We start from the raw sequence: 251,596 nt of genomic DNA on the forward strand, positions 1-251,596 counted from the left end.
TGCATTCACCTATTCAATGTACCCCATACCTTAAGACCCTGGAAAAGGGAAGGGGAAAGGACTCCTCATTAGGGTAACCAGATGTCCGGGAAAACCCAGACATGTCCTTTTTTCAGACAACTGTCCAGGTGCCCCGCCCAATTTCCAAAACCTGGAAATGCGTGGAAGCGATGTGATGAAGTCACATGCATGCGCGCGCGTGTGTGGTCATTGCGTCAATCCGCGCAGGCTCAGAGGCAGACCCGAGTTCGAGAAAGAAGAGACGAGGTTCGTGTGGGGCTGGGGCAGAATGGGGTGGAGTCTGGTAAATCTAGTAAACCTCTCCCTCATGGCCATTTAATTTCAGCTGGCCACACTGACTGTCCATGCTCCTTTCATCTCTTGAGTGTAGTGTCATTGATTTCTCTGTTAAAGGGCTAAGCTTCATTCCAAGTTATTAATAACAGAATCAAACCTCTCTACCATATAGTAAGGAAATACCTGAACCATCTGCACTTCAATGAATCAATCTAATTGCAAGGGCAATGCTGCCAAGCTATATGAAAGGAGCCCTCTGTGGAACTTTACATATTTGCAAATCATGGTGCAAAGTTTCAATTGTTCATTTTTTTCCCCTTGACACAGTCAAGAATTCAGACTCAGATATTATTACAGGACAGCAGACTCACCTGCATAACTAAGTTTATTGGCACTGTGTGCATTCAAAGAGACAGCTTCTGAGCAGCATGAAAACAGAATAAATTAAAAACCTAAGGGAGTCCTAATAAGGAGCAGCAGGTAACAGCTGCTTGCTCTATAAAAAGGGACCTCTAGAAATAGAAAGCACTTTCTCTGGCTGTATATTTAAGTATCCTCAGTATGAGACTCAAGTTTATATATTCAGAATGAATGATTTACGTTTACCCCTGTCATTAGATATTGAGATGAAGTAGTCATTCTGCCAGCAGGTGGAATACAGAGCACAATGCCCAGATTCACTGCAGATTTTTGAAAAAGGGCTGTACTTTTTCAAAAGCTTGTAGAGTTTAGCAGTTTGGATATATGTAACTCCCCCTCCCCCTCTCACCACACACCCTCTCAACAGAAAAGGGAGCTAAGTACTTGTTGCAGGTCTGGGAATTCCCAGTCTCCTTTTGGCAAACCCCTAGACGTACAAAAGGTCTCTTGGTCTCCATGAAATAGGACTCTACCGCAAGGAAAAGAAGCCATAAAGGTGAGATCCAGTTTGGGAAAACATTCCTTGCGAAGCTCAAATTCTCAGGAGTGTGACCCCAAATCAGGGGAGAGACTCAATACTTCCTTCTTGAAATTTGTCTAAGAGAAAGCAAAACAAGAAAGAAAGGAAGAAGTAACTCACTAGTCTAGTGCTTCCCAATATTTTTGCCTTTGACCCCCATAATTGTGGCCAAATAAAATGACTTCCAGAGGTGGAGAATAATGATGCACCCTTGGAAAGCCAACCTAGGTTATGAACTCAAAACGTGGATTTTGTGACCTTATTTGGAGTACTAACCCACAGTTTAGGATGCTCTGCAATAGCCCCTTCTTTTCAGCCAATATTTTTTCTTAAATTGTGCTACTGTTCATATACTATTGGTCAATAATTATTGGGACAGACATTTAAAAAAAAAAAAAAAAAAAATCTTATTTCAATTTTTAAATGAGGACAGTCAGATGGAATAATATCCAGACACGGTCATATTCATGATCACTTCAGACCATTACCAATTCGTCATTGGTCTTCTAATATTCTAATAATTTTAATGCCAACTTTTTAAAAAACTTATATGAATTTTAATTTTACTTTATAAACTTTCTTGTTCAGTAACAATAGCACTTATCTTTAGCGCGTGTAGTCATTCACAAAGTGCCAAACAGCCTCCGACATCATGTCGTTTCCCAGCATCAGCTGCATCAGGGAAGCTCGATACTGCATCGCTGAAGTTAGCTGCATTTAACTTCAGCGGGATAACATCTGTGGGAGCCCGTGTTGCCTCCATCCCCGTGGATTCTGCAGGATTCCTGTCGGCCCCGTTCTCTATTGTTATGGGAGCATGACTAGCCAGTCTTGCATGCTTGAGGAAGGGTCTGTGAAAAGAGATTTGAGGGGAAGGGCAAATGCTGGGGATGGCATAAAGAGGGACAGATGCTTTACCACATGGGGGAGGATGGCAGGGGCAATACTACACACATGCTGAACTTCAACATGGCACTTTTGTCCCCATTACATAGCACAGAATCATTATTTGTATTATTAATGACTTGCAGTCCTTCTTCGATTTTGATTTAGCAGCTGCATTTGATACCATAGTTTATGAGATGCTCCTTTACAAACTGAGTTGTTTGGGCATTTCAGGTGAAGTTCTGAGATGGCTTAAGAAATTTTTAGTTAATAGATCTTATCAAGTTGAAGTGAAAGACACTTTGGCCCGGATTCTATAGAGGATGTCTACATTAGGTGTCTAACTTTGGAATCCATGTGCAAGTTTTTTTTTAAATTAGCATGGTAATTGACCGTGCCAGTTTTCAGCCAATCAACTCTTGGGATGTCTAACAACGCCTAACATTGCCTACCTGAAAAGTAGGCATGGTTATGGGGGCAGAGAATAGGCATGGTAAACATAGGCATTGCTAGGTATACGAGCTAGGTGCTGGTACATTTGGCCAGATAAAACATGGCCTAATATACCGGCACCTACCTTTAAGGTGTCTACCAGCGCCTACGTCCACTTAGGCACTGCGAGGCATGAACCTATATGTGGCACCTAGCAATTGATTCACAACTATGCGGAGCGACTTAGGTGCCGTTTTTCAGAATCTGGCCCTTTGTCACCTATTTGGAACTCTTTATGTGGAGTTCCTCAGGGTTCTCCACTCTCCCCAATTTTATTTGACATATATACAATATCTTTTGGAGAGAGCTTACAAAATATTGATGTTTTTATATCACTTGTATGCAGATGACATGCTGGTACTTTATTCCATGTATGAAACTTTGTGATAAGATCCTTCCTAAATTAAACAGTTGAATTGAAGCTGTTGAAAGTTGGTCTAGGCCAGTGGTCTCAAACTTGCTAATGGTCTCAAACTCACATGCGGCCCGCCAGGTATTATTTTGAGGCTCTTGGTATGTTTATAATAATCACAAAAGTAAAATAAAACAGTTTCTTGATCATGTCTCTTTAGCTATAAATTACAGTATTATTATTAAGACTTAGCCAAAAAGAAAGATTTATAAACTATAAAGAGTTTTACCTCATGCAAAGTTGTCATTTCTTTAATAAGACATTAACTATTTTTTTCTGAGGCCCTCCAAGTACCTATAAATCCAAAATGTGGCCCTGCAAAGGGTTTAAGTTAGAGACCACTGGTCTAGGCTGTATGGTATAAAACTGAACAAAAACGAGACCAAATTGTTATGGCTGAACAATCTTTAAAAAGCAGTCCCCTGGACATTAACTATAGATTTATCTTTACAAGTTGACACTTTCTCTTCTGCTCTTGGGAGTTATATTAGATACCAATCTCACTTTTGAACAGTCGGCAAGGTAATCAGATCAGGTTTTTTTTAGACTGCAACATCTTTGCATTATTAGATCTTTATTTTTGGAAAAGCACTACTCAATGTTAGTTCGCTCTAATACTTTCACACATAGATTACTGCAGTGCTTTATATTCAAGTATTTCAAACAACTTATCTGTAAAATTTCAGATGTCATAAAACTGTCAGAACCACTCCTTTGCTGATACGGTTACACTGGCTTCCTGTACAAGCCCAAATTTATTTTAAAACAGTTTGTACTGGTTTTAAAGTCTTTGAAGGAACTGAACAAAAGTATATGATTCAATTATTTTCCTTTCCAGAAAATGATAAAACTAACCCCTCTTTGACGAAACTGCGATAGCAGCTTGTAGTGCGGTGAGCCGCGCTGAATGGCCCGCGCTGCTCCCGACGCTCAGAGTTTCTATGAGCGTCGGGAGCAGCACAGACCATTCAGTGCAGCTCTGTGCACTACAAACTGCTAGTGCAGTTTAATAGAAGAGGGCGTAAGATCTCATAATTTGCCTTTTATTAATTTTCCTTCACCAAATGTACATTACTCAGGCTGCTGAATGCTGGAACTCCCTTCTGAGAGATCTTAGTTGTTTGAAATCCTATTTCCTTTTTGTTGTGCTCTTTAAACCTTTTTCTTTACCTGTATCATTTTTGCAATCTTCTGTCTATTTTACTGCCTCTTGGAGTATACCGATACTGTTTTGTAATCCGTAACGTAAGATTAGATTATAGCTCCAGGAGACAGGCCTTGTGCTCTGATGTTATTGGACAGTTGTAGTTACACTGTCTCCAAGCCTGCAGTTACCTCTTTACTCTGATGAACAGGCATATTGAATATATTGGAACAATGTGAGAAACCATGGTGTTGAAGATGGAATTCACATATTAGGCAAAGAAGACTCTTGATGTGACCATTCATCTACATGAAGGTAAGTTCTTCCAAATATCTTCCACGCCCTCTGTCTGCCTATGCCATGCTCCTGACACAAAAAACACATCACACGCAGTATGCCATGCGCTATCCATGAAAATGCCTTAAAGTGGCTCTAACTAGCAGCAGTTGCTGTCCAGTAAATCTAGAGTCGTGCAGTTGGAATCATAAGCAATTTTGGGCGGGGTCAAAATCAGTATAATGAACTGACTGCGACTCCAGAATTAAAATAAAGTTATTATATATTGTAATTTTTTTTAATCATTTTATACTTATAGAGCCAGTCAGGAAGCCGCTCAGCACCAAACAGCAGCACCAAAGCCCACTCCTGCTCAGTGCCACTCAGCAGCTGAAGAAACCAGAACTCGCAGTGACCACGGCAGCAACCGACCGACCAGTTAGCAGCGGGCCAGGAGCACAGAAAGCTCGCTCCTGTCCAATGCACCTCTGGACCACCAGGGATCAGTAGAGGAGGTACAACCGATGGACAGGGCAGGGTGCAGAGAGAGAGAAGGGAGAAAGGGAGCTGGGTGCAGAGCCTGACAAGGAAGGAAGAGGGCTGGGTGCACAGATTGACAGGGGAGGGAGGGAAGGAAGGAGGTTGGCTGCAGAGCCTGAAAAGGGAGGGAGGGAAGGGGGCTGGGTGCAGAGCCTGACAGGGGATGGAGGGAAGGAAGCTGGGTGCAGAGCCTGATAGGGGAGGGCACTTGAATATTAAGCCGCCCGACTTATATTTGAGTCCTTTTTGGGGGTAAAATGGGGGTCACTCTCAACATATATTTGGATCAACTTATATTCGAGTATATATGGTATATGGCCTGGATCTAAAGTACCAGTTATATTTAAGTTATAAAAGTTATATTTACCAGTAGTTTTAGATCTAGAACAAAAAATTAAAGTCTAATATCAGTAGGAGCTGGCATTATTTGAACAGTAGATAGAGGATTCCGAACCAAAGGTTTGGTAAACCGACTCTAAAGTCCTGAGTAAAATTGCCCTCTAGCTAACCTAAAGTTATATATACTAAAGTTATATGTTGTAAGCATCCTCCAAGTTGTTATTATATGAATGGCCACAGAAGAAAGTTCATGTGGCCCCATCTTCTGGCCACAAACTATATTATATGCAGCTCCTTACATGATCAAACTTTAATTTTAAAAATAAGGAGACACCCCCAAACTTTCAGGGCATATTATATATTTAATCTTTTAAAAAGTACTGCAATGTGGTCATATTCACTTTTCAAACAAAAAAAGGTACTGACCTATGACACTCATTTGATGAAAGTTAACATGTTCTTTGTATGAAAATAAAACCTAAAAAAATGCTTCACAGATGATTATTCCATAAATGTAATTTCACAATACTGCAGCATAATTTTAAACAAAATTAAACATCTTTTGGTGTTTAAAGGCCACCATTGCATATTCTGAAAACCATCAGTTGTTCAGAGTTTGATGTCAATTCCTTTCAAAGCATGGCAAACAATAACACAAAAAATTTACTGTGAGAAAATAAGTTACGTATTTCTTTTAAAACAAAATATAAACACATTTTGATAGTTTAACCACTATAAAAAAACGTATAGAAAGGCGTTTTTATATGATTTTATAATACCACAGTGTACTCTCTATAAACATTAGTTCAGCTGCTTATGAGCAGTACATGGCAGTGTAATATTCATTCCCTTACTTTCACCTTCTTTTGATACTTAGAAAATGTATTAAAACAGTTTTACATATGTACAGTAAGGTTCTACCCTACAACGGATCTTCATTTTCCATGCAAATGTATTTTTAAAAATAGTCTAGTGTAGAAATAAGTCTGAAGTCAGTCTTGAAATAGAAGCAGCAAAGAAGTCCCCACTGACTTTTCAAACAACTGATATGGAAAATCCAACTGTTATTCCTTTCTCACTTGGTTTTCTACTTTGTCTGCCACGCTTTCTCCTGGAATAAAACTCAAGGCTCCAGGTGTCTCCAAGTCATTCTCGACGTTCAGTCCAGAGTTATCAAATCCTGAGCTGGCTGACGGGGGCAAGGCCTCAGCAGTGTAGGTTGGTGTGGAACAGTACAATATGAACCCTACCATGATGACTGTGAAGGACAGGATATAGAGGCCTGAAAACTAAAAGCAAGCAAACATTTCAAAAGTCTCCTCAAACCAGGCAGAGTAAACATCCTATTCGTTCATTTACATAAGTAGTATTAAAAATTAGCACATAGATTAAAGATGATGCTCTTTTGACAAAGAGCAACCACCACCCAAAAAATGGTGATGGAATTTACCTTATATATGCAAATATAAACTGAGATTTAAAACAGATTTTTGGTCATCCCTCCCAAAAAACAAGAGGCAAAATATGACAGTCTCGGTTTACATTAGTCTCTCATCTCTCCATAACACTTGATGACTGGCATTTCTTCTTCAACCTCATCCTGTCTTCTGCAGCAACCCTAATTTCTTGCCATCACCTCCCCCTCATGACTGGCATTTTTTCTTAACCCCCCTCTCTCCCCAGCAACTGACATTTCATACCTCCTCAAAGACCAGCATTTCTTTCTCAAACCTCCCCGCCTGCAGCAGCAACCATAATGATTTTACCTCAGGGGGTACGGAGGAGCTCAAGCGGCAGGAAAGAGTGGGGAGAAGGGATGCGATAAAGCCGGGTGCCACCATCCTGGGCGCTAATCTCCATTGTTGCCACTTGTCAGCAGTATGACTATACAAAAGAGACACCAAGGGCCCTCCAACTATTTCCCAGAGTTCAAATCCTCTTTAGGTCCTTGGACAAGTCATATCACCATGCTGCCTCAAGTAGAAACTTAAAACCTTGTTTAATAATCTCTGTTAACAAGCTATTCTCAATGAAGACTGTTAACTAAAGAGATAACATGCATCAATATTCTTTTTTTTTTTTTTTTTTTTTTAATCTTTATTCATTTTCAAACTTTCATCAAGTGTACAAATATCAAATCAGTAACATAGTAAACATCACTTGATATTCTTACCATTATATCTCATAATACAAATATTTAACCCTCTCCCCTCCCATCAAACCATTAATAATTTCTAAAATGAACAATAAAATATAATACCCTCCCCCACCCTACAATAACTGGTGTATACTTCAGTAGAAAAATGGCGTTTAATCATTACAAAAGGATGTTAATGGCTCCCAAATTTTAATAAAGTTCTTATAATTTCCATGTTGTATAGCTAATATGCATTAATATTCAGTAATGTGTGTTGAAGTACTAACACAATGAGGCCTTTCTCTGGGGCAGGGAAATGGCTACAACACCTAAAAATACATCAACTCTGCCTGCAAACCAGTAACAGCCAATTGTTCTCCTTTTACTCTGGACTACAATCTCTTCATTATCCCAGGACAAGCAGGCAGCATATTCTTAACGCATGGGTGACGTCACCGACGGAGCCCCGGTATGGACACTTTTAACTAGAAAGTTCTAGTTGGCCGCACCGTGCATGTGCGAGTGCCTTCCCGCCCGATGGAGGAGTGCGTGGTCCCCGGTTTCTTCGTTTCCGCGGAGCGAAGAAGACGCATGTGTTTCAACGGCTGTTGAAAAACTAATTTTTGTCTTCCCGCTCGCGTATTTTCTCACTTTTTTCGATTTTTCTTCTTCGGATTCCTTTATTTTTGCTTTCCAAAAAAAAAAAAAAAACTCGTCGAGTTTTCCTTATTTTTTCAGGCCGGCCCCAGCGGGGCCTGTTGCCACCATACAGGCCTCCGGATTCGATTTTGCGGAGGCCGTGTTTCCCTTCATGCCCCCTCAACCGGGCTTTAAGAAGTGCCAGTGGTGTGCACGCCCGATCTCTCTCACCGACCCGCACAATTGGTGCCTCCAGTGCTTGGGTCCAGAGCATCGGGCTGACACCTGCACCCGCTGTGCTACGCTTAAAAAGCGCACTTTAAAAAATAGACAGATCCAACAAAATATTTTGTTCGGTACCGGATCTGCCATGGAACCTGCCGCGACGTCGACGACACCTCCAAAGTCGGCACCGACTACGTCGACACCCCCAGATCCTTCTTCAGGGTCGCTGGGCCCAGGTAAGCCGGCTAAGAAGCCTTCCACTTCTCTGGAACGTCCTCCTGCCACGGTCGCGACGCCGACCCTTTCGACACCGCACCGACCCCGTAAACGCTCCGCTCCGATATCGGTGAGTGCCTCGTCATCGGCCTCCTCATCGCCGGAGCGTAGAACGGCACCTATGGTACCGAAGAAGAAAAAAGCGGTACCGGTGCCCCCCCTGGATGACCGCATCGCGGCCATACTCCAATCTCAATTACAGGAGCAGCTGCAGCAACAACTACAACAACTGTTGCCGGCGTTGCTGGCCCCGCACTTTCCGGTACAGGACCGGTCCAAGCCTCGCACTGTCCCATCGGTGTCGACCCCCTCAGTACCGATTAATACCTCCATGCCGGTGCTCTTGGCTGAACCGCCTACAGTGCATGCCCGTGCCGCTGCTGCCCCCTCCCGGTCCCAGGAACGACATCGGTCTTCCTCACCCGGTACCGCCTCTGTGCACTCAGGCAAATCTCTCAAAGACCCGCCATACCGAGCCTTCCACACCGACGTCCAGACGGGTACACCCCGACGTTAGGGACCCAGACTTATGGGAAGACGCCCCGCACGGTACCGAAGAGGACGCTTCGTCGACCGACGAAGAACCCTCCATGACCGACACCGTTTCCAAACCGGAACAGTCCTCTTTCTCTAAATTCCTTAGGGAGATGTCAGCAGCTCTTTCTATCCCATTAGAGTCCGACTCTAAAAAGTCTCAGGCTTTCCTCGATGCCCTAGACTTTGAGCAACCTCCCAAGGAATTTTTGAAATTGCCCGTCCACGACATCTTACGGGAAACTTTTTATAAAAACTGGGAGACTCCCCTCACTGTTCCCGGGGCCCCTCGCAAACTGGATAGCTTGTACCGGGTCATTCCAATCCCAGGGTTTGACAAGCCTCAATTGCCCCACGAATCCTTCCTAGTGGAGTCCACTTTAAAAAAATCTCAGTGTTCCAGTGTATATGCTTCCACCCCTCCTGGCAGAGAGGGAAAAACTATGGACAAATTTGGTAAGCGCCTTTTCCAAAATGCAATGTTAGCAAATAGAGCAAACAATTACACCTTCCACTTCTCCTTCTACATGAAGCATCTGGTGCAACAACTCTCCTCCTTACAAAAATATCTTCCGGAACGTAAGGTCCCCCTCTTCCAGCAACATATTTCCAGCCTTCTCCAACTCAGGAAGTTCATGGTTCGCTCCATTTATGACTCGTTTGAGCTGACCTCTTGAGCATCTGCCATGGCTGTTGCTATGCGCCGTTTGGCATGGCTGAGAGTCTCTGACCTTGACATTAACCACCAAGACCGCCTGGCTAACGCACCTTGTCTGGGTGATGAACTCTTCGGGGAGTCCCTAGACTCGACAACCCAAAAGCTCTCAGCACACGAGACCAGGTGGGACACCCTGGTCAAACCTAAAAAGAAGACTCCACTTGCTCGCCCCTACAGACAAGAGTCTTCCTATCAGCTTAGGTTCTCAGCCAGACCTCTCAACCCGCCTCAGCAACAGCCTCGCCGTTCTCGTCACCAACATCAACCTCAGGCTCGCTCCCAGTCTCATCAGCCTGCCAAGCCTCTTCCTCCATCAAAACCTTCTCAACCTTTTTGACTCCTTTCTCAAGGGCATAGCCAGTCTCCCACCATCGCTACCTCTTCCTCAGCCTATCGGAGGACGTCTTCAACTCTTCCTCAGCCGTTGGGAGGTCATCACTTCGGACCAGTGGGTCCTCAACATCATTCGCCATGGCTACTCTCTCAACTTCCAGACTCTTCCACCAGACAATCCTCCCATCGAGTCTGCTTCTCACTCCTCCCAATCCCTCCTCCTCCTGCGGGAGGTCCAATCCCTCCTTCTTCTCAATGCCATCGAAGAGGTGCCTTCGGACCAAAGGGGTCAGGGATTCTACTCCCGCTACTTCCTGGTTCCCAAGAAAACAGGAGACCTCCGTCCCATCCTCGATCTCAGGGACCTCAACAAGTGTCTGGTCAAGGAGAAGTTCAGAATGCTCTCCCTTGCCACACTTTACCCTCTTCTCTCTCAACATGACTGGCTATGTTCCCTAGACCTCAAAGAGGCCTACACTCACATTCCAATCAATCCGACTTCACGTCGCTACCTCCGATTTCAGATACAACAACGTCACTACCAGTACAAAGTGCTCCCCTTTGGCCTGGCATCATCGCCCAGGGTATTCACCAAGTGCCTTATTGTGGTGGCGGCCTTCCTCAGGTCTCACAACCTCCAGGTGTTCCCCTACTTGGACGATTGGTTGGTGAAAGCACCTACGTCTCCACTTGTGCTCCAAGCCACTCATCACACCATCTCTTTCCTCCATCTCCTGGGGTTCGAGATCAACTACCCCAAGTCGCACCTGCTTCCCTCACAGCGACTTCAGTTCATTGGAGCAGTTACCGATAGCGTGGAAGAAATGTGGTCGACTTTGAAAACCACCATACAGGAAGCGACAAACCGCTATGTTAAATTAGTAAGTAAACAACGAAGGAACAATAAGCCGAAGTGGTTCACTACAGAGATCTCGGCCCTTATCAAGGAGAAGAAAAAAGCATTCATCTCTTACAAACAATCAGGGAAACAGGTCTCTAGAGCAGACTACTTGACCAAATCAAAAGCCGTCAAAACGGCAGTCAGGGTGGCTAAGTTTCACATGGAGGAGTCTCTGGCAAAAAATATCAAGAAGGGAGATAAATCCTTCTTTAGGTATATCAGTGACAGAAGTAAAAACTCAGGCGGGATTGTACGTCTTAGGAAACCAGACGGAGACTATGTGGAAAAGGATTCGGAAAAAGCCCAACTATTAAATGAATACTTCAGCTCAGTCTTCACCCGAGAAGCGCCGGGGCTTGGCCCTCAGCTACAGACAAGGGTTGACTCAGTTGATCCGTTCAGTAACTTCGAGTTTACGCCCAGCAGTGTCTACAGTGAGCTATCAAGGCTCAAGGTTAACAAGGCAATGGGGCCTGACAACCTACACCCCAGGGTGCTAAGGGAGCTGTGTGATGTCCTGGCGGAGCCACTGTCCAAGCTCTTCAACCTCTCCCTTAGCAAAGGCAGCGTTCCGTCGGACTGGAGGACGGCTAACGTCATTCCACTCCACAAGAAAGGCTCCAAGATGGAGACAGCAAACTACAGACCAGTGAGTCTAACATTGATAGTAAGCAAACTAATGGAAACTCTAATAAAACACCAATTGGATAAGATCCTGGATGAGGAGAATCTACGGGATCCCCGTCAACATTGATTTACAAAAGGGAGATCGTGCCAATCCAACTTGATCAGCTTCTTTGACTGGGTGACGGGGAAACTAGATATTGGGGAATCCCTAGACATCGTGTACCTGGACTTTAGCAAAGCATTTGATAGCGTACCACACCGCAGGTTGCTGAGCAAGATGAGTTCTATAGGATTAGGTGACACATTGACGAAATGGGTTGGGAACTGGCTTGGAGGTAGGCTTCAAAGGGTGGTGGTGAACGGCACACCCTCTGAAATGACGGAGGTGATCAGTGGAGTGCCACAGGGCTCGGTCTTGGGCCCAATCCTATTCAACATCTTTATAAGGGACTTGGCAGAAGGGCTTAGGGGTAAAATAACATTATTCGCCGATGACGCCAAACTAAGTAATGTAGTGGGCAAATGCACAATAGATGATGTTTCAATGCCCGACAACATGATGCACGACCTACTCCTACTGGAGCGCTGGTCTAGGTCCTGGCAACTCAGCTTCAATGCCAAAAAATGCAAAGTTATGCACCTGGGCAGCCAAAATCCATGCAAGACTTACACCCTAAATGGCGAGATCCTAACAAGAACTGAAGCAGAACGTGACCTAGGGGTGATCGTCAGTGAGGACATGAAGGCTGCCAATCAAGTGGAGCAAGCTTCATCCAAAGCAAGACAAGTCATAGGTTGCATACGCAGAGGCTTCGTCAGCCGAAAGCCGGAAGTCATTATGCCATTGTATAGATCCATGGTGAGGCCCCACCTGGAATACTGTGTGCAATTCTGGAGACCGCATTATCGCAAGGATGTGCTGAGACTGGAGTCGGTTCAGAGAATGGCCACTCGGATGGTCTCAGGACTCAAGGATCTCCCATACGAGGAACGGTTAAACAAATTGCAGCTATACTCACTCGAGGAGCGCAGAGAGAGGGGGGACATGATCGAGACGTTCAAGTATCTCTCGGGCCGCATAGAGACGGAGGAAGATATCTTCCTCTTCAAGGGTCCCACGACAACAAGAGGGCATCCGTGGAAAATTAGGGGAGGGAAACTACGAGCTGACACCAGGAAATTCTTTTTCACAGAAAGGGTGGTTGATCGCTGGAATAGTCTTTCACTACATGTGATCGAGGCCAGCAGCGTGCCTGATTTTAAGGCCAGATGGGATCGTCACGTGGGATCTATTCACAGGGCAAAGGAAGAGGAGGGATCTATTCACAGGGCAATGGTAGGGGAGGGACATTAGGGTGGGCAGACTGGATGGGCCTTGGCCCTTATCTGCCGTCTATTTCTATGTTTCTATGTTCTATGTTCTCGACACCACTCTGATGAGGGCGTTTCTCCCCTCCGACCGACAACTGACCCTGCTCCACCTCTGTCATCAGGTGCTCCTTCATCATTCCATCCCAGCTCGACAGATGATGGTCCTCCTGGGTCACATGGCCTCAACGGTCCATGTGCTTCCTCTGGCGCAACTCCACCTCAGAACACCTCAATGGACTCTAGCCAACCAATGGTCACAGACCACTGATCCTCTTTCTCATCCCATCTCTGTGACATCGTCTCTTCAGCAATCTCTTCAATGGTGGTTGAACTCCTCCAATCTTTTCAGGGGTCTACTCTTTCATCTACCCCCTCACTCCATGATCATAACCACAGATGCTTCCCCCTATGCATGGGGAGCTCACATGGAAGATCTTCGCACCCAGGGACTCTGGACCCCTCAGGAGCGTCAACATCACATCAATTTCCTGGAACTCAGAGCCATGTTCTATGCTCTCAAGGCCTTCCAGCACCTTCTCTACCCTCAGGTTCTTCTCCTGTGCACAGACAACCAAGTCGCCATGTACTACATAAACAAGCAAGGCGGCACCGGATCTCCCCTCCTCTGTCAGGAGGCCATCCGCATCTGGACCTGGGCCACGGCCCATAGTCTTTTCCTCAAGGCTGTCTACATCCAGGGCGAACAGAACTCCCTGGCCGATAATCTCAGCCGCATCCTTCAACCTCACGAGTGGACTCTGGATCCTCCAACACTCCGCTCCATCTTTGCTCGCTGGGGCACTCCTCAGGTGGATCTCTTTGCAGCTCCTCACAACCATCAGCTGCCCCAGTTCTGTTCCAGACTATTCTCTCCTCATCGTCTGGCCCCGGATGCATTCCTGCTCAACTGGACGGATCGGTTCCTCTATGCCTTTCCTCCACTGCCTCTGATGTTGCGGACGTTATTCAAACTCCGCAGGGACAGAGCCACCATGATTCTCATTGCCCCTCGGTGGCCTCGTCAACACTGGTTCTCCCTCCTGCTCCAGCTCAGCTCCAGAGAACCCATTCCTCTTCCTGTGTTTCCTACTCTACTTACACAGCAGCATCAGTCTCTACTGCATCCCAATCTGTCCTCGCTCCATCTGACAGCTTGGTTTCTCTCGGGCTGACCTCTCCAGAGAATCTGTCTCAGCCTGTCCGCCGTATTTTGGATGCCTCCAGGAAACCGGCCACCCTCCAATGTTACCATCAGAAGTGGACCTGGTTCTCCTCTTGGTGTCTCCTACATCACCACGATCCCACCTCTTTGGCGGTGGAAACTGTACTGGACTATTTGCTCTCTCTGTCCGACGCTGGCCTCAAGTCCACCTCAATCAGAGTCCACCTCAGTGCCATCACGGCGTTTCATGAGCCTATCCTCGGAAAACCTCTCACGGCTCATCCCCTGGTTTCCCGATTCATGAGAGGCCTCTTCAATGTCAAACCACCTCTGAAGCCTCCCCCAGTCGTCTGGGACCTGAATGTGGTTTTATCTGCCCTCATGAAACCTCCTTTTGAGCCTCTTGCCACAACTTCGCTCAAATTTCTTACCTGGAAGGTGCTTTTCCTCATTGCCATCACCTCTGCCAGGAGGGTTAGTGAGCTGCATGCACTGGTTGCCGACCCACCTTTCACTGTTTTTCACCATGACAAGGTGGTTCTGCGCACCCATCCTAAATTCCTTCCCAAGGTGGTCTCGGACTTTCACCTCAACCAATCTATTGTGTTGCCTGTCTTTTTCCCTAAGCCCCATTCTCATCCTGGGGAACAGGCGTTACACACACTGGACTGTAAGCGTGCCCTTGCATATTACCTTGACCGTACCAGGGCTCACCGCTCGTCCTCTCAGCTCTTTTTGTCCTTCGACCCTAACCGTCTAGGTCGTCCTGTCTCTAAGCGGACGCTTTCCAACTGGCTTGCTGCCTGCATTGCGTTCTGCTATGCTCGGGCCGGTCTTTCACTGGAAGGTGCTGTCACGGCCCACAGGGTCAGAGCTATGGCTGCTTCTGTGGCTTTCCTCCGTTCTACGCCCATCGAGGAAATCTGCAAGGCTGCCACTTGGTCCTCAGTTCACACGTTCACTACTCACTACTGTCTGGACACCTTCTCCAGACGGGATGGACACTTCGGCCAATCTGTGTTACATAATTTATTTTCCTAATGGCCAACTATCCCTCCTCCCTCTTTGTTAACTTGGAGGTCACCCATGCGTTAAGAATATGCTGCCTGCTTGTCCTGGGATAAAGCACAGTTACTTACCGTAACAGGTGTTATCCAGGGACAGCAGGCAGATATTCTTACGTCCCACCCACCTCCCCGGGTTGGCCTCTTAGCTGGCTTATCTTAACTGGGGACCACGCACTCCTCCGTCGGGCGGGAAGGCACTCGCGCATGCGCGGTGCGGCCAACTAGAACTTTCTAGTTAAAAGTGTCCGTACCGGGGCTCCGTCGGTGACGTCACCCATGCGTTAAGAATATCTGCCTGCTGTCCCTGGATAACACCTGTTACGGTAAGTAACTGTGCTTTTTGTACCACATCTCTCATAACTCATTCAGTACATTGAACCAGAGTTTATGAACGAAGAAATGGAGAACGTCCTGGCAAACACAAGGTAATAGTTTATAAATTATTTATTTTGGTGTAAACATGTTTTTTTAAAGTTGAGCACCTGATTAGAGAATGACACGGAGACAAATTTTTACCCGTCCCCACGGGAACTCATTTTCCCATCCCATTCCAGCAAGTTCTTTTCCTGTCCCTGCCCCATTCCGGCAAGTTCTGTCCTCATCTGCACAAGCCTCAAACACTTTACAGTCATAAAGGTTCGAGGTTTGTGTAGTTGAGGCAGATCTTACAGGAATGGGGCAGGGATGGGGACAGTGACAAAACTTGTGGGGTGGGGAAATTGAATTCCTGCGGGGACGGGGAAAAATTTGTCCCTATGTCATTCTCTATACCAGATTTCTTCCAATTTCTGTCATCTAGTTCTAAGCCAAGATTTTGATTCCATTGATCTATGGGCATCTTACTTTTCTCTTGTTCACCCGGTCCCCATAAGAATATAGAAGTACGGTAAATATGTTTAATCATCTTAACCATTGTTTGTAGCTATATGAGGATCATTTTCTAAAACATATCAAGATCAAAGAGATTGCAAGCACTAACTGCTAGATGCACTAAAGTCAGCAATCGTTGCTAAACCTGTTTTGACAGCTTTAGTGATGATTGCTTTTATTGACCTAATTCCCCTCGATTGCCCATTTTCTGATCTGGCCATGCAAACAAGCGATTGATGTACTAACATCGTTTGGTTTTGCAAAAAAAAAACTCCCATAGGGGTTTTAGTGATCGGAAAAAAACCCTACAGGTTCAGCTAGACCTGTCAATAACTGTGAGGGTGGGATTCGGGGAGCATTTGGTGGCAGGAAGGAGTAGGCATCCCTCCTGCCTTTTCATCGAGAGGAAGGGGAGAGAGTTTGGGATGGTTTGGGGGGGCTCCATTGGCAGGAGGGAGTGGGCATACCTCCTGCTGTTTTTGCTGCTGCGGGGTTGGTTGGTTCCCAGTGCCGGGATGTTGGAGAGGACTTTTTTTCTTTTTTTAAATGGGGCAGTTATTGTGCATGTGTAATACACGCACATCTGTCCATTTAAAAAAAAAAAGTTTCCTGCCCCAAATAGCTGAGTGGCAGGAGGTTGCTGCTTTTGGGGCTTCTCTTGCCTCTAAGCTGCTCAGGCTTTCCTTTGCCAGCTTTGCTCGGGCTTCCCTTTGCCAGAGTCGCTCTCACATCCATCAATCGGACGAGAGAGACAGGGATTACAACAAACCTCTGTGCAAATCACTTGCATGCAATCTTTTTGGTACATCGATCGCTCTTCCACAATCAGCCAGAGAATCAGTCAACAGCAAACCAGTCGGTACTAGCGATTATGTTTAGTGCATCCAGGCCTAAGACATCAGATCACCTACACACTATGAACAAGGTATACTAACTTACCTGATAGCCAAAGAGGTAGAGTCCAAACAATAGACTGTAGAGATCTGCAGTCAGAATACCCAAATTGACTGAGGTAGCACTGGTGATTTTAATCACTATAGGCATAAGACTATAAAGACCAAACATGCACAGGGCATAGGCTATGAATAGCAATGCTGCAATGAAAGAACAGAAATATAGAACTGGTCAAACAACCATGGCAAAGGCCACAAAAGTGACTGTCCAATAACTGAAACCTCTGCACCAACATTTACCTACTGGGAGGGCAAGATGCAAGACTTTCCTTGGTCTATTACTTATTAAAAGTGTCAAATAAAAACTGAGGGGGAGAGTCAGAATATTTAGCAGTTTAATTTTGTGAGTTAGCAGGTTAAACCTTGCCAGTTAAAACTGGCCTTCAGACTGGCTAAATTTAATCAGTTAAATGCACAAAGCACATACATTTAGCCAATTAAAACATAGAACTGGAAGTACTCAAAGGATGGAATAATTACTTAGGCAGTGAATGGCAATATTCAGCACAAATGGAAGAATTTTATAACTGCCCACAAGGGTAAAAAATATCCATAGCAGATCCTAAACAGAAATAGGTTAAATAAGGTAAGTTCATATAAATTCCTCCAGGGATTCAAGACAAAGTTAGACAAGTTCCTGCTGAACAAGAATGTGCGCTGGTAGGGCTAGTCTCCGTTAGGGCGCTGGTCTTTGACTAGAGGGCCGCCGCGTGAGCGGACTGCTGGGCATGATGGACCACTGGTCTGACCCAGCAGTGGCAATTCTTATGTTCTTATACAATGAAAGGCTTTAGAAATAATGTGCTTTACATAGAAGATTACAAGACTTTCTGTGGAGAAAACCCACCATGAAGATTCTGGGCAGAACTAATTCAGGTAAGTACTGCATGATTTTCACTCTTTTTCTATAAGTTTCATAAAGGAGTATCATAATGATAGACAATGTTCTGGCTTTCTTAAAAAAAAAAAGAAGTATAGTTCACATAAAAATAGATAGGTAGGGCATGTACAGTAATTGTATTTGCACTGTGAGGTTTGGACTTAATGGGGGGTTTCTCACACAGAAAACCTGTAACCTTTTATGTAAAGCACAATATTTATGATGCTTTTCATTACATATTAAACATATTTACCCCCCCCCCCTTTACTAAGTTGCAGTAGAGGTATCTACTTTGGCTTGGAATACTAAAAGCACAGAATTTCTATGAGCATCAGAGAAGCATCAGAACATTTAGCACAGGGTGGGGGTGGGGGTGGAAGGTTACTTTGCTATGACTTATATAGACTTAACGTTACATAACCTCTTTCTATTCTGGATCTGCTCTTAGAACGGTGAGATTCTTTTTTTATTTACCCTCTTTCCTTTTGGTTTTTGAAAAGTATCCATATAATTTTCACTCCATGGACCACGTAACGTCCTTTACCTTGAAATACCTGCATACTTTCACTCTGAAAATTATCCCGGGAAAAACACACATTTTCATCTGCTAACTTTTGTGGAAACTTGTTCTGAGTTATTAATGTGCACAAACCAACCCTATCCCCAGGAACATTCCCTTCTACACTGAATGAAAGCATGCGAAATAACACTACGATATTTTTATCTACATATAGGATGGTCAAATTTACAAAAACCTGTTTCTGTGGGTAATGCACCCAATGGATTTCAAAATTACCCTCTGTCTAAATCTAAGGCCCTGTTTTACTACAGTGCGCTAACTGATTAGCACACGCTAAACGCTAACGCGTGAATGTTAGTCTATGGACGTGTTAGCATTTAGCGCACGCTAATCAGTTAGCACACCTTAGTAAAAGAGGGGGTAAATGTCCAGTCAAGCCACACAAATGCCTTTTAAATCTAACTGGCCAAACCTTTAAAGACTTGTGTATAGGGGAATTTTCATGTGAAACCCTTAGGTTGGTTTTGGCTAAATATTTAGCCAAACGCTTGATGGCTTTCTTCAAAGATCAGCAGATTTTTGAAGACTGAGCCCATACTGATTATTTATTTATTAAAAAAATTTCTATACCGTTTAAAACTAAACAGTTTACAAAATTTACATACATAATTTTAAAACAAAAACATGGTAAGATAAACATACAAACAATCCTCAGAGATCATGTCTACAAAATAATACCATAGCTTGCATAGTAAAGATCATGAATAATTCATCAACTCTGCCAAAGAGGAAAGTTATTGGCTAGAGAAAGGCATCTACAAATAACTGTGTCTTAAGTAGTTTTCTAAACATGCCCTTCTCACGGCAGTTTCGTATCTGACCCACCAAGGAATTCCATATCTTAACTCCTGCACAACAAAAAGTCATTTTACCAGTCTCAACAAACCTTGGATTCACAGTCGTCTTCAGTAAAGCTAGATTCTCAGAGCGCAATAATCTTTTTGGTGTATAACTAAGTATATTATTTTTAAACAATTCTGGAATGTTTCCATACAAGAATTGATGACAAATCATTACTGCTTTATACTGTACTCTGAAGGCGACTGGTAACCAATGCAATTTTTGGAGATGTGGCGAAATGTGATCATATTTAGACAATCCCATTATCAATTTTGCTGCTGCGGTTTTGTATAATGCCACAGATTCAGCTGGATTTAATAAAAATACTTAAACAAAATGCATTCAGAGGACAATTTTCAAACTTTTTACATGGGTAAATAGTTGCTCAAGCACACAAAATGGATCAGTAAAAATGATCCCCCCAACCCTCCACTGAAGGAAAAAGTACCAAATATTATACTTTCACCTGCAGCACAAAAGGAACAAGGATAAGTCAGGGGAGGGAAAGTCCACACAACACAAATATTTCATTTTAAAAGCCACACAAGTACTTTGCCCTAGCTTCAAAGGGTGAAGTGATACTGAAGGACAGAAGAGACAGAGAGATTAAGAGAAAATAAATGAGACAGAAGGTTTCAGAGAGATAAGAGAATGAATGAAAGACAAAAAGAACAGGGAAAAAATTCAGAAGACAGACAAGATGAAAGTATACTATAATGACAAGAAAGATGAAAGGCATTCAAAATTTTCAATTTAAGTATCACACTATGCAACATTTCAAAGTTTGAAATTATCTTGAAAATGATTTTAAACTGTATTTTAAATAATATCAATTATTATATATTTGATAATGTTTAAAATGTGCATACAAGCTGTCGTGCACTTCCCTACTCTTGTTGCGGTACCTCTTGTTACTCAGATTAGTAGCATGATTTCATACATACCAATCTTCCAATCCCAATGAATACTGGCTATATCGCTGTATTCCACAATGATTCTGAATGCGAAGAAAGAAATCAAGCATGTTAGCATAAACTGTATAACTTTTTCTCACTTTTCTTTATTATTTTTAAAACAAGGGAGTTAATAGATCACTAGCACAATAAGAGAGTAATTTTATAACAGCGTGACTTTTAAAGTGATGGTACACTTTTGCACTGCCAGGCTCCAAGGATGACGTCAACCACATGTGAGAATATGCTGCCGCTTGTCCTTGGATAAGCACCATTACTCACCTTAGTATCAATGCAGCATTTACTAGTAAGATGCTATTGTTGAAATTCTTTAAACAACTCTGCTGCACTTCTAGAAGTAATTGTGTTTCTGTCTTGTAAATTACCTCACATAGAATGCAGTGTGGGATAATATCAGAGCTAATATGGACCAACTGACAGAGTCCAAGTTGACTCCTAGCCGCCATATAAACTGACTTTCTCCGGAACATCCTGTGCGGAAGCATTTCACTGGAACATTCGCACTTGTAATGTGTCACTCCATCTTATTGCTCTTTAAACTTCAACCTTACATACCAAAATTGTTTTTCTAGGGACTGATGCATAATATGACCAAAATAGGATAGCTTCAGTCTAGTCATCTGAGCTTCTAGTGAGAATTCAGATTTTATTTGATCATGGACCCATCTGTTTGTGGACCGGAGTCCACTTCCTCTAAAGCTCATGCCTCACTAAATTGGTTAATCAATAAGGTGCCACCTGCCTCTGTCAATTTTGTTACAGCAGAGTAGCATGGCTACTTCTAAAATATGGACCCATGGTATCCAACATGGCTGAGGTAATTTGTGACCCTCTGGCTAAATGTGGCAGAGTCCAAAGATTTAATAAAATGCAGGGGATCCTCTTCATGGATTTTACAATATAACAACTAGCTGCTTGCTATTCATACTGTTGAAATACAGCAGAGTATACAGAGGGCATGGACTCTCTTTTGACTGACGTCTAGCCCCATAGAAGCTGGAGATGTGAAAAGTAATAATGATGTGCGATACTTACAGCTGGAGACCACAGATGAAGGTTCCAAACAGGCCTAGCATCCCCAGGAATTCTTCTCTGCTCAGATTCTTCACAATATACTCCTCACAAACATTAGAAATTGCATACAGGCAAGCACCCACCAGAACTAAGATATCTCCAAACAGCATGTTGCTTCCTGGATAGACATAGGTTACAGAGATATTACTTTTATTTGCAAAAAAACAAAACCCCTATATCTTATCCATTTTTGCTTCAGATACAAAAAAGGGGCCCTAGAAATGGTATAGCTAGGACTCGGTAGGCCCTGGGTAGGAGGACTAAGATGGCCTCCCATGTGTAGCCCTCCTCCAGTTCCAGCATCTCCCTGGTTCCAGCACCCCCCCTGCACTCAACTACTTACCCACCTGTAGGATCCTCCACAGCTGCAGCATCAGAGACAGCACTAAAGGCTGGCTCTCTGGCCAGCAGACGTCCTGCCCACAGGAAAATGCATAAGCACAGCCAAAGGAAAGGACCTACCAGCCAGATAGGTAACCTTTAGCACGGATTCTATGTCTATGGAGGTACCATCAGATGGGTAAGTAGCTGAATAGAGGGGTGGGGAGAAAGGTGCTAGGCCTTGGCACCCAGAAGGGAGGGTTCAGCTGCAAGCAGCCCCTACCATTGTCCAGCCCTGGGTATTTTGCCAGGCTGGCTCAATGATAGCCATGCTCTTGTGCTCTAGTTGCTAATCTGTGTTATGGTATTAAAGTGTATTATCAGCCAACTAATGTGTATTAACTGGCAATTACATGCACTGTTTTTCAGATTAATGCAAACATTTTCTCTTCAACAAGTGTTAGATATTAATGAGCTGCAAAGCATACAAAATGACTCATTATGCAAATAACTTCACAAGCCTTTATTCCAGGAAAGCTAACTTCTCCAGAGATGTTTAGTTCTCCTCTGGCCATATTAGCCTACAATTGTACAAATAGATGCTTTTGGGTGCCAGCTTTAAAGAGCCAGTTTAAGTTTAAACAAAGAATTGGGGGGGGGGTCTACTTTTTTAAGTTAAGAGAACTGGGGGAGGGAGAGGAATCAGCAATTCTAAGATATCATGTATGTTTGACAATTAAGATATATTCTGTAAATTTCTTACTTTGTGTTGACATGGATATCTTTGCAAGTAAATAAAAATTAAAAAGAAAAGTTAAAAGGAACCTCTCCAATCCCAAGACTGCTGTCCACATTAAAGGAACCCATGCACATCACTAATCCTTTTTTTTCAGGTGAGGTTTTAACCTAATTTGGAAGGAATTTTAATTAAAAGGGTAGAGATGACTATCTGAGGGAGGAAACAACACTCAAAAAATTTTATGGAATTTGATAAGTGGGAAAAATTGGAGAAAGATGCATCAAATTTGCCAATGGGCCATATTGGAATGAAGGTTCCAGAGAAATAAGCCACTCAGAAAAACAGTTCAATATGTTTCTACAAGAGAAGATATTCTAGCTTCTGCATTATTGAAACTTATGACAAACACAGGCTCATATTCAGAACACAGGAGATCACCAGCAATCTCCTGCAATCTAGGGCAATATGAGTAAGTATTTCCTTAGATTAGAAACATAGAAACATAGAAATAGACGGCAGATAAGGGCCCACGGCCCATCTAGTCTGCCCACCTTAATGTCCCTCCCCTACCTTTGCCCTGTGAATAGATCTCATGTGCCGATCCCATTTGGCCTTAAAATCAGGCACGCTGCTGGCCTCAATCACCTGTAGTGGAAGACTATTCCAACGATCAACCACTCTTTCAGTGAAAAAGAACTTCCTGGTGTCACCTCGTAGTTTCCCGCCCCTGATTTTCAACGGATGCCCTCTTGTTGTCGTGGGACCCTTGAAAAAGAAGATATCTTCCTCCGCCTCGATGCGGCCCGTAAGATACTTGAACGTCTCGATCATGTCTCCCCTCTCTCTGCGCTCCTCGAGCGAGTATAGCTGTAATTTGTCAAGCCGTTTTTCGTATGGTTGATCCTTGAGTCCCGAGACCATCCGGGTGGCCATTCTTTGCACCGACTCCAGTCTCTGCACATCCTTGCGATAATGCGGCCTCCAGAATTGCACACAGTATTCCAGGTGGGGCCTCACCATGGATCTATACAATGGCATAATGACTTCCGCCTTACGACTGACGAAACCCCTTCGTATGCAGCCCATGATTTGTCTTGCCTTGGACGAAGCCTGCTCCACTTGATTGGCAGACTTCATGTCCTCACTGACGATTACCCCCAAGTCTCGTTCTGCTACCGTTTTTGCTAGGATCTCGCCATTAAGGGTATAAGACTTGCATGGATTCTGGCTGCCCAGGTGCATAACTTTGCATTTTTTGGCATTGAAGTTGAGTTGCCATGTCCTAGACCATCGCTCCAGTAGGAGTAGGTCGTGCATCATGTTGTCGGGCATTGAATCTTCGTCTGTTGTGCATTTGCCCACTACATTACTTAGTTTGGCGTCATCGGCGAATAATGTTATTTTACCTCGAAGCCCTTCTGCCAAGTCTCTTATAAAGATGTTGAATAGGATTGGGCCCAAGACTGAGCCCTGTGGTACTCCACTAATCACCTCCGTCATTTCGGAGGGGGTGCCGTTCACCACCACCCTTTGGAGCCTACCTCCAAGCCAGCTCCCAACCCATTTGGTCAATGTGTTACCTAATCCTATAGAACTCATCTTGCTCAGTAACCTGCGGTGTGGTACGCTATCGAATGCTTTGCTAAAGTCCAGGTACACGATGTCCAGGGACTCCCCAATATCCAGCTTCCCCGTCACCCAATCAAAGAAGCTGATCAGGTTGGATTGGCAGGATCTCCCCTTAGTAAAGCCTATCACTTCTTAATTTCATCCTATGCCCTCTCATTTCTGCGCTTTCTTTCAAATGAGAGACTTGCCTCATGCACATTTATGCCACGTAGATATTTAAACACCTCTTATCATATCTCCCCTCTCCCGCCTTTCCTATTCTATAATAGTAGTAGCAACAGGGTTGGGATATTGCATTATTGTAAACAGCCCACCTCATATCTCTTCAAAAAGCAAAGATAAAAGGTGGCTACAGAAAATGCAACCTAGCCATGCTTCAGACTATGAAATGACTAGATTAGTGCAGGCAGATGCAGATCTACAAGTACTGAATGGTTGGTGCCATCAGGCTGATGGTAGCTGGATGCTCTCCAAAGGGATTTACGAAGCCAGGCAGCAGCTCACCAGCTTTGGTAGCTGTCTAGATTACTAATAAAGCTTGGCAGTATGACATGGGGACTGCTGAGTGCTAGATTAAACACAGTATCTTATATGGTCATCTGTGCAAGATGGTAGACAACCAATGAGGAAACAACTGACCTAGATAAAAAGTGCTATCGAGCTTTTGTGCCAGGCAGCTGTGATATATCCAAGTTTATCCCTTATTTGATATACCACCTATCAACACAGCAATATGAGCAGTTCACAATCTAGCAATCTAATCAGGTATGCTAAGTATTTTTCCTAACTGTCCCGGTGGGCTCACAATCTAACTATGGTACCATGGTATCCCTGCAGTGCGGACAGAGGTGACTGAACAAAATGATGAGCCAATGGGTCTTTCTGTAATCACCTACTATATTATTATAGAAGCTAACATTAGTAACTACTATTAGTACTATAGAGCTACTATTAAAACTACAAACACTTGCTAAAGGCATTGTAATTCCTTTTCAACAGAAAGCCATGATGAGAGAAGGCAAATTATACAGAAAGAAAACAGAAAATTCAAAAACTAATTTCATCAACATGAAAATGACATTCCCTCTCCACATAAATGTATCTAATTTTAACCATGTTAAACACTCAGGGCTCCTTTTACTAAGCTGCGCTAGTAGTTTTAGCAAGCGCGCTACACACTAATGCCTCCATAGAGCTGGCGTTAGTATTTTCCATGTAGCACTAAAAACGCTAGCGCATCTTATTAAAAGGAGCCCTCAATCACATGCTATGAGGCAAATAATTGCTCTTACCATTGTTGTGTTCTCTTCCTGATAATATGTCTGCACCAACCATGGTACCTACACCTGCCAGGCAAACAGCAACAGCAACAAAATGGATCACTCGGTATCTTGAGCGAAGAATGAACCAAGACAGAGCCATCAAAACTGGGATTCCAACACAGTCCAAAAGCTACATATCCAAAGATAAACACAAACAGAAGTTTCTAGAATGATCTGATAGCCATGTAATACACAGTTAAAACCAATCATCTAGCAAGAGCCCTCTTCAAATTTGCCTATTGTAGGGAGCTTTCAGTATAAGTCTGTGTGTTTAAAAGTCAGAAGAAAACCTTCAAGTCGCTCTGTGAATATGGCGAGGAGGGTGTTTCATCAGAGAGCTCAGTCAGGGTGAGCTTGGAACTGACGGAGGTGAAGGAGAGCAGAGGATGAGCCTTCTAGGTGGTAATATCCACTCCCTCTGGGAATGTCACCAATCTGCTGGTGACCGCATTTAATAGTGTGTCTCCTTAAGGAAGACTGATGCACAACTAAAGGGGTGTGCCTCTTAGATGCCACTCTGGTGCTGGGAAGAGAAAATCAAACCTACGGCAGGCTCTGCTGGACCAGCAATGAGAGTGAATGGACCCATGGGCAGACCTATTCTGCAGGGAGTAAGCTCCGGGGTTAATACCCCCAGTTCAGTAACATACACCGTCACTCTCCAAACTTGCCACTAAAGCTCCTCGTTGGATCTTTTTGATCCCCGTCATGAGGACTCTTCACCCTGCCACTGGAGAGAAGGGGCAGTTACAGATTTCTGTTTCTCAGATGGAACTTGGATATCACCCTTTAATACTGCTATTATTTTGCCTGTTTCTGTTTTGCAAAGCTCAAGTAATGGTACTATTCCTCCCCCCTCAAAGGTAATCTGATTGGGATAAGAATTGAATCTTTAGTGAGATTAGATGTTTCACTTAGTTTAGATATACTGCTTTTCAAAATATTAGCAACACTGTTAAACTATTAAAAAATTTGAACACATACAAATAATTTAATATACACATAAAGGAGGCAATTTTATAAGTGGGCACCTCTAAGAATGAATCACAGGTTTGTGGGCTCCTAGACCAAAACCTCCCTTTCCTTCCTAGATGCAATTACCAAGTGCATAGTTTTATTATCCATCACACAAGGAACACAACATAAATGCAATTTTTTTTTTTAACAATTTTGATTCTTTCTTATCATTTTCTTTTTAAAGTTTGAAGTTAGCAGTGCCACTTAAGGCCTGTTACCTACCTGTTGGCAACTGTCGTGGTACTACTACTGAGATGTGACTTTTCTAAAAAGATATTTAATTTGCAAATGCAAAACTATATAAAAAAAGTACTTTCTTTAAGAACTGATGTCTATATAGTAGACTGGCCACACAGATATCCCAGCAGAGAAGTGGGACACCCAATGAGGAACTACAGTAAACGTCACATAAAGGGTCCCAGTTACAAATCCCACCACAACCCCCTTACATTGTACGGGGAGCCCTCCAAAACTCACCTAAAACCAACTGTGCACCACACCAATAGCCTTGATGCCTGCAGATGTCATCTGTATGTCAGTATAGTAGGGTTTGGTGGACTCACACTTTCCACCACAAGTGTACAAGTTAGGGTGGCATATGGGCTTGGGTCCCCTTCTCTGCACTCCACTGTATTGACCACCAGACTACTCCAGACACTTGTTTGCTGCTCTAATAGGACCGGTCATTACATCTGCTGCTGTCAGACAGATATGTACTATTTCATTCAGGTTTCTGTTTTTGGGGGGAGAGGGTCAGTGACCACTGGAGGAATGTGGGGGTTACGCCTTTATCCCTCCAGTGGTCATCTGGTCAATTTAGGCACCCTATGGCCCTTATTAGTTCTTAAAATAGGTCTAGACTGTGTCTTTAACTCCTGCATTTTCTCCACACCTATATCCTTTCTAAACAGACATTGGCTAATTACATTGGAGCAGACTGAACGTTAAAGGAAAAGCAGCACCTTACAAGAGGTCTCCAAAGCAAGTATAGCATCTCAGACGTGATTAGGCATTGAAAGCAGAGAAAAAGTAAAGAATGAAAAAATAGAGACAGTGCTTGAAAAATAGAAGCAATGTCAAAAACACGAAGTGAGGAATCAAAGCATCTCAAGGACAGACAAGCAAGACTCTGTAAAACCATCAAGATCCTTAAGGAGAAAAAAAGAGATTCTAAGATTTTCAAGGCCAGAAAGCAAAGTACTGTACAAGTTAATGAGACTCAGACTATAGCAATAAAACAGAATGTGATGAAGTGGGCACAGTTCCCATGGAATATGACCCCGGAAGGTTTGTTTTCACAGACCAGTACCTGCAGATAGATTTCTGTAAAAATGTGCAGTATGAAAACATAACAACTCAGGAAAACATTTTAACACAACCCAATTTCATTTAATAATAAATGTGTTTTTGACAACAGCAGAAGTCTCTCGCTGGGAGTTGAGTGGCTAAGGGAATTTATGTACTTATTTCTCTCACTCCCTGTAACCTATTAACTAGGTGGGTTACAGTCTTTCAATTCTAAGTCAGAAGGTTTAAATCCAGCTCAAATCAACAGACATGGAAAGCAATTGCAACCTGAAAGCTGCTTGGCAGCCCATGTAAAATAAGCTGGTTAGCCAAGATTGTAAAGGACAGATATCCATATTGCTACTCATCCTCCTTTACAAATTAACATTCAAGTAGAAAGGACAGAGAGCTAGATGCACTAAATAGGGTCAGTAAGACCGTGTGGGTCCAGCCCACTCCGATCCCATTTTTAGCCAATTCCAAAAAAGCTATTGATGCACAAAATTTTCCTTGCAAATGATTTGAGCAGAGGTCCGTCATAATCCTTGTCTGACCCTGCCGATGAATCACTGTGAGAGCAGGGGAATCCCCAAAGCAGCCTTCTATCACTCAACTGTTCGGGGCAGGAAACCTTTTTTTTTTTTTAATGGACACAGATGTTGTGCATGTGTTACCCAAGCATAATATTTGTCTCATTAAAATTTTAAAAAGCTCCCTCCACTGATGATGGCCCTCCCTGAGTTCCCCCGATGAACGGCACCAGGGATCGACCCCCCCCTGCCCCTGTGCTAGTGAAAACCGGCAACAGGGATGCCCACTCCCTCCTGCTATAGCAGTCTTCTCTCCTGCTGATTTTCGCTCGCGCGGTGGTGGTGGAGGGTCAGTCCCTGGTGCTGTTCATCAGGGGGACATCGGGGAGAGCCATCTTCGGCAGGGGAGGGGGCTTTTTTCTTTTCTTTTTTAATGAGATAGATTCTGTGTGTGTATGTAACACAACATCTGTGTCCATTAAATTTTTTAAAAAAAGAAGAAGAAAAAAAAAAAGGTTGACCTATCGGTAAGACAGGTTTTGACCGGTCACATTTTTGGATTGCTAAACCCATCCCTGCTTTTTGTGCATCGCCAAGCAATGTTAGTGCATCATTAATCTTATCTATTGTTTTGCCTTTTGTCTTTGTTTTGTTCTATTTCTATCATTTAAATTTCTCCAGAATTCTACTGTTCAACGGTTCCCCCTTCTGCATCTATTCCTTTCTCTCCTCTCTTCTACCTTCCAAAGTATTTAGATCAATGCTGTCTTGTTAAAATGTTTATTTTATTTTTATTTTTCCTCTAACTCTACTTTTCACTTCTCTATTACCCTCCAGGTACTTTAGTTAGATTGTGAGCCTTCGGGACAGTAAGGAAATTTTTCAAGTACCTTTCTTATTTCTAATCTTAATGTATATTTTCTGTAAACCGCTTAGAACCTAACGGATGTAGCGGTATATAAGAAATAAATTACATTACATTACATTACATTCATTCGGCTAGTTTGCATGGCGTTTTAATACTAAATAGCTATTTTGCATGACCATATTGGAAAATGGACGATCGAGGGGAAAAACAAGCAGTGAGCTAGCTGTTTTGTGCATCGGGCTGACAAATGTGATTGTTGCTAAAGCAGTCAAAACTGGTTTAGCAACAATCGTTGACTTTAGTGCATCTAGCTCAGAGATGCCTCAGCACAGACATGGAGAATGAGTTGTCTCTCTCCCCCCTAGATCAGGGTTGAGGTACATTGGCAAGATAGCCTGAGAAAGAATGCACTGCCACCGCTCAGGCTTCTGTCTGTTCTGTGACTGAAGTGGGAAGAGGCGTTTTTTACTTTACTCCTAATCCCCATCTTCTCTATACGGTTCTGGGTTTCAGGCTAACCAAAATATACAAGTCAATTCAATCTGCTAACCAAATGATTTGAAATATACCATTTGAATATTAATTGTGGACAGCCTGAAAAGCTAAAACTGTAATACAAGACTAAAGGGGAGAGGGAAAAGGATAAAACTGAGTCATAGAAATATTGAAATATTGAAATTTGGTTTCCAGTGCAGTCAATTCAGTCTTTTTAGGGTTTGAAATGTTTTTCATGAATATTAAAAGACAAATAACAGTACAATGCACAACTCTTAGAAAAAATGGTCCTTATATCCTAGTCCAATAAGTGGAGTAAAGATCCATTCAACTCTCCACAAACCCCTCCCCACCCCATACAACAAGTAAACAAAAGTAGGAAGCATAACCATTAAAGGTTCAGTACTCTGTTAGGGCATGTGATGCTAAGGAATTCTAAAAGGGCTCCCAAGTATATTGGAATAACTTGTCTTTCACGGGACTCAAATTGCCAATATCTAATTTTTCATATGTTAAAATAAAATTTTTCATATGTCAATAAATATGTCAAATAAAAATTTTTCATATGTCAATATAAAATACTTCCTATTTTATATTAAGGGATTCATCAATGCAGCATATAATGGCCCTGCTTCACTATTATATACTGTGATAACTTGCCTGTTAGTAAGCTAGCCTGATAGGCACATTAAAAATTAGATTCATAAGACCATAAAAATGGTCCATCTAGTCCAGTATCCTGTGCCAAAGGAGACCAGTCCAGGTCACAAATATCTGGTAGAAACCCAAATAGTAGCAACATTCCATGCTACTGAACCCAGGGCAAGCAGTGGCTTTTCCTGTGTCTGTCTCAATAGGAGACTATGGACTTTTCCTCCAGGAACTTGTCCAAACCTTTTTCAAACCCAGCTGTTACTACATGCTCTGGCAATGAGTTCCAGAGCTTAATTATTTGTTGAGTGAAAAAATATTTCCTCCTATTTGTTTTAAAAGTATTTCCATGTAACTTCATTGAAACAGCAAAAAAACTGATATGCTTCTTCTACCCATTCTACCCCACTCAGGAATTTGTAGACCTTAATCATATCCACCCTCAGCTGTCTCTTTTCCAGGCAGAAAAACCCCAATCTCTTTAGCCTTTCCTCATATGAGAGGAGTTCCATCCCCTTTATCGTTTTAGTCATTCTTCTTTGAACCTTTTCTAATTCTGCTGTCTTTTCTGAGATATGGCAATCAGAATTGAATAGAATAAATACTCAAGGTGAGGTCGCACCATGGAGCAATACAAAAGTATTATAGTATTCTTGCTCTTACCCTGTTTGCTTTTTTGGCCACCACTGCAACACACTGGTTCACAAATATAGACAACAGTTCTTAAAGAAAGTACTTTTTTTAGTACAGTTTTGTATTCACAAATTAGATATCTTTTTAGAAACGTCACGGCTCGATAGTAGTACCACAACAGTTGCCAACAGGTAGGTAACAGGAAAATAGCAGCACACATTCACTACAAGATGTACGTCCATGGGTAGATATGAATAAATATATTGCCTATTGAAATTTCTGCAGGTGTTGCTTTTGAAGCCTTAACACCATGGTGCTTCTCTGAGGAAAATGTTCCTTCAGATTTTGCCTCTGTGAAACTATTATTTTTACTCTTTAACAAGTGTGTTAGAGATAACTGAGCTGCTGGTATCTAAAAGCAAGCTGTGAAAAGGAATTTTTAACCAGAGTGATAAAAGCTCAGCAGTAGGCATTTTATTCTAGGCAGAAAACTGGAAAGGAAATGGTCTTCTGCTGTTCAGACACATAAGGCCCATAGGACTTTGTGCAGCCTGGAAAGCTCCATTATCCAATCTGTGCCCCTGTCCCCCCACTCCAATCTTACTGTGCCTGTGCTCTTTCAGCATCACAATTTGGTGCCAATCACAGGTTCCTTGAGTTTTAAAGTCCAGTGTTGGCAGTGTGCTCCTTGGATGCTACAGCCTTAAACTGAATCAATTCCATGCTGCGCAGTATGGCAAAGAAATAGTGGCTAGAAGGAATCCACCTTAGGTGGCATACACAGCTGCTAGAAATCAGGAGCCATGGGATACAGCTTAGATATCACCATAGCTCCTCGCAAGAGCCCCTCTGGCATTTCCCAGTGCTCAGTCAGTATCATAGCGATCTCAGGATATCCTGGAGCTTGTCTCCTCAGGCTGCTTTTTACACAGATTGAACCAGTCTGAAACCCTCTACCCCTCTAGTCTCCACATGCTTTTTCAGTGGGGGCATGAAGCTGGCACCATCTAGGTCTCCCAACTAGTGTGGGGCCTGAAAGCACTCACACGCTTCAAACAAAATCAGGTGAGAAGACTCCCAGGGGCCAAACCCCAAATGAATCTAAGTGTTTGGGCAGGTTGGCCAGACAGGTGCCCTGCAGCAAGTGTGGCCCACCCAGCTAGAGACTTCAGAACCCTGAGTATGCAGCTTTTCCCAAGCAGAGCTGACCCAGGACCACTGGAGAGCTCTAAAACACTCAAAGCCTTGAATAAATTAAATTAATACCCAAAAATAATAAATATTAAGCACAGCAGATTAATAAAACACCTTCTCACTTGCAGAAGGAAAAAAATAAGAAGAAAGGGCAGTGCCCGGTGATGCTGGGAGGCAGAGTTGAAAATGTAAGATGATATCTTCTGCATCCCTCGTGGGTGAAGATGCATTAACCATAGGTTCAGGACTCATGTGCTCTTTGCACAGGAATTGTCAATTATCAAAGCTGATTGGTCTTGATAAACAATTAATTTATGCATGCAAATTGGCTATGTGCACCAATTTTCGTGTACAACTCATAGCACCATATACAGAAATTGGAGGTAAATGACTTACACACATCAGTTATAGAATAACACCTAGAACATATGCATGTGCATAGCAATTAGTGGCACCTATCACACATGTACGGGCTAATGTTCTGTAACATATATGCACTATTGACGCCTAATTCCAGTTGCCAGCTGACAGAATTGCCATACAGATGTTTAATCATCCTAAAGCACACTGAAATGATATTTGGATAAACGGCTGTGCAGAAATCCAAATAAGCCTTTTTTTTTTCAACCAGTGATGACCAAATACTTATAACATTAAAAGAAGAATTTGGGAGAAGAAAATGGATGGAATTCTTACCTGGATGCTTGTTATGGAGGTATACTGGTAGGCTTTAACCATTGTAAAATTGGCTTCAACATCAGCAAGTCCCAAGAAAATATATTTCCACCACTTCTTTTTCAGGATGTGTAAAAAGTTGTCCTCGCCTGATTATGGGGAAATAAGCAGCCATGTAATGCTTGCTGTGAAACACTGCATATTCCTGTTCGGCATTCGATATTCAAATATATAAAACTCACAATTCACTCAGAAAGGACTAGGGGTAGTTAATTTCAGTAGTAACCCTCCCCCAACCTGGTTTCCACCACCCCCCCGGTCCTTCCTGACCCCCCTTGACAAAGTGCTCATTTCAACTAGGGCTTTACACGAGGGCCTAAGGGAGTCATTCTCCTTAATCTAATCCTATGTAGTTTTTGTCCTCTGAAATTAAACCACATTAGGACTGCATTTTCACTACTTAACTGTACAAAAACATAGGTTTGCAAAATGAGATAACAATACATGGAATTGTTGGCTCTTACATACTGACATCAAGAAATCACCATTTCAATATTTAAAGTGCAGACGCCTCCAAGTGGAAGTTGCTGAGCACTATGACATTCATTTTTTTTACTACTATTTATCATTTCTATAGCGCTGAAAGGCGTACGCAGCGCTGTACATTTCAACATGTATGTTTGTAAAATGGCTGCTCCCACTGCACATGCTGTCAAATATATGTGAAGTCCATGTATTTTGGGAAAAAAACCTCTGCACTAGCAAATCCTTTTCTAAAATACCAGTAGAACTGAACATGTTCCTGTTTGGACATTTCAATTCCGACCTCTACACTCTGTATATAATGGGGTTTTTTGTGTGCTAAATATCTAGTAGTACAAAATCAGAAGGTTTTATTGGTAGTAGCTTGAAGGCTGTGAAATGTAAGGTTTTACAGGACCCAACCTTGAAAATGAACAAACATATAATACTGTACCGGTAGAAAAATTGTTTGTATGAAATGTTGCCCCTTTCAGCAATCCGAAAATAGAAACAACCAACTCATTAAATAATAGGACTGCAAGAGAAAAATTCTGTTGTCCAGGAGCAGAGAGAGAAAAATAAGACAACTAAGCTTACAACAAAAGCAGAAATTACTTATCTCAGTGAGAATAAACGCAGAAAGCATAATAAGAAGCTACTTATGATGAAAAGACAATATTGTCTCAGTTACAAGACAGTATGAAGATGTGCGAGGGGAGGGACGCAGCACTACTAAGGGCTAGATGCACTAAAGATAGCGACTCAATCGCTGTTGGCCAATTCTCTGGCTGATTCTCCAACAGCGATCGATGCACTATCAAGTTTGTATGTACATGATTTACACAGTTACCGACAGGTCTAGAGCAATCGGGTTTTACAATCAGTAAAACCCGATGCTAAATAGCCAAGCGATGTTAGTGCATCAATTACTTGGTATTTTGCATGGGGTTTTACAAATTTGCATGAGTCAGATAGGATCGGAAAATGGGCGATCACACGCGGTAGGCCGTTTAGTACATTGGATCGATTATCAGCGATTGTCTCTAAACCTGTGAAAACAGGTTTAGCGATGATCGCTGACTTTAGTGCATCCCCCAGTAAGTGTCACTCCAGCTTTAATCAATCTTTAATCCCATTAAAAGGATTATCCTGCCTGAAACACTAACCCCTGCTCTACTAATCTAACCACAGAGCTGGGTTAAGACCTGACTGAGAAGCACAAACTAGGGGCTGCATGGTCCCTCCATCAGAAAAATACTACATCAGAAAAATGGCTACACCGTGACTAGACCCGGGCTTAAATAGAATGGTGGTCAAGGCTCTGGTCATTTTGTTGGGTAGAATGGATGGACCGTGAAGGTCTTTTTCTGCTATCATTTACTGTATTACACGAGACCTCTAGAAGGTGAACCACACAGAACAACTTTGTTTTTTTATCTCCATCTGCTAGTCAATGGATATAACACCCAATTGTCTAGACTAGTCTGGAATGAATGACAAGGAAAGATACAATTGGACAAAACAAAGACTGGTTCAGCTTGTTAGGTTGCTATTAGTTCCCTATTTAATAAGGTAAGAGCCATAAATGTATCTGTAGAGATTATCAAACACAGGGATAATATTACGACGAGAACATGAATGATTATTGTTCATACCTGTCCTTAATGCCAGCACCATGGTATAAACCAGAAAAAGTAAACAATAGTTGATAAAACTTTGAAACATTGGCGTATTGACTTTGTAGACATCTGCTAGATACTGACTAGTAACTGCTGTCCCACATATAAACAGTGACACCATTTGTCCCAAAGCAACTGTCTTCAAAAAATACCTGTGAGTGCAATGGAAAGAATACAAATTATTAGAGGGAAAGCCCAGCCATAAATCACTTCAAGAGAAGGAGGAAGAGAAGCACAGGAGAAAGGAGAAACAATCCAAAGTGACCTGCTAACAAGCTTCTGGTTAAACTAGTTTCACCATCTTTTACTGACAGCAATGCTGACTCAACAACCTTCCCTCATTACTTGTGGACCTCATTAGATGTGGTTACCACACTCTTGCTGAATACAATTTTATATATCTATTTCATTTCTATTCCACTTTCTACACAATCTATCCCCAATTCCTGGGCATTTACATTACTCAGATAATAAATTTTATACAATTTTATATATCTATTTCATTTTTATTCCACTTTCTACACAATCTATCCCCAATCTCCTGGGCATTTACATTACTCAGATAATGAAAGATTAGGTTCTTACCTTGCTAATTTTCTTTCTGGTAGAAGACATAGGATTCTGTACTATAGCTTTTCCTTCCCCCTAGTCACAAACTTTGCAGAAGGGTGTCACTCAAAACTTCCAATTCATCCCCTTTAGCACTGGAGAACAACTCTCTCTTTAGTTAATACCAAAACAATTGAATTCCACTGAAACAAAACAAAAGAAAAGGGGAAGCATTGGGAACTTCCTGAGCAGCAAACCACATTCTGTTCTGCTCTGTAACATATGATAAAATAGCAATGGCATAGGGGCGACACCTGCAGGCATAAAGGCTATTGGGGTGGTGTACAGTTGGTTTTGGGTGAGTTTTTGAGCGCTCTCTGTACAATGTAAAGGGTTATGATGGGATATGTAACTGGGAACCTTTATGTGAAGTTCACAGTAGTGCCTCACTGCTCTACTGGTATGTCTGTGTGGCCAGTCTATTAAAAAGGCTGGCCTTTCCTTGGTGCAAATGGCTTGTTTTGGATGGTTTTCATTTAGACATTTTGTTTTTCTAAAATGACCAAAAAAGAAACATACTAAGGGTGAACACGTCTAGAAAGGTCATTTTCTAGGATGCACCGGGAAGAGGCCTAAGTCCCTAACTGGCCCAGATACCTAAAGCCCCACCCATTAGAGGTGTCTTAAGCATCTGATCCAATCAGTGCCTTAGGTGCAAGGATGTCAGGGGATAGGGTAGGGGGATGGGAAGAGGGTGGGAATACCTCCTGCTGAGGGTGTTGTCAGGGGAGTGGGGAATCACCAGTGGCGGGGGGAGTGGGCATCCCTCCTGCCAGGAATGTTGGGGAGGCTATCAGGGGTGTCGGGGCACTGTCGGGGGTGGAGGACCCATGTGGCAAGAGGGAGTGGGCATCCCTTCTGTCAAAAGTGTTGGGGAGAGCTGTCAGTGTGTTGTGGGGTGGCAGTGAGTATCCCCAGCAGAGGTGGTGGCAGAAGGAACGAGTGGACATCTCTTCTGCTGGGGTGAGCAGCGGGTTGTTGGAGGACGGCGGCAGAGTACACCGGTGATGGTGGCAGCAGCAGGAGGGAGTGGGCCATAACCTCCTGCCGATCTTATACAGGATGTTGGGGGTTGGGCAGTGGCAGACAAAGGGGGGTGTCACCAAGAGGAGGAACTCTTCTTTCTGCTTCTCTCCCTGCCAGTTAATCAGCTGAGCCTGCAGGACTTGGGAAGACCTGCAGCTCAGTTGATTGGGGCAGGGAGAACAGCTTTGACAGAAGGGAGGAGTTGTGTTTAGCGATTGTTCTTCTGAGCAAGCGCCAGGCACAGTTCATCTCGCTAGAGGATGATACAGGAGCAAATTTTTCCCCGTCCTTGCGGGAACTCATTTTCCCATCCCGAGTTCTTTTCCTGTCCCTGCCCCATTCCTGCAAGCTCATCTGCACAAGTCTCAAACACTTTAAAATCATACAAGTTTGAGGTGTGTGTGGTTAAGGTAGAGCTTAGAGGAATGGAGCAGGGACATGGACAGCGACAAAACTCACAGGGACGGGATGGAGAAATTGAGTTCCTGAGGGGAAAAATTTGTCCCTATGTCATTCTCTACCTCCTGCTCTTTACCGGCGATTCTCTGCACAAATAGAGTGCATATAATTTGCATGTTATTATGATGAGAATCGCCCATAAAATAAAAGTCACTCCCACTGCAGGCACTAAATCAACTTGCCGGACTTTACCAACGAGTTTTGAGAATCTTCCTCTAAGTGCATAGCCCTCGAAGGAGACTGCCCCAACTTTCAGCAGCTCTTCGTTTAGCCTGCTGTAATCTTCAATCATATTCTAAGCAAATAACAATATTTTAAAAAGATACATTTAGGCAGATAACAATATTTAAAAATAATACATCAAATTTCTTAGCAAATTTACAATAAATCAATTAATATAATGTTTTTAAAATGTTTTGAAAGATATAATATGAAGAAACTCCTTAATTCAGTAGGAAGATCATTCTAAAGTTTGGTTCCTACATATTCAAAAGATTTACTCCTCAAAGACTTCAAACAAATATATTAACTTCAAAAAATGCTGGAATCGAGAAGCAATCCTACTTAGTGGAAAGAATAAATATCTTAATAAAGCTTCAGATCCCATATCATATAACATTTTATATATCAACGTAATTACTTTAACTACATCTTACTAGGGTTTCCAACTGGCTCCAAAGATTTCAAGCTGATCCAGTCCTTGTTTTACCTCACTGCCTGCATATACATGTAGTTTTGCTTTTCCTATGGAACATAAGATGTGCCATACTGGATCAGACCAACAGTGGCCAATTCTAGACATAAGTATCCAACAGGCTACCACAAAGCAAATCCATTCCTTATTGCTCACACTATGAAACAAGGAGCAGCAGTTCCAAGTCTATGTAATAAAAGGAGCAGATACAGCCAGATACTGAAAACACTGCTACCCATGCTGCCCTAACGAAGCCGGTTTGCAACTGCTACATGACTATAAACACAGAAACATAGAAATATGATGGCAGATGAAGGCCAATCTGCCCATCTACAGCATCCACTATCTCCTCCTCCCTCTAAGAGATCCCACATGCCTGTCCCACCCTTTCCCTAAATAATGATCATTCTTAATGATTGTATGGTTTTTAAAAAAAACTTTTGTTAACCGCATAGAACTTATTAAGTTATGCAGTAGAGAAGTTATTTGTTATGTTATGTTAAAATTGTGTGGAATATAAATAAATAATAGAATAGTATTTACTAATTTTAACTGGAAAAACAAGATCTCCATGCAAATAGGGTTAATAAATCAAGCCTCCAAAAGCCGAAACATTTTTATAAATCACTAGCCCACTACTCTTTTTTCTATACTGGGGATAATTAGATTGTGAGCCCACTGGAACAGACAGGGAAATGCTTGAATAAACTGAACTATTTTTTTCTTCTCTACCTCACCTGTTTCCAGCATTACCAAGTAATTCAGTTAAAGGAGGGAGACTTCTGAAAGACTGGATACAAAATAGATCCTCCACATCTGTCATATTAGCCAGATAGATCACCTTAAATCCAGTGGCTCCAGTTTTTACCCAGTTGGTCTTATCTCCGGAACCACTGCCTTCATCTAAACATCTAGAGGATCTGGCTTTTACCCAGTTGGTATGCTCTGCTATCACTGTCTCAGTCAGTCACTGTTCTGCCCCTAAATGTCAGAATATTTTTTTTCTTCAGATTAATGGATCTGGCGGTCCCCTCCGGATCCTGCTCCAATCTGCTCCTGATTTTAAATTTACAAGCTAAAAATGCTAGAAAAATCCCTGATTCTACCCACTGAAATCAGCGCTGCAGGTTCCATAATGCACCAAGATGGGGCTGTTGGAAATCCTGGAAGGGCCAATAATTTTCCTTCTTGAACTGGGTAACTTGGCAGCTCTGTCTTTCTGTTTCTTTCCCTGCTCCTCTTTCCAGCAGGTTGGCTTCATCCCCTGCCTCCCTCTTCAGGAACCCAGCTTCAGCCCTCTCTTCCCTCTCCCAAACTGATGTGGGGCCCCGGGGAGAAAAAGAATGCAGTCTGCCACCTGGGTACAGTGATTCTAACAATGACTCTCTGCTCACTACCAAGCACAGGATGTGAGAAAACTTCAAAATCTAGATACAGAACTCAGTAAGTGCACAGGACAATGGGCGCTGTGGAGACAGAAAGACCCAAAGACACTGGGTCCAGTTCTATGATTTCTGGGACCAGTTCTATGATTAGATACAGAATGGGAGGAAAATTTTTGTTAGTGTGACTATCAGGAAGCTAAGGGTCCTTGTTACTAAGCTGCAGTAAGTGCTACTGTGTATTTACCACTACTTAAAATGGCACATCATGGGACATAGTCAGGCATTCTGCGGTAACTACCAAATCAGCATGCACTAATGATGTACTAAAAAGGATTCGTTATTTTTTCATTGAGGGGACATGTCTGGGAGTGGAGAGTGAGCATGCCAGTGCTAAGCAGTTAGTGCGGCTACATCATCGAGTGCTAACTAGTTAGTGCAGGATTAGGGCATGAGCCCTTACCATCTATAAAATGGGTATTGGTAAGTGCACAAGCACTCATTTCTTTAATGGCTGCAGTAAAATTGGCCTTAGGGCAGTGTATCACAAACTGTGCGCTAGTGGTGCTACAAGATGCTGGCGAGGAGAGGCACGAGTGCCAGCTAACTGCCTACAGGACATGCCTCTTGCAGCGAGAGGCACATCCTGTAGGCAGTTAGCCAGCACCCGGGTGCACCACTTCTCTTCACTGCCTCTCCTGCTCCAACACCCCCCACTGGCAGCACAGTAAACTCCGGGACTTCACGCATGTGCAGATGTTGACATGATGATGTCATGCATGCATGTGATGTCATCACGTCGATGTCCACACATTTCCAGGTACCCTCCAGCCCCGCCCCAGAGTTTACTGTGCCGCCAGGTAAAAAAAGTTTGCAGTGGGAAAAATCCCACAAGTGTAGGTACCAGTTCTGTGGCTGCTTGAGCACCTCTAATATTGAACAAAGTCCTTGACTATGTCTAGGGCGAAGTAATTGGCATTGGATTTAGCACCCCAAATCATTCTGAAAAGTTGACTCCTATGCTCACAAGGTTGTGCTAAAGGTTAGTAGCTTAGTAAAAGGGCCCCAAAGTTACTAAGAAAAGGAACGAGAGAACTAATTTCATCCTTTTCCAAAACAAATGAGCTGAAGGGAACGTGAATAGCACACTGCTTTGTTAACTGTTTGCCCTCTGATTTTACGTACGAGGCGAGGCCTTCTTAAACTGTAATCCCAACACAGTTACTCGAACCTTGGACAAAGCAAAGGCATCTCCACATGGCTTCGGCCCGCCTGCGTCCAGACACGCGCGGCAGGCGTTGGCTCCGCGTAGTACTCACCAGCTGCACACTGCCGTTCTCAACCTGGCCAGAGAGTTGTACCAGCTCCAGCTCTCCCGAGTCCGTGGAAGCGCCGGCTCGCCCGATTCCATGACTGAACGCGAGCTGGGAGCTGTCCGCGGTGCCGCATGCGACGCGCCCCCTCAGAGCGGCCTGCCGCACAGAAACGAAGGCCGCCGCCGGCCGGCTCGGGGCGGGATGCGCAGCCCGGGAACACACGCCCGACACAGCATCCCTCTCTGTCCCGGGCCTGGAGTTCCACGTGTCCCTCCCCACCCCGGCCGCGCGCACACGGGGAGGGAGCCCGACCTCAACCAGTCCTTACGTCAGAAAAAAAGCGCCAAAACCTTTCCCGCCTTCTGTAAGGAATGATCTTCCTACTGACAAATAAATACAAAGATAAGATGTCCCTCGAAGTCATTATCTATTTCTCAAGAATATCGCGGGGTGGGGGGCGATGCCAGCAGTACAAGAGCCTGTGGGCTGGCTCCGCTGACGAAACTGAAACACACGGATATCTAAGAGGCATAGCTTTGTGGTGTCTGCACTAATCGAACACGCTCTTTGGGTTTTTACTGAAGTCAGTGTATGTGAACTATGAACCTGTCTCAAGTCCTTAGGTTTTACTCCAGTGTATAGTCCTCGGACCCTGATCGCATCCATCAACCCCTTGTTTCATTTCTGTCCCAATATGATCCACTTCCAACTTCTTAGGTGTTACCCAAGTGCATCTTGCTCTGATTTTCTTCACCTCCTCTCCATCCACCCATTCCTTTATCATTTCATGCCTATCCCTATGTAATCCCCTATCAAAGTAGGAGAGCACCACTTAAGGGCAGCTACCTTGCATTTTTTTTTTTTTTTTTAACTTGCTGTTCATGAGTTTGAACTACAAGGGTCAGAGGCTCCCCCAAGCAAATATTTTCAAGCTTCAGACCGTTTCTTCCTACTTTTTTTGGGTCCCCCGCTTAGTGGAAACCAGTCCAGGACTGGAATGTGGCACAATCAGGCCTCATCCGCATCTATGCAGGAATTCCCTCTCCCTCAAACACATTTGGTCTGGTCATTGCATCAAATGAACTCAACCAGGGGCCACATACCAGCGCTTCCTAGGATCAGTAGCATGGAATATTGCTACTCCTTAGGTTTTGGCCAGGTACTAGTGACCTGGATTGGCCACCGTGAGAATGGGCTACTGAGTTTGATGGACCACTGGTCTGACCCAGTAAGGCTATTCTTATGTCAAGGATGGACCATTCCAAAGAGTCAGATTTACCACCCCTAAAGAGTAGGGTATAAATTTAGAAAAAAGTTAAATATGGTATTGCTTTGCCATAATAATTTGAATGCTGAACGAAGAAGGGAAGTGATATGGTCTAATTATGAACTTTGATTAAAAAAGAGTAAATGTGATAGGGACTGCTAGTGAGTCCATGACAGAATGGCTGTGTAAAACATTTGATCCATCTGTTTCCCTCTGTCATGACTCCTACAATATTTGTCATCATAATAGCTAGTTCTAAAGATCGCAAACCTGATTCACACTCGCCTTAATAAGGCATGAAACAAATGATACAAGATCCTTTATCACCATGTAAAACTCAGCCCAAAGTGCAGGAAAAAAATTACAATGTCTTACCTCTCACAGTTCAGTTCATTACAGTACTTTTACAACTTACCAATACTTAATTTATTAATAAATATCATAATAATTTAGTCAGTGAACCTAATCCCCATCACTCACACTCACTTCCCAACTTTCACACACATACTACAGTGATTGTGATTACTTTTATCCAAAACTGGATCTTGGTTAGTTCATGAATCATGAGTTCATTAGTCCATGATCATCTAGTCAGAGAGGCTTCAAACTCAGAGTTGCACAACAGTCTAGCACAGGGGTGCCCACACTTTTTGGGCTTGTGAGCTACTTTTAAAATGACCAAGTCAAAATGATCTACCAACAATAAAATAAAAAAAAAACATAAAGCATACTGAAAGGCAGAGAAATTATAATTCATATTCATATTCTATGCAGTGCCACCTCAGTAAAGCAAATAATAGAGGGGATAGCGCACAACTCTGTCTAGTCCCCTGAAAAAGCTCAAACTCCATAGTATAACTGCCATTAACCAACAAACAAGCCAAAGGTTGATTATATAAAAAACGAACCCATCCAATATACCTAGCAGGGAATTTAATCTGTTCAAGAACTGCAAACAAAAATGCCCACCCCACCCTATCAAAAGCTTTCTCCGCATCTACTGCTAACAATAAAGCTGGATCTTCAGAAATACTGGTCTCATATAAAATATGCAATATTTGTCTTATATTGTCTTGCGTTTGTCGCCCTAAAATAAAATCAGACATCCTGATGAATTAATCGGGAAGTACAGTTTGAAGTCGATTAGCTAAAAGCTTAGTAAAAATTTTGTAATCTGTCCACAATAATGATATAGGGCGATATGATGAACAACAATTGGGATCTTTACCTGATTTTAAAATCAAAGAAATCCCAGCCAATCGCCAAGAATGTGGCAAAACTGTAGTAGCAACTATATCATTATAAACCTTTGTCAAAAGGAGCGCTAACAAAATACCAAACATCTTATAGAATTTATTAGTATAACCATAAAGTCCAGGTGATTTTCCCGCAGGTAAATTTTTAATAATTAATAAGACCTCAGACACTATAATAGGTTGTTATAAAACTGTCATTTCAGCTTCTGTAAGCTGTGGCAGGTGGGTTTCAAACAGAAAAGCTGAGACTTCATCCCCTGAAGGCTCCACAGCAGCATGATATAATTCCTGAAAATACTGAACAAACTCAGCATGTATAGTGGCTTCATCAGTTACCAAAATCCCTGTTCGTGACTCTATCTTAAATATATAATTACGTAATCCCTGCTTACACAATTGATGGGCTAACAGTCTGCTAGAGTGATTACTAAATTTTAAAAAAATGCTGCTGGGTAAGATTAAGCTGATGCTGAATATCACCCAACTCCAAAGCAGATAAGCGGAGCTGAGCATCATGCAAAGCTTGATCCAAAGTAGGGGTCTGAAGTCCCTGCTTTTTATCCCATTGTAAAACAGCCAACTGATCTCTAAGTTGCCCCTCTTGAAGGGATTTCGCCTTAGAAACATGAGCCTGTAAAGATATAAGAGCTCCTTGTAAAACAACTTTCAGACCTTCCCACAAAACTATAGAAGAAATGTCAGGAGTATCATTAAATTCAAAATATTGTAAAATTTGTTGACTAATAAATTCCACATGTTGCGGGTCATTTAATAACACATCAGAAAATCTCCAGTATCTATTCCCAACTCTAGCCTCCCTAGGACAGAAAACTCAACACGGGGGAATGATACGACCAAATAACCAATATCAGCTGACTGTACCTCCCCAAAAAATTCCACTGCACCCAGCCACCAATCAATACGAGAGTATGTACAATGTACAGAGGAATAATAGGTATAATCTCTAAACTTAGGGTGAAGTTCCCTCCAGATATCCAACAATCTCAGTTGTGCACAAAAAGCAGCTAGTCTTTTTCCCCGCCTGAGCATACGGAGCAGAACTCGTAGAATTATCCAGCAATGGATCCAGGGTCAAATTGAAATCACCGCCTACTAACACAGGTCCCTGAGAGTGCTGTAATAAAAGTTCTGATAATTTATTTAAAAAATCTGATTGAGCACTATTTGGGGCATAAATATTCAATAAAGTACAGACCAAAGATCTCTGTTGAACAACTAATAAAAGATATCTACCCTCCCTATCTCTCATTACCTTGGAGATTTGCCAATTTAACGAATTAGCTAATATAATTCCCACACCATGCACTTTCTTTTGAGATAATGAATAAGAAGCTAAATATATTCTTTTATATTTATTATGAGAAAGAAGGGATTCTCCAGATGGGAGTAGATGGGTCTCCTGTATAAAACATACATCAATCTTCAAGCGTAACATTTCCCTAAATAAAGATCGCCTTTTTTGGGGAGAATTAAAGCTTTGCATATTAAAGGACATCCATGTAGTAGCCATTAAAGGAACTTGGCAAAAAAAAAAAAAAAAAAAAAGCTATACCAGGACACCTATAGAGCACCCTGATACCAACAGAGTCTAAAATACATTATAACTCAAAAATACTATTTATTATTTTATTTTTATTATTTATATACCACTTATATCCTAAGTGGGTACAGAAACTGAGACATCTGGTGCCACAAGTCCCTCTACGCCCACCAAGATAAGGTGAACTTCTGCACAAGTTTTAATGGAATAAAGTTTGCCTTGATAACAAAAGGATAGTGCAAAAGGATATTTCCATTTATACTTAATGTGATGAGCCCGTAAATGTTGTGTCACGGACCATAACTCATATCTCTGCTTTAATATAGCTGCAGCCAGGTCCTGATCGTGCATTCTGCCACTGTATCGTGCAATGGTGCGCCCGCACCTGGAGTACTGTGTCCAGTACTGGTCACCGTACCTCAAGAAGGACATGGCGATACTTGAGAGAGTCCAGAGAAGAGCAACTAAGCTAATAAAGGGTATGGAAGACCTCTCATATACTGACAGACTGAAGAAGCTGGGGCTTTTCTCCCTGGAAAAGCGGAGACTTAGAGGAGACATGATAGAAACCTTCAAGATCATGAAGGGCATAGAAAGAGTAGACAGGGACAGATTTTTCAAATTACGGGGAACCACAAGTACAAGGGGGCACTCAGAGAAATTGAAAGGGGAAAGGTTTAGAACAAACGCCAGGAAGTTCTTTTTCACTCAGAGGGTGGTGGATACATGGAACGCGCTACCGGAGGATGTGATAAGCAGAAGCACGCTACAGGGCTTCAAAGAGGGTCTGTACAGGTACCTGGAGGACAAAGGGATTGAGGGGTACAGATAGGAGTAGAGGTAGGTAGTAGGGATAGGATTAGAGGCAGTTACAAAATTAGTCAGGGACACTGTTCAGGCAATTAGGCCTGATGGGCCGCCGCGGGAGCGGACCGCTGGGCAGGATGGACCTCTGGTCTGTCTCAGCGGAGGCAACTTCTTATGTTCTTATGTTCTGATAAACTTCCACTGACTAAGTGTCCCAAATAAAATTTTCCAGGTGGCGCGCCTTAGCCAAAAATGCTTCTTTTAGCTTGTAGTCTGAAAAACAAGCAATAATATCTTTAGACATATTAGAGCGAGTATTACCCAAGGCTCGATGAGCGCGATCAAGTTTAAATAAATCAGGCTCCATAGGTACTCCATTGTCAGCCAAAAGATGACCCACCAACTTTTTCACTACTTCCTCCACATTCTTATATTCTGAAGTTTCTGGAATACCACGGAACCTCAAATTCAATCTTCTACTTTTGTTCTCTAAGTCTTCCAACTTTTCAGCCAATGTCACCTGGGAAACCTGTATTTCTTTCACTGTATCACATAAAGTAGTCACCGCTCCATGTTGTTCTTCCATATGCGTTTCCACTTCCTCCACTTTATGTCCCAGATCTTTAATCTTTGACATGAGATCCACTGCCAACAATGCCAGCTCTGATCGAATAGCCCCCAAATCAGTGCAAATTTCTTGCATCCAAAAGCAAAGTTCAGCTAAAGGCTCCAATACCAGCCCTTCCCAAGCCCAGGGCCGGATTAATGAATAGGCACAGTAGGCACGTGCCTAGGGCCCAAAATAGTCAGGGGGGCCCGCTGAAGGATGACTTACCAATATGCCAATTTTTTTTTTTCAGACGGCAACAGGCCCCCCCTCCACGGCAACGGGCCCCCCACCCTACAACAATGATAACACCAGCCACCCCCCCCTGGCATCAAGGAATGACAACACGGTCTTCCGCCAGCATCAAAGGCAACACGGCCAACTTAGCTCCAAGAAGGTCCCGCGATGAATGCATCTGCCGGTCCATCCCCCTCCTACGTCACTTCTTCCGGCTGACGCAGTTATCGTGGGATCTTCATGGAGCTGAGCCGGCCGCGTTGCCGTTGATGCCGATGGAAGGCCTCATTGCTGTCCATCGATGTTGGGGGGGGGAATCATTGGAATCATTGTTGGGTGGGGGCCCATTGCTGGGGGGGGGGTTTCCGTTGCCTTGTGAAAAGGGTGGTGGAGGGAGAGAAATGGGGCAGATGCTGATGGAATTGGTATGCAGGGAAAGGGAGAAAACATAAGGGGAAGGATACTGGATGGAATTGGGTTGGAGAGAAAGAAAAGGGGCTATGGATTTCTATGTTACTTTGGATTTCTGAGGGTTTTTTTATTGTTTGAAAAGAGCCTCTTTGTCTCCTCTTCTTAATATTCAATAATGTCTTTTCCTCTTAAAATACTATCTCTTAATGTCAAAGGATTGAATAACCCCTTTAATCAAACATTTTGGTCATAAGTAACAAAACTATCCCCTGATATAATCTCCAAGGAACACACTTAAATGAGAAATATATACATTTGTTAAAACATTCTAAATTCATATTAGGCATTGCCTCACATGCTGTTGGAAAAAATGGATTGGCCATTTACTATAAATCCTTTCTTCCTTTGACTATTGTATCCAATTCTGCTGATCAAGTAGGTAGATGATGTCACTTAACAATAAATATAAATTCCTTTTAGCTATCTATGTGCTATGTCTACCCTCCAAAATGTGACAATCCTCTATTTTAAAAAAAAAAAACTTAGAAATGTAATTATGGATTTATCCCCTTCTCATTTAATTCTGGGAGGTGATTTCAATTTAGTTTTGAATACCCTATTGGACAGAAAATCCAAATGTCCTCTTCTATATTAAAAAAATAGATCATTTCCTCCCCGCTTTGTGGTCTGGCATCTCTCTATGTTTCTCTTACCCTTCCAAATCCCCTTCCATCTGCCTTAGTCTGGAATCTCTCTCCTTCCATTCCCTGGTCTGGCATCTCTCTATCCTTCCACCATCCCCCATCCAGTGGTCCTGACATCTCTCTCCTTCCCTTCCACCCTTTCTATTGTTTGGTATCTGTCTTCCCTTTCAGCCTTGATTAGAATCTTTATCTCCTTCCTTCCCCCTCCCATGGTCTGACATCTCAATCCCCACCTTCCCTTCCCTGGAAATCTTGCATCTTTCTCTAACAGCGGAAGCTGGAGCGGCCCGCTTCCCCGATGCATACCTTTCCTAACCTTCAAATACCAATCCAACCCCCCCAAAAAAAAGACACGTAGACCCGAGTTTAGAAACCTGGCCGCAGCCCTGTTTATTGTAAAATAAACATATTTAAATAACATTTACATATAGTAAACAACATATACAAACATCATTAAATAACAGTTTATCTAATTAAACCAACACAATGGTATCACCTTTGTGACCCTGATCCCGAGCTACCGACTTAGATGAAAATGGCCCCCGACCCTGCCGTCTAAGCAAGGGTCCGAGGGGTGGCATGTCCCCACATGCCCCATTGTCCAGGGTCATCCGACCCACCAGGCACGGCTCCCAGCCGGCCCACCACTCATCCCATGATGAGACCAGCCGCCAGTAGCTTGGGATACCGCCAACCAAAAATCCAACCCTGCACCTTGCAGAACTAACGGGCGGGAGGGCTGGAAAGCTGCCTCGGAGGATCGGAAACTGTTATGGTCCTCTGAGAGCCCAGCTTATATACCCCTTACCCACCCTACCCTGCAGCCCCGACTCAGCCCTATAGGAGGTCCCTCCCACGGTGGGAAAGACCTCCTCCCTTCAATTTAAATTCCCTGCCTGCCTAACCACCCCTTCCTAACTTTTACCCGACGGACGGCTCCGCGGGCCTCCCAGCTCCGCGTTAGAGCCACCCGTCGAGACAAGCTCTCGGGCTTTTTATTTCCTCTTCAAGACTGCAGTCTAGCATCTCTCTATTACCCTTCCCTTTCATCCCCTTGTTTGATCTCTCTCTTTTTCCCTCCCCCCTCCCATGGTCTGGAATCTCTGCTACTGCTTCCCGCCAATGCAGGGACAGGAAGCAGCAGCAGAGAGAGAGCATTCGTGCTGCTGGCGGCCTAAATGAGAATGGTGAGCAAGTACTGAAACTCAGCAGGGGGAGAGGGGGGACTCTGGATAGGTGTGTGGGCCACCCAGAAGGTCATTGCGGGCCGCCATTGGCTCACGGGCCTTGCAGTGAAGACCACTGTTCTAGAGCTCAGCAGACAGTCTGCATGGCATTACATAACAAAATGGTTATACAGTAACAGCAATACCAATGTATTCTTTGGTCAGTATTAAAGAATACTTCTTTGGTTGACAGCACAATTGCATAAAGTGCTTTATTAAGAATCTAATCTCCTGCACAGAACAACCAAAATTATCTGTTTGGAAATGAGGAATGGATTAAGTTGGACAAGAGTGACAAAGAAAGCTCAGTGGCAAATTTCAGCTATTGAACATCTGATTAAGCAGGAACTGTAAAATAGTTAAACATCTATTCTAAACATTGAAAGGTGGATGTGGATTTCTAAAGCCAGAAGAGGAAACCGAGTGGGGAGTGGGACTGTGCACATCAACCTTGTAATCAGCAAGTTTATTAATGTAAACCCAGCCAGCTGATTAACTGTATCCATGACATCCTGTTTGTCTGTCTTGCCTGTTTAGATTGTAAGCTCTTTCGAGCAGGGACTGTTTTCTTACTCTTTGTGACTCTGTACAGCTCTGCTTGCGTCTGGTAGCGCTATAGAAATAATTAATAGTAGTAGTAGTAGAATTTGTCTTTAGTGCACAGTCCCACTCTCCACTTGGTTTCTTGTTCTGTTCTGCATGGGGTTGGTGGTTTGTACTGATTTCTAAAACCACCATTTGCATTGATAGTGCTGTTGAAAATACATATAATCTATCTCCCCTGCCCCACAACCATGATAAAACAACTACAAACAGTTCAAAACACAGCGCTAAGACTTATCTATTCACTGAGGAAACACGACCACATCACGACGGCATACCTCGATTCACACTGGCTCCCAATACAAGCAAGAGTACAATTCAAATTCTACTGCCTAGTGCCTACTATTTAAAACCATTAACGGAGACAGCCCAGCCTACCTAAACAACCGCCTAATCCAAACCCACAAACTGTTCACACATCCCCCAATCAGAGACGTCAGACAAAAAAAACTGTACGATGGCCTTCTAGTCACACAAGCAGCAAAACTAGACTGCCAACTCTCCAATTTACAGATAACAACCCCAGACTACAAATCGTTCAGGAAAGAGATAAAAACCATCCTTGAAGACAAACTAACACCACAAGACTCATCCCAATCCTTGAAGACAAACTAACACCACAAGACTCATCCCAATTCTCTGAAGCAACCCGCTCTACTCTTTAATTCCTCTGGAAATGGCCAGATAACTCCTTTTGTAATCCGCCTTGAACCGCAAGGTAATGGCAGAATAGAAATCACTAATGTAATGTAATATAATCAATTAAGTTAGACATTGAGAGGTCAACTTTAAATATGTTAGACATTTACATGTCAATGTTTAAACCTCTCAGTTAACAGTTTTATAGACGCTGGTCAAGGTTCATATTTAAATACTTCACATGTATTCAGTCACTATCCATAGAAATTGTAGCACTGAATAAACCTATAGCCGGTGAACTATATATACAGTAGTGATATTCAGCCACTATCTGTTAGCTAAGCAGTTTAACTTAAACAAGCTTTTTACTATCCTATCTTACACTACTTAGGTATACTAATCAGTTTATGTTTATTCAGTTTCTTGATATATCACCCTTCAAAGTGTGCAATCAGGCCTAATTCTATATATGGCATCCTAAGCTGTGCATGCAAATTGGTGCACATAGCCAATTTGTGTATGCAACTTAATTGTTTAACAAGCCAATTAGCAATGATAATTGGCTACTAACACCTAATAATTGTCACTAATTAGAAGTCATGCACATAACTTTGTAGGCACATTCTATAAAGCGTACATCATTTCTAGTGTGCAAATCTCAAAGGAGGCATGTCCTGGGGTGGATCGTGGGCATTTCTAAAAGTTAGGCACACAGAATATGCTTGATCTGCACACAACTTAGGCACAGGTATTTAGTAGTGCTGCCTGATTCATATTGATTCACCGATTCAGTTTGGCTGAATCAATTTGAATGGATTTGTTTAAAAAAAAATCCAAACAAACATGGAAGTTATATCAGAAGAACATAAGAAAGGCCATCTCCGGAACAGACCTTAGGTCCATCAAGTCTGGCAATCCGCACACGCGGAGGCCCCGCCCAGGTGTACCCTAGCATAGTTTTAGTTCTCATATCACTCTAAGCTTCTCGTAAGGAGATGTATGTCTAGCTTACCCTTACCCATGTCACTTTATGCCACTCATAAGGAGATGCACATCTAACTTACCCTTAAATCCTAGAATGGTGGATTCCGCAATTACCTCTTCTGGGAGAGCATTCCAGGTGTCCACAACTCGTTGCGTGAAGCAGAACTTCCTGATATTTGTCCTGAACTTGTCCCCCATTAACTTCTGTCCATGTCCTCTTGTCCGTGTCACATTAGACATTGTAAATAATTTTTTTTCCTGCTCTATTTTGTCGATTCCTTTTAGTATTTTGAAAGTCTCAATCATATCCCCTTGCAGTCTCCTCTTCTCGAGGGAGAACAATCCCAGTCTCTTGAGTTGTTCCTCGTATTCCAAGGGAAAGCTCAAGAGCAGGTCAATGAGAATCAGCAGTGAAGACTGAGAAGATAGTGGGGTGGGGTGCTGCACTGCTTCCTGTGCCGCTGCCACTGCTGCCATTGTTGGACCCGTGCTGGGGAGTTGCTGCTTTCTGCTTCTGCTGCTGACAGGGGGGGACTGGAAGATAGAGGGAAGGGAGAAGGGATGCTTGACCTGCAAGAGGGGGGGGGGGCAATTTGGCTCAGGCTGAAGCTGGTGGGGAGGGAACGGAAGGGAAGAGAGAGGGTGCTGGCCACATGGGGTGGGGATGGTGGTGGTTGGAAGGAAGGGAAGAAAGACACAGTGCTGGGCATATGGGGGGGGGGGCCTAGAGGGAAGGGAGAGGGACACTAGATTGAGGACTGGAACTAGAAAGGAAGGGAGTGAGGGTGATGGAATTACAAGGAGTAGAGAGAAGGGAAGGGAAGGTAAAGATGGAAGATGAATGGTTAGCACGGAGAAAGAAGAAAAAGTCAAATGGGCAGGAGACCCTGCTGAGCGAGTTAATAGAAGACAAACAGAAACCAGAGCCTGGGAACTAACATGATTTGAACAATAAAATTACAAGACAATAAAAGGTAGAAAAAAAAATACTTTTATTTTCTATTTTGTGATTACAATACATCAGATTTGAAATGTGTATCCTGCCTGAGCTGGTATTAGCGAGTGCGAGCTAGAACTTAATAGTGTTTGTTTTGTTTATACTTGACAGTGCCAGTGTGGAGTTGGAGAGGGCAAAGAGGATGGGGTGGGCAAAGAGACAGCTTTAAAATTAGCTGATGGGTTTACTTTGCAATGTCATAGAAAGCGAATTGAATCATGTCAAATGGAAAAATTGATTCAATTGGCAAAATCAAATTGAATCACATCAAATGGAAAAATTGATTCAATTGGCAAAATCGAATCAAATCAAAATATATATTTTCTGAATTGAACAGCTCTAGATTCTGGGTGTGCCATGAGAGATTCCAGAATTTTACTTTATTTTTAAAAATTCCCTTCATAAGTATACACAAGAATAGATGACATGTAAATCGCGTATGCTAGAGTCTGTCAATATTGTGAGCATCTGTGTGCTTAAGGATACAACCTCTCAGACAAGCATCATTCTTTGACTTGATTGGTCCTTGAAAACTAAAGGCAAGTACAGTAAAACCTTGGATTGCAAGTAACTTGGTTTGCACATGTTTTGTAAGACAAGCAAAACATTTGATTAAATTTTAACTTGATATGTAAGCAATGTCTTGCAATACAAGTACATACAGTATACACACATCACATCATCACAACTGATCCGATGGTTCTTCTCTGACACTGCAAGAGTGAAGTGACTGTTCTAAACGAGCAAGGTCTTGCAATACGAGTACATACAGTATAAAGGCATCACATCATCACAACTGAGCCGATGGTTCTTCTCTCTCTGATGCTGTGGGAGTGTAGTAACTGTTCTAAATGAACGAGGTCTTGCAATACAAGTACATATAGTATTTTGTATTAAAGTTTTTGGGTTGTGGAACGAATTGTCCGAGTTCCATTATTTCCTATGGGGAAAATCACTTTGCTATACGAATGTTTTGGATTACAAGCATGTTTTCGGTGTATTTTGTATTAAAGGTTTTGGGTTGTGGAACAAATCGTCTGAGTTTCCATTATTTCCTATGGGGAAATTTGCTTTGATATACAAGTGCTTTGGATTACAAGCATGCTTCTGGAACGAATTATGCTTGCAAACCAAGGTTTTACTGTAATTTTATTTTTTATGCAGTAGTTATCTTAACTTGAGCAATAAAGTAATCAAGACTTACCCCCTCTTCTATGAAACCATGCTAGCGTTTTTTAGCACAGAGAGCCATGCTGAATGGCCCATACTGCTCTCGACGCTCATTGAGTTCCTCTGAGCATTGGGAGCAGCGCGGGCCATTCAGCGTGGCTCCCCGCGCTAGAACTGTTAGCGCAGTTTCGTAGAAGAGGGGGTTTGTTACCATTTGGATCTTCTTATCTTTGCAAACTTGGATTTCAGCTCTGACAGAAATTAAATTGAAAAAAAGAGAATGACTGCAGATGGTGGATGTTGAAATGCTTGTTTTCTTGTCCACTATTCAGCCACGTTTTTTTAGTTAATTTGCACTCAAAAACAAGCACATCCATCACATTGATTAGCAATTCTGTCTAGTTTCACCCTGTTACAATTACCCATACATATTTGTAGCCTAAAGAACTTTAAATAAATAACTCTCAAATTGAATTTTCTGTTGGTGTTGCAGTTTTATAATTTCAATTATAATGTGCCATGAAAAAAACCCATTTGCTCCATTTAGTGTGCCAGAGCTAAAAAAAAAGTTTGTTACTGGCCTAGAGCATCCCAAACCTGTGCATGGCTAGATGAGCTTTTAGGCTATTTACAAAGAAAATGCGCAAGATAAATTTGTATATATTTTTTATTGTTTATTAAACTGTATACTATAACACCATTTTTGAAAGTGCATAACAGCAATTTATAATAATATGTTTCTTTATATAAAAAGGACAGGAAAAGAATACCATAACTTTATAAGACAGCTGAAAGAGAGTAGGATGCAGCAGGATAGGAGAGGGAAGCAGGAGGAGTCGGAGGGGGGGGGGAGAAAGGAAGCATGCAGGAAAATCTAGATCCATATTGCCACAGCATCTGTACTTCCAAACAACTAGATCAGTGGAGTCCACCAGGTACTATTTTGAGGCCCTCGATATGTTTATCATAACCACAAAAGTAAAACAAAACAGTTTTTTGATCATATGTCTCTTTAGCTATGAATGACAATATTATTATTACGACTTAGCCAAAAGGAAAGATTTATAAACTCTAAAGAGTTTTACCTCATGCAAAATTGTCATTTTTTTTTAGGCCCTCCAAGTACCTATAAATCTAAAATGTGGCCCTGCAAAGGGTTTGAGTTTGAGACCACTGATCTAGATGAAGAGAGTGGTCTTTAAAGCAGATCCAAACCTAGGATAGGAAAGTCAAGTTGAAGTGGGGCAAAAAAAACAGAAAGTAATATGTCAAGTAGAATCAAGAGAGCACCACAGGAGGAAAGGCTAATCTGACTCCAGTGAGTGAATGTAACAAGTGAGGAGTTTGGGGAACAGGAAAGTGAAGCTAAATAAGATAGGCAACCTGTATAGAGCCTTATGTGTGAGAGTTAGTATTCAGCACATTTGAATTATTTAATGTATAATTGTTTTGTAAAGCTAGAAAACCTGATTGACCAGGGCATCCTCAGCAAAGGCTTGTGAAGCCTATATTATTCTCCTACTTAAATAATATTACTTATAGATATAAGCATTCGCTTATCCAAAAAATCAACATCTGTTTCATCAACAGGGAAATACAATAAAAAATGTCTCCTCTGTACTTACCAAGAACATACTTTCTTCCTTATCTTCACCAGTATACCTGCAAGGCTTCCACTACTCTGAGCAGGTGATGGGGAGGATTCGTTTGGATCAATGACTTCCATTATTTAATCCAAAGAAGTTACTGAATTGTAGCCGCCAGGCAAGAAGATTCAAAGGTGAGTGTAGAACTGTTCAAAGTACCAGAGTGTGTGCTTCTCTGCTGGCACAGCTCATATCTGTGCACTGCACATAATACAGTTAAATCATTAACAGTTTGCACCAGGCTAGTCGAGACAAGTAATAAATTAGAGATAGATTGCTATTCAAGGAGAAACACGGTGGTTTTATAGTGCATGTTCTGAGTCACCCAAATGTGGTAGCTAGAAACTTTTATAGCAGAAAGTTCTTTGCTGACAAATGCAACTACTACTCATAATGCCTGTAATCTCTAAAGGGTTTCTTTATGCAGCATTGTACAAACACACAAGACTGTCCCGTCTTGGCAGAACTTACAATCTAATGAAAACAAATATATATGGCAACCCCCCTCTTTTACTAAGCTGCAGTAGAGGTTTCTATCGTGGACCGGAGCACTAAATGCTCTGACACTCGTAGAATTCCTATGAGCATTGGAGCATTTAGCACCCCAGGCAGAGGTAGAAAACCTCTACTGCAGCTTAGTAAAAAAAGGGGGGAAATGAGACTATGGACAATGTGGTTAAGGGGCCCTATTACTAAGTAAGTACCATGGGGAGTCAAGTATCCCACTGTAGATTTTGAATGTGCATGTTACCAATGCACTAAAAAGTACAATTTGGGGACACAGAGTGGGCACAGCTATGCTAATTGGTTAGCATGTGGGCATTGCCATGCATTGATTAGCGCAAGATTGGCACATGAGCTTACACCATCTACAAAAACATGTATGGTACATGTTGCAATTGCCAATAAACATAAATAAAAACCAAAAAACTTGTGTAAGTACTCACATGGTAATTGCCATATAGTAATGAGAAAATTAGCCTGTGAACATTATTGCAGAAATAGGAATGTTGGCCTTTTACAGGAAGTGCTAAAAGTGGCCTTAGCATGTGGGAAAGACCTACACTGGGGGGTAGTGCAGACCATATTTTAGTATTGCTTAGTAAAAGGGATCCTAAGATTTTAAACCAACTTTAAAAATACGGATGTAGCGGTAACATTACATTACATAAGTTTTTAGATCAGATTTGAATGTGATTAAAGATGTGGAGGGGCATTTTTGAAAAAAAAAAAAAAAATCTAAGTCCAACTTGGACATTTCCAGCTGAATGCCCAAAATTGGAGGTACAAAAATGGCCATTTTTGAATGGCAAACTGCTGGACGTCCAAATATATTTTTTTTTTTCTTTTTTTTAAATCGTCTACTTAGACGTGTTGGCTACTGGGAAGTTTAGGCCACCAGAACATCTAACTTTATACCCCATTTTCAATCAGAAAAACATCCAGGTTGAAAATGTCCTAATCCTGACCATTTGGATGTGGGAGGGGCTAGCATAATAATGGGCTGGCCACATAGACATCCTGACAGAGCAATGGGATACCGTAAAGGACACTACTGTGAACTTCACATAAAGGGTATCAGGTGTATATCTCACCATAACCCCCTTATATACCCTCCTCTGTACCACTCCAATAGCATTTATGGCTGCACGTGGCACCTATATGGCAGTATAGTAGGGTTGTGTGGTTAGAGTGGCTTATGGGCCTGGGTCCTCTTCTCTATGGTTCACTAGCCCACCCACTAGGCTACTTAAGACACCTGTGTGCAGCTCTACTAGGCTTCCCCATATCAGGTGCTGCTGTTTTAGAGACAGATAGGTACCTTTTTTTCTCATTTTTGTGTGGTGGAAGGAGGTCAGTGAGCACTGGGGGAGTGTGGGAGTGTCTTACATTGATGTGTGGAGTGGTCATCTGGTTAGTTTGGGCACCTTTGTGGCACTTAGACCCTTCTAAAACAGGTCTAGTTCCAAACGTATAAGTTCCATCCAGGATGTCTTCCAAAATGTTTGATTATTGCTGCAAGACTTCCATGTCTAACCCACCCTTGAGACTGCCAAATGCCCGCCCATAACACACCTCCACCACACCCTTCTCGTGCTCTGGATGAAGAGAGGCTAGTACACCTTGCTAGACATACAGAAAGACAGTTTTGATTATCAGCACTTGGATATCCTGGCGATTAGGATGTCTAAGTGCCAATTTAGGATGCTTTTTTAACATCTATGTGTTTGCTTCATTTTATTTATAACCCTAAACATACATAATAAAAAACATCTAATACATATAAAAATACAAACAAAGTAAGCTATCAGTGCTTTCACAAATGCAAATTTTTTAACTCATATTTAATTTTGCAAAATAAATGTCTCTTTATAAAAGCATCAAGGTTGCTTTGCTTTCTAATGAACAAAGGCAGACTATTCCATTCCTACAGAAAAACATGGTTACACGTGAGGCATTCATTCTCAGTTCCTTTACAGATGCCACAAATAAGTCACCATGATGGACAGAGCGCAACTTGGACAAAGGGACATAAACTTGAATAATACCCACCAAACTTGCAGGAGTCAAGCCATTCAAACACAAATAGACCATCACAAGCAGTCTAAAGTATATATGGTCTTCCAGCTTCAACCAGTATAACTTCACATAATATTCTGTGACATGCTCAGTCCTTTCCAAATGAAAAAAAAGTTCTAACCACTGAGTTTTGAGCAACCTGTAACGCACTCAACAGGGTTATTGGTAAACCCAAGAGCACAAAATTACAATAGTCCAAACATGATACTACCATTGACTGAAGAATAATCCTGAATACGCTAGCAGGCAAATACAGTTGAAGCCTATTAAAGAACCACATGTTTCTTGATTATAAGCCTGAAAGCCTGACCTATTGACTAAGGAAGTCTGTTTCAGGAACATAGTACCACAGAAAAAAAAGGAGAGGATTTGGAAGTGAAAGAGAAGAACACCGATAAAAGCAATTTGCCAGATTAACACCATTCACAAGGAAGAGTGGAAGGGTATCTAATCAACGCAAATTAGATACGATCCTGAATGATGAGAATCTATAAGATCCCCATCAACATGGATTTACAAAGGAAAGATCCTGCCAATCCAACCTGATCAGCTTCTTTGACTGGGTAATGAAAAAGCTGAATATGGGGGAGTCCCTGGACATCGTGTACTTGGACTTCAGTAAGGCTTTTGATAGTGTTCCACACTGCAGGTTATTGAGCAAGATGAGTTCAATGGGATTAGGAGAAATGTTAACTGCATGGGTAAAAGACTGGCTCAAAGGTAGACTTCAGAGGGTGGTGGTGAACGGTACTCCCTCCGAAACATCGGAAATGATCAGTGGAGTGCCGCAGGGCTTGGTCTTGGGTCCGATCCTATTTAATATCTTCGTAAGGGACCTGGCTCAGGGGCTTCGAGGGAAAATTACATTATTTGCCGATGACGCCAAACTATACAACATAGTAGGCAACAGTACAGTGCCCGACTATATGACGCAGGACCTACTCTTACTGGAGCATTGGTCCTCAACTTGGCAACTAAGTTTTAATGCCAAAAAGTGTAAGGCAGCAGAAATCCATGTAGAACTTACACCTTAAATGGTGAGACCTTAACAAGAACTGCAGCAGAATGGGACTTGGGACTGATCATTAGTGAAGACATGAAGACTGCCAATCAAGTGGAGAAAAAGAAAAATAAGAGGCAAACTGACTCAACCAAATACAAACTGTTGAGTGACTAAGGAAACATATAGACAAATAAGGAAGTCACTCTATTTGTCTTAAACAAAAAATAATAATCACAAGAGAAAACTCTTCTTTACTGTTTTTAGAAGCTATGCACAGAGACATGAAGGCTATAATACCGCCTCACCACCCAATCATTGCATAGTTCAATACAGTGTCAAAATATTGATATATATCTCTAATTAGACTCAGCAAAACCATACAGGTTATAGCGTTATCATTTTGTATATGAAACTCTAAGTAAGATGAAACTTAGCTTTAGAGAATCACTGGTTCCGACGTGCACGTTTCGGTACTGCGTCAGGGAACCAAAATGCCAACTGCTGAACCCTTTCATTAATGTGGGTAATGACGTCTCATGTACTGTTGAAAAATCAGCACTAACCGCAAAAGCTTGTACCTCCTCAACATCCAACGGCTCGTACTCGGGCTTGTAGCCGTTGGATGTTGAGGAGGTACAAGCTTTTGCGGTTAGTGCTGATTTTTTAACAGTACATGAGACGTCATTACCCACATTAATGAAAGAGTTCAGCAGTGGCATTTCGGTTCCCTGACGCAGTACCAAAATGTGCATGTCGGAACCAGTGATTCTCTAAAGCTAAGTTTCATCCTACTTAGAGTTTCATATACAAAATGATAATGCTATAACCTGTATGGTTTTGCTGAGTCTAATTAGAGATATATATCAACATTTTGACATTGTATTGAACTATGCAATGATTGGGTGGTGAGGTGGTATTATAGCCTTCATGTCTCTGAGCATAGCTTCTAAAAACAGTAAAGAAGAGTTTTCTCTTGTGATTATTATTTTTTGTTTAAGACAAATAAAGTGACTTCCTTGTTTGCCCAATCAAGTGGAGAAAGCTTCATCCAAGGCTAGACAAATGATGGGTTGTATCCGAAGAAGTTTCGTCAGCTGGAAGCCCGAAGTTATAATGCCGTTATACAGATCCATGGTGAGACCTCATCTGGAATATTGCGTATAATTCTGGAGACCACATTATCAAAAAGATGCGCAGAGAATTGAGTCGGTTCAGCGAATGGCCACCAGGATGGTCTCAGGACTCAAGGATCTCCCATATGAGGTACGGCTGGGTAAGTTGCAGCTGTACTCACTCGAGGAATGTAGAGAGAGGGGAGACATGATCGAGACGTTCAAATATGTCACGGACCATATTGAGGTAGAAGAGGATATCTTTTTTCTTAAAAGACCTATGGCGACAAGAGGACATCCATGGAAACTCAGGGGTGGGAGATTTCATAGTGACACCAGGAAGTATTTCTTTACCGAAAGAGTGGTTGATCATTGGAATAGTCTTCCACTGCAGGTAATTGAGGCCAGCAGTGTGCTGGATTTTAAGAGAAAATGGGATAAGCATGTGGGATCACTTCAAGGAAGAAATTAGGGGGTGAGTCATTAGAGTGGGCAGACTTGTTGGGCCGTGGCCCTTTTCTGCCGTCATCTTCTATGTTTCTATGGAGCTGCACGTGAGTAAGAGAAGCTTAAATGTATGTGGAAGCAGTGAGGAGCCAATGTAGGTAACTGAGAAGAGGAGATACATGTTTATATTGATGCTGAGAGAAAATAGGTCATGCACTGAATTTTGAATAGATTATAATGTGAAAAGATGGTTCAGTGACAGACTAGTGAGGAACACGTAGTAGTAATCAAAGTAGGAGGTGATATGAAAGCAAATGAGTAATTATAAGAACATACGAATAGTCTTACTGGGTAAGACCAATGGTCCATGTAACCCTTCCTCATGGTGGCCAATCCAGGTCACTAGTACCTGGCAAAAACCCAAATAGTAGCAACATTCCATGCTACCAATCCAGGGCAAGCAGTGGCTTCCTCCATATTACATTACATTACATTAGGGATTTCTATTCCGCCATTACCTTGCGGTTCAAGGCGGATTACAAAAGGTTAATTTAAAAATACAGAGTTACAATGATTAGCTAGAGAGGTAATTTGTAGATTTTATAAACATTAACGGGTTGTTGAGGGTGAGGTGGTTTGTAAGAGAATTAATAGTTGGTCATAGTGGAGGTTCTTTTGTTGTTGTTAGTGCAGTAATGGGTAGATCAGATGTCGGTTTTAGAGTTACTAAGAGGTCGTGATGTTATTGCTGCTTCAGGAATTTCTTGAAAAGTGTGGTTTTTATTTCTTTTCTGAACATCCTATAGTCTCTGTCTCAATAACAGACAATTGACATATTCTCCAGGAAATTGTCCAAACCTTTCTTAAAACTAGCTATGTTAACTGCTCTTACCACAACCTCTAGAAATGCGTTCCAGAGTTTAACTATTCTCAGAGTGAAAAAATATTTCCCCTATTGTTTTAAAAGTATTTCCTTGTAACTTCGTTGAGTTTTCCCTTGTCTTTGTAATTTTGATGTAGTAAAAATTCGATCCACTTGTACCCATTCTACACCACTCAGGATTTTGTAGACTTCAATCATATCTCACCTCAGCTGTCTCTTTTTCCAAGCTGAAGAGCCCTAATCTTTTTAGTCTTTTTTCATATGAGAGGAATCCTATCCCCTTTATCATCCTGGTCACTCTTTGAACCTTTTCTAGTTCCGCCATATATTTCTTGAGATAAGGTGACCAGAATAGAACACAATACTCCAGGTGAAGTTACACCATGGAGCAGTAAAGAAGCATTATAACATTCTTAGTCTTGTTAACTATTCCTTTTTTAATAATTCCTGGTATCTTGTTTGCTTTTTTGGTACTGCTGCATATTGGGCGGAAGGTTTCATTATATTGTCTACAATGACACTCAGATCTTATTCTTGGGCACTAACCCCCAAGGTGGACCCTAGCATTTGGTAACTATGATTTGGGTTATTCTTCCCAATGTGCATCACTTTGCATTTGTCACTTCACTTTTTAACCAAGCCGGCTCTAACTTTCCTCTTCTTTCCACCTTTATTAATATACAGAATACATCTGGTCTGAGCTTCCACAATGGTATTTTTAAATAATATCCACACCTGGTTTAAACCCCATTGAAATGTGATTTACGACAAAACCCTTTGGTTGTATTAAACAAACATTCAAACGCGCAATGCAAAGTTTCCAATGGTAAAATAAAGTTGTGTTCATAGATAGTAAGGGCTCCTTTTACAAAGGTGCGCTAGCGGTTTTAGCGCGCGCTTAGCGTGTGCTAAAATGCCACGTGCACTAGCCGCTACCGCCTCCTTTTAAGCAGGTGGTAGTTTTTCAGCTAGCATGTGCTAATCTTGTGCGTGCGCTAAAAATCCAAGCGCACCTTCATAAAAGGAGCCCTAAGTGTATACCTGTGGATGCCCTGGAGAATGTGCTTCACCATTCTAGTCAATGTTCCCTCTAAGGATTGATGAGCTGTGTGCAAAAAAAAATATGCATGAGCGACAAGTTACATACTCTACAAATTTATGAGCAGGTGCGGAGGACGAGTACCTGTGAGATTGTTAAATACTCAAAACTTAGAAGAATAACAATTTACTTAAAGTTTTTGCTTCGCCAGCTTTCTGGTATCTTTACATACAGTGGTGTACCTAACATATGTAACACCTGGGGCCCATCATTTTTTGGCAACCCTCCCCATCTGTATGAAAAACATGATTTTTAGTAACAAGCCACACGTCACACATGAGTACCTAGGAAAAGGCAGCATCTTACATATTGTAGTGAGCAGTACATCAATACACCCATTGTAAAACTAAACAAGCCAGACCAGCACAGATCAATCCTACACCGTCAATCCTAACAGAAAACCATGTCTTTCGAACACACAGAACACACCTTCACCTAGTATGGAATATGTCATCACAAACTAACCCCTCCCCCTTTTACAAAACTGTAGTGTAGATTTTAGCCACGGTGGTAACAGCTCTGACGCTCATAGAATTCTGAGCATCAGAGCTGCTACCACCACGGCTGGCGCTAAAAAACGCTCCACAGTTTTGTAAAAGGGGGGATAAAATAGAAATACACAGCTTGAACGCTCTAGCTCAGGGGTGCCCAAACTTTTTGGGCTTGCAGGGAACTGCGCTAAATGCCCTGCGCTGCTCTCGACGCTCATAGGCTCCCTGCGCTAAAAAACACTATTGCGGTTTAGTAAAAGGGGGCCATAGTGCAAAATATAGACAGCATATATAAATTCAGATACATTTTGATCACTAAATTTAAAATAAAATCATTTTTCCTAGGTTGTCTAGTGATTTCATGAGTCTCTGGTTGCACTTCCATCTTCTGACTGTGCATCCAATATTTCTTCCCTTCTTTCAGCCTGTATGCTTTCTCTCCTCCAGACCTCATTCCCTCCCTAACTTTTTCTTCCTCTCTCCCTGCCCTTTCTTGCTTTTTCTCTCTTGATGCCCCCTTTCTTTTTTTCTGTTTCCCTTCTGTCTCCCTGCCTGCCCCCTTTCTTTCTTTCTTTCTCCCTACCCTCCACAAAGCCACTGTTGCCACCATCGGGGAAAACGGGCCCCAAAGCCATCACCGCAGCTGCCCCAAGCTCTCTCTGCTTCCCACCGTCGGGCCGACCAGCATTCCCCCGACGTCAATTCTGCCATCGAAGAGGAAGTTCCGCCCAGCCAGGCAGCGATTGGCTGGCCCGAACTTCCTCTCTGATGGCAGCCTTAGGGGGGGTGCACAGCTGGACCTGGCCAGCTGTGCACCCCCCCTAAGGTTGCACCCGGGGCGGACCGCCCCTCCGCCTCCCCTTGGTACGCCACTGAAGACGTGGCAGCGGCTCCTCTCATGATCCCCACCTGCGTCGGAAGTGCGTCGGGGATCTTACTATGCAGTCCTCAGTTTCCCACTGCGTATTTTAGTGAGCGACACGAGAAAAATTATGAGCGATGCCAATGAAAATAGTGAGCGATCGCTCATGCGCTCAGCTTAAAGGGAACAATAACCAGGGCTCCTTTTCAGGGGGGTATGCAGGGATACTGAGTATAATGCCTTTTCCTTTGCATGTTAAAATTGACTCATAGTCCCTAAGTATTAATGAAAGAGCCAATTCTGCTTGAAGGATGGCCTGTCAATTGAGTACTGGCATCTTTTTTGCAAGAAAAACACACTGTCATAACACACGGAAAACTTTGTTGAAAAATTATGTTGCAAGTAAATTTGGTAACAAATATATTTAGAAATTAAAAATTTAGCTGTATGGGCAATAAAATCTCAGTCAGTTGAAAGGGGTATAATTTTCCTTATTTTCCAGAACCAATCATGTTTTGCTTTTGGTTTCTTCAGGGAGATTAAGCTACAGGGAATCTCATTCCTACCTCCTGAATTTGCTTTATTTTTTGTCTGCTACTTCTGTCTTTTCTTTTATTGCTGATTCTTGCTCCAGCTCTATGCCTTCCTGCTGTCCCTTACCCCTACCCTTTCCTCTCTTATCCCTTTCCTGCATCCCTGGCCCTCCCTGAGCCTAATATTTTCACACTCTCACATGAACTGGCACTTAGGTAGTCCAGTACAGAAATATTACTCATTTTTGCACCCTATCTTTTGGCGATGAAATTATTAAAATAGGTTGCGCATTTGTGCACTTGACTATCCCCCTCTTTTACTAAGGTGCGCTAATCTAATTAGCACACGCTAAATGCTAATGCATCCGTAGACTAACATGCACGCGTTAGCGTTTAGCGCATGCTAAATCGATTAACACACCTTAGTAAAAGAGGGCCTATGTTCTGCACCCATAGTTGTGCCCAGAATATGATTCGGCACAGTTTTCTCACCATTTTTGTAGTATATCATAGATTTTTTTTTTTTTTTAAATATATTGTAAAGACAGGTGTTTCTTACCTTGATCTCTGCTTCTATAGGATAGTTCACACTTTCTTTGAGGACCTTTAACTACAGCTGTTCCCTGAACTGGGGATACATGTCCTGTTTCAGCTGTGCTATCATTTACAATTCCTAAGCTCCAGATGAGTGATGTGCACCAGACTTCTTATATGCAGTCTTACTATCTAAAGGTCATCTGAGGGTAATGTGAGTTCTGTTGCATTATGGAATCAGTAATGCTGATCTTAATCATAGTGATGGGGGGGGGAGCCATGTATAAAAATGTGCTAGAACCTGTATAGCATTTCATATTACATACCAGGATGGTTTGTGTGTGGCCAGAGATGTTGCTCTCTAGCCCAGGTAGTGCTATGGGTCCCTCATAGACAAAATTTGGAGCTCTGCTTAGACCACTAGCCTAATGGTTAGAAAAGTGAGCTGGGAACGCTGTTCCCTTTAAGCTAAATGGGAGTCTTCCACTTACAGACCTGCCAATAGGGGGTGCTGTTTCCCTATCACATTTTCAATAGTGAGGGACAGGCAAACTGTAGGACTCCAGGAAACCAAAAACATAATATTGAAGCAATGCTGTTGGGGAACTCCTGCTCAGCTTAGAGGGAACAATGGATGGGAGCTGAGAGAAATGGGCTTGATTCCCACTTCACCAACTGCTAGCCTATTTACCTAACCATATACAGTTTTAGCTTTGGCAAAGCTTAGATTCAGTCCATCAGGGACAGTGAGGATGCTTTTATAAAAGAATGTCTCTAAACGCTATATCTTATGCCATAGAACAATCCCATTGAGAGCATGTGTTTAGAAGATAGAACCAGACAATTGCTTCTATTTTCTTGCTATGGCCGAAGGGGGGGAGGGGTAACTGTGTGCTGGACACCATTTTTCTGTTCTCAAGCTGCATTCTGTTTTAATGGCCCAGTTGGGCTATGATCATGCTTCTTAACATTTTCTGAGCTTCATAGTCTGTCTTCTATCAATGCATGCTCTGTTCTATGTGATTGTTGTAAACCAATAAGGGGGTCACACAACCTCTTACTCAGTGTCCGCTCTATAATTTTGTGAGAATATGCTATAGGAGGGTGAGGGCCAATTGTGACCAGGTATTTGTAGCTCGTAGGTGACAAGGGTTCACAGCAGCCTTATCCCTCCCTACCTGTCTTTACAATAAGAAAGAAATCTGTATATATAAAAATATATAATAAAACAATGATATAAAAATAATAAACAAATGTACATAAATGTATACAGAAAACAAAGAATATATCAAACCATGTGCAGACAACAAAAAGGGTTAGGGAAAGGGAATGGATTACTGTGGACAGAGGGGGTGAGGGGGAGGAAGACCATCCCAAGAACTGATGCAATCAGGAGTCCTACTATATATTAAACCCTGCTTACATTTTGCACTGACCTCCCTAAGGAGGCAGATTTCTTCATTGTAAGAGGCAGTATTGTAGTGTAGAAGAGGTAGCCTAATGGTTAGAACAGTTGACCTAATACCCAGGAGTGGGAGGCTATAAGTCAAGTCTTATAATCTGTTCGTTTCAGCCTCCATTGCCATAGATTTGCAAGCAGTGCTGCAACCAGGAGCTTTACTCTGCATTGTACTCTGCTTGCATTTTGCACTTACTTCCGTAGGGAGAGAGGCTTACTCATTGTAGGATCACTCAGTCTCAATCATGCCCTGTTGTAGGCACTGTAGCTCCTCCTGTGCCCTAGGATAATGAAGTATCCTTAACCATGAACAGCCTTGCCAGGAGAAGAATGTCACTTCAAAGTTTGGTTGCCTCTTTCCTGTTGTAATTTTTCTCACTGTCTCTGTGCACAGAGAAACCTAGAAACATAATGGCAGATAAAGGCCAAATGGCCCATCTAGTCTACCTATCTGTAGTAACCATTATCTCTTTCTCTCTCTGAGAGATCCCAGGTGCCTATCCCATGCCTTCTTGAATTCAGACTGTCTCCATCTCCACACTTCATCCAGGAGAATGTTCCACACATCTACCACCCTTTCTGTAAAAAAGTATTTCCTTTGATTACGCTGGAGCCTATCACCTCTTAACTTCAATCCTATGCCCTCTCATTCCAGAGCTTTCTTTCAACTGAAAGAGACTCAACTCATGCACATTTTTTTTTGCCACGTATCATCATGCATTGTGCTGATATCAGCACATTTACTCTGGTGTGGAAATAATAGCATCAAAATTCCACACAGAAATAGCAGCAAAATATCAGTGCAAAACTTAGGTGCAGCAACTCATTTAGGTGCAGATTTTTATGACTTGATTCTCTAAAAAAAGTGTCAAATTATTATAGATTGCTACATAGAAAATTCCATAACAGAATGCCTACCCTCAGTTACACACAGAGAACATGGATATCAAATACAGAATAACTGACTGAAAACTAGAAATAGACTAGACTAGAAATAGACTGAGAATTAGAAATAGACAAGAGATTAAACTCCCAAGAAGCCAAACCTTGCAAGTAGTACACCAGAGAAATTGAAAGAGATGTTTCCCCCTTGTACTGTGCATAATATAAAGATAAGAAATGTGAGGAATGGTGTTGGGAGGGGAGTGCAACCAGAGCACTTGCCTGTGACTTCCTGACCAGAGAGAGTCCCCAAGCCAGCCTGAATCTGAATGTGGTAATGAGGTTTATGTTCCCCTCCCAAATTTCTGCCATGGACTTCAGCCATGTCCACCTCCTTGGCAGTTGTACATTTCAAAAAATGTCATTGTTAATCACTAATTAAAAAATATAATTATGTATTCCACTTTTTTTTTGGACATTTGATTTTGTTGGTTTTTTTTTGTTATTGTACTGTTTCTAGTCTCTGGTTTCTACTATTCCTCTGTCTTACTCTCTTTGTTCTCTTTCCATATACATCTTACCTCTCTGTCCTTGTCCCTATTCTCCCCCTATATTCTGCATCTTCCCCACTATGTCCCTATTCTCCCTCTGTGCTCAGCATCTCCCCTCTCTGTGTCTCTATCCTCCCCAATGTCCAGCATATTCCTTCTCTGTGACTATGTATTTACCTGTTCAGCATCTCCCCTTTGTACCCATATGTAAACTAAACTAAAACGTAACCTTATATACCGGGTCTTCAACCAATGGAAGCTCGATGCGGTTAACAATAAATAAAAAAAATAAAGTAAACTGAAATACAAGAGAGTTATGGCCTCTTTTACAAAGCCACACTAGTGGCTGCTCTGCGCTAATGGCCCCGAAGCCCATAGAGATTTAAAGGGCTTTGGGGCCGTTGTTGTGCGGCTTTGTAAAAGAGGCAGTTAGTTTTCAAAATGTTTAGCAAATAAAAAAGGTTTTAGAAGTTTACGGAAGAGTTGGAAAGAACTGGGACAACCTGAAAATTAGGGGAAGTTCATTCCATAATTGGGGAAATTTGAACGCTAGAGAGCTGCTAAAATTCTTAACTCCTTGAATTCCTTTCCTAGAAGGAAGAGAAAGTTTAAAATCGATGAGTGCCTCTCGCATATGAAAATCTATAAACATTCCATAGCAGAGGAACAAGAGGAGCATAGATACCATGGAAAATCTTAAAAACAATACATAAACACTTAAACTGAATTCTAAAATAAACCGGGAGCCAATGGAGAGAGAGAAAAGCAAAGGAGTCACATGGTCAAATTTGCTCTTTCCAAAGATCAACTTCGCAGCAGTATTCTCTTCCCCTATGTCCAACATCACCCCTCTAAATTCCTTTCCCCCCTCGTTTAGTCTCACCCTCTATGCCCCTATCCCCTATCCCAGTGTTTGATACCACCCCTATCCCTCTGTACTTCTCATGTTAAGCATTGCTCCTTTGTCTCTCTTTTCTCTCCCCATCCAGAATTGATGTTTTGTGTCCCTGTCCCTATGTTCTCCCATATCCAAGATCTCCCTTCTGTGTCTATCCCTCCCCATGTCCAGCTTCTCTTCTCTGGGTCCATGTAGCCCAATATTCTGCTTCTAACAGTGGCCAATCCAGGTCATAAGCACCTTTCAAAAACCCAAATAGTAGCAACATTCCATGGTACCGATCCTAGGGCAAACTCAATAGCTTGTCAATCATGCACCGGTGTCCGATACACAATTGTCTCTACCTGAATGAACAAACACCATAACCCCCTAATTCTCTAACTGGTGCCTGATCTCAAAGATATGTGCCACCTATCTTTGCCGAAGGATTCCTTGCCATCAGTTAATCGCGGCACGGGAATTCCTGATCAGCTGAGCTCCTATGGGAGGGGCCTTAGGTATCTGGCCCAATCAGAGCCTTAGGCTCTTCTCTGGTGCATCCCAGGATGCACTGGGAAGGCCTGCCATTTTGAAGAGGTGGGCCTATCAGCAGGAGGGAGTGGGAATTCCTCCTGACAATTTCGGGTGGGGGAGGTATCATTAAAGTAGGAGGGAGTGGGCATTCCTCCTGCTGATCTCAAGGGGGGGGGGTTGTCGGGAGTTCTCTGCCCACCGAAGCCGGCTGAGCTGATTGCAGTGGAGGAACTTCCCCTTGATCAGCTGAGCTGACAGGACTTCCCAAAGCCATAGTTTTGGGGAGTCCTGCAGACTCAGCTGATCGGGGATTCCCATGTCATGATCAGCTCAGCCATTTGCGGTATCTACTTTTACTTTTGGAAAACGTAGGCTAGCATTTTGCAGGTCTGCATTTCAGGCGTCTGTCCCTTGCCTATGGAGATGTGTAGGGATGCTTAAACACGCCCAAGGCCACTTCCAGGTGAAATCATGGCTACACCCCACCTTGGGTATGCTTAAGTGTCTCTACGCGTCTCCCTAGACCTCAACAAACACCATCCCTGAAGTTTTTTTTAAAGATGTGTATTCCAATTGGCTGCCAGATGGCAGTAGGATATCTACCACCACCTAAAATTGTGACGCACAATTAGAGAATTAGGCCCCCAGTGGTTTTCCTGCCCCGACATTTAGACATCTTGCGGGAAACATCCATAGTCGGACTTAGACATCTTATTGAAAATGCCCCTTCAAGTGGGTTTATCTGGAATATAAGCACACATATGCCAGCTCTCTCTCCTCATCACATCACCATAAGCATTATCTGCATACATGCATCCTCCTCTATCTTCCTTTTCCTTAAATTTCCTCCAGTTTCACTGTTATTCAGCACCATGGTTAGCTCCAGTAAAAGAGGGAAGAACAAGCTGTCCATATCAACGCCTTTTCACAGTTTTGAAATATACAAAAAAAAAAAAAAGCATCCATCTTTGAAGTAAGTGGGTATTTCTGGGGTCATGTTTGTGGATAGAATGTCAGGTAGTAATGAACCACATTTAGTGTGTCCTTCAATCTTCTAGTGTCTTTTTTAGGCAATGACAAAAATCTGCATTATTTATTGCCTGAATATTTGCATTTATTATAGTTCCTTGTTCCGGTTTTTATACTATTTGCCCTTCAAAGACCAAAAGGAATTTAGGCAACTCAAGTATTCAACTATAGGCAGGCTCTAAAAATAGGATAAGTAATATACAGTCCTAGTGAGCAGTGTTGATGTGGAGGGGTGTTTTAGAAAGGGCATTTAACGCAGAACGTCACAAATGGACATCCATCTGAGGAGATGAGAAAATTCAAGATGGCATCCTAGCAGTATACGCCGTGAGGAGCTCTGACTTGGGAAACTTTTTCCTTGAACTTTGTAGTTCTAAATAACTTTGATATGATGGGTAAAAGAAAGGGGAAGGTTAGGGCTTACCCTTCTGAGTCCTCTCCGCTTCCCCTTTCCTCCATTGAGAGATTTGTGGTCCAAACGGCAAGACTCCCCGGAGCAGGTGCAGAGGCGGCCCTACCTGAGCACAACGTCACTCTGAGCTTGGAGGAGAGACTTCCACCCTCTGACCCAGGCATGGAGACACGCATGGAGCAATCGATGAGACCGCAGGGAACAAGAAGCGTCGCCAGAGGGGAGCGCTCAAAGCACGAAGGGAGATTCTAGTGTGCTGAACGCTGGTATGAGAGCTATTTCTGAACTCCTCTTGGAGTCTGAAGGCGCTGTGGGTGGTCTGCAGCCTCAGAAGAATTCCAGGTGAGCTACAGAATACTGGTGAGCACTTTCTAACACTTCTAGCTAAACCCTCCCATGTAACTTTAGACTCTTATCTGGGAAACTGTAGCGTGCTTGAAGAAGACTTTCATTGGAAATAAAACTTTGGTTGATAATTCCTTATAAGATGTTAAAACACGAATTGTCACTCCGAAGGCAAAAAAACTTTGAGTTGGAAAGAAAAATAGAGGGCCCAACAAGATCTAAAAGAAGTAAAAACTAATTCCTTGACTTATGGTCACAGGTTAGTTGGATTGAGGAATAAAATGGAAAAAATGGAGAATTATATCCTTAGGTTGAATCTGCATTTTGTCATCTTTCCTCAATCTAAGAATATAGCCCCCATTGAACTGCTTAAGAAATATCTGAAGTTCTGGAGGTTTCTAAAAAAAACTGTGCCTCCATTTTCTCGAGTATATTTCCTGCCGGGAAAAAAGCGACAGACTCAGGTCCAGGAAGATCTATCAATGGACAGTTTGAATATTACCCAGTTATTAGAAACATCAATGGAAGAAGAGTGCATAAAATCTACACTCCTGGTATCACTTGTGTTTGAGTCTGACAAGGACTGAGTGATGAGGCTGTATTTTTGTAACTCAGAGAAATTGTTTTGGGAAGAAAAGTATTTCCTAATGTATGTGCTGATACACAGGAAAAAAAGGAAGCTGTTCTTGATGTTACGCCCCCAGGTTTTATCCCTGGGTGCTCATTTCTTTTTACGTTTTCCCCGTAAATGCTTAATTCAATATGAGTCTAATAGGTATCTTTTCTGTGAGCCCAAACAATTAAAGGCTTTTCTGGAAAATAAGCGCAAACTACAGACTACGGGTCCTAGGGAAGAAACTGCAAATTAGTCCAATATTATAGGAAGAATGGAAAGAAATAGCATTTGAGATGCCTTTTATATCTGTTTATTTCCTAATTCGGTTATACTTCTTTTTCTTTAGATTTTCTCCTCCTTTAATTGGGGGCTTATAGAGGAACTAGCTATTTATTTTTCCTTGAAGGCACTTTTTGTATAAATGTGATTAATGATGATTATTTTTTTTTTTGTAATAGCTATTTTCTGTTTTTTTATGGCATGTAATATGTTGCAAGTTCAATTAAAATTGAATAAATAAACTCCCCCACACAAAAAAACCAAAAACAAATGGACATCCATCTCACAAGGGGGATACATAACGTAACCATTTATTTTTTTCATCAAAAGTGGACATCTATTAATTGTCAGTCCCGCCCCAATCCCGCCCCCAATTTCTTCCATTCATTTTTCATGTACACGTGAAGGGGCATAATAAAAAAACTCCTTTTGGCCTAAGGCCTTAAACGTTGAAAGTAGGGAAAATGTCCATAATCAAAAAAAAAGTCCAAAAGGAGGGTTTTTTTTTTATAATGGCCTGCCTCTACGTTCAGCTGTTTAAACGCCCAGACCACCACTACATCTAAACTTATACCCCATAATCAACCTAAAAAAGCCTAAGCCCCAAACGTCCAAAACAAGAGCTTTTAGGCGAAGGAGGAGCCAGTCCTTTGCTTAAAAGCTGGATTCTGTAACCGGTGTCTGTTAAAAACAACACCGGTTACAGAATCCACCCCAACCCCCCCCCCACGACATCGGGGCAAGAGAGAGCCCAAGCCCTTCTGCCCCGGGCACCCCCGAACTCCCCGACAACATCGGGGCAGGAGGGAGCCCAAGCTCTCCTGCCCTGCGATCCCCAACCCCCCCTCCCGATTATGTAAGGGGCAGGAGGGAGCCCAAGCCCTCATGCCCCACGATCCCCAACCCCCCCGATTACGATCGGGGTAGGAGGGAGCCCAAGCCCTCTTGCCCCGGCTGCACCTCGACTCCCCGATTATGATCGGGGCAGGAGGGTGCCCAAGCCCTCCTGGCCTCTCGCCCCCCCACCCCCTACAAGATCGGGCAGGAGGGAGCCCAACCCCTCCTGCCCAGGCGGACCCCCTACCACCCACCCCCCACTACAATACGGGCAGGAGGGATCCCAGGCCCTCCTGCCCTCGACACAACCCTCCAACGACCAAACCCCCAATCAGCCCCCCCACTGACCTGCGACACCCCCCCGCCGACCCCACCCCCTTCCCCATACCTCAAAACGTTGGCCGGACAGACAGGTGCCAAGCCTGCCCGTCCAGCAGATCGGCCGGCTCCGGAATGGGGCCGGATTGGCCCAGGCGGCTGAAACCCCGCCCAGAGGTGGGGCCTGCGGTGCCTGGGCCAACTAGAATAGGCCCGGGAGCCTTAGGCTCCTCCTGTGGGCGGGGCCTTAAGCACATGGACCCAACCCGGCCCATGTGCTTAAGGCCCCGCCCACAGGAGGAGCCTAAGGCTCCAGGGCCTATTCTGGTTGGCCCAGGTACCTCAGGCCCCACCTGTGGGCGGGGTTTCAGCCGCCTGGGCCAATCCACCCCCATTCCGGAGCCGGCTGGCCTGCTAACGGGCGGGTTTGGCACCCTTCCGTCCGGCCAACGTTTTGAGGTACGGGGAAAGGGGGTGGGGGTGTCATGGGGTCAGTGGGGGGTCATGGGTCGGTGGGGGGGCTGATCGAGGGTTTGGGTGGTGGTCGTTGGGGGGGTTGTGTTGAGGGCAGGAGGACCTGGGTTCCCTCCTGCCCGTATTGTAGTGAGGGGTGTGGGGTCTGCCTGGGCAGGAGGGGTTGGGCTCCCTCCTGCCCGATCTTGTAGGGGGTGTGGGGGCGAGAGGCCAGGAGAGCTTGTGCTCCCTCCTGGCCCGATCGTAATCGGGGGGGGGGAGAGGGGGCACAGGGCAGGAGGGCTTGGGCTCCCTCCTGCACCGATCGTAATCAGGGGGGTTGGTGATCGTGGGGCAGGAGGGCTTGGGCTCCCTCCTGCCCCGAACATAATTGGGGAGTCGGGGTGCCGCTGGGTCAAGAGGGCTTGGGCTCCCTCTTGCTATGATCGTTGTCAGGGGGGGAAAGGTGGATCGCGGCAGGGGAGATGAGCCATCTCTCCTGCCGCGATCATTGCTGTAGGGGGTAGGCAGGTTGCTGGGGCTGCTGAGCTGATCGCAGTAGCCACGATCAGCCCAGCGGCTCCTTTTTTGGCACTTATACCTGTTTTGACTTAGTCAACCTGTCAAATGTCTAGGTCGGCCTACCTCCCGCCCACCGCCCGCCCTTTCCCCTCCTCTAAAAATGCCTCTTTTCTCTCTGCGTTTAGAGGAAGGGGAAAGGCCTAAGCTGGTTTTAGATATGTCTAAAACCAGCTTTGATTATGGGTACTTGGATGATCAGGCTTTTTGATCGTCCAAGTAGCCATTTAGGCCACTTTTTAGATGTTTTTTTCTTTTGATTATGAGCCCCATAAAATCTTATTAATTCATAATGGTAACCTTAAAATTAAAAAAAACTACAAAGCACACTATACGCAGATAAAATGTTAATTATCATTTATATTTGGGGGGGTTCAAAGATGTCAAGGCAAATGACTTTAAAATATGCAATGTCACCTCAGTAACTATAGAAAAATAGACAAATATAGTGCAAAATATAGACAGCAGATATAAATTCTCAAAACTGACACATTTTGATCACTAAATTGAAAATAAAATAATTTTTCCTACCTTTGCTGTCTGGTGATTTCATGAATCCCTGGTTGCGTTTCCTTCTGTCTGTGTATCCTTTCTTTCTTTCTGCACTCAGGCCCAACAATTGTCCCTTTCTATTCCCTCCCTCCCTCCTTCCTATGTCCATAGTACCCCTGTGCCTCTGTCCGGTGTCCTTAGTGCTCCCAGTGCCTCCTTCCCATGTCCATAGTGCCCCCAGTGCCTCTGTCCTGTGTCCTTAGTGCCCCCAGTGCCTCCTTTCAATGTCCATAGTGCCCCCCTTCCCATGTCCATAGTGCCTCCAGTGCCTCTGTCCTTAGTGCCCCCAGTGCCTCCTTCCCATGTCCTTAGTGCCCCCAGTGCTCCTTCCCATGTCCATAGTGCCCCCAGTGCTCCTTCCCATGTCCATAGTGCCCCCAGTGCCTCTGTCCTGTGTCCTTAGTGCCCCCAGTGCCTGTCCTGTGTCCTTAGTGCCCCCTTTCCATGTCCATAGTGCCTCCAGTGCCTCCTTCCCATGTCCATAGTGCCCCCAGTGCCTCTGTCCTGTGTCCTTAGTGCCCCCTTCCTATGTCTTCCCTTCCCTTTGTCTCTCCCCCGAAGCCTGCCTGCCTGCCTCCTTCCCTCCCTCCAGTGCCTGATTCAACCCCCCCCCCCAGCACCGATTCAAACCCTGGTCCGCCGCCGCTGCTTCTTGCTTTCTTCCCGACGTCAATTTTAACGTCGGAGAGGAAGTTCCAGGTCAGATAGTCAAAGTGCCAAAGGTATAATAAATCATCCACATAAAAGTAAAATAATCCACATGAAAAACCTTAAAGGACCTAGTCCACTAGGGACGCCCCACTTTGGATGCAAGCAGCGTCTTACTTGCAGCTCACCACATATTAGCATTTCCACGTATTCACCATTATAGGACCCTCAGGGACCCCTGAGGAAGACTCTTTGTCGACACGTGGACCGTGTTGGGTCCTGCGTCCCTAGTGGACTAGGTCCTTTAAGGTTTTTCATATGGATTATTTTACTTTTATGTGGATGATTTTATTTTATGTGGATGATTTATTATACCTTTGGAACTTTGACATTTTTCAAATAAAGTCCATTTAAGGAACATTGTCATTCCAGAGTTTCTTCTGGATTTTCTTCTCTGTCAATCCTCTTTGGTTTTCATTTGTGCACATACTGGAAACATCCAGCATGAACATCCATTTTACAAACTGAAACATCCAAATTATAAACAGGATAAATAAGGGATGTATGTGTGGCAACCAGTGCCGTAGAGAGGGTGAGATGGGCCTGGGGAGGTGGCATCCCTCCCCTGCCCGCTTTTCTGTCCCCCCAAACCTATCTGCTCCTTCCCCTCCTCCTCGTGCCGTACGCCCCTTCCCTTCCCCCATATCTCTTTAACGTTCCTGGCACGTTCCTGGCACCCTAACCTACTGCTTGCGCCAGCGTCGGCTCTTCCTCTGGAAGTGCATATTCAGGTATAGTAGTATTTTTCTGTTTCTGGCCGGCATGCTGAAAGAGAGGCTAAAATCTATATCTTTGCACTGTATAGAGTCATATCTGTGCATTATACTCATTTAGGAGGTAGTTCCCTAGATAGGAAACTCTATCACTGGCTGACATAGAACTCTTTTTAGAGCACTCTTGAAGAAATGGATTGGAAGCTCTTGGGAGCAGAGAGCTCAGGGCAGAAGACCAGCAACCCTCGGGAGCTGGGCTCAAGGCAAGCAGCCTTAGGAGCAGCTCAGGGCAGAAGAAAAGGGTCTGCTGAGGCTGTATCAGTGCCCGAGGGCTGAGAAGAGCAGAGGTAGCTCTTTAGAGGAGAGATTCTTAACCTTTTTGAGTCATGGCCACTTTAAGAATCTGATAAAAACTATGGACCCCCCTTCCCCAGAAATATTCACAAATACAATTTTGCATGCAATGAATATAATGTACTTTATATATCAAGATTTGATTGTCTCATACATAACATACACAAAGTATTATTAAACTTTACTACTACTAATTATTTCTATAGTGCTACCAGACGCACGCAGCATTGTACAGTCACAAAGAGTAAGAAAATAGTCCCTGCTCAAAAGAGCTTACAATCTAAACAGGCAAGAAAGAAACAGGATGTCATGGATACAATTAAAGGGAACGGTTAATCAGCTGGCTGGGTTGGAGGGCAGAAGAGTAGGGTTAAGGATTAAAAGCTATATCAAAAAAGTGGGTTTTCAGTCTGCTTTTACACAAGGGAAGGGAAGGAGCTTGACTGACAAACTTGGGTAATTTATTCCAGGCATAGGGGGCAACTAGATGAAAGGAACGAAGTCTGGAATTGGCAGTGGAGAAGGGTAACATTAAGAGTGACTTATCTGAGGAATGGAGTTCTCTGGGAGGTGTATAAGGAGAAAGAAGCGAGGAGAGATATTGAGGGGCAGCAGAATGAACACACTTGTAGGTCAGCAATAAGATCTTGAACTAAATGCAATGGCAGATAGGGAGCCAGTGAAGTGACTTAAAGAGAGGGGTGACATGATCGTAGCGAGGTTGGTAGAAGATGAGTCGCACAGCAGAGTTTTGCAAAGATTGCAAGGGGGAGAGGCGAGACTGAGGTATACCAATTAGGAGTAGATCGCAGTAATCTAAGCGTGAGGTTACGAGAGCTTGGACAAGGGTCCGGGTAGTGTGCCCAGAGAGGAAGGGATGAATTTTGGTGATATTGAAGAGGTAGAAGCGACAGGTATTAGCAGCTTATTGGATATACATAGAAAATGAGAGATCAAAATCGAAGACAACTCCAAGGTTGCGAGCAGAGGAGACTGGAACAATGATAGTATTATTTACAGTGATGGAGAAAGAAGGAGGAGGAGCAGAGGGTTTAGGAGGAAAGAGGAGCAGCTCAGTCTTGGACATATTTAGTTTCAGATGACAGCAGGACAACCAGGCATCAATGTCAGTCAAACAAGCAGAGACTTTTTCTTGGACTTTAGGTGAAATTTCAGGTGTAGAGGAAGATCTGGGAGTCATCAGCATAAAGGTGATACTGGAAGCCATGGAAAGAGATCAGGGCACCGAGGGAAGAGGTCCTAAGACAGAACCCTGGAGTACACCAACCACTAGTGGGGTAGCACCAACACATACACTAAAGGTGCGTTGGGAAAGGTAGAAGCAAACCAGAAGAGGACAGAATCACGGAATTCAAACGAGGACAGCATACCAAGGAGTAAACTGTGATTTATAGTATCAAAGGCAGCAGACATGTCAAGAAGAATCAGGATAGAGTAAAGACCCTTAGATCCGGCAATGAACAAGTCACTGCAAACCTTAGTGAAGGCAGTCTCTGTGGAGTGTTGCGGGCAAAAACCAGATTGTAGAGGATCGAGAATCTGTTGAGTTGAAACGGAGAATAGCATGCTCAAGTATCTTAGATAAGAACAGAAGGGAGACAGGGCGATACTTGGACGGGCAGAAGGGGTCCAGCGAGTGTTTTTTGAGAAGCGGCTTAACCACCGCATGTTTGAAGGCAGCAGGGGCAGTTGCAGTGGAAAGAGATAGATTGAGAATATGGCATTGGGAGGGGTAACAGTATGCGAGATGGAGTCGAGTAGAGGGGTGGGAATAGGGTCTGAGGGGCATGTAGTAGGCTTGGATGAGGACAGAAGTTGTGCAGTTTCTTCCTCCGTTATTACAGAGAAGGCAGAAAAGTCAGCAATAGTTGACAGAGGGACAAGCGGGAGAGGCCTGATAGAAGCTTCCTGAGCTGTTTGGGTGAAGGGCGAAGGATGAAGGGGAGGTGTGAAGTTGAATTTGAGGAGACTGGATGGTAGGTAGGGGAGAAGGATGCGACTTTGTAGTGAACTCAAGGGTGATCTTGCAGACCTTGTCAGGGAAGTAATCAGCCATAATCTGTGGAGAGAGAAGGAGGAGTTGGAAGTGGGGGCGCTTTGAGGAGTTAAGCGTGGCAAAGAGACAACAAGAGTTGGAAGAAAAGGAGTTAGTTAGTTGGATGTAGTAGTCTTGCTTGACCCATGTAAGTGCAGAATTAAAGGAGGTCATCATAAATTTAAAGTGAAGAAAGTCAGCACTCAGCACAGAAGGTGCAGGAACGTAAGTAACGGACACTGGGAGGGACAGGAGAAGTGAGGGTGTCCAGAATAGAGGAGAGAATAAAATTTAAAGTAAACAATCTAAAAAAACACTCCTTTTTTATGCAAAAAGTAATGGCCACTCATTATAATTTTGAAATACAATCTTCTTGTGTAAATTAAAACAGATCCACAACTACTACTATTTCTACTCTCTCATTATCTGCCAAAAAAAAAAAAATATCAACAGTAACGGGCTGTATAGTGAATATAAAGGTGAGCATGTGGCTTTGTAAAAAAAATACCGAAAAAGTGATGGACTGAATTTTGAATGAGTTAGAAGAATCACCTTGTCAGGAAAAAATGAAGTATAAGGTGGATCTGCTTCCAATGCCTGGAGCTCACCGACTCGGCATGCTAATGTGAGATCAATGAGGAAGACCACTTTCCAAGTCTATTTTTTCTGAGGCCCTCCAAGTACCTACAGATCCAAAATGTGGCCCTGCAAAGGGCTTGAGTTTGAAACCACTGGATATTGTCACACTCATGAGAATACCCTGCCTGCTTGTACTGGGATAAAACATTTTGTTTGAATCTATGAAAGTATAAGCTTTAAAAATTATTTTTTTTTTCGATTGAACAGAGCATTCTACGTAAAAAGTTAAACATTGATCCTATTTTCTGAGGTTCCCACACTAACTGGAGCCCCGACATTTTAGCCGGGGAGGTGGGAGGAGGAGGAGGCGGCTCTGGGGCGAGTAGGGCCAGTCAAGTCATGTGACTCCTTCGCACACTGTAGCCACCCCAGGAAGGGCTGCTCTCGCGACCGGTAGTACAGAGTTTGACGCTATGTGGCGGCGGAGGCGGCAGCGGGGAGGGGTTGGAGTCTTGCTCCCGCCTCTTCGCTGAGGGGTTGGGAGGGGGGCGCGCGAGCGACTTCAGTACAGGAACAGGGACTGGCTACCGAGAGTTGGCCTTCTCCGTGACGACAGACCTTTGCGAGGTCGGTGGCGGAGATGTTCCCTGCTTCCAGTCACCTGAGCCGCTGGTGCTAATGAAACGGGGGAAAGCGCAGCCGAAACTAGGCCAGGCATTTCGGGACTGCTGAGTTTGTTCACTGCCTTTCTCCCTCCGCCCCTCCTGATGTCTCGCGAGACTCCGCGGGAGGATAAGTTGAGGGAATATGGCGACGTCTAATTTGTTAAAGGTAAGCTTGTGCAGGGTTAGCCGGCTGCTTCCAGAGGGAAAGTGGTGGGGTGAGCTGCCGAGGACTAAGTACTCCCATTCCCCGTGCAGCTCCTCGACTGATGGACTGAAGATACTGTATAGGAAGGAGCGTGTGGTTGGGTAATAGGGCCTGCTCTCCTCGACCCTTGCTATTTATACAGAACCTCGCACCCCTCCGGCGGCTCTCCGCCTGTAAGGCGCCCCTGTGCAGTTACGCGGTTGGTCCTCGTCTTGTCAGTAGTTGGCGTTTAGGTTTTTTCCTGGAAGATGATATACTGAACTTCCAGCCTTAAACTGTACCACATTTGCTTGCAAAGAACATTCTGAGTTTTGCATGCTGTTGTCACTTTACAGAAATCGAGGATGCAAAGCATGAAACATTATTGAGTGGGAGGTCACTAAACTAGGCACACATGGATAAAGTGCAGAGAACGAGAGGGCACGCTCTAAAGTTAAAAGGAGATAGATTCCGTACAAACGTAAGGAAGTTCTTCACCCAGAGAGTGGTAGAAATCTGGAACACTCTTCCAGAGGTTGTTATCTAATCTAATCTTCTATTTGTGAGACCCAACATACCTATACAGGCTCAGATCAAAGAGGAAGAGGAAAAGGAGGGGAAGAGGACGTGGAAAGATAAGAGGAGGTATTTAGACTTAGGGGATGCTAAACAGAAACTGAGATAGTTGTCAAAAAGGTGAGTCTTTAGGTTTTTTTCTGAATCTAGTTCTAGATTCACTAAGCAAACCGATCTGTACCAATCATTTTGCGAGCCCTTTATGACCAGATTTCCCTCCTGGACTATTCACTAATGCCTGTAGTGATCCGATCCCGATTGTCCCATGCAAATTAGTAAAACCCCATGCAATATAGTAAGATAGTAACATAGTAGATGACGGCAGATAAAGACCCGAATGGTCCATCCAGTCTGCCCAACCTGATTCAATTTAAATTTTTTAATTTTTTCTTCTTAGCTTTACCCAGTACTGTGCTTGGGTTCCAACTGCCGAAATCTCTGTTAAGACTTACTCCAGCCCATCTACATCCTCCCAGCCATTGAAGCCCTCCACAGCCCATCCTCCACCAAACGGCCATATACAGACACAGACCGTGCAAGTCTGCCCAGTACTTGCCTTAGTTCAATATTTAAACTTATTTTCTGATTCTAGATCCTTTGTGTTCATCCCATGCTTCTTTGAACTCAGTCACAGTTTTACTCTCCACCACCTCTCTCGGGAGCGCATTCCAGGCATCCACCACACTCTCCGTAAAGTAGAATTTCCTAACATTGCCTTTGAATCTACCACCCCTCAATCTCAAATTATGTCCTCTGGTTTTACCATTTTCCTTTCTCTGAAAAAGATTTTGTTCTACGTTAATACCCTTCAAGTATTTGAACGTCTGAATCATATCTCCCCTGTCTCTCCTTTCCTCTAGGGTATACATATTCAGGGCTTCCAGTCTCTCCTCATACGTCTTCTGGCGCAAGCTTCCTATCATTTTCGTCGCTCTCCTCTGGATCGCCTCAAGTCTTCTTGCGTCCTTCGCCAGATACGGTCTCCAAAATTGAACACAATACTCCCAAGTGGGGCCTTACCAATGACCTGTACAGGGGCATCAACACCTTCTTCCTTCTACTGACTACGCCTCTCTTTATACAGCCCAGCATCCTTCTGGTAGCAGCCACTGCCTTGTCACACTGTTTTTTTCACCTTTAGATCTTCGGACGCTATCACCCCAAGGTCCCTCTCCCCGTCCCTGCATATCAGCTTCTCTCCTCCCAGCATATACGGTTCCTTCCTATTAATCCCCAAATGCATTACTCTGCATTTCTTTGCATTGAATTTTAGTTGCCAGGCATTAGACCATTCCTCTAACTTTTGCAGATCCTTTTTCATATTTTTCACTCCCTCTTCAGTGTCTACTCTGTTACAAATCTTGGTATCAATCTGCAAAAAGACACTTTTCCTTCTATACCTTCAGCAATGTCACTCGCAAACATATTGAACAGGATTGGCCCCAGCACTGATCCCTGAGGGACTCCACTACTCACCTTTCCTTCCTTCGAGTGACTTCCATTAACCACCATAGTAACATAGTAACATAGTAGATGATGGCAGATAAAGACCCGAATGGTCCATCCAGTCTGCCCAACCTGATTCAATTTAAATTTTTTTTTTTTTTTTTCTTCTTAGCTATTTCTGGGCGAGAATCCAAAGCTTTACCCGGTACTGTGCTTGGGTTCCAACTGCCGAAATCTCTGTTAAGACTTACTCCAACCCATCTACACCCTCCCAGCCATTGAAGCCCTCCCCTGCCCATCCTCCTCCAAACGGCCATGCACAGACACAGACCGTACAAGTCTGCCCAGTAACTGGCCTAGTTCAATCTTTAATATTATTTTCTGATTCTAAATCTTCTGTGTTCATCCCACGCTTCTTTGAACTCAGTTACAGTTTTACTCTCCACCACCTCTCTCGGGAGCGCATTCCAGGCATCCACCACCCTCTCCGTAAAGTAGAATTTCCTAACATTGCCCCTGAATCTACCACCCCTCAACCTCAAATTATGTCCGACAGCCAGTTTCTGACCCAGTTCACCACTTTGAGTCCTAACTTCAGCCCTTCAAGTTTGTTCAACAGCCTCCTATGAGGAACTGTATAAAAGGCTTTGCTGAAATCCAAGTAAATTACATCTAGCATATGTCCTCGATCCAGCTCTCTGGTCACCCAATCAAAAAATTCAATCAGGTTTGTTTGGCACGATTTACCTTTTGTAAAGCCATGTTGCCTCGGATCCTGTAACCCATTAGATTCAAGGAAGTACACTATCCTTTCTTTCAGCAAAACTTCCATTATTTTTCCAACAACTGAAGTGAGGCTCACCGGCCTGTAGTTTCCTGCTTCATCCCTGTGACCACTTTTATGAATAGGGACCACATCCACTCTCCTCCAATCCCCAGGAATCGCTCCCATCTCCAGAGATTTGTTGAACAAGTCTTTAATAGGACTCGCCAAAACCTCTCTGAGCTCCCTTAGTACCCTGGGATGCATCCTGTCTGGTCCCATCACTTTGTCCACCTTCAGTTTTTCAAGTTGCTCATAAACACCCTCCTCCGTGAACAGTGCAGAATCTACTCCATTTTCTCGTGTAACTTTGCTAGACAATCTTGGTCCTTCTCCAGGATTTTCTTCTGTGAACACAGAACAGAAGTATTTGTTTAGCACATTTGCTTTCTCCTCATCACTTTCCACATATTGGTTCCCAGCATCTTTTAGCCTAGCAATTCCTTTTTTCATCTTCCTCCTTTCACTAATATATCTGAAAAAATTTTTGTCTCCCTTTTTTACATTTTTAGCCATATGTTCTTCTGCCTGTGCTTTCGCCAGATGTATCTCTCTCTTGGCTTCTTTCAGTTTTACCCTATAGTCCTTTCTGCTCTCCACTTCTTGGTTTTTTTTATATTTCACGAACGCCAACTCTTTCGCCTTTATTTTCTCAGCCACTAGGTTGGAGAACCATATCGACTTCCTTTTTCTCTTGTTTTTATTGATTTTTTTCACATAAAGGTCCGTAGCCATTTTTATCGCTCCTTTCAGCTTAGACCACTGTCTTTCCACTTCTCTTATGTCCTCCCATCCTAACAGCTCTTTCTTCAGGTACTCTCCCATAGCATTAAAGTCCGTACGTTTGAAATCTAGGACTTTAAGTATCGTGCGGCCGCTCTCCACTTTAGCCGATATATCAAACCAAACCGTTTGATGATCACTACTTCCCAGGTGAGCACCCACTCGAACATTAGAGATACTCTCTTCATTTGTGAGGACCAGATCCAATATCGCTTTTTCCCTTGTGGGTTCCGTCATCATTTGTCTGAGCAGAGCCTCTTGAAAGGCATCCACAATCTCCCTACTTCTTTCCGATTCTGCAGTCGGAACATTCCAGTCCGCATCCGGCAGGTTGAAATCTCCCAACAGCAGAACCTCCTCTTTCCTTCCAAACTTTTAGATATCCACAATCAGATCCTTATCAATTTGCTGCGATTGAGTCGGAGACTACACCCACATAGATAGAAGTTCCATCTTCTCTTTTCAGAGCAATCCATATCGCTTCTTCCTCTCCCCAGGTCCCTTGCATTTCGGTCGCTTGGATATTGATCTTTACATAGAGAACTACTCCTCCACCTTTTTGACCATCTCTGTCCTTCCTAAAAAGGAAGCGATTGATTCACTAACACTTGGCTATTTTGAGTCAGGTTTTACTACTGGCAAACCCAACTGCTGCAGACAGGTCTGCAGGTTTTTTGACAGGCCTGCCTGTCTTTTTTAATTTTTTTCCACGGCACAGATATTTTGCGTGTGTTACACACGCAAAATATCTTCCCCATTAAAAAAATGAATAAAAAAGACAGATAGGCCTGTCAAAAAAATGTATCCCTTCACAAAAACGTTCCCCCGACCAGCATGGCCCTTGCCCTACCTCCCTCCCCGCGACCGGCACAACTCTCGCCCCGCTCCCGGCACCAAAAAGTTGGGATCAGGAGGGGTGCTCAGTCCCTCCTGCTCCTAGGCCTCCCATCCTCCGGCCCACCCCTGGTCTGCCCTGGTGGTCTGGCCCGGCCCACCCACCCTGGTACCTTTGAAATAGTTGGGAGCAGGAAGGGTGCCCGAACCCTCCTACTCCTATGCCGATCTTCGGAAGCAGGAATAAAGTCTTCCTGCTCCCTGGGCCGCCGCTGCGCAATAGTGGCCTTAGGCCCCGCCCCGGTGCATCATCTGATGCATGGGGAGAGGCCTAAGTCCCTGATTGGCTGAGGTGCCTCAAGCTCCTCCCTTTGGAGAAGTCTAAGGAAGTCCCTGATTGGCCATTGTTTTGGTGAGGACCATGATGTGCTGGTTGCAGGGAGGGAGAGATCTGGGCGGAGTAGGGCAGGCAGGAGAGATTGGGGCCTGGGGGGGAGGGTATGTCGAGCAGGGCTGGTGTGTCGGGCCGTTGCCCAATCTCTCTCTTGCTTGCTCTCGGACTCTCCTTTTCTCTGCCGCCGTTCCCCGCAGTGCAGGCCCGCTTTGTTTGCACTGTAGGGAACGGCGGCAGAGAGCAGGAGAGTCTGGGGGCAGGCAGGAGAGATCCGGGGTCTTTAAAACCACGGGCTTGCACTGCAGGGAATGGCGGCAGAGAGCAGGAGAGTCCGGGAGCAGGCAAGAGAGATCTGGGCTGGGCTGAGCCCTGACAGCAGTGGCAGGAAGCTGCTTCTCCTGTCACTACTGTCAGGGTGTGCGCATGAGCGGGGATTGCTCTGGCCGTGGGTAAGGGGGCGTGCTAACCATCGTCCCCATTTTCATGCAGGCCTTTACTGAATTCGTCAACCGGCATGCAAACGGAAACGGATCGTGCACGGTTTGGAGGTTTAGTGAATCCTGCCCCTAGTGTAGTTTGTCTCTTTCCTGATAGCTTCTGGTAGGTCATTCCAGATTTTTACACCCAGATAGATTAGATAAGTTCCTGCTGAACCAGAACATACGCAGATAAGGCTAGACTCAAATAGGGCACTGGTCTTTGACCTAAGGGCTGCCGCGTGAGTGGACTGCTGGGCACGATGGACCACTGGTCTGGCCCAGCAGCGGCAATTCTTATGTTCTTAAAGTTTTTGGTTTCATGTGTATTATGGTTAGTTTGTGGTTTTTTTTTGTCACTAGGAGGGAACTTTGAAATAAATTTGAGAATCTTCACAAACATCTAGTTAAGTAGTTGTGGGAAGGCCTAATATTCTTATAATGTACAGTAAATTGGTTGATAAATGTATCAATGTGATTTCATACTTAGTTATTGCATAATAACTTTATTATGATAATTATATATGTTTTTTATATGGTATAAAATAGATACCTATGTATTTATGGGCTTATAAATTAACTAGGTGGCTTACTTTTGACTTTGTTTAACTACTTGTGGCATAAGGAGTTGGGATTCTACCTATCCCACACTACATAAGAATAAAGTGGAGGCTGAGAATCTGTGATGCCTGGGTTTAAAGCTCAGACACTCCTGTTACCCTGGACAAGTCATTCAACTCTTCTATTACCTTAATTACACTTTAGATTATAAACCTTCTGTAGAGAAATACCTACTGTACTTAAATGTAATCAGCACTCTGGCTTTTTTTTTTTTTTTTTTTTGGGGGGGGGGGCAAATGTGGACTGAGGAGGCTGCTGATTCTGGGACTTCCCAAGCATGCTAGGTTCTTGTGGGAACTGAACATGCATGATGCACCCCACTGCAACAGTGTGAGGAGGAGGGGGAGCAGATCAGCAGGGAATTTATTTGGCTGGCCAGTCTTCTGGCATCCCTGCCAGCCAAAATTTAATGGGTTTGGAGGGGGCTCAAGTCCACCCATGGCTAAGCCATTGCTTACATGTAACTAATTTTAAGTTACTGAAGAGGCATAAACAAAAAAAACTGGCTATTCAATTTGTGTCTCCAAGTTTACCTAATTGATTGTATTTATGCTTATAGTATGTCATTTTACTATTGTTATCCTATATAATAAAACCTTACCGGCACATGCGCTGTTAAAACAGTGTGATCCCTGCTGCTGTGGTGTGTGATCCGTGGCCGTGTTCCATTTTAGAACCCGGCGGCAGGGAACATTCTGGCCACTCCCCTCCCCCCACTGTCACTCACCAACCGGAAGCGCAGGCAAGCTCTCTCCCTGCCTGCGTCCTCGGCAGGGAACACCCCCCCCCCCGCCCTTTCTCACTGCTGCCGCCGCTGATCCTCCTCTTCAGAGCAGCCTGCGATCGTGGCCGGCTTTAAAGAACCTCGCAGGCTGCTCTCCAACCTCAGTAGCACGTTCCCTCTGACGCACAGGATCGCATAAAGGCAGTTAATATATTCTAGAAATGAATGAATAAATATTTGCAATCAAACAGGATGAAGCTTTAATTAATGCAATATCATTTATAAATATCCTGAGTCACTTTACCTTCTTAATTCAGATTTACCCAGTCTCATACTACTGACTATGCAATCAAACTGGTTTCCAATACAAAAAAAAAAATCAAACTGGGCAATTATGATCACCATCTGGCTTTGTCCCAAATTTTGACTAGGCTCAGCTCAAGACCGCTATCAGCAGCCCATGTTGGGTGTCCCAAATCATTGTTTATATGTAGCATATACAGACTAGTACTTGGTTGCATTTCAGGCTGTCAGCTGCATAGCACAAAAAAAGGATACTACAGTATTGGCAGGAAGAGTAGTTTCATCCACTGAAGAATGGTGTATTTTTGACTGTATTGTGTTGAAAATGCTTGAGTACCTGAATAAATTCATGTAAACTGTTCCGAGCTCTCCTGGGAGAACGGTATAGAAAAATGAATGAATAAATAAAATATCAGCTGATTTCTCTTAAATACATGCTATCAGGTCTCTGAAAACCCAGACAATCTGCTGATGCCCAGTCTGTTGATGCTGGTAGTCATACTTCCACAGAAGCCATGTACTGAACTTCAGTTTTCTGAGACCTGCTGCTATAATGTAGTCTCTGCATTATTCACTGTGGATATGAGAATTGACCTTTCTGATCATGTTAATCAACTATTGGGAGGTCACGGCCAGTGTTCTCTCTAATTTTTGTTGGCTCATGTGCATAAATTCTTATCCTTGACTCGATGTGGTGGTTCAGCCTATGTTCACAATAAAGAAAACCAGCAACAATTTTGTACATGCAGTTGTCAGGGGTGTGTGTTCCCTTTCTGACCCATATGGACATGCACAGCTTAGAGGGAGCACGGGTTACTGCCCTTAAGTCAGTAATGCTTAAATGGATCACTACTTCCTCTGGGTGTTTCAGTATGAGTTGTCTTAATGAAATTCATGAGTTCAGTTTAGACTAAAACATGCCCCATTACCCTAACCATAAGATCTGAACTTCATCAAGGGATAATCCTGGGAGCGCTCCATATGGATTTTATGCTGCCCTTGTAACTTCTCAGTGTATATAAAAATGACCTGCTATCTATATGGCCCATCATATTTGCTAGTCTTGGAGCAGAAAATGCAATTTGTATAATGTTAATCTGCAGAATTAATTTTCAATCAGTTGTATTACCAGTATTTTACTGAGCAGGTCCTTATAAATGGCACTTCTAGTCTGAAGGGAGCAGATCCTTACTCGCTATAGGTTTAAACTTGAACATATCAAGGAAGACCTATCCAGATTGAATGTTAATTCAGTTTTGAGATTGGCTCTTGCCAGTATCCCATAGCTTCAGTAGCATCTTTTTGACTGAGCCTCTGATATGTAGTTCTGTATTCCAGGGACCTGCTTAGCTCTGGTTGTAATGTTTAACTGAACACTTTTAGCACAAATGTTCTCAGTACCTTGGTTTATTATCTCCACCACCGCCATGTTATTGGACCAAAAGGTGATGCATCGATCCTGTGGACTGTTATCCCAGATATTCAGGGTTACAGAAAGTGATCAGTCCTAAAAGTTCAATGTTAACAAGCAAGCTCACTGTGTACTAGAACTGTCCCAATTCAGGAAAAAAAATTGATTTAATTTACTTTCTGTGACATACTGTAGCTTTAAAATTAGCTAGAAAAATGGATTACGTGAATTACATCATGTCCTTCTCTGCCTCCAGCTACCCCTTGTCACCTGGGTGTTTTTCTCGCTGAATTGGGTGCTTTTTTTTTTTTTTTCCAAACATCCTAGTGGGCTTATTTTGCAGCTTTTTCACATCACTCCCCTTTGTCCTCTCCAATCCCACGCTGGTGCTGTCAAGTGTAAACAAAGAAAAAAAGACTTTTCCTCTCTCTGTGAGGTCCTAGGTCACGATCATGTCTAACACCAGCTCTGGCAGGATGCACATTTCAAATCTGATGTATTATCACAAAATAGAAAATTAAAATTATTTTTATATCTTTTGTTGTCTGATCATTTTATTATTCAAATCATGTTGGTCCCAGGCTCTGGTTTCTGTTTGTCTCCTGTTAACTCACTCACCAGGGTCTCCTGCCTGTTTGACATAGTCTCTGTGCTCACCATCCATCTTCCATCTTTCCCTTCCCATCTTGCAAGTCCAGCACCCCTCAAGGGTCAGCACCTCCCAAAGGGTCCATCACCCTCTCTGCCTTTTTACTCTCCAGCTCCAGTCCTCAGTCCAGTGTCTCTCCATTTCCTCCAGCCCCTCTCCACCCCATATGGCTGGCACTGTCTCTCTGTTCCCTTCCAACCACCACCATCCCCACCCCATGTAGCCAGCACCCACACTCTTCCCTTCCCTCCAACCCCCCTTCTTTCTTCATGTTCAACCTCTATCTTCCATCTCTGTCTCTTCCCTTCTGGTCCTGCACCCCCCGCCAAAGTTTCAACACCTTCTTATTCCCCTTCTCTTTTCCCTCCAGCTCCAGCCCCCAGTCCAGTGTTTCTCACTTTCATCCAGCCCTGCCCCTCATCATATGGCCAGCGCTCACTCTCTTTTCCCATTCCACCAACTTCAGCCTCAGTCAGTCAAATGGTATCTCTTGCTGGAGGTCCAGCATTCTCTCTCCCTCCTGGATCTGTCGGCATTAGCAACATCAGAAAGCAGCAAACCCTCCCCTGCATGGGTCCGGTGGTGACAGCAGTGCCCCCTCCAGGTTCAATGGTGGCAGCAGAGGCACTATTCATACCTTCTCAGTCCTTGCTGCTTGTCATCATAGGCCTGCTCTTGGGCTTTCCATCTGCCAGAGTCATTCCTTCTGTTGTAACTTCCTGTTTTGTGAAACAGGTAGTTTACATTAGAAGGAAGGACTCTGGCAGAGAAAGCCCATGCAAAGGCCTAAATTGGCGAGTCTTGGTTCCCCCCCCCCAAAAAAAAAACCCAAAACAACAAATCGATTCAGCCAAACTGAATTGGTGAATCTGCGAGCTCTACTGATACTCCTGGAGGAAGTCTACAAATGCAGAATTTGTGCAGAATTCCTTACCCCCTCAGGACACACAGAATTCTGCATGTACTGTGCAGAATTTAATGCAGAGTGCAGACACAGGCAGTAGAGGAGGAAGTGAATCGTTTGATTCTACTATTGTGCATTGATATAAGTACCAGGCAGATCTTAAAAAGTAGATTCAGTTTCTCATAGCTCATTTCAAGGGGTTATGTTGTATTGCATGTGTAGTTCTGTCTGGTTTTATTTTGATATTGCATTGTAATTTCTTGTTTTTCTTTGGTAGGTGATTCTGATTTGATTTTGGTTGTTTCATCAGTGAGTTGTGAACCAATTAGAAATGTAAATTAGTGATACTTTAAATATTATTTAAGTATTTAAGCAATTATTTTTTTCTCAGTTTATAAAGATCCGCATGGTGCATCCAGTCTGCCCAACCATACATGCTCCATAAATTATCTAGTTTAAATGGTCCTTTTTCTTAGATATTTCTGGGCCAGAAACCCAGAGCCCTACCCAGTAGTGTGCTTAGGTTCCATCAACTGGAGTCTCCATCAAAGCTCACTGCAGCCATCTTAACCATCCCAGCCATTGAAACCCTCCCCAGCCCGTCCTCAACTGAATGTTCATATACAGGACATAGGCCGTGCAAGCCTGCCCAGTACTGGCCTTGGTTCCTTCAATGTATACCCATTATTTTCTGATTAGAGATCCTCTTGTGTTCATCCCACACTTGTTTGAACTCTTGTCACTGTTTTCTTCTCTACCACCTCCCTCGGGAGCTCATTCCACGCATCAAACACACTCTCTGTAAAGAAGAATTTTCTAACATTACTCTTGAGTCTACCACTCCTCAACCTCAAATTATGTCCTCTGGTTTTACCACTTTCCTTTCTCTGGAAAATATTTTGCTCTAAGTTAATACCTTTCAAGTATTTGAATGTCTGAATCATATCTTCCCTGTCCCTCCTTTCCTCTAGGAAGCCCTGAATATATATACCCTAGAATAGGGGTGTCAAAGTCCCTCCTCGAGGGCCGCAATCCAGTCGGGTTTTCAGGATTTCCCCAATGAATATGCATGAGATCTATTAGCATACGATGAGAGCAGTGCATACAAATAGATCTCATGCATATTCATTGGGGGAATCCTGAAATCCAACTGGATTGCAGCCCTCAAGGAGGGACTTTGACACCCCCCTGCTCTAGGGTATACATATTCAGGGCTTCCAGTCTCTCCTTATATGTTTTCTGGCGCATATGCAATACTTTGATTTTTCCATCTGCTGAATATTTTGTATAGTTTCATGGAGTATCCGGTTTATAATTTGAAAGATTAAACATCTTTTTAACTCAAACATTTTTTCCAGTGCAGTAGGGATGGTATGCTGAACCAAATGTCTTCCATCCATTCCCACGAGTCCATTGAAAAAATTACTAATCACATTTTTCACCATCTCCTCTTCCCTGCTGTCCCCAGTCAGTTATTTTTCTGCAGGCAAGCCTGCAGGAGCAACTTTGATCTACTCGGAACGTGTGACGCAGTGGTTAAAACTACAGCCTCAACACCCTGAGGTTGTGGGTTCAAACCTACACTACTCCTTGTGACCTTGGGCAAGTCACTTAATCCCTCCAGGTATATTAGATAGTGAGCCCACCGGAACAGACAGGGAAAAATGCTTGAGTACCTGAATAAATTCATGTAAACCGTTCTGAGCTCCCCTGGGAGAACAATATAGAAAACTGAATAAATACATTTTTTGCGAGTTATTTTGCGGTTTTTGCTTGGTTCTTTGTGTTCTAGTAAAGCTCGAGTGACTGCCTAACCTATGTGAGAGGAGCAGACTTTGGTTTGCAGCTGACAGAAGGATCCTGTGGGGACCTGCTCAGCCAGGTTGCTTGAACTGTGGACTTTGGGGTTTTCCCCTACTGTTTGCTCATTTCTTGACTTGATCAGGAGTGTTAGTGGAGGCTCTACAGACATCAATTGCATTTATGTAGAGCACACACGGTATCAGTTGCGTTTTCCTCCCCCCTCTTTGTGGCGTTTGGATCCTGGTCTCGGGGGTTGAGGCTGAGTCTGGCAGTGGCCCTGCTGGTAGCTGAAGATTCAGAAGAGGCAGCTTTTCTAGTGGCAGAGGCCATCTCTACTACCCGTAGAGTTTCTAGCTACCTGTAGAGTTGCTGAGGCAGGCTGCTGCACTCCTTCCTAGCATCTGATCTGTTAATAGGGTTGTTACAGCCCACAGGGCAGTTTGGAGGGGTGTGTGTCTGAAATTGTTGTTTTTGTGGGTATATTTTGATGTAGCCTTGTTCACCCACCCCAAAAATTCTAGAATTGCTGGTTTTGTCTGTCCTCCATTGGAGTTACAGCTAGTTTTTCTTTTTGCTAACCCACTAAGTTGAACTGGTCTATCAAGAAAGTTGTCCTAACTTATAAAAATATATCTTAAATTGAATGGAAACTAAATATGCATGGGAATCATAGTTAAATGGAAGCTTTACTCCAGACTAGGACATAAGAAGGACATAATGAATTTAAATTACTTCATACAAAAAAAAAATAGTGTTTTCCATTGCTCCTTTTAAATATTGAAATTTACATAAGAACATAAGAGTTGCCATACTGGGACAGATCAAAGGTCCATCAAGTCAAGTATTTTATTTATTTAGATTGTAATATTCTTTCTTATTCTTTGTGACTGTGCAGTGCTGTGTGCGTCTGGTAACACTATAGAAATAATTAATAGTACTAGTAGTAGTTTTCCAAGATCCCAAGGAGTAAAACAGATTTTATGCAAGAATATGGGACCACACAAAATGGACAGAAAGAAGTACCTAAAGGGTTATATTAGTGTTGAATGTGCAGACACTCCTCATCTAGGGAGCTCTACTGTTTTCATTTAATTTTAGCACCATTATATATGTATTTATGTACAAGAGCACACATTTGAGAAATGCAGTAGGAAGGTTCTCTACATTAGAACATAAATCAATAAGGCAGTGCATCTAGCTCATGTACAGAGAACACAGCAATCCAAGTAATGTCTGATCTTGCTGCTGTTATAAAATAGCTTCACTATCTCATGTTACCTGTTTATCCTAAAAATGTGTTAGTTACCAGTCTAGTTAATCTGCTTCAAATTTAAAGGTATAGATAGTAAAAAATGAATGAATAAATTTATGGGTGTCCTCATTGAAATGGAAAATATCTTTTCAGTTGGTGTGCACATCCATGTAAATTAACTTGTTCATTTTTTTTGTTTGTTTGTTTAAGAATAAAGGATCTCTTCAGTTTGAAGACAAGTGGGATTTCATGCGACCTATTGTCCTGAAACTTTTACGCCAGGAATCTGTCACAAAGCAGCAGTGGTTTGATTTGTTTTCGTAAGTATGTTATTATTTTTTTAAATAGATCTATAAACTGGGGTAGGCAATTCCGGTCCTCGAGAGCCGGAGCCAGGTCAGATTTTCAGGATATTCACAATAAATATGCATGAGTTAGATTTGCATCTCAAGGAGGCAGTACATATTCATTGTGGATATCCTGGAAACCTGACCTGGCTCCGGCTCTCGAGGACCGGAATTGCCTACCCCTGAACTAGGGTAATGAGATTTTGTACCATCCTGAATATTTGACAGTAAATGCTCATTACTTCAATTTTAGAATTTTAAGACAATCCATTTAAATAAGTTGTGGCCTTTTTTGCGTCTTATTTAAAGCTCAGAAACATTTTTGCTGATACTCCATCCTTGCTTCATAGGTGCCTTGTGTATTGTAATATGGCAAAGTAGGTTGTCTTTTATGCTCAGCAAAGGTATAGGAATGTACTAATGAGGAATTTTCCCTTGCCCAGAAGTATGAGTTAAAAGGTCTTCCATATAGCTTTAACATGTAGTAAAGAAGACTATTTTGCCCCCTTTTTCTTGAGCCAATGTTAATTTACCTCCAAGAAAAACTGCACATTCTTTATCCCACTAGACCATTCCAGATCCCTTCCTATTAGCAGATGTGGTAGACATCAGTGACATCATGATATAAGGGCTGATGCAGGCTGAAACTTCAGTTGTTTTCTACTTCCTGCGGATAATTAGGTAGGCCTGACCCTTTCTCCTGCCTGCCCCCAGCTTGTTGGGACTAATTCTCAGACCAATTGCTCCTGGAATTCAGACCATAGTCCTTAGCCAAGTTGAACCAGAAGGATGCTTGAAGCCTCTTTACCCAGCTTACTGGGCTGGCTGGCATAAGTCCTTATTGAAATAATGGGGAGGGGAACAGAAAAATACACTTACTGGGTCAGACCAAAGGACCATCAAGCCCAGTAGCCCGTTCTCACGGTGGCCAATGCAGGTCACTAGTACCTGGCCAAAACCCAAACAGTAGCAACGTTCCATGCTACCGATCCAGGGCAAGCAGTGGCTTGCTCATGTCTTTCTTAATAAGACTATGGACGTTTCCTCCAGGAAATTGGCCAAACTCTTCTTAAAACCAGCTACGCTATCCACTCTTACCATAACCTCTGGTAATGCGTTCCAGAGCTTAACTATTCTCGGAATGAAAAAATATTTCCTTCTGTTGGTTTTAAAAGTATTTCCTTGTAACTTTATTGAGTGTCCCCTAGTCTTTGTAATTTTTGATGGAGTGAAAAATCGATTCACTTGTACCCATTCTACTCCACTCAGGATTTTGTAGACCTGGCTATTCTCAAAAATGTAACACTCCCTCCTCCTTTGATATCCTAGTCCTCTAAACATTCTTCTTTCCTCCGATCTTCATCCTTTCCTTGGAGTTCCTTTCTCATCCCAATTCCTGTAACCGTGCCAAGCTCTATGATTGTGGAGATGGTGCAGTATACAATCCTAAGGTTTAGTTTAGTTAGTAGATTTCAATCGTATCTCCCCTCAGCTGTCTCTTTTCCAAGCTGAAGAGCCCTAACCTTTTTAGTCCTTCCTCATACGAGAGGAGTTCCATCCCCTTTATCATCTTGGTCGCTCTTCTTTCAACCTTTTCTAATGCCGCTATATATTTCTTGAGATAAAGAGACCAGAATTGAATGCAATATTCCAGGTGAGGTTGCACCATGGAGCGATACAGAGGCATTATAACATACTTAGTCTTAACCATCCCAGGATCTTGTTTGCTTTTTTGGCTGTCGCCGCACATTGGACAGAAGGTTTCATCGTATTATCTACAATGATACCCAGATCCTTTTTTGGGTGCTAACCCTCAAGGTGGACCCTAGCATCTGGTAACTGCGATTTGAGTTATTCTTCCTAATGCGCATCACTTTGCATTTGTCCACGTTAAATTTCATCTGCTACTTGGATGCCCAGTCTTCCAATTTCCTAAGGTCTGCCTGCAATTTTTCACAATCCACATTTGTTTTAACAACTTTGAACGGTTTAGTGTCATCTGCAAATTTAATCACCTCACTCCCTTGTCCCAAGTTCCAGATAATTTATAAATAAGTTAAATAACACTGGTCCCAGTACAGACCCCTGCGGCATTCCATTGTTTACTCTTCTCCATTGAGAAAAATAACCATTTAACCTTACCCTCTTGTTTTCTATCCGATAACCAATTCCTAATCCACAACTGAACTTTGCCATCTATCCCATGACTCTTTAATTTTCTCAGGAGCCTCTCATGAGGAAGGGGACATGCCACCATGATTTCTCTACCACATGATGCCACAGGCCCAGAAGTTCAGGATTTGTGAGAACTAGCACCTAAGCAGTGCTGCTGGCTCTTTGTCCTGTGTGCACTGGGCCCAGGATTGAATTGATCCATGGCAGTATGGGGTGTGAGAATGCCAATTCTTGGGGTGTGCCATGTGGCAGAAACATGGTATCATTAGGCCTTCTGTCCAGGTAAGGGATTCTTTTTTTTTGGTGGGAACAGCAACTATTTGTTTTGGTGTCATCCTGCCAAAGTGCAGAAGAGCCTAGAGATGAAATAGTCCTCTTTGCCTCCCCTTGCACTCTGGACATAGTTACGTCAAGGGGTGGGGGTTTACAGGGGCCCCAGGGCCCAAACAGGTACATTTTGATTGCAGATTATCCACAATATTTGGGGGGGGGGTGTATGGTTCTAATCTAGGGTCCTAGGGCCCTAGGGGCCCCATCTGTTAGCTGTGAAGAGCAATGGAGCCTCGGACAGGACATTAATTCTGCCTACATCCTTCCAAGATGATCCATGAAATTCAAAGTAGGACTCGCTTCAAGCTGCTTCTTTGGGACAAATGGCTGGGACTCAAGAAATTCCCTCCTCGGGGGAAGAGGACGACTCCCTTTTGGTTACCCTGGAAACCCACCTTATTGACTCAGGCTTCTTGACTCTAGAGATCTTGTCCTCTAGTTGCAGAAGCCACCCAGAATTTTCCCTTGCATAGGGCACTCTTGCAGTTGGTCTTGGCTGAGGGGCAGGCTCCAGAGAGCATCCTTAAGGGCTTGAAGTCCTTGAGTAAACTGTGCCCATTGCACTGACAAGCTGGACAGGCTGTTTCATCTTTCTAAGATGGATGCCTTGGTCATGGCTTACCATCCTGGTAGAAAGGGTACAGGGTACAGCTCATGACAGACTAAGCTGGATGTTCATGACAGGCTGAGCAGCTCCTCAAGCAAGCCTTTGCTCCTGCTGCCGTAGAGATCTAGGTTGCAGTCTGTGGGGACTATATCACCTGGGCTTTTCACCTCTGGGCACAATAGCTGCCACAGTCACCATAAGGGGTGTGTCTGGCTGAGGTGCTGTAAAGCTTGATCTGCATCTCCTCCCAATCTGACACATTGGTTGTGGTACTACTACTACTACTACTACTACTGCTACTATTAATTATTTCTATAGCACTACTAGACACACGCAGCGTTGCACAGAGTCACAAAGAATAAGATAACAGTCACTGCTCGAAAGAGCTTACAATCTAAACAGGCAAGACAGACAAACAGGATGTCATGGATACAGTTAAGGGGAACAGTGGGTTGGGTTGGAGAGCAGAGGAATAGGGTTAAGGATTGAAAGTTATATCAAAAAGGTGGGTTTTCAGTCTGCTTTTAAACAAGGGAAATGGCTTGAAGGATAAACTCAGGTAATTTATTCCAGGCATAGGGGGCAGCTAGATGACAGGAACAAAGTCTGGAATTGGTAGTGGAGGAGAAGGGTAACGCTAACTGAGGAATGGAGTTCTCTGGGAGGTGTATAAGGAGAGAGAAGAGAGGAGAGATATTGAAGGGCAGCAGAATAAACATACTTGTAGGTCAGCAATAAGATCTTGAACTGTATGTGATGGCAGATAGGAGCCAGTGAAGTGACTTAAGGAGAGGGGTGACATGAATGTAGTGAGGTTGGTAGAAGATGAGTTGTGCGGCAGAGTTTTGCACAGATTGCAAGGGTAGCTCACAGAAGGCTGTGTGACAGATTCAGCCTGCAAATTGTGCTTGAGCAAGTGGCATTTCAGGGCTGCCTCCTGGCCAGAAGACCGCTTACAGGGATCCTTGCAGCCAGCATTGAGCAAATCACATGTCCTAAGGCACGAAACAGTATTGATAGAGGACTCGTATTCCTTTAGGCTTACAGCTTGGCCCTCAAGAGGCAGCACCTAAGGGATAAAGCATGCTCACCTTAGGTGGTCTCCATCCTTCTCAGGGTATGCAGGTATTCTACTTCAATAGTTTATGGACAAGTTTGGTGTCATCTTTGAGCTCTGGTATCTCGACCACACTCTTCCCCTGGAAAGCCTACCTGCCTAATATTCTGGCCTTTTTGCAGAAGGATTTGGAGGAGGGTCTAGTTCTGAACTCTCTCGAGGTTAAGGTGGTGGATGTCTTGGCTTTAGAGGTAAGATTCAGGATGCCTCCTTAACTGTCCATCCAGATATGGTGCAGTTTTTACGTAAGGTGAAGTATATTTGTCCCCCTCTCCAGGTGGTCTTCCCTTGTCAGAATCTGTGTATTGAAGGATCTCGCGCTGAAAACAACATTTCTGGTTGCCATCTGTTCAGCCAAAAGAGTCTGCATGGTGCAGGCTTTGTCCTGCAGAGATCGCTACCTATCTTTTTTGCTGAATTTTATCTTGGTCAGGGTGGTCTCCTTGTTTTTATCGTCAGGAAAGATCCTCTGTCATCCTGCCTGTGCTGATTCCAGTCTCAAAATGACTCCAGCAGGAATCTCGAAAGACTGCTGCTGGAAGTCCCAGAAGCTATGGGGATCATTTCTGCCCTCCCCCTAACCACCAACAATAATGTAGGTCCAGGAGGAGGCTGCTACCAGGGGATGGGTTTGTGAAGGTGGGGGCTGCCAGAAGGTTGGTCTTGGAGGGAAAGTAGTGGGAGATGTATATAGTTTTAAGTTCCAGTCAAAATTGCACAGGCATTTTCAGCTAAAGCCGAAAGTAAGGGCTCCTTTTACTAAGCTGTGATAGCGTTTTTAGTGCACGCAGAATTGCCACGCGCTTAACCCACACTACGCATCTAGAACTAACGCCAGCTCAATGCTGGTGTTAGCATCTAGTGCGCGGGGCAATTTTGCGCGTGCTAAAGCCGCTATAGCAGCTTAGTAAAAGGAGCTCTAAAACAATGCCAAACATGGTTTTCGGGCTAATTTTGGTGCTGAAACTGAAACCAAAATTCTGTAAAGTTAACAGACCTTTCATTCAAATAGTATTTATTTATTTTGATATTCTGCATATTCAACAATTCTATGCAGATTACAAAATAACATGCATAATAAAATCATAAAAAAACTGAACAAATGCAACAAACACATCAATACACCAAAACATAAGAAAAAACTTTACCAACCCACAAAACCACAAGAGCTTTCCCAAATAATTTACCTACATCACTAAGGGGTTCTTTTATTAAGGTGCACTAATTGATTTAGCACATGCTAAATGCTAAGGCATCCATTATATTCTATGGATGCCTTAGCATTTAGTGCACGCTAATCTTTATTAGCATCTTAATAAAAGGACCCCTAAAAAGGAGAGAAGGGAAAAAAGGAAAAAGTCTGCATAATGATCTTGATAATTTAATTTATAATGCAGTACAGAAATATTACTAAATTGCATGATTGTTTTTTCAAAAACTTTTGGTCAAAATTTCCCCATCATAAGGCCCAGTTCCTCTTGCAGAGGTTTGACTCTTTTCCATATCTCTCTTCCCAAGGTTTGCTCTCTCTCTTCTTATAGGGTCAGTCTCCAGTTCTCTGCCTTCTCCCTCCACTACACTTTCTTTCCTACCCATGCTTGACTATTCCCTACACTCTTTCTTTCCTACCCAGGCTTGACTACTCCAGTCCTCCAGCTTTCTGTGTCACATCAGGCTCAACAACTCCATTCTTCTCCCTTTCTGAAGCAAGTGCACAAAGCAACCATGGGCTTAGCTATGGGTTACCACAAATTGATCATGGACAGGGTTGCCACAGATTGATTGTGGGCTGTATATGCCCAGTGATGCAGACTGGAACTGTAGGTTGTATTAAAATATATGCTAACAAGCTAATAAGACGTATTTCATGCAATGCTTAGAGTGCACTGCCCACTTTTGATGCACACACAATTTTTTTGCCAGGTCTTGGGGTGTGTGGAATACTTTGCAGAGAGGATTTCTTGTCTTATCTTTCACATTTTAATTGCTGTTTTGCCATGTTTTGAAAACGGAAGGAAGCCCATATAAATGTTAAACATGGCTAGTAAGCAACATTCACATGTCTTAACAAAACTGTACGGTGGATGGGGGACCACTGACCAGCCCAATTTGCTGATTACCTGATTTGGTGTGGTCATGCGTTGTCATGGTGAATGTGGATCGTTTTCAGATTCTTGTTTGGCCTCTTTCCCTACTGTAAACTTCTTGAGTGTCTCAATGTACAGCTCACTGGTCATAGTATGACATTGTTCAGAAAATCAAGGAGAATGACGCCTTTGTCATCCCTAAAAACAGTCACCGTGACTTTCTGTGCTGATTGCTAGCTCTTGAACAACTTAGGCCTTGGACTGATTCTTTGTTTCTGGATCATAAAGGTACACCTATGTTTCATCCTGTGTCACCAGATCGGAAAAATTTGTGGCTTCATTGGCTTCAAATGCTTCCAGCAGTTCAGAACAGACTTTCACCCTTCTCTTCTTCAAATCAGGTGTCAACTGCCGAGGTACCCACTTTGTACACACATTCTGATACTCTTAAGTCTTCCAACATCTTCTGTATGGCACTGTGACCTTAGTCCAGTTGTGCAGCAAGCTTAGGGATTGTGACTTGTCTGTACATGTGAATCAGTTCATTTGCTTGCTGTTGATTTATGTCGGTGGTTGCAGTTGATGGTCTCTCACTGCATGGTTTGTCTTCAATGCTAGTTTCCCCTTCTTTAAATTTCTTCATCTTGTCAATGGTGCCATCACTGTAAATATTCTGTAGCCTTCTGTTGATGTCAGACAGCCTGCACCCCTCCATTGTCAAGAACTCAATGATGGCACATTGCTTTTGCTTGGAATCCATTATTCACCTGCAATGAAGAAAAAGGTTCTGAAACACACCTGTATAGAGGAAGAGTTACTCTACCAACGCATGCAATTTGAATGACCTATGTCAGTTAATAAAAAAGTTATGTCCACTTTTGCATTACTTTTGGTACATCCCTCATATTAATATCACTGTTCTTAAAAGCAAGTTGATTAGCTTACTCATATAACTTGGAATGCCTCAACAATAATTAAAAATACAAACATTAAAAATGACTTGAGCTCAAACTGGCAATCAGTGCAATTTTAAAAACAGCAGAGTGATTCTATTGAATTTTGGTGATCTGTATATCAAGTGCCCTGCAGTATTCTGCAGATTCTAAGCTTTTGAATATACTGAATTGCCTTTTCGCTTCGATATACAGTAGATAGAATTAAAATAATTAAAATGAGTCAATATATTTCAAACCTACGGTCTATGGAAAATACTTGTTACAGGTGAGAAACAATACTTTCATCCCACCATATTTCTTTATACCTGCCGAGAATGGCTGCCCTGGTTCCCCTTTTTAACAGATTAAGGCCTAGATTCACAAAACTCATGTTTATTTAATGACCAGTTTTAACTGATTTAGTGTCGAAGTATTTCAGCTATTGATGCACAAAATGGCAAATCGCAATCTTTTCTCTGGTTTGTAGCAGCCTCCGATAATCGTATGTAAATATATTACAATGAGCTCCTCAATATTAAAATGAGCACTCCGATCGATGCCCACATGATGCACAAAATGAAGCGCCAGTTTTAATGCTCCAAAATCTCCAACAGGTGTGGAAGTGCCGGTAGCATTAAAAAAGCCAGCTTTTTTTTCTTTTTTTAATGGCACAGATAGTGTATGAACCATTTATTTTTCTATTCACTTAGATCCCAGAGTCCCTTTTCTGCTTTCTCTCACCTCTGCTCCACCCAGGCAACATCTCTCTTACACCAGTCTCCCCCCCCCCCCCGCCCGCCAACATTGCTCTCTCGCCCCCACCACCGCCATCATCTCTCACCCCTGGTCGCCCCCCCTGCCAACATCTCTCACATCTGGTCAACTCTCCCAGCCAACATCTCTCTCACACATGGTCGCCCCCCCAGCCAACATCTCTCTTGCCCCTGGTTGTTGCCACCCCAGCCAACATCTCTCTCGCCCCTGGTTGTTGCCACCCCAGCCAACATCTCTCTCGCCCCTGGTTGTTGCCACCCCAGCCAACATCTCTCTTGCCCCTGGTTGTCGCCCCCCTGCCAACATCTCTCTCACCCCTGGTTGTCGCCCCCCTGCTAACATCTCTCTCGTCCCTGTTTGTCACCCCCCTGCCAACATCTCTCTCTCACCTGCTCGCCCCCCCCTTGCCAACATCTCTCTCACACCTGGTCGACCCCCCCCCAGCCAACATATCTCACACCTGGTGGACCCCCCCAGCCAACATCTCTCTCGCACCTGGTTGACCCCCCCAGCCAACATCTCTCTTGCCTCTGATGAAGTTTCAAGTTTATCAACTTTCAAGTTTATTTAAGATATTTGATATAATCGCAATATCCAAATCCAATGTGATTTACAAAGATTAAAAATAGTAAAAATAAACAATCCAACAAACAGGACATTAAAAACAATTATGACATAAAAATGCAATTGGGAAGGAGGGGGTTAAAGAAAATAGGATTAAATACAATTCCAAAATAAATGAAAAAGGACGGGTGAGACAAAAGGTTAGGAAACGTTACCCACTTAATTTCTGCTTAACAGTGTTCCTTGTCCATATAAATTCCAGAATGAGGCCATATGATTTTAAATGGGTCAGTTAAAGGCGTCCTTAAACAGCCAACTTTTTAGTAGGCCTTTGAACTTATTAAATAATTTTTCTTCTCTTATGTTGAAAGGAAGCAAGTTCCAAATTTGAGGAGCTGTAACAGAAAAGATCATATCCCTCCTTGAATAAATAATTTTTAATGAGAGAATTACTAACAGAAATTTTTCTTCTGATCTTAAAGATTTTACAGGGGTATATGGTATTAGAAATCTTTCTAAAAATGCTGGGGCTTTATTTACTAATATTTTATGTGTGAGTAAAGCTATTTTGTAAGTAATTCTATGGTTTACCGGTAACCAGTGATTTTCCTTTAACAGTGGAGTTATATGATCAAATTTTTTTCTTTTCATGATAATTTTTATTGCGGTGTTTTGAAGAATTTGTAGTCTACGTATTTCTTTTAAGGTAGTCCCTTTGTATAGGGCGTTGCAATAGTCAATTTTAGAAATGACTAGGGAATGTATTAAGATGTTTAATGATGATTTATCTAATTAATCTTAACCTGTAGAAACAAGTTCTTACCAGAGAACTAATTTGGTCATGGTAATTGAGCTTTTGGTCTAATATGACCTCGAGAATCTTTACCTTAGTAACTACTTTAAGGTTAGTTGTGTTTATGGTTATATTGGCTCCTAGTTTCTGACCCTCCCTACACGGAAAGAGCATAGTCTAGGATTTGGATGTGTTGAGGGCCAATTTATTGTCATGCAACCATTTTGATATTTTAGAAAGTTTCTCATTGATTGCTGTAATTTCTCCATTTGCACTAGTGTCTATGGGGTATAACAGTTGTACGTCATCTGTATATGCAAATGGGATAAACCCAATTGACTGACTGAGTGTTAACAATGGTGCCAGGAATATGTTGAATAATAGTGGAGATAGAATTGAACCTTGCGGGATCCCGAAGTTTGTCAAGGTTATCGTTGCCGAAGAGTTGTTAAATATAACCTTAGATGAACGTTCGTGAAAATATGATTGAAACCACTGAAGAACAACTTCCGAGATTCCCATAAATCTTAGTCTGCGTAAAGGAGGTAGTGATCAATGGTGTTGAACGCTGATGATAAGTCTAAGGATATAAGGAGAACTGATTGATGCTGATCCCAAAAATATAGTACAGAGGATGTCAGGCCGATTAAAGAGTGCTCGGTTGAAAAATATTGTCGAAATCCTGTTTGGTGAGGGTGTAATGCTCCGGTTTTCTCTATGAATTCTGAAACTTGATTAAAAACTATTTTTTCTGTCATTTTTGCTAAAAATGGAATGTTTGCTATTGGCCTGAAATTACTGGAATCGTTCAGATTCCCTTTAACATCTTTGGGTATTGGGTGAATGATGAGTTTTTCCAGTTTTGGGGTATAGTCCCTTTCTCTAGTGAGGAAGAGGTTAGTTGGTGAATGTATTTGCCGAAAATGTTGAACAATTTTTTCATAATACGTGGGGGGAGTGAGTCTTCTTTGTTCCCCTTTGTATTCAGTGAGGTAAACAGGCTTCTCAGATCTGATAATGAGAGTAATGTAAAGTGGGAGCACTTTGATGTTGGAATACAGGAATCTGGAACTGAAAAGTCCATGTCATGTCATCACCTCTAGACAACATCTCTCTCGTCCATGGTTGTCGCCCCCCACCCAGCATCTCTCTCGCCCATGGTTGTCACCTTCCACCCAGCCAACATCTCTCTCGCCCATGGTTGTCGCCCCCCCACCCAGACAACATCTCTCTCGCCCATGGTTGTCGCCCCCCCACCCAGCCAACATCTCTCTCGCCTATGGTTGTCGCCCCCCCACCCAGCCAACATCTCTCTCGCCCATGGTTGTCTCCCCCCACACCCAGCCAACATCTCTCTCGCCCATGGTTGTCGCCCCCCCACCCAGCCAACATCTCTCTCGCCCATGGTTGTCGACCCCCCCACCCAGCCAACATCTCTCTCGCCCATGGTTGTCGCCCCCCCACCCAGCCAACATCTCTCTCGCCCATGGTTGTCGACCCCCCCACCCAGCCAACATCTCTCTCGCCCATGGTTGTCGCCCCCCCCACCCAGCCAACATCTCTCTCGCCCATGGTTGTCGCCCCCCCCCACCCAGCCAACATCTCTCGCCCATGGTCGCCCCCCACCCAGCCAACATCTCTCTCGCCCATGGTTGTCACCTTCCACCCAGCCAACATCTCTCTCGCCCATGGTTGTCGCCCCCCCACCCAGCCAACATCTCTCTCGCCCATGGTTGTCACCCCCCCCACCCAGCCAACATCTCTCGCCCATGGTCGCCCCCCACCCAGCCAACATCTCTCTCGCCCATGGTTGTCACCTTCCACCCAGCCAACATCTCTCTCGCCCATGGTTGTTGCCCCCCAGCCAACATCTCTCTCGCCCATGGTTGTCATCCCCCACCCACCCTGCATCTCTCTCGCCCAGGGTTGTTGCCCCCTCCCAGCAAACATCTCTCTCGCCCAGGGTTGTTGCCCCCCTCCCAGCAAACATCTCTCTCGCCCAGGGTTGTTGCCCCCTCCCAGCAAACATCTCTCTCGCCCAGGGTTGTTGCCCTCTCCCAGCAAACATCTCTCTCGCCCAGGGTTGTTGCCCCCTCCCAGCAAACATCTCTCTCGCCCAGGGTTGTTGCCCCCTCCCAGCAAACATCTCTCTCGCCCAGGGTTGTTGCCCCCTCCCAGCAAACATCTCTCTCGCCCAGGGTTGTTGCCCCCTCCCAGCAAACATCTCTCTCGCCCAGGGTTGTTGCCCCCTCCCAGCCAACATCTCTCTCGCCCAGGGTTGTTGCCCCCTCCCAGCAAACATCTCTCTCGCCCAGGGTTGTTGCCCCCTCCCAGCCAACATCTCTCTCGCCCAGGGTTGTTGCCCCCTCCCAGCCAACATCTCTCTCGCCCAGGGTTGTTGCCCCCTCCCAGCCAACATCTCTCTCGCCCAGGGTTGTTGCCCCCTCCCAGCCAACATCTCTCTCGCCCAGGGTTGTTGCCCCCTCCCAGCCAACATCTCTCTCGCCCAGGGTTGTTGCCCCCTCCCAGCCAACATCTCTCTCGCCCAGGGTTGTTGCCCCCTCCCAGCCAACATCTCTCTCGCCCAGGGTTGTTGCCCCCTCCCAGCCAACATCTCTCTCGCCCAGGGTTGTTGCCCCCTCCCAGCCAACATCTCTCTTGCCCATGGTCGTCACTCTCCCCCAGCCAACATCTCTCTCGTCCTTGGTCGTCGTGTCGTCCCCTGCCCGCCCAGTCAACATCTCTTTCACCCCTGTCCCCAAGCCAGCATTCCTTAACTCAGTGACCTGATTCCAGTCAATGACAACATGCTGCTGGCTCTGCAGGCTTCCTTCTGCTGTGATCCTGCTGAAGAAAGAGGAAGCGACATCATCTAAGGCAGGACCATGGTAGAGGGAAGCCTGCAGAGCTCTTGCAGGCTGCCTGAGGGTGTTGTCGGTAGCGTTTCACAGAGGAAATGCTGAACCGATATCAAATTCTGCACAGATCTCGGGTAGTTCTGCTTTCATGGGGAATTCTGCGCAAATTCTGCATTGTACAGTAGCGTATAATTCCACCAGGAGTATAAGTCAAAGGAAACAATAGAAGCATTTCTTTCCTCTAAACTCTTAAATGCTTTCAAAGACGTATCCTTACAAATGTTTCTCTTCAGAGAATTTGCAAAACTAACTAAACTTATGTTTTAGGGATGTCCATGCAGTATGTCTTTGGGATGATAAAGGGCCAGCAAAAATTCACCAAGCTTTGAAAGAAGACATCCTTGATTTTATAAAACAAGCCCAGGCAGTAAGTTTTTACTTGTCTTTATTTATCTGTATTGAATATCTGTAGGTTTATAAACTCTGTAATCATTTCTCTGTGTATCCAGTATAATTGGCTTACTGAGGGAACACTTGTTTTCTTACTTTTACCAGATTGATCCTCACTGCCATAACTATATTGGTCACTCAGCAAATTATTACCTATTATTGCTCATTCTGTCTCAGAAGAATAGATAAGTTCTCTAAAGACATATACCGTATTTTCACGCAAATAACACGCACCCGTATAAAACGCGCACACGTATATAGCGCGCAGAAATCACGATGATAAGCACAAAAACTTTGGTATAACGCGCTCACGATTATACCGCGCATGCTGCCCGACTCTCCGTTCACCCCCCTGACTTCCGTGCACTGCCCCGCCTCTCCGTGCGCTGTCCCGACTCTCCGTTCACCCCCCCTGACTTCCGTGCACTGCCCCGCCTCTCCGTGCGCTGTCCCGACTCTCCGTTCACCCCCCCCTGACTTCCATGCACTGCCCTGACTTTCCGTGCGCTGTCCCGACTCTCCGTTCACCCCCCCCTGACTTCCGTGCACTGCCCTGACTTTCCGTGCGCTGTCCCGACTCTCCGTTCACCCCCCTGACTTCCGTGCACTGCCCCGCCTCTCCGTGCGCTGTCCCGACTCTCCGTTCACCCCCCCTGACTTCCGTGCACTGCCCCGCCTCTCCGTGCGCTGTCCCGACTCTCCGTTCACCCCCCCTGACTTCCGTGCACTGCCCTGACTTTCCGTGCGCTGTCCCGACTCTCCGTTCACCCCCCTGACTTCCGTGCACTGCCCCGCCTCTCCGTGCGCTGTCACGACTCTCCGTTCACCCCCCCCCCCCCGACGTCCGATTCATCCCCCCCCCCCGGCAGGACCATTCGCACCCCCACCCCGAAGGACCGCCGACTCCCCGACAATATCGGGCCAGGAGGGAGCCCAAACCCTCCTGGCCACGGCGACCCCCTACCCCCACCCCGCACTACATTACGGGCAGGAGGGATCCCAGGCCCTCCTGCCCTCGACGCAACCCCCCCCCCCCCCCAACGACCGCCCCCCCCAAGAACCTCCGACCGCTCCCCCAGCCGACCCGCGACCCCCCCTGGCGACCCCCACGACCCCCCCACCCCCCTTCCCCGTACCTTTGGTAGTTGGGCCAGAAGGGAGCCCAAACCCTCCTGGCCACGGCGACCCCCTAACCCCCCCCCGCACTACATTACGGGCAGGAGGGATCCCAGGTCCTCCCGCCCTCGACGCCAACCCCCCTCCCCCCCAACGACCGCCCCCCCCAAGAACCTCCGACCGCTCCCCCAGCCGACCCGCGACCCCCCTGGCGACCCCCACGACCCCCCCACCCCCCTTCCCCGTACCTTTGGTAGTTGGCCGGACAGACGGGAGCCAAACCCGCCTGTCCGGCAGGCAGCCAACGAAGGAATGAGGCCGGATTGGCCCATCCGTCCTAAAGCTCCGCCTACTGGTGGGGCCTAAGGCGTGTGGGCCAATCAGAATAGGCCCTGGAGCCTTAGGTCCCACCTGGGGGCGCGGCCTGAGGCACATGGGCCCAACCCGACCATGTGCCTCAGGCCGCGCCCCCAGGTGGGACCTAAGGCTCCAGGGCCTATTCTGATTGGCCCACGCGCCTTAGGCCCCACCAGTAGGCGGAGCTTTAGGACGGATGGGCCAATCCGGCCTCATTCCTTCGTTGGCTGCCTGCCGGACAGGCGGGTTTGGCTCCCGTCTGTCCGGCCAACTTCCAAAGGTACGGGGAAGGGGGGTGGGGGGGTCGTGGGGGTCGGCCAGGGGGGTCGCGGGTCGGCTGGGGGGGCGGTCGGAGGTTCTTGGGGGGGGGACGGTCGTTGGGGGGGAGGGGGGTTTGCGTCGAGGGCAGGAGGGCCTGGGATCCCTCCTGCCCGTAATGTAGTGCGGGGTGGGGTTAGGGGGTCGCCGTGGCCAGGAGGGTTTGGGCTCCCTTCTGGCCCGATATTGTCGGGAAGTCGGCGGTCCTTCGGGGTGGGGGTGCGAGTGGTCCTGCCGGGGGGGGGGATGTATCGGACGTCGGGGAGTCGGCCGGGCAAGAGGGCTTGGGCTCCCTCTTGCTCCGATCGTGGATGCGGGTGCGGGTGGGAGCGCGTGCGAGTGGTCGTTCGGGGTGGGGGTGCGAGTGGTCCTGCTGGGGGGGTGAATCGGGCGTCGGGCGGGGTGGGAACTATGTTTGAAAACTTTCGTATACCGCGCTCACGCATATAACGCGCGAGGGGTATGCGCGGTAGGTAAAAACGCGTATAACGCGCGCGTTATATGCGTGAAAATACGGTAATTGTTTCCAAAGCAAAGTAAATTGTGCACATATTGCTTAGAATTGTATTTTCCTTTTAAATTGTACTCTTCACTGTATGACTAGTTATTATTTGTTGTAAACCACCTAGAACCATTTTTTGGTTAGGCGGTATATAAACAATAAAATTATTATTATTATTATATGTGAACTCATCACTGCAAGTGAATTCCCCTCCACCCCCCCGAGCTTTCTGAGAATTTATTGAAAAGACCTCTCAGGGCAGGCACACAAGTTCTGTATACTTGCAGCAAGCAACATGCCTCAATGTGTTTATTACTAAAATGAATGAATGTTTTCTCAAGTTTAGCAGTTGCCTACTTCAGCTTTGGGGAACATTAGCAATAATCTGCTTTTTTCCGTGGACAGGCAGGCTATTCTCACATGTGGGTGATGTCATCCACGGTGCCCCTGCACGGATAGTCATAAAACTGTCACTTTAAAACTTTAAGAGGCTGCTGGGCGGGGAAGTAAGATGGCGGTGGTTTAGTCGGCTGCTTTACAGCGCGTCTCTATGACTTACAGTTTTTCCTTTGGGCAGTTTTCCGCTCGTTTTGCCAGATGTCTCATTCTAAGAGGAAGGGTGTAACTCGTTTGGACCCCTTACCAATGAGGACTTCCACCCCGAACCAAAGATCGATCCTGGAGTATGCAGCAGCCGCCAGCGGTCCGACGTGTTCTGGAAGTCCTGGGCTTTTGTTGGCGGGTGAAGCTACCAGCGATTTCGGGTTGGAGATATCTCTCTCCCCTCCAGCGACTGTCCCACCACCACGTCCTGCTCCTCCTGCGGCTCTGTCAGGTGACCCTTGTACGGAGGGAACATCAAGGGAGACCCTGTTTGAAGGGGCAGTAGCCGAGAGGGAACAAGAACAAGAGCAGAGAGACCAGGGAGCTGATGCAGCTGAACTTGGACTTAGAAGACCTGCTGTGGTGACTCTTGAGAGCATATAGGATGCTCTCGAGAGATTAAACTTAACGGTTACAGGATCTTCCCAGGAATTGAAAACTCTTGTAAGTACTGTGGACAATCTGGGGAAGTCATTAAAAGATACTAAAGAAGAGTTTTCTACAGAAACTAAGATACTTAAAGAAAAAACAGACAAATTATAGCACTTAACAGAGGGGATTCTGAAAGAAAGAATTATTTTAAATAGAAAAAATAAACAAATAGAGAATTACAATAGAAGGTTAAATTTACGCTTTTTGAATTTTCCAAAAACCCTTGGAGTCTCTCCTCACGAAATGCTTAAGAAATATTTAATAGATGTGTTAAAATGTTCTCCTGAACATATACCACTAATTAATCGTACATATTATTTACTTCAAAAATAAGTACCAATTGCCTCTATAGAAGGTGAAAGCTTGGAAGCCATAGAGCCATTAAATCTTACAGAGATTTTTGAATCCTCGGTGGATGTGCAAACAGAGAGCCGCTTTATTAGTTTCCTTTGTTTTTGAACAAGATTTGAACTCAGTAATGAGACTGTTTTTTCGTAATTCCCTGATGTTGTTTCATGGAAAGAAAATTTGGATTTTCCCAGATGTAACAAGAACTATACAGAAACAGAGAAAGTTGTTCTTAGCAATGAGGACAGAAACATTAGCACTTGGAGCTACATTTCTTTTGGCATACCCATGCAAGTGTTCAATTAAATTCTTAGTTGTTAAGTATACATTTTTTATCCTAGAACAACTTAGATCATTCCTGGATTTGAAGAAAATGTCAACCGGGACAGTTTAATAGTGATAGTCATGATTTTGAAATATGAGGACCGTATACTGTTAAGCCAATTTCTTTATTACTAAATTTCTTTATTGAGTTGCTCCTCACTCTAAATATTCTTCCTCTGAGGTGATAATGTGGTCTAAGAAAGATTTAATATTTGTTTTCTTGCTTAAATTTTTAAATTTGTATCTTGGTTTCAATTCTGATTTGCTTGTACAAGAGATCTCTTGTGAAATTATATTAAAATTTCAATAAATTAAAAAAAAACAACAACAAAAAAAACCTTTGACCGCCCATACCGCATGCTTCCTGGTGCCTTTCTGCCCGATGTCAGCTCATGGGACCATCAGGTCTTAGTTTTTCACAGAGCTAAGAAGTTGCTTCACAGCGTTCTCTTCAGCTTGTACTTCAATTTTTACATTTTTTTGTGCCTTCCCAGTATTTTTCCTTATTTTCTTCTCGGTTTTCTCATTTTTTCTCATTCCTGATAGGTTTCGTTCTTTTTCTGATTGTTTCTGTATTTTGGGCCTAGCGTCCTTCCAGGGACTTTCTATTTCCCAGGAGCACTGACGTTTATTGGCTAGTCTTCCACTCAAACTCCCTCATCATTGAGTCCTTTGACTTCACAATCATCTGTGTTTCCATCAATGTCAAAGGTGTCTAGTGGATTCAAGAAGTGCACTTGGTGAATCCGGACCTTCTTTAGCTATCAAGCTTTTAAGAGCATATTCCATCTGACCTGGCTAAACCATATGATCAACTGGTCACATCTCTTCTTACCACCAGGAAGTATCTTGCCAGAGCAACATAAGAAGCTTTTGATATGTCTTCTCAGGCATCCATCACTTCTATAGCCATGCGTTGCTCACAGTATTAGATCTTCCTACTTCAATAGGAGAAAATCTTTTTGATACTTGTATAGAGGAAGCTTGTGACAAAATAGAACAGCACAAACATACTTGACCAGTTCAAACATTTAGAGATTTGCCTAGCCACTCTTTCACATAACAATTATTTCTTGTGCAACAGGACTGGTAATCTTGACCAGTGTGTTAAACCCTCATTAGCCATGAAGGTTGTAGAGAGCCCACTGTATTGTTTTCATGCCCTACCTTCCATCACTCTGGGATGATCTCCACCCCCTCAGTCTTATTCTCTACAAGCAAGGAGTAGGGTGCCTATCTGTTCTGCTCAAGTTTAATCTTTATTATTTTTGTTTTTTTAATTATCTGGTCAGAGGCTGTCAGTGCTGCAGAGGACACCGATAACCCTGTGGCATATCTGGTTGTGAGAAGATAGATTCTCAGGGCAGAGGTCTGTAGCCCACAAGCACATGCCTCGCATGATTCCTGTGTGGCCAGTCTGCTTCCGTAGTTCTCAGAGCTCAAGGTCCATACCCTAGGAGCATCTCACCCCAGGTTCATCTGCAGTGGGCTGGAGCGGCTCGCCCCAAGGTCTGTCTGCAGTGGGCTTGAGCACAGACTGAACAGTTCCCATGATGGTTTTATCAAGGATCAATGTCATGCAGTTCCGGCAGGGGTCTGAAGATCTGTATCCACATTAGGAACTGGACAGCAGTCCAAAGAAATAAGCCAGCTGTTGGATTCTGAGGCAGAAATCTCTCCCCTCTAATCAAAGGTTTCCCTATGCAGCTTCAGCACAGAAGCCTATGGGGAAAATTGTAGGTGGGGGGGGGCAAACCTTTAAAATTCATTTTTTGAGGTTTCTGAGGTTAGAGATCAGGTCTCTCACCTCCCGAAATCCCTTCCCTGCATTTTTTGAGCTTGCGTTTTTTTTTCCTCCATGCTATTGTTGTGGCCATCTTGGATTTACCAATTTAGTGTTTTAAAAGCCTTCATCTGTCTCAATACCCCTCATTTTTGATAGAAAACAGTATAGATGGACTCCTCAGGTGGAGATACTTTGGGTTCATGTCAGATTTGCGGCGGATGCCTATCTGAAAGGGATCATTGTTCCATGTGCTGCGCAGCACTTAAGGGGGAGAGTGATAGCTTTGGGTTTCACCTCCCCTTAAGCTTCTGGTGACTTAGGTGCTCAGCTGGAGCATTTTCTGGGCCAGAAATTCTAACAGGAGCTGAAGAAAGTAGACTTGGTGTCCCCTACGAAGCCCAGTACATGTCTGTTGACCATCACAGAAGCCAGCGTGGGAGACCCTGCCAGGATTCTCTGGGTAACCTGGGCAGTGGTTCGCTCCTGAATTCATACACATGATGTATGAAGCCTTTTTAAGTTTCAAAAGCCAATCTAACCCCGTGGGGGGCCTTGGTGAAGGTAGCGCCAAGGTTTTTAGCGAAAGGACCAGGGTTCAACCCAAAGGAGCCTTGCAGATGTCATTGGGACCCAAGCTCTGGTGGACTCAGAGGATGGTTTAGAGCCCATGCCTTTAATTTCTCATTCAGAATTCTCAGCTCTTGGAAATTCAGAATCCCACAATCAGGTGCTAGCTCTAGATCTTGGAGATGACCCGAAGATATGAAGGTTGTTCAAACCCTCCAGCTTACAAAGCTTAATTGTGGAGGTGCTCCAGGATTTAAAGCTGGAGCTGTCTAAAGCCTCCATGGCAAAGTACAGAATACATGTTTTCCCTCACATCCACAGATCACTAAGATATTAATAGATCAATGGGTTGTTCTCGAGGGGCCCTACTACTACTACTACTAAGTCCGTGGCTTAGCTATACCCAATGAATGCTGAGTTCCAGCAGCAGTTAGCTATGCCTAAAGTGGATTTGCTGGTGGTGCAGGTTACGAAGTGAACTTCACTCCCTAGTGAAAGGGGAGTAGTCCTCAAGGATACACAGGACCACGGGATAGACTTTGTCCTCAAAAGATAATTTGAGACTGGGACTGAAAGCAGCAGTGGTGGCATTTTATATTGCCCAAGCATGCCACTCTCAACTAAGCCGGGCCCTGGATCAGACAGCAACACTAACCCCCATTCCTCTTGGAAGGGATTGACTGTGTTGTGGATGCTCTTTTATGATCTTTTCAGGGTCCTGAGCAAGGTCTCGGCTTATGCCATCTCTGCCAGAGAATGCTCTGAATTAGGCAGTGGATGGGAGACTTGGCCTCCAAGGCGATCCTGAGCAAACTCCCTTTTCAAGGGCAGTTGCTCTTTGGCAAGGGCTTGGGTGATCTCGTAGCTAGTGTGGTGGATAGTAAGCTGAAATCCCTACCATATAGCAAACCTCAGAATTAGAAGGGTCAGGCAAGGGAAATTTTTGTGGCTCCCGGCAGTTTCACCAATATTCGGGAGCATCCTCCAGTCTGAGGATATTCTAAAACCAGAAAAAAGGGTTGGGAGCATCGGGCATCCCCAAGCGTCTGGATCTCGTTCCTCTGCAGCTTCCAAGAAACAGCAGTGATGCCAGGACAGCGACCTTTCCCCTGAGGGTGTTAGGCAGGCTGACAGAGTACTGGCAGGCTTGGTCACAGATCTCAGATCTCTTCAGATCAGTGGGTGCTGGAAGTCATTCGGGAGGGGTACAAGCTAGAATTCAACTGGCCCCTCCTAGACCTCTTTCTCACTTTTCCAGGAGGGAAACTGGAAAAGGCAGCCCGGGTATGGGTGATGGTTCAGAGGCTAATTGCTTTTGGAACTGTAGAGCCCGTACCACAAGAAGAATGGGGCTTGGACAGATAGTCAATATACTTTATCATGTCCAAAAGAGACTCAGATTCTGTATCTAAAGTTAGTCAATGCAGCCCTCAAGATTCTCCGCCTCTGCATGGAAACGGTGCAGTCGGTCATTGCTTTGGTTGCTTTGGGGGTAATACCTTGCCTCTTTACATTTAACAGAGGCATACTTGCATATTCCCATTTTTCCAGCTCAGAAAGTTCTTGAGGTTCCATACTCTGGGCAAGCATTTTCAATTCTCTGCTCTTCCCTTTGGCCTAGCAACAGCACCACAAACCTTAACAGAAGTGATGATTGTGGTAGCAGCTCATCTCCGCATGGCGGGAATTCAGGTGCAGGGTCCCCATTTAGCTTTCACAGGCCATTTTTAGTTTCAAAATTGCTGCTGTGATGGTCATCTTGAATTTCCCAATTTTGAAATAAAAGCCTCCAACTGCCTCAAAATACTTTTAATTTGGCACAAAATTCTACCAGATGAACTCAGGGGCCCTATGAGTGTCCTGGACAGGATTTTGATTCAGAATTCATTAGTATGATATATGAAGCATACTTGAATTACAGAGGCCTCAGTGACTCTTCGGGTATCATGGAACTAGTTGCGCCAGGGGTTTCTTCTCCCCCCCCCCCCCCCTCCCAAGATTATATTTCCTCAGCAGTGCTATGCACAAGAGACTGAGGTCTAGTCAGAGAGGGACTGGGATGAAATGAATTCTGTCTCTACTATGCCTTTACTTTCCCAGTCTGGCTCCTCAGTAGTCAGAGATTCTGTTTCTACTACTACTACTATTACTTATCACTTACATAGTAATGAAAAACGTTTGCAGTGCTGTACGTTTAGACATTTATAGAAGGTCCCTGCTCGGAAGAGCTTACAATCTTAACTTGGACAGACAGACATGACATATAAGGTTGGGAATGCAGAACCGAAGGTGAGAGGAGTTAGGAGTAGAAAGCACTCTCAAAGAGGTGGACTTTTAACTGGGGCCTGAACACTGCCAGCAGCCCTGGACCTTGATGAGGACCTGAGTATACACAGGCTATTTAAGCCTTCAGCACTGTTAATTATGGAGTCTCTTCATGAATTAAAGATAGAGTCCTCAGACCTCTACTGCTCAGTGCTCACTTATGAGTAGCACTAAGCTTAGACCACATGCTTTTCCTCTCATCCAGACATTAGTAAAATGTTAATAGACCATTGGAAGGTCTCTGAGGGGCCTCTGCAGGTAGCTGAAGCCTTGACTAAACTTTACCCGATGGATGCTGATTTCAGCAGGTATTCCTGCCACCAAAGGTGGATTCCCTGGTGGTGCAGGTCACCAAGCATACCTCCCTCCACAGTGAAGGGGGAGTGGTATTAAAAGATACCCAGGATCACAGGCTGAATTTCACTTTTAAGAGGCTATTTGATGCTGTAGAATTGGGGTTGAAGGTGGTAGCAGCAGCATTGCACATGTTTGCCACTCGAGTTAACACAATACTCTAGGAGTGGACCATCGAAGCAGATCACTAGTTCCTTATGTTGGGAGTGGATTATGTGGCAGATGCTCTGATCTATTCAGAGTGCTGAGCAAAGTCTCTGCAAATGCCATTTCCACCCGCAGAATGCTGTGGATCAGACAGTGGTTGGGGGATTCTTCCTCTAAGGCTACTCTGAGCAAATTGCCTTTCAAGAGTCAACTGCTCTTTGGTAAGGGTCTGAATGATCTTATAACCAGGGTGCAAGATTGTAAGCCATAGTCTTTGCCAGACAACAGGCCAAGAACCCCCAAGGGGTCAGAATGAGCTAATTTTCATTACTTCAGGTGCTTTCGCCAATACTTGGGAGGTCTTTCGGGCCAGAGACCATATCAAGGCTTGATACAAAGATTTGGAGGAGCCAAGCATTCCCAGTCATCAGGATCTCACCTTACAATGGTCTCCAAGAATCAGTTAATCATGTCAAAACAGGAGCCGTACCCAAGGATAGGTGGGAGGTTAACAAATTATTGGGAGGCTTGGGCGGAGATCACCTCAGACCACTGGGTACTAAACATTAGAGAGCTGCAAGGGGACGACGGGAATCCCGCAGGGATCCCGCGGGTTCCCCCTTTGGGTCACGGGGATCCCATGGGAACACCCCCTAGGGTCCTCTTATCTTTGTGGTGCTTCCCCCGACCGACCGACAACAGACCCGGCCGACAAACCTCCCTGCCCTGTAGCCGCAAATCTAAATTACCTTCTTACAGCAGCTTCAATACTCCAGCTGCTGTAAGAAGGTAATTTAGATTCGCGGCTACAAGGCAGGGAGGTTTGTCCGTCCGGGCCTGTTCTGTTGTCGGTCGGGTGGGGAAGCGCCACAAAGGTAAGGGGCAGGGAGGGAGAAAGGGAGGAAAGGTGGAGTGGAGAAGAAAAGACGCTTAAGGGAAATGGGTAAGACACTGTATGTCTATGTAATATGTTACCCATGTTTTTAGATATTTTTAACCATTTTGTACATCGCCTAGAATGTAGAATAGGCGATTAATCAAACTATATAATAAACTTGGAAACTAGGATCAATGGTGGCAACAATAGATGTGTTTCCATAGATGAGGGCACATGCCCTCTCCAGGATGTGCTCCTATCCCATTGGTCCCCACAAACAGATGCATTACAGATGCCTCTTCCTTGGACAACTGAAGCGCATCGCAGTCTGAATTGGTGGTTGGAGCCTTAGTTGTTATTTCAGTGTCATTTCACATCTCAACTTGAACTGCAAGGTAATGGCGGAATAAAAATCACTAATACCAGATGCTAGTTTGTATGGTTGGGGAGCGCATTGTGAGGGATGTCCAGTGCAAGGACGTTGGTTGGCATCTCAGAGGAAGTGGTTGATCAGCTGAGGGCCATTTGTCTAGCACTGAAGGCATTCGGGAATTCTCTGCAGGACTGAGCAGTGCAAGTTTCTCAGATAATGCAATGGCGGTAGCCTATGTCAATCAACAAAGAGGCAACAAGAGTGGTCCCCTATGCTTGGAGACTCAGATGTTTTGGTGGGTGAAGATTCACCTGTTGGCTCTCTCAGTAGCACATGTAGCAGGAGTAGACAATATGCAGGCGGATTTTCTCAGCCATTAGACTCTTGATCCCAGAGAATGGGCCGTATCTCAGGAGGCATTCGACAGCATTGTGAGTTGTTTGATCCAATGGCATTAGCGACCAACAAGAAAGCAGCTCAATTTTCAGTTGAAGATATGAGCTAGGAAGTGCTGGTTTGGACACCCTGGTACAGCCGTGGCCACAGGTAGGGCTTCTGTATGTGTTCCCTCCGTGGCCCATGATAACAAGAGTTCTGAGGAGAATAAATTTGCACCCAGAATGAGTAGTTCTTGTATCTCTGGACTGGCCGAGGCATCCATAGTATGCAGATCTGGTCTGTCTATTATCCCAGGACAAGCAGGCAGCATATTCTTAACGCATGGGTGACTAATTTTTGCCTTCCCGCTCGCGTATTTTTTCACTTTCTTTCCTTTTTTCTTATTGGATTCCCTTTATTTTTGTTTAAAAAAAAAAAAAAAAAAACTCGTCGAGTTTTCCTTATTTTTTCAGGCCGGCCCCGGCGGGGCCTGTTGCCATCATACAGGCCTCCGGGTTCGATTTTGCGGAGGCCGTGTTTCCATTCATGCCCCCTCAACCGGGTTTTAAGAAGTGCCAGCGGTGTGCATGCTCGATCTCCCTCACCGACCCACACAATTGGTGCCTCCAGTGCTTGGGTCCAGAGCATCGGGCTGACACCTGCACCCGCTGTGCTACGCTTAAAAAGCGTACTTTGAAAAATCGGCAGATCCAGCAAAATATTTTGTTTGGTACCGGATCTGCCATGGAACCGGCTGCGACGTCGACGGCACCACAAAAGTCGGCACCGACGACATCGACACCACCGGACCCTTCCTCGGGGTCGTTGGGCCCAGGTAAGCCGGCTAAGAAGCCTCCCACTTCCCTTGAGTGCCCTCCTGCCACGGTTGCGACACCGGCCCTCCCGACACCGCACCGGCCCCGCAAACGCTCCGCTCTGATCTCGGTGAGTGCCTCATCATCGGCCTCCTCATCGCCGGAGCGTAGAGCGGCACCTATGGTACCGAAGAAGAAAAAAGCGGTACCGGTGCCTCCCTTGGACGACCGCATCGCGGCCATACTCCAAACACAGTTACAGGAGAAGCTGCAACAACAGCTCCAACAACTGTTGCCGGCGTTGCTGGCACCGCACCTTCCGGTACGGGACCGGTCCGAGCCTCACACTGTCCCATCGGTGTCGACCCCCTCGGTACCGATTAATACTTCCATGCCGGTGCTCTTGGCAGAAACACCTACAGTACATACCCGTGATGCTGCCGACCCTGTCCAGTCCCAGGAACGACATCGGTCTTCCTCACCCGGTACCGTCTCGGTGCGCTCAGGCAAATCTCTTTCAAAGACCCGCCATGCCGAGCCCTCCACACCCAATGTCCAAATGTACGCACCCCGACGTTAGGGACCCAGATTTGTGGGAAGACTCCCCTCACGGTACCGAGGAGGACGCTTCGTCAACTGACGAAGAACCCTCCATGACCGACACCGTCTCCAAACCAGAGCAATCCTCTTTCTCCAAATTCCTTAGGGAGATGTCAGCAGCTCTTTCCATTCCCTTAGAGTCCGACTCTAAAAAGTCTCAGGCTTTTCTCGATGCCCTAGACTTTGAGCAACCTCCCAAAGAATTTCTGAAGTTGCCCGTCCACGACATCTTACGGGAAACTTTCTATAAAAACTGGGAAGCTCCCCTCACGGTTCCTGGAGCCCCACGTAAATTGGATAGCTTGTACCGGGTTATTCCAATCCCAGGATTTGATAAACCTCAATTGCCCCACGAGTCCCTCCTGGTGGAATCTACTTTGAAAAAATCTCAGGGTTCCTGTGTATATGTCTCCACCCCTCCTGGCAGAGAGGGAAAAACCATGGATAAATTTGGTAAGCGCCTTTTCCAAAATGCCATGTTAGCCAATAGAGCCAACAACTACACCTTCCACTTCTCCTTCTACATCTGGTGCAACAGCTCTCCTCCTTACAGAAATACCTTCCTGAACGTAAGGTCCCTCTTTTCCAGCAACATATTTCCAGCCTCCTCCAACTCAGGAAATTCATGGTTCGCTCCATCTACGACTCATTTGAGCTGACCTCTCGCACATCTGCCATGGCGGTGGCCATGCGACGTTTGGCATGGCTGAGAGTCTCTGACCTGGACATTAACCACCAGGACCGCCTGGCTAATGCACCTTGTCTGGGTGATGAACTCTTCGGAGAGTCCCTGGACTCAACAACCCAGAAACTCTCAGCACATGAGACCAGGTGGGACACTCTGATTAAACCTAAAAAGAAGACTCCACCTGCTTGCACCTACAGACAGCAGTCTTCCTACCAGCGCAGGTTCTTGGCCAGACCTCTCAACCCGCCTCAACAGCAGCCTCGCCGACCTCGTCAACAGCATCAATCTCAGGCTCGCTCACAGTCTCACCAACCTGCCAAGCCTCTCCCTCCGTCAAAACCATCTCAGCCCTTTTGACTTTTTCCTCCAGGGCATAGCCAGTCTCCCATCATCATTGCCTCTTCCTCAGCCTATCGGAGGTCGCCTCCAAATCTTCCTCAGCCGTTGGGAGGTCATCACATCAGACCAATGGGTCCTCAACATCATTCGCCACGGCTACTCTCTCAACTTCCAGACTCTTCCACCAGACAATCCTCCCGTAGAGTCTGCTTCTCACTCCTCCCAAACCCCCCTCCTCATGAGGGAGATCCAATCCCTCCTTCTTCTCAATGCCATCGAAGAGGTGCCTCCGGACCAAAGGGGTCAAGGATTCTACTCCCGCTACTTCCTGGTTCCCAAGAAGACAGGAGTCCTCCGTCCCATCCTCGATCTCAGGGACCTCAACAAGTGTCTGGTCAAGGAGAAGTTCAGAATGCTCTCCCTTGCCCCGCTTTACCCTCTTCTCTCTCAACATGACTGGCTATGTTCCCTGGACCTCAAAGAGGCCTACACTCACATCCCAATCAATCCGACTTCACGTCGCTACCTACGGTTTCAGATACAGCACCGTCACTATCAGTACAAAGTGCTACCTTTTGGCCTCGCTTCATCGCCCAGGGTGTTCACCAAGTGCCTTATTGTGGTGGCGGCCTTCCTCAGGTCTCACAACCTCCAGGTGTTCCCCTACTTCGATGATTGGTTGGTGAAAGCACCTACGTCTCCACTTGTGCTACAAGCCACTCATCACACTATCTCTTTCCTCCATCTCCTGGGGTTCGAGATCAACTACCCCAAGTCGCATCTGCTTCCCACACAGCGACTTCAGTTCATTGGAGCAGTTCTCGACACCACACTAATGAGGGCGTTTCTCCCCTCCGACCGTCAACGGACCCTGCTCCACCTCTGTCATCAGGTGCTCCTTCATCATTCCATCCCAGCTCGACAGATGATGGTCCTCCTGGGTCACATGGCCTCGACGGTCCATGTGCTTCCTCTGGCGCGACTCCACCTCAGGACACCTCAATGGACTCTTGCCAATCAATGGTCACAGACCACGGATCTTCTTTCTCATCCCATCTCTGTGACATCGTCTCTTCAGCAATCTCTTCAATGGTGGTTGAACTCCTCAAATCTTTCCAGGGGTCTACTCTTTCATCTACCCCCTCACTCCATGATCATAACCACGGATGCCTCCCCCTATGCGTGGGGAGCTCACCTGGGAGATCTACGCACCCAGGGACTCTGGACCCCGCAGGAGCGTCAACATCGCATCAATTTCCTGAAACTCAGAGCCATGTTCTATGCTCTCAAGACCTTCCAGTACCTTCTCTGCCCTCAGGTTCTTCTCCTGTGCACAGACAATCAAGTCGCCATGTACTACATAAACAAGCAAGGCGGCACCGGATCTGGCCTCCTTTGTCAGGAGGCTCTCAGCATCTGGACTTGGGCCACGGCCCGCAATCTCTTCCTCAAGGCTGTCTGTATCCAGGGCGAACAGAACTCCCTGGCCGACAATCTCAGCCGCATCCTTCAACCTCACGAGTGGACTCTGGACCCTTCCACACTCCACTCCATCTTTGCTCGCTGGGGCACTCCGCAGGTGGACCTCTTTGCAGCACCTCACAACCATCAGCTGCCCCAGTTCTGTTCCAGACTCTTCTCTCCTCATCGTCTGACCCCAGATGCATTCCTGCTCGACTGGACGGATCGGTTCCTCTATGCCTTTCCTCCACTACCTCTGATGTTGCGGACGTTATCCAAACTCCGCAGGGACAGGGCCACCATGATTCTCATCGCTCCTCGGTGGCCTCGCCAACACTGGTTCTCCCTCCTGCTTCAGCTCAGCTCCAGGGAGCCCATTCCTCTTCCTGTGTTTCCTACTCTACTTACGCAGCAACGTCAGTCTCTACTGCATCCCAATCGGTCTTCGCTCCACCTGACAGCTTGGTTTCTCTCGGGCTGACCTCTCCAGAGAATCTGTCTCAGCCTGTCCGTCGCATTTTGGATGCCTCCAGGAAACCGGCCACCCTCCAATGTTACCATCAGAAGTGGACCAGGTTCTCCTCTTGGTGTCTACTGCATCATCACGATCCCACCTCATTAGCGGTGGAAACTGTACTGGACTATTTGCTCTCTCTGTCCGATGCTGGCCTCAAGTCTACCTCAATCAGAGTCCACCTCAGTGCCATCACTGCGTTTCATGAGCCTATCCTTGGAAAACCTCTCACGGCTCATCCACTGGTTTCCCGGTTCATGAGAGGCCTCTTCAATGTCAAACCGCCTCTGAAGCCTCCTCCTGTCGTCTGGGACCTGAATGTGGTTTTATCAGCCCTCATGAAACACCCTTTTGAGCCTCTTGCCACAACTTCGCTCAAACTTCTAACATGGAAGGTGCTTTTCCTCATTGCCATCACCTCTGCCAGGAGAGTTAGTGAGATGCATGCACTGGTCGCCGATCCACCGTTCACTGTTTTTCACCATGACAAGGTGGTTCTGCGTACCCATCCTAAATTCCTTCCCAAGGTGGTCTCGGCTTTTCACCTCAACCAGTCCATTGTTTTGCCTGTCTTTTTCCCTAAACCCCATTCTCATCCCGGGGAACAGGCGTTGCATACGCTGGATTGTAAGCGTGCCCTTGCATACTACCTTGACTGTACCAGGGCTCACCGCTCGTCCCCTCAGCTCTTTCTGACCTTCGATCCTAACCGTCTAGGTCGTCCTGTCTTTAAACGGACGCTTTCCAACTGGCTTGCTGCCTGTATTGCGTTCTGTTATGCTCGAGCCGGTCTCTCACTGGAAGTTGCTGTCACGGCCCACAGGGTCAGAGCTATGGCTGCTTCTGTGGCTTTCCTCCGTTCCACGCCCATCGAGGAAATCTGCAAGGCTGCCACTTGGTCCTCAGTTCACACGTTCACTACTCACTACTGTCTGGATGCCTTCTCCAGACGGGATGGACACTTCGGCCAATCTGTGTTACAAAATTTATTTTCCTAATGGCCAACCATCCCTCCTCCCTCTCTGTTAGCTTGGAGGTCACCCATGCGTTAAGAATATGCTGCCTGCTTGTCCTGGGATAAAGCACAGTTACTTACCGTAACAGGTGTTATCCAGGGACAGCAGGCAGATATTCTTACGTCCCACCCTCCTCCCCGGGTTGGCTTCTTAGCTGGCTTATCTTAACTGGGGACCACGCTCTCCTCCGTCGGGCGGGAAGGCACTCGCGCATGCGCGGTGCGGCCAACTAGAACTTTCTAGTTAAAAAGGTCCGTACCGGGGCTCCGTCGGTGACGTCACCCATGCGTTAAGAATATCTGCCTGCTGTCCCTGGATAACACCTGTTACGGTAAGTAACTGTGCTTTCAGGGACCACAACTCAGACTACCCTGTAATCCAGGGTTACTCTCACAGGGCCCAATGATCCAGAAGGATCTAGAGCACTTTGGTCTTAAAGCATGGCTCTTGAGTGAACAGCCCTAGCGCATAAAGGCTTTTCATAAGTGGTGCCCATCGAGGCCTGTGTTAAATTTAAGTTCAGCTGTCTCTGTTACAAAGCCTTATTTGGTTTGACTCCCAGCTACTTAGTGGATTCATTCACCATTGCTCACTCTACACATATGTGAAGATCTCACAGTCTTTTCAATTTTCCCTCGATAAAAGGTTGTCATTACAAAAAGTTTCAACATCTTCTCTCCTTTCAAGCAGCACTCTGAGACATGGACTTGAAGTTTCTAATATTAAGTTCAGAGTCATATAATCACTTTAGAAAACAATTGAAGACATATTTGTTCCCTAAGTAATGATTATTCTTAATGATTGTATGGTTTTTAAAATTTTGTTAACTGCTTAGAACGTATTAGGTTATGCGGTATAGAAGTTATTTGTTATGTTATTTTAAGGTCCAAGAATCAATCAGTTTTAGCGTTATGATTGCCACTCTCCTAAAGTCTAACCGCCTATGTGAAAGCCTGGAAGTTCTTCCAAGGCTGGTGTGCTCAGAGGAGAATGGACCCGCTCATGGACCCAATTTCTTTGGTTCTAGCATTCCTTCAAGAGGGTCTTGAAAAAGGCCTGGTGATTGGCTCCCTCGAGGTACAGATATCGGTCCTTTCATGCTTCAGACCTCAGGCAAATAAGAGGACATTGGCTTCTCACTTAGATATGTCCAGATTATTGAAGGGAGCTTTACATCTGCATCCTCCAGTGTGTCAACCACTCATTCTGCGGGCCCTCGCCTCTGGAGAAGGCATCACTGCGTTTTTGGTGGCGGTCACTTCAGCATGATGGGAGTCTGAACTGCAGTCTTTATCCTGCAGAGAACCTTTTCTCAGAATTTCAGAGACTGGGGTAGTACTGCATACAGTCCCCTCTTTCTTGCTGAAAGTAGTCTTGAGTTTTCATATCAGCCAGGATGTTCAACTGTATGCTTTCACACCTTTGGAATCGAAGAATGACAAAGTTCTGAGATTGCTGGATGTTCACAGAGTGCTACTTCGTTATCTGGAAGCCACAAATGAGCTCCAACTGTCAAATCATCTGTTTGTGCTAGCAGGTTCTACCTGCTGGGGCCGTATGGCTTCAAAAGCGACCATTTCAAGATGGATTCATATGGCCATTTCTTCAGCCTATATTGAGAGCGGTAAACAACCTGCCATCTCCATAAGGGCACATTTCAGTAGGGAAGTAGCATCCTCCTGGCAGTCTAGAGCAGCTTTCCCTGAGGAAATTTGCAGAGCGGCCACATGGTTTTCCCTCCATATTTCACAAAGTTTTATAGGGGAGATGTATCAGCTAAATTGGACACCACATTTAGGTCTTCAGTACTTTCCACAGATTCATCTTTCCCAGCCTAGATTCCGGGGACTGTTTTGATACATCCCAAGTGTTCAAGAATGATGTGCTTGTTGCACTAGAAGGGAAGATTAGGTACTTAACTTGATAATCTTTCTAGTAAATAGGCACATTATTCTTGAAGCCTGCTCTATCAGATGTTCATTAACTTGATTACTGTCTCAGTCACGTCTGATTGCAAGATATCTTGTTTCTATCCAGTAAGGTCAAGGATAGAGAACACCACTTCTATCGCAAAGGGATCAAGGAATATCATCCAGAGTTCCAGGACTGTTAGTATAGGTTGCAGTCAGGTAGGTGGCTTGTTTTTTCCACCTCATTATATGTTTTAAATGGTTCATGATTATTTTGTGTTAAATTTTTTGATACGAGCAGAACAGACTTGTTTCTTGGAGAGATTCCCCGTACCCCTCCATGCTATATTTCTTCTCTAGGGCTGACCATCTGCTTTGATACAAACTAAGGATTTGTAGGACAGCCCAGAGTGAAGGGAGGTGGAGCGGAAATAAAATGTAGGCACTATGTACAGGATCTTGTGACCAGGGTTTGACAACCCAAGTGTTCAAGAATGATGTACCTATTTGCTAGAAAAAAGATTATCAAGGTAAATATTTAATCATCCCCTAACAGCACTGAAAGTCAAACATCAAAGATGTCATACAATGTCAGCATAATACTTATGAAACACCTAATAAGCACACATTACATTATTTAGGATTTCTTTAAGGTAATGGTTTGCTGTTCTGTGAATATTCATGTTGGGACAAGCCATAAATTATCTGATTAACCCTTTAATTGGCATATGGTAAAAACAGCTGCTTTATGTAACTTGATGTTAAATGAGAGCAACAATGCCAAGTAACAGGCATTTGGAGATGCAGATCTTCTGTAAGATCCATAGAAACACATATTGCTTCTGAGCAACAATGCCAAATAAAGGGTTAAAGGATGGCTCAAATAATCTTGCATGGCTTATGCCTGAAGTAGTCCAGTTATAGCAGGGATCTCAAAGTCCCTCCTCGAGGGCCGCAATCCAGTCGGGTTTTCAGGATTTCCCTAATGAATATGCATTGAAAGCAGTGCATGCACATAGATCTCATGCCTATTCATTGGGGAAATCCTGAAAACCTGACTGGATTGCGGCCCTCAAGGAGGGACTTTGAGATCCCTGAGTTATACTGTGCGACAAGCTTTGAAATATGATTATTCTGGGTATTGTGGAAGAACAGTTTTAAAATATAAAAAAGGAACTTCTTTTAAATTTTAAAGTTGCACTTCATAGTAACATTTCAGATTGATATGAAGTGGGCATCCCCTGCTTGTTCTGTGCTATTTGAAAAATTCATAGTAGTAGATGTATAGGTTTTATTTTTATTTTTAAATCCTTTTTCCTTCTGAGATCTCTTATTCAGCACTGGACTCTTTTCTTTCAGAGAGTCTTGAGCCACCAAGATGATACAGCTTTATTAAAAGCTTATATTGTAGAATGGCGTAAGTTCTTCACACAATGTGATATCTTGCCCAAACCCTTCTGTCAGCTAGAGATCACTCTTTTGGGGAAGCAAGGAAGTAACAAGAAATCAAATGTAGAAGACAGCATTGTTCGAAAGGTAAGTTAGGTTTACTCTGTTTTCCAAAGGACCTGTGTGTTGGATCTGGGTATTGTTAGGGATTATGATAAAAGAACATGATAATGTTTTACTTGCTATAATTTGAAATGGCTAGTAAATTAATATTTTTCTCATTTAGGGCCAGCCAGGAATCCAGACTTTGATTTTACAACCTGTTGAAACAGCTTTATTCCCTCACCACCATGGTGACATTTTTGTTGCTTTCTCTCTTTTTTTTTTTCTCTTCTATTTTGGTTGTTCCCCTTTTTAGTCTCCTTTGCACAGCTGCCTGGCAGCCCAGAAACATGAATCATGGCTTTCTCCAGAGCTTAGTATTCAAGTATTCTCTGCTTGCTCCAGAATTTTACTTTGTAGGATGATGGGGCAGACTTACCATAAACTGCAATCATGCGTTTATGGATCTTCTTTGGCTTTTTTCTTTCTTTTGTGAGAAATTGTATCACTGAACAGTTCTCCAAATCTAGTAGTTTCTTACCTGATTCACATGAGAACTCTCCTGTCTCTTGGAATGTTAGACTCACACTGAGCCGCAACTGTGCATGAGTAACCTTGAGACATGTCACAACGTGCACAGATTTGTTTCAACAGGCTTGCTACTTTTTTTTCGTATTCAAGTAGATAAATTATTGAACACCCTTCATATATATTTATTTATTTTAAAAACTTATATTCCGCCTTAATCCTAATAAGATTACTATAACATACACAATACAATAAAAAACACTCATCAATCTGAACAACATGGGGGAGGAGTATTAGGGGGTCATCGCAGGGGGAAGGATTTTTTTGTGTTCATGTTTGGGGGGAGGGATAGATGATTCTTGGAGAGTATCAGAGTACAGCTCTCTGATGGGTGTCTAAGCTGTATTTTCTTATTGTTGTAAGGATTGGGGGTTTGAGTCTTAGGAGAGGTTCTTTCTACACTTTCTGAGAGGCATGTTGCAAGCTGTTCCCATTGGGCTATCTTTCTTTATTAAGGGCCTCTACCCAGTTTGGCTGTCTAGGGAACGGAGTGAGGAGGCAATGGGGGGAATAGGGGGGTTACCTTGGGGAGGATTTTGTTGTTAGGCCTGGGGTGTGTGAATTGGGGGAGATTGCAATGGATGATAGTGTATACTTCCTTTGGGAAAAACAAATTTGTTGATGACTGACCTTCAGTGATATGTTCTGCTCTCCTATGTTGCACTAGATACTGTGCTTTGTTGTTCCTGTTGTTGTTTGTCATCAATAAAAAAAATGATTTGAACTAAAAAAAATCATCAAAAACACAATCATTCATTCCTGCTGCCAGATACCATCAACATCAACCTCCATAAAAAGGCTCGAACAAACAAATGTGTTTTCATCATTTTCTTAAATATTAACAAATTCTTGAACAGTCTGAGTACCTGTATTCTGTTGCATATACACAGGAGTCTGTACATTAGGTGATCAATCCATGCTCATGAATCATTTGCAGAAGAGTATCAATCACATCTTTTCAGCTTCTCCTCCTTCACCAGTGGACTGTAGCTCCCTCTTCAGTTTTTCCTTCTGCAAGTAAACCAAGAAGAGGTATTCTAAACTGCTCTGTTCGATTTTTATTATTTTTGGGTCTTTTTACTCTGTTTTCAGGAGGCATTGGTGCCAGAAGACCCTATATTGAGGCTACTGTGCCTGGGAGAGAAGGCAGTTTCCGCGAGGGCAGACTGCATCTTGCAAGGAAACCACCAGGTGTACTTGATGAACCAGCCTGCTTTAAGTTACTGCAAGGCTCTGGGTCCGTCCCTGGGAGCCTGCTCACCCTCTGATTTATTAGAGGCTTGAATGCAGGTGGGGCCCCTGTGTGAATCCCCTTTGGATTTCAGGAAGTCAGCTGCATTTTATTCTCCCCCTGTCATGCCACAATGATTTGTGGGAGTTGGCAGCCTGAAGATTTCCACAAGGATTTGAGGCATAAAGTTCTCTCCACTTCAGTCAGGCACTTCACTTTAAGGCATGCAGCAGCAGCAGCAGCACTGTGAGCACAGCCCATTATTCCCTATGGGGAAAATTAGGGGTGTTTGAAAAAGTTGAATTTAAGGGTTTCTGGGACCAGAGTTAAAGTCCCCCACCTCCAAAACCCTTTTCCCTGAGTTTATATAACTCTCAGGGGAGCCCCCCATGAACCGTTTTTGGCACAATATTTCTGGTGGCAACTATCTTGGATTTTAAACTCTTTTTCTAAAGCCTCCATCAAAATCCCTCGATTTGGCTCAAAATTGACTGGGATAGACTACTCAGGCTGTTCTACTCCTATATCATGTCAGTTTCAAGTTTTATTTATATTTGATTAATCGCTTAATTAAAATTATTTCTAAGCGAGTTTTGCACTGGATGGTCAGCTGAGGAGCATCTGTGTACCGCATGCTGTGGCGCATGTGAAGGAGGTGTGGGAGCCTTGGGCTTAACCTCCTCTTGACTTCTCTTTGGTGGGGAACCATAGGGGGCTGAGTAGCAGGGAGAAAATCCCTCCTGGAATCCTTAAATTGTGATGGCTTGAAACACAATTGCACAGACACTGTGGAGCCCAAGAGAAGCTAGTCTGAGGTCCTGCAGGGATCCTTGGGGCCTCTTGTCCAAGAATTTACTCCAGAATTTGTGAATCTTCTGTGGAAAGCTTATTTGATAGGCCTGGGATGCACTGCGCTTCCTGGAGATGTGCCAGTATCGGACTGAGGAGAGATGCATCTTCAGGAGGTGTCTCAACTGTGTAGGAGGCCGGATACCAGCTTGTGTGACCAAGTGGAGCAGGACTTGGGAGGAGTGGAGATCAGGTTCCATGCCTTTATTGTCCTAGGGCTCAGCTTCCATCCTGGAGGATTCCAGTTCCCTGTCAGGGACTGGGACCAGGGAGATGATCTGTTAGTGCGGTGACTGTTCAAGTCGGCTACCATCCCACATGCCATTATGGATGCGCTCAGGGAGTTGAAGTTGGAGCCTCAGCAGCCATCTACCTCACAGTGCATGGTCATGAGTGACACAAATGCTGAGACAACCTTTTTTCCCTTGCATCCGGACATCACTTTGCTGATCACTGAACAATGGGAGACTCCTGAAGGCTTCCTAAAGGTGACAAAAACTATATCCAAACCTTACTCTATGGCTTCAGAATTTCAACAACTGTTTGGTCAGCCGAAGGTAGATTCTATGGTGGCTCAAGTAACTAAACATGCCTCCCTCCCTAGTGATGGAGGAGTGATGTTAAATGATGTGCAAGGTCTTAAAGTGGACATGGTTCTGAAAAGGTAATTTGAAGTGCTAGTTTTGAGGATCAAAGTGGCATGTTTATCCCAGGACGAGCAAGCAGCGTATTCTCACATATGAGTGACGTCATCCACAGAGCCCCGGTACGGACAGCTGCAAAAGTGCATCGGAACTTTAAGAACTTTAGAAAGTTTGCGACTGACCGCACCACGCATGCACGAGTGCCTTCCCACCCGACTTAGGCATGCGGCTCCTCAGTTCTTAGTTTTCCTTGGAGCTAAGAAGTCGTGTTAACAAATGTTACTTCATTTTTGCCTTTTACCTTCCTGCTCACGTGTATTTTACTTTAACTTTTTAAATTTTTATTATCTACTTTCTCATTTTTTCCATTTCTTTGCCTCACTTTTCTAAGAGTTGCATCAGTCACTCTCTTCAGAATGGGCTGTGACACCAATTGTTACCAGCAAAATAGCCAATGGTACCGGTGTTTTATCTCTTCGGGAACAGCTTGAACTTTTTTTTCCCCCCCTGACACTGGGCCAGCCTGAATATGACTCCATGTGGCTTTAGGCTCCTTCCTCTGTATCCCGGGGCTAATCAGAGCATTAGGTCCCTCCCTGGCTCATTCCAGGATGCACTGGGAAGGGGAAGGTCCGCCATTTTGTAAGAGGTGGTCCTGCCAGCCAAACGAGTAGGTGTCCTTCTGACAGGACTTCATGAATAAGGTAGAGAGGGGCAGGGGGTTGTTGGTGGGGGGGGGGTGTGATGACAGGAGGGAATGGGTGTTTTTCTCCTGCTGCAGGGTAGGGAAGTGGGTATTAGTATCGGGAGATTGTGCGACGCGGTGGGAGTGGGCATTCCTCCTGCTGCTACGGATGGGTGTCCGGAGGTTGTGCGAGTGCAGAAGGAGAAGAGTGGGCATCTCACCTGCCGATGTTCGATTTGGTTTGGTGGGTTTTTTGTTGTTTTTTTTTTTTAATATGCGGGTATATTCAGCGCATGTTTTGATCACTACCACAGACGACTCAACTCAAGTAAATTTAGTGAGCCTATGTGAACATCTGTGAACCTCATTTGCATGTGGGGTCTTTTGAGAATGAGTCACCTTTTTGAAATTATTACAATAGTGACCTTGGTAGCAGTCCATCGAATTTTATCATGAAGTTTTGAGAATCTTCTTCTTGGTGTTGGAGTGTGAATAAAGTGCTTTGGAAAGTTGCTGAATTGATAGGAATAAAAACTGAAAATATCTCTGAAGAGCAATTATAATAAAGGCATAAACAGTGTTAACTTCTATATGATTGCAATGGAGGAATCACACCGAATATTCTCCTTAGTTACTGTGTTGACACTAACAAGTCATACCAAGTGATGGCTTTCAATGGTGTTAACACCTATGCATTGGACTTTAAACTAAAATACCAGTTTTTATAGTCCAATGAAAGACAAATGTGAAATGGAAAGGTAAAGCTGAGGGAGAATTGAGATGGTCTGAGAACAGTGTGAAGCAGGGCTCAGTACAGAATGAACATTTTATACTTCAGTAGTAATGATATTTTTCAGTATTTATTAACCTAATTATAGAAGTCTTTTTATCTAAGAAGTGTTGATATGGCACATTTGTAAAATATTTAATATATTTAAGCTATTTAATGTTATACTCATTCTTTACAACTTTGATTTTTATGGTCTTGTAGCTCATGCTGGATACGTGGAACGAGTCCATCTTTTCAAATATAAAAAACAGACTTCAAGACAGCGCAATGAAGCTGGTCCATGCAGAAAGGCTAGGAGAAGCTTTTGACTCTCAGCTGGTTATTGGAGTAAGAGAATCATATGGTATGTTAATTACTGCAAAGAAGTTGTTCTCAACCCAGTCCTCAAGAGACACAGCCAATCTCATTTTCTAAAATATCCATAGCGAATATGAAGGAGATTTGCATGCACTATCTCTAATATGCTCAGATATGTCTCATGCGTATTAATTATGGATAATCTGAAAACATGGGACATGGGAGGGGCATGAATTTGGGGCAAAGGCTGGAAGGCAGGGAGGGGGCTTGAACTTGGGACGTAGAAGGAAGGGAGGGGACATGAACTTGGAGCACAATGGAAGGAGGCAGAGGGCACTAACTTGAGATATGGGAGAGAGGGAATAGAAAGGGAGAATTGTTGGGCATAAGTATGTAAGTGAGAGGGAAAGAGATGGTGCACATGGGGAAAGGAAGAAAGGAAAATTGTTGGGCATTGAGAGATGCACAGGGAAGAGAAGGATGAGAGGGAGAAATGTTGGATATGGTTGTGGAGAGGGAACAGAGGGACAGATTGAAGAGGATGAAAGGGAGAGGAATGTTGGACATAGTGATGGAGGGAGAGATGTGGCATGGTGCTGGAGAGGGGTGCTAGGAGAAATGCTGGGCATGGGGCTGGTAAGCAGTAGTGAAAAATGCTGCACATGATCCAGGGGATGAGAGAGGGAGAAATGTTGGATGTGGCAGTAGAGAGAGTCGAAGAGATGTACCCTGGATCTCTGTCTCTTTCCCCACTCCCTTTGCAGCAAGATAGGGAATGAGAGAAAGACAGATGCGGTAAGTGGTAAGAGAGAGAGAGAGAGGGAGACATGTTGCCAATGGGTGTGGAGGAGAGAGGAAGAAAAGTTGGACTCATGGAGGGACAGAGAGAGATGTTGGTTGGGGAAGGGAATGAGATTCGGAGGAGAGGAAGTGTGCAGGAGGCAGAAATAAATAAATACTGGATGCATAGTTGGAAGGAAGTACAATCCAAGACTAATGAAATCACCAGAAAACAAAGATAGGAAAATTATTTTATTTTCAATTTACTGATCGAAATGTGTCAGTTTTGAGAATTTATATCTGTTGTCTATATTTTGCACTATATTTGTCTATTTTTCTATAGTTGCTATTAAGGTGAAATTGTATATTTTAGTCATCTGCCTTAACCTCTTTGGAAACCCCCCAAATATAAATGATAATTAACATTTTCTCTGCATACAGTGTGCTTTGTGTTTTCTAATTTTGTGGTTAAGATTATATTGTGTGTGTATGAAAAATAAATAGAAGAAATTGCATTACAATTAGTACTATTATTATAGGGGTGGGTTCTAGGGCTGAGTATGGGCAGAGGTACTCGGTTGATATTTGTTAGACTTGGGAGGTACTTGGCTTGAAGTTGAGAAACACTGCTTTAAAGAAACTTCAGCACAATATACTTCTATTTAGCATTCTTAGAGTGCTATGGCACTAACTCATAGATAAAATGACTGATTTATTGTTGGGATTTGGGATTTTGATGCCAATTTCTTGACTTATCGACAAACATACAGTAATCTGAATTTAATAGTTATGTGAGTATATTAACTGTATCTATTTCTTGATTTCTTGGGAGTGAATTTAACCCTTTATTTGGCATTGTTGCTCAGAAGCAACATATGTGTTTCTATGGCTTTTATGGGAGATCTGCATCTCCAAATGCCTGTTACCTTCACACTGTTGCTCTCATTCAACATCAAGTTACGTAAAGCAGTCATTTCACCATCTGCCAATTAAAGGGTTAAGAAAATTAAACTTTTAAAAGAAACCCTGCATTGTGTGGCTAAAATTATGCACAATTAAAGAAAAGTAATATCGTTTTGTATCTGCAGTTAATCTATGTTCCAACCCTGAAGATAAGCTGCAGATTTATCGGGATAATTTTGAGAAGGCATACTTGGATTCAACTGAGAGATTTTACAGAACACAAGCACCTTCTTATTTACAGCAAAATGGTGTACAAAATTACATGAAATATGTAAGTCAAAAGCTACTGACCTGATTTCTAATTGTATTTTGCGTAATGTATTTTGCACTTCAAAACTAATTAAACCTCTGTTTCTGGACAGGCAGATGCTAAGTTGAAAGAAGAGGAGAAACGTGCCCTGCGGTATTTAGAGACACGACGTGAATGTAACTCTGTACAGGCGGTATGCTGAAATATTTTCAACTGATTTAATTTTCTGTGAACAGTGTATTTCTTTAATCTTGTTTGTGCATTGCTGTCATCTTAAAAACTAGTTTGTGCTGTTTTCTGAAGACAAGCAAGTTCACCAACCATAGAAGTGGGTCATATGAGAGTGCATTAGCACTGAACAAAGGAAGCTTCCAAAGTTTTCCTAAAAGTCATTTATACACAGTAGTCATACTTTTCATCAACAGCCCTATTAGGAATGTTGAATCGTTATCTGCCAAAAAAAAAACATTAACAGGTAACATATAGTAACTAGTAGCTTCACTAGTTAGATTTTATGACTTACCGTATTTTTCGCTCCATAAAATGCACTTTTTTTCCACCCAAAAGTGGGTGGAAATCTCGGTGCGTCTTATGAAGTGAAGATACAAAATTTTTCCCACCCCATACAATTGTAAAACATTCTCCCAACCCCCCCCCCCCGCAGACGCATCACCTTTTTAAAACAAACACCCCGCCCACCGCCGCCGTACTTTTTTCAAACAGCTTGGTAGTCCAGCGTATATCCCTTGACGGCTCTCTTACTATTTCCCAGCCAATGGCACAAGTCAGAAGCGTGGAAGTCAGGAGCAAACTTTAAGCGCTCCTGCTTGGGCCTGCACCACTTTCTGAATGGCTGGTGGCAGTTGTCGTAGGACTTGCGAGAATTTCCGGCATCCATTCAGAAAACGGCGCAGGGCCAGGCGGGAACGCGGAAAGCTCACATCTGACCTCCGTGCTCCTGACCCATGTGCCTGTTGCCTGAAAATAGTACAGAGCCATTGAGGGAGGGAAGGAAGAATTAAAAAAGTAACGGGGGGGTTGATTAAAAGGGTATGGGGGGTTTAAAGGATATGGGGGTATGATTTAAAAGGTACAGGGGGACGCAGAGGGTCTTGAATTCCTTTTCCTCTTAAATGGAGGGATGGGGCACTGGGCTTCCCTGGTCTGCCATCGACCTGCCACAGGGAAGGGGGGGTCATGGGGTGGAGGTTGGGGGGTGCCTTTATTAGCTGGAAGGCCAGAAGAGATGGGCCTCTAGTGTTTCTTTTGATGGACAAGACTTTGTATGGGCCAGTTCCTGATTCCAGAGAGGGTTGGGTTGGTTTGGGGGGGGGCGGTGTTTGGCTGGGTTGGGGAACTTATTGTGATTGTTTGTCTGCTGGGGAGGGTTGGGACTTCTATATATAAGATGGACGAGCTATACATGCCTTGCATGGTTGTGTTGTATTATTCTAGCTTGCTTTTCGCATTGTCATGTATGTTAATAAAAAAAAGATTTGATACTAAAAGGGTATGGGGGTATGATTTAAAAGGTACAGGTTTTTTTTGTTTTTTTTTTTAAAGGGTATTGGGGGGGGGTTAAAAAAGGTGTGTGTGTGTGTGTAAACATTTTTAGTTGGCTGGGACAGATCCCTCCTGTCCTGGCCTACCACTAGACCACCAGAGGGGGGGGGGGGGCAGAGTACAGAGCCTGGCAGAGAGAGGGGCTGGCTGCATATCCTGGTAGGGAAGGGAGAGAAGGGGACTTGGTGCAAAGCTTGGCAGGGAAGGGGGCTTGGTTCAGAGCCTGGCAGGGAGTGGGGACAGGGTGCAGAGCCTGGCAAGGAGTGTGGGGAGAGGTTGTAACCCTATACTTCTACTAAGACTAAGGGATCCTTTTATTAAGGTATGCATTTAGCGTGCACTATATCAGTTAGTGTACTTTAATAAAAGGATCCCTAAGTACTGGTATCGTAATACAGTAACAAATTCATCCCGCGATTTACTGTACTGTATTTTCTTGCAGAAAAATGCTACCTCCTCATTCTACATACTGGTACACATATGTTGAAGCAGAAAAGACTAGCATATAAAATTCCTTTTAAACTGGAAGTAGTAAAATATGCTAAGGAACATGGAAACAGAGCAGTGGAGAGGCATTTTGGGCCACCTCCAACTGAAAAAATGATACGAGAGTGGAGGAAACAGGAGGATCAGCTGCAAAAAGTAAATAAAATTAAGCACACTTCGTGTGCATGCTGCAAAGTGGTCACAGTTAGATGTGGACATGAAAGAATGGATCACACATCACCGGAATAATGGCTTCTCAGTTTCTACAAAAATGATAATATTTGAAGCCAAACGCATTGCTGTAGAGAAAGGCATTCAGGATTTTACTGGATCACCATCATGGTGCTACAGATTTATGAGGCGATGTGGCCTTGCTAAACGCACCAAAACTAGAATTGCGCAAAAAATGCCAAAAGAATATGAATCTAAGATTCTGTCTTTTCATAAATTTGTAATTGATGCTAGGAAGAAAAATGATTTTAAAATTGGCCAGATTAGGAATATGGATGAAGTCCCGCTATCCTTTGTTGTGCCATCTAATAAGACTGTTGATCTGAAACGTGCCAAAACTATAACTGTGAAAACCTCAAGACATGAGAAAATACATTATACGGTTGTGTTGTCCTGCTGTGCTGACGGTATCAAATTGCCACCGATGTTAATTTTCAAAAAGAAAAGATTTCCAAAAGAAGTGATTCCACAAGGAGTTGTTGTGCATGTTCATGAGACAGGATGGATGGACAAAAATGGAATGAGAATATGGGCTGAAAAAGTGTGGTCCAAACGTCCTGGAGGGCTTCTGAAAAAACCTGCTTTATTAGTGCTTGATCAGTTTAGAGCACATATTAGCGAAACAACAAAAAAGCGCTTTAAAGAGACGACTCATCTAGCTGTAATTTCTGGGGGTCTTACTAGCCAGTTGCAACCTCTCGACATTTCCATTAACAAACCATTTAAAGTCTTTATGCGAGAAGAGTGGAGAAAATGGATGGCTGCTTGTAATAATGATCTGACACCTATTGGACGAATGAAGAAGCCCACTGTCACTCAAGTTTGTGAATGGGTTAAAACATCATGGCACTCAGTGAAGGACAAAACCGTTGTACGGTCATTCAAAAAAATGTGGCATTATTAGAGAATGACATGGTGGCTGTTACCTGTGGCTAGTCGCGGGTAGCCTCGGGTAACCCTCTGAAACGGTGAGGGGGGGGAAGTGTTAACTGCGGGTACGGGGATAAGGCAATCCACAGTCCCGTGGAGCGGTGAATGGCCTTGTCCCCGCAGTTAAGGGAAGGAACGCGCGCGGTCCCCTCCCTCCTTCATACCTACCCAAATCTATCTATCTCCCTCACCTTCGTGGTGCGTTTTGAGTAACTTTCACAAAGCCGTCGGAGCCTGCAAGCAGTAGCGTGTGTATGTGGGTGCAAGCTTCTCCTCTGACGCACTCTGGTTGCGTCAGAAGAGAAGCTTCCGCCTACACACGCACGCTACTGCTTGCAGGCTCTGACGGCTTTGAAGAAGTTACTCAAAACGTGCCGCAAAGGTAAAGGGGAGGGAGGGGGAAAGATAGATCCAGGTAGGTAGGAAGGAGGGAGGGTGCCGCATGAGGGTGCCAAAGGGCAGTGAGTTGGCGAGAGGGAAGGGTGGTGGAGGAAAGGAACAGATGCTGAAGTGGGGTGGAGAGGAACAGACACTGAAAGGACTTGGGGAAGACAGAATGGGGAGAAGACGCTGAAAGGACATGGGGAAAACAGAGTGGGGAGAGAAGATGCTGAAGGGAATGGGGAAGAGAGAGTGGGGAGAAGACGCTGGAAGGGAAGAAGACAGAGATGCCAGACTATGGGAGAGCGTAGGGAAGAAGATGGGTGCCAGAACAATTTGGGGGGGGGGGGGGGAAGGGAGAGGCACAGTTACAGAGCAAATGGAAGAGGCATAGAGAAGACAGACAGTGGATGGAAGGAATTGAATAAGCAGAAACCAGACAACAAATGTAGAAAAAAAAATTATTTTTCTTTTTTTTTTTGTTTTAGGATAAAGTAGTATATTAGTTGTGTTTATAAAAATTTATAAACAAAGCCCTGCCAGCTGAACATCTCTTTCTCTAGTTCAGCAGCCAGAACTTTGATTTATAAGGAAGGAATAAGCTAAATATTGCAGTACTGAGGCTTGTTTGGATGCTGTGGGGACGGGGACAGTGGTCACGGGGACAGTGGGGATGGGGCGGGGATGGGGTGGTGACAGGGACAAATTTTTTCTCCGTGTCATTCTCTAGGCATTAGCAATGCTTTAGATCAGGGGTGTCCAACCTGTGGCCCCATGAAGTATTTTGTGTAGCCCTGGTTGAGGGCGATGCAGTGTTTTCCTCTGCTGCACCTGGGTGTTTATTGTCTTGCCGGCTCCCTCCTCTGTCTTGCTGCAGCGTTTGCGCATTTGTGCGGCCCCAGAAACATTTTTTTTGGTCAGTGCGGCCCAGGGAAGCCAAAAGTTTGGACACCCCTGCTTTAGATGGAACTGAAGATAGTATCATATATAAAGATAGCGAAGATAGTGATTGTGAGCAACTGAGCTTTTTAAATTCTGACACTAGTGATGATGAGTTCTTAGGGTTTCCAGAAAACTAGAAGAGTGCTTGAACCTTAAAGCCTCTCCTCATTTGTTAATAACAGTGATGATGGGATGGGAAAATGAGTTCCCGTTGGGGCAGTGAAAAATTGGCTTTGAAGATGATGGCAACTTCCCTGGAAGGGAAGGTGGTTAAACTCTTTTCAGACAACTCTACAGTGGTGGCTTCTACCACTTAGCTAGGATGAGTCAGTAAAAAAACACACACTGGTATTTTGACCTGATAAATGATTGTGAGTAGCTCCAAGCTCCAAGAATGTTAGTGCTGGTTGCACGGCTTTTCTGTTTTGAACTTTGTTAACTTTGTTCCAGAGCAGAACAGAATTTGACTGTCGGGAAGATCCCTGTACCCCTTCTTATGTCTTCTTTTAAGAGTAGTTTGGGATGAACTGAAGGAGCATGGCACAGTTCTCTAGGAAGGAGGCAAAGTCAAAAGATGTGCGACATCCTTCTGCAGTAACTTGTGGGTTCAGGGACAAAACCCTACTGTTCAGGACTACTAGACACATTTACAAGAAAGATTTTGTTTCATCTACTCTGGATTCTGTATGTGTGGTGATCAATCCATTCCTCTAAAATTGATTTGCAGAAGTAAGAATACTTACAGCTTTGAGCACCTCCTATATGGAGTAGAAGCCCATTGCACCCTCCAGTTTTTCTTCTGCAAGCGAACTGTGCAGAGGTGTTTCTGATCTGCTCTGCTTAGATTTCTTCTTTCTTGCATTCAAAGTTCATTTTCTGAGGATTCGGTGCCCTGAGACCCCATTCTTGTGGATTCACTGTCTGGGAAAGGATGCAGGTTCCACTGAGTCAGACTACAACTCTGCAGGGCAAGCCTTCCGAGGAAGTGGGAGAAAATCTCCTCGGACCAATGGGTGCTGGATATCAACCAAGAGGGTCACAAGATTGAGTTTTATTGCCCTCCCATGGATCTGTTTTTGACTCTCCTATCGGGCGTCCGGAGAAGGATGTCAAGGTCCTTGCCACTCTCCAGAGGCTTCTAGATACTCGAGCCATAGAGCCTGTTCCTGATGACTCGGACTCAGGCAGATATTCTAGATACTTCATTGTGCTAAAGAAAGGCACAGAAAAGACTGGATGCCAATTTTGGATCTCAAGGCAGTAAATACATTTTTGAGGGCCCCTTGTTTCCACATGGAGATGGCCCTTTCTGTCATTGTGGCAGTGACTGTGGGAGAATTCCTAACCTCTTTGGATCTCACGGAAGCATAACTACACATTCCCTTCTTGCCAGACTACAGAAGATTTGTGAGGTTCCACATACTTTAGCATTTCTAGTTTGTGGCTCTTTCATTTGGCCTGGCCACAGTCCCCCGCATGTTCACCAAGGTTATGGTGGTGGTTGCAGCTCACCTCTGTCGAATGGGGATTCAAGTTCACCTACACACTCACCTAAGGAAAAGGGTCTGTAAACTTATCCACTACTCTAATCAGTACCCTATATGGAACTGACAGGGAACTCTACACTATTGAAAGGCCTCACCAAAACATACTATACATTGCAGTCACTCAAACACAAGTGAAAAAGAAAAAGAAGTGGAGTTTGCTTCATATGGCAAAAAACTCTACTTCATTAAGATAACCACTTGCACATGTGAACTACAACGAAAGATGAAAAAAGGCAAAAAAGGCACTATAACAGCCCGTAGAGTGCTACCATATCGCTCAGCATGCCAGAAAAAAATTCCAAACAGTGATACTGTGGATAAATAAGCACTTCAGCACTACAGTCACTAGCAGAACAAAACAAGAAAACTTAGCTGCCAATGGTGTCCAGGTTTTCTCCAAATCGTCCACAATCACTGCTCTCACACCTTGACCCCGCAGCTAGTTGACCGATGGGGAAATCTCCGTTTCGCTTTGCTGCGTCAGGGGTACAGATTCCACTGCATCACAGGCAATAAGTCAGGATCTTCCGTGCACATCAAGCTCACATTCCACTTTTAAATCACTTTTGGCCCTGTCAGTTCCATATAGGGTACTGATTAGAGTAGTGGATGATTCAAGTTCACCCCTATCTGGACAATTGGTTAATCAGCCCCGTTCAGACAGGAGTGTGAGCTGGCGGTGCATCAATTATTGGAACTGCTCCAGCGTTTAGGCTGGATTGTCAGCTTCAGGAAGAGCCATCTGAATCCAATCCAGATGCTGGAGTACCTGGGCATTCTTTTCGATATGTCTTGTGGCTGAGTTTTCCTTCCCGAGCCATGCAAACAAACTCCAGAGGCAAATTCTATCCCTCTTTGAGATGCAGACTGACTGCTTGGCATTATCTTCAGGTACTGGGCTCCATGGCAGTCACGCTGGAGGTGGTCCTCTGGGCCAGGACTCATATGCAAACCTCTACAGTTCTCTCTTTTGTCCTGGTGGTCTCCGCAGAGACATCATCTTCAGATGCAGCTCCCTTGGACAGGGGCTTCGAGGCTCAGCCTAAGCTGGTGGCTTCAGGATGCATCCTTATCAAAGGGCATGCTTTTCTGGATCTCAGATATGATGATTCTCATGACTAATACCAACCTCTTCAGCTGGGGAGCTCATTGTGGGGACTGCTCGGTCCAAGGTCAGTGGACTCCCCTTCAGAAAAAATGGTCCATAAATCGTCTGGAACTCCGAGCCATTCGGCTGGCCTTAAAGAGTCTAGAGTATGTGCTAGAGGGAAAAGCTGTAAGTGTGTTCTCTGACAATGGCATGTGAACAGACGGTGGAGCACAAGGAACGCCCCCTTGCTCCTGGAAGATCAGATGTTTTTTCTGGTGGGTGGAAGCCCACCTTCAGGCTCTCTCTGCTGCCCACATGATCAGAGTGGAAAATGTTGAGGCTGACTTTCTAAGGCAACAGTTCCTGGACTTGGGAGAATGGTTGCGCTTTCACAGAGTGTTTGATCTAATAGTGCGGTGCTGGGGCCTACCAGTGATGGATTTAAGAACATAAGAAGTTGCCTCCGCTGGGTCAGACACGAGGTCCATCGTGCCCAGCAGTCCGCACCCGCGGCGGCCCATCAGGCCCATGACCTGTAATGTGATCCTTCTCTAATCCCTTTTATCCTTCTATCTAAAACCTATCTTTACCCCTATTTGTATCCTTCAATCCCCCTATCGTTCAGGAATTTATCCAAACCTTCCTTGAACCCCCGTAGTGTACTCTGTCCTATCACAACCTCCGGAAGCGCATTCCAGGTGTCCACCACCCTCTGTGTAAAGAAGAACTTCCTAGCATTGGTTCTAAAATTGTCCCCTTTCAGCTTCTCTGAGTGCCCCCTGGTGCTTGTGGTTCCCAATAATCTGAAGAATCTGTCCCTTTCCACCCTCTCTATGCCCTTCATGATCTTGAAAGTCTCTATCATGTCTCCTCTGAGTCTCCTCTTTTCAAGGGAGAAGAGCCCCAGCCTTCCCAACCTGTCTGTGTATGAAAGGTTTTCCATACCTGTTATCATTTTCGTCGCTCTTCTTTGGACCCTTTCAAGTATCGCCATGTCCTTCTTGAGGTACGATGACCAATACTGGACACAGTACTCCAGATGCGGACGAACCATCGCACGATACAGCGGCATGATGACTTCCTTCTTCCTGGTCGTAATGCCCTTCTTAATAATACTCAACATTCTGTTTGCTTTCTTGGAGGCCGCTGCACATTGTGCCGTTGGTTTCATTGTAGTATCTACCAGTACACCCAAGTCTTTTTCAAGATTACTATCCCCTAGCACTGACCCCCCCCCATTTTGTAGCTGAACATCGGGTTTTTTTTTCCTAAATGCATGACCTTGCATTTCTCTATATTAAAGCGCATTTGCCATTTGCTTGCCCACTCCTCCAGTTTGTTTAGGTCCCTTTGTAGGTCTTCACATTCTTCCGTGGTTCTAACCCTGCTGCAAAGTTTGGTGTCATCCGCAAATTTTATAACTTCACACTTCGTCCCTGCTTCTAGGTCGTTTATGAATACATTGAACAACAGCGGTCCGAGCACCGACCTCTGGGGAACACCGCTCGTGACCTTCCGCCAGTCCGAGTAGTGTCCCTTCACTCCGCCCCGTTGCTTTCTGTCTGCCAACCAGTGTTTAATCCATCTGTGTACGTCCCCTTCCACCCCGTGGCTCCACAGCTTCCTAAGAAGCCGCTCATGGGGCACCGTGTCAAAGGCCTTTTGGAAGTCGAGATAGATGATGTCTATGGGTTCTCCTTTGTCCATCTGGCTGTTTATCCCTTCAAAAAAGTGCAGTAGGTTCGTTTGGCACGATCTTCCCTTGCAGAAGCCGTGCTGGCTCACTTTTAGTTGTCCATTTTTTTCTATGTGTTCGCAGATGGTGTCCTTTATTAGTGCCTCCATCATCTTGCCTGGGACTGAAGTCAGGCTTACTGGCCTGAAGTTCCCCGGGTCACCCCTCGATCCCTTTTTAAAGATAGGTGTGATATTTGCTATTTTCCAGTCCTCCGGGATCTCCCCAGTTTTCAAGGACAAGTTGCAAATTTGTAGGAGAGTTTCCGCTATTTCGTTCCTTAGCTCTTTTAGAACCCTTGGGTGGATTCCGTCCGGGCCCGGTGATTTGTCGCTTTTTAGTCTGTCTATCTGTTTGAGGACCTCCTCATGGCTTATCTCTATATGCACCAGTTTTTCCTCTTGATCTCCACTTATGATCTCTTCTGGTTCTGGTACATTCGATGTGTCCTCGCTCGTGAAGACCGACGAGAAGAACTTGTTTAACCTGTCAGCTACCTCTTTTTCCTCTTTTACCACCCCCTTTCTGTCTCCATCATCCAACGGTCCAACTTCCTCCCTCGCCGGTTGTTTCCCCTTGACGTATCTGAAGAACGATTTGAAGTCTCTGGATTTCTCAGATGGTTTCTGCCAAGATCACAAAGAACCAAATGCTTCTTCAGAGCCCGGAAGCTTGGGTTGGACGTGCTGGTCCAGCCCTGGCCACTCGGGCTCCTTTACATCTTCCCTCTTTAGCCCCTGATGGGCTGGGTCATTCGTAGGGATTGCACTTCATCCGGGCCATGTGATCCTGGTGGCTCCAAGCTAGCCCTGCCAGCCTTGGTATGCATACCTAGTACATCTTCAGTAGGACGAAAGCCTCTGTCTGCCTATTTATCACAGTCTTCTCAGTCAGGGACCATGGAGAATCCACAGTGCTTTGGTCTTACAACATGGCCCTTGAGTGCTCAGTGTGGATTCGCAAGGGCTGTTCGACATGGTTATTGCTTCAGGCCAAGAAGTCCTCTACTCTGAAGGCCTGGTGGGCCTTTCAGCAATGGTGTGCAAAGGATCAAATGGAACTGCTTCAGGCTTCTATTCAGGTCATCCTAGCTTTCCTTCAGGCTCAGCTGGAAAATAGTCTTTCTTGCTTCCTGACACAGGATTGCATGTCTTTTCTGATGGCTCACCCTGATGTGACCAGATTTCTCTGAGGAGCTCTCCAGTTGAGGCCTGCCCTGCAGCATTCCTTTCCAGCCTGAAACCTTATATTATTCTGAAGGATGTAATGTAATGTAATGTAATGTAATTTATTTCTTATATACCGCTACATCCGTTAGGTTCTAAGCGGTTTGAAGAAAATATACATTAAGATTATAAATGAGAAGTAAGAAGGTACTTAAAAAATTCCCTTACTGTCCCGAAGGCTCACAATCTAACTAAAGTACCTGGATCTCACTATAACTCCATATGAGCCCCTCAAGGATGCTTCTCCTTTGGACATCACAATTAAAACTGTGTTTCTGGTGGCAATTATTTTGGCATGATGAATCTCAGAGCTACAGGCGCTGCCCTGCAGGGAATTTTTCCTCAGAATCACAGATGAAGGCATCACTCTCTGTGCGGTGCCCTTCTTCTTTCCAAAAGTGATGTTGGATTTCCACATCAACCAGGAGGTTCGTATGCCAACTTTCAATCCATGGGATCTGACAAACAAGATAAAGTTTTGAAGAAGCTGGACATTTGCAGGGTTTTGCTCCAATACTTGGAAAAGACAAATGACTTTCACCTTTCTGACCTTCTGTTCATGCTTACCAGCCACTCCTGGCTTGGCAAGCCAGCGACTTAAGGCTTCTATTGGTAGATGGATTTGCATGGCCATCTCTTCAGAGTACATTGCCTGCAGGAAGTGGCTACCGGTTTCTGTTAAGGCACACTCGACCAGGAGTTTTGCCTCTTCCAGGGTGGAGTCTTGGGCTGTTCCTACCGCAGAAATTTGTAAAGCAGATACTTGGTCTACTCAGCATACGTTTCCCAAATTTTACATAGTGGATGTGGCGGGCCTCAGTATTGCAGGCAGGCTCTTCTGTCCCTCCCTAGTCATCAGCCACTGCTTTGGTACATTGCCACATGTACAGAATCCGGAGTAGATGTAACAGAATGAAAGATTAGGTTCTTTTCTGGATAATCTTCTGTTAATCTGCTTCAGATTCCATACAACACGCCCTCTGTATATTCTGTATTGCCTGCTCTCTGCCTCAGATATTTCTGTGTTCCAGGCCTGGAGTTCTTCTCCTGTCAACCAGATGGCTAAACGCCAAGAAATCCGGTGTGAATAAGTATATTCCTCAGCCTTTGGTTCCCTTACTGTTAGTGCCAGTTGCACACAGCAGGTTTTTTTTCTCTCTGATTATTTTCCGATTGTTCTGATGATTTGTTCTAATTCTTGTTTTCTAAGTTACAGAGCAGAACAGAATTGTTTATAGTATGTGGGGAGAATCCCCATACCCCCTACTTCTGTTCCAGTGAAGCTCGATTGCTTTTGGATGTAACTGGAGGGTGCATTGGGCTCCACCTCCATAAGAGAAGTGCTCAAAGCTGTAAGTATTTTCACTTCTGCAAGTCCAGTTCATGGGAATGTATTGATCACCATACATACTGAATCGTAGATTAACAGAAAGAAGATTATCCAGGTAAGAACCTAATCTTTCTTTTTACTTGCTAAGTTCTAGTATCAGATGTCTCTTCCTCCTCCCCCCCCCCGAGACAAATAAGACCTGTATTCACAATGCTATTCTTTACAAGTCTTTTCATTCTGTCTTACTGAGTTGCTTTCTTTGTTCATATTACAGCTGATGGAATGCTGTGTGAATGCTCTTGTAACATCGTTTAAAGAGACTATTTTAGCTGAGTGCCAAGGCATGATCAAACGAAATGAGACAGAAAGTAAGTGCCAATATTATTTTATCATATAGAAATATAGAACTGTATGATGTCGTCATTTCTCCCTAAATCCATCAACAACGGAACCCATGTGGGAAGCCTCTCCAGCTTACAATAAACTTGAAGTTTTTAAGATGCTTCACTGTGCATTTGCTTGTCATTGTAACATGGGACTACCTCATTCTTCTTCTTTCTGCAGAACTGGTTGGGCATGTGTCATTGGAACTTCCCTCAGGACAATGTTTCCCTTTTAAAATTGTTGGTTTTATAATTTTTTTTCTCATGTGTTGTCACTGTTGTGAAGCACTTTTTCAGCTGTGGTAATGTATGAGCATAAAACACAAGACAAGGATACCAAGTGAAATAAAAGCCCCTTTAATAAACATTGCTGAACTTTGTTACCTCACAGACATACTAAATAAAAAATGATGTCTATTTAAGCTCAGAGGCAAACTTTGCACAGTCTTTAAACCTTCGGTACATACAGACCTCCTAAATAGGATTCTTGTATAGTCAAAGCTTGGTTTACCTTAGCTGGCTTCTAGTGACTTACACAGAAACTGGAAAGACCCAAACTCCAGGGCAGCTTCCCTCTTCCCAGAGCCTCTGCCTCAGGCTCACTTCTGGAGATCTCTTAGCTCGGGGCCTCCCTCCTGGTAGCCTCTACATTCGGGGCTTCCCTGATCTGCTCTGCCAGAGAGTTTTTACTTCCTGCTTCCTTTTGAGCCCTGTCCCTTTGGTCAGATAGCCTAACATTTCTTTGTTTAGCTCTTCTTCAGCCTCTGATTTCTCAAGTTAGCGTCACCTGCTGGAAGGTAGCTTAACTGCCACATCAGTGGGATGGGGGGTGTTTCTATTCTACTCATTCCCTCACACAGCACACAGCCATTAAAAAAATTTCCTTTGTGTGTCTTGAGAACCTCAAGCTTTTGGTTGGGATACTGATTTTCTTAATCCTCTTATTTATAGTTTATTAAAGCTTGCTATACCACCAGATCTAGGTGGTTTAATTGCCATTTGTATTTTCTGAGAAATATTTGATATGGTCATGTATGTAATTCACTGTAATTCAGCGTCTTCTTGTTGTGAACCGCCTTGAACTGATGGTTTGGTGGTATATAAGAATTAATTATCATCATATCATTATCGTTTACAATTCTAAACTAAAAGCGTGAAAAGGAACTATAATGCATTGATAGGATAGTGTGTCATTCAACCAAGAACCAAGCATTCTAAGACAATAAGGAGACAGCCTGTTACTTAATAGATTATCTACATTAGGATTAGGAGCTACAGTACTTAAATGGTTTGAGTCATTCTTAAGGGATAGATCGTATTCAGTTGTTACTTCTATAGTGTGTTCAGATAAGTTAGGTTTACAATGCGGTGCCCCACAGGGGCACCTGTTTTCTTTAACATCTATCTGGCACCATTGTTATTATTGATAGAAGAGTGTGGAATTAGGGTTTATTAAACTAAACTAAACTTTAAGTTTATATACCCCATCCTCTCCATAATTATAGAGCTCGGCACGGTTTACAAGAGCTTAATATAAGGAAGAAACACCATAGTGGGGGTTGGAGGTTGAGTATAGAGAGGAAGAAAGCATTACATTTTTGCGAACAGTCTAGTTTTCAGATGCTTTCAGAATAGTTGGAAGGAGCCCAGATTCCGTAGTGGGGCAGTATGGTGGATCTGGTGGTATCAGGACTCGAGGAATTCCAAGATAGTGGAATTAGGGGAGGGAGGATGCTGTGTAGGATCTTAAAAGCTAGGCAGGCGCATTTAAAATGAACCTGGAAATTATTTGAAGCCAATGAAGTTTGGACAGAAGTGAGGAAACATGATCAAATTTACTTTTTGTGAAGATCAGCTTGGCCGCAGTGTTCTGAATCCGCTGAACTCTTTGAAGACTTTTTTTGGTTAGACTTAAATAGATGGAGTTACAGTAGTCTAGTCTGGAGAGAATGATAGATTGTACAAGGACAGCAAAATGTTGTTGGTGGAAACAGGATCTTACTTTACTCAGCATGTGGAAATTAAAAAAACATGTATTTACCAAGGAGTTAAGATGGTCATTAAAGGAAAGAGAAGAGTCAATAATGATGCCCAGAACTTTGCTTGAGAACTCAAGCTGCAGTGTGGCGCCAGAAGGCAGTGAAATGAGGGTGGGTAGCTGATCTAATTTTGGGCCAAGCCAAAGTTTCGTTTTGGATTCGTTCAGTTTCATTTGTACCTTGAGGGCCCAGGATTGGAGTTTCGTTATGCATGCTGTTATATTCTCAGAGAGGTTAGTAAGGTTCGAGTCTGTCTCGAGAAGGACAAGGATGTCATCAGCATATGTATAGAGTGTTTCAAGGGAAGATAGATGGAAGAGTTTCAGGGAAGACATATAGATGTTGAAGAGAATAGGGGATAGAGGTGATCCCTGCGGGACTCTGCAAATCGGTTTCCAAGGAGAGGATGTAGTGCCATTTGTGTTAACAGTGTAGGAGCGGGATCGTAAGAATTTTGAGAACCACTCTGACTGGAGTCAATGCCTATCTCAGAAAGTTGATAAATCAAGAGCTGCAGAAAGATCAAATTGTAGTAGGACAGCAAACTTATTACGAGAATGTAGTTATTGCACCTTTGAAATTAATGAGGCCAGTAGGGATTCGGTGCTTAAGTTGGGTCTGAAGCTATATTGGTAAGGTAAGAGAATGGAGAATCTCTCTAGTTAAGATGAGAGTTGGGTAGATATGATGGCCTCTAGCATTTTGGTTAGGAGAGGTATATTTTCTATGGGATGATAATTAGATAGTGAGGAAGGGTCAAGATCGGCTTTTTTCAGTAATGGGGTCAAGGCAATATGTCCCATTTCTACGGAAAATAGGCCCGATAGTAAAGCAGAGTTTATAAATCTGGTGAGAGATGAGATGGCCTGCGCGGGAATTTTCTCGTATAGGTAGGAAGGGAATGGGTCCAGGGCACATTTGCAGGATTTCAGTTTGAGGGAGAGTTTAGAGATCTGGGATTTGGATATGTGCTATGCAGATGATATTAGCAAAAATAGACCCGATCTCCTTGTCTTTAAATGCAGTTCTTAGAGTTCTTGAGCAACCTCAAAAGTGGTTAACAAAGAATAAATTAATGGTAAACCTTGATAAAAAGTTTTAGTTGTTGGTTGACAGGACATTTACTGTTCCAAATACATCCCCTTGTGGAGAATTTAAATATCTTGGGATTATCATCGATTCTCAACTTAACATTTTTGGCGCAGATATCAGAAGTAATAAAAAAGGGTTTTATGTCCTAAGATCCTTAAAATTTTGTGGTATTTGTTTGATAATGACAGTTTTCTCACTTTCATCCATGCTTTTTTGATAGCTAGACTTGAAAGTTGGTCCTCAACCTGGCAGCTAGGCTTCAATGCTAAGAAATGTAAGGTCATGCACCTCGGAAGGGGAAAACCATGCAGGACGTACTTCTTGAACGGAGACACTTTAACTAGGACTTCAGCAGAACGAGATTTAGGAGTAATCATCAGTGCAGACATGAAAACTGCCAATCAAGTGGAGAAGGCTTCATCTAAGGCAAGGCAGATACTGGGTTGTATCAATAGAAGTTTCGTCAGCTGAAAGCCTGAAGTCATAATGCCGTTGTACAGGGCCATGGTGAGACCTCATCTGGAGTACTGTGTGCAATTCTGGAGGCCACATTACAGTAAAGATGTGTGCAGAATTGAATCGGTTCAGCAGACGGCCACCAGGATGATCTCGGGGCTCAAGGGTCTCTCGTATGAAGAGAGACTGAACAAATTGCAGCTCTACACTCTCGAGGAACGTAGGGAGAGGGGAGACGTGATCGAAACATTTAAGTACCTCACGGGACGTGTCGAAGTGGAAGATGATATTTTCTTTCTCAAGGGACTCTCGGCCACAAGAGGGCACCCGCTCAAACTCAGGGGCGGAAAATTTCATGGCGACACCAGAAAGTATTTCTTCACAGAGAGAGTGGTTGATCATTGGAACAAGCTTCCAGTGCAGGTGATCGAGGCAGACAGCGTGCCAGATTTTAAGAATAATTGGGATACCCATGTTGGATCCCTACGAGGGTCAAGATAAGAAAATTGGGTCATTAGGGCATAGACAGGGGGTGGGTAAGCAGAGTGGGCAGACTTGATGGGCTGCAGCCCTTTTCTGCCGTCATCTTCTATGTTTCTATGATTGCTATAAAGTTACTAGGGCATTAAAGTAAATATGATCATTTAACCCCTCTTTAATTGGTTACCATTTATTTATAGAATTCAGTTCAAAATATTAGTGCTTACTCATAAATCATTCTATACTATGGTTCCTGATTTGAATTCATTGACAAATTCCTTATTCTCCAGCATGTACGCTAAGGTCGATACAGGATAATAGATTGGTCCTTCTGGCTGTAAGTAGAACAAGGTGGGAATCCACCCATAATAAAGCATTCTTTTATTTAGCGCCCAACCTTTGGAATTATCTTCCAAGGCATATGATAGGCCTGAAATAAATATCAAGGCTTTTAAGATAGTGTTAAAATCCTATTTTTTCCAGTTGGCATTTGGAGCAGATTCTCTGCCAGTGGATCATATTTATTAAGAAATTCTCAGGCACCCCTTAAATGCACAGTATAATTACTATTTGTATATAATGTTGTTTGTTGCATTTTCTGTGTGCTATCCTATTTTTTATGATGCTCCTTTTATATTTTTTTTTGAAATTTTACTAATGTGAACCGCTGAGAACTATGCTAAGATTTGACGGTATATCAAAGCTTAATAAACATAAACAATAGGGAAGGGCAGATGGAAAAAAAGGATGTAGGGCAGGGGTGTCAAAGTCCCTCCTCGAGGGCTGCAATCCAGTCGGGTTTTCAGGATTTCCCCAATGAATATGCCTGAGATCTATTTGCATGCACTGCTTTCAATCTGTGCTAATAGATTTCATGCATATTCATTGGGGAAATCCTGAAAACCCCAACTGGATTGTGGTCCTCGAGGAGGGACATTGACACCCCTGGTGTAGGGTATCCTGTGATATCAACAATTGCCCTATGTAGGGTTGAATGCTTGGGTGAACAGTCAGATTTTTATTCTGTTTTGAAGTTATTCAGTGATGACTCAGCATGAATGTGTAATGGAAGAAAATTCCAAAAGGTTGGTGCTGTAAAAAAGAATGCACATTGTCTGGATGATTCTAATTTGATTTTGCTCCAGCTATTTTTCTGAACAGCGTATCCCAAAGCTCTGATGTGAATCTGGTGCAACAGGACCATATTTGTTACAAATACCCATATGTGGTGCCTAAGATCTCACCATATTCTTTCTAGTTGTAAATTATGTTCACAGATGTCCAAAAGAAGTCTTCCTGGTTGAAACACTGCAAACATATTTTGTGTGTTGAGAAATATGGTTCATTGATTGGCATTAGAAGCATTGGTTTGTCTGGGTCCTGGAGCTGCATCAGATACTGGGGATGCATTAGCTTTGAGAGCACACTCTTTACCCTCAATACTGAGCATCGATAGAGAGTATTGGCACCAATTATCTGAATCCTGTTGAAAGTGGAGGAAGGATTTGTGCTTGATTTCATCAATGCTGAGGGCTTATAATGCCAAAGTGCATCAACATAGCATCTTGTCAGAGTGTGGTATCAAGAGTATTGAAACTGCCAGTGTCCTTGAAGCATCCCAAATGTGAGAACTGCTCACCCTCATGGGGTTCAGAGAGGGTACAACAGCCTCCAAGGGTTAAAGAAATATAGTTTCTGATACTCCTTGGGTAACTCAGAAGAATATGGCCATTTCTGCTACTTTCCCTTATGCCTTTGTCAATGGTACTCTTCAAGGGAGGGAAGGGAGTGGATTTTTGATTTAGCTCGCTCCTTTTTCAGTTGTGGGAGGTGCCTAAAGCCTGATTGACTCAGATGCCTAAGGCCCCACCTCTTGGGAGGGGCCTTAGATATCTGAACCAGTCAGGGCCTTTGGTCCCTTTCCATGCATCACGATGCACCGGGGAGGGAAGGCCCGTTATTTAGACAGGTGAGCTTGAAGCAGGAGCCTGAGAGCAGGCTTGCTGCTTCCAACATTTTAAAAAGGTATGGGAGAGGTTCAGGGTAAGGGGGGGCATCCGGTGGCAGGAGGGAGTTGGCATACCTCCTGCCATTTTTTTTTGTGTGTTGGGGGGGGGTGGTGGCTGGTGGGGGAGGTGCCTAGCACAGGTGGGGGGATGCGTTTTTTTCTTTTTGATTTAATGGGACTGATAGTGCGTGCCATTAAAAAAATATATAAAGAAGCCCTAACAGCAGTGACAAGAGCGGTTGATCAGTCGTATTTGCATGCAAACTTGATAGCGCATTGATCGCTGCTGGAGAATCGGCCTCTTCTAGGAGGTACTAGAGCAGAGGACGAAGGAGATCTTATTACTTTTAAAGGCTTAGGTATCCTCTTCCCTCCTGCTCTTTTCAGTCTAGACAGGGATCTCACTCTTGTCCCAATCAGCAGATCACCCAAAATTCCCAACCAACACCATAACTGAAAACCAGGAAAGGTATTTTGACTTCCTTGATGGACCCAGGGTCTGATCCGGAGATGGCAATTCTTATGTTCTTATGTCCCGGTATCTGAGCTGGACAACTTACCAGTAGAGAGGAAGCTGCAGTTGGTTTTACAAACTACTGGCTCCTTAAAACTATCAGTCAATCGGTTCTGAAAATCATCTGTCTTAATATCATCGGCATGTTTTTAGAACTTCCACCAAATTGCCCACCAAGAATATCTTTGTCAAGCTGTCAACATCAGGAAACACTTATGAAGCAGCTCTTTTCCACCTTAGATGCAAATGTGTAAAAATGCAATCCATTTTTACCAGGGGAAAGAGGGAAAGGAATTTTTATTCTAGGCATTTTTGTGATCATGAAAAAGATGGGGGAATTCTGCCTCATTCTAGATCTTCATGAAAAAAACAAGGGATTCTGCCCTATTCTAGATCTAAGGGCTCTAAAGCTCCTAATAGAAGAATTCAGTATAATTTCTTTTCAGAAGGAGAGACTGATTGTGTTCTCTGAACTTAAAGGATGCTTATATCTACATAGAAATTACATCCCAGTCATAGGAGACATCTTCTATTCATCATAGGGGAACCCAACTACTGCGTACTGCCATTTAGCTTCTTGTCAGCTCCTTGGGTACTCACAAAATGGAACAGAAGGGAAATTAGGACTTTATATGCATAATATAACATAACACAATATACCATATTGAAGTGTCCAGAAAACCCTCCACTCAGTGCTGTTACTGCTGTACTGCTGTCACTGCTTCAAATGAACCAGATTTTCTGCTTGGTGTGCTCTACATTTTCTTGAACCTGTCACATGTCCACTCCCATCCATCCTGAACTTAGTTCTTCACCTTTCTACCTCTGGCCTAAAGACCAACTCAGTTTGAGAACATCTCTGTGCTAACAGTGTGTGCCACTCTCCTTTGGACAAGCAATCTCTATCTGTTCATCCCTGAGTGTCCAGATTTACACACCAAACCACACCTGTTGCCTGGGGTATTAATGTGGTTGTCTACTCTTATGTAGTCTCCCTATGAGCTACTTACAACTTGATCTCTCAAACTTCACTTGGAAAGTCATTTTCCTCATTGCTTTCATCTCTGCACACCAGGCGAGTGAACTTCAAGCACTTGTGTTTGATCTTCACTATACAAGATTCTACCATTACAGAGTAGTACTCCAAACTCATCCAAAATTCCTGTCCAAAGTCATCTCAGAATTCCACCTCAATCTCAACCATAGTTCTGCCTGTATTCTTTCCAAAGTCACATTCCCATCTTGGAGAAGCAGCTCTTCACACCTTGGACTGCAAGCTTCCTCTAGCATACTACCTGGACCAGACTAAACCTCATAAAAGATCCTCCCAACTCATTGTGGCTTTTGACCCTAACAGACTTGACGTTCCTGTTGCCTGGCAAACTGTATCTCCTTCGCATATACGCAGGCTGGGCTGGTGTTGCAGGGTCATGTAACGGCCCACAATGTCTGGGCAGTGGCTGCTTCAGTAGCTCATTTTCACTCTGCATCTGTTTAGGACATTTGTAAGGTGGTCCTAAATTCATACCCTTACCTTTCATGACTGTTTAGAACAAAACTCTAGAAGAGACAGTCGATTTGGACAAGTAGTTCTGCAGAATCATTTTACTTCCCAAGCACCAGCTTTCCCTCCAATCTTACAGGGTTTCACCACGCTCCTTTATATTCAATATTTAACCTCTTCCAGAGACCTGATCCTAGCATCTTGGGAATCACACATGTGAAAATATTATGCCCACTTGTCCTCGGAGAAAATAAAGATATTTACCTGTAGCAGGTGTTCTCCAAGGACAATAGGCATATATTCTCACAACCTGCTCACCTTTCCTAGTTGGCTTCTTAGCTTTGTTACTGAACTGCAGGTCCCGTGAGCCAACATTGGGTGAGAAGGCACCAGCATGTACATGATACGGGCACTGCTTTAAAAAATTTAAAGTGCATTTGGAAGTGTCCATACCAGGTTCCATGGATGATTTCACCCACATGTGAGAATATATGCTTGCTGTCTTTGGAGAATACCTGCTACAGGTAAGTATCTTTGCTGTTAATATTTTGTTTTACCACCCTTTAGGGTCCTTTCAGAGCAGTTTTCAATAATTTAGATGGAAGAGGGAAAAACAATAGAAAAGAGGACAAGTAATCTGGCAGATCTCAGGGTTTCCTAGTATGTAGTCATCTTATTGGTGGACTAACTAGGAGAGGGATCACAGTTGGAAAAGTTTGAGGTCTGTGTTAAATTTAGCAAAATATTGTTCTAAATGGAATGTCTATTGCAGACTGGGACAAGATGCAAAGACTTGTGCAATCAAAATGTCTTTGGATTCTTATTAATTACTTTTGAATAACGGTCTTTCTATAATTGTTCTTTCATATTGAAAGCATACAATATGTTGTTTAAGTCAGTGAAACAAACTCCTACTCCTACTTCAATGGCTAAAAATGTGAAAAAAGGAGATAAAAATTTTTCAGATATATTAGTGAAAGGCGGAAGATGAAAAATGAATTGCGAAACTAAAAGATGCTATGAACCAATATGTGGAGAGTGATGAGGAAAAAGCAAACATTCTAAACAAATACTTCTGTTCTGTTTTCGTGGAAGAAAATCGTGGAGAATGACCAAGATTGGCAAAGTTACACACGAAAATGGAGTAGATTCTGTGCCGTTCATGGAGGAAAGTGTTTATGAACAACTTGAAAAACTGAAGGTGGACAAAGTGATGGGACCAGACGGGATCCATCCCAAAATACTGAGGGAGTTCAGAGAGGTTCTGGCGCGTCCTTTTAAAGACTTGTTCAACAAATCTCTGGAGACAGGAGTGGTTCCTGGGGATTGGAGAAGAACGGATGTAGTCCCTATTCACAAAAGTGGTTGCAGAGATGAAGCGGGAAACTACAGGCCGGTAAGCCTCACTTCGGTTGTTGGAAAAATAATGGAAGTGTTGCTGAAAGAAAGGATAGTGAACTTCCTTAAATCTAATGGGTTACAGGATCTGAGGCAACATGGCTTTATTAAAGGTAAATTATGCCAAACGAACCTGATTTGAATTTTTTGATTGGGTGACCAGAGAATTGGATCAAGGACATATGCTAGATGTAATTTACTTAGATTTCAGCAAAGCCTTTGACACGGTGCCTCATAGGAGGCTCTTGAACAATCTTGATGGGCTGAAGTTAGGACTCAAAGTAGTGTACTGGATTAGAAACTGGTTGATGGACAGATGCCAGAGGGTGGTTAATGGAATTCGCTCGGAGGAAGGAAAGGTGAGTAGTGGAGTCCCTCAGGGTTTGGTGCTGGGACCGATCCTGATATGTTTGTGAGTGACATTGCTTAAGGGTTAGAAGGAAAGGCTTGCCTTTTTGCAGATGATACCAAGATTTGTAACAGAATAGACACTGAGGAGGGAGTGGAAAACGTGAACAAGGATCTGCAAAAGTTAGAGGAATGGTCTGATATCTGGCAACTAAAATTCATTGCAAAGACATGCAGAGTAATGCATTTAGGGATTAGTAATTGGAAGAAGCTGCATGTTCTGGAATGTAAGAAGCTGATAATGCACGGATGGGAAGAGGGATCTTGGGGTGACAGTGTCTGAAAATCTAAAGGCAAAGAAACAGTGTGACAAGGTGGTGGCTGTTGCCAGAAGGATGCTGGGCTTTATAAAGAGAGGCGTAACCAGTAGAAGAAAGAAGTTGTTGATGCCTCATTGCTATAGTGCCTCCTCATTGCTACAGTCATTTTTCTGCTCATAGTTGCAGGCAGCGGCTCCTACGCACCTCCAGCAGCTGATCTGGATACTTTCTCTCTGACGTTACAGCACTTCCGGGTCAACCGCGGGTGGCATGTAGGAGCCGCTGCCCGCGGCTTTGAACAGAAAAACACTGCAGTGAGACAGAGGAGGGAGCCAGCCAGAAAGTAAATACCTGGAGGCAGCAGAGGATAACGCCGCTTTGCCTTCGAGCGGGGCCGCACGAAACGCCGCATTGTCCTTGAGCGGGGCCGCAAAAAATACCTGGCGGGGCTGCGGGTTGGACACCCCTGGTTTAGATGAACTGGAGTGAGCTTTGACGGAGACTTCAGTAGATGGAACCTAAGCACAGTACGGGGCAGAGCTTTGGGTTCTGGCCCAGAAATAGCTAAGAAGAAGGAAAGAGAGAGTAAGGTTGGACAGACTGGATGGATCATTCGGTTCTTTATCTGCTGTCATCTACTATGTTACTATAATGCATTTTTACCAGATATTGGAAATTATTTTAGGAGTATTTACACATACTGCTAGTGTACACTGTAAATGATGATTTCAGAAAGCTACTCTTTACACGTGCATAAATTTAAAGGTGGTATGGTAATGATATGGTTTGAGTATGCCTTTTGGTAGTACAAAACTCTCTGTGAATTTTCCCTTTTACAAAGGGAATATACGTTTATGGGAGAAAATGTCCACATTGGATTGTACACCAGCTTAAAAGTACACATATAATTTTTTTAAAAATGCTCATTTCAGCAAAGCTTTAAATGGGGGATTAAAGGAGCAATTTTCCTTAATCCACCACTAAAAATGAAAACCAATTTTAAAAAATGGTGATCTCATTACTAATTGGCTGCACTGGGGTAGGCTGACAGGTTTGTACACATGCATACACACACTCATCTGCTGTGTGTATGGGCAAATACATATGCACTCCTGCTTGTCCTTATGGGCATTTTACAAAAGGCTCAACATTCAGTAGATCCTTTTGTAAAATACTGCTGGAACTGAGTATCTGATCTGATCTGATTTCAAAATACTATGCAAAATGAGCCTCGCTATTATATATAGTTCTTGTGTAATTGTTGTAAACTGGTTATTTACCCAAGAATGTGAAATTTTGTTTTTGTTTTTTTCAGAATTACATTTAATGTTTTCTCTTATGGATAAAGTTCCTAATGGAATCGAGCCCATGTTAAAAGATTTGGAAGAGCACATTGTTAGTGCTGGATTAGCAGATATGGTTGCAGCTGCTGAAACAATTACTACTGTAAGTGCCAGTAGTCATCTTTTAAGCACATTTTTCAGATGGAACAACATACTCCACTTCTCCAAATATTAGAAGCCTACTGAGGGAGTAAGGGAAACATGGCATATTATTGTTCAAACTGAGCATATATTACTTGGAAGAGCAAAAGCTCAAGGATAGGGCAGAGGTCTTGATGCAATAGTGACTTTTCTTAGTAGAAGGGCACTTAATGAAATGTGCATTAAACAAGCAGATTGACCTGAATGAGGGATGAGTAGAAATGATTTTCCCTTCCAGTGATTTGGGGAGTTGAGGTGGGCTATGGGGGTAGGTAAATTTGTATACTATATAAAGTAGTACAAAATTTACATAATCTTCCATTTCTATACCAGGTCTCCGAGAAGCTCAAATAAAGAATGTAATGTATAATGAAAGCACAGGTTATTTTGGGAACTAAGGTTAATACTGGATAGTCTTCTACATACTATGTCCTGCAAATGTCAGAAGACAGATGTAGATTCAGCAGCTCTAAGTATTTGGGAAATTAAGGTGCACGCACTTTGCCTAAAATTCTTAAAGATTTGGCACTTCCTCTTGATTGCCCTATAGTTTTGTCAAGGGATTCTTTGTAATGCAGACAAATTTTGCAGGCTTTTGTGACAGAGATTTAATCTTATGTTAAGGATTCAACTCATTTTTTTAAATCATTATATGATATGAAGGGCTTAGATTCCACCCCAATACTGTTGGTTATTTAGATGTAAGCTCACTGTACACCAGTGGTCTTCATTGCAAGGCCTGCAAACCAGCTGTGTCCCTCTGAGACCTCTTGGGTGGCCCATACAGCCTGTACTGGATCCTACTACCCCTCCCTCCTCCGGCAGGATCAGGTATCTTCTTACCCTTCCCATTCCCAGCACTGCACTCTCTCCACTCTTTGAACCACAGTCAGCGTGAGTCAAGTAAACATGCTGCTCCAGCGGTCCCGGAAGCTTTCCCTCTGGTACAGCTTCCCGCCTTTGTGGGGACAAGAAGTTGTAGTAGAGGAAACGCTTCAGGGGCCACTGAAGGTAGTATGTTTGTTTTTTTTGACACACACTGACTGTGGTCCGAAGAGTGAAAGCATTCAGTGCTAGGAACGGGAAGGGTAAAGAAGGTACCAGATCCCACTGGGGGGAGGGGGGCGATAAATTGCTTGGGGAGGATAGTAGAGAGATGCTGGATTGCAAGGATGGAGAGGAAAGAGAATAGAAGAAATGCCAGACTTCATGGGGAAGAAAGGAAGAGAAGGGAAAGATAGATGCCAGACCAGAGGAGGGGAGAGGGGAGGAGCGAGTGATACCAGATGAGGTAATAAAAAAGGAGGGAAAAGAGAGAGAGGCCAGACTGCAGGAAGAAGACCATGGGAAGGGGGTAGAGAAGGAAAGAAATGTTGGACCACTGGGAGGGAAGGAGAGAGAGAGAGATCCCAGACCAGGGAAGGAAAGAGGAGAGAGAGATTCTAGATTATGGTAGGTAAGAGGGGGAAGGAAGGACAGAGATCCCAGATCATGGTAGATAGGAGGAGAGAGAGAAGAGAGATGTCGGGGGGGGGGAGAGAAGGGAGGGAAGAAGAGAGAGATGCCAGACCAGGGAAGGGAGAGAGAGATTCCAGACTAAGGAAGGGGGAAGGGAAGGATGGAAAGATGCCAGACCATGGTAGGGGGAAGGAGGGAAGAGATGCCAAACTGTGGGACGGAGAGGAGAAAGATGCCAGGCCATAGGAGGGGAAAGGAGAAGACAGAGATGTCAAACTATGGGGAGGGGGGAGGGGCATGGGGGAAAAGAAAGCTATGGTGCACAGGGATGGAGGGGAAGGGGAAAAGAGGGAGGAGATGGTGCACATTGATAGAAGGGAAGATAGGCAAAAATAGATAAATTTGAGAAGGAAGTAGAAAAATGGAAGAATGTTGAATGTTAAAAGTTAATGCCAAAGATGGATGTAGATGATGAAAAACTGACTATAAAATAAAGTGATTACCAGTGAGGAGAAAGTGAAAGACTCATTAGCTGTACGCTCAGAGAAGTGAAACTCTGAAGAGGGGGTGAAAACCTCCTCTTGGGGTAAGAGTTTACCGTCCAGTCATTGCATATACTTCATGAAGAATCACTCTCTGAACACTGGTAAAACATGTATTAATAGTTGAACTCTCTTGCAAGGTTGGCGTAAATTTTCAAATTTCTTATGCCAAAAATCTCACTGGAGTGCTAGTTTGAAACCTTTGCTTGGAACCTTTGAAGTTTGCAATTGATTTTCTCATGGAAAGCTGTCACTGTTGTACAGAGTCTCAATGAGTACATCGTTTAAATAAGTGTTTCTGGATCTCCTGAAGCAGAACACGAAGAGACCCCAAGAGTTATACTTACAAGATAAGTGTTTCAAACTAGCACTCCAGTGAGATTTTTGGCATAAGAAATTTGAAAATTTACGCCAACCTTGCAAGAGAGTAGAGAATGACACGGTGGCGGTTTACCCGCGGCCACCGCATTTTAGCCGCGGGTCACCCGCTGAAAACGGGGAAGAAAACTAGCAGTCGCTGCGGCGACGGGGACAAGGCCATTCACCGCCCGCGGGGCGGTGAATGGTCTTGTCCCCCGCAGTGAGGCATGAAGGATCGCGCGGTCCCCGCAGCTCACACCCGCTCGCCCAATCGATTCCAGTGTCCAGCCAGCTCTCTCCCCTCTCCTCACCCCAGTCCGCAGATCCTCCTCCTCGGCGACCCGCACGCTACCAGAGAGCCGCGCACACCCGCCGCTGCTCAGCCTCGATCTTCTGCTCTGACGCAACTGGAAACAGGAAGTTGCAGCAGAGCAGAAGATCGAACACTGAGCAGCCGCGCGTGTGCGGCTCCCTGGGAAAGCGCGCAGGTTGCCGAAAAAGAAAACCCACAAACCAAGGTGAGGAGAAGCCGGCCAAACACCAGGATCGACCGGGCAGGCAGGTAGTGGCCGCGGGGACCGTGCGATCGCTAGTGTTCCCAGCTCAAATTGGAAGGAGGGAGTGAAAGGAAAAAGGCTTATATGGATGCAGCGGGGACGGTGACGGGGCGGTGAATGGGATGGCAGTGGCGGTGACGGGGCAGTGAAAGGGATGGCGGTGACGGTGACGGGGCGGTGAAGGGATCGGCGGTGACGGGGCGGTGCAGAGGATGGTGGGCCGGTGACGGGGCGGTGACGGGGACAGATTTTTTCCCCGTATCATTCTCTACAAGAGAGTTCAACTATTAATACATTTTTACCAGTGTTCAGAGAGTGATTCTTCATGAAGTATATGCAATGACTGGACGGTAAACTCTTACCCCAAGAGGAGGTTTTCACCCCCTCTTCAGAGTTTCACTTCTCTGAGCGTACAGCTGAGTCTTTCACTTTCTCCTCACTGGTAATCACTTTATTTTATAGTCAGTTTTTCATCATATACATAGCCTTTTACTGACTATTGCTTATAGACAGTCCCTGTAATTGGTCTTAACAAAGATGGATGTAGGGCAGAAAGTGAAGATGGAGAGAATACCAGCAAATTGATAAGGCCCTGGAAACAGAGAAAAAAAGCACAGAAAGAAGGAAGTGCAACCAGAGACTGGGAAAAGATAATTAGAAAAATAAAATCGCCAGACAATAAAGGTAGGAAAAATGATTTTAATTTCAATTTAGTGATTGAAATACATCAGTTTTGAGAATTTATATCTACTGTCTATTTTCACTGTTCAGGAAGAAATGCATTTCTTTCTCTGGTGTTGTACTGCATGCAGAGTCTGACATCTTAGGATTTTGTTTATGTATACAATATTAGTACTTCTGTTACACTAAGCCTACAAGTTCTGACAAGTGGGTTAAGTCCCCCAAGTCGCAAACTTGCAGAAGGAATCAGTACTTTTTCTTTAGCTCCGCCTCCTTCCTCTGTGGGCTGTACTGCCTTTTTCAGCATGTTGGAATGTGTCTTTCTGATCTGCTTTGAAAAGTTATTATTTTTGGCTGTTTTATCCAATTTTGAGACTTGCAGTGCTCAAGAGATCCCCAATGGCCCTGGGGCAGCTCTTCTTGGGAGAGGGCGCAGACCCTCTGATGAGCTATGTGTTGCTGATAGGGCAATTGTAAAGGAACATGTCCAACCAGTCTGCACTAACAAGGAGCTTGGGGATTATTCCCCTGGTAGCAAGGCTCGTCCCTGATTTAAAAGGTGCTTAAGTGCAAGCTGTTGGGCTCTGCGATGGTCTGGGAGGGCTTTGATGGGTGCCGACTTCATTTTTCTCCCCCTGGGGGTCTGAGACTAGTGTCTGCCCAAAGATTGAAGGGTCCTGGACTGAGGAATTACTTGTTTGAGGCAAAGGTCTTCTCCATTATCCAGCTGCAGTAAGAGCTGAAGCAGGCTATATAACACCAGCCCTGAACAGAGAGTAAGGCCATTACAGTCTATGGGAAAATTGAGGGGGGAGGTCTCTAAAAGTCAGTTTTGCAGGTTTCTGGGGCCGGATATAGGGTCCCTCACCTCCAAAATCCCTTTCCCTGAATTTTTTTTGTTACTTGCTATAGCTTTCCCGGGCCATATTTTGACAACAAAATGCTGCCACAGCAACCATCTTTGATTTCCCAATTTTATTTAAAAAGCCTCTATCTGCCTCAAAACACTTTAATTTTGCTTAAAATCGATTATTATGGACTTCTCAGACTTTCCTACCCCGAATCATGCCAGGTTTGCACTGGATGGTCGGCTGAGAAACGTCCATGTGCCACATGCCGCAGTGTACGTGAGGGAGGTGCTCTAGGCTTAGCCCCCCTCTGGTACCTCTAGGACTGGGGAGTTGCAAGGGGCTCTTTTGCCAGAGAAGAAATCCTTCCTGGAACCCTTGCAGAGTGATTTGGTGAAATGCAAATTATGAAAGCTGGAGAGCTCAAGAGACGACAAGGTGTATCTTACTTAGGGATTTATCCCTGATTTTGTGAGTCTTTATGCGGACAACTTATTTAAATGTCGCAACTGATTGAGGGGAGGAAGGGATAAAGAAGAAAGCCACCAAATTGGGAGGGAGAGGGGAGAAAGAGATGCTAGACTATGAGGGAGGGAAGGGAAGCAGAAGAGAGGAGAGAGATGCCAAGCCACAAGGTGAGGGGAGAGAGAAGGAAGGAGACAGAGATGCCAGACCATGGGATGGGGTTGGGAAGGAAAGATGGAAGGAAGGAAGGAAAGCAGAGGAGAGAGAGATGCTAGAGCATGGGGGAGGAGAGATGGAAGGGACAGAGACAGATGCCAGACCATGGGGTGGGGCAGTGGCATACCGAGAGCAGTCACTGGATGGATAGGGCAGAGAAAGAGGGCAGATGCTAGATGGAGGGGGGCAAGGAGAGAGAAAAATACTGGACTGAGTAAGGAGGGAGAGAGTTGCTACCTCGAGGGGAGCAAGAAAAGAGTGAGGTGATGCATGAGGGGGCAAAGAGAAGGCAAGAAGCACTAAACTCAGGGCAAGGAAGGATTGAGGCACTGCATTGAGGGGAGGATGAGTAAGGAGGGAGAGATGGCCATGAGGAGGAAAGAAGCGCTGGACTGGGGGGGGCATGGAGGGCAAGAGGTGCTGCTTTGAGGGAAGGAGGGATAGAGGTACATTAGGGGCCAAGGAGGGAAAGAGATGCTGAACTCGAAGAGCAGATGGAGAGGGAAGAGAGATCCATTGAGCAGATTGAGGACGAGAAGGGGAAATTGGATGCACAGAGGTAGGTGGAGAGATACTGGATATGAGGGGTGAGTAGGGAAAATAAAAGAAGACACACTGGCCTTGGAGGCAAGAAAAAGGAGAGATCAGGTTAGAGCTGAGAGGGTGAGTACAGAGTGAAAAAATGGGGGACTAGGTGGTAGATGAAAAATTGAGAGGAAATTGCAGATAAATAAGTAGTTTATTCTTCATTTCAGAGGAACTTGAAATCATCTTTTTTTTCAACAGGTAATTGAACTGCAGCTCTAGGTTCTACTGTATCCATTACATTGCATTTTTCTTCTTTTGAATTGTTAATTGTTCCTTTCTTTTTTTTTTTTTTTGTCTGTTACATTTTATATTATATTTGGTTAATTTTGCTTTATTAGTTGTTAAAATGATTCATTTATAGTTTGCAAGTATTAGGGCTTTTTCTGTGGTCATACCAGTTTTATAGAACAAGCTTCCTCATGCATTGCAATATGAAAGAAATTACTTATTTTTATAAGGGGTTAGTGTAGTTGTGGGGCTGACTTAGTAGTTGCTTTGTTTTGATTCAGTGGAGTATCAGAGGATAGCTTGTATTTGTTTTAAATCATTTAAAGAAACTATTGTGGAGGGCAAGAAGGCGACTGAACAGGACATGTAGGTGAAAGCTCCTTCTTTGAGGGATTTTTCTTCTTCGTGAAAATTTTTTATACTTTTGATGCCTAAAAGAAGAGGGAGGCCAAAGGTTTTACCTTCCACCTGTACCTGCTACTTCATCTCTGCAGCAGACTGTTATAACATCTTATACAGTCACTCCAATGACTCTGGGTGCTTCTGCGGCTGAGCCGTGGGAAAAGCTCAGCTTGGATGATGATTTTTCATTGAGACCGGCTGGACTTAACTCACCCCCAGCTCCTGGAGAGGCTGTAGAATATCAGCCATTCTCGGAGGGTCTTCGGATGTTTCCCAGTGTGAATGGGAGTGCCACTTGGGCAAACTCGGAAGCTTCAATGCCAGCAGTAGCGTTGCAGCTCAACGGGAGTGAAAAATCTACAGTGGTGGGGAGTGTAGAGGAAGCTCAGGTCCAGTTTTTGCTGGGGCCTTAGTTCAAGAACGGGCTGTGGTACCTGCACTCAAGCCACTCGAAAAATCTTTGGTGGTAAAGCTGGGCTCAATCTGGCCTGCCATTGAAAATCTTCATCTGGTATGTACTAAATTTATGACTACTTCCTTAAATCTTACTACTAAGCTTGCCCATGTAGAGACGGTAATTCAAAAGCATATGACTGAGATTGCAAAAATTGAAAAACTCAACTATTGCAATAGAAAATGTATTAAAACAGGTGACTGACAAAGCTTTGCTCTTTGAGAAAAATTGAAAATTTGGAGAATCAGAATAGAAGTCTCAATTTAAGATTTCTAAATTTTCCTGTTCCTAAATATGACTCCTCAAGATATGTTTAAAAATTTTCTGACTAATATTTTGAAGATCTCAGAAGATAATATTCCCCCTTTGCAGAAACTTCACTTTTTGAAAAGATCACAGAAAGATTTAAAGCCTCTTGGAGAAGAAATTGAGGTTTCAGCTTTGTTGGAATCATCAGATATAGAACTTATTGCTCGAGCCACACTTGGTTAGTTTCATATTTTTTCAAGATAGAGATGGTACTAAAGCTTTGTTATAATTTGAAGCAAGTCTCCTTTTTAGGAGAGAGGATTTATATGTTTCCAGATGTCTCAAAATGGACACAAGTTAAAAGGAAGGAATTTTTATCCTAACACAATAGAGTTATTTTCTTAGGAGCTGTTTATCAACTAAGATTTCCATGTAAATGTTTTATTTCTTAGCAAGATGATAGATATATTTTCTATGATCCTGTTCAGCGGCGTTTTTTTTAATTTTTTTATGAGAGTAAGGAGGTATCTATGGCAGCTCAGGAAGAACCAGCGTAATTTGAGTCCTATAATTTGTATCACCCTCCAGGGATTCAAGACAAAGTTAGATGAGTTCCTGCTGAACTGGAACGTACGCAGGTAGGGCTGGTCTCAGTTAGGGCACTGGTCTTTTGACCTATGGGCCACCGCGGGAGCAGACTGCTGGGCACGATGGACCACTGGTCTGACCCAGCAGCGGCAATTCTTATGATCTTATGTTCATATCAAGTTAAAATTAAATAAAATGTTTTGCTTGTCTTACAAAATACTTGCAAACCAAGGTTTTTACTGTATTAATTTAAAACATGCTTTGGTAATATTAGGAAAATGTATAGCCAGTAAACTAACTGTTGATTTTAATAAGTAAAATTTTGTTTTTTTATTTAGGATTCAGAAAAATACGTAGAACAGTTGCTTACACTATTTAATCGATTTAGTAAACTGGTTAAAGAAGCATTTCAGGATGATCCACGGTTTCTTACTGCAAGAGATAAGGTAGAACTTTGTTTATCTTTCCTTTTTTCACACCTTTTATTTGAACCGCTAGATCTTAACAAATAAGGTCCAAGCGAAAATTGCTTACCATTATAATTTCTGGGTGTCTGCTAATTTGCATCCCTAAATAGTGACTCACTTTTATCCAGGAACAGGTGGGCCTAGGAGGACTTGGACTCATCCAAGTTCAGCTCAGGCCCGTTCAACAGCGGCAGGTACCTTTGGTGTAGCTTGTGGGATCTCTAAGCCCAGCTAACTGACTCTACCCTCAGGCTGTGAGAACAACATGACAGTCAGCAACTGTGCTCCCAGCTGCTGTGGCTAGTGACTGTCACAGTGTTCTGACCGTTTGGGCTGAGGATGTCTTTAGCTGTTAGGGCTTTAGAGATCCCCTCCAGCCAAGGTACTGAGTTTGGCAGGTATTGGGGGGCAAGGGTGGTATGCATATCTCAACACTCATAGCATATGAATGTGATATATTTCAGGTTGATACGTGAGTAAAATATTGTCTGTTTGCTATGTTGTTGGCTTGTTGATTTAATCAAATATTGACTTAATCTATGCTGAAACCAAAATTATAAAACCGCTCTTCCAAATGTAGCTGCCTGTATGTGGTTTGCAATGTTTGTGATGCCAGTGTTTGGTCATGAAGGATTGTGACTTGAATGGAATGACAGGTGTGGCTGTGGCCACCTTATTGGGCTGACTGGTTGGACCATGTGGGTCTTTTACCTGCCTTTTATTTACTATGTTACTATGTAAGTGCCTTCTGCCTAAACAACTTTTTATCTATAGCTAAAGAATTTTCACCCTGTTTGTATTTACTAAACAAGTTATGTAATTTTACTGTTTTGAGATCAGAATGGACAGGGCACCAGTCAGAATGAGAGAGCTCTTGAAGTCAGAGAGGAGAATAAAAACTGATAATTTTTAGAGAGAACCTGGGGATGAGAAGAAGAAGGGAGAGAAAGACACACATGAAGTTGAGATAAGTGGGAAATATTTGTGTATATTGGCTGTTTGTCAGGAGTGGGGAAACTCTTGGGCTCCAATGCCATATGAAAAGCTTAGTCCAAGAAGGGGACCTCAAGGGTCTGTCCATAGTCTGAAGATAGCAAGTTTGCAGAGAATGGTGGAGAGGATTGAGGAAATATCTAGCTCCCCCCCATATACATATTTAATGGACTAATGGTTCACTTTCTATGAGATGGTGTCTCAATATCCATGCATAGTAAAGAGTGGGGAGACTAGTCATGCAGAAGGGCTGTAATTCTATTTCTGATTGGCAAGGAATGAAACCCTATGAAACATGTCTCAAAATACTCACAGGAGATAATTTTTTTTCAAAGACTTTTCTATGCACAAAATAGGGATTTGTGTATAGAAATAACCTTTTTGAAAAGTGTCCCCCCATACATGCATAAACCTATATGAGAGCTGTTCAAAAAGTATTGGACCTTTCTTCATAAAAAATACTACCGTATTTTCACGCATATAACGTGCATACGTGTATAACACGCATACGCGTATAGTGCGCGGGTCCAAACCATTTGTGTAAAAAAATTTTTATATAGCACGCACACGCGTATACCGTGCATGCTGCTATAACCTATTCCCGCTTACTCCCTCTTCTGGCCTGCGAACCGGCATCCTCCCCCCTGCTCGCGTCACCCCCCCTCCCCCGCGATCCTACATCCCCCCCAGCACCGCAAAGACATCGGTCGCTTACCCGATTGGGCACCGGCACCAGCACCAATGCACAGGACGTGCCAGTGCCCGAAGATCCTCCCTCGTTGGGCTGGGCGGTGCGAGGGAGATCCTCCCTCTTCCCTGTGCCGGGCTGAACTGGGCTTTGAGCATTTGCGCATGCTCAAAGCCTTCTGGTCTCGCTCTCTCCGAGATTGAGAATCTCGGAGAGAGCGAGACCAGAAGGCTTTGAGCATGTGCAAATGCTCAAAGCCCAGTCCAGCCCGGCACAGGGAAGAGGGAGGATCTCCCTCGTACCGCCCAGCCCAGCCCAGCCCTACGAGGGAGGATCTTCGGGCACTGGCACGTCCTGTGCATTGGTGCTGGTGCCGGTGCCCAATCGGATAAGCGACCGATGTCTTTGCGGTGCTGGGGGGGATGTAGGATCGCGGGGGAGAGGGGGTGACGCGAGCGGGGGGAGGATGCCGGTTCGCAGGGGGGATGCCGGATCGCACTGAAAAAAAAAATTTGTATAACGCGCTCACACATATAACGTACATGGTTATACTCGGTTTGTAAAATCATGTATAACGCGCACGTTATATGCGTGAAAATATGGTAATTCAGATACAAAAATCTTATACTAATCTTCTTCAAAGTAGTTCCCTTTGGCTGCCACACACTTCTTCCAATGGTTCTGCCACTGTCGGAAGCAGTGCTGGAACGCCTCTTTTGAGATTGCTCACAACTGGTCTGTTGCATTCTGCATAATGTCTTCTCTTGACTGAAATCTGGTCCCTTTCTGGGGCATTTTCAGCTTGGGGAAAAGCCAGAAGTCACACACAGCTATGTCGGGAGAGTAGGGAGCCTGAAGAATCACAGTTGTGTTGTCTTTGGCCAGGAAACTCCATATCGAATGTGAAGAATGGGAAGGTGTGTTATCGTGATGGAGCTGCCAATTTCCTGCTGCCCACAGGTCCGGCTGTTTGCATCTCACAGAGTTACGAAGGCAACGCAGAACCTCTTAGTAGTACCCCTTGGTGATTCGACGATCCTTTATCACTGGGGTCATCATTTCTGGATGTTGAGGGCCTACCAGAATGTGCTTCACTCTCCACTAGTGGTGCCCGATTCAGGAAAACAAATTTTGATTCAATTCAACCTATTTAATCGGTTTTTCGATTCGATTTTCCTGCCCAATTGGGTGGTTTGTTTTGTTTTTTTTTCAAACATCCTGCTGGGTTTATTTTATAGCTTTTTCACCCCCCTTTGGCTTCTCCTAACCACACTGGTGCTGTGGTGTAAATAAAATAAAGAAACAAAAAGGACTTTTCCTCTCTCTGTTAAATCCTAGCTCATGTTTGCGGTCTAACATCAGCTCTGTCAGGATACACATTTCAAATCTGACATATTGTAATCACAAAACAGAAAATAAAATTAGTTTTTCTACCTTTTGTTGTCTGGTTATTTTTCAAATCTTGTTGATCCAAGGCTCTGGTTGTCTTTTGATAACTTGCTTGCCAGGGTCTCCTTCTTTCTCTGTGCTAACCATCCATCTGCCATCTCTGTCCTCCCCTTCCTCCCCCGGAGGTCTGGCATCTTTCCTTTTTTTCGTCTCCATCCACAGATCCACCTTTTCTCAACTACCCTTTCATCCAGCATCTCTCCCTCCTTCCCCACCACCACAGGGTCCACCATCTCTTCCTTTCTTTTCCCAACTACCCTACTATCCAGTATCTCTATTCCCCCCTCCACACCATCTCTTGTGTCCAACTTCTCTCCCTTTCTTTCCTTCCCTCCCTAAATCTCATTGCCCATCATCTCTCTCCTCTATTTTTAGACCCATTATTTCTTCCCCCCTACAGACCGCGGCAGAGAGAAGGCAGCTCGGAAGACCTGATGGCAGCTTGCAAAGATTGCTTGCACTAGTGATCTTATGCAGGCTGATGAAATGAGGTAAATTGATGCCGGGAGGCCAGGGGGGGGAAGCTGGACAGAAGCACTGACACTCCCAACTCGCCCTCTAAAGCAGGAGCGGCAGCGGGCGGCCAGCAAGAGGCAGTGCTACCGATCCTGCTTTAGAGGGAGAGGGGGAGGGTCAGCCGCCGAATTGGGAGGCAGATTTTTTTTTTTTTTTTTTTTTTTAATCGATTTGAACCAATTCACCCGAAATGAATCGGTGAATCGTTTCGAATCGGGCAGCACTACTCTCCACTGATGTGCGGCCATCTCTGAAACGGGTGTGTAGTGCCCGTTGCTTTGTCCCCGATGGCCTGTTGAATCTTGCAGATCGTTTCCACTTGGGAATCGCCAAGCTTTACATAAAATTTAATGCAGTAGTGTCGTTCAACTTTTTCTGTCATTTTGTCAAAAATGAAAATTGGACGGCGCTCACTTACACTTCCTCACTCGGCGGTCTGCTGGCGACTGACAGCTTCTGTAGGCAGGAAAAAATTCAAGCATGCGCATTAGGGTCACCTACATATGTGCATCAAACCATGCCTCCCTAACTTTATTTGTTTATGCAAGAAAAATTAAGATCTGATACTTTTTGAACAACCCTCGTATATATACCTAGCTCCACTGCATGCATCAAATTACATGCAAATGTTGGACATTCTTGTAGATGAGACTGGAATAGAGTTGGTATTTATGACAATACTTTTGTAATTACAAAATATGAGCATAAGTTTACATCGGTGAAGTACCTACCAGAGCTTTTTTCAGTTTAGAATCTGTAGCCAAAAATGGCTGCTTTGGTTTGGGCTGAAACCAAAGCCAAACAAAAACTGGCCCTGCCCTGAACAGTAGCAGGGCCACTCCCTCTCCCTCCCCCCACTAGTGAACAGAAGTAGCCCCCAGGCCTAAACTTAGAGTCCCTAGTGGTCTGCTGGCTCTAATCTCAAAAATGGCTGCCATTACCTGAGGGGGAGAGTGCAGGGAGTCGGGGTTGCTCTTATTCAGCGGAAAGAGAGTGGGTAGAGCCTGCTTAATGGGGGGGGGGGGGGGCACAAAACACTTAGTTTTATCCAGAAATGCACTGGCATTTTTAGCTGAAACTGAAATATGGCCAAATTCTGAAATTCAGTTGGCCTATAGTACCCACACAAATAGCACATGCAGACTTGTGCAGATATATTTTATTGTGTTAGAAAATGAAATCACTTTCCAGTTATGTTATAAACATCAGAAATGTTATTTTACAAGCATGTTTCTTTTACATACAACCTTAAATTTCATATATTTAGTCATGACAAACCTGTTGTGGGTTTCTGTGATAAAGAGCCATTTAGATTTTTCCCAGTCATGCTATTTCATGCATGTTATAGAAATAGCTGAACTTTGTAGTTCAGATTTTCTGAAAACAGTGAGCACGTAGAAAGTCTTGCAAATGATTTTTAATCATTTTGTTTGTGTGTTTGTGTTTATTTATCTAGGCATATAAGGCGGTTGTGAATGATGCCACAATATTTAAACTTGAATTACCTTTGAAGCAGAAGGGGTAAGATATACCAATGTGATCTAGTTTAATATTTGAAAAATTATTTTCTTGTATTCATTTTTACAGACAAGAAGAGGTGATTTGTGTCATTTTATTTGATGATAGAACATTCTTTAGCACCTACAGCAGATGAATTCAGAAAATTTGTGGAATGTGAGATAGAGAGCACTGAATTGAACTCTGTCTTATGTCTTCTTGCATCATAGCATCGATGAACATTAAGCCGTATTGCAGTATTTTGTTACAGTAAGTCTTTTCTTCTATACTGCAACGTATACACCGATGGTACCGGTCCTGCATCCAAGGATATGGATGTACATCATTGAGGAATATCAACACCGGTGTTCTCTTGTGCAGGTTGTGTCTCCTATTGGGCGTACATCCTCTTTGAGGTCTTCCACTCCTCAACATCCTGCTGCACCATGGTTACCCGCTCAGCCTCAGGTATTGGTGCACAATATTCCTTCTGTGATCGATGAATTTCTGTGCATGACCTCGATACCGGCCCATCTTCGGCAAAGCTCTTACAGGTTGTAAAGTACCATCTGAGAATCTGATTTGCAGCACTACATTGATTTTGGATTACCTGCTTATTCGCATCGGATGCCGTTTGGGGATACCATGTCTTTTTCATTGAAGCAGTACCCAAGATATCAGGGAGTATTATCATCATTCTCCCCTCTATGTTCATTGCTTCCTGTCCTTTCTATATTTTTTCTTCAGTGTATCTAGTACTTTGAACAGGAGGGATCACAGATCATGATTACTGGATACATTTTCCATCTAGATGTGCAGCTTAAAATTTGAAATCGCTCTGTCATGCACAGAATTCCAGCTCTAGTTTCTTAATTTCTGACAGACTTTGAACTTTATTTTTTATGGAACTCTGCTGTGCAGACTCACATAAGGGAATTCGATGTTATGGCACATGACATCGATGCTTATTCGGGCAGCATCAATCTGGGTCCTAAAGGCATTAACGCTCTTGTTTCTGATGTCAATGATCTTCCTCTTTGTATTATTATTCATCATCGAAGCATCAACACCCTTCTTTACATCGAAATTTTGCATTGACATTGATGTTTTCATCGGGATACTGTGAGGTTTCATTCATGTCTCAGAAACCAGCTCAGTCTTTTTGATCTACTTCTAGAGACCATTTTCATTGGTACCAGGCCTACTAAACATAGCATTTTGGGGGTACAAGGTACAGCACCTGCGCACTGAATTGTCACAAATCCATTACTACAGCAGTGTTCTCCCCAGAAATTTTTTCCAGCCGGGTGGGGTGAGATGGGGAAAATTAACCCCCTCTTTTACTAAGGTGCGCTAGCATTTTTAGCGCGGGCAAACCCCTGCGCTAAGCGGGAAAACTAAAGCCAGCTCAATGCTGGCGTTAGCATCTAGTGCATATGGCAATTCTGCGCATGCTAAGTGCACGCTAAAACCACTATCGCAACTTAGTAAAAGGAGCCTTAAATGTGAACTATTTTTTATTAGTTTATTATTATTTTCCAATGCTCAATATGACTTCCTTTTTTAAGGTTTGACACTTGTGCCAGAATATTTTTACTAAATTTAAGAAGTATTCAATTCTAGAAGGGAATAATTAGATATTTGCCCTCTTTCAAATGGTTTAGAGTTTTAAAAAAGGGAAAGGCGTTAATGAAGTCATTAGGTTCAGTCTAGCCATTTATTTCTGCATGAATTTAAACAACTAAAAAAAAAAAGATAAATATAGCTCATCCAGTCATACAAGAAATGGCTCTACAGCAGGGGTGCCCATACTTTTTGGCTTGCGAGCTACTTTTAAAATGACCAAGTAAAAATGATCTACCAACAATAAAATTTTTTTTTTTTTTTAATTCAAAGTTTTTATTTTTGAAGTGACAATACAAAAGGAAATATACAATAATCCGGAAACAGATACAATCAGAAACAAACCAAAACACACGATGAAAGAGTCTACTGCGTGGTGTCTGCGCGGAGACAAATGGCCCCAACCAAGAATTCAAACACCAACCCACCCCCAAAACCCCCCCACCCCTCCAAGCACTCCAGTGTCAGAAATTCAAAAGATCGCTTCGGGCGCCATGGGACAAACTGTTCCAAACAGGAGCCCAAATTGCCCGGATTTTCCTCCATTGACCAGGGCCACAATTCTTAACATCCAAATATTCATACTTCAACAGGGTAAACAATTCATTTTCCACATAGTAAGCACCTCTGCCTGCCTCCATAACAAAAGGATGCATTTACGAGACAGCAACAAAGCTTTTTTCAGCAATAAGGAATTACCCTTAGAGAATCCCAAAGAGGTGAATTGTTAGAAAAGGAAAACATTTGCCCTCAGGGGAATTATTTTCTTTATAATCGTCTGCAGATGGAAACCAACAAAGGGCCAGAAGGTTTGTATTCTGTCGCAGTCATGTGAAACAGACCAGCTGGCGTGGAATGGCACTTAGGACAATCAGGACAATCAGCATGAGTAGCAATGCCAGCAACCAACACCCTGTATGGGGAGATGTAAAGTCTCAACAAGAATTTGTAGTGCTGTTCCTGCAACACCACCGAGCAAAAGCATTCCACTGACTATGGATGTTGGACCTAGTGTGGGAGGAGAGATGATGGACCTGCTGGGAGGAAGGGGGGACGAATGACCACATCCCAGAAATTTTGGCATAATTTTGCATTTTCATTTAAAAAAATCGTTATCTCCAAGATGTAAACCGAGCTATTTTAAGTTTTTGCATACAGGCCCCTTATATTAGCTTTTTCACTCCTTTATATTCATATGACACATGTTCACCATTTTTTAAGTTTTCTCTCTCTCTCTTTTTTTTTTTCACTCAGCATCTTGAACGTCCCTGTTTACTGAGTAGACATACAAATTTTGGTTAGAAATGATTCACAATTACTATCCTACCAAGAGCTAAACAAACTTTAAATAATTTTACAGTAACTTCAAATCCTGGGGGGAAAGAGTACTACTGTACCTGCACAGTTTTTTTTTCAGTGACAAATTGCTAAATATAAAATAATATCAAAACATATCCACAAATGAATTTTGGCCCTTTGTCAACTAGTAATCAGTCATATCAATTATGGAGTTATATGTCACTCACACCCCTATAACGTACAAGTCCAGACCAGTCCACCTGACTTTACTACCGGCAACCCCCTCGCACAATGACATCACGTACTCGAGCTCCCGGAAAGATTCCTTGTTCGCTACGATGTAGGTGTGGCCTGGCAGGATGTCGTCCATGGTGCTCACAGAGTGGCCCTCGCGCGGCGTGAATATCCGCAGCACGGGCACGTGCCTAGTCAACTCTGACAGGAGGGTGTCAAAAGTGGGCACATGCTTGCCGTTGCTCATCAATTTCCTGTCAACGAAGAAAGGGTCCCCGTTACGGTAGAAGACACCGATCTGGCCGGGATTAACTGCGTCGGGTAGCCATTGTATATTTCATCCTGCGATAACCTGGACATGATGATGATTCAGAGAACGGGAGAGGGGAAATCGGCGATGAACTGGTATCAAACAGGTGGTGATCATGCTTTAAGCAGTGAGGTTGCGAAGAACAGCGTGGAAGAGAGTGAGAAGTCCAATTTGTTCATTGTCCTGTCCTGTGCCATAGGCATCCTGGGCTGCGGTGAAGTTTCCAAGCGAGCGAAGGGGAGCTTCCCTTGCGCTGTGACTTTTTTGCCTCATTAGGCATAGGTCAGCAACGGAGGGAAGCGTACAACTTGCTTCGGGCCTTCCTTGTTGCCTTCGCGGAAACAGAAAGTAGGCAGGTCCCGGCAGCGAGGAAGGCCCGAAGCAAGTTGTAAGCTTCTATCCGTTGTTGACCAGTCTCCTGCCTTAGCCCGTAGCAAACTCATGTTTTGGTTTGGGGCTCTAAGGTGTACATGTCGGCTTCCCTTCTCTTCTCCCCCCCCCAGACGTAACTTCCGGTTTTGGAGGGAAGAGAAGGGAAGCAGGCACGCACACCTTAGATCCCCGAAGCATGAGTTCGCATCTCCAAGCCAGTGAGAGATGGTTTTAGGGGGGATTTTTTTATGTTGAGTGGCGGCAGCAGCAGGATTCCCAATAGATGACAGCTGGGCGGTCATCTAAATTAGCTGGGTGGACCGCCTGGCTAAAAAGCCCTGGGGAGAACACTGCTACAGGTTATTATATTGAGTTTTACCTGTTGTAATTTTGTCAGTGTCTTTATGTCGTTTGTAACATTCTTCTCTTTTAGATTTATTTTTATTTCACTGCTGCTTTCCAGTGGAGCTATGGACTCCGCCCACCTCTTTCAAGTCCCGGTACATGCTATTTATATCTCGGTTCCTCGGCCCTGCCCTTTGGAATGGCTTCAGCGCCCCAGACCTTCACTCAGGTGATGGTAGTGGTGGCAGCTTACCTGCGGCAGGTGGGTCTCCAGGTGCACTCTTATTTAGAGGGCTGGCTGATCAAAGCTCTCTCATTGGCTGAGGGATGCTGCACATTGGAGTGGGTGCTCCAGATGCTGGAAGGACCTGGGTTGGATTGTTAGATTCAAAACATGAAAATAAAGGCATAAATGTATCATCTAACGCCCATGCACTTGTTCGGATACTTGGGCATTCTTTTCGACCCGGCAGCGGGTCGCATCTCTCTGCCATTAGCCCACTGGCAGAAACTGTGTGCTCAGCTTTATTCCCTTCTGGAGCAGCCGGCTTTTTTGGCATGGGATTATCTTCCGGTTCTGGGCTTAGTGGTTGCCATGTTGGATATGATTCCTTGGGCAAGGGCACGCATGCATCCTCTACAGTATACTTTGCTCTCTTATTGGGTTCCACACAGGGTTGCCTTGCAGGCTGTCTACCTTGGCCTCTGGAAGCTGAGCAAGCATGGCTTTGCAGCTTCACCCACAATACCTCCGCTGAGATGTTCTACTACAATTTGCCTCCTGGATCGTGGTGATGCCAGATGCCAGCCTTTGGGGTTGGGGAACTCATTGCAATCATTATCCTGTTCAGGGGTGTTGGACACCATCTCAGCGACAGTGGTCACTCAACTGGTGGGAACTCAGAGCCATTCGACTAGCTCTGTTGAGATTACAGGAGATGCTGGTGGACCAATAGATTCGGGTCTTCTCCAATAGTACGACAACAGTAACTTCTGTCACTCGCCAGGGAGGAACCAAGAGTACTCCTCTGGTTCAGTAAGCCCATCTTCTTTTACATTGGACAGAGCATCATGACCTAGTGCTGTCAGCAGCACAGGTGGCGGGAGTAGATAACGTTCCAGCAGACTTCTTCATCAGACATCCTCTGGATTCAGGCGAGTGAATTCTGTCCCCAGAGGCATTCCATGAAATAGTGGGGAAGACTCCGCTTTGACTTCAGGGCCATGGCAAGAAGCAAGTAAGCAGATCACTTCTTTAGTTGAAAATCCGAGCCCGGAAGCGAGGGGCTAGATGCTCTGGTGCAGCCATGGTCTCCGGAGATTCTCCTGTATATTTCCTCCTTGACTGATGGTCAGCTGAGTCTTTTGAAGGATCGCAGTTCTTCCAGGCCGCGTCATTCTGGTGGCTTCAGATTGACCTCGCAGTCCTTGGTAGGCAGATTGGCTGTGCCTGTACAGTGGTTGCAGCATTTGGCTGAGCCTCTCTTCAGACTTCCTCACACAGGGTCCAATATCCATAAAGGATTCAGGTCATTTTGCTCTTATGGCTTGGCTCTTAAATACACAGCCTTAGAGCAACATACTATTCTGCCCTGGTTGTTGATATTTTTTGGAAGTCTGTGGTGTCAGCTTGCGCTACATGGGTGGAAGGCCTTCCACACTTGGTGTGCACAGGTCCAGGTGGACCCTTATTCAGCTACGATCTCATTCTTTCTCGCCTTTCTTCAGGCTGGTTTGTATACAGGCCTTATTGTGGTTTCTCTTCAAGTCCATGTGGCCGGATTCTCCTGTTTCAGATCCTGGAAGTGTCAGTCTCCCTTGGCATCTTATCCTGTCTCTTGAAGGGAGCTCTTCATATTCAACCACTGGTTAAACACCTTTTCCCTTTCTGGGTCCTTCACTGGATATTATCTAGCCTTGCTAAGGCATCTTTTGAGCCACTTCAAGATACTACCCTCTTGGACTTGATGCTCAAGACTGTGTTTTTCTGGTTGTCATTACATGGGTGCATAGGGTGTCGGTACTGAGGGTTTGGTCTTGCAGGGACCCTTTCCTTCGTATTTCGGAGTCGGGGTTTTTCCTTTGGATGGTTCCTTCCTGCTTGCCAAACATGATTTTGGTTTTCCTGGTCAGTCTGAATGTGTGTTTGCCTGACTTTCAGTTAACAGGTTTCCAGTCACAGGTTCGCCTGTTGAAGAAATTGGATGTGCACAGAGTTCTTCTGCATTATTTGGAGGTCACCGGCATTATTTGAAGTTTCGCGTCTGACCATTTGTTTGTGCTGACTCATTCCGTTCAGTGGGATGCTCCCGTTTCCAAGGCCACGATTCCAGATGGCTAAATAGGGCCATTTTGTCAGCTCACATTCTTGCGGGGACTCAGTCTCCTGTTTCAGTCCAGGCACATTCTGCCAACTGTGTGGTTTCTTTGTGGGCCGCAGCAAGAGCTCTCTTTCTTGTGGAAATTTGCAGGCCAGCAACATGGTCTTCTATTCACACATTTGCCAAGTTCTACAGAGTGGACATGGTGGCAAGACAAGACTGTACCTTTTGGGTCCTCAGTCTTCTGGGTCAGCTTAGCAAACCCACCCTAGTTTTTTGGGCGACTGCTTTTGTACCTCCCTACTGTCTAGAATGTCTCACCTATTGCCCTGGAAAAAGAGATTATGTAAGCTCTTTTCCAGTAGCTAGGTGAGACATTCTAGACTGTTGCCCAGTAATTATTGCGCCTGCTTACATTTTCAATCTGTTGTTGCTTCTCCAAGTTGTTTCTTGGATGCCTGTCAGCCCTTGTAGACTGGAAATAATTTGTATATATTTCCATTTATTGGGAAGTGGTTTCTTAGCTTCTTTGTAGCTAGTGTTGGCATTTTACTTTACTGTTGGTTGAATTCTTGAGCAGAACGTTGATTTGAGCCTATTGCTACAGGTGCCTCTACTTCACGTATATTTGGTGCTACTCGATGCTTGGGTGCTAACTGTAGAGGGCACTAAACTAATCAGTGAAGTACTATAGCGGCAGAGTGAAAATTCCGGAGTGGATTCCTTCTGCAACCATGCGACTAAAGGGAAATAACCCTACTGTCTAGAATGTCTCACCTATCTACTGGAAAAGAGCTTATCAGGGTAAGTACATAATCTCTTTTTAAAATATAGACATTTTAGAAAACAATTAAAAACCTATCTCTTCTCTAAATATTTGACTGACTAACTAACCATCTTATTTTATGTAACATGCTTATTTTCATAATTTTTTGTAAACCGTGTTGAACTTCTGGTTACGTGGTCAATAAGCACAATGTTATGTTATGGACACTACTCAAAGCACTAGCTTAATATTCTGTGCTCCTGATTTTTCAAAAATATTATCGAATTTTGTAAAAGTTGGAGGAAAACCCTACATAAATCAGGATCTAGATATTTTAATATGTGTTTCCCAACCAAATTGCCTTTTGACCTGATGAGGTGTACCATGGAAAAGTTACCACTTGAGTTTTGCTTTCTGCATCTTGTAGCTGTTTTCTGAGTAAATGCAGGTGCCTTTTCTTCCTAGTTAACAGTATAAGCCTCAAATCATGGGAATTAACAAGCAGCATGCAGGGCATGGATAGCTGAGTTTTGTTTTGCGCATTATATAACAGCATCTCCTCCTCTTCCCTCTACTTGGCCACCATCTTTTAGTTCTTTTTTATTTATTTAAAAAATGTATAGACCGCTTAAAACTAAGTGGTTTAGATAAAAACATACATATGTAATTTATTTGATATACTGCCATTTTTAACCCAAAAGTCAAATCAAAGCGGTTTACAAAAAATAAAAGCAATGGCCAGCAATTAAAATCAATAAAAACGGGGGCTGGGGGGGTTGGGGGGTGAGGGGTTTTTGGGGGGTCTCCTTTGGGGGGGGGGGGCTGGGGGTTTGGGGTTCTTTGTAACCTGAGAGGACATAAGAGTCTGGTCCTCTTGGGGGGTGGGGAGCCCTGTTTTCCTTGGTTGGGGTGAAACTGCTATATATTTTTGTCTGCTGTTTGCCTGTGTTATGGTTTGTTGTTTAATAAAAACAGATTTCAACATAAAATCAATAAAAACAAACAAGGGCTCCTTTTACAAAGGTGCGTTAGGGCCTTAATGCAAGGAATAGCGCGCGCTAAATTGCCCCGCGCGCTAGCCGCTACTGCCTCCTTTTAAGCAGGCGGTAATTTTTCGGCTAGTGCACGCTAATCTTGTGCGTGCGCTAAAAACGCTAGCACACCTTAGTAAAAGGAGCCCATAGACCAGGGGGTCTCAAAGTCCCTCCTTGAGGGCCACAATCCAGTCGGGTTTTCAGGATTTCCCCAATGAATATGCATGAGATCTATATGCATGCACTGCTTTCAATGCATATTCATTGGGGAAATCCTGAAAACCCGACTGGATTGCGGCCCTCAAGGAGGGACTTTGAGATCCCTGCCATAGACTAATTAACTAAACTGGACACAGGTAGGCAAACAAGGGCAGGAAAGATTTACAATATCTTAAGGAAAAAACAAACAGGATAAGGACAAGAGGAGGGTAGGTTAAAATGCAGAAAGAAAGATGAAATAATGAGCTAAGATACAGAAACAAGTTAAGATACTGATTTTCTTTTGGTCATTTGAACCCACTTTGTATCCCCACTGTGCCTGGAAAACACTGTTCTAAATAACTTCTGTATCTGAATGTAGCTTACATTGGAAAAAGGTGTGAGCTAAATGCATGTATTAAATACTGAGCCTGATGGTACTATTAATTAAACTTGAATCTCTTTTACTGCAATTAGGGTGGGTTTGAAAACACAGCCTGAGTCAAAATGCCCTGAACTGCTTGCCAATTACTGTGATATGCTGTTAAGAAAAACACCACTAAGTAAAAAGCTGACATCTGAAGAAATAGAAGCAAAGCTTAAAGAAGTGGTATGTACAGTATTCTCAAAGTTTTGTAATGGAATTGAAATCCTATGCACTTTAATTTATCATCCGAGTGAGTAAAGAATTTTCTTATTTTATAGGTTTTTTTTTTTTTTTTTTTGCTTCTACAGAACTATTGTTTGTGAGGTCATTCAGCATTATGATATAAATGAGTTTTGATTACAGTAAGAGTAAATAATTCCTTACTTGATATGTAGAAATTTCAAGAACTGCATCAAATTTTATATACATTTAATATCCAGAAATTGATAACTATGTTAAAAAGAAGTTCTTTTATATATGAAGTTAACCAAGACCCTCCCTCTTAATTAAATATTTCCAAAACACAACTGAAAAAATAATTTGTTCAGTCTCTTCCATTATTCTTTCCTCTCTTGGATTCTGCTTTTCTTTTTTAGACGAAAGAACCAGCTCTAGTTTCTTATTATTTGCATACCACATAATAGCTATAGTACACTCCCAAAACTAGTGTGTACATGAAGGATGCTGCTCATTCCATTGGGGCTGTCCTGGGAGCATATAATTCCCTTTGTTAGACTAGGAATGCATCACATATTTCCTGCCAGTTATTGCTGGTCTCTTGCAGGATTAAAAATCATTTTTTCTGCATTTCCCAGAGATTGATGTTCTACCTAAACATGCCTGTTTGTCAGCTTTAAACACCATTCTGGAATTACCTGTTGATCTTGGGCCTTTGCCTGATGCAGCAGGGAGACAATGGACTTCAAATAACTTTTCTATGAGTTTCTGTGCTGCAAATGAAGTAGCCTTAGTCCAATGTAGCTGCTCCTGCTTTAGTTAGAATTGACTGTACTGGCTTAAGCAGTCCTTTGCTCTCAGACTGATGTGGGATCCAAGGTGGCAAATTTGCACAGCATCTCTATGCCAGTACATTAAGTTGTCTGTCTGCAAGAACTAAGTGGAGTCGGTAGGGAGATGAGCATTGTGAAAAGCCTAGTGAGATCTGGGACATTTTGGAGACTGTTATGGAGATTGCATCTAGTCATCTATAAGTGGTGCCTCTCTGTGTGAGGCATTTCAGAAACAAGAGATCTAGCTGCCCAGCTCAATGGTTAAGCAGCTAGATTCCTTTTGAAAATTGTCCTTATTTTGCATGATTTGTTGCCATTTTTTTGTAGAGTTTAAAAGGTAAAATCTAGCCTATGAAGACTCATAGTGAAAGGCCATTGAATAAATCTGCCTAAATAAAGGACAAGTTCATACAAAATAAGTAATAATACAGCATTGTTGTCTGTAGTATTTAGAACATTGAGGGCCTTTATCCCAAGTGCTTTTTTATGTCGTTTGTACTTGCAGGTCTTTCCTGTTGGCATGCTTGTAGAGCAAAATTAGTCTTGTCTGCTTACTAGGCTGAAGGGTAGGTCTTATGGAAAATAAAGAAAGGCTGAAATGTCATTGTTTTCTTTTCCTCCCCAGCTTTTGGTACTTAAGTATGTGCAGAATAAGGATGTCTTCATGCGATATCATAAGGCTCATTTAACAAGGCGCCTGATTTTAGACATCTCTGCTGATAGTGAAATTGAAGAGAACATGGTAGAATGGCTAAGAGTAAGTAGATAAATGTGACATTTATGTACAGTGCACCATTCTTTTTTTTTAACTTCTTTATTCATTTTAAATCTTACAACAAGTACACAAAATGATATCCTTGAAAGTGTTACAAAATACTTGAAATACTTCCTCTAATCATCATATATACATAAAGTTTAAATCCCTTCCTCCCACCCCTCCTCAATTAATTTAAGCGAACATATCATATAATTCTTGTAATCTTAATTATGCAATACTATTTCATATCAACCCCTTACCCCCTAAGAAACAAATATATTATCAATGAAAAAAAAATGATGTCTACTTATTACAGTAATTTGCCAATGGACCCCATATCTTTATAAAATTGTTATAATTCCCTTTCTACAAAGCAATTACTCTTTTCATCTTATATATATATATATGACATAAGGAATTCCACCAGAATGCATAGCTAAGATTAGTATAATTTTTCCAGTTATTGGTAATATGTTGCATGGCGACTCCTGTCATTAACAATAAAAGTTTGTTATTACTTGATGAAATTTGACTTTTTTTCCTCATTGACATGCCGAACAGAATAGTATCATAAGAAAGTGCTACATGATTTTCTAATAGCCCATTTATTTGAGACCAAATAGATTTCCAAAAGATCATAATGCAGGGACAGTAAATATTAAATGGTCCAACGTCCCCGCTTCCAGGTTGCAGTGCCAGCATCTACAGTGCACCATTCTGATAATGGCATGAAGAGAAACCCCATGAACTTCCTTTAGAATGAGAAAAGGATAAAGTATATAGGCATTGGAGAGAGACATAATCTGAAATCATAATGATCCACTTGGCCACTGTTGAGAGCAGGGTATTGGTCTTCTGTTACGTCCCTTCCGGATTCCATGTGCTAGGGAAATGCAGTTTTCCGAATGTAGTTATCTTGCCATTTTTGCACTCTATGAAACCCTCTAATATGGTGTCTTATGCCAAAACCTGGATGGCTTTCCAATGCTGGTATGCTATGAGTCATGTGGAGCTTGAGGGGGCTCCCTTTTCGGTGGTCCTGTTTTTTTTTTTTCCCCTTCATGTGGACCTAGAAACAGGTTTAGCAATGGCTCCCCCTTACAGTTCAGGTTGTAGGCCTTTCATGTTTTAGAGCGCGCAGAGGCACTAGTTCACTTTCTAATCATCCAGCTGTGTCTAGCTGTGAGAGGGGCACCTCGTTTGCGACCTCTGGTGTCTTCCTTTCCCTTTCTGGAATCTTAACATTGTTCTGCAGGGCCTTGGAGAAGTCCCATTTGAACCACTATAGGATGCTTCTCTTCTGGATCTGACAGTTTCATTGAGTGCAAAAAAGGCGAGATAACTACATTTGATAAACCACGCTTCCCTAGCACATGGAATCCTATAGGGACTAATAGAAAGAAGATTATCGAAGGTATAAACCTAATCTTCCATTGATGAAGATTTGATCTGCCCAGTATGGTGATGCTTATGTACTTCCATTTTTTCCATGATAATTTTACTTGACTATGCAAAGTTTTGTTTTTAATTGCAGTATAATCAGTAGAAAAACCACCATGCTAAAGATGTAGCTAATGAAATTTATTGAGTGTATATTGGGTTGACTGCTGGTTTAAGGAAGGCAGTATATATATAGAAATACCATCACACACACATTGCACAACTAGATGGTGGAATCCTGCGGAGCCACAATTGAGAACATCTATATGAACTGATATCATCTAAGCTAAGTGCCACTGTTTAGTACATTAGTAGAGATCTGACCAGAGAGTTTGGCAGCGGCTCTTATCAGTAATCATAAAATTTGGAAGAAGAGACGGACTTATGAGTGTGATGATGGTCCCCTTCTAATCTTACTGTTGCTCCAATGCAGGAGATTGGGCACTGAGCACTCATATTCACATGTATTTAATATAAAATATTTATAAGTGTAACATTTATAAACATAAATATATGCAAATTGATAAACCGGTGATTTTGGTATAGTATAGAAAAACCGGTGATTTTGGTATAGTATAGAAATACCATAACATAACCTTTTTGATCTCCCCCCCACTGTGTTGCTGTTATATTTATTTTTTACTGCTAGAAATCTCACACTGAAGTGAAAGTTTCTTAAAGGATAGCAAAGTAGGCATGCAAAAAACAAAATCTGAAATTGTTCCTGATCTCAAAATCCATGTTGAATTTTGATGTGGGGTATTTTTTCCTACTCCTTTTGTAGCACCACATCTGTACACCCTGGGATCAAAGGATCACCTAATACGAAAAGTATCACTTTACCTCAAATAACATTATTCAGCCAAAATTCCTGGCAACTCGGGTTTCCTTATCACCCTCTCCCATTCAATAAAAAAAATTCCCTGGTGATCCAGTGTGACCCTGATCACCCCACATACATCCCCAGGAGCTCCCTGGTGGTCCAGATGGACTCCTCAGGCCAGGATTCATTCCAGATTTGCGATGAATGGCCAGCCAAGGACTGTCTATGTGCCACATGCCGTGCGACACATAAGGGGGGGAGTAACTGGCTTAACCCTCCTCTAGTTCCTCTGTAGGTATGGGGTCCCTCTAGGATTGAGTTCCAGGTTAGAAATCCTAGCTAGAGCTGGGAACTTGCGAAAGGGTGTCTCAGGCGAAGCACAGTCTTGTCCCCATTCCCGTGGGGCAGTGAAAGGTCTTGTCCCCATTCCTGTGGTAAACCAGTTGCAAATGTCCCCATTACTGCGGATTTACTGCGGTGACCACGGTTTACCGCTGTAAACGGTCCCCGTGTCATTCTAGTCACCACTAGAGAATGGCCTTTAGACAAATAAGTGCTTATCCCCAAAAAAGAAATAAAAACTCAGGGCTTCTTGCTAGTAAAACTTGTTTTAATCTTTATCTTTTTTATGGTAAATCAAAAATTTTAAATACAAATTTTATGCATTATGCTTCACAAAGTTAAATGTAATAATATAAAAAAGCTTTGCTTTTAAAAATTAAAAATGAAGACCCTGAATTGGGCAAGGAGGGAAACATCATAGTATTTAAAATCAATCTGCCAAACCTTTCATTCCCAGACCAAAGGTTAAGCACTGTACCACTAATTTTATAGCCTTTTTCCATCTGCATTTTGTCAGTCAATTTATTACCTTGCTCCCATGGTAACCAAATTCAATTTTTTTCCTCCTACCTCTGGCCCCAATGTGAAAATAGCTGCTGACACTTAAAGGAATTTTATGGCCCCTTACTTTGGGAACCTAAAAGCCTCACTCTCCTCTAGTTTATCTTGTAAAAGCATGTGTCTGGCTCATAAAACTTCCTCGACATTTGCCCAGCACAGTGAGAAGCAAAACAAAAAGAAAGACAAAGCCGATGTCACTACAGGATATTACAGTGGTATCTCTCTTTCAAGTAGTCTTGAAAAACACACTTTTGGTTCAACTTCTCACTGAGAGTTCCTTGACAAGTTCTTTTTAGAAGTTTGGCTGTCAGTACTTCTTTCAGTACGTTCCTAAAAGTCTTTTTCAAGACTACCTGAAATAGAGATACCACTGTAATATCCTGTTATCAGTTTGGTATGTCCCCTGAGGAAGGCAGTGTTCTGCCGAAACCAGGATCCTAGTTGGGACTTCCCATAGGAAATTTCAATAAAATCCCTTGTGTTGTATTGTAACATCGGCTTTGCCTTTCTTTTGTTTTGCTTCTCATAAAACTTCCTTAAGGTGTTGAAAATCTGATGTTCAAGAAAAAGAAAAAAAGAAAAAAATTGGCCTACCATCAAAATTTTCCCAAGAGAAAAAGATTGAAAGGGACAGTTCCAATAATAATGAAACTCAATTTGTTGTTAATTTCTAAACACTATTACTCCAATAGACTTCAGTATGAGCCATTTAAAAGGCGCCCAGTATGGATTAGAGGCTCAGGCAGTGACTTTGCGATGACTGGCATCATCTAGACAAAGTCTAGATAAAGGCTACTGCCTCATACATCATATTGTCCATGGTATAAAAGAAAACCTCGAGTGTATAAAAGTGAATAAATAAACAATCCTTTTCAACCATTCACTCCTGGGATACAATGTATAATCTCCCAAGTCTTTCTAATTAAAGTGTCAATGGCAAAAAGTGCTTGTGCTGGAATAAAGTGTCCTTGGCATAAAAAAGTGCCTGTGCTACGATTAAAATGTAATTTATCAAACAGTAATGGTGTAGTAGTGATACAAAAAAAGAAGAAAAAATATAAACAAAATACCCAAAAGAAAAAAGAATATCACTACTACACCATTACTGTTTGATAAATTACATTTTAATCGCAGCACAGGCACTTTTTTATGCCATGGACACTTTATTCCAGCACAAGCACTTTTTGCCATTGACACTTTAATTAGAAAGACTTGGGAGATTATACATTGTATCCCAGGAGTGAATGGTTGAAAAGGATTGTTTATTTATTCACTTTTATACACTCGAGGTTTTCTTTTATACCATGGACAATATGATGTATGAGGCAGTAGCCTTTATCTAGACTTTGTCTAGATGATGCCAGTCATCGCAAAGTCACTGCCTGAGCCTCTAATCCATACTGGGCGCCTTTTAAATGGCTCATACTGAAGTCCATTGGAGTAATAGTGTTTAGAAATTAACAACAAATTGAGTTTCATTATTATTGGAACTGTCCCTTTCAATCTTTTTCTCTTGGGAAAATTTTAATGGTAGGCCAATTTTTTCTTTTTCTTGAAATTTAGTTTGGACTCTATTGGCCTCTTAGTCCTTAAGGGTTCTTTGTGGAAAATCTGATGTGCCATGGGGCTCTCAATTTCCTTTCACAGACCCTCAGAGATTCCCTATTACCTGATTTCCAAGATATGCATGACCAGAGTGCTAAATATATATAGTACCAATTACAAATTTTATAATTCACTCACATGATGTCAAACATATACATTTACACTGCTCTGTATTTTATAAGAGGCCATTTGCTTGCGCTTGTGGCCAGTACAGATGATAATAACTTTATAAAATTGCTCCATAATGCATAGATTCTTTTCAGAATTTTGGGGAAGGATATTATCCTCCCCAGACTATTTGTCTGTGTTGGTAATCTATGTTGTAGACTTTCAAGAGTTAAAATAGTTATGCCAGCAAAATATGTTTATTTGTTTTTTATCTATGAGATTGTTGCTTAACGCTGTTATATGAATTGTTCACTTTTTAATTGCTTTGTATAATTTTTCAGTGTTGTATTTTATTTTGATTAATTTTTTTTCCAGGAAGTTGGTATGCCTGCTGATTATGTAAATAAATTAGCTAGAATGTTCCAAGATATTAAGGTATCTGAAGACTTGAACCAGTCCTTCAAAGAAATGCACAAGAATAATAAGCTGGCTTTACCAGGTATGACTTTCAAAAATGTATTTTATTTATTTATTTATTGGGATTTATAACTGCCTTTTCATGAAGATGTTGATGTCAGTTCTATTTTGGCATTTTCCTTTTTAAGGAGGTAAATTGTCATAGCCTTTTTTTTGTTTCCTTATTTATTTAGTTTTTGTTTATTTGTGATAAGAAAAAAATCAGTTAAAAACATACCCTATTTATACATTTTTCTGCTTCCTTTTCTCCAGCCGACTCTGTAAATATTAAGATTTTAAATGCTGGTGCCTGGTCCCGCAGCTCTGAGAAGGTATTTGTGTCACTACCTACTGAACTGGAAGACCTGATCCCTGAGGTTGAAGAGTTCTACAAAAAGAATCACAGTGGCAGAAAGTTACATTGGCATCACCTCATGTCAAATGGCATTGTGAGTGTACAGAGGTTTTGGTTTATATGTTATATCTAAAATGTATTCAAGGGAACCTTTTTCAAAAATATGGATACCACATACTTTTTCAGATGCTAAGGAAAGTGTTTTATATTTTTTGTTTGTTTTGTTAATAGTATTTTAGTCTTTTTACCTTTTTATATCTATTTCTTTTGCTTATTTTTAAATCTCTGTTCTGCTTTTTAAGGCTATCCCCTTTCTACCTAGCTCTCTTTCCTTATTCTTTGCTTTCCTTCTTTTGTGGTGTTGAAGCTTGTCTGCCCAGGCCTAGCAGTGGGTGCTAGGGCCCAAATTTTGTGTGCCCGAGTGTCGTCCTACCAGAGTTCTTCACAGCCCTAATAATTGTATAAATCAAGAACTAAGAAAATACATGTGAAAAAGGGTTAATTTACTTGCAGTTTTAAACAGCACATATTTTGCCGTAGGGCTTAATTCTTTGCAATTTGGGGGAAAGGAGAAACCCCATAAAAACATTTTCTTCAGAAAGCACCATGAGATTTTGCCTCTAGTGCTATATTTAAGACATTGGAACATAACCTTTTACATAAGCTTGTTTTAATGCATGTGGAATTTTTCCTTTTTTTTTTTTTTTTTTTAAGATGCAAAGAATGTAACACTTGGAAAAAATTGTGCCAGAAAGCTGACGTGTACTTTTGTTTTCTCTGAGGATAACCGGGCATAATCACATGTGAGTGATGCCATCCATGGAACCTAGTATGGACACTGCCAAGTGCACTGTCATGTTAAATCTTTAGGCAGTGCCCATACCACATGCATGTCAGTGCCTTCCTGCCTGATGTTGACTCACGGGACCATCAGTTTTTCATTTTCCATGAAGCTGAGAAACTGTGTTTTTGTTTCTCCTCAATGTTCCAAACTTAGATATTTTTTTATGCCTTTCTGGTTTAATTTTATTATACTTCCCTCCATAATTCTTCATTTTTCTCGTTTTTATTTTGTCATTCCCTCAGATTTGGTTAAATTTTCTTCATGTTTGATTTTTTGACCTTCAGACCACTTTGAGACCAATTTTATATGTTCCAATGACACAGTTATGATTGCATTGATCCCAGAATGCAATGTGGCATTGTCTGTGAGAGCATGAACACTAGAAGCATAGTAAAAACACTGAAATACCATAAAAACCCCTTTATCAACAAAATGGAACAATAACAGGGCAACAAGTTTCTCGGTTGTATCCTTTATGAAGAACCGGTTTTATTGATATTTTGTTCAGTTGACATTCACTGCCTCTGAAGCAGCCTGCAAAAGGAAAAATGTGTCCACATTGGGCTATTATAATAAATGTGCCTTTTAACCTCTTCAATTCAGGGCTTTCAGAGATACAGGAGCATAAAGAGTTTGCAGTACTTGATACTTTTAAAAAAATCTGCTATTGTTCCTCTAGAAAGGAGGTATGAAAAGAAAACATGCTGGGCTACAACATGTTAAAGGGTTTACTACACATATAATATATTGATATTAAGTTATAGGGCTTTCTTTGAGAAATTTTCTCTTCCTCTTGCTGAGTTAGTATTACCATATGCATTGAGGTGAATGCTGAGGTCTGAAAAAGATTTAGACTATCAGTTCCCACTTGAGTACAGCATATTGGGAGTCACACTGGGGCTTTTTTATACCTAGCCCCTAAGCTCTGGAATGCATTATCCAATATGCAGCAGGAGGAGGGATCTTTGAAATGCTTTAAGCAGTTGCTAAAGGCCAATTATTTTGTTGCTGCTTTTTGGCACTTCTCTTTAGTAGGTGTGGGTATTGGGTTCTTGGAAAAACCAAAGGAGCAGAGAAGACCAGACCTTCAAACTAAAAACTTTAATAACAAAATTGTGAAGTGGAAAAAGAAAACGGACCTGATAGGGACCGTGTTTCAGCTATAGAACCTGCATCAGGAATCTTCAAGTTATCCACTCAACAAAAAGACAAAATATAAATGAGCTTATGTAGCAATATAATTCAGCAAAAACTGTCATCCAAAAGGTTCTGGGACCATTCCAGATTTTTTGTATGCATTCTTTTCTGTGTGCTTTCCTAATTTTTGGAGTTCTTTTCTATACCTTTTGACTATACACCGTTGTGTTCTTGTTTAAAGCCAAAAGGTATAAACTATAACTATATTTAATTCTGAATTATGTAAAACTGCAGTTATATAAACTAAGAGTGACTGGCAATTGTAGGTTGGCTCTGGTTGCCTATTATAAATAGCATGTATTTTTTCTGTTTAAGAGTTTTCTTTAAAGATTCTGTTATATTTAGTGTGTATTTTGTTATTGAGCTTGTGTGCTCAGTTGGTTATGGAGTGCTTTTTAGTTTGGTCTTAATTTTTGATTCATGCAGAGGGACTCTTAGGGGGCAGAAGTTATCAAAGTGGGCTACAGTTATTTTACCACAGGTCCCATTTTATGCATTGAGACATGGGGGCCCTTTTACTAAGCTGCACTAAGAAATGTCTATAGGCAGGATTTTACCGCTTGTTAAGCCCATTTTTAGCTACAAAGTAATACAAAAACCAGTGTTACTGTCAAAACTAACTACTAAATGTAAAATTTTTACTTGACAGAATGATGTTTAGCCGAGAATATAAATGGGAACAAGAACCATTTAACTTACCAAACGAGTCTCAGAACCGTCTAGCTGAGACAACTAGCTTAGCTAGATTAACAAAGCCACAAAGGGCTCCAAAAGTTAAATCATAGGCTCCTCTGACCGGGAGGGGAACCAAGTGAATAACTCAAGGGCTCAAAGGACCCATTGAGAAAAACCTGGGTTAACCCCCACTGGTCAAGTGAAACTACATTCAAAAATTGTCCCAAAATAATCCAGGCAAACACAGTGTAATAGCAAATACAAACCCCCCCATAATAAGGAAAAAAATAAGAAAAAAGCTCCAACAATACTTAGCTTTAGACGATTGCAACTGGTAGCAGTTTGCAGAACTTCCTCACTACAGCAGTTTGTGCGCGTTTGGATTACCTTCCTTCTTTCCTGAAGCAGCATAATTTGGCGAAACAAGGCTCTTGTTGAAGGGGGAAGATCAGAAGTAGCTCCAATGGTTGACTGGATTACAAATATACGTGCATCACATGAGGCACCGGGGCGTGGCCTAAGGCCCAGACGCATCGCAGGAGGCTACAGAGCAGGAGGGACTGAGCACCCCTACTGATCCCAACTTTTACAGGTACTGGCAGGGGGGAGGGGAATGGGAACAGGGAGGGGGCGTCTCTCCTGCTGTTTTTTTTTTTTTTTGGGGGGGGAGTGGGAGCGATGGCAGGAGAGAGTGGGAATCTCCTGCCATAATTTTGAGCTGGGGGCGGTGGGCATCGGCGGGAAGCTATGGAGCAGGAGGGGACTGAGCACCCCTCCTGCTCCCAAATTTTATAGATACCGGCGGGGAACATGGAGGGGCATCTGGTGGCAGGAAGGAGTCGGCATCTCTCCTGCTGTTTGTTTGTTTGTTTCTTTTTGGGGGGGGGAGTGGGACCAATTGCAGGAGAGAGTGGGAATCTCCTGCCATAATTTTGAAGAGGGGGTGGTGGGCATCAGCAGGAGGCTACGGAGCAGGAGGGGACTGAGTACCCCTCCTACTCCCAACTTTTACAGGTACAGACAGGGTGGGAGGAGGGGGGAATGGGGAGTGGTTCAGTGGCTGGAGGGAGTCGACATCCCTCCTGCTGTTTGTTTTTTGGTTTGGGGAGGGGAATCGAATCAATGGCAGGAGAGAGTGAGAATCTCTCCTGCCATAATTTTGAAGTGGTGGGTTGCATTTTTTTTTTGGTGCGGGGAGGGAGCACTTTATCAGGAGGAGGGGGAGCTTTTTAAAATTGGTTTTATTTGGGCTGATATTTTGCGTGTGTAATACACGCAAAATATCTGGCCCATAAAAAATTTAAAAAGCCAGGAGAAGCCGTGACAGGAGACTGCCCTGACTCAATCGTTCACTGCTTGCAGTAAAGATAGTGAATCAGTCGCTGTTTTAAAATTGTCCAGGAATCTGCCCACGCGATTTAGTGAAACTGGGCCTTAATTGAGTAATACGCAAAATTGGCACTCAACACTTCTTAATTGGCACTAATTGCAGTTAATTGAAAGTTAAGCACCTATTATGGTAGGTGTGATTCTATAACTGTTAGGTACCTAGTGCAAAGCGCATACTTAAAAGTGGGCATAATTAGGGAGCGGATCGTGAGTGTAATTTTGAGTTCAGCACTGTTTTTGAGTTAGGAACCATTGGGCATCTAACTTAGGTGCAGGCATTTAGGCAAAGAAAACCCTGGCATAAATAAGGTGTATCTAAATATTAGAATCCTTTGCGCCACCTAAGCACGATTCTATAATGGGCATTTAACATTTATAGAATCGTGCTTGTAGTCAGCGACAATTTTTTAGGTGACATAAGGCCTGGATTCTCTAACTGGCGCCATTGTCACCGGTCACTTTAAAAGCAGCCGCCAACTTTGTGTCAATCATGTGACAGCACTGGTTACAGAATCACGCCTCCGGCAAAGGTAGGCGCTGGGAATGTAGGCCAGGGTTTTCCAGCCCTACATTTCTGGCATGTACATTTGATGTGAATTGCCCCTCCATAGGTGCTTAAAGCCACCTAATGCCACTTCTGGTGTTAGCAATGCCTACAGTGGCGTTAGGCGTCCTAAAGCACCTATGGAGGTGTGATTCCTGTGCCTTGAAACTCAGTTAAAAACATCATTTAAATAGCATTTTTTTACTGAGTTTAACAGTGCCGTTTAGAGAATCTGGGCCTAAGAGCCTAATGCACTTAGTAAAAAAGCTGCTTAATGATGTTTTGTTTTGGGGTTTTTACATGAGTTTTGAGTTATGAAAGTGTGTTTTTAAACAAAAATGTGTATCTAAATATATAGTATGTATATTGTTTTGTACATACATGTTGAATGTATACATTTATATAACCTGCATATAATATGCAGCCTTATGAGATCCCTCTGAAATAGGAAGTAGCCTTCTAATTAAAAAAAAAAATGGTTGTCTACCTCTGGTATAGATTGTTGAGAGGAAGTGGAATTCATTGCTGAAAGTGTGAGAATTTTTGAATGGGAAAATTTTGTCATTTGCTCGTAAAAAAACAACAACAAGTGAATGAAAAAAGAGAAGCAGAAGCAGTGATACAATGAATCATGCAACCATATTTTGGTCATCTTAAAGAGGAGCCAGATAGTATAGTTTAGAGAGAATGTTTCAATATTCAAAGGGAGGGTGACAAACATCAAACATAAGAATGTATAGATTTTGCATTTATTAGTTACACCTTACACATTTTACACCTTATGCTGTCTAAAAAATACAGTTCAAAGTGCATTACTGTAGGAGATTTTCACTGATCTCAGCAACATATTTGTATCTACCCTTTCTGAATGAAAGAATTATAGAAATGGTCAAAAGGTATAAGAAACCAAAAAGTCTTACTGCATAAGATTTCATGCCTTTTTATTATAGCAAGCCAAAATTAGTCAGTTTGGATACTTTTTACAATGAGAGAGTGCAGTTTATGCCCATTTCTTTGGCAGTATAGCTCAAACTCAGGTTGACTTGGTCTGCAGTCTTTTTTTTTAATTTTTTTAAATAGATTCAGGTTTGGAGTTTGACTGGAGAACTTTCACTTTCTTCTTGCAGAGCCACTCCATTGTTATTTTTGCCTTGTGCATAGGCCCATTGTCCTGTTGAAAAGCAAATCTCCCTAGATACAGATTAGAAAACATTTTCCTACAGGATCTGCCTATATTTTATACTTTCATATTTCCCTTGGTCTTCACAAGCCACCCTATTTAATGCTGCAAAGTGTCCTTATAGCATGAGGCCACCACAACCATGCTTTGTCATAGAGATGATATTAGCAGGGTGATGTGCAGCGTTTGTTGTAAACCGTACATACAATTAACTTTGAAGTAACTTTGGTCTTATCAGATCACAAAGCCTTCTCTTGCTTGTGTGGAGTGTCCTCTAAGTGTTTCTTTACAAATGCAGTGTGGCATATCATATAGATTTTCTTCAGCAATAACTTCCTTTTTGCCATCCTTTCATACAGGTCATATTAATGGTGTAATCTTGAAACTGTTCAACAGCATTTTTGAAGTTTCAGATTTGGATGGGATGGCTTGATTAACCAATGTCTTGTGTCAAACAGTTTCTACTTTTTTTTAAATTAGCTCATACCTTCAGTGACAGCTTTGCAAGGGGTATCCACATATTTAAATGTTCTTATAGCCTTCCCCTAGTCTACTATGCTTTTGAATAACTTTATTCTGGAGAACAGCTTCATCTAGGAGTATTTGAATCAACTCAATTTCTATGATTGGATTCTATTTAACTTATAGGTCCTGTTAATGGCATTTTTGTAAATGGAGCTAGTTTGGATTTGCTCAGTCAAGTTTTCTAGTCAAGTCCTTTTGGCTTCTTAATTACTCTGAATATTTCTATAATTCTTTCATGTTGAAAGTATAGAACAAAAAGTATCAAACTGCAGTCTTAGAGAACTGCAAACCAATCTGGTTTTCAGGCCTTCCCTGATGAATATTGAGCTATTTCTCTTATGAGCAGATATTGATCAGATTTCTCTTATGAATATTTATTAGGAATATCCTGGAAATCTGACTAGTTTTATAGTCCTCCAGGACTGTAGTTTGGCACATTTGGTGTAGAGAATGTTCTGTAGATCAGTGAAACACACTCATACTTCAATGCATTTTGAATCATATTTTTTAGGCAGCAGAGTGCGAAGAATGTACAAGAATGTGAAGACTTACCAGGCACTATAGAGAAGTCCTATAAGCTACATAAGGCAAGAGCAGCCCCATAAGCTACATAAGGCAAGAGCAAGATTGTGGGAGGTACGGTGAGAAAGCAAGAACATAATTTAAAATGATACCCAGATTCTTTATCAAATCAGAAAATGTCATAGAATCAGTAGAAACAAATCCCAAGAGAACACAGGGGTGGTGCAGTGATCTGAAAAGAAGATAACTTTATTTTGTATGCCTTCATTTAAAAAAAATGTGTGTGCTCAAAACCAGCACAGAAGATGGGAAGTAGACAGAAAAATAGCATAGTATTTGTGCATCAGCAACACTATGATGTGAACAAAGCTGCAAGGCACTGGGACATTGGATTCCCCTTGGTCTTTGATCAGATTCCAGTGCAATATGAGATAAGGTTCAGATTCCAATGCAGTATGAGATAAAAAGCTTAAGGGTGTTATTAGATTCCTCATTGTCATTTCGAGGTCATATTGTTGCTGTAATTAGGAATGTAATTTTTAAGATTTGTTTAGTACTGAAACTACAAGGTTTGCTTTCTTCCACCAATTTTTATCAGGTTATGCAATGTTTTGTACTGCTGCGTCTTGATTATTACAATGCTTTTTTATGTGGATTGCCTAAGAAGTCATTGAGGGCCTTGCAGGTGGCCCAGAATGTGGCAGCACAGGTGATTGGAGGTATTCCACGTTATACATATGTGTTCCTTTTGTTAATTGATTTGCATTGGCTTCTGATTGCTTGGTGGATTCAATTTAATATTGTGGTTTTAGTGTATAAGGTGTTATATCAAGCCTTGTGAGGCGGGGTTGTGGGTTTGCTACAGTAAAACATCTGCTTCATTAGTGTGCTGGAGCAAAAAGAAGGTTTGCAGGACACTGCTATTGCAGATGGTCAAGTAGGTGGACTTAGAACAGGTTTTGTTGAGCAAGTGAAACAAAAAGCAGACTGAAGGGGCTAAGAGCCAGTGTGAAGGATACAAAGTAAAATAGTATAATAGTGGGTACACTTCTTCCTCGTTATTTGCGGGAGATAGGGGAAGAGCCGGACTGTGAATGGCGAAAAACCGTGAATATCCGGCTCTGACCCACCCCCGCCTTCCTTCCGCCTCCCCCCGACATCCCGGCCTTACCTGGTGGTCTAGCTGGTTTTCGGGGCAGGAGCATAGGAAGATCGCTCCTGCCCCGAAAACAAGCTAGACCACCAGGTAAGGCCGGAATGCCAGGGGGAAGACAAAAATATGAGGGTTTTTTTTCCTCCTCCCCCCCCCAAAAAAAATTGCAATTATGTGAAATCGCAAGTAGGGAAACCGCGATTGGGGAGGGGGTAAGTGTAGTATTCTTGGAGAGCAATGACAATAATAAGATGGGAGTGAGAGAAACAGAATCAAGTGACCATATCCTAAGAAATAGAACAGAATGGACTTATTAGCTGAAGGAAGTTTGTTTCTTGCCCCTGGTCTAGGATTGTTTTGATTTCTGGGTTGAGCTGGGAGGAAGATTATAAATATATGGGGAAATGTTCCAGATAGCTATGAATGAAGACTAATGGCACTGTATTCAAACCAAGCTGATTCTGATTTGTGCTGGAAGCCCAAAGAAGCAAGAGAAAAAAGCAGTAAAGAGCAAGTAAATAAAATATTTTGCAAAAATAGTACTGTGTATATAATAAGTACACTTCTGAGCATGATGGAAAACATATTTTTATTGTACTTTGATATCATGCCACTTACTTTGAAGTCTTTGTAGTGTAACGATGTGCCTATTTTAAGGTGTATAACGGATTATACATTCACTCTGAAAATTGAAAGGCCTTGTATTTACAGATTACATTTAAGAATGAGGTTGGCCAGTATGACCTGGAGGTAACTACATTTCAGCTGGCTGTTCTGTTTGCCTGGAACCAAAGACCAAGGGAGAAAATCAGTTTTGAAAATCTGAAACTGGCAACAGAGCTTCCTGATGCAGAGCTAAGAAGGACTTTATGGGTAATGTTCTTATTTTATTTTCAAAGAATCATTTTACTTGGATTCAAACAGCAAAATACCCTAGTGTAACTTAATGTAACCCACTTTGTGTTACTAGTGAAAAAGGTGTGAGCAAAATCCATATAAATTAAAATGTAAAACAATGTGATAAAAAGGCAATAAAGGCAATAAAATTTACATGTCTATTGCAAAAAAATAGCCCTGCCACCAGTTTTGTGTCTTTGTAGATTCTGGTTTTGTTTGGATCTCTACAGAGATTGCTCATAGTACAGTCTGACATGATTATTCATTGTTCTTTGTAGGACAGTGGTTCTCAACCCAGTCCTTAGTGCATACCTAGCTAGTCAGGTCTTCAGAATTCCGACAATAAATATGCATGAAATAGATTTGCATGTACTGCCTCTATTTACAGAATAGCACATAGGTGGAATTTTGACATTTGTGTATATTTGCACATGTAAATTGCATATATGCCTTTATTCTAATAATTTACATGCATATTCAGCAAGTAAATGTTAGTACTTATTTCATGGAATTATCCCCTTTGAGACAGTGCACTGAATTGCTTTAATATCCTGTGAGCATGTCATAATTTGCTCTAACTTCACTGAATTTTTAGCTGAACTAATAGGGCATATGGCAAAATAGTTCAAATTAATTTATACTCCATAAATATAGTAAAAATCTAAGCAATTGAAAAGTAAAAATTCTGTTACGTCCCTTCCGAATTCCATACATTAGGTGTTCAATCCCAAACCGCAGTCCGGGTATTGCAGAAATCCACAACTTTTATGAGCACATGCTCCACCCACTTAGCATGAGAGTTAGTAAACAATCCCAGTTTCAATTTCTGCAAGCAGTCCATGCAGAAGTTTTTTGCAGATGCAATGCTTCTATTTCTTATTTTTTCACTTAAAGTTCATTTCTCGGTGGCTTCAATGACTTGAGACTCCTCCCCAGTGGTCCTCTGTCAGAGAAAAGAACGTAATCCTGCGGTACTGGAATGCAGCTTCACAGAGAAGCTCTGGTGAATCTGTGGCGTCAGCCTGCTGTGTGCCACCTTCTTGAAGAACCTGGGGTCCTTCCCGTGGGAGTCTGCTGTCAGAGGTTTCTAGCGCAGGCTGTATCCGTGTCTGGACGGAAACCCACCCAGGTTTCAAAGCGCAGGCTGCCTTTCCTGCCCCTGACCGCTTGGCACAAGATCCTTGGGGGCGGAGGTTGTAGTCTGTATCTGGCCGACTGGCAGTCCTAAGATCTTCCATTCTGTGCATTTGGTGCTGTTTCTGAGGCAGGAAATTATTTCTCTCCACTTAGCTGCTTTTAAAAATACTGACAGGCAAAGGCACTGCAGAACTGTGAGTACCTCCATTATTTCCTTTGGGGAATGATTTAAAAGTCATTTTTCATAATTTCTTTGGGTAGGATTCAGGTCCCCCATCTCCCCAGACCCCAAATCTCTATTTTTTTATTTTCAGTTTTTGTTTATTTTTGCTGTTTTTGATGCAGATTTGTGATGGCGGCCATCTTGGATTTTAAAATCGATCTTTTTTTCTAACTTCTATTTCTGCCTCAAAAAACCCTCAATTTGACTCAAAATTATTTGGGATGGACTCCCTATCTCCTAATCTTCTGAATGTGAACATTGATTGCGCCAGATGGGTGCCGGATCAGTGATTGTGTACCGCGTGCCGTAGCATGCTGGGGGAGGAGGCGGGAGCTTCGGACTTTGCCTCTTCTGAGTAATCTTGGGCTGAGGAGCCGGCCTAGGTCTGTGCCTTCCAAAGAAAATCTCGCCTATGGGCTGCTCTGGAATCTGGCGCTGTATGCCTGTGTCCCGAGTCTGGAGACTCTTTTAATACGACGCAAATACTTCAACAGAGCCCTACCATGGTTACGGAGTGGGCCTTTTCACCTGATTTTATTCAGCACCTCTGAATGGTGTATCTTCAGACCCTGCTCGTTTGACGCAGCCGGCAGGAGCATTGGAGCTTTTTCGATCTGTGTTGTCTGTGTCGAAGCTTCCTGTTTGGAAGCTGTCTCATTTAGCCATGCCAGATCTTGATTGCAGTAGTTCTCATGCAGATTTTATGATTCTTCTGTCTCCTGCCATTGTATTTAATTTGGATCCGGCTGATGCATTACCGCAAGCCTACGTCAGGCGGGAAGGCACTTGCACATGCGCGGTGCAGATAGTGGCAAAGTTTCTTAAGACTTGGTGACAGTTCACTTTCAATGCTGTCCATACCAGGCTCTGTGGATGATCTTACCCACATGTGAGAATATCTCTTCTGTCCCGAGATAATACCTGTTTCGGCAAGTAACTGTGCTGAGTCCTCCAGGGAGTATCAGAAAGAAGATTATCAAAGGTAGAAACCTAATCTTCCAATAAAGGGGAACAAAGTATCTTGTTAAATATATAATATGCAAAAATAACTATAAACGAGGGACATACACAAAAATAAATTTCCTGGGATTGTTTTGGTCCCAAAGGTTATAAAACTGCATAGTAGCAAAGGTAGGGAGATGAAAGGTTAGGGAGATGAAATTATAGACATGTATTAAAATATTCATTATACATAGATTTAAAAATATACTCATTATACAATATATACAATGCTGAGAAAAATTTGTGAATACCCTAGGATAGTCTGTAGTTTAGCATAACTTATGCTTAAAAAAATAATTTATCCTAATCTAACTTGATGGGATAAAGATGACCCCAGCTAATAAATTGCTTAGACAAAAAGACTATATTTGGATTATTTATTTAACAAAAAGTATTAAGTATTCATGTGTAAAATGAATGTGTTGCCTTCATTCATTAAACTGTGGTACCTTCTTGAATAGCAATAAATTCCACAATATATTTCCTGTAACTTTTAGGGCCTCTTTTATGAAGCGGTTTAACACAGGCCGCTGCGGTAACAGCCCCGACGTCCATAGAGATTTTAAGGGCTTCGGGGCTGTTGCTGTGTGGCTTTGTAAAACAGGCTCTTAGTCTCTCACAGGCACCTTTGAAAACTTTTTTTATTTTAATTTTTAGACCAAAACAAGCAGAGGATACATAAAAAAATAGCAAGAACAGTTCCAAGTGAACAATGCAAAAGATATACTGTGACTCTTCAGTATAAGGCATAACCTTTGAGAACTTTTGACCCGTTCTTCCAAATATAATTGTTTCAACTCTGACATTTGCGGGCTTCTTTGCATGAACAACCCACATCAGTTTTTGTCACAATATTTCAACTGTAACCATTTATATGTAGTATTTAAGTAAATGAAACATAGCATAGTAGATGATGGATGGTAAAGACCTAAATGGCCTATCTGGTCTACCTAGTAAGGTGGTTAGAATTGTACATTCTGTTCAGTCTATAATGATATCATCTTAAAAGTGAAGAGAGACATTTGGCCTGTCTATTTGCATCCTAGCATCTCTGGCTTTGGCCCCCATCTCATATTATTTTGTTGCCTCAAAGTTATCAGAAACTATCACCCCAAGGTTTTCCTCCTCTATACACATAATCTTTTCTGTTCCTGTCATATATGTAGATCCAATGAACTTCTACATCCCAGGTGTTTTAATATGCACCTCTTTGTGATAAAGCTTAATTCCTTTTCATCCATAGTAGATCAGTCCAGAACAAGTGGGTTATATCCATCTACCAGCAAAGAGGCCGAGAAAAAAAAGTAGTTTCAAGTGATTCGGCCCTTAAGGGTATTGTACAGCCTAGAATGCTCAATATTTTTTCTGTCTCCAAACAGATTGTAGTCAGTCAGACTGTGCAGCTCTTCCTTGGTGCTTTTATACAAGCTCCTGACCTAGTTATAGATTATATGTTAGTTAAGCAGGGAGTTCTTCTTTTCATATTTGGCTCCTGTTATATTTGTTTTAACTGGAGCAGGGGTGACACTTGGTGCTGCTGAGTCACCCCCTCCCTCCCCAACTCCTTTATTGGGCTGAGTTGTTTTGGGCAGGGGTGACACTTGATGGTGCTGAGTGTTCCCGTCCCCATTTCTTCCTCTAGACCAGTGATCTCAAACTTAAACCCTTTGCAGGGACACATTTTGGATTTGTAGGTACTTGGAGGGCCGCAGAAAAAATAGTTAATGTTTTATTAAAGAAATGACAATTTTGCATGAGGTAAAACTCTTTATAGTTTATAAATCTTTCTTTTTGGCTAAGTCTTGATAATAATATTGTAATTTATAGCTAAAGAGACATATGATCAAGAAACTGTTTTATTTTACTTTTGTGATTATGATAAACATACCGAGGGCCTCAAAATAGGACCTGGCGGGCCGCGAGTTTGAGACCACTGCTCCAGACTAAATTATAAGGAGTTTGAGACAAAATATTATGCTGCCTTCTGTGTAAAACGGCTGCAACTGTTTGCGTTCGGCATTTTTACATTGCTATTTATTCATTATGTCTGATCAGGGTGGCAGTCACAAGTCTTCAGGAGTCCCACAATAAATATGTGTGAAATAGATTTGCATGTACCGCCTCTATTGTATGCAGCTCTATTTTATGTATATTAATTATGGATATCCAAAAAATCTGAGTGATATGGTATGCCTTAAGGACTTGGTTGAGAACCACTTTCCTAAAATATATTGCTTCTGTATTTCCTTTTTTGGTCCAGGGATAGAATGAAAAACTAATCAGAACTAAATCACTTTAGTGCTGTTCTTGTACCAATAACCCTTGCTTTTTCTGGGGATAAAGTACATAATCTCTGATGCTACCTACAGGCTACCACTTCTCAGATGCAAGTGAGAAAACTAATGATTTAAATGGAAGAATAAGATAATCCACCCCCCACCCTCCCAATTAAAACATTTTATTTGGTCATACAGCATTTTGAGGGCAGTTCTATAAAGGTGTACCTATATTTAAGCACCTAGAGGGAGCCTTTTCTATAAAGGAAAATACTATTCCTTTATAGCAGTGGTTAGCACTCTGTTATGTGTAACTTAAAGGATAAGTTATCACCTGTGGCTCCATTATTTAGGTGCAAACATATATACCAACTCTGGCTAGCACAACTTTTGTACCTAAATTATAGGTGCATATTTTATCTGTTACGCTGGTACTTTATAAAGCAGGGGTTCTCAATCCAGTTCTATCTTCTGGCTCTATTATGGATTTTTTCTGCCTTCTGTCAGCAGTGCACTTGGCAGTTTGGATCCTCAGTTTGAGTATTTCTTTTTCATCGTCTTTACAGTTAAATTGAGGACGGGAATCCTTATTACCCTCACCCACTTACATTTCAGGTTTCTAGTGGTACAGTCTCTGTTGTTTTCTTTTGGTACCATAGCGTAAAGGCACTTGATGCAAGAGAAAAATGGGAGAGATATTTTTCTCTCCGCACAGGGTACTTCTAGAGGCTCTGTACCTGACTCGGTGTACAACTTGTATGTCAGTACAGTATATGCCTCGCTTGATGGATCATGTATTGTGATAACCTGACATTTACCCTCGTCTATTTAATATGATCTAATATGTATGATTATGAAATCCATTGCTTTGCTATGCCAAATACTGAGCATTCTAGGTTGCATGATTCACTTGAGAGTGAACCACTTGGAACTACTTTTCTTTTCTGTCCCCCAACTGCTGGTAAACAGACATAACCCACTTGTTCTGGAATGGTCTGGTAGGACTAAAGAAAATAAAATTATCAAGTAAGACCTTGTCAAGCATTCATAATTACTGAACACTGACTTCTTATCGCTACATCACCAGGGACCGGGAGGCCAGAGGGAAGTGGGACGATGGTGGGGAGAAGGGGAAAACATGCTGGCCTTCGCTGAGGATACCCACAGCGCTGGCGCCTATGCAGCATTTCCCAACCGACCCCCCCCCCCCACCGTAAGCTCTGATATCAGGTCTCCTAAAGCAGAAACAGCAGGGGACAGCCAGCAAGAGGCAGCGCTTAGGACAAGCTTTTTGCTGCCAAAGTGCTGCTGCTGTGTTTTAGGAGGCTCAAAGGTATTCGGGGAGAAGGGTTGGTCAGTGAATCGGAAAGCTCGATTTTTTTTTTTTTTTTTAAAACGAATCAATTTGAATTGATTCACCGATGTGAATCAGGCAGCACTATTATGTATTAGTTCACATACTGATTCTGAATTAGTCTTATTGTTTCTACTTTGTATTAGAAGCTAAATGAATTTCAGTTTCTGTTTCGGTTATAGGGCCAAAACTGGTCCAGAATCTTTTTTCTGCTCACTTTTGGTTTTGGCTGAATGGTTATTTTAACTTCTGGCCATGTTTTTGGTAAAAAATGATTTGTTAAGAAAGCTGAAAATTTGTGCTTCGTCTTATTTGTCTCCCTTTTTTTCTTCCCCCACTCCCTCCTTCTTTCTCTTCCTCCCCCCAAATGCCTACCCCCATCTTTAGGTTCTTTCTGGGCCCATTTTACAATCTCTGGTGGTCTAGTATTGTAGTTGGGGCAAGAATAATCTCCAGTTAATCCTGCCCATTCTAGCTCTGCTCTTAAACTAGCTGCCATGACTGGTATTGCTCCTGCCTTCACTACACCCATTAGATCACAGGAGTTGCAAGGTGGTTTAGAAGTGGATGCTACTTTTTTTTTTTTTTTTTTTGGGGGGGGGGTTGGTGTTGTGTTTTTTTTAGGGGTAACCTCTTTTGCACATCTAGGTGGCTGGTGGTGTAAGTTCTGGAAGCTGGGAGGAAGGAGCACACATCAAATGGTTTGAGACTAAGATTTATGCTGGGAAGCTGCAGCAAGTAGCACCAGTGAGTCAGAAATCAACTCCACACATGGTCTTTTCTGCCTGAACCACACTTTACTGCCCTTTAAATGATTTAGGCACAGTATACTTTCTTGTACAATCCCACTTTATTCTGGGACTAATAGTTATTTTCCTCTACCTGCCAGGACTTGTAGGAAACCTCATATTTCAGAGATTTAAGCTTCACCCTTGTCACCTCAGCACTGTCCCCTCAAGAACCATTTTCTTTCCTACAAGCCGGGCTGTCGGAGCTTGTCTTTTCTGCTTTCTCAGTTTTCCCCCTCATGCTGTAGAGGTTCCCTGCGGGGACAACTCTTGACTGCTGGAGATCACAGACCTTTGGAAAAGTCTACTTCTAGGGGGTTGGCTGCATGTCAGTGCACCCTCTGGACAGCCTGCACTTCAGATCGGAGCTCAGGGCCCTTGGGAGTTTGTTCACCCTAGGTTTGTCCGCTAGTGGGTGGAGCGCAGAATGCGTGGCTCCGTTGAGGTGCACCGAGAATTGGGGCCATACTGCATTCTTCCACCAGGCATCTGTGCGGTGTGTCCGAGGGTGGTGGAAGTTCCCAGCCATGGACGTCCGGCCTGTGGGGTAGTCCAAAGATTTGTAGTGCAGCTTGCCTGCTTCCTGTGGCAGAGGATCTCCCTGTAAGCTGTTTCAGCTCTCTCAGCAATGTTTTTCTACTTAGCACATCACAGCCTGAATCAGTGATTTGGGGAGGGGGGGTCTAAAAAAGGGGTTTTTGGGAGATTTCTCTGCATGTCCTACCCCCACACCCTTAAAATCCTAAAATTGACATTTTTAAGGGTTTTTGGTGTTTTTCCTGGGCTATTTTTGTGCAAAATTGGCACAAAAGTTATTTTTAGCACTTGCAAGCTTTGTTTTGCCAGAAAACCTCTCAGATGGACTCATGCCTTATTTGTGGTGGATGGCTGTTAGGTGCGCAGCAATGTTCCACATGTGTTGCATCCCACGATGGGGGGAGGGGGGTGGCAGAATTTGGCCCGACTCTGCCTTCGATATCTGGAGAGAGTCTTCCTGCTATTTCTGCCCAGGTACCTGCAAAAATGGCATCAGGGGTTGGAAGTTCTGGGGATTGCGCACATGGTGCTCCAGAAAAATGCAAGCATGCTTCAAGGGGGGGGGGGGGAATCCCATAAACCCTCCAAACATTCCAAAAAGGGCCATTGGAGCTAGTTCCTGCCCTAGAGGATGGATTTCCCCCCAACTTAGGCTTGCCTAAAAAATCTCTGCCTGTCTCCCTTATGCTGGTGTCCTGGCCAGACGTCAGGACCTCTCCTCCTCTGGATCTGGGCCTTTTCTCTTGTCTCCCTTCTGGGATCCTGATTGGTAAGCAGGTCGTTAATTGCAGTTGCTCCCGATACCCTTTCAGTGCCTCTGCTTACGCTGCTGGAGATGTGGCAGCCCTGGTGGATTTCCAGGATCAGGATCTGAATGGAGCCCCAGATCTGGGGATGGATTTCACTGTGTGCAGTTTTTTTCAAGCTCACATATTTGGTGGATTTGATCTCTGAATCTCTCCAGGAATTGAAGCTGCAGGCTGAGCAGCCTGTCGCTGCATAGTTCCCTTATGTGACCAGAGACCACAATCAGCCTTTTTCTTGCTCATTCTGACAAAGTTTGGATCCATACAGAAATTTGAGAGGCTCCTAAGGATCCCTTGAAATGTGCTCGTGCCATGTCTTGGCTTTCTCCCATTGAAGACACATTTAACAAGCGTTTTGTTTCCCCCAAGGTGGATTCCTCAGTGAAACAGGTCACCAAATGCATTTCTTTTCCCATTGCCGGGGGAGTGGTCCTGAAGGACGCTAGGTCTGGCGTGTGGATTTCCTCCTTAAGCACCTTTTTGACCCGGTGGCCACTGGCATAAAGGCAGTGTTGGCCTCTTCCTTTGTGGCCAGGGCATGCCATTTCCAGCTCTGCCATGATACTGACACTGTTGTGCTCCGGGACCTGGTTTCCTGGTCTCGAGTATGGATTATATGGCTGAGGCCCTTTATGACATGTTGAAGGTTTTCTTTAAGCTGTTCGCCTATTCCATCTCAGCTCGCAGGATATGTCAGTTGTCCGGTAATTCGTCCTCTAAGGCGACCTTGAGCCGTTTGCCCTTCAAGGGTCAATTTTTGTTTGGCCAGGGGTTGGATGCCCTTATGGCCAATGTGAAGGATCGCAGACCTACGTCTTTGCCTGTGACTAGATCCCGGCATTCCAGGAGTTCGGGGCACTCTATTTTTGTCCCTTCTGGCATTCTCATTCGTCCTCGGGCCCCCCAGCTGCCAGCGGCCCTCCTCATCTGCCAGACTGCGTTTCGGCAGTTTGCGGCACCAGCTGCCCATGGAGAGTCATGTGGCAGTGCCTGCACAGAAACAGTTCTGACCCCAGGCTGGTGCCTCCCCTCCTGCATATGAGGCGGTAGTTGTTGGCCATTCTGGCTGAGTGGCAGGCAATTACTTCCGACCTTTGGATCTTGGAGGTCCTCCGGGACAGCTACAAACTAAAGTTTCTCTGTCCTCATACCAAATATTTCCTGTATTCCCTAGTGGGCTGCCCCAAGAATACAGCTCGTGTACAGGTCACAATCCGCAGATTACGGACTATTGTGGTTATAGAACCTATTCCAGAGCAAGACTTGGGCTATGGGAGATACTCAAGCTTCTTCATCGTTCCAAAGAGAGGCTCTGAAGATTGGAGACAGATTCTAGTCCTCAATGCAGTTCGTCTTGCTGCTTCATGAAGATACAGTGCACTTGATGATCATCTCGGTAGCTCCGGGGGAGTTTCTATCCTCCATGAATCTGATGATGGAGACATATCTCCACATTCCCATTTTTCCAGACCACCGGAAGTATTTGAGGTTCCACGTCCTGATGGAGCATTTCCTATTACAGCTCTCACCTTTGGGTTGGAGATGGCCCACGGAACCTTCCCCAAAATGATGGTGGTAGTGGCAGCCCATCTTCACACCATAGGTATCTTGGTTCACCTCTCTCTGGACGTCTGGTTGATCAGTACTTCCTCAGAGTCCGAGGGGCATCAGGCTGTTCATCAGGTTGTGCAGTTGCTGCAGTGCCTAGGCATGGTGATCAACTTCAGGAAGAGTCACCTCAAGCTGCCACAGGATTTGGAATACCAGGGTATTTGCTTTCACATGGCCCAGAACAAAGTGTTTCTGCCCGTGTTTCGTCAGCTCAGACAGGTTTTCAGGGACCACCTGGTCACTTTGATCTCAACAGCCTAGCTGTATCTCCAGGTTCTGGGGCCATGGTGGCGATGTTTGGTTCCTTGGGCCAGAGCCCATTTGCATATGCTACAGGATGCTCTGATTTCACACTGGAGTCTACAACAGTACCCGCTACATGTACCCTTACCCTGGACATCAGTGGCACGGAACAGTGTTGCTTGATGGCTGTAACCTCTTGCTCTCCAAGGGACTTTCCCTCTGGATTTTGGGGTGGGGGTGTATGACCTTCCCTCTTCAAGGCCGGTGGGCTCGCTCAGAGTGCAAGTGCTTACCCCTTTCCTATTGTTTTTTCCCTTACTCATTTTCTTTACTATTTTTAACTTGTATTTCTTTTCCCATTCCTTTCCTTTTGTATCATATATTTTGTCTTGTCCATCATATTTAAATTAGTCTGTTTCCCTTTGATTATTGTAATACAATATTTTAACATTTTGTACATCGCTTAGAATTTTGAATAAGCGATTAATCAAATACAGAATAAACTAGAAACTTGGTCTCTCAATCGTCTAAAAATTTGGGTGATATGACTGGTTCTCCTCCACTTCGAAGGTCATCTCAGTCATCAAGCCCATGGTGGTGGCTTCCGTCAATTGGCAGGGGGACACCAGGAAAGCCTCCCTGAGCATGGAGGCTCAGCTTCTTTTCCTGTGGGCGGAGAAACACCTAGTGGTGCTGTCAGCAGCACACATGGCCGGAGTGGACATCATTCAGGCGGCTTTTCTCAGTCATCAGACTCCGGATCCCGGAGAGTGGTCCCTATCTCACAGGGCATTCGATTGCATAGTGGTGCAATGGGGGTGTCCCACATTCAACCTCTTTGCAATAAGAAAACTGATTGGTTCTTCTGTTGATGTCATGAGGCCGACAGTGAAGGCCTGGATGCTCTGGTTCAACCCTTGCCAAGGTCTCCTATATGTCTTCCCTTCGTGACCGCTTATAAGGCTTGTTGCGATGGATAGTGACTCTCGGAGGTCCTGTGTTCCTTGTCACACCTGATTGGTCGAGGCACCCGTGGTTCAGTTCCAGCTGGATCAGGGGCTCTGGCTCCCTTGTCTCTTTGCTGCCTCATGCATGGCCTATTTGTGTTGCAGGATCTGAATCGCTTTGGTCTTACGGTCTGGCTATTGAATGCATGGCCTTAACTCAATATTTTTTTGGATGTAGTTGACACATTGCTTCGCAGCACAAAGACATTCCCATGGCTGCCTATACAACGGCTTGGAGATGTTATCAGGCATGGTGCATACTGAGACAGGTGGACCCGTCTGTTCCGTTGCTTTCTCGTATCCCGGAGTTTCTGCAAGATGGTCTGAGGACAGGCTTGATGCTGGCTTCTCTCCTTGTGCAGATTGCCGTTTTTTCTTGTATGGGCCCTTTTTCTCTAAGGGGCTCCAAAGCAGCTCATCTGGATGTCGTATGTTTTCTGCGGGGCGCTCTTAGGCTTCGGCCTCTGCTGCGCCTTCCATGTCTGACTTGGAATCTCAACCTGATTCTCCACTGTCTGGCTTGTCCACCTTATGAGCCTCTGGAGCGGGCATCCCAAATGGATCTTTTGATCCAGACTGCATTTCTGGCAGCCATTACCTCCGCCTGCAGGGCTTTGGAACGTCAGATTCTTTCCTGCCTGGATCCCTTTCTGTGTATTTTAGATTCTGGTGTGGTGCAACACACTATTCCTTCTTTTCTTCCAAAAGTGGTTTCTGCTTTCTACGTGAATCAGGAAGTCCAGCGTTCTGCTTTTGCTTCCTCTGGCTTGAGGGAGCAGGACTGGGTATTGCGGTTCTTGAGCGTGTACAAGCTATTGTTGCAGTGCCTGGAGGTTACGAACGATGTTTGCCTCTGACCATCTTTTTTGTGTTGGTGGGTCCTGCCCGCAAGGGCAGGCTGACTTCCAAGGTCACTGTTTCCTGACTGTTCCGTATTGCCATGGCCATGGTGGATGGAAAGAAGTCCCCTGCCTTGTGGTGAGGGCTCTTTCTGCCAGAGGTATTTTCATCCTCTTTGGCAGAGTCGACAGCGATCTCTTTGGAAGATATTTGCAGGGCCGCTACCTGGTCCTCTTTGCATACAATCCTGTAGTTTTACAAGATCAATGTGGCGGCCAAGCAGGATTCTGTTTTTGGTGCCTGCGTTTTGGCGGCAGGCTCATCAGTCCCACCCTGATTCTCCAGAACTGCTCTGAAACATCCCACTAGTCATGGAATAAAGTGTGATTGTATAAGAACGAAAGATTAGGTTTTTACCTTTACTAATCTTCTTTCTTATAAATCCACACTTTATTCCGGGAACCCGGCCTATGCTTTACTGATTCACCTATTATTTGCCTTTCCAAGTTGTACTGGTAAGCTTGATTTTGGTTTTCTGACCAGTCTTTATAAGAGTGCCCTCAGACAGGGTTTAGCACTCAGTTTTGGGAGGTCCCTAGTTAGGGTGCCCCCTTCGGACAGTGCAGACGGTGTCTCCTTATGGCACTGTTTCTTGTTATTCAGGTTTCCAATGTTTAATTACCTGGTCCAATTATGTTTCATTGTTGCTGTTTTGCATTTCTTAATATGTGGAGATTAGACTTAATTGTCAGGGAGAGTGTCCTCGTACCCCTCTCTTTCTCCTGTCTTTTTCCTCTACAGATGTTCCTGGCTGCTTTACAACTAACTGGTTATTGAGGGAACAGTGCTGAGGTGACAGGGGTGGAGCTTAAGTCTCTGAAATATGAGGCTTCCTACATGTCCTGGTGGGTAGAGGGAAATAACCCACTAGTCCCAGAATAAAGTGTGGATTTACAAGAAAGATTAGCAAAGGTAAGAACCTAATCTTTCTTTATCTTCACTGATCAAGTAGTAACTATTTACAGTTCTTTCCTTCTCTCTCTGAGTATAAATTGAAATACAATTAATAATTAATTCCCTTAGATGGTTAAACTTACTCACTGGGTTATTGAGGGACTTTCAAGCATAATGTTTAGATTATTTGCTGGTCATATTGATAGGTGTAAACCACTTAGGCTATAAGAGGTATATAAATACTTAAAACAAATAAATGTTAATATTAGTGCTTATTTATTATTCACTTAAGTTTCCCCAACCTCCAGATACTGGCAGGTGGCTCCAGTAGAAAGATGGTAATAAAAAGAAAATTATTATACCCTTCAGCCCTGGTTGTTGCAGCAGAAACGCAAACTGACCTCCTGCTCCTTTCCTTTAGGATTTTTGTAGGGGTGGACAGATCCCCAATTCTTGTCCACTAAAACAAGGCAACAACTGTCCCTGATCCTTCTTGAATCCTTGCTTCTCTAGCAAGTGCCTTTTAATGGCCAACTTGTGAAGGTATGAACCAGCTGATTCTTTCAGTTAGGCTACTGCTTCAGGCATATGTAAAGGGACTTTCTTGTAGTTAACAAGGTCAGAGGCAGGAGAAGAAAGTACAACAAAGTGAGATAGCAAGGAGTAGGCTTAAATACTCGGAGAGAATGCCTTCACTGCCACAGAACTTTCTCTCCTAAAATGGTAAGGCCCTCCCAGGCGTCTACCAACTTCCAGCATCTTCTAAACTAAGTTCCAAATCTTTTTTATACTGGAGCTTTCTATAGACTAGTTGGAGCCTTTCCTGACAGGTGCAGGATGTACAGAATTCATCAAGAGGCTACCATAGCATGGACCTCAGGAGCACTGTTGGAATAAAGGGCAGGCACTTCCCTACTGTTGGCTAGCTAGCTTCTCCCTGCTGAAGCCAGAAGTGAGGGCACTAACACTAACATGACTTTTAGGGAACAGGCAGATTTAACCTGCTCAATTTCTCATGATGTTAAATTTGTACTGTGATTGCAAGTAATGCAGTTATGATATTACACAATAGCTTATTTAGGGTTGTCCAATGTCGGTGCTCAAGGGCCACAGTCCAGTCAGGTTTTCAGGATTTGCCTAATGAATTTGCATGATATCTATTTGTATGCACTGCTTCCTTTGTATGCAAATAAATCTCATGCATATTCATTTGGGAAATTCTGAAAACCTGACCTGGCAAGGGCTGAGGTTAGACACCCCTGGTTTATATGGTAAACAGTGTTCAAAATAATTGTAACAAAATTTTAGCAGGAATTTTTTAAGTCTGTAAATTTAGGAAGATAAGCTTTTTAGGACTTAGATACTCATGAATTATGGTATCAGCTGTAACTCGAAGTGTGGTGCAGTTAACCACTGTAAAAGCACAGTGGCTTTTAGTTTGTTTTTATTAGCTGTGGTCCATGTATGTGGAGGCTATTTTGCTTGGAGGTAAAATAGAAAGAGATTAGGTTTTTACCTTGCTAATTAATATGTTTTCTAGTAGATAGGTGTGTCAATCTGGATGTTGGGGTATTCTCCTCATGCCTCACGAGCTGTGTAGAAGGAATCCACTCTAGGTTTTCAACTCCACCTCCTTTACCAGAAGACTCTGCTCCCCCTTCAATTTGTACCAAAGCAGGTGATAGCCCTACATAGAAACACATAAGAAGGAGGGGTACGGGTAGATTTTGCAAAATATTTCTACTCTGAAAAATACAAGAAACATGTTAAACACTGAAATTGAACAATCTAAACATCAAAATAACCATACCAATTAGAAACATTTATGGAGCTCAACATTCCCCAATGTGTTATATCAATAGCTTAGTCGTCATACCCTTGAGGTCTGACTGACATGAAATCTCAGTTTTGCCTCAAACTTTTTGATTGAAACAGTAGGCAGATGGAGAAAATAACTGACAAGGCTGGGCTCCAAAATGACACGCCTATCTGCTAGAAAACATATTCTAGTGCAATTGGTGTGCCATTTGAGCAGCTAGCCTTGCTCTTAGGTGTGTAAAGAGTACAGAAATGATGGCAAATGATGCAAAATGTTCCAAAAAATTTATTGACTTTTTTAATTTCCATAACAACTATCAAAAGATTATTTCCGTCAATGGGGGTCTTTACAGAAGCAAAAATCTGGCATTTCTAGCAAAGAATCCCACTCTATACTTCGTTGTTCACCAATATAAACCTTATGTCCAGTATGACATCATCACTTGTCAACCAGTCGGCTAACAGAGGCTATCCTTAAGTTTGAACAAAGAAATTTTTGTTTATGCATAAAACATTATTACATACCCAACACACTTTTTGTCATTCTCAAAAAGGTGAAATCAAACCACTTGTCTGTGTCAGACGACACACTTGCTTTGGTAAATTGACAGTTTCAAGTTTCACTGTCACACAGACTCGGAAGACCCAGACCCCCTTTATTGTGAATTCCTATACTGTGCCTCTAGGGCAGTGGTTCTTAACCTGGGTTCGACCGAACCCCAGGGGTTCGGTGAGTCAGTCTCGCGGGTTCGGCGGAGGTCAAAACACACCTCCGACTCATATAGCGCTTCGGTCACGTTCAATCATCTATCAGTTATTCAGTGATTTTGATCAAGACTGATCGTGTACTCGGTTTCTTGATCTATCAATCTGTAACTAACGCCTTATATACATCAATCAATTCCTGATCAAAATTTGTGATTTAACTGATAGATGAATGAACATGACCGAAGCGCTTATGATTCGTGATCATACGCCCCGCTTGCCCATAATTGGCTGCAGGTGATCACGCAACATCGTTTGGCCTATCTGTGCTGCAGGGGATTTGATGCGCACAGTAATCGAATTGTAACTGTTGTGATGGTACGTCGTGTGATACCTATCTTAATATTTTAATCCCTTACTAACTATGTCGAGCAAAATACGAAAGTGGTCGGACGAATATGTACAATATGGATTCACATGTATAACGGAACGTGATGGGAGTCAGCGTCCTAATTGCATGATTTGCAATGCCAAGTTGAGTAATTCTAGTCTAGCTCCGGCAAAACTAAGGGAATAAAGAAGGGTTCGGTGAACACGCATATGAAACTGGTGGGGTTCAGTACCTCCAACAAGGTTAAGAACCACTGCTCTAGGGGGTTTCCATGGTAACAATGTTCCTGGCTCGAACAACCATTTCCAGATGTTACCTCTTAGGCTCCCTTTAAGTTTCTTACATTTTATGTATGTAAAACATTTGAAATTAAATACAAATCATTCTCTCACACATCATTCATACCACATATCACACACATAATCACTCATGGGATCCCATCACACACACATATGCAACACTAATATTTAATTCATAAGATACATAACTTATCTGTATTCAAAAATGTGAAACCCTATATCTTTCACAAGCCAGACTGAGAGGTCTGGTATTAATTAGAGCCATGAGGCTCAAGGCGGGAAAACTCAGAGAGAACAAAGAGAGACAGAAAGACAGAAAACAAGTTGGAGTCACTAAAACAAGATGGAGTCATTAATCCCTCTAGAAGCATGTTACTCATTACCTGATTCCCTCTATGGTCTGGCTTAATAGCAAAATACATAAAGAGAATATTATTATGCTTTTCCTTAATATTAATCTGTAGTGTGTTTTTCTGGCCTTGGCTACATTCATATTCAGATTTTCATGCACCCACTTTTCCGTACGCTTCTATTGGGCGTGGCCTTAACTAACACATGTGCTTCTAACTAGTTTACCCAGAACCATACGAAAAGCCGGCGTTACATGTAGAAAAAATTCACAAAATACTGCCCCATGTCCTGCACACTATCCATTCCATTAACACATTATAGCGCCCCTTACAGCCCATGAGCGAGTGTCACTCCTCACATTCTGGACAAGTGGGGTAATCTCCCCATGGCTGCAAGCCTTTGCAGAAGGAAACCACTTTGGATTTTTTCTGTAACCTTCCTACTTCATAGAGAGCTCTACTCCCACCTATACACCTATAGTTTTTCCCTTATGCCCTTATGCATGCAAGCCTGAAGGAGTGTTTCTGCTCTGCTCTTTTCTTTATTTTATTTGAGTTATTTTCAGATTTTCTTCAGTTTCTCAGTGCTTGGAGCTTCCTTGTTTGTGAGCTCAGCTCTACCTGTGTGGCGAAAAAGCAGACAGTTCTCTGAAGCTGACAGGCCAAATCCTTGTGATACCTGTTAGCCAGCCTGCAGAAGCATTTTTTGTCCTCAGTTAGCATTGCTCACCTACTACTTGGCAGGGGTCTGAGCACAAGCTGTCAGGCATCCATAGGAGGCTTAGTGGTGTCTTGCAGGGTGCCAGCTGCGTTTTTGCCCCCCTCCCTTCTAGCTTTGTGCATCAGTTGGTCTGTGGGGGTGGAGGGTTCAGTGAGATGTCGAGTCAGACTGACAATCCAAAAATTCAACAATGGAGATTCATTCTGTATGAGGCAGTGATTTCTTCTCTTTTTTCAGCTACTTTAGGGAGCTGAGGCAGGCTGCAGCACAGGTCACAATGAGTAAGGCTGTTACAACCTGTGAGGTGAATTGGGGGAAGGGTGTCTGTAAACACCAAATTTGAATGTTTCTGCATGTTTGTATATGCTCCCCCACTCCCCAAAATCCTAAAATTGCCACTTTTGGGGGTTTTATTTTGCCATTTTTAGCATTTTTGGATACCAAAAGTCTGCCGTTGGCCATCTTGTATTTTAGCAATCTTTGTTTCAAAAGTTTCCTGCAACTTTTCGTTTGGCCTGAAAACTGGTGGGATGGAGTCCTCTGGCTCTTTTACCCTTGGTACATGCCAGGATTGCACAAAATGTGTGCCGGAGGAGCATCCTTGTGCCATATGCCGTGATGTATAGGAGGGGGAGGTGAGAGCGTCTGGCTCTGCCTCCCCTTTGCACTCTCAGACCATAGAACGGGTAGCAAGCCCTTTGGTTCGTGCCATTTTCTTTTCTGGGCCCTGAAACAGCAGCTGTTCTGCGCAGAAAGACCAGATGTGCCTGTGCTCAAGAGATGCATATTGGCGTGTTCTTCTATAGACTCAGTTATACCTGATCCAGCATTTTCCCCAGAATTCGTCAATTTGATGTGGAAAGCCTTTTAGGAGAGCCGTCCTGTGGCAGCACAGTCTGGCAGCATTCCAGGCACCACAGATGGGGGAAGAATCTCCCCAAATGCTCTTGCTTTACAGGCTACAGCTGACCAGGGCATGGGAGACATTAAGGATGTGGATACAGATGATGAGTCGTCTCTCACTGTTCCCTTATTGTCTCAGAATGCACCCACCCTGTCAGAGGATGCAAGACCCTAGTCAGGAGCTTTGAAGCCTATGCTGGCTCTTGATTAAGGGGATGATCCTATGGTTCTGCACTTATTCTAACCTGTAGCTCTACTGGATTTCATGTCTGAATCCCTTTGAGAGCTGAATTTGGACTCCCAGTTGGTTCCCTCTACCTCCTCCTCTCTAATGAATGGTGTGAGGGTTCAGTCTTTTACATTTCCCTGTCATCCTGACATCAGTGTCTTGGAGCAGTGGAATGCTCCGGAGAGGTTTCTCAAGGTAGTGACAGTTATAACTCGGCTGTATCCCATGGCAAAGGTGTGCCATCAGCTGTTTACTCAGGCCAAGGTGGATTCCTTGGTTGTGCAGGTTATGAAACATACCTCTCTTCAGAGGGAGGGTGGCATTTGCTTAAAGATATGCAAAATCACCGATTAGATGTGGTCCTCAAGTGACTGAGGTGTTATCTTTGGGAGTCAAGGTGGCCTCTGCGGTGTCCTTTGAGACCCGCGCCTGTCTTTCCAGGCTGCGAATGCTAGATCGCGAGGGCGATGAGCCAGTACCCCAGCTCCTTTTATCAGGAGTTGATTATGTGGCAGATGCTATAATTCGTATCATGAGTAAAGTATTGTCTTACTCGATTTCTGCTCAAAGGATGTTATGGATTGAGCAGTGGGCTGGTGATTCTACCTCCAAAGCAACTGTTATCAGACTCCATTTCAAAAGGAAAGGACTAGATGATTTTTTGACCTGTGTAGTGGATCGTCAACCCAAAACCTTGCTTGACAGCAGACCCAGAGCATCTATAGAGGCACTGGATGATCTAATTTTCATGGCTCCGTGAGGTCTAGACAGTATTCCAAAGTCACGTCCCATAAACTGGCACTGATTATATTTAAAGTACAAACATCTAAAGCCCCGTTATTCCTGGATAGCGTCATTACTCCTTACAATCATTTCATACTCTATGATCAGAAGATAAAAATCTTTGCGTACCATCCTTGCGTACCATCAACACTAGGCGTAATACACTTTCTTCAGTCACTGCCCCTCAAATTTGGAATCTATTACTGGCCCAGGACAGGAAGAAAAATCCTTTGACAAATTTAAAGGGAAACTAAAAAGTTACCTATTTTAGGGACACTTTTGAATAACCCATCTTAGTGCTTATTTGACAGTGACATTAAAAGCAGGCAAGCAACGATTAATGTAACTCCCTTTTGTTTTTCTTTTTCTCTTTTTCTATCCTATACTGATTGTAGTTTTTTCCTTTAAGTAAGTCAGAATCTCCTCCAACAAATTGTTTGTCCTCCCCCCCATTTTTAAATGTACATTGCTTTGAAAGTCTGAAAAAGCAATTTTTATCAAATTTTAAATAAACTTGGAAACTTGGAATGTCTGTCCAAGCCTGAATCTCAACCAGTCTCTGCACTGCTTTGAAGACTTTGCTTGCCTTCTCCGAATGCCCGCTGGAGAGTCCACAAACCTTCCTATTAAAGAACGGGTAGATTCAAGCTTATAACCATCCTGAATAATCTCCAGCACCCAACAGTCCAATGAGATCTGCAACCAGGCCTCTGCATATGCTGAGAGCCTTCCCCCTGTCCTCAGGGGTAAGGCTGCAGTCCTGGCACCATCACACTTGAAGGCTAAAGCAGGATGAAAACTGGAGGCTTGATTTTGCCTAGGTCCTGTAAATCTCTGTTTTGAACCCTAATAGGATCTTCAAGAAGAGGCTTCTCCTGAGTACTGACAAAAACGCCTGGAGTCATGAAAATTAGACTGTCCTGAACCTCTAGAGGTTCATGATCTATGGTCAGAGATTTCAGCTTACGATCTGCCACACTGGTCATAAAATCATCCAGACCCTTTTTGAACAACATTTGTCCTTTAAAGGGAAGCCTGCTGAGTGTAGCCTTGGAGGTTGAATCGTCCGCCCATTGCCTGATAATAGAGATTGAATAAGCTGAGACTTTGCTCCTGATCCTGATGATGTCGTAGAGAGCATGGTCCACATAATTCACACCTGTTAGCATAAGCTGGGGCTAAGGCTTATTCTCCATCAGGGAAGACCACGCATCTTGGTGTGACAAGCATGTACCACAAAGGAGGCCACTGCCGCTGCTCTGAGTCCTAGCACATCAAATTGCCTCTTTAGGCCCAAAACCACTCTGCGATCCTGTGTATCCTTTAAGCCTATGCCTCCCTTGCTTGATAGGGATGTGCACTTGGTCACCTGCACTCCCCTCCCAAGGCATTCACCTTAGGCTGAGCTTTATCCTATGATACTCCTGTGCCATAGGATACAGCTTAGATTTTATTTTGACTACTTTAAGGAGCCCTCAGGAGCCATCCAAGTGCTTTGTGACTAAAACCCTCATGCCAGAGAAATGACGTTCTATGCTCTTATTCTGCTCAAGATAGAACACTGCATGAACAGGGTCTGCTTGATGTCTGATTGTAACTCCCTAAGGGAGTCGGTAAAGGAGCTCAACAGTGTTGAAGGCTTAAACAGCCAGCGTACTGTGGGGTCTTTCCCCTGGTCAGGGGCAGCCACTGTTTCCTGCTTAGGCACTCCTGATTGCAACTTGGTATCTCTCAGCAGGGAAGATTTGCTTTACGACAGCAAGGGCATACAGACTGACTCCTCGTCTTCCAAGTCCCTGTTAGAAAAAGCCAAAGGATCCTGGCCAGTCTCTGAAATTGAAGCAGATGCACCTTGGGAGCCCAAGCTCCCTCGCACTATCCTTGGCTCGCTGCCAGACCTCTTATGAGGAAACCAGCTGTCCAAATAAGCTCTCTATATCAAATTAACCAATTCAGGAGAAAAGGCTTTGCTAAGCATTTTTGAGCCCCTTTAGATAACTCTGCCTTGTCACTTGGGCTCCACAGCTTGTTACAGGGTTCTGGAAGTGATTTACTCCCAGTAGACAAATCAGAAGGGGGGGGGGGGCTAAGCTAGAAGTTCCTGCCCCCTTTTCACGTGCTGCACAGCACATGGCGCAAGGGTGCTCTTCAGTCGTCCATCTAGTGCAAATTTGGCATGAATTAGTGGTAAAAGAGCCCGAGGACTCCATCCCTGCTAGTTTTGAGGCAAGGTTCTGGAGAATTTTGAAAAAAAAAAAAATATTGGGAAATCCAAGGTGTCTGCCACAGCAGCATTTTGGTAACAAGAAATGGCTCAAAATGCCTTAACCAAAAATTAAAAAAAAATTCTGAAAATACGATTTTAGAGATAGGGGACCCCACAGGAAGCGGTAGAAACTTTTAAATTTAAGTTTTTTAGACACCCCTCCCCCCTGATTTTTCTTAAATATACTCATTGTGCCATGTGCTGTGATAATTCTACAGCCCTAAGAAGTAGCTGGATCTGAGAGAAGAATAACTTCTCAATCAGTAAGCTCTCCAAATGCTTAGATCTTCAGGCTGCCAGGCAGACTGAACTCGGACTGATCTTCACCCCTCACAGAACTGCGGATGCGATGGGGGGAGGCAAAAATGCAACCGTCGCTCTGAAGAGCCCCACTGAGCCCCCTGCAGGTGCCTAACAGCCTGCACTCAAGCCCCTGCAATTCAGTAGGCAAGCAGAAGGAATCCGAATCCCGAAGTCCATAAATGTTTCTGCAGGCTGGCTAACAGGTACCACAGAGGGATTGGCCTGTCATCTGCAGACCCCTAATCTGCCTCTTCTCAATGCATGCAGAGCTTTCCCCTGAACTGGGGAGTTCTGTTGCACTGAAAAACATAGAAAATAAAGAATTCGAGCAGAACAGAGACTGCTTTCGGCTTGTGTGCGGAAGGAAAAAATTAAGGGGGTGATGGAGGTGGTGTTGAAAACCTGGAGTAGATTCCTTCTGCACGGTTCGCAAGCGTGGGGAGAATACTCTAACGTCCAAAATGACACGCCTATTACACTATAAGGTCTTTATTTAAATTGTATTGTGGTTTGCATACTGTGTTTTTAGCAATGGGATGCAGACTGCGAGCTCTGACAGTCACCAGTTGCCTCCCTGGTTCACATCCATACAACCAAACTTGAGATTTCGATTTCAACTTTGGCTGAAACCAAGTGATGAGGTTTTGGATAAAAGCCTTCAGATAGTTTAAGTGGCAGTTTCTGTTTCAGCTGAAACGGAAAAAAGCAGTTTATCTGCCTCTACTTGTAAATTAATATGTCCTAAGAAACAGATTTGTTTACTTAGTAATTATTTTGTGTTGCATGAGACAAGACAGATTTCAATTAAACAAGGGTAAATAAAAATAACTTTATTAGACCTATTGCATTTTGAAGTTTATAAACATTTTCTCAGCATTGTAATTTTTCCCTAATTTGGTTGCTCTCTGCAGCTTGATTTTCAAACAAATGTAACCAGCTAACACCATGATCAGATAACGATAATCCCATTTGAAAATTGTCTTATATATAAGTGCACTAAAGTATTTTGGTGCTTGAGCACCCCCAGTATTGAGAAAACTCCATGACTGTGCCAAGGAGGCATAATTTCTGTTGGGTTTAGCACCCTCAATCATTTTGTAAAGTTGACTCCTATGTACCTGTAATATTTACTAAGCTATTTTAGCTGTTAAGGAGGGAATTAATGCATTAATGATTCAATGTCTGCCTTAAACATTTCAGAAGGGGATATGGAATAGACAGAGTGCTCTTTAATTAACACAGAGATTGTTACTGTGCATTAACTTTTTACTTTCCAGATAATACAGAACCATAAAATGCCTTGTTAAGAGATGTAGCTCATCAGCTGTTGTGCAGCTACAGTAGAATGTAGTAATGGGTTTTTGTTTTTTTAAACTAAATGCTAGGAACACCCCCAAAAATATGGGTATTTTGCAGTTACTGTGTGTAGGGAAGGATTTAATCCTTCAATGGCCCATAGGCACATAAGTATACTGGGCTTCCTGGGCTGGGCCTGCTCTACCTGCCCTGTCTGGCTATACTACTGAACAATACAAAGCTAACATATTCCAGTTATAAATTCCAAAATAAAATATCCTTTTTTCTACCTTTGTTTTCTGGAACCCCCCCCCCTCACCTATTATCAAGTCACATTAGAGTTTTTTTTATCACTAGCTGCTGTGGTAAAAGCTCTGATGCTCATAGAATTTATATGAGCATCAGAATTTTTACTGCAGCGGCCAGCATTAAAAAAACCCCCATAACACAGCTTGATAAAAGGGGGGGGGGGGTTTCCATCATGTTGGTCCCAGTTAGAGAATGATGCAGGGAAAAACTTTGTCCTCGGCCCTGTCCCCATCCCCATGAGCTCAGTCCCTGCCCCCGCCCCATAAACCATTTGGTCCCATCTGCACAAGCCTCGAATAGTTATGAATTTATACTGAACTTATTTTATTAAGGTATAAAAAGAAACAATATTCTGTATAATTGTCATTTGGTCCAGCAGTACCTCTCTTTCTCCCCTCCCCCTAGGTCCAGCAGTACCTCTCTCCCCTCCCCCTAGGTCCAGCAGTACTTCTCCCTCTCTTCTCCCCCTACCCAAGTCCAGCAGCACCTTTCTCTCTTATCCCCAGGTCCAATAGCACTCCCCCTTTCATTCATCGAAGATGCAGAAGCACCCTTCCCTATCCCCCTCCAGTAGCCACCTTTCTTCTCTCCAGATCTTAAAGCACCCCCTCTCTTTCACCTCCCCCAGGAAAGCAGCACCTTTCCTTCTTATCTGCTCTCCCAAGTCCAGCAGCACCTTTCACTCTCCACTTCAATTCTAACCTCACCGCTACCTGTCCCCAAGGCCAGTAACACCTTTCCCTCTCACCTGCCCTCCAAAGTGTAGCAATTCCAGTAGCACTCTTCTCTCTCATCCCTTTCTGTTCCCCAACCTATAGTCACCTAGATCTCTGCCGAGCAGCTCTCCTTCATTCTTCCCCTGAACCAGCACCATCACCTCCCATTCTGTCCTCTCATCGTCCTGAGTCGTTACAGATAGTGGCATTCCAACGATTTCTACAGGGAGCCTCGGGACTTTTTGCTAGGCTGTGCCTGTTTCCTCAGCAGCATGGTGCAGTCTAGTAGAGGTCACGAGTCTGCCTGTAGGGATTGCTGGTATTCTGCTATATGTAGTGAGGCAGAATGGGAGAGGTGGTGCTGGCTTAGGGGAAGTAGAGAAGAGAGCTGCTCGACACTGATGATGTCATCAGAGCAGCGCATCAGGCCTCCTTTCCTTCCTCAGGCCTGAGGTACTACTGGGCCTACCCTTAATTCGGCCCTGTGTGTTAATTATATGACGTACCTTGCAGAAACTGCAAAACCTTTTGACACAGCTTTGTAAATGAGGCCCTCTGTGTGCTAAAGGATTTTAGTGTAGTTATAAAAATATACCTGGAACATGCAGCAATAATCTTTAATTTCTGACTTGTGATATCTTGCTACATAGATTACATGTAATTTGTAGCAGGTTTGATAATAAAGTATGTTTGTATCACCAGTGGTGGAACTTATGATATGTACTGATGCCAGTGGCGTACCAAGGGTGAGGCGAACCGCCCCGGGTTCAGGCCCTTAGGGGGGTGCACAGCCGGCCGGGTCCGGAACCTCCTGCCTTACTATGTCATGGGACCTGCACCTCAGTGTGGCTGCTGGTCCACATCCTCCGACTTACTTGTTCCAGAGCAGAGTCGGCAGCCATGGGGAGAGGTGCAGCAAGGTCCTGTGATGACTGCATTTGCCGGCTCTGCTCCAAAACAAATGACGTCAGAAGAGGTGGACTGACAGCTGTGCTGAGGTGCAAGAAGGTCCTGCAATGACTATATCTGCCGGCTCTGCTCCGGAAGAAGTAAGTGACGTCAAAGGGGTGGACCGGCAGCCACAGTCATCACGGGACCTTGCAGCAACTCCTTGTGTCTGCCGGAGCAAAGCCAACAGCTACAGTCATTGGAACCTTGCTCCGTGGAATTGGGTTGAAGGGAGAGAGAAAGTAGCAGGATATGGTATGGAAGGATGGTGGAGGGAGATAAAGGCGGCAGATGCTTATGAAAGTGGGGGGAAGGGAGAGACAAGGGGCAGATGCTCATGGAAGAGGGGTGGATGGAGAGAGAGAAAGGGCAGATGCTGATGGAAAAGTGAGAAAGGGCAGACATTGGATGTTAGTGGGGAGGGTAGAGGGGCAGCCTATGCTGGATGGAAGTGGGGAGGAGAGAGAGAGAGGGGAGCAGATGCAGGAAGGAAGTGGAGCGAAGGAGCAGAAGCTGGATGGAAGTAGACAGAGAGGAGAAGATGCTGGATGGAAGGGGTAGAGAACGAGGTCACATGATGGAAGGAGAGGATAAATAAAAAGAGAGCACATGATGGGGGAAGAGGATTGAGTTAGTGAAATACTGGAGGGGGTGAAGGAAAAAGGTGGCAAGCTGTAGGTAGACAGTGAAAAGGGAAATTGATGGCAGGGTAGTAAGAATGTAATCTAGACAGATGCAGAAAATATATTGAGAAGGAAGATGAGGGAAGAAAATGGAGAGAGTGAAATGCCAGACCATGGGGGTGTGGGATAGGGAATGGAAGGAGAGGAGAGAGATGGCAGACCATTCGAGGAGGGAAGGGAAGAAGATGGATGCCAGACCAATGGGGGAGGAGGGGGAGGCACAAAGTTTCTGGAAGGGGCAGAGAGAAGGCATATAGTGGATGAAAGGAAGAGAGTGACAAGAAGATGAGGAAAGCAGAAACCAGAGAAGACAAAGGTAGAAAAAAAATTTCTGTTTATTTTTTTGCTATAGGGCAGTGTTCTTCAACCACCGGTCCATGGATCAGTGCCAGTCCACAGAAATTTCCTGCCGGTCCACAGGGCCAGCACGTGCATCAGGCCCAAAACAGTGTTCTTCAACCGCCGGTCCACAGTGCAATCGATGCGACGTTATCTTCAAGCCAGCTCCCTCTTCCTAACTGATTCAGTGCACAAAGCCACGGGCAGTGGCTTCTACAGGCATCTTGCGCCTGAACCGGAAGCCTTCTCTCTCTGACATTGCAACGTCAGAGGGAAGGCTTCCAGATGAGGCACGGGACATGCAAGGTGCAATTAGTACTATTATAGGGGTGGGGTCTGGGGTGGAGATTGGGTAGAGATGGACGGGGTCTGGCCCATGACTTAGCCCAAAGTTCTTCAACCGCCGGTCCACGGACCAATGCCGGTCCACACAATAATTCTTTTATTTCTGCCGGTCCATAGGTGTAAAAAGGTTGAAAAACATTGCTTTAGGAGACAAGCATCATTGTTTCTGTGGTGTTGCATTGTATGCAGAGTCCAGCTTCTTGGTGGTTCAGTTTAACCTTTGTCTACGTATTTCTATTTTATCCCCCCTTTTACAAAACTGTAGAGTGTTTTTTAGCGCTGGCTGTGGTGGTAACAGCTCTGATGCTCAGAATTCTATGAGTGTCTGAGCTGTTAACCACCGTGTCTTAAAACCGCACTACAGTTTTGTAAAAGGGGGAGGGATTAGTTTGTGATTACATATTCCATACTAGGCGAAGGTGTTTTCTATGTTCTGTGTGTTCGAAAGACATGGTTTTCTGTTAGGATTAACTGTGCTAGTACTAGTCTGGCTTGTTTAGTTTTACAATGGGCGTATTGATGCAGTATGTAAGATGCTGCCTTTTCCTAGGTACAGTCTTAATGCGACGTGTGGATTGTTACTAAAAATCATGTTTTTCATACAGATGGGGGGATGTCAAAAATGATGGGCCCCAGGTGTCACATATGCTATGTACGCCACTGGCTGATGCAAGATTGCTTTGCAAGCCTCTAAATAGTAACACACACACAATACTCCCTCACAGCAGTAGTAATCTTTCAGCATTGCAAAACATACATTTCTGTAGCAACAGCAGCAGACTGCATCCAACTCCTCCAACATCCGCCAACCCCTTTGTAGCATAAAATGATCTACTTTGCACAATCTCTCCTGGGCCCACACCTGCAGAAGTAGAATTAGCACGTAATATGAGGATACTGAATGAAATTGTATGATAATTCTCATCTCATTGAGCAAAGAGATGAAAGTATCACTTGACATGACAAGATATTCACATAACAAATGACTTATATTTAATATAAACTTATTGTAAATAAGAAGAAAATTGTGACTTTATTTTGTTCTGTCTAGTCTCTTGTAGCTTTTCCAAAACTGAAACGTCAAGTTTTATTATATGAACCTCAAGTCAACTCTCCTAAAGACTTCGCAGAAGGTACCCTCTTCTCTGTGAACCAGGAGTTCAGCTTAATGTAAGAAATATCTTAATTTATTTGGAAAACTTCCTGTAATTTGAAAGCAGTCATTTTCTAATAATTTTATCTGAGGCAATTAAACTAGAATTTAGGCTTGTTTACAAATCAAGCTGAAATTAGAAGATCATTTATTTACCTTCACTGGCCCTTTAGTTCTTTCTTTCTCCTTTTTCTTCCAGCTCAGTTGGAACCAGAACTGGAATTCATAGCTGTGGATTTTTCTTATGTTTTAATAGATCTATTGCTACAATAATCTTGAGGCTGGGAGCCATGCACCTTACAAAATCATTTGTTGTGTTATAAATCCTACCACCAGGTGACACTCTTAATGATGACATGACTTCTTTTTCCTGGGGGTAGTGTCGTCTGTAGTATTCTTAACCCCAGCTGACCTGAAGTGCAGACAAACTGATCAATAATTGAACCAGAATGGGTGTAGGCATTTGACCCCCACCCTGGATGTCTTAGCCATTCATTTCACATTCTGTTGGGCAAAGCAAAAACTGATTTGCCCAACCTGCCTTTGAGAAATTCCACCTTATATCCTATTGTGAATCAGGCATTTCTCCGAGGACAAGCAGGCATAAAATTCTCACACTAGTCTTTAAGCCCGTTACATTAACGGGTGCTAGAATAGATATGTCTGTCTGTCTTTCTTTCTCTCTCTCCTTAGCTGTTGTCTGTCTGTCTTTCTGTCTCTCTCTCTCCCCTCAGCTGTCCACTACCACCCCTTGCCTGCTCCCCCTGTCCAGCAGTAGCGCTTTCTTTCTGTCTCTCTCCTTGGCTGCTGTCTGTCTGTCTTTGTTTCTTTCTGTCTCTCTCTCTCTCTTTGGCCCCTGTGTCTGTCTGTCTTTGTTTCTTTCTGTCTCTCTCCTTGGCCACTATCTGTCTGTCTCATTTTTTCTTTTGCTCTCTCTCTCTTCTTGGCCGCTGTCTGTCTGTCTTTCTTTCTCCTTGGCCGCTGTCTGTCTTTCTTTCTGTCTCTCCTCGGCCGCTGTCGGTCTTTCTTTCTGTCTGTCTCTCACCCTGGCCCCCTTTGTCTGTCTGTCTGTCTCTGGCCCTGTCTGTCTGTCTCCCACCCCTCCCCCTCCACTTCCCTGTGCAGCAGCAGCATTTTCCTGCTCCTTCACTTCCCTGTATTTACATCCTGTAATTCTTACCAGCATGGGAGGACTCATTCATTCGACTAAACACCTCTTCTGACAGCCGGACACCTCGCAGCACCCGTACCCTGTCCACCTCGTCCAGGTCGAAGTACACTCTCCTGCCATTGCTCTCGCCGCCACCGCAGGAGACATACCGCCATATGTGCCGCAAATCGAACACAGCCATGGAGGCACAAATCACAGAGGCAGGGATCACGCCATTGTAAGTGCGCATGTGCGCTTAGGGTTTTATTATAGAGGATAGTGACATCATTCATGGAACCAGGTACAGACACCAAGTGCAATTTCACTTTAAAATACAGTAGAGTCTCAGTTAACCGGGACTCTCACACAACTGGCAAAAAAAGTCACCGGTGAAAAAAAATGTCCCCTGAGGCACCAGTGGCAGAGTTGCAAATCCTCCCTCCCTCTAGCCCCCAAGCATCTTTAAACCCCTCCCCCATCTCTCCCACCCCAAAGCAGCAGTGTGGCAGTGGTCCTGAGCCATAAAGCGCTCCTCCATCCCTCAAGCCCCGAAGTGACGCATCAGAGGAAAGGCCCTGCTGGGGCTGGCCACGAGCTGCCTGTTTGAGGCTGTCTCCTGCTGACCGGCTGCGCTCAGATAAGGAAGGGAGAGAAGGAGCGAGGGAGTTTGTGGCTCAGGACCGCTGCCTGCTTCTGCCACTTCGGGGCTTGAAGGAGGAGGGCTTAGTGGCTCAGGATCACTGCTGCGTTGGTGCTTTGGGGGGGGGGGGGGAGATTGAGAGTGTGTTAGAAAAGGTTTCTAACACACACTCAACCAGAAAACAGTTATCCAGTATCCACCAATATCCCTGGGTGCTGGACAACTGAAATTCTACTGTAATCTTTAGTGAGTGCCCATATCACACTTGTGCTGGTGCTTTCCTGCCCGACGTCAGCTTACTGGTCCATCAGTAGTTCTGCAGAGCTGAGAAGCTGTGTCTTTAGTTTTCTCTTCACTTTGTCAGACTTTTGCCTTTTTTTTGTGCCTTTCCATACTTAATTTTTAGTATTTTCCTCATATTTTCTTGTTTTTATCATGTTTCAGTAAGAAAGCTAAGAAGCACAAACATTCTTCCCCTTCTAGGTATGTCTTTGCATCCTCCCAAGTGTTGACATTGTCAATGCACCGAGGACCACTCTCCTTCCATCCAATTGATGTCTCCTCATAAGTGTGCCTCGACATCGAGTTCTCTCTCGCCTTGACATCTAGTACAGCAGACTGCTTCTATGCCAATGTCTCTTCTGGTACCGGCACTGTCTTCCCAGGAGGAAATCTGGGCTATTCTCAGACAAGAGCTTATGGGGCTACTGCAAATGCAGTCTGCACAGGTGTTTAAAGGCTTTCATGCCTACCTCAGCTTAGCCCAAGGATACATCAAAGTGTCGATCGAGGAAAGGTCATGCATAGCTTGACATCAAGCATCTGAATTGACAAGGACCCACGTAATGCGTCGTCATCACTGGAGGAATTATCTCCTGAATCAGACCATTGACTTACTCCTCAATGCACATTCTCTGATTCACCTAGTCGGGAGTATTTTGAGAAGTCTGACTCGTATTTCCAACTGACATTAGGCTTACTGGTCTGTCATGTCTCAGTCATCCCTGGAACCCATTTTTTTTTTTTTTTTTATTATTTGTTTATAAAATTTTTCAATATTTCCAAGCGTATACATCTTGTACAGTAAAGTGAGATCAAACAACATATTAAACTAAAAATTGCAAAATTAATATTACTACAAGGAAATACTGATCTAGCTGATCTCACACTAGTCCTCAATATTATTGGATCCATAATTAAGAGTAGAACATATATAATTCAAATTAATTAATTAAGAAAAATCCTTATCTGACTAAAGTGCAGGAAGCTAACTTTCCATGGACGTTGTTATTCCTTTTTCTAGACGTTTCATTGAGAGAAAGCTAATCAGTTGAGATGGCTCTGTAAATATATACTTCAATGATAAATATCTAACTACACATTTACATGGATATCTCAAGAAGAAAATACCCCCTATTTGAGTCACTCCAGGTTTTAGAATTAAAAATTCTTTTCTTCTTTTTTGAGTCTCTCTAGAGACATCAGGAAAAATCTGAATATGCTGCCCCAGGAAGTCTTTGGATCTATTTTTAAAGAAAAGTTTTAATATCCAATCCTTGTCTGGAGCCAAAGCAACAGACAACAAGAGAGTAGCTGGAACAGCCAATTCTCTATCTGATTGTTCCAGTATAGCCGAAATGTCCAATGGCCTCTCCCGGGGTTCCTCAATTTTTTCTTCTTCTTTGAATTGGGGCTTAGTAGGTAGGTAATACACTCTTGTAAGAGGAGGTAAGGAGTTTTCAGGAATTTCCAAAATTTCCATAAAGTATCTTTTCACCATTTCTCTAGGAGAAGTTGACAGGATTCTTGGAAAATTTATAAACCTCAAGTTATTTATTCGACCATTATTCTCCTGCACTTCCAACTTCTTCCTGAGTAATATATTATCTTTAACCAACATATCTTGATTTTGTTTCAGTAGCGTTAGCTCCTTATTTGTATTTTGTGTCTCTGTTTTAAATTGTAACATATCTTGCTTTAAAACTTTTATTTCTTCCTTTTGTTCTTTTAATTCTTTATCCAAACTTTTTATTTGAGGATTTAAGGAATTCCCCAGATTCACTACCAAGTCCCATAATGCTTCGAGTGTGACTGTAGGAGGTTTTGTAGGTGAGAAAAGTTGTAATGGTGTAGTATCTAAATGTTCTGAAATTAGCTTTACCTCAGTGACGTCTTGTATTCCTCCAACCTCTGTTGTCCCGGTCGCAAGTCCCGTTGTCATATTCGGCGAGCCCTCCATACTAGCCTCTGTGGACAAAGAAGAAACCACCTCCTCAGGTGGATTCTGGTCCCGTGGGGAGCTGGCAGCTTGTGGCGTCGGTTGGAGGGGTGGCGTCCTAACGTCGGGGCTAAGAGTGACATCATGCTCAGGGGAACCCACTGCACTACTCTCCGGTGGTGTCCCCAACGAGCTAGCCCCCGACCCTTCTTGTTCCCGTTGTAGGCGTCGGAGAAAATCATCAATAGTAACCACTGGGGTCAAGGGTCGCTGGGAGGCTCCTCCGGTGTTCCTTCCTCGTCTTTTCGGCATTATTAGAAAAAGAAAAACTTCAACGACATCCTCACTGCAGCAGACATGGAATAAACATCTTAGATCCAATAATAGGGAGCAGGATCCGATCCGGGTCTATGTACCCCAAATTAAATTGCCCACTACCGGCTCCCGGACTCCACGTGGCTCCTAAGGGGCTCCCGCCACGCCCTGCGGCCGCAACCGCAGCAGCGGGTGCTTTTTACGCTGTCGGAGATGGACCCAATGACGTCAGGGGTCCGTCTCTGTAAGTGCCTGACTGCGCCGCCGGCCAGGAAAGAGGAAGCCGCCGCTGCACAACCGGGACCAGCAACGGGACACCCCACAACTCTCCTCCGGTCCGGTAAACTGCTCCCAGTATGGCCACAGCAGCGGGTGCTTTTTACGCTGTCGGAGACGGACCCAATGACGTCAGGGGTCCGTCTCTGTAAGTGCCTGACTGCGCCGCCGGCCAGGAAAGAGGAAGCCGCCGCTGCACAACCGGGACCAGCAACGGGACACCCCACAACTCTCCTCCGGTCCGGTAAACTGCTCCCCTCCCTGGAACCCATTTAAAAATTGACATTACAGTGGTCACCCTCCAGTGTTCAGGTACTGCATATGAACTTGCTGCACTTCTTCGAGGGAGTAAACAGGCAGAGAGACAAGGGCGACCCGGTCGACGTTGTATATCTGGATTTTCAGAAGGTGTTTGACAAGGTTCCACATGAATGACTACTTTGGAAAATTGCAAGCCATGGAATCGAGGGTGAAATACTCACGTGGATTAAAAACTGGCTGGAGCATAGGAAACAGAGAGTTGGGGTAAATGGACAATACTCAGACTAGAAGAGCGTCACCAATGGGGTGCCACTGGACTCGGTGCTTGGACCCTTGCTCTTCAACATCTTTATAAATGTTCTGGACATTGGTATGACGAGTGATGTGATTAAATTTGCGGACGGTACAAAGTTATTCAGAGTATTGAAGACACAGGGGGATTGCGAAGATCTGCAATGTGACATAATCAAGCTCGAGAAATGGGCATCGACATGGCAAATGAGGTTCAACGTGGAAAAGTGTAAAGTGATGCATGTTGGTAACAAAAATCTCATGCATGAATATAGGATGTCCGGGGCGATACTTGGAGAGACCTCCCAGGAAAGAGACTTGGGAATTCTGATCGACAAGTCGATGAAGCCGTCCGCGTAATCTGCGGCGGCAAAAAGGGCAAACAGAATGCTAGGAATGATTAAGAAGGGGATCACAAACAGATCGGAGAAGGTTATCATGCCGCTGTACCGGGCCATGATGTGCCCTCACCTGGAGTACTGCGTCCAGCACTGGTCACCATACATGGTACTACTCGAAAGGGTTCAGAGAAGAGCGACTAAAATGGTTAAGGGGCTGGAGGAGTTGTCGTACAGTGAGAGATTGGAGAATCTGGGCCTCTTCTCCCTTGAAAAGAGGAGACCGAGAGGGGACATGATCGAAACATTCAAAATACTGAAGGGAATAGACTTAGCAGATAAAGGCAGATTGTTCACTCTCTCCAAGGTAGGGAGAACGAGAGGGCACACTCTAAAGTTGAAACGGGATAGATTCCGTACAAGTGTAAGGAATTTCTTCTTCACCCAGAGAGTGGTAGAAAACTGGAACGTTCTTCCGGAGTCTTTTATAGGGGAAAACACCCTCCAGGGATTCAAGACAAAGTTGGACAAGTTCCTGCTAAACTGGAACGTACGCAGGTGAGGCTGGATTCATTTAGAGCACTGGTCTTTGATCTGGGGGCTGCTGTGTGAGTGGACTGCTGGGCATGATGGACCACTGGTCTGACCCAGCAGCGGCAATTCTTATGTTCTTATGTTGCAGTCGGGGAGCAGTGCCAGACCAGGCAGGAACGCGAACGCGCCTGCCTTCGGTGCCGCTCTGTCCGAACCGAAGAAGAGCCGTCCGGTGAAGGAGGCAGGCAGGAGCGTGGAAAGGGGACTTAAAAAGTTGCCGGGGGGTGTGGGGGTGTGTGCCTGTGCTGCCTATGGGGTGTGTGTGCCTCTGCTGCCTACGGGGGGTTGGGGGGGGAGGTGTCTATGCTGCCTATGGATTTTTCACTCTATAAGACCCTGTCCCAGCCTACAACTAGACCACCAGGGCAGTAGGAATTTTTTTTCCCTGGGTTTTCCTCCTCTACAGGTTGCTGCATCTTATAGAGCGAAAAATATGGTATTCAAGTTCAGTGTTTGGCATAAATGGCTCACACCTAACTGTGTAGGCAGTTAGGTGCATAAATGCTGGTATTCTGTAACTCATTTATGTAGCTGCCTGATATGCTCTTGAACCATCCATGCCCCTCTTTAAATTGCATGCTCTGGAATTTTAGTGTGGAACTTATAGGGCTAGATACACTAAGCAAACCGATTGTGTACCCCTTTACGACCCTGACCCAATTCATTAACCTTCTGGCTGCACCAGATCCGATCCATGCATGCAAATTAGGGAAATGGCATGCAAATCCAGCAAGGCAATGATTCACCAACATTTTTCAGGCACACTGACTGGGCTGGCTGATCACAAAAGAAGCGACTGCTGGGGACCAGTCGCTCAAGCCCTTTCCGGCTGCCCTACCTTCTGCCACCTTGCTCTCTGCCCTGTCAGCCCCGATCTCTTGCTGCCCCGAATGCCTCCCGCTGTCCAGATCTGCCTGCTCCGCAGTGCTAGCCCATGGTTTTAACCTACGGGCTTCTAGCGGGTTAAAACCACGGGCAAAAGAAAAATAAAGCCGGCACAGAGATACAGTAAAGTTAAAAAAAAAAAAAAATTGCAGCTCTGACGGGCATGCGCAGACCATCTATAGATGGTCTGCATAAGTGTGCGGATCGCACAACAGCGATCTGTGCAGGCAGATGGGGGCATTCCTCCGATCGCCCTCACCCATCTGCATATTTTTCTTTCCTGAATTTGTCGGACCTGCCCGGATCAGGCAGGTTATTGAATCTGGGCCATAGTGACTAAGGGCATTTATATGCATAACTGGTAATTGATGCCAGTTAATGCCAGTGAAGGCCAATTATAGCCTGTTGCTCATTAACACCAATTAGCAGCTCATTATTAAATTAGGTTACACATGCTATAACTTACCTGTGTAACTTTCTAAAATCAGAGGGATGCAAGTATGGCTGCATTATCCTCATTACAGGTAAGTAATTATACTTTCTCAGGCATATGGTAACAGAACCTGGTTCTCACAACAGTATTATTGAAGGAATTCTGCACAAAATGAAAGAATTTAATGGGATGATTAGAGTCAATACCTCTGGCTGTGCAGGCCACAAGGAGAGCATTACAGCTTCAACAATACAATTGGGGAAAAAGAGAAAGGAAGCTGCAGTATCAGCCTCAGCCTGTAGCACCAGGAAGAGGAAGCAAGACGAGGATTTTAGGGTGGCCCCAAAGCTCAAGATGAGTTGGAGGGGTTGCAAGGAGTGGGAGAGAGTAGTAGTATAGGAGGGTTGAGCCTGGAATACAGAGGGAAACAGAGAGAAAGCTATGATAGGGAGGTTAAGCCTAGGGAGGGAAAAGAAAGAGACTGAACTTTGAGGGGCAGGAAGGGCAAAGTAGGAAGTTTTAAACTAAACTAACTAAACTAAACCTAAAGTTTATATACCGCATCATCTCCACGGAAGTAGAGCTCGGCACGGTTTACAAGAACTTAAAAATGAGAAAGGGTAGGAAAAGGTTTACACAAGTTTATAAAACGAGTGGAAAAGTAAGGGAAAAGAAATTACATGTTAGAGAAGAGCCAGGTTTTTAGTTGCTTGCGGAATAAATGGAGGGAGCTCAGGTTCCGTAGCGGGATAGTAAGGTCATTCCAGAGACCTGTGATTTTGAAAAGAAGTGATTTTTATGAGAAATAGAACAGTGATGGATTAAATAAAAGGTTAAAATTATTCAATCAGTATGATTCACTGTAGCTAGTGTCATCGAACAAGTAATTGTTTACTAGTTTCATTAGGGAATAGCAATTATAAGTATAGAGAGCTTGTATCCTCCCATCTCCTAGTTTAAGAATTGTGTGTACTTCAACAGGTTTATTTGTAAGCTGTATCATACAATCAGCTGAAGAGCAGCAGTCAGTGGCATAATGGAAAAACAATGCACATATCTAAAACTGGAAGCTTTCCAGGAAATCTTTAGAATCATTGCCCATCTTTGCATGTACCTCAGGTCCCATGACTCACCAGTGATATTTATTGTGCTGACAACACATTCCTAGGTCTAGATGGTACAAATTGTTCCATATCTATTGGTGTATTACAGAAAAAATGCAAAAGTTCAGAAGAGAGGGAAAATAAATTTGATTGGACGGTTACAGCTCACTACTGAAAGAATGAGAGAAGAAGAAAATGAAGGAATAGTTCAGCTAAGAATATTAAGGACCCAGGTTAGTACACTTTCTGAACATAAAACTGTGTCAATATATATATATTTTTTTATTCTGGGATATTGTGACAGGATTTATTGCCTTTTAGAAATAATTGTAGATTTTGGAACCTATACTTTTCCTTTAGACCCCTGCCCCAGTGATTTCCTGAATTCAGCACACGATGACATGTGGCAAATGTTGTTCTGTCTCTTCTGAGTAGTCTTAGACCTATTGCCAATATACTTTTATTATTTATGGAAGCAAGCCATTGTGAGTAAACAACTATCCAACTATTTGGAACATTTCCAAATATTACATCAGTCCCAATTTGTTTTCCCAAATTGTCATGGTACTGAAATTTTATTATTGGCACTGATGTTAAAAATTAGAGTCATTGTCAAAGGGTCAACAAACTATATTGTTACAATTTGACATTTCAGTTGCATTTGATACAGTGAACCATGAAATCTTGTTATGTAGCTGAATGTTGGTGGTGTAACAGTTGAGTTGGTTTTGGAAATTTCTACTGTTAGGTTTCTATGCAGTCAAGAAATAAGAACATAAGAATTGCTGCTGCTGGGTCAGACCAGTGGTCCATCGTGCCCAGCAAGCCCGCTCATGTGATGGCCTTTGGTCAAAGACCAGTGCCCTATTTGAGTATAGCCTTACCTGTGTACATTCTGGTTCAGCAGGAACTTATCTAACCCTTTCTTGAATCCCTGGAGGGTGCTTTCCCCTATAACAGCCTCTCGACAGTTGTCTTGTTGGAAGTCCCAGGGCTCTTCTTTGTCCCCTCCAATTCATAATTTTTTTTTTTTTTTATAAATTTTTCAATACAATTCAACATAGAATTGTAAGGAATGGATTCCATCAAGTAAATACAACATCAACAATACAAAATAAAAATCTCTTCCCTCTAGCCCACATTAAGAGAGGATATTATCCCAGGACAAGCAGGCAGCATATTATCATACATGGGTGATGTCACCGATGGAGCCCCTGTACAGACCACTTCAAAAGTGCATCACCACTTTAAGTCTTTAGAAAGTTCGCGATAGCCTGCACCGCGCATGCATGAGTGCCTTCCTGCCTGAAGCAGGGCACACATCTCCTCTGATTTTTTGTTTCCACGGAGCTAAGACGACACAGTTTAATGGTCGTTAAACTTTTTCTTGCCTTCCCGCTCTCACGGCTTTCTGACTTTGTCAGTTTTCCCTTTTTTTCTTCGGTGTTGTTTTCTTGTTAAAAAATGTGCTGTGCTGTGCAGAGAATCTGTTTAGGGATAAGATACAAGAGGCTGCTACCTTCATCAAGCAGCAGTCAGACCCTCTTAGGATTCTGTTCAGGTCCATTTTAAGACTGCCCTTCCTTTGAGGTGTTATAGTAGAAAAAAGAGATCACAGGGACCTTACTCTCACACAAGACAACCAAGGGCCCAGTCAATTGACAGTCAAAACCAGAGACTGGATCCAGCAGAGCATAACTTCAATCCCCGCAATCGACAGCCTTCAGTGGGAGAGAGCTGGAATTTTTTTTGCAGCAATCTGGCCTCTTGTAATCTCAGACCAGTGGGTTCTGAAAATTGTCCAGTGAAGGTTACTGTCTGCAGAGAATATTCTTCCAAATTGCATACTGAGAGAATCAAAGTTAAGCTCTCAGCATCAGCAATTGCTAAGGAACTCTCTTCCCTCAAACAGGCCAATGCAGCTGAGCCCGTTCTACCAAGGGAAAGAAGGAAGGGATTTTATTCTAAGTACTCCTTGATAATCTAAAAGATGGGTGAGGTTTCATCCCATCTTAAACCTAAGAGCCCTGAACAAGTATCTTGGTTAAAGAAAAGTTCAGAATTGAATGGGCAAGATGGCGTCTAGAGCAGTTTGCTGAGAAGAGAGCTCCCATTCTGAGGGTGAATTTTCCCAATTAATATAGTGGGAAGACTTTTCTTATGCCTAAAAGAAGGGGGAAACAGAGGGTTTACCTCCACCTACCTCTGGCTCTTCAACGCCACGGCATACTGTAATTACAGCCTTTACAGTCCAACCTTCCACTTCGGGCGTTTCCACTGCTGTGAGTAGGGAAGCTCACAGCTTGGATGGCAAGTTGTTGCTCTCACTGAGCCCATGAGGATCACACACCCTCCCAATGCCCGTAGAAACATCGGCAGGGCAGATAATGCAGGAGGGCTCGCCGAGCACATTGAGAGAGGCACGCTCTGCAGCCGAAGAAGACCTGGAAGTGATTACAATGCCGACTCCTGGGTTGGAGCCATTGCATCCTTGGAGTGTGGAGCCAGTGGGAGCAAACGGTGGTGAGTTCGTTGGAGCCTGGAGTTCTCTTTCCAGGGCAGAAACCAAAGATAACCTGGCAATTATCTCCACCCCCTCAAGTCACTTGTGAGACCACAGGCAGTAACAATGGATTATTTCTGGACGGCGATTGAGAGCTTACGCTCGGTATTCACGAACTTTGTTTCTGTTACCTTAAATTCTACCTCTAGGATAAGTCTTTTAGAGGCTTCTGTTCAACAGAACCAGGTAGACTTGAAAAACTTAGAGAAGTTAACAACAGAGACCAAGGAAGATTGAAAACTTAAAAAACCAATAAAAAAATTTGAATTTAAGGATTCTTAATTTTCCATTCGCCAAGTTTATGTCCCCACAGGAACTTTTTAAGAACTTTATGTTAAACAGTCTTAAACAGTTTTGGAAGCAAGTCTCCCCCCAGTACAGAGAATTTACTATTTAAAACAAATGCAAAAGGAAAAAGCTGTAGTAGCTGAAAATACACAATTGGATGTCTCTGCTATATTGCAATCTTCTGATATTGCAATTCAGGGATGGGTGACATTGTTGGTCTCTCTTGTCTTTTTACAAGATAAAGAAATGCTGTTGAAATTATACTTTAATTTAAGTCACCTATTTAGGTGAAAGGGTATATATATTCCCAGATGTCTCAAAATGGACACAAGCCAGGAGGAAAGAATTTCTATTATTTCATCCAAAAGTGATTGCCGTGGGGACAGTGTTTCAATTGAGATTTCCGTGTAAATGTTTTATTTCTTACCAAGGGAGTAAATATATTTTTAACCTATCCAATTAGGCTTTTTCTTAGAGGGTAAAGGAGTCTCGACGCAGCCAGAATGAAACATGTTATTTAGTGCAGTGTTTAATTTAAATGGGAATGTTAACATCTAATAACTGCTCTATTTCTTTATTTCTATTTTTTCTTATTGTATATGAATCCCCTTTTCCCGAGGGTTTTTTTTTAATTTTGCTCTTTCTCTCCAGATTGTTGACTGTATTACATTGTTCTATTTCTTGGTGCTTAGTCCGAACAATTAGGTTATGTTATACTTTTGTATTCCTTTAACATTCTATGTATATTGGATGTATTGAAATGATGAATAAATAAATAAATAAAGTTCAGAATTCTTTTCTTAGATACTCTTATTCTGCCAAAAAAGAGGGTGTTTTTGCTTTCTGGACTTGAAAAGGCTTCTATCTACATACAGATGTATCCAAGTCACAGAGAGTATCTGAGATTCATAGTAGGGAAATACTGCTTCTAGTACTGCCATTTGGCCTCACATTAGCACCAAGAGTCAGCAGTTGTCATAGCATCTCTATGCAGATGGGTTACACGTGTTCTTGGACAGTTGGCTAGTCAAGAGCACAGCGGAGGAAGGTACAAAAGGATCAATGCACATGAACATTTCGGTACTTGAAGGTGTTAGTTTATATTGAACAATCACAACTCTCAACTAAGCCCATTACAGAAATTGGAATTCATAGGAACCCTGCTAGATGTGACTTTAGCATCTGCATTTCTTTCACAGCATTGGATCTTAACTCTTATTTCAGTAGTACTACAAATGCAAAAGTAACAGCTGGTTAAATGTTCAGGATGCTGGACCCCACATAGCCTCTATAGTTCATGTAACTCTTATGGCTTGCCTCAGTTTGAGGCAGGCTAAATGGACTCTGTCCACCCAGTGGTCACAAGCTACAAGGAACCTTCAAGACATCATATCCATCATATCTGTCTTGTTGAATAGTTTAATCCAATCTGACAAAATGAATTCCTTTCCAAATTCCAAAAATTCAGAAAATTCTAATCATGGATGCATCAAACCTGGTATGAGGAACTCATATGGAGGGATTCTACAATTATTGTGTTCCACTGAAGAAAAGCTTCATTAAATAAATTTCCTGGGGCTAAGAATAATCTGGAACGCTTTAAGAACTTTCAGAGATTGATTATCAAATCAAATTATTCCAATACAGATAGATAACCAGGTTGCACTGTATTATGTCAAGAAGCAGAGGAGGGTCAGATCCATACTTCCTATGTCAGGAATTGATCAGAATAGGCCATCTTGCAATGAATGTCCCTCGGAAGCATATCTGGCAGGAAAAAACAACTAGCTGCTGAACAGACTGAGTCGGATTTTGTAACTTCACATGTGGTTTCAGAATAAAAACATAGCCCTGAAGAGTGGGCACCCCTGTGATAGAACCTTTTGACACACTACAACAAGAGAGTTCCTCAGTTTTGTTCCAGACAGGGATTAAACAGCAGGCTAGCCTCTGCGTTTTTTCTCCACTGGAAGCAGGGCCTTCTTTCTGTAATGAAAACTTTTCTGAAACTCAAGTAGAATTGAATAACAATTATTCTAATTGCCCAAGACACATATGATTTCCTCTTTTCATGAAGCTTTCTTTCAGAGAACCTTGGGGGCTGGAATGTTTTACAACACTGATCACTCAGGATTGGGGAACCCTTCTGCATCCTAACCTTCAGTCCCTAGCTCTGAAATCTTGGATGTTGAGAGAGTAGTGGTAGACTTCCTTAACTTACGTGATAGTGTGTCTCAGTTTCTGACTTTCTAGTAGTTCTTATACCTTTAAATGGAAGAGGTTTGCCATCTGATATGAGGGCAGTGCCCTAGATTTTTCCCCAAAACTGCTTGAATACAATCTACCTGTGAGAATACATCTTGATTAACCTCAAAGAAAACAGTTACTTATCCGTGACAGATTATCTCGGAGGACAGTAGGATACTTACTCTCATGTAAGCTCCCATCTCCCTTTTGTATTGAATTATATTAGCTAGAGACTTTATTGGCTGTATCCCGTATAACAGAGGCAGGCACGTGCACATGCATGGTGAACTCTCTTGTTTGGCCAAATATACAAATGCATGGATCCAGTGGCGTAGTAAGGGGGGCAGGGTGGAATACCAAAAAAACTCTGTGGAGTGACGATGTTCCTAAATGGACTTTATTTGAAAGTGTCAAAGTTTCAAAGGTACACTGAAATCATCCACATAAAAATAAATCATCCAAGGTGCAAGCAGTGTCTCACTTCAGGCTCACCACACAATTGTTTCCCACGTATTCACCTTTATAGGACCCCAAGGGACCCCTGAAGAAGACTTTTTGTTGAAACACAGACCGTGTTGGGTCCTGTATCCCTAGCGGACTAGGTCCTTTAAGGCTTTTATGTGGATGATTTATTTTTATGTGGATGAAATTATTTTATGTGGATGATTTCAGTGTACTTTGGAACTTTGACACTTTCAAATAAAGTCCATTTAGGAACATCGTCATTCCACAGAGATTTTGGTTTTTCTCTGGATTTTCTTCTTTGTGGATATTTTGGGGTCAATTCCTTTTGTTTTTTTGCAGGGAGGAATACATCATCCTGGGCATTGTCTGGGCACTTTTCTTCCTCTCTGCACACCCACCTCTTGAAATTTCTGGCTGCAAGTAGCACCTCCTTCCTGTTACTGTCTGGCCTCTGCTCTCCTTCTGAAATCATTTCCTGATTTCGGGACCAGGAAGTTATGTCAGAGAGAGAGAGCCAAGGCCGGTGCGAGAGGCAGAGAGGAGATGCTGCTTGCTGCTGGCCAAGATGTCAGGAGGTAAGCGAGGGAGGAGGTGTGCGTGACACGGAATCATGCAGGGAGGGGCATACCATGTGGCGGTGCCAGGAGCTACCGCTCTGGGTGCCTCCTTCCCTTACTATGCCACTGCATGGATCCTTGTGCATTTTTAAAGGACAATTTTCAAACAGGCCAGTTTTCTGTCTACATTGAAATGTGTTTTGAAAACTGACCGCTAGACTGATTTTAATATAAATGTTATACTCTATTTTTAATTTATGATTTTGTGGTTATGGTGATGATTTATTTAATGTGTTATTTTACTTGTCTTTGAGAAGGATGGATAAATCAAGTTTGAATGAATGAAAGCATAAAATTGAATATAATTTTAAATTTCACAAATGCAATATTTTATTGCAGGAGGCTATCATCCAAATAATGAAAATGAGGAAGAAGATTACCAATGCACAACTTCAGACTGAACTGGTAGAAATCTTGAAAAATATGTTTTTGCCTCAGAAAAAAATGATAAAAGAACAAATTGAATGGCTTATAGAGCACAAGTATATCAGAAGAGATGAATCCGACATCAACACCTTCATATACATGGCATAATGTGAAGACTTTTGGGAACAGTTGAAAACTGGTGTTAAGGTTTGGTTGGAACCGATGACTTCAAGAATTTGTGCTGGGAATGGACTTGTTCTGCTCTCCTTGCATAAATAAAAGAAATCCCCGCCTTATCTTATGAAAAGACTCAGTTTTGCCAATTAGTTAGCATGATGGCCTTTCCTTCATGTTGCACACTTTTAACAGCATGCTGTTTTGTGGAAAGCGAGAAGAGCCTCTTACAAGCTTTTAAAGGCAGATTTATTTTACATTCAGCAGGAAGATTACAGGTTTGTTTGGTTTTGTTTTCTTTAGATACACTTTTTCTGCACAAGGAATTACAGATATTTATGCACTGAGAAACCGCTGTTTTGTATATAACAGAAATGCAATTAGGATTAGACACAGCACTTTCACTTTGTTTTTGATGCCTGGGTGGTCTTCTAGGTGAAACATTTGAGAAAGTGGAGTTTAAAAACACATCACAATTGAAGATATATTTTAGTAGCAACCTGTTGGCTCATGCAGTGCTTCATTATAGTGATTGGATTTTATTGCGATACACACATAAAGTCAAAGGTGTGCTAATATATTTTCAGTTGGTAAACGTTGGCTTTCCTTTAGGAAGTGATTTAATTTGCTTTGTTTTGCTGTAAACATGAATATGCCCCATTAATTTCCTCCTATGGCAGATTGTATCATCATTGAAACAAAAGTGAAGCTTTTTTTATGTGCCGCTTGTGCATAACTATAAAAGAGAAGAAATATACTGATGTGTTTTATACAGATGGGTCTACTTAAAGAAAATAAACAACTATTTTAGTTGTATTCCTTTGTATATTCACAATTTGCATTGAGTGTGTGGGTTTATTTGTAGCAACAGGAAAATATAAATGTATTAAAGTAAGTTCATGCAGAATACTTGTGGATTTGAAATGTAAAATGATGTTGATCTCTCTCTCTCAATTTTTTCATCCGTTCTTCTCATTGATTTGGTTTATTCAGTTGTATAATGCTGGTAGGTCCTTTACAGATCCAATAGCTTTAAGGAAATGTCTGATTTAAAAGGAAATGTAAAAAATGGGGAGGGGGAAGCCAACACAGTTAAGAGTAGCATTGTAGTGGCAGGCTTGTTGACACTACAGGGTTTTAATTCAAAGTTAAATGGTGCTTAGTGTAATGCCAGCTGCATCAGTGGTAATAAATTATATTTTAAATTGAGAAACGTAATTTGCTACAATAGAAATAGTAGTAAGGATTAAGTTTTCATTTCTGCAGCAGTACATTTTCACTGAATAAAAAGACAATGTAAAAGTTAAAGGTTGTGTAGGGATGATTGGGGAAAACAGAACAACTATTTTGGAATCTGGAAGCGAATGTTTAGATTTAGTATTCTATTGTAATTTTGTTAAAAAGTGTTCTTAATTTTTGCATATTTAAAATTGTTTCCAGTTACCTTTAGGCATGTGTTACTCCTAATTGTCATAATTGTGTTATTTTTATCGAGACAATGAACAGGTGCACAGTATGATTTATTCTCAATAGATGTATAAAGAATTGAAATACCATAAGTTATCAAAATATTTGTGGTTATTTTTAAAATTCATCTTTGACAAGGTGCCTATATTTTTCCATCATTCTTTATATTTTGGAAGAAGGTTTATTCTGAAAAATCACACCAGCAATTTGCTGAAGATGCAGAATTAATTTTAGCATCCTTTTATCAGGTCAGTTTCACCAAAATGCACTTAACACTGTTCTGTGTGAAAATTGGAAGGTTCACAGTATTTAAAAGAAAGTAATAGTATAAATATTTTTTAAAACTTCTTCTAATGCAATATGGCAACAATGCACTTTTAATACTGAAGTTAAGCTTAGAATGTTTATCTCCAAAGACCTAGCTAAAAAGGTGCTGCGTTAGATCTGAATCTGTCACATACACTGCCATGAGACCTTCAGTAAAATTGTTTGGTCAGACAAAAATAAAAGCCAGGGAATAAATTATATTTTTAATGCTAGTTTTTGAAAAGTTTAGGGACATTCTTAGAACCTTATTAATCCACTAAGGATTTTTAAATTTGAGTGCAAAATGGAAGAAAACCATTACTTGGTAGGGGCCTATAAAATGAAGATCTCTGTTTAAAATTTGAAGTCTTCCATTCCTTTTCCATTTCTAGTAATATTGTCCTCAAAGTTTGTGCTTCTCCTGATTTTTCTAAATTTATGCCACTCATTTTGAGATATTCTAAATAAAGCAAATATTTGTTTTTGACCTTTTTAAAATTTAATGTATAATATAATTATATAGTGAAATGCATTTTACATCATTTGGATTGGGATTTAATTGTCCTGTGAGGTTCAAGTTTTTTGAGTATGATTCGGCAAAAGATTTGTTCAATTTTCAGATGATTTCCTAACTCATAGTCAAACTGTGTTTTCTATTTACATATAATAAACGATGGCTCGCATGCTATCGCTGTATACTTTTTCTTAGGGCACATTTGTGAAATAAGTAGTGCCTAAAAGCTTTCCTATCACACACACTTTATGCAGTCTGGAGTATCAAGCAAACTTGAATTTCCTAGAGTGTAACCTTATCTGCTTATTGCATTTACAGATCTGAATGCGTGCCACTACATAGGGGAATAATGCTGTACAGTTTGGAATGGTAGCAGTTCTGTATGACAGTCCAGCTGAACTATTTTGATGTATTGCTTAATTTTGGAATTTTATTTTTTAAGTTGTATAATTTATTTTCCTGCAAAATAAAAATATAAAAAGCTATCTTAGTTAAGACATTCTGATGTCTTCATTTTCTGAGAATCTAGGGATAAAAAAGTAGACAGTGTTCCTACAAAGATAGGTGAGTAATTATGGGGTCCTTATATTGAGGCACACTAACCGATTTATAATGCTAAGACGGCCATTATATTCTTTGGGCACTTTAGCATTTAACATGCACTAAATCGGTTAGTGTGCCTTAATAAAAGGACCCCTATATTAATGCATCATATATGACTTATATGCCATATTGAGAGTGTGTTTATGAATTCCTTAAGATGATCTGTAGGTCTGATGCAGTTGCTATAGCAACTCAGACATTTTGTTGAATTATTCTATAGGTGTACAAAAATTATTTTATAAGTTAAAATAATCTGTTCAATTTCAGCTCTTTTTGGATCAAAAATCCATCAACATCCTCATTCACTCTCTAATTATAATACATCTGGACTACTGTAATTCCCTTTACCATGGTATAAATAAAAAAGAAATCAGACTATTACAGATAATATAAAATACTGCGGTTAAACTCATGTACAAGGCAAAAAAATATGATGTTGCTCCTCTCCTGAAACATGCACACTGGTTGACCATACCCTTCTTTAAAATTTTACTCCTTGTCATCAAAACAAAGCAGGTAAACACTCTGGCTTTCATCGACAGACTATTGATTCCTTACTCAACATCGCGACCTTTACGATCTTCCTAACAAAATTTCCTTTCGATTCCCTCACTTCACCATGCAATTTATGACACCACATGGAAAACAATCTTCTCTGTAGTTGCCTCCACTTTATGGAACACACTTCCAAGCCATATCAGGAATGAAGCCTCCTTACTCATTTATAGGATGAATCTAAAGACTTTTCTATTTAAGGATGCCTTCACTCCTTAAGAACTCTCTCTTTCTAGGTAGTGCTGTACTTCTTCTCTCTCCCCCCCTACTGTGTAAGCCCGTTTGAATATTGTATTTATTCTCTCTCCCCCTTTTGTGTCCCTATTTAATTTGTCCTACTGATTATATGTTCTACTATGAACCCCCATGTTTGTAACAATTTTTATTCTTGTGGAAACTGCCAAGATATAATGATAGGTGGGTTATCAAATACTTAATAAACTTGAAACTTCAGCAGGGGAGAGGCTAAGTTGGATGCTGACCCCCCAGCTGTGGCACAAAAGTGCCCTAAAAACACTAAATATGCACAATCCTGACAAGAGTCCACATGAGGAGAGCCCAAGGACTCCATCCCAGCAAGTTTCCAAGTGAAATTTGCTGATTTGAAGAAGCAGGAAGCTTTAGAATAAAAGAGTGCTAAAAAATCCAAGAAGCCACCCTCAAATATTTGCGCCAACAAAGAGATTCTTCACACTTTCCAATCTCTAAAAATGGTGATTTTAGGATTTTTTAGGAGGGGGAACATCCAGAAACCTTCAAAACCCCACTTTTCCAACCAATCCCACAGCCAGGATCAGTGCTGCAGCCTGCTTTCAGCTCTCTTAGTATCTGGATGTGAAAATTCACTGCTACACTGCTGGGAAAGGATCCTTAAAGCTAATCTTCGGGCTGTCAGTCAGACTTCCATGTCTGACTACACCTCCATATCGGGTCACCTTCCTCCCTTCCCCTCACCTTCGCGGGTGCTCTTCATAGTTTTCTCTTTCTGAGGTGTCCAGATGTGACAACGTTCTCACCAAGTCCCGCGCAACTGCCCTAAAGATTCTCCTCTGACGCACTTCCTGTTTCTGCCTGGGTGGTTTGCGTCAGAGAAGAAGCTTTGGGGCAGTATTGCGGAACTTGGTGAGAACGTTGCTGTGGCAGCAAAAAGTTGAAGCGTCAAAAGTTGAAGCATCAAAACAAAGATGATAGTACTGCCATCAGTGACCATTGGATTTGCCAATTGCTCAAGGAGGTGGCAGCTGGTTGTCAATGCCCCCTCAATATGACTTGGACACAAAATACCCCCCTTAGACTTCTCAGCACCCACCGGTGGGCAGTAGCGCCCCCGTTGGGAACCACTGATCTAGAATGTCTCACATCTATTGCATTGGAAACTACAGTTATCCAGCATCCACCAATTCCCATGGTGCCGGATAACTGAGAGACTGTGGCATATCTTGGGGAAGTTCAGCAGTCTTAAATTCTTAGTTTTAACATTGTTCTCCAAAATCTCTGATAGGCAATGTAATCCCAAAATATCTTTAATTCACATGACCTAAGCTGCTTGAACTGCTGTGATTTGAGAATCCATCTTCTCCAAGTGACTTCTAAACTTTTTAATCTAACAAAATTATCTTGAATATTACAAATAATTTATTGGAAAAATCTGTATGTTCACAAAACATTGTGATGATAAATTAGTCAAAGAAACTAAACTCCAAGAGCCTAATTTTTCAAACTTATGCTAAGCAGGCTACTCACCGATGTTCAGTGGCACTTACTGTGCAGTGCTGCTAAATAATCAGGTCTAATATCCATTCATAAACTAGGGGTGGAGTTGAGGAGGAACTGGCACTTATTTAGGCAGAGACAATATTCAATGCCAGTAACTGCCTGGCAAAGGACCAGATAGTAAGGCCTTTTGTGCGTCCTGTATTTGGTCGCTTAGCTATGCTAGTGCCGGCACTGAATATTATCCAGCACCTGCATAATGTCCTGGTCATGATCACTGATCCATTCCCTCCACTCCAGTGCCCTAACCACCAATTCCATTTCTCTTCCCGATTCAGCAACCCCACATTCTGATCCCCTCTGAGAACACTCAAAATTACTTGGAGGGTCATCGCTAGTGCTTCTCAGCCCAGTCCTTGAGGTATATCTGGTCCAATCAGGTTTTCAGGATATCCACAATGAATATGCATAAGAGAAATTTGAATGCACTGCCTCCTTGGTATGCATGATGTGATTTGGGCAGATTGGTGAATATTGGCCAAAAAAATTGCTGAGATAGCACAGTTACCATAACAGGTGTTATCCAGGGACAGCAGGCAGCTATTCTCACATATGGGTGACGTCATCGACGGAGCCCGGATGCGGACGCCTCACAAGCAGACTTGCTTGATGAAACTCGAAGTTTCAAGTCGCCCGCACTGCGCATGCGCGAGTGCTTTCTCACCCAACGCAAGGCGCGCCTCCTCAGTTCAGATAGCTAGCAGAGAAGCCAACCAGGGGAGGTGGGTGGGATGTGAGAATAGCTGCCTGCTGTCCCTGGATAACACCTGTTATGGTAAGTAACTGTGCTTTATCCCAGGACAAGCAGGCAGGTATTCTCACATATGGGTGACCTCCAAGCTAACCAGAATGGGATGGTGGGAGTGTTGGCAATTTAGGAGAATAAATTTTGTAATACTGTTTGGCCAAACTGTCCATCCCATCTGGAGAAAATATCCAGACAATAGTGAGAAATGAAGGTATGAACCGAGGACCAAGTAGCAGCTCTACAAATTTCCTCAATAGGTGTAGATCTGAGGAAAGCTACTGAAGCTGCCATAGCTCTGACTTGGCTGTGACTTTACTGTGAAGGGGTAATCCAGCCTGGGCATAGCAGAATGAGATACAAGCCGCCATCCAGTTGGAGATGGTAAGCTTAGAAATAGGATGTCCCAACTTATTGGGATCGAAGGAGACAAAAAGTTGAGGAGCAGTTCTGTGTGGTTTGGTGCGTTCTAAATAGAAGGCTAAAGCACGTTTACTGTCCAGAGTATGAAGAGCAACTTCTCCAGGATGAGAATGAGGCTTTGGAAAAAACATTGAAAGAACAATGGATTGGTTGAGATGAAATCCCGAGACCACTTTAGGGAGGAATTTAGGATGAGTACGAAGAACCACTTTGTCATGATGGAACACTGTGAACGGTGGATCAGCAACTAAAGCTTGCAGCTCACTAACTCGTCGAGCAGAAGTGAGGGCTATGAGGAACACCACTTTCCAAGTGAGATACTTCAGATGAGCCTTATCAATTGGTTCAAATGGAGGCTTCATGAGTTGAGTAAGGACAATATTGAGGTCCCAAACCACAGGAGGCGGTTTGAGAGGAGGTTTGACATTGAAAAGTCCTTTCATGAATCTGGAAACCACTGGATGAACAGAGAGGGGTTTCCCTTCAATAGGCTGATTGAAAGCCGCAATTGCACCGAGATGGACTCGGATAGATGTAGATTTGAGGCCAGAATTGGATAAGTGCAAAAGGTAGTCCAAAACAGAAGATAAGGAGGAATGCTGAGGCTCCTTATGATGAGAAAAACACCACATAGAAAATCTAGTCCACTTTTGGTAATAGCATTGTCTAGTGGTAGGCTTCCTAGAAGCTTCTAAAACATCTCTTACAGATTGAGAAAACTGAAGAGGGGTTATGTTGAGAGGTACCAAGCTGTCAGGTGTAGAGACTGCAGGTTGGGATGAAGTAGAGATCCTTGACTCTGTGTAAGCAGAGAAGGAAAAACTGGTAGAAGGTATGGCTCCCTGCTGCTGAGTTGAAGTAGAAGGGAGTACCAAGGTTGTCTCGGCCACCGAGGAGCAATTAGAATCATGGTGGCATGATCGTTCTTCAACTTGACCAGAGTCTTAATGAGAGGGAATGGAGGGAATGCATAGATGAAAAGATTCGACCATTCCAGAAGAAAAGCATCTGCCTCGAGGCGATGAGAGTATATCCTGGAGCAGAATTGAGGCAATTTGTAGTTGTGGGGAGCTGCAAAGAGGTCTATCTGAGGCATTCCCCACAGTGAAAAAATTTGATGAAGAGGGGCGGAATGGAGTGTCCATTCGTGAGGCTGCAGGAGACGACTCAAGTTTTCCGCCAAGCAATTCTTTGCCCCTTGAATGTAGACAGCTTTGAGGAAGGTGTTGTGGCAGATTGCCCAGTCCCAAACCTTCAGAGCTTCTTGACAAAGGGAGGCAGACCCCGTCCCTCCTTGTTTGTTGACATAATACATGGCGACTTGATTGTCCGTCCGAATGAGGACAAATCCTTCTTCAGATACATTAGCGACAGGAAAAAGAACACAAACGGGATAGTACGCCTTAGAATGCCAGACGGGAATTATGTGGAAACTGACTCCAATAAAGCCAAACTACTGAATGATTACTTCTGTTCAGTCTTTACCTGCGAGGTACCAGGGCACGGGCCTCGGCTGGATGCAAAACAAAGCATGGATGACCCATTTCAGAAGTTTGAGTTCACACCAGCTGATGTTTACCAAGAACTGTCAAGACTCAAGGTGAACAAAGCCATGGGACCGGACAATCTGCACCCAAGAGTGCTCAGAGAGCTGTGCGATGTTTTGGCGGAACCGTTAGCCATGCTCTTCAATCTCTCCCTAAGTACGGGGAGAGTCCCCCTGGACTGGAAAACTGCCAATGTTGTTCCTCTGCACAAAAAGGGTTGCAGAGCGGAGGCTGCGAATTACAGACCAGTAAGTCTCACATCAATAGTGTGTAAACTCATGGAAACTCTACTTAAAGGGAAATTAGACACGATATTGGATGAGGGGAATCTGAGGGATCCCTGTCAACATGGATCCACTAGGGGCAGGTCATGCCAATCCAATCTTATCAGCTTCTTTGACTGGGTGACAGGAAAGCTAGACTCGGGAGAGTCTCTGGACATAGTGTACTTGGATTTCAGTAAAGCGTTTGACAGTGTCCCACACCGTAGACTATTAAATAAGATGAAATCGATGGGGTTAGGTGAGAAACTAACAGCATGGGTCAATGATTGGCTGAGTGGAAGACTTCAGAGGGTGGTGGTCAATGGCACCCTCTCTGAGATATCGGAGGTGACTAGTGGAGTGCCGCAGGGCTCAGTCCTGGGACCATCCCTTTTTAACATATTCATAAGGGACTTGACCCGAGGGCTTCAGGGAAAAGTAGCGCTGTTTGCCGACGCCGCCAAACTGTGTAATATAGTAGGTGAAAGTGATCTCACGGATGGTATGGCGCAGGATCTGATCAAGTTGGAAAACTGGTCCTCAACATGGCAGCTGGGCTTCAACGCAAAGAAGTGTAAGGTGATGCATCTCGGCAGCAGAAATCCATGCAGAACATACACCTTGAATGGAGAAACACTAGTTACGACCTCAGAAGAACGGGACTTGGGAATAATCATCAGTGCAGACATGAAGGCTGCCAAACAAGTAGAGAAGGCCTCATCCAAGGCAAGGCGAATGATGGGATGTATCAATAGAAGCTTCGTCAGCCGTAAACCTGAAGTCATAATGCCACTGTACAGAACCATGGTGAGACCTCATCTGGAGTACTGTGTGCAATTCTGGAGGCCACATTACCGTAAAGATGTACTTCGAGCTGAGTCAGTCCAGCGAATGGCCACTAGGATGGTCTCCGGACTCAAGGGTCTCTCATACGAGGAAAGACTGGGCAAGTTGCAGCTCTACTCTCTAGAGGAGCGCAGGGAGATGGGTGACATGATTGAGGCATTTAAGTACGTTACAGGTCGTGTCGAGGTGGAAAACGACATATTCTTTCCTAAGGGACCTTCAGTCACAAGGGGGCACCCGCTCAAACTCAGAGGAGGGAGATTTGGTGGTGACACCAGGAAGTATTTCTTTACAGAAAGGGTGTTGGATCACTGGAACAAACTACCGGTGCAGGTGATCAAGGCCACTAGCGTGCTCGACTTTAAGAATAAATGGGACATCCACGTGGGATCTCTACGTGGGTCGAGCAGCACTCTGACTTAATGGGGTGGGACAGTAGAGTGGGGCAGACTTGATAGGCTATAGCCCTATTCTGCCGTCATCTTTCTATGTTTATATGTTTCTACTTGGTTGTGAAGCAGATGTTGAAAAGCATTGAGAGCTTTGAGGATCGCTCTGTGTTCCAACAGATTGATATGACACTGATGATCTGTACTGGTCCAGAGGCCTTGAGTACGGAGACCATCGAGATGAGCGCCCCAAGCATAGGTCGAAGTCTGTCGTGAGGACCTTCTGATGGGGGGGCGTTTGAAAAAGCAAGTCTCTGGAAAGATTGGAAGAGAGCATCCACCAATGGAGAGACTTCTTCAATGAAGGAGTGACTGAGATGTGTTGAGAAGGAGGGTCGCAAACTTGCGTCCATTGAGATGCCAGGGTCCACTGAGGAATTCTGAGGTGAAGTCTGGCAAAAGGAGTCACGTGTACTATGGAGGCCATGTGACCCAGAAGTACCATCATGTGTCTTGCTGAGATGGAAGAGCGGGAAGACACTGTATGACAGAGTTGAAGAAGAGCTTCCAGACGTTGTGGAAGGAATGCTCTGAGTTGGACAGTGTCCAGAACAGCTCCAATGAACTGTAGATTCTGTGAGGGCTGAAGCTGAGATTTGGGAAAGTTGATTTCGAATCCCAGACTTTGTAGGAATCAGGTAGTCTGTTGGGTTGCTAGAATAACCCCTTGAGATGTGGAATCTTTGATGAGCCAGTCGTCTAGGTAGGGAAATACCTGAAGACCATGATTCCGTAGAGCTGCTGCTACTACTACCAGGCTCTTGGTGAACACTATATGAGACGAGGCCAGGCCAAAGGGTAGTACTCTGTATTGAAAATGCAGATTCCCCACCCGAAATCTGAGGTACTGACGGGAGGCCGGATGAATGGGGATATGAGTGTAGGCCTCCTTGAGATCCAGAGAGCATAACCAGTCGTTCTGCTCGAGAAGGGGATAAAGGGATGCCAGGGGCAACATGCAAAACTTTTCTTTGATTAGAAATTTGTTGAGAGCCCTGAGGTCCAGAATGGGTTGCAGATCCTCGGAACAAGGAAGTAACGGGAGTAAAATCCCCTGTTCTGCTGTTCCAAGGGAACTGGTTCGATGGCATGGAGACGAAGCAGAGCTTGAGCTTCCTGAAAAAGAAGGGCGGTCTGGGGTGGACTGGAAGGAGGAAGCTCTGGAGGAATCTGAGAGAAATGAAGAGAGTATCCTTCCCTGATGATGGAAAGTACCCAGAGGTGGGATGTAATTATCGTCCATTGGTGGTAGAAATGATGGAGACGACCTCCTATAGGGGGAAAATGAGTCAGAACGGTAGAGGTTATGATCTGTTTTAAACAGTCAAAAAGGCTGAGTAGCCTTAGGTGCAGCAGAAGGTTGAGATTTCTGTTGTTTCTGAGGCTGCTGTTTCTTTAGAGGAGGGCGATTATAAGGAGCCGTTCTCGGAGTAAAACGCCACTGATAGATAGGAGCAGAGCGTGCAGGTTTTGCAGGAGCTGGCTTTGGCTTGGGTCTGACAATAGAAGCAAAGGATTTCTCATGGTCAGACAATTTCTTGGTGGCTGCCTCGATGGATTTATCGAAGAGGTCATTGCCGTCACAAGGGATATTAGCCAAGCGGTCTTGAAGATTAGGGTCCATGTCAATGGTACGAAGCCAAGCAAGACGACGCATAGCCACAGAACAAGCAGCTGCCCGGGCAGACAACTCGAAGGCATCGTAAGATGACTGCAGGAGATGTAATCTGAGTTGAGATAAAGAAGCCAGGATTTCTTGAAATTCAAAATGCTTTTGAATATCCAGATAAGTCAAAAACTTTGGCAATAGAGAAATAAGGAATTCAAAATAAGTGATGAATTGAAAATTATAATTGAGGACTTTAGAGGACATCATGGTATTTTGATAGATGCGACATCTGAATTTGTCCATAGTTTTCCCTTCCCTTCCAGGAGGAACGGTGGCATAAACCTTAGAAGGATGGGACCTCTTTAAGGAGGACTCGACAAGCAGGGATTGATGAGATAACTGTGAGTTGTCAAATCCTTTGCGATGCACAGTTTTATACCTAGAGTCCAATTTTCCTGGAACAGCTGGTATGGAAAAAGGTGTTTCCATGCATCGACCAAAAGTCTGATTCAAAAACTTATGAAGTGGAAGCTTAAGAGACTCTGCCGGAGGTTGAGGAAGATGCATGACTTCTAGATACTCCTTAGAATATTTGGAGCTAGTATTTAATTGAAGGTCCAAGTCCACAGCCATCTGATGAAGAAAAGATGAGAAAGATAGCTGATCTGCCAATGCTTTGCCTCGAGAAGGACTTGAGGACGTCGAGACAGCCTGGGTCGAAGATGAAGCTTCGGCAGGAAAAAAGGCATCGAAGGAATATGGTGACTTGGACGAGGCAATCGAAACTGGGACATCCTCGAGGTCCAGCATTGGAGACCTCAAACGAGGAGTCGGTGGTCTAGTCGAGGTTGTAGTAGATCAAGGCTTAGTGGAAGAAGGTCTTTCTTTAGAAGAAGAACTATGCCTGGAAGAATGCCTCAAAGAAGGCCTCGATCATCGATGAGAACTGTGCCTGGAAGCAGATCTCGAAGATCGAGGAGACTTTGCCTCGGAGATGGAAGCAGCCAATGGTATCAATGAATGTATGGGACTGGAGGCTGTAGATCGAAGCTCCAGAGGCTTAGTGGAGGAACCTCGAAGCACTCCTAAAGACTCTGCTCCTTGTATAGAGTGTGAGGATTCCTTCCGAGGCACTTGCAAAGAATCTGCTCCTTGCTGTACGTGCACTGATGCCGGACCAGACACTCGCAGAGACTCTGCTCCCTGCAAAGAGTGTGGAAAGTCAGCCTGAGGCAGTGGAAGCGGCTCAACCTCGCGGGAGACTGCTGAATGCCCAGGCTGGATAAGAGGAAGAAGCTTCGGTCCCATATTAGTAAGGAACTGAATGAACTGCTTCTCCAACATGGTCTGGAAAGAAGCCGGCAAGGATGGATCCGTGTCTGAAACCGGACCACCTGCCTAGGCTGGAGGTTCCTTCGAGGTAGTGTGAGTGTGCTTTGACTTGGAAGTCTTAGGCACTTTAATCACTACTGCTGGAACCGACTGCTAAGCTATCTGACCTGAGGAAACAGGGGAAGATACAGCAGATGTTGTCGAAGAGCTGCTGCAAACGACGAAGGTCTGATGAGGCTCAAGGTGGAAGCAGTAGAAGCAGGAGGAACCTCGGTGGGAGTCGAGGCTGAGGCCGCCTTTGAAGTCGAGGGATCAGTAGAAGATTCCATCTCAAAGAGCTTGTCCACCAAAATACAATGATGATTGAAAGCTCGAGGCTGAAGCGTAGCACAGCGCAGGCACGGCCTTGGATGATGTTTCAGCCCAAGGCACTTGAGGCAGCAACGGTGTGGGGTCTGTAAGAGAGATCACGTGTTGGCACTTGCTACACTTATTGAAGCCTGTGACAGGCCGGGACATAGAAGTGAAAATAGCCGCCGCAAGATCGAAGCCCTTGGGCTGCGGCCAAGCGGTCTGTCCTGGAAAACGGACGGAAGAGGAAATTTTTTTTAATTTTTTTTTTTAATGGAAAATAAAATAAAGAAAATAAGAACAGCGATTCGTGAGGAAAAAAAATTACAAACCGCGGTTCAGAGAAGGCACAAGTAACGAAGTTAACGCAGAGAGTCAAAGACAGACTTCTCGGCTCCGCGGAAAACTGAGAACTGAAGAGACACGTTGGGTGGGAAGGCACTCGCGCATGCGCGGTGCGGGCGACTCAAAACTTCGAGTTTCTTCAAGCAAGTCTGCTTGTGAGGCGTCCGCATCCGGGCTCCGTCGATGACGTCACCCATATGTGAGAATACCTGCCTGCTTGTCCTGGGATAAATTACAGATATCCAGGGAACATGCTGGGTGTCTAATCCAAGAGCAGCTGGGTATGCAGAGCTATCAGCCCAGTGGGTGCCCAGATGTTTGAATGCTGACGAGAAACAATGTCAAATAGACACTTCCAAGTTGATTTGCAGCAATTTCAGTTAGCTGGTGCCAACATTTTGGAATGACTAGTAGTTACTGTTGATGAAACATGGTTTCACCACTAATCCTGAGACTAAGCAACAGTCCATACAATTGCGGCACTCAAGTTCTCCAAGGCCAAGGAAATTCAAATGTCAGCAGGAAAGGTCATGGCCATATTGTTTTGGGATCAGGAAGGTGTTATAATGACTGACTAACTTCTAAGGAGCCAGTTAAAGCAGAATACTACTGTAACTCGCTGTGCTAATTAAGGAAGCACTGGAAAAAAAGGCGATGGAAGCTGCTGAAAGGAGTTATCTTTTTGCAAGACAATGCACCTGCTACCAAGGCTGGCAAAATGATACCTTAGCAGGGCCTTTTCTCTGATGCATTATAAGTGACATGTCCATTACTGCTTCTTTTGTTGGGCATTTTATGTTCCTGGATCCTTTGCTGTTTTCCCCTGTCTGGCTGCAATTGCACTAGTTCGTTACTCGTTTCTTTTCTGCAGTGGGGGATCTGTCATTCTGTTGTGTATTTTTGCATGATTGTCTTATTGGCACTGTACCCAGTTGCTCTCTGCCTCAATAAACATGATATTGCAAAAAAAAAAAAAAAAAAAAGTGAAGTGTCAGAGGAAAGGCCCTGCCGGGGCTGGCCACAAGCAGCCTGTTTTGAGGCTGCCTGCTGTTTGACCGGTTGTGGTTCGAGGGAGTTCATTTCTGCTACCTGCTTCTGCCACTTCAGGGCTTGAGGGAGGAACGAGGGCTTTGCAGCTCAGGATTGCTGCCATGCTGGTGCTTTGGGCCAGGCAGAAGGGAGAGGGGTTCCTCTCTCTCAGCTGCTTTGGAGCTTGGGGCCTGGAGGGAGGGTGGGTTTGTGGCTCAGGACACTGTTGCGTTGGTGCTTTGGATTGGGAAGTGGGGGTTCATGGCTCAAGGCTGCCACCGTTTGTAATTTTTCAGGGCTTGAGGGAGGGGGGTTTGCGGCTCAGTACCACTGGTACTTTGGGGGTCTTTTTTTTCACCGGTGACTTTTTTGCTGGTTGGTTGAGAGTGCCGGCTAACCAAGATTCTACTGTATTTAAATTTAGTTTACCTTGTTTAATCATCTGCTAACAAGTTTCAAGTTTATTAGGTTTTTATATACCGCTTATGCAGATTATCTAAGCAGTTTTACAATCAGGTACTCAAGCATTTTCCCTATCTGTCCCAGTGGGCTCACATTACATCTAACATACTTGGGGCTATGAAGGACTGAGTGACTTGCCCAGGGTCACAAGGAGTAGCGTAGGGTTTGAACCCACAACCCCAGGGTGCTGAGGCTGTAGATCCAACCACTGCGCCACATTCCTGTTGGACATACTAGTTTTTCATCCTCAATTGTATTTTTTTAAAGTTGCCACAAATAAATACACTTACGTGGCATAAATGCACATGAGTTGAGTCTCTTTCATTTGAAAGGATGTTCTGGAATGAGAGGGCATAGGATGAAGTTAAGAGGTGATAGGCTCAGGAGTAATCTAAGGAAATACTTTTTTACTGAAAGGGTGGTAGATGTGTGGAACAGTCTTCC

General features: G+C 43.5%; 2 protein-coding genes and 1 long non-coding RNA gene across 9 annotated transcripts; 2 read left to right on the top strand and 1 right to left on the bottom strand.

The window, feature by feature from the left end:
- The first annotated feature begins 4,389 nt into the window (after window positions 1–4,389).
- LOC117362778 lies at window positions 4,390–27,815 on the top strand. The gene is made up of 3 exons (XR_004539930.1): window positions 4,390–4,485; window positions 4,766–4,961; window positions 27,426–27,815. It is a non-coding gene; the product is annotated as an uncharacterized LOC117362778 (long non-coding RNA).
- SLC35F2 (solute carrier family 35 member F2) lies at window positions 5,668–78,433 on the bottom strand. Of its 4 annotated transcripts, none has more exons than XM_033949726.1 (8): window positions 78,300–78,433; window positions 35,025–35,200; window positions 32,869–32,996; window positions 25,468–25,627; window positions 21,448–21,604; window positions 20,383–20,435; window positions 17,125–17,279; window positions 5,668–6,614 (listed from the first exon to the last, which is right to left on the bottom strand). In XM_033949726.1, the coding sequence occupies exons 2-8, from the start codon at window positions 35,167–35,169 to the stop codon at window positions 6,390–6,392; spliced, it is 1,023 nt and encodes a 340-aa protein (XP_033805617.1). In that variant the 5' UTR covers window positions 35,170–35,200; window positions 78,300–78,433; the 3' UTR covers window positions 5,668–6,389. The 4 variants fall into 4 exon arrangements, with proteins under 4 accessions (XP_033805617.1, XP_033805613.1, XP_033805614.1 ...); XM_033949722.1 differs by lacking the exon at window positions 78,300–78,433 and adding an exon at window positions 54,629–54,809; XM_033949723.1 differs by lacking the exon at window positions 78,300–78,433 and adding an exon at window positions 40,538–40,926.
- Window positions 78,434–78,825: 392 nt separating this feature from the next.
- On the top strand, window positions 78,826–239,315 carry CUL5 (cullin 5). Of its 4 annotated transcripts, none has more exons than XM_033948346.1 (19): window positions 78,831–79,157; window positions 92,385–92,494; window positions 105,089–105,188; window positions 124,721–124,897; window positions 129,841–129,982; window positions 131,805–131,950; window positions 132,042–132,122; window positions 143,665–143,758; window positions 155,248–155,378; window positions 163,391–163,498; window positions 168,622–168,686; window positions 177,642–177,774; window positions 179,227–179,358; window positions 184,613–184,736; window positions 184,967–185,142; window positions 193,789–193,950; window positions 221,208–221,326; window positions 229,923–230,046; window positions 236,333–239,315. In XM_033948346.1, exons 1-19 carry the CDS (start codon window positions 79,134–79,136, stop codon window positions 236,525–236,527), a joined length of 2,343 nt encoding a protein of 780 aa, XP_033804237.1. In that variant the 5' UTR covers window positions 78,831–79,133; the 3' UTR covers window positions 236,528–239,315. The 4 variants fall into 4 exon arrangements, 3 of the variants coding, with proteins under 3 accessions (XP_033804237.1, XP_033804238.1, XP_033804239.1); XM_033948347.1 differs by lacking the exon at window positions 78,831–79,157 and adding an exon at window positions 79,192–79,395; XM_033948348.1 differs by lacking the exon at window positions 78,831–79,157 and adding an exon at window positions 79,192–79,369.
- Window positions 239,316–251,596: the final 12,281 nt, after the last annotated feature.

This window comes from Geotrypetes seraphini, chromosome 6 (assembly GCF_902459505.1).
Source record: "Geotrypetes seraphini chromosome 6, aGeoSer1.1, whole genome shotgun sequence".
Lineage (NCBI taxonomy): Eukaryota > Metazoa > Chordata > Amphibia > Gymnophiona > Dermophiidae > Geotrypetes > Geotrypetes seraphini.

Excerpts from the sequence above, each read along its gene's own strand:
- SLC35F2 (XM_033949722.1), bottom strand. The coding sequence starts at position 54,729 with ATGGAAGTCATTGATCCAAACGAATCCTCCCCATCACCTGCTCAGAGT. Across the intron at positions 35,201-54,628 it reads AGGAAGAAAGTATGTTCTTG|GTATTTTTTGAAGACAGTTG; the intron begins GTAAGTACAGAG and ends TTGCACTCACAG. Across the intron at positions 21,605-25,467 it reads AGGAAGAGAACACAACAATG|GAAGCAACATGCTGTTTGGA; the intron begins GTAAGAGCAATT and ends ATGTCTATCCAG.
- CUL5 (XM_033948346.1), top strand. The coding sequence starts at position 79,134 with ATGGCGACGTCTAATTTGTTAAAG. Across the intron at positions 184,737-184,966 it reads TAATAAGCTGGCTTTACCAG|CCGACTCTGTAAATATTAAG; the intron begins GTATGACTTTCA and ends CCTTTTCTCCAG. Across the intron at positions 193,951-221,207 it reads AGCTAAGAAGGACTTTATGG|TCTCTTGTAGCTTTTCCAAA; the intron begins GTAATGTTCTTA and ends TGTTCTGTCTAG.